At 47.1% G+C, this 288,358-nt stretch overlaps 1 protein-coding gene across 2 annotated transcripts; it reads left to right on the top strand.

The window, feature by feature from the left end:
- Nucleotides 1–68,821: 68,821 nt before the first annotated feature.
- Nucleotides 68,822–250,082, top strand: MINAR1 (membrane integral NOTCH2 associated receptor 1). Of its 2 annotated transcripts, none has more exons than XM_063925466.1 (4): nt 68,822–69,800; nt 222,086–224,242; nt 241,461–241,715; nt 247,533–250,082. In XM_063925466.1, the coding sequence occupies exons 2-4, from the start codon at nt 222,107–222,109 to the stop codon at nt 247,728–247,730; spliced, it is 2,589 nt and encodes an 862-aa protein (XP_063781536.1). In that variant the 5' UTR covers nt 68,822–69,800; nt 222,086–222,106; the 3' UTR covers nt 247,731–250,082. The 2 variants fall into 2 exon arrangements, with proteins under 2 accessions (XP_063781536.1, XP_063781537.1); XM_063925467.1 differs by having other exon boundaries at nt 247,404–247,620.
- The last annotated feature ends 38,276 nt before the right edge of the window (nt 250,083–288,358 follow it).

Here is a 288,358-nt window from a genome sequence, read left to right as displayed (position 1 = left end):
ATAAAATGTGTAAGTGATACTTTGGCAGAGTGGAGGCACTTGGAAGCAGTGCAGGAGAGCTGGGAAACATTAAAAAGTGCAATATTAAAGGCAACAGACCTTTGTAGCAAAAGTGTTAGGAAAAACACAAGGAAAAAGAAGCCAGTGTGGTTTGCGAAAGAAGTAGCAAGTATTGTGAAAGCAAAAAAAGATGGCTTTTAGGAAATATAAGCAGACACAAAATAATGAAGACAAAGAGTTATATCTTGTTAGACAGAAGGAGACGGTAATCAGATGTGCAAAGGCACAAGCTGAGGAGAAAATTGCCCAGTCAGTCGGTAAAGGAGGCAAAACTTTTTTTTAGGTATATAAGCAAAAGTAGAAAAATAAAAGGCGGAATAATAAAACTAAAGACAGAAACTGGGAATTTAGTTGAGGGAGGCAATGTAATAGCAGATCATCTTAATAATTTATGTTTGCTCAGTATTCATTACTGAAAGAAAGGGGAAGGGGCCACAGTTAAGTTGCAAGGATATTCAGGAAAATGAAACAAGTACATTTACAGAGGAGAAGGTCCTAACAGAACTCTCAAAGCTGACAGTGGACAAATCTATGGGGCCAGATGGGATACATCCAAGGATACTAAAAGAGCTTAAAGAGGTGCTGGTAGCACCATTAACATAATTATTCAACCAGTCATAAGCTACAGGAGTAATTCCAGAGGACAGGAAAACAGCAAACGTAGTCCCACTGCACAAAAGTGAAAGCAAGGAAGAGGCAAACAACTACAGACCAGTGAGTCTTACATCAGTAGTAGGGAAATTGATGGAAACACTCTTAAAAGAAAGAGTTGTAGATTATCTCAAATCAAGCAATTTACAGAATACTAAATAGCATGGATTCACTGGGGGAGATCATGTCAAACAAACCGTATTGACTTTTTTGAGTGTGCGACCAGTGCCAGATTAAGGTCCACAAGGGCCTGAAGCTGAAATTGTTGAAGGGCCTATTGTGTGCCACCACAGGGGCTTGACCAGTGCTGTGGTGGTGTGACTAATGATGTGATGGTGTGTCCTGTGCTGTGGGGTGGCATCCAGGGGTGTAAAGTCATTCCAGTGGCAAGTTAAAATTTGGAGCTCAGGTGGTTCTCTATGTCCGTATGTGCCTACAGTATGCATATATGTGCTCCTCTGTCTTTATGTGCCTATGTCTGTATGTGCTCCTCTATGTCCATATGTGCCCTGCTATGTCTGTATGTGCATATGTCATTGGCATTTCTATAATGAGTGCAGTGTGTGCGGTGCACATGGGCCCCTGAGTCCAGGGGGGCCCACACCGCACACACTGCACCCATTTCTCCTATACTTACCTTTTCGGAGTCCATCGCTGACCGTGTGAGGGCTCGCTCCTCTCCCGTAGCCGTCGCACCGCTGCTAGCGCACTGACCACTAGAGACTCTGGCACAGTGCCGTATACAGCGCATGCGCAGGACTCTGAAAAAATGGCGCAGCGGCCATTTTTCAGAGTCCTGCGCATGCGCTGTAGACTCTGGCACTGTGCCAGAGTCTACAGCACTCAGAGCGCTAGCAGCAGCGCAACGGCTACAGGAGAGGAGGTAGCCCACACACGGGTCCCCTCCTCTCTAGAGAAGCCCCATGGCCTATGTCCATATGTGCCCTGCTATGTCTGTATGTGCTCCTCTATGGGTTGGGTACAGGATCCCGACAGCTGGATGCTGGTGGTCAGAATACTGACACTTTTGGTAAGTAAAGTAACCCTGCCCCTTACCCTCTCCCTAATCCTCCCCTCATGCAACCTAACCCTAACCTTCCCCATCAACAGCCTAATTCTAACCTCCATTCCCGGAGCCTAACACTAACCTTCACCCTAGTGCCTAACCCTAACCTTCACTGGCATACTTATATTAAAGAAGAGAGAGAGAAGGGGGGAGACACAGAGACAGAAACAAGCGCGAGACACAGAGAGGGAGAGAGGGATAGAGAAAGAGGAAGGGAGGGAGAGACAGAAAGAGAAGGGCGGACACAGAGAGAGAGAAGGGGTGAGTGGGACTGAGAGAAGGGGAAGAGAATAGGAAAAGAGAATGAGAGAAAGAGACACAGATGGAGAGAAGTGGGGGAGACAGAGAGAGAATGAGGAGACAGTGAGAAAGACAAAGAGAGAGAGAGAGAGAGAGAGAGAGAATGAAGAGACACACAGAGAGAGAACGTCGGGAGACACACAGAGAGAGAACGTCGGGAGACACACAGAGAGAGAGAATGGTGGGAGACAGAGAGAGAGCGGTGGGAGACACCGAGAGAGAGAGAAAGGCGAGAGACACGGATGGAGAGAGAGAGAGAATGGCGGGAGGCACAGAGAGAGAGATAATGGTGGGAGACACAAAGAGAGAGAACGGCGGGAGACACAGAGAGAGAGAACGGGGGAGACACAGAGAGAGAGAACGGGGAGACACAGAGAGAGAGAACAGCGGAGACAGAGAGAGAGAACTGGGGTGAGAGGGAAAGAATGGAGGTGAGAGGGAGAGATAGAGAGAACTGGGGTGAGAGGGAGAGAGAGAACAGGGGTGAGAGGGAGAGAACAGGAGTGAGAGGGAGAGAGAAGGGAAGACAGCAAGAGAGAGAGAAGGGGAAGATAAAGAGAGAGAGAGAGAGAGAGAGGGGGTGAAAGGTGAGTGGAAGAGAGAGAGGAGAGAAAGGAGGGGAGGGAGAGACAGAGAAAGAGAAGGGGAGAAAGAGAGAGAGGAGGGAGAGAGAAGAGGGAGATATGGAAATACAGAGAAGGGGATGAGTCAGAGAGAGAGAGAGAGAGAGAGATAGAGAAGAGGGAGAGAGGGAGATGGGAGAGACAAGGGAGAAGAGAGAGAGCAGGGGAGAGGTGAGAGAGGCAGAAGAGAGAGAGGAGAGAGAAAGGGAATAAGAAAGGGGGAGTCAATGAGACACAGAAAGACAAAAGGGAGAGATAGAAAGAAGGCTGGGGGACACAGAGACGGTGCGAGAGAGAAGGGGGGAGATAGAGAAAGGGGAAGCAGAGAGAAAGAGAAGGGTGGAGGACACAGAGAGAGAGAGAAGGGGAGACAGAGAGAGAGAGAAAAGGGTGGAAGACACAGAAAGAGTGAGAAGGGGAAGAGAGTGAGAGAAGGGTGGGAGACAGAGAGAGCGAGAAGGGGGAGACACAGAGAGTGAGATGTGGGGAAACACAGAGAGGGAGAGAGAGAGAAGGGTGGAGGACACAAACAGAGAGAGAAGGGGGAGACAGAGGAAAGGGTGGAAGACAGAGAGAGTGAGAAGGGGAAGTGAGAGAAAGAATGGTGGGAGACAGAGCGAGAAGGGGGAGACACAGAGACAGTGAGGAAACACAGAGAGCGCGAGAGAGAAGGGGGAGACACAGAGGGGTCAATTCAATTCTGTGCGGATTAAATAGCGCTGGGAATTAGCTCCCGGGGCTATACAGTTCAGCGCAATGTCACGAGGCCGGTTCTCACTGACTAAACATGGTGTTTTGTCGCAAGATCTGGCATTCTCAGACATAAGTGCCTGGGCGATACTGTTTCCACCACGCTAAGGTCAGAAATCAGCATTGCGCGAGGATTGTTGTTTTGATTCCTATTCGCATCCCCGTCGGCTGTCACTGCGTGCTGCATTGAATAGCTCCAGAAGCTAATTCCCGACGCTATTCAATCTGCGCCAAATTGAATTGACCTCAGGGGGGGGGGGGGCAGAGAGGGTGGAGACAGAGAGAGAGATGGGGCAAGTCAGAAAGAGAGATAGCGAAGGGGGCAGAGAGAGAGATAGAAGGGGGGAGACAGAGAGAGAGAGAGGAGAGAGAGACAGAGAGGTGGGGGGCACAGAGCGAAGTGGGGAGACAGAGAAAGAGAAGGGGTAGAGAGAGAGAAGAGAGAGACACAGTGAGGTGGGGGGGCACAGAGCGAAGTGGGGAGACAGAGAAAGAGAAGGGGTAGATAGAGAAGGGGTAGACAGAGATTGAGGTGGAGGGGGGGGCACAGAGAGAGAGAAGAGGGGAGACAGAGAAAGGGTTGAGACAGCCATCCCCTAAATCTTCCCCCTCCTCCTCCTGCCCACCTACAGGTAGCATTGTGTAACCCCTCTCCCCATCAGGACAGGCGGCATTTTGTACCTTTTGCGGCATTTTGTACCTCTTACAGCAGTTGGTCCCCGCCAATATCGCTGGTAGCAGCGGCTCCTCATCTTTAGCTTCGGCAGCAGCGGGTCCCGTCTGTAGCTCAAGTAGCAGCGGTTCCCGTCTCTAGTGTAGATCCGGCAGCAGCGGGTCCCCGTATTTAGCTGCTGCGATAGCAGCGGGGCCCCATTATTTGGATCTCGCTCCTGTGAACCGGGCAACAGCAGCGTCCCGAGGGGAGGCGGCCGGTGAGAGGAAAGGGAGTAAATGTAAGTGGAGGGGAGGGACTGGACCGCCTCGACCAGCGGCCAGGGCCAGCCACTGGATCCGCACATACCACTGCGCTGCACTAGTGGGGTGTATGTGGGCACTGGGTGGGTTGAACGTGTGAGGGAGGGAGTGGGCTCTCTGTCTTCAGGCAGCCATTGATGGTGACAAGAAAATATATATTTTTTATGGTCACCAAAGTCTACTAGCACAGTCTGGGCCTATTTTCATGGGGGGCCTCGAGCTGCAGCTCCACCCGCCCCATTGTTAATCCGGCCCTGTGTGTGACTAAAGTGAAGGATAAAGGTGGAGCCGTGGATATAGCTTATCTAGACTTTAGTAAGTCTTTTGACACTGTTCCACATCACAGACTGCTAAATAAACTCAAAAGCTTGGGATTGGATACTAAGATTGTTGGATGGATAAGATCTTGGTTGCAGGATAGAAAACAGAGAGTTGTAGTAAATGGAGTGCATTCACAGGAGGGAAATGTTACCACTGGAGTACCCCAGGGTTCTGCACTTGGACCAGTGCTTTTTAATATCTTTATTGGTGACATTGCAAATGGCATTAAAGGGGAAGTATGCCTTTTTGCAGATGACACAAAGGTACGCAACAGGGTAGACACACCAGGAGGGGTAAAACAAATGATTGAGGATCTAGGTAGACTAGAGGAGTGGTCAAGAGTGTGGCAAGTACAGTTTAATGCCAAAAAATGCAAAATCATGCACTTGGGTCTCAAAAATCCAAATAGTAAATATAGTATTGATGGCACTATACTGGAAACTACTGAGGAGGAAATAGGATTTTGGTATTTACCGGTAAATCCTTTTCTCCTAGTCCGTAGAGGATGCTGGGGACTCCAAAAGGACCATGGGGTATAGACGGGATCCGCAGGAGCTTGGGCACACTTAACAGACTTAATCTGGGTGTGAACTGGCTCCTCCCTCTATGACCCTCCTCCAGACCTCAGTTATAGGAACTGTGCCCAGGAGAGACGGACATTTTGAGGAAAAGATTTTTGTTTAAACTAAGGGCTACAAACATACCAGCCCACACCACAAACATACCGTAAAACCGGAGTAACTTTAAACCAGATAACAGTATGAATTAACACCAGCAACAAGCTGAAACAAGAAATACACAACCCGTGTATAAATTAATTTAACCAGCAAGAAAACACTGCAAGTAATAGTCCGCACTGGGACGGGCGCCCAGCATCCTCTATGGACTAGGAGAAAAGGATTTACTGGTAAGTACCAAAATCCTATTTTCTCTTACGTCCTAGAGGATGCTGGGGACTCCAAAAGGACCATGGGGATTATACCAAAGCTCCAGAACGGGCGGGAGAGTGCGGATGACTCTGCAGCACCGACTGAGCAAACGCAAGGTCCTCATCGGCCAGGGTATCAAACTTATAGAACTTAGCAAAAGTGTTTGAACCCGACCAAGTAGCTGCTCGGCAAAGCTGTAACGCCGAGACGCCTCGGGCAGCCGCCCAAGATGAGCCCACTTTCCTGGTAGAATGGGCTTTTACTAACTTCGGCACCGGTAGTTCGGCCGAAGAATGAGCCTGCTGAATCGTACTACAAATCCAGCGTGCAATAGACTGTTTTGAAGCAGGATGACCAATTTTGTTGGAAGCATACAAGACAAACAGCGCCTCAGTTTTCCTAGCAACAGCTGTCCTAGTGACGTAGATCTTCAACGCTCTTACAACATCCAGAGATTTTGGAATCGCCACAGCTTCCGTAGCCACCGGGACCACAATAGGTTGGTTAATGTGAAATGAAGAAACCACCTTCGGCAGAAATTGTTGACGAGTCCTCAATTCCGCCCTATCCGAATGAAAAATCAAGTACGGGCTCTTATGAGATAAGGCCGCCAACTCTGACACCCGCCTGGCAGACGCCAGTGCCAATAGCATAACTACCTTCCAAGTGAGAAATTTCAACTCAACCTTATGCAAAGGTTCAAACCAGGAAGACATGAGAAACCGTAAGACTACATCAAGGTCCCATGGAGCTGCAGGAGGCACAAACGGAGGGTTCATATGCATTACTCCTTTCACAAAAGTCTGAACCTCTGGGAGGACAGCTAACTCTTTTTGAAAGAAAATAGACAAAGCCGAAATCTGCACTTTGATGGAACCCAATTTCAGGCCTGCATCTACTCCCGCCTGTAAAAAGTGGAGAAAGCGACCCAAGTGAAAATCTTCCACAGGAGCCATTTTAGACTCACACCAGGAAACATACTTTCTCCAAATACGGTGATAATGCTTCGCCGTAACCTCCTTCCTAGCCTTAATGAGAGTTGGAATAACCTCCCTGTCACAACTGAGGGCCTGAGCTGACGGGAGGCAGCCTCAGTTGTAGGGGCTGAGATGTACCGGAACCTGGGAGGTTGTATCAGACCCCTGGACATGTAAGTAACATGAAGAAGAACCGCCCGAAGGCGTGACCACGACAACTTGAATAAAAGTCAATGATGTTTATTTATGACAGAACTCCATGCATCACAGTAGCAGTAAAAGAAACATAAAATCAGCAGAGAAATAATACAGTTCCTGGGTACTACAGGGTGGCAGGGACCACAGAGCTCTGGTAGTATGAGACAGTTCTTATTATCTGCGAGTTGGAAAGTCCTTACCAGGCCTGACTGTAGCAATGAAGAAAGCCCAGGATCGTACCAGCTGGTGTTCCAGGGAAAGCTGGACTGCTGTAAATAAAATAGCTGCTGTGGGTTCTGGTTGGAACCAGACAGATGTTGGCACGGAGTGGATACTGGCTGGAACCAGTTAAATAATAAATGAAGCTTGAGAGCGATGCAATATGAATGAAATGTAGAGTTTGAGAGCGGAGAAATAATACCACCGGTGGAGAGTGGTAAACTGTAGAAAGGACACCGGCCCTTTAAGAGAAGCTGTACTCTGCTGGAAGCTGGGCTGGAAGCAGGTAATGTTGTAGCTGGAAACAGATGAATCCACAATGGATCGGAGAGTCAGGCTACACCGCAGGTGGAATGCTGGTGCGGGTCTCTATGGTGGAAGTCTTGAGACAGGAGCTGGAACCTGGAAGACAATCACAGGAGAGAGACAAACAGGAACTGGGTTTGACAACCAAAGCACTGACGCCTTCCTTGCTCAGGCACAGTGTATTTATACCTGCAGCAAGGAAGGGATTGGCTAGGCAATTATGCATATTATCAATACTGAGAACAGATTGGTGGAAATGATCAGCTGACAGAATCCAAGATGGCTGCGCCCATGCAGACACTTGGAGGGAAGTTTGGTTTGTAATCCATGTGGTAATGAAAACAGTAATGGCGGCGCCGGCCACCGGAGACAGGAGGCGCCAAGCTGACAGGTGCACATCCAACCACGCGGACACAGCGGAGGCCGCGGCTGACGTAATCGCCACTCAGACACTCTGCATGCAGAAGCTCAGGGACGGCGGCGGAGGCCGCGGGAGACGCCATGCCAGGTGTAATATGGCGTTTACTGTGACAGCGTCTCAGAGTGACAGGAGAGGATACAGGAATGTAAACATCAGGATAACAGATGGGATCCGGTCCTGGAGCGCTGAGCCAGCCTTAGGAGGCATCTGATGGGTAAGAAATGGCGTCCAGATACCCGGATCGTGACAGCACCCCCCCCCCCTTTAGGAGTGGCCCCAGGACACTTCTTTGGCTTTTGAGGAAACTTGGAATGGAATCTCCGGACCAAGGCAGGAGCATGGACATCAGAAGCATTGGTCCATGAACGTTCCTCAGGGCCATAACCCTTCCAGTCAATAAGATATTGTAGTTGACCGTAACGGTGACGTGAGTCCAGGATCTTGGCTACTTCATACTCAACGCCTCGTTGAGTTTGGACTTTCGGAGTTGGAGGAAGTGAGGAATGAAACCGATTCAAGATCAGCGGTTTCAACAGGGAAACATGGAATGTCCTGGGTATTTTTAAGAAGGGAGGCAACTGAAGTCTGTAAGCAACAGGATTGATGACTTGTTCAATCTTGAAAGGACCGATATAGCGAGGTGCAAACTTCATACTGGGAACTCTTAACCTCAAATTCTTCGTGGATAACCATACCCGATCACCCACCTTGAGAGCAGGAACTGCTCGACGCTTCTTATCCGCAAACTTCTTGTACCTGAACGATGCCTTGAGTAGAGCTGATCGTACGCTCTTCCAGATATTGGCAAACTGATGCAAGGTGATATCCACTGCGGGAACAGAAGTTGCTGGAAGCGGTTGGAACTCAGGGACTTTAGGGTGGAATCCAAAGTTAGTGAAGAATGGTGTTGAAGCAGATGAAGAATGATACTGGTTGTTATGACAGAACTCGGCCCAGGGAAGTAATTGAACCCAGTCATCTTGAGAGGAGGACACATAGATGCGGAGGAAGGCCTCCAAGTCCTGATTCACCCTCTCGGTTTGACCATTGGTCTGAGGACGGTAAGCCGTAGAAAACTTTAGCTTGACTTGGAGGACTAGACATAAACTTCGCCAGAATTTGGCTGTGAATTGAACTCCTCGATCTGAGATAATTTCTTCAGGAAGACCGTGGAGTCGGAAGATCTCTTGTATGAATACTTGAGCCAACTTGGAAGCTGACGGAAGACCGGTGAGAGGAATGAAGTGTGCCATCTTGGTGAACCGGTCAACTACCACCCAGATGGTATTGAACTTGTTGCACATGGGTAAATCTGTAATAAAATCCATCGACAAATGGGTCCAAGGTCGACGGGGAACAGATAGTGGAACCAGTTGCCCCGCAGGCGACTGGCGGGATACCTTATGTTGAGAACACTTTGGGCAAGATGCAATAAACTCCAAGACGTCCTTTTTCAGAGTTGGCCACCAATAGGACCTAGAGATAAACTCCAGGGTTTTTTGGATACCTGTATGTCCGGCAAAACGGGAAGCATGGGCCCAATGCATGAGCTTCTTCCTTAGCATCGGTTTCACAAAACTTTTCCCTGATGGGGGCGTAGAGTCCATCCCTACCGTGGAGAATGCCAACGGATTTATAATAGGATGCTTGTCTGAAGACTCTGACTCATTTTCTTGCTCCCATGAGCGGGAAAGGGCATCGGCCTTGCGATTCTGAGAGCCCGGACAGAACTGGAGTTTAAAGTCGAACCTGGAAAAGAAAAGTGCCCATCTGGCCTGACGAGGGTTGAGACATTGTGCGCCTTTCAGATATAAAAGGTTCTTGTGGTCTGTAAGTATGGTGATTGAATGAGAAGCTCCCTCCAACAGATACCTCCACTCTTCTAGAGCGAGCTTGATGGCTAGCAACTCCTGGTCGCCAATGGCATAGTTGCGCTCAGCTGGGGAGAACTTCCGGGAGAAGAAACTGCAAGGGTGTAAATGGCCATCTTTAGCCCTCTGAGATAACACCGCTCCTACTCCAACGGAGGAGGCATCCACCTCTAAGATGAAAGGAGAGTCGATGTCAGGCTGTTTCAGAACAGGCGCAGAGATGAACCTTTGTTTTAAAAGATGAAATGCTTGCATGGCTTCTTCAGACCACTTGGACGGGTTAGCACCCTTCTTAGTGAAAGCAGTAATAGGCGCCACAATGGTGGAAAAGTCTCGTATAAACTTTCGGTAATAGTTGGCGAACCCCCAAGAACCTCTGGACCCCTTTGAGGGTTAAGGGTATCGGACAATTTTGGATTGCTTGTAGTTTCTCAGGATCCATCTCTAGTCCGGAACCGGACACAATGTACCCTAGAAACGGAATGGACTTGACTTCAAAGACGCATTTCTCTAATTTGCAATAGAGATGATTGACACGGAGACGGGACAGAACCTCTTTAACCCAAAAACGATGTTCCTCTAAATCGTTGGCAAAAATGAGGATATCGTCTAGATAGACCACGACATGACGGTATAGAATGTCTCTGAAGATCTCATTGACAAAATGCTGGAAGACAGCTGGAGCATTGCTCAATCCGAAGGGCATGACGAGGTACTCATAATGTCCGTCACGGGTGTTAAAGGCGGTCTTCCACTCGTCACCCTCACGGATCCGGATGAGATTGTATGCACCTCTCAAGTCCAGCTTTGTAAAGATGGTAGCTCCGCTAACTCTGTCAAAGAGCTCAGTAATCAGGGGTAAAGGATAACGGTTCTTGATGGTAATGTCGTTCAAACCTCTGTAGTCGATGCACGGCCGCAGACCACCATCTTTCTTTTTTACAAAAAAGAAGCCTGCGCCGGCTGGGGAAGAAGAAGGTCGAATGAACCCCTTTGCTAGGTTCTCTTTAATGTATTCCTCCATAGAATGCGTCTCAGGCAGAGACAACGGATAAGTTCGACCTCGAGGTGGAACCTTCCCTGGAACGAGATCAATCGGGCAGTCCCATTCTCTATGAGGAGGAAGGATATCAGCAGAAGCTTTACTGAACACATCCGTGAAATCTTGATATGGAGGAGGTGGAACATCAGACGACCTGGGGGAGGAAGAACAGACAGGCAATACTTTAAACAAACATGTCTCAGCACAGGAGGAACCCCATGCCAGGATTTGCGTAGTCGTCCAATCAATTGTAGGATTGTGAAGACGGAGCCATGGAAGGCCCAGGACCACAGGATGTGTGGCTCTTGGAATCACTAAAAAAGAAATAAGTTTGGAATGAAGAACTCCCACTCTCAGACGAACTGGTAGAGTCCTTAAAGAAATAACTGCATCAAAAATTTTGCTGCCATCCACGGCAGTTAAAGAAATGGACGAAGGAAGTCTCTCGGTGGGTAGGGACCACCGTTTAACATAGGCTTCGGTAATAAAGTTCCCAGCTGCTCCGGAATCAAGGAGGGCAATGACGTTCCGATAACGTTGAGCAACTTGAAGCGAGACTGGGAGATTACAATCTTGAGGAGATGGAGAGGAGATCATTACTCCTAGCCGGCCCTCTCCTTGGCGAGCTAGGATTTGGAGTTTCCCGGACGTTTGGGACAGGCATTAATGGTGTGAGACGGAGCTGCACAATAAAGACAGAGAGACTCGGAGAGACGTCTTCGGCGCTCAGCAGGAGTTAAACGGGAACGGCCAATTTGCATGGGCTCATCTTTAGTTGGTGACAGTTGGCGAGGAAGAGGAGCAGAAGATTTTGGAGCAGATGATCTTCCATGCTCAGTTGCTCTCTCTCTGAAACGTAAATCAACTTTCGTGCAGAGTGAGATTAGCTCATCTAACTTAGAGGGTAAGTCTCTGGTAGCTAACTCATCTTTAATACGCTCAGATAAGCCATGCCAGAATGCAGCATACAGGGCCTCGTCGTTCCATGCCAGTTCGGATGCCAGGATCTGGAACTGTATCAGATATTGTCCTACAGTACGTGACCTCTGGCGTAAACGGAGAATCTCGGATGAAGCTGAGGTTACCCGGCCTGGCTCGTCAAAGATGCGCCTGAATGTTGACACGAAGGCAGTGTAGGAAGATAGCAGGGTGTCGGACCTCTCCCATAACGGTGATGCCCAATCAAGGGCTGAGCCACTGAGAAGAGAAATAATGTAGGCAATTTTTGTACGGTCACTGGGAAAATTGCCAGGTTGTAGCTCAAACTGAATCTCACACTGGTTGAGAAATCCCCTGCAGAATCTTGTAGATCCGTCAAATTTTGCTGGCGTTGGAAGATGAAGACGTGGAGCAGAAATGGGTAAGGTGGGTGGGGTTATAGCTGGAGTCACTGTGGTTGACGCACCAGACGCGCCTGATCCACAGAGAGTTGTCTGAATCCCATCCAGCCGAGTAGAGAAATTCTGGAGACAGCGGATGATGTGGCCCTGTGCAGCCTCCTGATGTTCTAGTCGGGCTGCCAGTTCTTGCATCGGCCTGGCCGCTTGATCCTGGTCTCCGGCTGGATTCATTAGGTCAGTGCTTACTGTCACAACTGAGGGCCTGAGCTGACGGGAGGCAGCCTCAGTTGTAGGGGCTGAGATGTACCGGAACCTGGGAGGTTGTATCAGACCCCTGGACATGTAAGTAACATGAAGAAGAACCGCCCGAAGGCGTGACCACGACAACTTGAATAAAAGTCAATGATGTTTATTTATGACAGAACTCCATGCATCACAGTAGCAGTAAAAGAAACATAAAATCAGCAGAGAAATAATACAGTTCCTGGGTACTACAGGGTGGCAGGGACCACAGAGCTCTGGTAGTATGAGACAGTTCTTATTATCTGCGAGTTGGAAAGTCCTTACCAGGCCTGACTGTAGCAATGAAGAAAGCCCAGGATTGTACCAGCTGGTGTTCCAGGGAAAGCTGGACTGCTGTAAATAAAATAGCTGCTGTGGGTTCTGGTTGGAACCAGACAGATGTTGGCACGGAGTGGATACTGGCTGGAACCAGTTAAATAATAAATGAAGCTTGAGAGCGATGCAATATGAATGAAATGTAGAGTTTGAGAGCGGAGAAATAATAATACCGGTGGAGAGTGGTAAACTGTAGAAAGGACACCGGCCCTTTAAGAGAAGCTGTACTCTGCTGGAAGCTGGGCTGGAAGCAGGTAATGTTGTAGCTGGAAACAGATGAATCCACAATGGATCGGAGAGTCAGGCTACACCGCAGGTGGAATGCTGGTGCGGGTCTCTATGGTGGAAGTCTTGAGACAGGAGCTGGAACCTGGAAGACAATCACAGGAGAGAGACAAACAGGAACTGGGTTTGACAACCAAAGCACTGACGCCTTCCTTGCTCAGGCACAGTGTATTTATACCTGCAGCAAGGAAGGGATTGGCTAGGCAATTATGCAGATTATCAATACTGAGAACAGATTGGTGGAAATGATCAGCTGACAGAATCCAAGATGGCTGCGCCCATGCAGACACTTGGAGGGAAGTTTGGTTTGTAATCCATGTGGTAATGAAAACAGTAATGGCGGCGCCGGCCACCGGAGACAGGAGGCGCCAAGCTGACAGGTGCACATCCAACCACGCGGACACAGCGGAGGCCGCGGCTGACGTAATCGCCACTCAGACACTCTGCATGCAGAAGCTCAGGGACGGCGGCGGAGGCCGCGGGAGACGCCATGCCAGGTGTAATATGGCGTTTACTGTGACAGCGTCTCAGAGTGACAGGAGAGGATACAGGAATGTAAACATCAGGATAACAGATGGGATCTGGTCCTGGAGCGCTGAGCCAGCCTTAGGAGGCATCTGATGGGTAAGAAATGGCGTCCAGATACCCGGATCGTGACACTCCCTGGGAATACCCTTACGAGCTAAGATCTGGCGCTCAACCTCCATGCCGTCAAACGCAGCCGCGGTAAGTCTGGAAACACGCATGGACCCTGCAACAACAAGTCCTCTCTTAGAGGAAGCGGCCAAGGATCTTCCACCCGTAATTCCTGAAGATCCGGGTACCAGGCCCTTCTTGGCCAATCTGGAACGACGAGAATCGCCTGAACCTTTGCTCGTCGAATGATCCCCAGTACCTTTGGAATGAGAGGAAGTGGAGGGAACACATACACCGACTGGAAAACCCATGGAGACACCAGGGCGTCCACTGCACTGGCTTGGGGGTCCCTTGACCTGGAACAATACCTCGGGAGCTTCTTGTTGAGATGAGACTCCATCATGTCGATCAACGGAATTCCCCAACGTTTTATCACCTCTGCAAATACCTCTTGGTGAAGAGCCCACTCTCCCGGATGGAGATCGTGTCTGCTGAGGAAATCTGCTTCCCAGTTGTCCACTCCCGGTAGGAAGACTGCACGTGTTGTTCCGCCCAGCGAAGGATTCTTGTGGCCTCCGCCATTGCCGCTCTGCTCCTTGTTCCGCCTTGACGGTTTGTATGCGCCACCGCTGTGATGTTGTCTGACTGTACCAGGACAGGTCGACCCTGAAGAAGGCTTCTTGATTGCAGCAGGCCGTTGTAAATGGCTCTTAACTCGAGAACATTTACGTGGAGACAGGCTACCTGGAGCGACCATTTCCCCTGGAAGTTTCTTCCTTGGGTGACTGCGCCCCAGCCCCGGAGACTAGCATCTGTTGTTAGAAGCACCCAATCCTGGATACCGAACCGGCGTCCCCCTAGGAGGTGATGATCTTGTAGCCACCACAGGAGAGAAATTCTGGCTCTGGGAGATAGACTTATCTTCCGGTGCATGTGCAGGTGAGACCCGGACCATTTGCTCAGCAAGTCCCACTGAAACACCCGGGCATGAAACCTGCCAAATAGAATGGCTTCGTACGCCGCAACCATCTTCCCCAGAACCCGAGTACAGTGATGGATTGACACACTCGTCGGCCTCAGAAGTTCCCTGACCATCGCCTGCAGTTCCAGAGCCTTTTCTTCTGGAAGAAATACTTTCTGTAAATCCGTGTCCAGAATCATGCCCAGAAAAGGCAGCCGAGTGGTCGGAATCAACTGAGATTTTGGCAAATTGAGTACCCAACCGTGCTGTCGTAGAACCGACAGTGACAAATCTACACTTCTCAGCAACCGTTCCTTGGACCTCGCCTTTATCAGAGATCATCCAAGTACGGGATAATTGTAACCCCTTGTTTGCGAAGGAGAACCATCATTTCCGCCATGACTTTGGTGAAAATCCTCGGAGCCGTGGAGAGCCCAAACGGCAACGTCTGAAATTGGTAATGAGAATCCTGTATCGCAAACCTGAGGAAGGCCTGATGCGAAGGATATATTGGGACATGTAAGTAGGCATCCTTTATGTCGACTGACGCCATAAAATCCCCCCCCTTTCCAGGCTGGCAATTACCGCTCGAAGGGATTCCATCTTGAACTTGAAAACTTTCAAGTATGGATTGAGGGATTTTAGATTCAGAATTGGTCTGACCGAACCGTCCGGCTTCGGCACAACAAAGAGGCTCGAGTAGAACCCCTCCCCCCGCTGGGACGAGGGAACGGGAACAATGACCCTCTGTAGACACAATTTTTGAATCGCTGCCAGCACCACCTCCCTGTCCGGAAGAGCTACTGGTAATGCCGAAATGAAGAACCGGTGAGGGGGTATCTCCTGAAACTCCAGTTTGTATCCCTGAGACACAACCTCTAGGACCCAAGGATCCAGGTCTGATTGAATCCAGACCTCACTGAATATTTGTAGACGGCCCCCCACCGGTCTGGACCCCCCCAGGGAAGCCCCAGCGTCATGCGGTGGACTTGGTAGCAGCAGGGGAGGACTTTTGGTCCTGGGCGCCTGAGCCTGCAGGAGGTTTCCTTCCCCTTCCTCTACCTTTTGAAGCGAGGAAGGACGAACCTTTTCCACGCCTGTATTTATTGTGATGAAAGGACTGCATTTACTGATGTGGTGCCTTTTTATGTTGTGTGGGAACATAAGGAAGAAAAGAGGACTTACCCGCAGTCGCGGTCGAGACCAGGTCAGCCAAGCCGTCCCCAAACAAGACAGTACCTTTGAAGGGTAACGCTTCCATAGCCCTCTTGGAGTCGGCATCAGCGTTCCATTGATGGATCCACAACGCCCTTCTGGCTGATATCGACATGGCATTGGTTCTTGAACCCAAGAGACAGACGTCCCTCGCCGCATCCTTCAGGTAATCTGCAGCGTCCTTGATATAACCGAGAGTCAAAAGGACATTATCTTTATCAAGGGTATCCATATCATTAGCTAAATTCTCAGCCCATTTAGCAATAGCACTACTCACCCATACCAACGCCACAGCAGGTCTGAGCAATGCACCCGAATTAGCGAAAATGGACTTCAAAGACGTCTCCAGCTTGCGATCCGCCGGATACTTGAGAGCTGCCGTGTCAGGGGACGGAAGTGCCACTTTCTTAGACAAACGAGATAGAGCTTTGTCAACATTTGGAGACGCCTCCCATTTTTCCCTGTCATCAGAGGGGAAAGGATACGCCATGTAAATTCTCTTGGGAATCTGCCACCTCTTATCCGGTGACTCCCAAGCCTTTTCACAAAGAGTATTCATTTCATGAGAGGGGGGAAACTTCACCTCAGGTTTTTTTCCCTTGAACAAGCAAATCCTTGTTTCCTGTACCGCAGGTTCATCAGAAATGTGTAAAACATCTTTTATAGCCACAATCATGTACTGAATACTCTTAACTAACCGTGGATGTAAAGCAGCCTCAGTGAAATCGACCTCGGAATCAGAATCCGTGTCGGTATCAGTATCTACCACCTGAGTAAATGGCCGCTTTTGTGACCCGGATGGGGTCTGAACCTGAGACAAAGCCTCTTCCATGGACTTTTTCCACACCTGCGTCTGTGACTCAGACTTATCTAACCTCTTTGATAAAGAAGCAACATTCGAATTTATAGTATTGAGCAATGCGAGTAAATCAGGTGTCGGCTGCGTCGACAGTCCTAAATCTAGCCCCGCATCCGCTCCCCCAATAACCTCCTCTGGTGAATAACATTCAGCCTCAGACATGCCGACATGTAGTACCGACACACAACAACACACAGAACGTCCCAGCTAGGTGACAGGCCCACAATGAAGCCCAGATAGAGGACACAGAGGGAGTATGCCAGCTCACAACCCAGCGCCCATATATCCCAAGAAAAGATATATGTACCCAGCGCTGCTTTGTAATGATAATAAGCACCCCCTTCTGAATATCTCCCCGTTACTTGTCTGAGGAATGTGGAGGTCCCGGCAGCGTCTCCCTTCAGCCACGTGTTGAAGGAGAAGATGGCGCCTGTGAGCCGCGGGACGAAGCTCCGCCCCCTTCCTGGCGCGCTTCGGCCCGCCAAATTTAAAAATGAAAAATGCCGGCGGGGGTTTCTGGAAACGGTGCCGAGGCACCGAAAAGCTCTCTGCCAGTCGCAAAACTCCAGTAACATGCTGCCCAGGGCGCCCCCCCCAGCGCCCTGCACCCAGTAAATACCGTTGGTGATGTGTGTGGGAGCATGGAGCACAGCGTTACCGCTGTGCTGTACCTTCCGCCAGGGGCGTCAGAACGTTTTTAGGTTGGGGGGGGCAAGATATAATCTCAGTTTGGCGCCCCTAGCTTCCCAGAACAGTGTGACAGTGGGTGACATGAAAGGCATATGTGTCGGTGCGTCATTATGATTATTAGCATTACCAGCAACATGGTAAACATGGGATCTGGTTTGGATCCCGGCATTTGAAATACCTACGTCGGAATCCCGACACTGCTCGGAATGCTGGCGTAGGCATCCCGAATAGGATCACTATCCCGACGCCGGATCCTAGATGTCTGTGTGATATGCAACCGGAGAAGTAAGCCGTGGAGGGTTGAAGTGGGTGGGTGGGTGGGGGGGGGGGGAGTTAGGTTTAGGCTGCGGGAAGTGGGTGTTAGGGTTAGGCTGCGGGGAGGGGGGGAGGTTAGGTTTAGGCCGTGGGAAGGGGGGGATTGGGGTTATGCACCCCCGGGGAGGGTTAGTCTGCGGGGTGGGGAGGGTTAGGCTCTGAGGGGGAGGGTTAGGGTTAGGCTGCGGGGAGGGAAGTTTAGGCACTAAGGGGGGAGGGTTAGGCACTAAAGAGGGGCGGGGGGTTAGGGTTCGACTGTGGTGAGGGAGGGTTAGGCTGCGGGGATTGGAGGGTTAAGGTGAGGCTGCAGGTAGGGAGGGTTAGGGGGGTAGAGGGGGAGGGTTAGGACACATAACTCCCAGGTGTCGGATTCTGTGCATGGGGATGCAGTGTTAGGTGTTCTGACAGTGTGCAGGCAGTTGAATAATATATACTGTACCCTGGCTGGTCTCTGCGTCAGCTTGACAGTTCAGCCCCACATACAGTACACAAGTTAATATCTCATAGTGCTTGGTAAGCACTGGCTGCTTTCTGGTATATTGCCAAACTTGCAAAAGCGGGTACCTTGCAGTGGGTGTCCTCTCCTCAATTTTCTGCACTGGGGAAGTCATGAGATCAGATGTCACAGTCAGACCTCAGCCAGAAGCAGCAGTGTGTCAGCGCCAGCGGAGGAGGTCAGAGGAGAGAGGAGGGGATGGAGGGAAACAGAAGCCTCCGGACCGCCTCCTTCCTCTTTGTCATGTCCTGCAGCCGGCTGCGTACTTGGAGTACTATAATGACTGAGTCAGTTTGACTCATTATTAGTACTGTTCATACTACTGCTGTGGGCCCCTTTGTTGCTTTGGGCCCCGGTGCAGTAGTTCCGTCGCTGCGCGGCAGGTATCCAACCGCAGCGCTCCCAGTGCCGGCGTGAGCAGGGGCAGAGGCGCTGGTATACAGGAGCACCATCAGCGGGAGGCAGATGCCAGGCAGAGAGAGAGGAGGGGCAGATGTTGGGCAGAGAGAGGGGGGACAGATGCTGCGGAGAGGGGGGCAGATGATGGGCAGGGAGGGGGGGGGGGCAGATGCTGTGGAGAGGACAGATGATGGGCAGAGAGAGGGGGGAACAGATGCTGGGCAGAGAGAGGGGGGACAGATGCTGCGGAGAGGGGGGCAGATGATGGGCAGAAAGAGGGGGAGCAGATGCTGGGCAGAGAGAAGGGTGGACAAATTCTGCGGAGAGGGGGACAGATTCTGGGCAGAGAGAGGGGGGGACAGATGCTGCGGAGACGAGGACAGATGATGGGCAGAGAGAGGGGGGACAAATGCTGCGGAGAGGGTGGCAGATGCTGGGCAGAGAGAGGGGGGACAGATGCTGTGGAGAGGGGGGGGGGCAGATGATGGGCAGAAAGAGGGGAGCAGATGCTGGGCAGAGAGAAGGAGGGACAAATGTTGCGGAGAGGGGGAGCAGATGCTGGGCAGAGAGAAGGGGGGACAAATGCTGCGGAGAGGGGGACAGATGATGGACAGAGAGGGGGGGGACAGATGCTGCGGAGAGGAGGATAGGTGATGGGCAGAAAGAGGGGTGGACAGATGCTGCGGAGAGGGGGGCAGATGATGGGCAGAGAGAGCGGAGGCAGATGCTGGTCAGAGGGAAGGGGGACAGATGCTGCGGAGAGGGGGGCAGATGTGCAGAAAGAGGGGAGCAGATACTGGGCAGAGAGAGTGGGGACAGATGCTGCGGAGAGGGGGGCAGATGCTGGGCAGAGAGAGGGGGACAGATGCTGCGGAGAGGGGGGCAGATGCTGGGCAGAGAGAGGGGGACAGATGCTGCGGAGAGGGGGCAGATGATGGGCAGAAAGAGGGGGAGCAGATGCTGGGCAGAGAGAGTGGGGACAGATGCTGCGGAGAGGGGGGCAGATGCTGGGCAGAGAGAGGGGGACAGATGCTGCGGAGAGGGGGCAGATGATGGGCAGAAAGAGGGGGAGCAGATGCTGGGCAGAGAGAGGGGGACAGATGCTGCGGAGAGGGGGGCAGATGATGGGCAGAAAGAGGGGGTGTGGATGCTGGGCAGAGAGAGGGGGGACAGATGCTGCGGAGAGGGGGGGGGGCAGATGATGGGCAGAAAGAGGGGGAGCAGATGCTGGGCAGAGAGAAGGGGGTGACAAATGCTGCAGAGAGGGGGACAGATGATGGGCAGAGAGGGGGGGAGACAGATGCAGCGGAGAGGGGGGCAGATGATGGGCAGAGAGAGGGGGGACAGATGCTGCGGAGAGGGGGGGCAGATGATGGGCAGAAAGAGGGGGAGCAGATGCTGGGCAGAGAGAAGGGGGGACAAATGCTGCGGAGAGGGGGACAGATGATGGACAGAGAGGGGGGGGGGGACAGATGCTACGGAGAGGAGGATAGATGATGGGCAGAGAAGGGGGGACAGATGCTGTGGAGAGGGGGAGCAGATGCTGGGCAGAGAGAGGGGGGACAGATGCTGCGAAGAGGGGGGCAGATGCTGGGCAGAGAGAGGGGGGACAGATGCTGTGGAGAGGGGGGCAGATGCTGGGCATAGAGAGGGGGGACAGATGCTGTGGAGAGGGGGCAGATGCTGGGCAGAGAGAGGGGGGACAGATGCTGCGGAGAGGGGGGCAGATGATGGGCAGAAAGAGGGGGAGCAGATGCTGCGCAGAGAGAAGGGGGGACAAATGCTGCGGAGAGGGGGACAGATGATGGGCAGAGAGAGGGGGGACAGATGCTGTGGAGAGGGGGGGCAGATGATGGGCAGAAAGAGGGGGAGCAGAAGCTGCGCAGAGAGAAGGGGGGACAAATGCTGTGGAGAGGGGGACAGATGATGGGCAGAGAGGGTGGGAGACAGATGCAGCGGAGAGGGGGGCAGATGATGGGCAGAGAGAGGGGGGACAGATGCTGTGAAGAGGGGGGGGCAGATGATGGGCAGAAAGAGGGGGAGCAGATGCTGGGCAGAGAGAAGGGGGGACAAATGCTGCGGAGAGGGGGACAGATGATGGACAGAGAGGGGGGGGGGGACAGATGCTACGGAGAGGAGGATAGATGATGGGCAGAAAGAGGGGTGGACAGATGCTGCGTAGAGGGGGGCAGATGATGGGCAGAGAGAGCGGAGGCAGATGCTGGTCAGAGGGAGGGGGGACAGATGCTGCGGAGAGGGGGGCAGATGATGGGCAGAAAGAGGGGGAGCAGATGCTGGGCAGAGAAGGGGGGACAGATGCTGTGGAGAGGGGGAGCAGATGCTGGGCAGAGAGGGGGGACAGATGCTGTGGAGAGGGGGCAGATGCTGGGCAGAAAGAGGGGGGACAGATGCTGCGGAGAGGGGGGCAGATGATGGGCAGAAAGAGGGGGAGCAGAAGCTGCGCAGAGAGAAGGGGGGACAAATGCTGTGGAGAGGGGGACAGATGATGGGCAGAGAGAGGGTGGGACAGATAATGCGGAGTGGGGGGCAGATGATGGGCAGAGAGAGTGGGGACAGATGCTGCGGAGAGGGGGGCAGATGATTGGCAGAGAGAGGGGGAACAGATGCTGCGGAGAGGGGGGCAGATGATGGGCAGAGAGAGGGGGGACAGATGCTGCGGAGAGGGGGGCAGAAAGAGGGGGAGCAGATGCTGAGCAGAGAGAAGGGGGGACAGATGCTGTGGAGAGGACAGATGATGGGCAGAGAGAGGGGGGACAGATGCTGCGGAGAGGGGGGCAGATGCTGGGCAGAGAGAGGGGAGGCAGATGCTGCGGAGAGGGGGGCAGATGCTGGGCAGAAAGAGGGGGAGTAGATGCTGGGCAGAGAGAAGGGGGGACAGATGCTGCAGAGAGGGGGGCAGATGATGGTCAGAAAGGGGGGGAGTAGATGCTGGGCAGAGAGAAGGGGGGACAGATGCTGCAGAGAGGGGGGCAGAGAGAGGGGGGGACAGATGCTGCGGAGAGGGGTGGCAGATGCTGGGCAGAGACAGGAGGGGAGGCAGATGCTTGACAGAGAGAAAAACATGTAGCAGTCAGAGAGAGAGAGAGACAGCAGCTGCATAGAGAGGGTGGCAGAGACAGGCAGGAGCTATGGAGACAGAGGAGTCAGGTTGAATACATTACTCACATTTAGACAAGGGCCATGCTGTGTGACATCCTCCGTGTTTCAGGGGTCAGAGGAGCATGTGACAGCTCCTCCAATCAGGGGCTCTTCTAATCAGCATGTGCCGAGCTCCTCCAATCACTGCTCGGCACATATTCTTCTGACCTTATTGTTGAGGGAGGGGAGGAGACGAGGCACTGCAGTGAGTTGCAAGGACTTCCCCTGCTGCTGCTCTCAGTGAGTACAAGCTAACCCCTCCTCCCATCCCTGTGCTGCCAGCCAGCGCTGCTGCCTGTCATGCAGTGTGACAGGCACAGCGGCAATCGGCAGCTGCAGAGTAGCAAAGCAGGGAGAGCGCCTCCCTGCTTTGCAGAGACGCCTCTCTCATGTTTGGGGGGAGCGAGCTGCCCCCTTGCCCCCCCTATTCCGACGCCCCTGCCTTCCGCTACTGAAGTCTTCTGCTGTCCTGAAGTCTTCTGATCTTCTCATGCTCACCCGACTTCTTTCTTCTGGCTTCTGTGAGGGGGCTCCGGGAACAAGCAGCTAGGCGCACCAAGTGATCGAACCCTCTGGAGCTAATGGTGTCCAGTAGCCGAGAAGCAGAGCCCTTAACTAAGAAGAAGTAGGTCTGCGCCTCTCCCCTCACTCCCACGCTGCAGGGAGCCTGTAGCCAGCAGGTCTCCCTGAAAATAAAAAACCTAACATAAAGTCTTTTCTAGAGAAACTCAGGAGAGCTCCCCTAGTGTGCATCCAGTCACTCCTGGGCACAAAGTCTAACTGAGGTCTGGAGGAGGGGCATAGAGGGAGGAGCCAGTTCACACCCAGATTAAGTCTTTTAAGTGTGCCCAAGCTCCTGCGGATCCCGTCTATACCCCATGGTCCTTTTGGAGTCCCCAGCATCCTCTAGGACGTAAGAGAAAAGGGATCTAGGAGTCACTATTTCAGGTGACTTAAAGGCAGGTAAGCAACGTAACAAAGCAATGAGGAAAGCTTGTCAGATGCTTCGCTGCATTGGGAGAGAAACCAGAAGCAGAAAGAAAGAAGTAATAATGCCACTGTATAGGTCATTGGTACGGTCTCATCTAGAATACTGTGTTCAGTTCTGGAGGCCATATCTTCAAAAGGATATTAATACATTAGAGACTGTACAAAGAAAGGCAACTAAAATGGTGCATGGCCTACACCACAAAACATACCCAGAAAGACTGAAAAATCTCAATATGTATAGTTTGGAGCAGAGAAGGGAAAAGGGGAAATGATAGAAACTTTCAAATATATCAATGGTTTTAACAAAGTCCAGGGCCAGTATTTACTAAGAATCCGAGTTTGTCCGATTTGTGTTTTTTTTTGTAAGTCCCAATCCGGGAATTCACTAAGCACCAATCTCGGCAGTGTTTGGACTATTCGTAATGGTTTGAATGACAACGTTCACAAATACGAATGAATAGACCATCGGTCAAACGCGGCTGTTATTTAATAGAATACGGGCATTCACTATTCATTCGTATTTGGGTGTTAGTTTCTGAGTGCTCAAGTGCGGGTCTGCTTTTTTTCGATTCGTTAAAAAAAGCAGCAATAAAATAGACCTGCTTTTTCCAGTCGAGTTTGGATAACCATGCACGGATCAGTGAGATCTGTGCATGGTTATCTATAGGAAATAGAGATGAGCGCCTGAAATTTTTCGGGTTTTGTGTTTTGGTTTTGGGTTCGGTTCCGCGGCCGTGTTTTGGGTTCGACCGCGTTTTGGCAAAACCTCACCGAATTTTTTTTGTCGGATTCGGGTGTGTTTTGGATTCGGGTGTTTTTTTAAAAAAACACTAAAAAACAGCTTAAATCATAGAATTTGGGGGTCATTTTGATCCCATATTATTATTAACCTCAAAAACCATAATTTCCACTCATTTTCAGTCTATTCTGAATACCTCACACCTCACAATATTATTTTTAGTCCTAAAATTTGCACCAAGGTCGCTGGATGACTAAGCTAAGCGACACTAGTGGCCGACACAAACACCTGGCCCATCTAGGAGTGGCACTGCAGTGTCACGCAGGATGTCCCTTCCAAAAAACCCTCCCCAATCAGCACATGACGCAAAGAAAAAAAGAGGCGCAATGAGGTAGCTGACTGTGTGAGTAAGATAAGCGACCCTAGTGGCCGACACAAACACCGGGCCCATTTAGGAGTGGCACTGCAGTGTCACGCAGGATGTCCCTTCCAAAAAACCCTCCCCAATCAGCACATGACGCAAAGAAAAAAAGAGGCGCAATGAGGTAGCTGACTGTGTGAGTAAGATTAGCGACCCTAGTGGCCGACACAAACACCGGGCCCATTTAGGAGTGGCACTGCAGTGTCACGCAGGATGTCCCTTCCAAAAAACCCTCCCCAATCAGCACATGACGCAAAGAAAAAAAGAGGCGCAATGAGGTAGCTGACTGTGTGAGTAAGATTAGCGACCCTAGTGGCCGACACAAACACCGGGCCCATTTAGGAGTGGCACTGCAGTGTCACGCAGGATGTCCCTTCCAAAAAACCCTCCCCAATCAGCACATGACGCAAAGAAAAAAAGAGGCGCAATGAGGTAGCTGACTGTGTGAGTAAGATTAGCGACCCTAGTGGCCGACACAAACACCGGGCCCATTTAGGAGTGGCACTGCAGTGTCACGCAGGATGTCCCTTCCAAAAAACCCTCCCCAAACAGCACATGACGCAAAGAAAAATAAAAGAAAAAAGAGGTGCAAGATGGAATTGTCCTTGGGCCCTCCCACCCACCCTTATGTTGTATAAACAAAACAGGACATGCACACTTTAACCAACCCATCATTTCAGTGACAGGGTCTGCCACACGACTGTGACTGATATGACGGGTTGGTTTGGACCCCCCCCAAAAAAGAAGCAATTAATCTCTCCTTGCACAAACTGGCTCTACAGAGGCAAGATGTCCACCTCATCATCACCCTCCGATATATCACCGTGTACATCCCCCTCCTCACAGATTATCAATTCGTCCCCACTGGAATCCACCATCTCAGCTCCCTGTGTACTTTGTGGAGGCAATTGCTGCTGGTCAATGTCTCCGCGGAGGAATTGATTATAATTCATTTTAATGAACATCATCTTCTCCACATTTTCTGGATGTAACCTCGTACGCCGATTGCTGACAAGGTGAGCGGCGGCACTAAACACTCTTTCGGAGTACACACTTGTGGGAGGGCAACTTAGGTAGAATAAAGCCAGTTTGTGCAATGGCCTCCAAATTGCCTCTTTTTCCTGCCAGTATAAGTATGGACTGTGTGACGTGCCTACTTGGATGCGGTCACTCATATAATCCTCCACCATTCTTTCAATGGTGAGAGAATCATATGCAGTGACAGTAGACGACATGTCCGTAATCGTTGTCAGGTCCTTCAGTCCGGACCAGATGTCAGCATCAGCAGTCGCTCCAGACTGCCCTGCATCACCGCCAGCGGGTGGGCTCGGAATTCTGAGCCTTTTCCTCGCACCCCCAGTTGCGGGAGAATGTGAAGGAGGAGATGTTGACAGGTCGCGTTCCGCTTGACTTGACAATTTTCTCACCAGCAGGTCTTTCAACCCCAGCAGACTTGTGTCTGCCGGAAAGAGAGATCCAAGGTAGGCTTTAAATCTAGGATCGAGCACGGTGGCCAAAATGTAGTGCTCTGATTTCAACAGATTGACCACCCGTGAATCCTTGTTAAGCGAATTAAGGGCTCCATCCACAAGTCCCACATGCCTAGCGGAATCGCTCCGTGTTAGCTCCTCCTTCAATGTCTCCAGCTTCTTCTGCAAAAGCCTGATGAGGGGAATGACCTGACTCAGGCTGGCAGTGTCTGAACTGACTTCACGTGTGGCAAGTTCAAAGGGCATCAGAACCTTGCACAACGTTGAAATCATTCTCCACTGCGCTTGAGACAGGTGCATTCCACCTCCTATATCGTGCTCAATTGTATAGGCTTGAATGGCCTTTTGCTGCTCCTCCAACCTCTGAAGCATATAGAGGGTTGAATTCCACCTCGTTACCACTTCTTGCTTCAGATGATGGCAGGGCAGGTTCAGTAGTTTTTGGTGGTGCTCCAGTCTTCTGTACGTGGTGCCTGTACGCCGAAAGTGTCCCGCAATTTTTCTGGCCACCGACAGCATCTCTTGCACGCCCCTGTCGTTTTTTAAATAATTCTGCACCACCAAATTCAAGGTATGTGCAAAACATGGGACGTGCTGGAATTTGCCCATATTTAATGCACACACAATATTGCTGGCGTTGTCCGATGCCACAAATCCACAGGAGAGTCCAATTGGGGTAAGCCATTCCGCGATGATCTTCCTCAGTTGCCGTAAGAGGTTTTCAGCTGTGTGCGTATTCTGGAAACCGGTGATACAAAGCGTAGCCTGCCTAGGAAAGAGTTGGCGTTTGCGAGATGCTGCTACTGGTGCCGCCGCTGCTGTTCTTGCGGCGGGAGTCCATACATCTACCCAGTGGGCTGTCACAGTCATATAGTCCTGACCCTGCCCTGCTCCACTTGTCCACATGTCCGTGGTTAAGTGGACATTGGGTACAACTGCATTTTTTAGGACACTGGTGAGTCTTTTTCTGACGTCCGTGTACATTCTCGGTATCGCCTGCCTAGAGAAGTGGAACCTAGATGGTATTTGGTAACGGGGGCACACTGCCTCAATAAATTGTCTAGTTCCCTGTGAACTAACGGCGGATACCGGACGCACGTCTAACACCAACATAGTTGTCAAGGCCTCAGTTATCCGCTTTGCAGCAGGATGACTGCTGTGATATTTCATCTTCCTCGCAAAGGACTGTTGAACAGTCAATTGCTTACTGGAAGTAGTACAAGTGGGCTTACGACTTCCCCTCTGGGATGACCATCGACTCCCAGCAGCAACAACAGCAGCGCCAGCAGCAGTAGGCGTTACACGCAAGGATGCATCGGAGGAATCCCAGGCAGGAGAGGACTCGTCAGAATTGCCAGTGACATTGCCTGCAGGACTATTGGCATTCCTGGGGAAGGAGGAAATTGACACTGAGGGAGTTGGTGGGGTGGTTTGCGTGAGCTTGGTTACAAGAGGAAGGGATTTACTGGTCAGTGGACTGCTTCCGCTGTCACCCAAAGTTTTTGAACTTGTCACTGACTTATTATGAATGCGCTGCAGGTGACGTATAAGGGAGGATGTTCCGAGGTGGTTAACGTCCTTACCCCTACTTATTACAGCTTGACAAAGGGAACACACGGCTTGACACCTGTTGTCCGCATTTCTGTTGAAATAGTTCCACACCGAAGAGCTGATTTTTTTGGTATTTTCACCAGGCATGTCAACGGCCATATTCCTCCCACGGACAACAGGTGTCTCCCCGGGTGCCTGACTTAAACAAACCACCTCACCATCAGAATCCTCCTGGTCAATTTCCTCCCCAGCGCCAGCAACACCCATATCCTCCTCATCCTGGTGTACTTCAACACTGACATCTTCAATCTGACTATCAGGAACTGGACTGCGGGTGCTCCTTCCAGCACTTGCAGGGGGCGTGCAAATGGTGGAAGGCGCATGCTCTTCACGTCCAGTGTTGGGAAGGTCAGGCATCGCAACCGACACAATTGGACTCTCCTTGTGGATTTGGGATTTCGAAGAACGCACAGTTCTTTGCGGTGCTACTGCTTTTGCCAGCTTGAGTCTTTTCATTTTTCTAGCGAGAGGCTGAGTGCCTCCATCCTCATGTGAAGCTGAACCACTAGCCATGAACATAGGCCAGGGCCTCAGCCGTTCCTTGCCACTCCGTGTGGTAAATGGCATATTGGCAAGTTTACGCTTCTCCTCCGACAATTTTATTTTAGGTTTTGGAGTCCTTTTTTTACTGATATTTGGTGTTTTGGATTTGACATGCTCTGTACTATGACATTGGGCATCGGCCTTGGCAGACGACGTTGCTGGCATTTCATCGTCTCGGCCATGACTAGTGGCAGCAGCTTCAGCACGAGGTGGAAGTGGATCTTGATCTTTCCCTAATTTTGGAACCTCAACATTTTTGTTCTCCATATTTTAATAGGCACAACTAAAAGGCACCTCAGGTAAACAATGGAGATGGATGGATACTAGTATACAATTATGGACGGACTGCCGAGTGCCGACACAGAGGTAGCTACAGCCGTGAACTACCGTACTGTGTCTGCTGCTAATATAGACTGGTTGATAAAGAGATGTCGTAGTATGTATGTATGAAGAAGAAAGAAAAAAAAACCACGGTTAGGTGGTATACAATTATGGACGGACTGCCGAGTGCCGACACAGAGGTAGCTACAGCCGTGAACTACCGTACTGTGTCTGCTGCTAATATAGACTGGTTGATAAAGAGATGTCGTAGTATGTATGTATGAAGAAGAAAGAAAAAAAAAACACGGTTAGGTGGTATACAATTATGGACGGACTGCCGAGTGCCGACACAGAGGTAGCCACAGCCGTGAACTACCGTACTGTACTGTGTCTGCTGCTAATATAGACTGGTTGATAAAGAGATGTCGTAGTATGTATGTATGAAGAAGAAAGAAAAAAAAACCACGGGTAGGTGGTATACAATTATGGACGGACTGCCGAGTGCCGACACAGAGGTAGCCACAGCCGTGAACTACCGTACTGTACTGTGTCTGCTGCTAATATAGACTGGTTGATAAAGAGATGTAGTAGTATGTATGTATAAAGAAGAAAGAAAAAAAAAACCACGGGTAGGTGGTATACAATTATGGACGGACTGCCGAGTGCCGACACAGAGGTAGCCACAGCCGTGAACTACCGTACTGTACTGTGTCTGCTGCTAATATAGACTGGTTGATAAAGAGATGTCGTAGTATGTATGTATGAAGAAGAAAGAAAAAAAAACCACGGTTAGTTAGGTGGTATACAATTATGGACGGACTGCCGAGTGCCGACACAGAGGTAGCCACAGCCGTGAACTACCGTACTGTACTGTGTCTGCTGCTAATATAGACTGGTTGATAAAGAGATGTCGTAGTATGTATGTATAAAGAAGAAAGAAAAAAAAACCACGGTTAGGTGGTATACAATTATGGACGGACTGCCGAGTGCCGACACAGAGGTAGCCACAGCCGTGAACTACCGTACTGTACTGTGTCTGCTGCTAATATAGACTGGTTGATAAAGAGATGTAGTAGTATGTATGTATAAAGAAGAAAGAAAAAAAAAACCACGGGTAGGTGGTATACAATTATGGACGGACTGCCGAGTGCCGACACAGAGGTAGCCACAGCCGTGAACTACCGTACTGTACTGTGTCTGCTGCTAATATAGACTGGTTGATAAAGAGATGTCGTAGTATGTATGTATAAAGAAGAAAGAAAAAAAAACCACGGTTAGGTGGTATACAATTATGGACGGACTGCCGAGTGCCGACACAGAGGTAGCCACAGCCGTGAACTACCGTACTGTACTGTGTCTGCTGCTAATATAGACTGGTTGATAAAGAGATGTCGTAGTATGTATGTATAAAGAAGAAAGAAAAAAAAACCACGGTTAGGTGGTATACAATTATGGACGGACTGCCGAGTGCCGACACAGAGGTAGCCACAGCCGTGAACTACCGTACTGTACTGTGTCTGCTGCTAATATAGACTGGTTGATAAAGAGATGTAGTAGTATGTATGTATAAAGAAGAAAGAAAAAAAAACCACGGGTAGGTGGTATACAATTATGGATGGACTGCCGAGTGCCGACACAGAGGTAGCTACAGCCGTGAACTACCGTACTGTGTCTGCTGCGACTGGATGATAAATAATGATATAAAAAATATATATATATCACTACTGCAGCCGGACAGGTATATATATTATATAATGACGGACCTGCTGGACACTGTCTGTCAGCAGAATGAGTTTTTTATAGAATAAAAAAAAAAACACCACACAAGTGAAGTCACACGACGAGTGTTTAACTTTTTCAGGCAATCACAATATAGTATACTACTAACTATACTGGTGGTCAGTGTGGTCAGGTCACTGGTCAGTCACACTGGCAGTGGCACTCCTGCAGCAAAAGTGTGCACTGTTTAATTTTAATATAATATGTACTCCTGGCTCCTGCTATAACCTATAACTGGCACTGCAGTGCTCCCCAGTCTCCCCCACAATTATAAGCTGTGTGAGCTGAGCACAGTCAGATATATAATATATACATAGATGATGCAGCACACTGGGCTGAGCAGTGCACACAGATATGGTATGTGACTGTCTTGTACTCCTGGCTCCTGCTATAACCTATAACTGGCACTGCAGTGCTCCCCAGTCTCCCCCACAATTATAAGCTGTGTGAGCTGAGCACAGTCAGATATATAATATATACATAGATGATGCAGGCATGCAGCACACTGGGCTGAGCAGTGCACACAGATATGGTATGTGACTGAGTCACTGTGTGTACCGTTTTTTTCAGGCAGAGAACGGATATATTAAATAAAACAACTGCACTGCTGGTGGTCACTGTGGTCAGTCACTAAACTCTGCACTCTCTTCTACAGTATCAGCCTCAGGTCAATCTCTCTCTCTCTCTCCTAATCTAAATGGAGAGGACGCCAGCCACGTCCTCTCCCTATCAATCTCAATGCACGTGTGAAAATGGCGGCGACGCGCGGCTCCTTATATAGAATCCGAGTCTCGCGAGAATCCGACAGCGTCATGATGACGTTCGGGCGCGCTCGGGTTAACCGAGCAAGGCGGGAAGATCCGAGTCGCTCGGACCCGTGAAAAAAAACATGAAGTTCGTGCGGGTTCGGATTCAGAGAAACCGAACCCGCTCATCTCTAATAGGAAATGGTCTGTTTAGTGTAAAATCTGAAAAAAAAATTGCGTGGGGTCCCCCCTCCTAAGCATAACCAGCCTCGGGCTCTTTGAGCCGGTCCTGGTTGAAAAAATATGGGGGAAAAAATGACAGGGGTTCCCCCATATTTAATCAACCAGTACCGGGCTCTGCGCTTGGTCCTGGTTCCAAAAATACGGGGGACAAAAAGCGTAGGGTTCCACCGTATTTTTGAAACCAGCACCGGGCTCCACTAGCTGGGGAGATAATGCCACAGCCGGGGGACACTTTGATATCGGTCCCTGCGGCCGTGCCATTAAAACCCCAACTAGTCACCCCTGGCCGGGGTACCCTGGAGGAGTGGGGACCCCTTCAATCAAGGGGTCCCCCCCTCCAGCCACTTTGCGGTCAGCGGTGAGGTTACTTTCGGTCAACCGCTGACCGCAAAGTTCCCACCATTGACTACAAAGGAGCGCATAGGCGCTACATTGTATCTGTGCCGTGTGCTGCCTGACAGACACTACAGGAGCACACAGCCAATCAGGAGAGTGCCACGACGTGGCGCTCCCTGATTGGCTGAAGGGACCCTCTTTGCAGGAGTCAGGGGGGGTCCTGGCAGTCGGGGAAAGGGGTCCCATGGTTAAACATGGGGCCCCTTTCAGTGCGTGGTCGGGTTTCCGTTTTATTATTTTGCCAAGTACGTGGATTATACAAAGAACAGAAGGTACACTGGATTATGTGAGTATAATTTTTTTCACAGGTACCCCTAGGATTCTACATGGAGAAGAGGACCGAGCCTCGTGGGAACATAGGTAAGTATGTGTGTATGTTGGTGTGCATGTATGTAATAAAGTTGTACTGTCACGGTGTGTGTGTCCTGTTTTTATTGGGGTATTTTTTTAGTAGTAGTACTACAGGTACCAGCGGGCCCGGTTTTCCACCGCATGCTGGTACTTGTGGTTCTCCAAGTACCAGCTTGCGGGGGAGGCTTGCTGGGACTTGTAGTAATGCTACTAAAAACAATATTCACACTTTCTCACAAGGCTATCAGCCCCTCATTCGCCGCCCTTGGATGGGGAGGACAGCCTCGGCTTCACCCCTGGCCCTTGGATGGCTGGAGGGGGGGGACCCCTTGATTGAAGGGGTCCCCATTCCTCCAGGGTACCCCGGCCAGGGGTGACTAGTTGGGGTTTTAATGGCACGGCCGCAGGGACCGATATCAAAGTGTCCCCCGGCTGTGGCATTATCTCCCCAGCTAGTGGAGCCCGGTGCTGGTTACAAAAATACGGGGGACCCCTACGCTTTTTGTCCCCCGTATTTTTGGAACCAGGACCAGGCGCAGAGCCCGGTGCTGGTTGATTAAATATGGGGGAACCCCTATCATTTTTTCCCCCATATTTTTTCAACCAGGACTGGCTGAAAGAGCCCGAGGCTGGTTGTGCTTAGGAGGGGGGACCCCACGCAATTTTTTTCAGATTTTTTAAGACTTTAATCAACTTTTTAAGGTACACAATGAAGCCCTGCACGGATCTCACAGATCCGGGCGGGATTCCTTGTGTTTTTTCAGGCAGTGTTTTACTCATCACTCCCGTAAAACACTGCCTGATATTACGAATCACATCGACATCGGAAAAAACGATTGTGCAAAACTCGGCAGCTTAGTGAATGATCGGATCAGGATTTAAAAAGTTGCAGTAAAATGCACCCGATACCATTCGAGTTCAAACACCCTTCAAAACGGCCAAAACACGAATCTTTGTAAATATACCCCCAGGAGGGAAACATTCTTCAAATGAAGAGAAGCAATAAGACACAAGGACATGCGCTGAGACTGGAGGAAGGTAGATTCAAGGGAAATTTGAGGAAACATTACTTCACAGAAAGGGTAGTGGACAAATGGAATAGCCTCCCATCAGAGGTGGTAGAGGCTAAGACAGTAGAGCACTTTAAACATGCATGGGATAGACATAAGGATATCCTTACAAAGAAATAAGGATCAAATAAAGTTTGAGGTAAAAATATGGTAAAAAAGTGGCAGACTAGATGGACCAAGTGGTTCTTATCTGCCATCAAATTCTATGTTTCTATGTTTAACTCCTGCTGATTTCCTTCTTACAGTAGCTCAGGAGGATGCAGTTACATTGCCGGCAGTCGGGATCCCAGCGGTAAGGATACCGATGCCGGAATATCGACTGCTGACAATGCCGCCAGCCGGAATCCTTGCTCACAGGTGCTATTCTCACTCGTGGGTGTTGACGACACCCATAGAGTGGGAATAGAACCTGTGGCGAGCCACCGAGCCTGCAAGGGGCTTTCTAGTGCTCGCGCCGCTGCCGGGATGCCGTTGTCTGTATACTGACTGCCGGCATTCCAACCGTCGGTAATACATACTGATCCCAGCTCAGGAGCCAGCACCATCACTACATCCTCTGTATCCCTGCCTTCCAAATTAATCTCACCTCAACGCTACAGCAACCCTGATAATCTCATCCACATCTCTCACACAAACTCACACTCCTTATCATGTGCCCTATGAAATGCCAGATCTATTTGAAACAAACTGGTCACCACCCATGACCTTTTCATTTCCATCTCCCTGCATCTCCTAGCTATTACTGACAGCTGGATTACTCCTTCTGACACCACTTCTCCTACTGCTCTCTCTGCTGGGGCCCAACATTCTCAGACACACTTCCCGACCTGGGGATGTGTTGGGGTCCTTTTACCCCCTAGCTATTCCTACCAATTCATACTCCCAGAACCGTCCCTTACATTCTCTACATTTGAGGTCCATGCTATATTCCAACCTGCTCATCTTTGAGTAGCTGTCATTTACCATCCCTTCCTCACTTCTGACATTCTCTCCATTATTTTAGGCGATTTCAACATCCTAATCGATATCCCCACAAAATCCCCTGCCTCTAAACTCCTTAACCTCACATATTCACTTGGTCTCTCCCAGTGGACCTCCTTGCCCTTCCATGTTAATGGGAGCTCACTTGATCTGGTTTTCACTTACTTCTGTGATATTTCTGTTTTCTCCAACTCCCTATTTTCCCTCTTTGGCCACCACCTGCTCTCTTTTAACTTATCTCTCTCTCTCCCTCTCCATTTCTATCTCCGAAGGCTACTATCACTAAATGTAACATTGAGGCTATCAAAACCATATCCCTATTCTCCCTGTTTGACTCACTTCTCTCTCCTATTCTCTCTCTCTCATGCCCTGAACAAGCCACTTTCTTATACAATGCATCCCTTACTTCTGCCCTTGACTGTGTCACTCCACCGACCACTATTCACATTTGCAGATCAACAGCTCAATCCTGGCACACAATATGTACCAGATATCTGCAGAAATGCTCACGTACTGCTGAGCGACACTGGAGGAAATCACGCTCTAAGGCAGACTTCCTCTATTTCAAACTTATGCTCTGATCCTTCAGTGCTGCTCTTTCCCTCGCTGAACAGTCATACTTCAAGAACCTCATCTCCTCCCAGTCTTCCAACCCCCGGCGCCTCTTTGCCACTGTCAACTCCTTCCTCTTCCCACTTTCATCTCATCTCCCCTCCTCACTCTCTGCCCGTGACTTTGCCACTTACTTTGCATACAAAATTGACTCCATGTATCAGGACATCACATCAGAGCATCAGCAACCAGCCACATCATTTCCCATACCGCCCGTCCCCATCCCCCTTACCAACTCTTACATCTTTCTCCCATGTATCTGGTGAGTAAGTCATGGCCCTCATCCAATTCCCCCCATCAACCTCCCCACATGACTCTAACCCCTCCCACCTGCTCCACTACATCTCTCTTGCTGCCTATTCCCATCTCGCTCACCTCCTCAATCTCTCCCTCTCATCAGGCACTGTCCCCTCTGCCTTCAAGCATGCACTTGTCTCCCCTCTTCTTAAAAACCTACCCTTGATCCAAACACCCTCTCCAACTATGAACCCATCTCTCTCCTACCTTTTGCCTCTAAACTCCTTGAGCGTATTATCTACAATCACCTTACTGCCTTTCTTTCCTCCCACTCACTGCTTGACCCATTCCAGTCTGGCTTCCATCTTTCTCCAATCCACTGAAACTGCCCTCACGAAAGTCTGCAATGACCTTCTTTCTGCTAAATCCAAGGACCACTACTCTCTGCTTATTCTCCTTGACCTTTCTGCTGCTTTTGGCACTGTGGACCATCCTTCCTTCACTCCCTTGATCTGCATGATACTGCCCTCTCCTGGCTGTCATCCTAACTCTCTGGCCATTCCTTTCCTGTGTCCTCTCATGACTGCACCTCCCTCCAACTTCCACTAACAGCAAGTGTCCCCCTAGGTTCTGTTCTTCGTCCTCTCTTTTGCTGTGTCTATGGGGGTCATTCCGACCCGATTGCACGCTGCAGTTGTTCGTAGTGCAGCGATCGGATCGGAAATGCGCATGCAACTGCACAGCAGTGCGCCGGCGCATGCCAGATGGCTGAAGGCCGTCGTTACCTAGCGATCGCCTCTGCCTGATTGACAGGCAGAGGCAGTCGCTAGGCGGGAGGGGGCGGCACCAGCCAACGCAGGCGTGGCCGGACCGTGCGTGAAGTCACACGCAGCCGCTGCGACCCGGGGCAGCGGCAAGTAACTCCCAGCCAGCCGCAGGAGCTGCTCTGGCCGGGGGTTACTCTTCAAGTACAAAAGCATCGCCGCTTTGCGAAGCTTTTGTACTTGTGCGGGGGGGGGTCGGTCTGACATGCGGGGCGGACTAGCCCTGTGCTGGGCGTCCCCCCGCATGTCTGGGAAGATGATTGTAGCTGTGCTAAATTTAGCACAGCTACGATCAACTCGGAATGACCCTCTTTTGGTGAGATCACTAGCTCTTTTGATTTACAATATAATCTCTGCTGATGATACGCAAATCTACCTTTCCTCCCCTGACCTCTACCCAGCTCTCATCACTTGTGTCTACAACTGGCTCTCTGCTATCGCTTCTTAGATGTCCTAGCACTTTCTTAAACTTAACATGTCCAAGATTAAGCTGATCATCTTCCCATACTGCTGCACAAGCTCACCTCCTACAATTGCATTATCTATTGATTGCACTACTATCTCCTCTATCCCCCAAGTGCACCGTCTTGGAGTAATCCTTCACGGCCAGAAACACTCACCTTCGATTATCTGATTGGTCAGCCCTGATAGAAAATATCATCAAAAAGTTCCCGAAATTTGTACAGTATGTGTGCATTCTCCATAATCTACTCATAGTTCCCCTTCTTTTCTCGTCCTTATAGGAGGATATATGCAAATTCAATGTGGTGTGTCAGAAAATCGTAAAGAAAAAAAAAAGATAAAAGAAAATAAAGCTTAATGGTTAGTGCAGATATCGGGCCCACCCACTGCAGAAAAAATGGGCAGATTGTCAGTACAACAACAAAAATTCACATGGCATGAACCTAGCTTAAGAACAGAGAATGCTGTATCTGGTTGGAGGGTATGCATCTAACTTGATTATATTGTAAGATACTTCACAGACACCTTAAGACACAGTGGTATAATTAATGAATTCTAACAATAGTGAGTAAGCCAGATGTCCTCAAGGGAGAGCTCTTAGCGGAAGAGATGTACCTCGTGTAAGTAATCATGCCAATTCCATTAATAAAGACTGGTATGCATGTGAATAGGGGCAGGATGTATCACATAGTATATGTAATATATGATATTTCCTGTCCTAGAGCACTGGCAATGTAGACATTTTTAATTTTTTTTTTGCAGTCACCATCCTAGTTTTCTGTGTTGTTCATACAAATCACTGATGTACAGTAATAAGCACAAGTCACTGCCAAACATGCTGGAAAACAAATTGAACAATAGAGGGGCTTCTGGCTGCAGACATGTTTGCTTTGTAGAAACTGTGACTTGTTACAGTCTTTCCAGTATATTTCCCTATACAATAAGAGCAATAGCAGGTTAAAATGTATTTAGCTGGTCATCGGTGTGCTCACAGTCAATGGTAAAACTGGAAGTGACCATCGATGGTAGCAAACTATGTAATGGGGACCCATCAATGGTTTCACCCACAAATAGGCATCCCAGCTCTTTCACTGGCTGGCCTGTTGGCCAATAAGAACCTGGGTGCGAGGCTTTGCAGATACATCATGGGCTGAGCTATGATCTGTGTTCTGGCACCAACTAGGGTGGAAAGAAATAGAAATAAAAAAACATCAGGGGGCTCTGTGCCATTGAAGGTGGAAAACCACTGGTTCTCCGACATCAAAGGCAAAACTATCTATTGTTGGTATTTAACCATTGGTGGTCGATGGCTAGCCCTAGCTAGTCTTCCAGAACTTTACCTTCATCTTGAGCACCAACATGTTGACTTCTGAGGGCTTCAACTCATTATATGCTTCGCTAACAAATTTCAAACCTCTACTGAAAGCTTTTATCAGCATGAGCAGACCATCACATATAAGGGCATTAAGTTCCAAATGGAACCTGATAACAGCAAAAACCCATTTAAAATTTCCTCTCCAGTATTCTTGATCATTATCCATTTGTTATACAAGGTCATGGTCTATTGATGTTTGAACTGTGTTGATGTGTGAACTGTGTTACATACACCAGAGGTCTCATTCTCCTTTAAAAGTGTTCCAAAAGTCTTCCAATCATTAAATCCTGATGGTACAAGCAGGGCCGGCCCAAGTTAAAAAAATTTGGTAAGCGAATTTAGAATTTAGCGCCCCTTGATGGGATCAAATTTTAAAAGAGGTGTGGTCTCACAAGGATGGGGCGTGGCCACACAATAGTTTCCCCAGGGGTACCGGGAGATTGACGATGACAGGGAGAAAGTGCGTGACTGGGTGGCAGAGGTGATGGAGATAGTGGATGACTGAGGAGGCTGGGGTGACAGGGAGATAGTGGGTGACAGGGAAGGCTGGGGTGACAGGGAGCAGTGATCGTGCTGAGCCCCCCAAAAAAGTGGGTCCCAGGGACCCCTCACTTTTAAAAATTGGGGTCCTACCTGTCCTTTTCTGGGTCCCATCGGAATGAAGGTACTTATTAATGATTAAAATATAAAAATACAGACTTGATTTGGACAGTACAAAAGTGTTGCAAGGGGAGGAGGGTGGGTGACAATGCTGCTGGGCTGTGTTGCATGCAGGACACTCTGCCCCAGAGCTGTAACTAGACATTTTAGTTCCCTTTGGCAGAAAGTGAATAGGTGCTCCACTTCCTAGATAGTAAAGAACAGACAGTGCGCGCCGAAGGCGCGCCAAATTTTTTTTGGGCGTGGCTTTGTGGGGAAGGGGCGTGGCCACATAATAGTGCCAATTCACATTACACCACACAGTAGTGCCGCTTATACACCTTGCACCAAGTAGAACCTCATAAACACATTGTGCCAGATAGAGCACGTTATACACACTGCGCCAGATAGAGCACGTTATACACACTGCGCCAGATACAGCACGTTATACACAATGCGCCAGGTAGAGCACGTTATACACATTGCACCAGGTACAGCACGTTATACACAGTGCGCCAGGTAAAGCACGTTATACACAGTGCGGCAGGTAAAGCACGTTATACACAGTGCGCCAGATAGAGCACGTTATACACATTGCGCCAGGTAGAGCACGTTATACACATTGCGCCAGATAGAGCACGTTATACACAATGCGCCAGGTAGAGCACGTTATACACATTGCTCCAGGTAGAGCACGTTATACACAATGCGCCAGGTAGAGCACGTTATACACATTGCGCCAGGAAGAGCAGGTTATACACAATGCGCCAGGTAGAGCAGGTTATACACAATGCGCCAGGTAGAGCACGTTATACACAATGCGCCAGGTAGAGCACGTTATACACAATGCGCCAGGTAGAGCACGTTATACACAATGCGCCAGGTAGAGCACGTTATACACAATGTGCCAGGTAGACAACTTTATACACATTGCGCCAGGTAGAGCACGTTATACACACCTCAGCCCCTCAGTCGTCCACCGCAGACAGCGACGCTGGAACCCCCTACAGTAAGCCCATCCACCACCCCACACAGCCTGCTGAAGTGCGCGGACACACATGCCGCTGGGGTCACAGGGCAGATGCACTCACCGTTGCGCAGGTCTCTTGGTGCTTGCGGCGGCGCCCAGGGTCAGCATGCCGGTAGCCTTTTCATTATCCTCTGGTTCAAGCTGCAGGCAGCCCACCCAACGCCCATAGGAAGACAGCTCGGGAGGGAGGGGGCACAGCACTGCAGCAGCAGCTTCTCCTCAGGCTCAGGCAGGGGGGGGGGAGCCACTGACAGCGCGGGCGGGTGGGGGAGGAGAGCCACTGACAGCGCGGGCGGGTAGGGGAGGAGAGCCACTGACAGCGCGGGTGGGGGGGGAGCCACTGACAGGGCGGGCAGGGGATAGAGACACTGACAGCGCAGGCGGGAGGGCGGCCGAGAAAGCTACTGACAGCGCGGCCGGGCACCCAGGCAGGAGACAGCAGCTTCAGCAGAGTGCGGCGTGACGGCACGTGCGTGGTGCAGGCTGCCGGCGCCTTCCTCACTGTGGCGCCTTACTCGTACGCGTACTCCGCGTAACGGGCGGGCCGGCCCTGGGTACAAGGGCAAGGTATATGCTGCTGTAACATTTATAAAGTACACAAAATACAGGGCCTGATTCAGGGGTATGCGCAGAACCAATGTTTGCACTGTTGAGCAATTATTTGCTACTGTGCATGTATTAAAAGTCTAGGAAACCCTTACTGCACACGAGCAAGCTGTGCGATGGTGTACGCATGCATGTAGCCACAGTGGCCATATGTTAAGAACGCTACAAGGGAAAGTCTGCACCAGGCAGAGGCTGATCAAGAAGTTGATGTTGCGACCAATGGTGCATCGATGGTTGAGTAATCAGATCCTCCAGTGCACTTGAGCATTACTTACATATATAAAATGGGAATCTCAGGTTTTTTTAAGTCCGTCGCATGGAAGAATGCTTAGACGGTCATTTGGTACTTTTGGGATATTGGGCCTAATTCAAGGTTGGTTGCAAGACAACATTTTCCTCTAATGGGCAAAACCATGTGCACTGCAGGTTGGGCAGATATAACATGCGCAGAGAGAGTTAGATTTGGGTGGGGTGTGTTCAAATTGAACTCTAAATTGGAGTGTACAGGAAGGCTGCTGGCAATAGCCTCCCTGCTTCGTAGGACTTAGGGGGGGAGTAGGAACCAACTCTAGAAGGTAATGGTTCTCTATCTCCGCTGACAGGACACTGAGCTCCTGAGGGTGCTGATCGCAAGCCCACGAGGCGACCGCTCACTCCCGCAGCACGGCCGCCACTCCCTAACAGAGCCAGAAGAAAGAAGAGTGGTGAGTATGACGCCGGCAGCCCAGGAAGCGGGTCGCCAGCATGAATGGCGTCACAAGGGTCGAAGCGCAGCTCTGACAGGCTGTGCTCCGGAAGGCTCAGCGGACACACTGTGTAAGGCGCTGTGAGGGCCGTCCTGGGCCAGCGCACATACCCTACACTGGTCGACAAGGCTAACAGGGGCTAATCCCGCTGATAGCTGCAAGAATACCTCAGGCCAGTATAATCTCATAATTGTGGGAAGACGTGCCATTACAGGGGGCGGGACTTCTCCTCAGAGCAGATCCAGCACTCACCAGCGGCATTTTCTCCCTGCAGATCACACTGAAGAGACGCTGACAGGGAGTGCTGCCCTCCACATAACTCCAGCATACCTCTGCGGTACCAGGGTGTTATAGACAGGGGGGGGGGGGGGGAGTGGTTTTATAAATAAACTTTATCCAATTAAGGTCACTCAGTCAGCGCCGGACGTTTCTTATATTAACTGCCTATTGGGGCGCTGTGTGGCTGGCTCCTTATACTCTGTGACTCTCTGAAGGTACTCTGGGGGAAACTGTGTCTGACATTTCCGTGTGTGTGTGTGTGTGGCTGTATAGCTCACATTAACATGTCTAGGGACTCTGTATCTTGTGCTGTGTATCTTCTCCTGATGAGTTTATTCCATGTATTCAGGACTGCCGTGTACCTTCTCAGTCCAAACCCCCATGGGCGGATTCTATAAGGGGAATGATATCCCAGATTTCATCTAGGATATCACATAATAAGAATGTAATGCAGGTTTTACAACAATCTGTAGAGGTTTTGCAGTACTCAGCTCCCACTACCTCATCTAAGCCCCTGTTACATGCTCTTGCCCAGATAATGCAGGCTGACACAGACACCGACTCGGATACAGGGGACGGTGATGGGGATATGCAGGGGAGAGATGCATCCCTTGCTAAGGGGGTGCAACTCATGATTGAGACCATTAGGGACATTTTACACATTACTGAAAAAGTACCTGAGCAGGTAGAGGAGACTTACTTTACAGACAATAAGAAATCCTCCCTTACCTTCCCCGCTTGTAAGGAGTTAAACGCCTTGTTTGAAAAATCCTGGGAAAACCCAGAGAAAAAAATTACAGATCCCAAAAAGGGTTCTCATAGCTTTTCCCTTCCCTGAAGAGGACAGGAAAAAGTGGGAAACCCCGCCTACAGTAGACGCTTCTGTATCTAGGTTGTCTAAAAATGTGGTTTTACCTGTCCCTGCTTCGAAAGAGCCGCTGACCGTAAGATTGAGACTACGCCCAAAGCACTATACACAGCTACAGGCGTGGCTTTAAGGCCCATGATTGCTTGTGCATGGATTTCTAAAGCCATAGTAAAGTGGTCAGGCACATTACTAGAGGATTTAGATACTATGGATAGGAATGACATTGACTTGTTTTTACTTCACATACAGGATTCTGCAGGTTTCATGGTGGAGGCCATGAAGGACATTGGCCACCATAATGCAAGGGCTTCTTCCATGGCTGTCTCGGCACGCAGAGGACTCTGGTTGAGCCAATGGTCTGCGGATGCAGAATTCAAGAAGAGTGTGAAGATCCTACCCTTCATAGGTCAGGCTCTGTTTGGGGAAGCGTTGGACTCGTGGATCTCCACGGCAACTGCGGGTAAGTCAACTTTCCTTCCCTCAGCAGCGCCACCGGCTAGGAAATCTTATCCTACATCTACGATGCAGTCCTTTCAAGCCGCAAAAGTTAAAAAGTCCAAATCCCCCTCCACTTTCTTTAGAGGTGGTCAGGGGAAATATAGAAAACCTGCACCAACAGGTTCCCAGGAGCAGAAGCCAGGTTTTGCTTCCTCCAAATCTTCATCATGACGGTGGACCTCCATGCCTAGGGATCGGGCAGGTGGGAGCAAGACTAAGGGATTTCAGTCACATCTGGGCATCATCATGCCTAGACCCCTGGGTACAAGACATGGTTACCCAGGGGTACAGACTGGAGTTTCAAGAACTCCCACCTCACAGATTCTTCAAATCAAGCTTACAAGCTTCGCTGACAGAAAGTGCTATCCTACAGGAAGCCATTAGAAAATGTGTACATACAAATGTCATTGTTCCAGTTCCACCTCACCTAACAAACAAGGGTTATTACTCAAACCTGTTTGTGGTACCGAAGCCGGACGGTTTGGTAAGGTCGATATTAAACCTATAGTCATTGAACCCCTACTTGAGGGAATTCAAATTCAAGATGGAGTCTCTGAGAGCGGTGATCTCAGGTCTGGAGGAGGGGGGATTCCTGGAATCCCTGGATATCAAGGATGCGTACCTTCACATTCCGAACTGGCCGCCTCACCACGCTTATCTGAGATTTGCGCTGCTAGACTGTCATTATCAGTTCCAGGCGCTGCCATTTGGCCTCTCCACAGCACCGAGGGTGTTCACCATGGTCATGGCAGAGATGATGCTACTCCTCCGTAAGCAGGGAGTGAACATCATTCCATATCTGGATTATCTGTTGATAAAGGCATCTTCCAGGAAGCTGTTACAGAGCATTGCTCTCTCTCAACTCGACTACTCCAGGATCACGGGTGGATCCTGAACTTTCCAAAGTCACATTTGGAACCGACAAGGAGACTGTCCTTCCTGGGAATGCTCCTCGACACGGAAGTACAGAGGGTGTTTCTCCCGGTGGAGAAAGCGTTGGTGATCCAGTCAATGGTCCGGGATGTCCTGAAGCCTGCCCAGGTATCGGTTCATCAGTGCATTCGCCTTCTGGGGAAGATGGTTGCCTCCTATGAGGCTCTACAGTACGTAAGATTTCATGCACGATCCTTCCAACTGGATCTCCTGGACAAATGGTCGGGATCTCATCTTCACATGCACCAGCGGATACGCCTGTCGCCGAAAGACAGAATTTCACTCCTCTGGTGGCTGCAAACTTCTCACCTTCTCGAGGGCTGAAGGTTCGGGATTCAGAATTGGATCTATCTAACCACGGATGCACGTCTCAGTGGATGGGGAGCAGTCACCCAAGGGGAAAACTTCCGAGGAAAGTGGTCAAGTCTGGAATCCATCCTTCCGATAAACATTCTGGAACTAAGGGCCATGTACAACGGCCTTCTACAAGCGGCACGTCTTCTACAAGATCAGGCTATTCAGGTTCAGTCGGACAATGCAACGATGGTGTCCTACATAAACCGACCGGGCAGAACGAAGAGCAGAGCCGCAATGTCAGAGGTAACAAGAATCCTCCTCTGGGCAGAAAAGGACGCGGTGGCTCTGTCAGCGATCTTCATTCTGGGAGTGGACAACTGGGAAGCGGACTTCCTCAGCAGACACGATCTCCATCCAGGAGAATGGGGTCTCCACCCGGAGGTGCTCGAGGAGGTAACAAGTCATTGGGGTGTACCTCAAATAGACATGATGGCCTCCCGCCTCAACAAGAAGGTGCGGAGGTACTGTTCCAAAACTCATAAAAATAACAAGAGTTCAGGCGATCCTCATTGCTATGGACTGGCCAAGACGGGTACGCGGATCTTCTGGAATTACTGCTGGAGGATCCGAGGCCACTTCGCGAGGACCTTCTGCAACAGGGGCCGTTCGCTTATCAAGACTTACTGCGGCTATGTTTGACAGCATGGAGGTTGAACATCTGATTTTAACTTGGAAGGGCATTCCGGGAAAGGTCATTCCTACCCTGATACAGGCTAGGAAGGGAGTAACGTCTAAACATTACCATCGGATTTGGAAAAAGTATGTGTCTTGGTGTGAATCCAAGAAGTTTCCTACGGTGGAGTTTCAACTGGGAGGGTTTCTCCTCTTTCTGCAAGCAGGTATGGATGTGGGCCTACGCTTCGGCTCCATAAAAGTCCAGATTTCGGCCCTGTCCATTTTCTTCCAGAAACAATTGGCTGCTCTTCCTGAGGTTCAGACTTTCTTGAAAGGGTTTCTGCACATTCAACCACCTTTTGTGCCTCCTACGGCACCGTAGGATCTTAATGTGGTGCTGCAGTTCCTGCAATCGGATTGGTTTGAACCTCTACAGGAGGTTGAGGTCAAGTTTCTTACTTGGAAGGCTGTCACACTGTCGGCATTGGCATCTGCTAGGCGTGTGTCAGAATTGGGGGCATTGTCCTACAAGAGCCCCTACTTTTTTTCCATGAAGATAGGGCTGAGCTCAGAATGCGTCAGCAATTTCTTCCAAAGGTTGTGTCGGCTTTTCATATCAACCAACCTATTGTGGTGCCAGTGGCTACTGACTCCTCAATCACATCTAAGTCCTTGGATGTGGTGAGGGCTTTGAAGATTTATGTGAAGAAAACTTCTCGTCACAGGAAGTCGGACGCTCTGTTTGTCCTTTATGCTCCCAACAAGGTTGGGTGTCCTGCTTCTAATCAGACGATTTCACCACTATCTGTGTATTTCCTTCTCTCAAAGTATGTCTGTCTCCTTGGGCACAGTTTCTAGACTGAGTCTGGTAGGAGGGGCATAGAGGGAGGAGCCAGCCCACACTATTAAACTCTTAAAGTGCCCATGGCTCCCAAGGGACCCGTCTATACCCCATGGTACTAAATGAAACCCCAGCATCCTCTACTGACTACGAGAAAAGGATTTACCGGTAGGTAATTTAAATCCTATTTGCCCCACCTGCAGTGCACATGGTTTTGCCCATTAGAGGAAAATTTTATTTTGCAATCAACCTTGAATTAGGCCTTTTATCAGGAATTATGTTAATTATCCCATAATTCTACAACAGCGTTTTTGGGGAGGCAGTCAATTTAAGGGCTGTCGGAATCCCAACATCTGATGAAATACCGGTGGTCAGAATCCTGACTGCAGGCTGGAATCCCCACTTGGGTGGTGGTCCACACCACCACCCAAGGGGTAATATAACCATGTGGTGACCAAAGGTCATCACCGGGCCTAAAGCGTGGCGAGTAGTGCGAGTCTGCGAGGGGACACACTGTGTTTGCCACTGGTATCCCATCTGTCGGGATCCCGGCGTCGGTCTCCCGACCGCCAGGATCCTGACAGCCGGGATATCATACTGATCCCCGTTTTTGCACATATCGGGGGTTATTCAGCTTTGTTAGCAAGCAACTGGACAGAACCATGTTGCACTGCCGGTGGGGAAGATGTAAAATGTGCAGAGAGAGTTAGATTTGGCTGGGTTATACTGTTTCTGTGCAGAGTAAATACTGGCTGCTTAATTTTTACACTGCAATTTAGATTTCAGATTGAACACACCCCACCCAAATATAACTCTCTCTGCACATGTTGCATTTGCCCCACCTCCAGTGCAACAAAGTTTTGCCCAGTTGCTTGCTTTTTTGGTTTGCTAACAAACCTGAGTAAGACCCATTGTGCTTCCAGTATGGAAGCTGTCCCACCCGCAGGCCACAGTGTCCCGTGGTGGTAGTGATGGGGGGCAGTTGGGAGGCTCCTGTCACTCACTGCTCTGCAGCGGTGAATAGACGTTGTGCGCATGCGCACAGCATTTATTTACGGAGACAAGAGGGACTGGAGGCATGCCAGCAGCTAACAGAGCGCAGGCCATGCCCCATAGTGACGGAAAATGGGGGTGTGGCTCACGAGTGCAGCAGTACCGCAAAGCCATGCCCCCTTTTCCCGGGCAGGCACAGCTATGCCGCGATGGGGTCCCACTACCTTCCTCCAGAAAGTTGGGAAGTATGCATCTGCTAGTTTTGGAAGGAAAAAGAAAGACTTTGGAAATATGAAATATGTTAAAACTTAACGTTTATTAAAGTTAATCATAAGAAAAAGGATCAACATTAGTATAAAAACAAACACCTATACAGAGGTGTAGCTAGGCACCATGGTGCCCGGAGCAAGGGTATGTTTTGGTGCCCCCTCCCCTGTACTGATTTGGGGAGGGGGGCGCCAAACATGTGGTGGCATGTTACATTTGAAAATAACAAAATACTTTAAAAATTCTAAATTGGTGATAGGACCTTGTAGAGTTTAGGGCGAAAGTTCCCTTTGAGCACCCCCCTCCAAGTTTAAAACAGGGTTGGGGATTCATGGGGAAGGGATGTGACCACAGAATAGAACCAATTCACATTACACCGCACAGTAGTTTCCGTTATTCACTTTACACCATACAGTAGAGCCACTTATACATGTTACACCACAGAAGAACCGTTTATACACGTTATGCCACAGTAGAGCCCCTTATACACATTACGCCACACAGCAGAGCCGCTTATATACGTTACACCACAGTAGAGCCCCTTATACACGTTACGTCACACAGTAGAGCCGCTTATATATGTTACACCACAGTAGAGCCACTTATACATGTTACGCCACACAGTAAACATAGAAACATAGAATTTGACGGCAGATAAGAATAAGAACCACTTGGCCCATCTAGTCTGCCCCTTTTTTTTATCCTTTAGGTAATCTCAACCCTTTTTGAACCTTAATTCTTTGTAAGGATATTCATATGCCTATCCCAAGCATGTTTAAATTGCTCAACAGTCTTAGCATCTACCCCCTCTGATGGGAGGCTATTCCACTTATCTACTACCCTTTCTGTGAAGTAATTTTTCCTTCAATTTCCCCTGAACCTCCCTCCCTCCAGTTTCAGTGTATGTCCTCGAGTTCTAATACTTCTCTTCCTTTGAAGAATGTTTCCCTCCTGAACTTTGTTAAAACCTTTGGTATATTTGAAAGTTTCTATCATGTCTCCCCTTTCCCTTGTCTCCTCCATACTATACATGTTAAGATCTTTTAGCCTTTCCGGGTAAGTTTTGTGATGTAGGCTATGCACCATTTTAGTTGCCCTTCTTTGTACACTCTCTAATGTATTTATATCCTTCTGGAGATATCGTCTCCAGAACTGGACACAGTATTCCAGATGAGGCCGCACCAATGACCTATACAGTGGCATTATTACTTCTCTTTTCCTGCTACTGATTCCCCTCCCTATGCAACCAAGCATCTGACTTACCTTTCTCATTGCTTTGTTGAATTGCTTTCTTGCCTTTAAGTCACTTGAAATAGTGACTCCTAAATCCCTTTCCTCCTCAGTAGTTTTCATTATCAGGGCCGTAACTACGTGTGTGCCAAGTGGGCTTGGCACACAGCGCAGTTGCCCTGAGGGCGCACGGCCAGCGGCATGTAATGAGTCAAATTGACTCATTACATGCCGCCTCTAAGTCTCTGCGCCGTGCGCCGCGCTGTGAAGATAGAAGACATCAGCGTCGCCGCCGGGCAGCGGAGAAGGAGGAGGGAGGGGGAGCAGGGAGCCGCAGCAGCGCTATGTTATTGGTAGTAAGCGCCGCTGCAGCATCCCCCTCTCCTTCCGTATTGGCTGCTGGGCTGCCGCAATGTGTTAAAAGGGAGATTGGCTGCCGCAATGTGTAAAAAGGGTCTATCTGCCGCAATGTGTAAAAAGGGGGACTGGCTGCCGCAATGTGTAAAAAAGGTCTATCTGCCACAATGTGTAAAAAGGGGGCCTGGCTGCCGCAATGTGTAAGAAGGGGTCCTGGCTGCCGCAATGTGTAAAAAGGGGGACTGGCTGCCGCAATGTGTAAAAAGGGGGACTGGCTGCCGCAATGTGTAAAAAGGGGGACACTGTCTGCTGTAATGTATAAAAGGGGCTCTACCTGGTGTAGTGGCGCTACTGTGCAGCGTAATTTGAATAATGTAGACTACTGTGCACCGTAGTATGAATTGCTATTATTTTGTGGCCACGCCCCTTCCCCGTGAAGCCATGCCCCTATAAATTTTGCGCGCCTGCACACAGCGCTAAAATGCCTAGTTACGGCACTGTCCATTATAGTACCCTTGATACTATATTTAGTCTTTGGGTTTTTGAGACCCAAGTGCATGATTTTGCATTTTTTAGCATTAAACTGTAGAGCCACTTATACATGTTACACCACACTAGAGTCGTTTATAGACGTTACACCACAGAAGAGCCATTTATATATGTTATGTTGCAGCTTTTAATGCGGAGAGAGGCGCTGTAGCATCAATGTAGAAAGAGGTTCTGTAGCAGCCGGGTCAGAGAGGGGTGGTACAACAGTTGGGGCAGACAGAGGTCTGCAGCATCCGAAGCAGGAAGTGGTGCTGCAACAGCCAGGGCAGAGAGAGGCGCTACAGCCAGGGCAGAGAGAGGCGCTACAGCCAGGGCAGAGAGAGGTGTTGCAACAGCCAGGGCAGAAAGAGGTACTGCAGCAGTGAGGGCTGCAGGACAAAAGTAACCTGGCTGCACAGCTACAAGCAGACAATGAGACATATAAAGAGGGTGGGCACAGTGGCGGTTCTTGCCACGGGCAAGCAGGACTTTTGCCCGGGGCGCCGCCTTCCGGAGGGCGCTGGCGCCATCCGGAGGGCGCCGCACCGTGGCAAGATCCGCCACTGCTGCCCGCTGTGTCCCCCGTCCGCCTCCGCTGCCCGCTGCCGTCCCCGTCCTCGGCGCCTCCTGTGAAGGGAACTAGACGCTATGCGTCTAGTTTCCCTTCGTGGAGAGTAACTGCTGAGCGGTGCGCGATGACGTCATCGCGCACCGCACAGCAAAGGTCCTCTCCACGAAGGGAACTAGACGCATAGCGTCTAGTTTCTCTTCGTGGAGAGGACCTTTTGCTGTGCGGTGCGCGATGACGTCATCGCGCACCGCTCAGCATTCAAGCGGCGCTTTCAATGTACAGGGGGCGTGACTCACCACGCCCCCTGTATTAGGCCACGCCCCTTTCCTGCCCGGGGCGCTCTGCGCCCTTGAACCGGCCCTGGGTGGGCAGAGCTCCGGCATGTGCTGGGGGGTCAGTGTCTCCTGCTGTCACCACTGACCTGATCTGTTCACCACCTAGTCTCTGAGTCAGTGTGTGCCCCATCTGCGCCCTCTAACTTTTTTAGCACCCGGAGCTTGCGCTCCACTGGAGCCATCCTCACTACACCCCTACACCTATAGGATACTTATATTATGTAAATATTAGGGTTACAATGCCCTCTATTGACACTAATCATATTCCATAGTGGACAGTGTCAATTTGAGATTTACGCCTAAGGTGAGAAATATTTAAAAACACAGAGATATATATGATATCTAAGCGTATCAGGAGTACATTTACTACTGTAATAAAATTAAATGAGTATCGTGTAAACTCCGTGATAATTGCTCCCTTGGTGCTGTGGGTAATCAGCTGAGCAAAGTTTCATTTTTTGGTATTTGAATATGTGTCATTAGATTTCTATTCCTAACAAGAGGATGTAGATATAGAGGTAAAGCCAATGTTTAGAGGGTGTATTAACCCTAATATTTACATAATTAAAGTATCCTATATATGTTTGTTTTTACACTAAAGTCTATGTCGATCTTTTTTCTTATGATTAACTTTAATAAACGTTAAGTTTTAACATATTTCATATTTCCAAAGTGTGCCCCAACACAGTCTTTTTTTTTTTCCTTCCAAAACTACGACTTGTATTACTGATTCTGGGAGCACCACCAACATATACATATACACAATAGATACCATAGTAGGGATCATTTATTTGTTACATATTGTTGGTCTCTGCAAAGACATATGCAGAACCCTCCACAAACAGAAATCCAGTGCGGTGTCCAACCCCACTAAGCCCATAAGTATGCATGTGCACCAGCCCTATTCCTAGTGCAAGAGATCCGACTGAAGGCAGACAGAGCTCTACATTGTTTCCAACTCTGAACAACCTGCAGTTCTGCCTACACTCCCACAGCCCAGACGCCCAGATACAGTGAAGGAGATCCGTACGTCTATGCACGGCTAAGCTCCGATCAGTGGCGGAACTAGCGAGCGGTGGGCCCAGGTGCGACAAAATGCTTTGGACCCCCCCATCCCATCCAAGTCCAGCTTCTCACCCCTGGAGAGGATCTGGTGAGGAGGACCTGCTCAGGGCCAGAGAAATGGATACCTAGCAACAGTGCCGTCACTGTGTGCAAGAAACGGCATCAGAGCCCCCCCACCTCCATGTAAAACAAGGGCAGTGCGCGCCATAGGCGGGCAAAAAATATAGGGGCATGGCTTTGTGGGGAAGGGGTGTGGCCACAAAATAGTACCCTTTTTACACATTACGGCAGACAGCGTCCCCTTTTTACACATAATGGCAGACAGCGTCTCCTTTTTACACATTACGGGAGACAGCGTCCCATTTTTTACACATTACGGCAGACAGCATCCCCTTTTTACACAACGGCAGACAGCGTCCCCTTTTTACACATAACGGCAGACAGCGTCCCCCTTTTTACACAGTACGGCAGACAGCGCCCCCCTTTTTACACAGTACGGCAGACAGGGCCCCCCTTTTTACACATTACGGCAGACAGCGTCCCCTTTTTACATATTACGGCAGACAGCGTCCCCCTTTTAACACATAATGGCAGACAGCGACCCCATTTTTACACATAATGGCAGACAGTGACCCCCTTTTTACACATAATGGCAGACAGCGACCCCCTTTTTACACATAACGGCAGACAGCGTCCTCTTTTTACACAGTACGGCAGACAGCGTCCCCTTTTTACACAGTACGGCAGACAGCGCCCCCCTTTTTACACATAACGGCAGACAGCGTCCTCTTTTTACACAGTACGGCAGACAGCGTCCCCTTTTTACACAGTACGGCAGACAGCGCCCCCCTTTTTACACATAATGGCAGACAGCGTCTCCTTTTTACACATTACGGGAGACAGCGTCCCATTTTTTACACATTACGGCAGACAGCATCCCCTTTTTACACATAACGGCAGACAGCGTCCCCTTTTTACACATAACGGCAGACAGCGTCCCCCTTTTTACACAGTACGGCAGACAGCGCCCCCCTTTTTACACAGTACGGCAGACAGGGCCCCCCTTTTTACACATTACGGCAGACAGCGTCCCCTTTTTACATATTACGGCAGACAGCGTCCCCCTTTTTACACATAATGGCAGACAGCGACCCCATTTTTACACATAATGGCAGACAGTGACCCCCTTTTTACACATAATGGCAGACAGCGACCCCCTTTTTACACATAACGGCAGACAGCGTCCTCTTTTTACACAGTACGGCAGACAGCGTCCCCTTTTTACACAGTACGGCAGACAGCGCCCCCCTTTTTACACATTACGGCAGACAGCGCCCCCCTTTTTACACATTACGGCAGACAGCGTCCCCTTTTTACACATTATGGCAGACAGAATATAAAGGAAGAAAGAAAGAAAGAAAGAAAGAAAGAAAGAATGAATTATACTTACAGTCTCAGCTGGCTCAGGCTCCTCGTGCAGCTTCTGGCAGTTGATGATCCCGGGCAGGAGAGAAGGTGGAGGAGGGAGCAGCAGCAGCGCTGTGTTATTGGTGGAGGTGCTGCTGCTGTCCCTTTCCTTCCCCATTGGCTGTCCTCCGCCGCTGTGAATGCTGGGATGCGCTTCCCAGCATTCACAGCGGCGGAGGACAGCTTATGGGGAAGGAAAGGGACAGCATCAGCAGCAACGCCTCTACCAATTACAGTGCGCTGCTGCAGCTCCCTCCTCCTCCTCCCTCCTCCACCCCCGTAGCCGCTGCTCCTCTCCTGTCCTCGGCGGCGGCAGTGTGCTGCGGGCAGCGGTTGCCCGCAGCACACAGCGTCATGTAGTGAGTCAGTTTAACTCATTACATGCCGCGCTGCTTTGGGCCCCTAGACAGTGGCGGGCCCCAGTGCAACGCACTGGTTGCACTGGCGGTAGTTCCGCCACTGGCTTCAATGCATGCACAATTGCTACAAATTGCAGGATCAATCCACAGATGGACTTGTGTGCAACTCTGAAGCATGCTTACAGTGTATATGTATGCCATTACATATTGGGGGTAATTCAGAGTTACAGAGAACATACACTTCAATGTACATAAGATATTGGGCCTAATTCAGAGTTGGTTGCAGCAGCAAAATTGTTAGCAGTTGGGCAAAACCATGCGCACTGCAGGTGGGGCAGATATAACATGTTAAGAGAGAGTTAGATTTGGATGGGTTATTATGTTTCTGTGCAGGGTAAATACTGGCTGCTTTATTTTTGCACTGCAATTTAGATTTCAGTTTGAACACACCCCACCCAAATCTAACTCTCTCTGCACATGTTATATCTGCCCCTCCCCCTGCAGTGCACATGGTTTTGCCCAACTGCTAACAAAATTGCTGCTGCAACCAACTCTGAATTAGGCCCATTGGTGGTCATTCCGAGTTGTTCGCTCGTTGCCGATTTTCGATATGCTGCGATTTGTTGCTAAATGCGCATGCGCATGGTACGCAGAGCGCATGCGCTAAGTTATTTAACACAAAACTTAGTAGATTTGCTGGTGTTCGTGCAACGCTTTTCAGTCGCACTGCTGATCGGTGAATGATTGACAGGAAAGGGGCGTTTCTGGGTGGTAACTGAGCGTTTTCCGGGAGTGTGCTAAAAAACGCAGGCGTGTCAGGCAAAAACGCAGGAGTGTCTGGAGAAACGGGGGAGTGGCTGGCCGAATGCAGGGCGTGTTTGTGACGTCAAACCAGGAACTAAACGGACTGAGCTGATCGCAATCTAGGAGTAGGTCTGGAGCTACTCAGAAACTGCAAAGAATTATTTAGTAGCAGTTCTGCTAATCTTTCGTTCGCTATTCTGCTAAGCTAAGAGGGTGGCGGCCTAGCGTCTGCAATGCTGCTAAAAGCAGCTAGCGAGCGAACAACTCGGAATGACCGCCATTATCTTATGTACATTGAAGTGTATGTTCGGTGTCTGAAAATGTAGACTTGTATTTCCAATGTGTGTGTAGATACTGTATATGTATCTCCTGGTTTGCAGTGCGTTGGGCTGCTCTAAGGTATGGGAATGTGAGAGGAATAAAATAACCACTGGAAATTCTGTGGCTTTATCACCCCAAGGGCTCCCTGCTTTCCATGAGTTACTCTGGACACGTCATAGGGGTAAATTTACTAAGATTCGTAATTTCCGAAAAAAGGTCAAAGTTCAATCACGACTGACATCGACAGTGTAAAACTGCAACTTTTTGAATTGATTACGATGGATTTACTAAGCTGTCGTATTCGGGTTTTTCTTTTCTTCCGATGTCGATGTCATTCGTGGTTTTTTACCTATTTTTACGGCAGTGATTAGCAAAACACTGCCGACTTTTTTTACAATCAATCTCGGCCGGATCTGTGTGATCCGTGCTGGGGTTTTTTTTTTTTTTTAATTAAACACTGTAAAATAATTAAAAAAAATGCGTGGGGTCCCCCCTCCTAAGCATAACCAGCCTCGGGCTCTTTGAGCCGATCCTGGTTGCAAAAATATGGGGAAAAAAATGACAGGGGTTCCCCCATATTTAAGCAACCAGCATCGGGCTCTGCGCCTGGTCCTGGTCCCAAAAATACGGGGGACAAAAAGAGTAGGGGTCCCCCGTATTTTTAAAACCAGCACCGGGCTCCACTAGCTGGACAGATAATGCCACAGCCGGGGGTCACTTTTATATAGTGCCCTGCGGCCGTGGCATCAAAAATCCAACTAGTCACCCCTGGCCGGGGTACCCTGGGGGAGTGGGGACCCCTTCAATCAAGGGGTCCCCCCCCCCAGCCACCCAAGGGCCAGGGGTGAAGCCCGAGGCTGTCCCCCCCCCATCCAATGGGCTGCGGATGGGGAGGCTGATAGCCTTTGTTGTAAAAGAAAAGATATTGTTTTTAGTAGCAGTACTACAAGGCCCAGCAAGCCTCCCCCGCATGCTGGTACTTGGAGAACCACAAGTACCAGCATGCGACGGAAAAACGGGCCCGCTGGTACCTGTAGTACTACTACTAAAAAAATACCCAAAAAAAGACAAGACACACACACCGTGAAAGTATAATTTTATTACATACATACACACATACATACATACTTACCTTAAGTTCCCACGCAGGTCGGTCCTCTTCTCCAGTAGAATCCAAGGGGTACCTGTTGAAGAAATTATACTCACGAGATCCAGGGGTCCAGGCTCCTCGAGAAATCCAGGGGTAATCCACGTACTTGACAAAAAAAACAAAACGGTGTCCCGACCACGAACTGAAAGGGGACCCATGTTTGCACATGGGTCACCTTTCCACGAATGCCAGAAAGCCACTCTGACTTCTGTCTAAGTGGGTTTCTTCAGCCAATCAGGGAGTGCCACGTTGTAGCACTCTCCTGATCAGCTGTGTGGTCCTGTCCTCACTGACAGGCAGCACACGGCAGTGTTACAATGTAGCGCCTATGCGCTACATTGTAACCAATGATGGGAACTTTCTGCTCAGCGGTGACGTCACTTTAGGTCAACCGCAGGGCAGAAAGTTCCCATCATTGGTTACAATGTAGCGCATAGGCGCTACATTGTAACACTGCCGTGTGCTGCCTGTCAGTGAGGACAGGACCACACAGCTGATCAGGAGAGTGCTACAACGTGGCACTCCCTGATTGACTGAAGAAACCCACTTAGACAGAAGTCAGAGTGGCTTTCTGGCATTCGTGGAAAGGTGACCCATGTGCAAACATGGGTCCCCTTTCAGTTCGTGGTCGGGACACCGTTTTGTTTTTTTTGTCAAGTACGTGGATTACCCCTGGATTTCCCGAGGAGCCTGGACCCCTGGATCTCGTGAGTATAATTTCTTCAACAGGTACCCCTTGGATTCTACTGGAGAAGAGGACCGACCTGCGTGGGAACTTAAGGTAAGTATGTATGTATGTGTGTATGTATGTATGTAATAAAATTATACTTTCACGGTGTGTGTGTCTTGTCTTTTTTTGGGTATTTTTTTAGTAGTAGTACTACAGGTACCAGCGGGCCCGTTTTTCCGTCGCATGCTGGTACTTGTGGTTCTCCAAGTACCAGCATGCGGGGGAGGCTTGCTGGGCCTTGTAGTACTGCTACTAAAAACAATATCTTTTCTTTTACAACAAAGGCTATCAGCCTCCCCATCCGCAGCCCATTGGATGGGGGGGGACAGCCTCGGGCTTCACCCCTGGCCCTTGGGTGGCTGGGGGGGGGGACCCCTTGATTGAAGGGGTCCCCACTCCCCCAGGGTACCCCGGCCAGGGGTGACTAGTTGGATTTTTGATGCCACGGCCGCAGGGCACTATATAAAAGTGACCCCCGGCTGTGGCATTATCTGTCCAGCTAGTGGAGCCCGGTGCTGGTTTTAAAAATACGGGGGACCCCTACTCTTTTTGTCCCCCGTATTTTTGGGACCAGGACCAGGCGCAGAGCCCGATGCTGGTTGCTTAAATATGGGGGAACCCCTGACAATTTTTCCCCCATATTTCTGCAACCAGGATCGGCTCAAGGAGCCCGAGGCTGGTTATGCTTAGGAGGGGGGACCCCACGCAATTTTTTTTAATAAAATAACAACTTTCCCACCCCTTCCCACTGATATACATGCACGGATCTCATGGATCCGTGCATGCCTATCCAATCACGAATAAAAAAAGCAGGTCTGTTTTTTTTTAGCACTTTTTTACGAGTTGTAATTTTTCACAGGAGTGTTTGTTCTTTTTTTGCTTTGCACTTCTTAGTAAATGACCGAGATTCATACTTAAACAGCCGCGTTTTGACCGATGGTGTATTCATTCGTAATTTTTTACCTGAACTTGCAAAAAATTACGAATGCCCTCATCACTGCCGTGATTAGTGCTTAGTAAATTACCGAGATGACACTTTGATGAAAAAACGGCATCTCGGTCAAAATCGGGAGCTTAGTAAATATACCCCATAGAGAGGTTAATAGAAGCAGCTGTGGAGATACTCTAGGAATTTATTATTATAAGTTCCAAAGAAATAGACAGCAGGCTATAATGATAAATCACCTCTGTATTCCATAACCCGCTCCTCTTAACCTCTCTGGAGTGACTGCTGAATAATGTATATACACCAGTTAGCACATCAGCAGCGTGCCACAGCCCTCAAGGCAACTGCCCCTGACAATTTCTAACATATGACATGGTCTATCTGCACGTCAGGTGACCATCTCATTGTCTAAAAGCAGACTTTTTTATTATACATGGGTGGGTTTATTGTAAACGACAGAAGCCCTGGTGGCGTGTAAACCCTGAGGTTGTGGTGAATCATCGCCATTGTATATCTGGGTAATTGTGTGATATAGGTATAAAGTTAGTTGAGAGATTGCTGATGATTGACAGTTTGTAGGGGAACAATGTCTGATAAGGGGAGTCTGTTTAACATAGTTGCTTTACTCAGACCTACAGCCCATAACGCCTCCTTTTTAAGGTGTTTAACCACTTAATTGGCATGGTCAGAACACATGCGACTGTGCCGCCCCACTGTGTCCTCCAATTTTTGACAAGGAGATCCATTCTGCAGATTTGCATAATATAATATTTTAATATTTAAAAAAAAAAATACTTTTGAAACTTCATTACATTCAAAAAATGTTAAAAACGATTTTTGAACTGTATTCACACACAACACTGGCCGGCGGCTGCCCAGGACTGTTACAGCCAAGAAGTGCTTCTGCAGCGCTGCAGTCCTCCCTCCGTCCTCCCGCAGCCATTATTACACCCAGAGGGTGGAGACTGACTCAGCACAGCCTGAGCAGAAGCGTCCTGCCCTCTCCCCTTCCCATGCTGTCTGACTGCCTGCCAAAGCTGGCCCGCACCGTCAACCTGCCAAACTACAAGTCTCAGTGATGGTGTGCTGAGAGACGATACAGGGTAGGTTGATGGTGTGCTGAGAGACGACGCAGGAGGTAGGTGATGGTGTGCTGAGAGATGACGCAGGGGGTAGGTGAAGGTGTGCTGAGAGATGATGCAGGGGCTAGGTGATGGTGTGCTGAGAGATGACGCGGGGGTAGGTGATGGTGTGCTGAGAGACGACGTAGGGGGTAGGTGAAGGTGTGCTGAGAGACAACGCAGGGGGTAGGTGATGGTGTGCTGAGAGACGACGCAGGGGGTAGGTGATGGTGTGCTGAGAGATGACGCTGGGGGTAGCTGATGATGTGCTGAGAGACGATGCAGGGGGTATGTGATGGTGTGCTGAGAGATGGTGCAGGGGGTAGGTGATGGTGTGCTGAGAGACGACATGGGGTAGGTGATGGTGTGTTGAGAGATGACACAGGGGATATATGTGCTGAGAGACGATGCAGGGGGTAGGTGATGGTGTGTTGATAGACGACGCAGGGGGTAGGTGATGGTGTGCTGAGAGATGACATGGGGTAGGTGATAGTGTGCTGAGAGACGACACTGGGGATATATGTGCTGAGAGACGATGCAGGGGGTAGGTGATGGTGTGTTGATAGACGACGCAGGGGGTAGGTGATGGTGTGCTGAGAGATGACATGGGGTAGGTGATAGTATGCTGAGAGACGACACAGGGGATAGGTGTGCTGAGAGACATCATGGGGTAGGTGATGGTGTGCTGAGAGACGACGCAGGGGGTAGGTGATGGTGTGCTGAGAGATGACACAGGGGGTAGGTGAAGGTGTGCTGAGAGACGACGCAAGGGTAGGTGATGGTGTGCTGAGAGACAACACAGGGGGTAGGTGATGGTGTGCTGAGAGATGACACAGGGGGTAGGTGATGGTGTGCTAAGAGAGGACGCAGGTGGTAGGTGATGATGTGCTGAGAGATGATGCAGGGGGTAGGTGATGGTGTGCTGAGAGACGACGCAGGGGGTATGTGATGGTGTGCTGAGAGACAACGCAGGAGGTAGGTGATGGTGTGCTGAGAGATGACACAGGGGGTAGGTGATGGTGTGCTGAGAGACGACGCAGAGGGTAGGTGATGGTGTGCTGAGAGACGACGAAGGGGTAGGTGAAGGTGTGCTGAGAGACGATGCAGGGGGTAGGTGATGGTGTGCCGAGAAATGATGCAGGGGGTAGCTGATGATGTGCTGAGAGGCGATGCAGGGGGTATGGGATGGTGTGCTGAGAGATGATGCAGGGGGTAGGGGATGGTGTGCTGAGAGACGACATGGGGTAGGTGATGGTGTGCTGAGAGACGACACAGGGGATATATGTGCTAAGAGACGACGCAGGGGGTAGGTGATGGTGTGCTGAGAGACGACACAGGGGGTAGGTGAAGGTGTGCTGAGAGACGACGCAAGGGTAGGTGATGGTGTGCTGAGAGACAACACAGGGTGTAGGTGATGGTGTGCTGAGAGACGACACGGGGTAGGTGATGGTGTGCTGAGAGACGACGCAGGGGGTAGGTGATGGTGTGCTGAGAGACGACGCAGAGGGTAGGTGATGGTGTGCTGAGAGATGACGCAGGAGGTATGTGATGGTGTGCTGAGAGACAATGCAGCGGGAGTTGATGGTGTGCTGAGAGATGACACAGGGGGCAGGTGATGATGTGCTGAGAGACGACGCAGGGGATAGGTGATGGTGTGCTGAGAGACGACGCAGGAGGTATGTGATGGTGTGCTGGGAGATGACGCAGGGGGTAGGTGATGGTGTGCTGAGAGATGACGCAGGGGGTATGTGATGGTGTGCTGAGAGACCACAGGTGGTATGTGATGGTGTGCTGAGACGCAATGCAGGGGGTAGGTGATCGTGTGCTGAGACGCAATGCAGGGGTAGGTGATGATGTGACTGAGAGACAACACGAGGGGGAGATGGTGTGCTGAGAGACGGCACAGGGGGTAGGTGATGGTGTGCTGAGAGACGGCAGACAGGAAGGTGATGGTGTGCTGAGAGACGACAGACAGGAAGGTGATGGTGTACTGAGAGATGTTGCAGGGGGTAGGTGATGGTGTGCTGAGAGACGACGCAGGAGGTAGGTGATGGTGTGCTGAGAGACGACGCAGGGGGTAGGTGATGGTGTGCTGAGAGACGACGTAGGGGGTAGGTGATGGTGTGCTGAGAGATGACACAGGGGGTATGTGATTGTGTACTGAGAGGCAATGCAGGAGGTAGGTGATGGTGTGCTGAGACGCAATGCAGGGGGTATGTGATGATGTGACTGAGAGACAACACGAGGGGGAGATGATGGTGTGGATGAGAGACGCAGGGGGCAGGATGTGAGTCTGGTGGAACGAACCGCTGTTGTATGATGATGACCTTGTTAATTTTCCTACACAAACAGGCATCTTCTGGACGATGTAATCTACTACATGAATAGTGAATACCGACTGAAGACGTCGGGGTAAATTTACTAAGGTGGGAGTTTTTTAGAACTGGTGATTTGCTCATTGCTCAAAGCAACCAATCAGATTCTACTTAACATTTTTCTACTAGGTCTAAAAAACTCCCACCTTAGTAAATTTGCCCTGCCGTCTGCCTTAGAGGATACAGTTCTTCAGAGGTTCCACATTGTGATCAACCCTCATATAGGTAAGGTGCATTTAGAATTGAATAGAATGTTCCCAGTGTGATGGGAAACAGACGGCATGTCATGTTGACACACCCCATTTTCAGTGACCACGCCCCTTCTGGTATGTGGCCATGGCCATTTTTTCGCTGCGTGCGAAGGTGTACGCACATGATCAGCTTTGCAGGTCTATTTGGGAGTGGGGGCCCAACTGGGACCACCCATTATCAAATGTCTAGTTTTGCCTATGATTGGGGCAGATGTATTAACTTGGAGAAGGGATAAAGAAGTGATAAACCAGTGATAAGCGCAAGGTGATAACGCACCCGCCAATCATTACGGATTTGAAAAATCACAATTAGGAGCTGACTAGCTGTTGTGTTATCATCTTCCACTTATAACTGATTTACCCCTTCTCAAAGCTTAATACATATGCCCCTCTGGAATGGCAACTGCACTGCAAGTGAGCAGGGTGCATTAGAGCGCATGGTTATGACAGCTAGTAAAATGATTGGAGTGCGGTTGCCAACCATTCACAAGCTTTTACAGATCTAGGGTTCAAACGAGAACTAGGAATATTCTATTGGATCCAAGTCACCCCTTTTATGTGTATTTTGATAAACTCTTGTCTCAGAGGAGGTTCAGGGCACTGATGGTATACACGGGGAGTCTGCATAATAGTCTCCCGTCTGTGGTACGACTGTTGAATGGTGTAACTGTAATCTCTTAGTTGATGTTTTAAGGGTGATTAAAACATGCCACCTGCTAGCCTAGAACCGCCACTGATTTTGACCTTACCGCTAACCCACCCCTCCCGCAGCTTAACCCTAAATTTACCTTCCCGCAGGCTAACCCTAATAGGCCCTTCCTGCAGCCTAACCTCCACCCCCCCGCAGCTTAACCCAGACCCCCTTACGGGCCTAACCCTCCCCCTATTGCCTAACCCTAAACCCAAGGCCTGTATTTATCTTCAGGATCTACTGGGATTCAGACCGTCGGGATTCCCCTATTGGTATTCTGTCAGAATCTCCTGACCGCATCCCTCCAAAATAACACTATCACTTTTCTGCCACAGAGTTTCCCAATGGAGAGAATCTGGTGCTGTTAAGGGCCCCATACACTACAACGATATGTCTGAGGCTGAAGTCGGAGGCGATTTCCCTTGAAATCTGGGAGCTTCCCGGGAGTGGTTCCATACGATTTGGTACATTTAGCATGCGATATATCGTATGCGATCCCAGCCATGCCTGCGGAAACCGACATATCATGAGTGCAGCACTAACGATCTAGGGGAGCCGACCCGACCCTCATGGGAACGCGCATCGGATCGGAAACACATCCAAAATGCCCGATTTCACCCGATATATTGGTCCGAATGCCCGAAATTGGATGAAATCGGGCATTATCGTTCTAGTGTATGGGGACCTTTAGAGTTGAAACTAGAAACTCTGGGCTGCAGTACTGTAGTCTCTACACAGTGGGCCAGATGTACTAAGCCTTGAAAAGTGATAAATTACACAGTGATAAAGTACCAACCAACCAAACAGCTCCTGTCATTTTTCAACCCCAGCCTGTAACATGGCAGGTAGGAGCTGATTGGCTGGTACTTTCACTATCACTGTGAAATGTATAACTTTTCAAGGCTTAGTTCACGTCCCGCAGTGAGATGGGCACCTTTAGCTCAGATAACTAAAGGTGCCCATACACTAGACGATATTATGAGCGATTTGGCCATTTCCGATGGATCGGAACTACAAATCGTTCATAATAGTGCAGATCGTTCAGTGTCTGTAAACGATAACGGTCACAATGCGCGGTCCCGCTGGTCGTTGGTCGGAGCTTCTGATCTTCCCTGCTGCAGGGAAGATCTGAAGCTATCTTCAATGACAGCATGCTTCTGGATGTACCCACTCCCAGATCTTAAGATATATCTTATGTGTATTGTACTGTATCGTTTACCCAGGACTTACGGGGAGCCAGGGGAGTTCAAGCAAAATTGTTAACGAGAATGCATCATTTACAGGTCGTCTAGTGTGTGGGCACCTTAACACTGCACAAGTTTCCCTTCATCTGTGTAGATCTGCATCAGGGTATGGCCTAATGAGCTACTGCTAGGAGTAAGTTACCAGCTTCTGAGGCTGAATTCAAACCTATATAGTAAGCAGCTTTCTGAGGACCACACATTGCCAGTATATTAGATTCTGTGACCCAGCTTCTCTGAACCTCTGCTCCTGACTCAATTGGATTATTGCCTGTGTTTTGACATTTGGGTTTTAGCAGGGGTTAAAGTGAGCCGGAACGGAGCGGAACTGCGTCAGTTCCACTTGGAGATGGAACGCAGTTCTGCCTCCTCCGGCTCACCTAACCCGATGTGTGGCCGGCGCCGCAGGGAGATGCCGGGCGCCCGCTGAGATTGTGTTACCAACGGGCGCCCGGCTCTCTCTCCACAGCGGAAGCCGGAAGCAGGAGCTCAGTACTGAGCTCCGGCTTCCGGCGCTGTCACTGTGCGCTATGGGTGAGACGTCTCTCCCATAGTGCCGAGGAGCGGATGCCCAGAGGACTGCACGGGAGTGGGGCTCGGTGAGTATTGTGATTTTTTTTTTCCTTTGTGTAGCGACGCATCTACTGGGGGGCATTACTACTTGGGGGCAAACTACTGGGGGCATTACTACTGAGGGGCATCTACTGGGGGCAAACTACTGGGGGGCAGTACTACTGAGGGGCATCTACTTGGGGCAAACTACTGGGGGGCATTACTACTGAGGGGCATCTACTGGGGGCATTACTACGGGGGCATCTACTGGGGGACATTACTACTGGGGCATCTACTGGGAAAAACATACTGGGGGGCATCTACTGGAAGCAAACTACTGGAGGGCATTATTACTTGGGGCTAACTACTGGGGGCAAACTACAAGGGGGCAAACTACTGGGGGCAAGCTACAAAGGGGCAAACTACAAGGGGGCAAGCTACTGGGGCAAACTACAAGGGGGCAAGCTACTGGGGCAAACTATAAGGGGCAAGCTACTGGGGCAAACTACAAGGGTGTTAACTACTGTGGGCAAACTACAGGAGGGCATTACTACTGGGAGCATAACTACAGGGGCATTACTACTGGGGGCTTAACTACAGGGGCATTACTACTTGGGGAATTACTATTGGGGGGCTAAACTACTGGGGGCATAACTACAGGGGCTAAACTACTGGGGGCATTACTACTTGGGGGCATTACTACTGGGGGCTAAAATACAAGGGGGCATAACTACAGGGGCTAAACTACTGGCGGCATAACTACAGGGGCTAAACTACAAGGGGGCAAACTACAGGGGGGCATTACTACTGGGGGCATTACTACTGGTGGCTAAACTACTAGGGGCAAACTACTGGGGCTAAACTACTGGGGGTATTACCACTGGGAGGCTAAATTAAAGGGGGGCGGGTAAACTACTGGGGTCATAACTGCAGGGGCATTACCACTGGGGGCATAACTACTGGGGCTAAATGACTGGGGGCATTACTACAGCAACATTACTACTGGGAGCAATACTACACAGGGGCATTACCATTAAGGGCATTACTACTGGAGGCACTACTAATGAGGGCATTGTAAAGGGGGCACTTCATGAGCGGTATCACTCCTGCGGACATAAGGGGCACTACTATTGCGGGCATTGCATAAGGGGCACCACTACTATGGGCTCTATATAAGGGGTACTACCACAGTGGGCACTACCAGTACAGTGTACACTGCATAAGGAGCACTACTACTGTGGGCATTGTATAAGGGGCGCTACTGTTGTGGGCATTATGTGTATTATGGGGTGCTACTACTGTGGGCATTATTACTATTGTGTGACCACGCCCATTTTTTTGCGGCGCGCGCCTACGGCACACGCAATACCTTTATTGCATGTGCGCCGTGGGGAGGGGGGGTGACCACTTTAAGCACTGGGTTTTAGAATTTGTGGGGCTCTTAACTGGGCAATAAAAATGGGTTCACTGCTCTTCTGTACCAACAGTGCATCTCTGTGTAAACAACGCAGATCAGCAGAAAACAACCACCTGCAGTATGGCAGTCTCCATCATCAAAATACTTTAGCACAAAGTGATTGCTGAAAACCCTTTTATGTAAAGTACATTTAGATTTTAGGATAGATTATGACATCAATGCTATATCATTGTGCTAATTATCCTGATTAGACTATAATTATAACAGCCCTCCAAGTGGTAAACAGTTGGAATAATCAGTTCTGAAGAGGAAAAGCCATCTCCTAATGATAAAAATGACAGGCTTACAGTCATAAGGGTGGATCATGAGTGTCTATGAAAAAGCAAGAAGAACATCTTTCCCTAATAATGTGGAATCCATCAGGTATTACTGAGAGTCACTCACACAAAATACACAACAATGTAGTGAGGTGTAAGGAGGGTGAGAGAATAAAATGTATTAGGGGTCCATAGGTCTGTTCATGGAATTGACTCACTATCCATTCAAAAGACTCTTGGGACCACACACTGTCATCTGTACAAGGGCATTTCCCATGAAATTTTTTTTTTTCCAAGTACGTTGGGCTGGGGGTGGGGTGACCATGAGAGTCAGTAGGTTGCTATTTAACCCACCTATAATAGGGACCACTTTGGTCTCAACCATGCAACATAACCTATCACTGCCAAGGCCCCAAGAGAGTCTTGTATGCTTCATACATCCCCCATCCTTCTTGGCACAGCTATATGTAGTGTAATATGCACGTCTTGGCGTAATGGCCCTCATTCCGAGATGATCGTAGCTGTGCTAAATTTAGCCCAGCTATGATCATTCACACTGACATGCGGGGGGGACGCCCAGCACAATGCTAGTCCGTCCCGCATGTCAGTGCCGGCCCCCTACGCAGAAGTGCAAAGGCATCGCACAGCGGTGATGCCTTTGCACTTCAAGAGTAGCTCCCGACCAGCGCAGGTTTAGCATGCTGGCCGGGATCTACTCGTCGCTCCGCAGCGGCTGCGTATGACGTCACGCAGCCGATGCGGGCCGCTCCCCGCACATTCTGGCCACGCCTGCATTGGCCGGACCGCGCCCACGAAATGGCGGGCAAACGCCGCTCCCCCACCCCCTCCCGCCAAGCGACCGCCTCTGCCTGTCAATCAGGCAGAGGCGATTGCAGCCCTGCTACGGCCTTCGGCCGCCTGGCATGCGCCGGCGCCGCACAGTGGGTACCCGTTCGGTCAGCTGCGATAAAAAGCAGCGAGCGAACGGGTCAGAATGACCCTCAATATACGGTGCATCCGGAAAGTATTCACAGTGCTTCACTTTTTCCACATTTTGTTATGTTACAGCCTGATTCCAAAAGGGAATAAATTCATTTTTCCCTTAAAATTCTACACACAATACCCCATAATGACAACAAAAAAGGTTTTTAGTGATTTTTGCTCAATACTTTGTTGATGCACCGCTGGTAGCTATTACAGCCTCAAGTCTTTTTAAATATGATGCCACAAGCTTAGCACACCTATCTTTGGCCAGTTTTGCCCTTTCCTCTTTGCAGCACCTCTCAAGCTCCATCAGGTTGGATGGGAAGTGTCGGTGCACAGCCATTTTCAAATTGCTCCAAAGATGTTCAATCGGATTCAAGTCTGGGCTCTGGCTGGGCCACTCAAGGACATTCACAGAGTTGTCCTGAAGCCACTCATTTGCTATCTTGGCTGTGTGCTTAGGGTCGTTGTTCTGCTGAAAGATGAACCGTCGCTCCAGTCTGAGGTCAAGAGCGCTGTGGAGTAGGTTTTCATCCATAATGTCTCTGTACATTGCTGAATTCATCTTTCCTTCTATCCTGACTAGTCTCCCAGTTCCTGCAGCTGAAAAACATCCCCTCAGCATGATGCTGCCACCACTATGCTTCACTGTAGGGATGGTATTGGCCTGCTGATGAGCAGTGACCGGTTTCTTCCAAACATGATGCCTGGCATTCACGCGAAAGAGCTCAATCTTTGTCTCATCTGGCCTAATTCTGAGTTGATCGCAGCAGCAAGTTTGTTAGCAATTGGGCAAAACCATGTGCACTGCAGGGGGGGCAGATATAACATTTGCAGAGATAGTTAGATTTGGGTGGGTTATTTTGTTTCTGTGCAGGGTAAATACTGTCTGCTTTATTTTTACACTGCAATTTAAACTTCAGTTTGAACACACCCCACCCAAATCTAACTCTCTCTGCACATGTTATATCTGCCCTTCCTGCAGTGCGGGCAGGGTGGAGATAGACACTGGAAAAACAGCTGCGGGGTGGAGGGGGTGTGGCTTAAGTAGTGATTTCGTCATTTAGCCACGCCACCTACACACGGACCCGCAAATCGTGGGAATTTCCATGTTTTGGGGATATGGGGTGGGGGCAGGGCCTAGTGATGCGGTAGTCTGGTCCCGCCCCCGATGTGTCAGGCTGCATCTCCTCTCCAGGCTCCTCCCAGAGGAGCCAAAAAAAGTAGGTAACTATGACTTACACTAACAGCACTTTGCCTCCTTTTCAGTTCTTCTCTCTGGGAGAAGACTGAAAAGGAGATGCAGCCTGCCAGTTTGGGGGGCGGGGCCGGGTGCCAGCATAATTAGACCCCGCCCCTTTAACGGTAAAATGCTTCTATTCGTGGCTCTGGGTAGAGGGGACGGGGCTAAAATATAACAATTTTGCGTCATTTAGCCCCCTCCTCCACACAGAGCCACAAATCCCTGTATTATCCCCACATCCTACCCGCTTGATTAGGAAGCGGACGGGATGTGTGAAATCTGACTACTCATCCGAGGGGGAGGGGGGACTACTCGAAAAATCCTGAGCCTTCCACAGCTTCCAGAAGAGTAGGCAAGTATGATGCAGCGTTACAAAATGAATACCTGTAAGTGCTGTTTTCTTGTTTGCTCATTTCATTATGTAATGTGTAATAGGCGCTGCGGATCCCTTGTGGTGCCATATAAATATAGGATAATAATATTATGGCAGGGTCTTGGTAAGTAGATTCCTTCCTTTTAAGGATGTCCTAACCTCAACACTTACAGAAATTAACACAATTTGGGGCCTAATTCAGACCTGATCGCAGCAGCAAATTTGTTAGCTAATGGGCAAATCTGTGTTCACTGCAGGTGGGGCAGATATAACATGTGCAGAGAGAGAGAGTTAGATTTGGGTGGTTTATTTTGTTTCTGTGCAGGGTAAATACTGGCTGCTTTATTTTTACACTGCAGTTTAGATTTCAGTTTGAACACACCGCACCCAAATCTAAAGATGTGTACACATGGGCCCTCATTCCGAGTTGTTCGCTCGTTATTTTCCTTCGCATCGGTGCGATTTTCCACTAACTGCGCATGCGCAATGTTCGCACTGCGGCTGCGCCAAGTAAATTTGCTAAGAAGTTTGGTATGTTACTCACGGCATTACAAGGTTTTTTCTTCGTTCTGCTGATCGTAGTGTGATTGACAGGAAGTGGGTGTTTCTGGGCGGAAACTGGCCGTTTTATGGGAGTGTGTGAAAAAACGCTGCCGTTTCTGGGAAAAACGCGGGAGTGGCTGGAGAAACGGGGGAGTGTCTGGGCGAACGCTGGGTGTGTTTGTGACGTCAAACCAGGAACGATAAGCACTGAACTGATCGCACTGGAAGAGTAAGTCTCGAGCTACTCAGAAACTGCAAAGAAAAATCTTTTCGCAATATTGCGAATACTTCGTTCGCAATTCTGCTAAGCTAAGATTCACTCCCAGAGGGCGGCGGCTTAGCGTGTGCACTGCTGCAAAAAGCGGCTAGCGAGCGAACAACTCAGAATGAGGGCCTTGGTGAGATCCTTGCTATGCCCGATTTTGACTATGCGATTTCCCTTGAACTCCGCCAGAGCCCAGATAGCACAGATAGGACAGATTTTGACTATCTGTGCTTGAGATTTTGTCTATGTACGATTTTGACTAAGTGCCAATTTTGACTATACTTTGTACTAGACAGTACACTACATAGTCAACATTGACTTGCCTGCACAGTCTATCTAGCCTTACGATACCGACCCCGTGGGAGTACGCATCGGGATCGAATCGGTATTGCAAGCTGCCAAACACCTTGAGAGCACTAACTTTCCTTAAGATTTTGACTATATAGTCAAAATCTTACAGATTTATCAAACGGTGTGTACACACCTTAACTCTCTCTGCACATGTTATATCTGCCCCCTCCCCCTTCCCCCCCCCCCCCCCCCCCCTGCAGTGCACATGGTTTTGCCCAGTAGCTAACAAATTTGCTGTTGCGATCAGATCTGAATTAGGCCCTTGGGGGTACATTTAGCATTTACTAAGCAGTGATAAGAGCGGAGAAGTGAGCCAGTGGAGAAGTTGCCCATGGCAACCAATCAGCCCTGAAGTAACAGCTATAATTTGCATACTATAAAATGATACAGAGCTGCTGATTGGTTGATGGGGAAATTTCTCCACTGGCTCACTTCTCCATTCTTATCACTGCTTAGTAAATGTACCCCTGATCTTCTTGTATCCAGTGGCTGCTGATCACTGGGTAAGGCAGCCAGCATATTACATACAATATTGCATGTATGTTTATATGTGCTGACTGGCTCCCCCTGCAATGTGTGGTTGGCGCTGCAGCCCAGGGGCAACAGCCACAACTAATTGTATACATTTACACAGTGTAGTGATCAAATGTCCTTGCTACTGATACCACATGACCTGCATTCATTGGTGCAGACATCACCATTTAATGACTGTATAGTAATTTGTACATTCCACTTTAGAAGTGTCTTCTGATAGACTTAAATAAATCTGATAGGCCACTTAAGAGCATGGGAACTGCTCCAATAGCCAGGAATCAATTACAGCAGACTGCATAATGCCAAAATACTATCTGTCTGTGAGTCACATATAAACTGCTTTTCACTAAACGGTTTTATCTATATTTGTCAGTCATAATCAGGCAGTATTCAACTGATGAGAGCATAATGCGCTAGCAAGGGAAAAATAAAACAGTCATACACAAACCACATTTTAAGGATTCTTGAGTTCTAGTGAAGTTCAAGGTTTGGCAGTTTTAATTAAGCTTAAAGAACACAGCTGCAAAATTAGTTTTATAGCTGTGGAACAGTATTCCAATAATTGATTCCTATAATTTGATCATGTTGAAAAAATAATCAATAGGGGATTCATGTCTACTCTCCCTTTTTTCCTACATCCAAACAATCATCAGGGGGTAGGTACGTCTCTCTCTCTCTCTACAGACCTGACCAGCAAGCCAAGTACCCTAGCCAGGAAACTCCTAATTAATGCTAATCAAATCCTGTGCTTCACTGCAATGAGGGACCCACAGAGAGAACTATGCACATAGGAGAACCTACTTCCCTTTCATCACGGATACAGAATGTGGGCTTGTCCTTTCCTCCTTCTCATTATACACCCTTCATTTCATCTCCCACTGCAGAGTGCTGCCATAGATGAGACCCTGTGTGCTCCTGTCAGATGTATTGCACAGGTACATGGTATCTACAATCTATCTCAAGAGCCATTATAGTCCCAGTTTTCATCTTCCTTTCAGTGAAATAATGAAAAAAAAAGGGACCACAACAAAGCCCTTCATTCACATTCTTGGGATATTATATAGGTGTCCCTTGAAATTCATTCTGGGATTAATAAAAAAAAAAAAGAGGAGGGATATGAAATTGTGGGAGGTGGAAGGTTAGTAAGAGAAGCCAGGGAAGATAAAGGAAGAGCAACAAATCAGGCTGCAGGATAGAGAGACACTCTAATGTAAAAATGGGATTGTAAAAAGGGGGGATGGTGTGACAGAAATGCCTTGCAGCCGGGTGCTGCTGGGTGCTTGGGAGAATGAGCAACCAGGACTTCTGCGGCGGTGAATGGTCTGGGGTCTGCAAGGCTCAGCTTTGTGTCTACTGGACACCCTTCATTCTTGCAGCTGAGGATGTGAGGAAAAGACCCTGCTACCAGGACGGAGGCTGTCTGTGCATGAAACAAGGAGCGCACAGAGGAACATAGACATGACAGCAGCTAGCCACACATACTACCAGACACAACACTGTTTCACTAGGAAACAAGATATCTGCCAATAAAACAGACAATATTACGCATAGACACAGTTATAAAGCAATGTGTGCTTCTCGGAGGGCAGCTGGTGATTCTGCGTGATATGATCATTTCATTACACATGCACTGTATCTGCTGAAAACACACATCCTGCACACTGCAAGCGTCTCATGACACCTATGTCGGTAACGTGCACTGTGATTTTATATAAACATAAGGTAATAAAGGCAGACAACATCACATAGTCAATTGCAAAAAGCCGACGGACTGTTACTGTCACTGACATACACAGAAACCACTGTTTACTTACAGCACCCCATACACATCTCTCTGCAGGAAAGATCACATTAACGCACACGTTGCAAATATGACACAGCCAAACTCAGCAGAGTTCTAATAACACACCAGTGAGCTGTACATTACCAATACTGTGCACGACAGGTGCAACATATACACCATGAGTGATAGATAGATATTTGCACTACAGTACTGCACACTATACCTATCTGATTGTACACAGCACCACTATAAAACATACATTTAGTATCACCTGTCAACAAGGAGAAACAAACCCCGAATATAACAACAACCTGCTAGTTCTTGCAGTCTGCAGCCAGCACTGAGATACAGGTAAGTAGTCGGAGAAGGCCTGGGGGGTAGGGGGGTGCTGAAAAACCCTGGAGGGGTTGAACAAAGCTCAAGGGATCAGCACGGGAAAAACACTTGAGGGCTTGCTCATTAAGAGTTATTTTCAGTTTAGATCATTGCAACCTTTAAACTAGACTTAATGGTACTGATAGAACACATGGTGCATGTATGTGCACATACAGTAGCATTGTGATATGTATTTATCATTACTCTGTAGGTTGGTACGATGCTATGGCACATGTTCCAGAAATACAATAATACATTGTTGTATATATAGATGATTGATGACAGTATATATCTCCATATTATATAATGTGCTTAAGGTTTCTGTATATTTGGACACAGGTTATGGTTACAATCCTAAATCACTAGCTCATTTATATCAGCAATAGTTCAACTTGGATAATGCAAAGATGCTTTAGTTTAGAGGTGGACTTTCTAGTTGTTTTATCTGTTACATTGTCAAGATGGCAAGGGGCTAATTTTAAACACGTCTCGTCAGAAGTAATTAATATGGTGTCTCAGATTAGCCACAGCATTACACTAATTGTTGTGGAGCAATTAAGTCTGATGAGAAATATTTTGGTATCAGCCAAGAGACTGGTTAATGTTGATCTGTGTTTTTATTTGATTTGTTACATTTTTAAAAAAATCATTTTTAGAGTTTTCTGTATACTGTTTTACAGCTGTGTGCTCTTATGACTTGTTATTGCATCTTATGATTTGTTTTTAACCTGTATTTATTTTAAGCATATATAACTTTACCAGATGACTAGGACATTGTGACATTATTGCTGTGTATATTTGTTCTTTAAGTTGAGCAGTTATATTACTATACATCTCCCTGCCCGGTGAGTACATGGTGTTTGTATTGTATCTTGGTTCTGGGTAGGCCTGTAAGCCTGGCATTAACCTATACTCTACACACAAAGAGCTCGGCAAACATGAAAAAACAGTGGGGAGTTGCAGTATAAAGGGCCCCATACACTACAACGATATGTCTGAGGCTGAAGTCAGAGGCGATTTCCCTTGAACTTTCCCGGGAGCTTCCCGGGAGTGGTACCATACGATTCCATACGATTTGGTACATTTTGCATGCGATATATCGTATACAATCCCAGCCGTGCCTGCAGAAACTGACATGCAGCACTAACGATCTAGGGAAGACGATCCGACCCCCAAGGAACGCGCATCGGATCGGAAACACATCCAAAATGCCCGATTTTACCCGATATATCGGCTAGAATGTCCGAAATTGGATAAAATCGTTCTAGTGTATGGGGATTGGGGAATTGTATAATTAAAAAGTATGCTATGATTAAAATAAAGGTGATGAATCTGGCATCTACCTTAGATCAGACCAATCATGGCTGTTCTGAGTGAGGAAATAATTTGCGTCACACTGCGTCTACTGGATGCCAGTTTTTGACAGGTAAAAGAAGTGTAGATGGATACTTACACAGAGACAATTGATTTCTGTGGAAAGACACTGGTGTAGTGCACACAACCAACTCATAACACCAATGATGTAACAGGAGCAGGTAAAAACATGACATCTATCCATGTTTCAGCGACGGCTTTGGTAAGGTGGGTATGTGCATCAGTATCAATCCATAGAAATCAATGATCTCTATGAAATTGCTTTTCTTCCGTTTACCCAGACAAAAAATGTAATGAAGGAGAATTGGATTAAAAGATGCCCTTGCACCTAGCGCAGGCCTGGCCAACCTGTGGCTCTCCAGCTGTAGTGATACAACAAGTTCAGCATACCCTCCCATTGATCAGCTAGTAAAGCATGCTGGGACTTGTAGTTTCACAAAAGCTGGATATCCACAGGTTGCCCCAGGCCTGGCTTAGCGCCTTATATTGTCTCCACACTACATGATACTACAAGATATCCTTGTATGGCTTTCCAGCACTGGATGTATTTCTATATTCAGACCTGGCTGAAACCAGTAAATATATACTGTATTAATGAATGTGATATACTCAGTACATTCATCAGTTTATGGGTTAATATAGAAATGCTGACCTTTCAAAGTAAAGGGCCCCGTACACTATTGCGACATGTCCGACCATCATGTCGCAGGCGATCACCCCGGCAGCTTCCCGGGCGGCAGGATCGCCCAAGATACATCGTATGCTGTCTTTTCGCAAACGATGTATCTTGGGCGATCCCAGCCATTCCTGCGGGGTTGGGCATGATCGCTAGTGCAGAACGGTCAATCTGGAGGATCCGATCCGATGCTCACAGGAACGCGCATCGGATCGGAAACACCTCCAAAATGCCCGATTTCATCCGATATATCGGGCCGAATGCCCGAAATCGGATGAAATTGGGCATTATCGTTCTAGTGTATGGGGCCCTTTAGTCTGTGGTACTCCCATCTACAGTACAGGAAGTTTATCTCTTGATTACTCTTTGGAGTGGTGGAGGTGGATGCTAACCAGAGCGGCTTACTGCTTTTACTGGTAGGCTGAAGGCCTCTGTGCTGCTTTTTCTGCACTTACATGACAGTGATCCTTTACTATGTTATATAAACAAAACTATATATGTGTACTATGTCTTGCACTTCTTTTGCAATATTCTGGATGGGACCATTATTCAACCGAGTACCATGCATACATACTATAATGATTCAGGGCCTAATTCAGACCTGATCGCAGCAGCAAATTTGTTAGCAAATGGGCAAAACCATGTGCACTGCAGGGGGGAAAAGATATAACGTGCAGAAAGAGTTAGATTTGGGTGGTTTATATTGTGTCTGTGCAGAGTAAATACTGACTGCTTTATTTTTACACTGTAATTTAGATTTCAGTTTGAACACACCCCACCCAAATCTAACTCTCTCTGCACATGTTAGATCTGCCTCCCCTGCAGTGCACATGGGCCCTCATTCCGAGTTGTTCGCTCGGTATTTTTCATCGCATCGCAATGAAAATCCGCTTAGTACGCATGCGCAATGTTCGCACTGCGACTGCGCCAAGTAACTTTGCTATGTAGAAAGTAATTTTACTCACGGCTTTTTCATCGCTCCGGCGAACGTAATGTGATTGACAGGAAATGGGTGTTACTGGGCGGAAACACGGCGTTTCAGGGGCGTGTGGCTGAAAACGCTACCGTTTCCGGAAAAAACGCAGGAGTGGCCGGAGAAACGGTGGGAGTGCCTGGGCGAACGCTGGGTGTGTTTGTGACGTCAACCAGGAACGACAAGCACTGAACTGATCGCACAGGCAGAGTAAGTCTGAAGCTACTCTGAAACTGCTAAGTAGTTAGTAATCGCAATATTGCGAATACATCGGTCGCAATTTTAAGAAGCTAAGATTCACTCCCAGTAGGCGGCGGCTTAGCGTGTGTAACTCTGCTAAATTCGCCTTGCGACCGATCAACTCGGAATGAGGGCCATGGTTTTGCCCATTTGCTAACAAATTTGCTGCTGCGATCAGGTCTGACGGCGCCAGTGCCCCTGTCAGAAATGTTAGGGACCACTACAACCTGAGTAGCAGGACCTTTTCCTGCTCCTTCCTTCAATCAGGTGACTACAATACGGGTCACTTTTTGATTCCCTCCATATACAGGGGGACAAGGGGGGAGCACAGATTACTCAGGTCTCTGTAGCAGTACAGAGGAGGCATAGCCAAGCCATCATGTCTCTATATGAACGCACCATAATAATGCATACAATGTGGGAAAGCAGCAGTGCCCCGTCAGTAGTCATGCCTCCTCAGCACCCATGCCCCTTGTTTTGTTCATACGTTTGTAAATCCAGTCATCAGGACACAGAGACATGTGAGTTCACTGCTGTGCTGCTTTATTCCCTCCAACTCCAGGCACACTGCACACTGGACCACCCACTTCCCAGCATCCCCCTGGTCCCAGGGACCATCACTGAAGATACAGGCTTACACAGATTAGTAAGGGAGTGTGTACAAATATTAAGCATTCTAATACACTAACATCACATCCTCTTTTCTTTAAAGATAAGCCCTGTACGCTTCAATGCAACAATTAACAACGTCATATTAAGAACATCATCTAATACGTTTCAATGAGTCTCTCAGGTCTGCGTATTTCCCTTTTGGGTCTTTCATACACAGTCTGTGTTTCATCGACCATGTTGGACCTTTCTAGAATCGTGGTTTGTTCACCATTATCAGGATCATCATACATGTCAGATGAAGGGTATTCTTCAGTCATGTTGTCTTCATTATGATTAGGTTGAGATCTTAAATCCACCCGATTTCTTCTTACTTCTGTTCCATGCTCTGTACGTATAGTGTAAGATCTTGGTGCTGCTTGTGATTGCACAATACCTTTCTGCACCCAAATACCTTTCTCGTGATCTCTGAGACGGACTTGGTCACCCGATTTTAGATCAGATAAGCTTTTTGCTCGCCTATCATGGAACAGTTTCTGTTTCGCCTGTTGACATTCCTTACTCAGTCTGACCATCGCTGAGTTATGTGTATTAAGCAGTTCATCATGTATCAGGAGATTTGCTCTAATCCTCCTTCCCATCAGCATTTGTGCAGGAGAAAGTCCATTCTGTAAAGGTGTACTGCGGTAGATTAAAAGACTTTTGTAGAAATCTTCTTTACCTTCTTGAGCTTTTTTCATGAGACTCTTTACAGTTTTTACTGAACTTTCCACCAACCCATTTGAGCGTGGATAGTGGGGACTTGACGTAGTATGGACAAATTCCCACTCATCAGCAAATTGTCTAAATTCAGCACTGGAAAACTGACGACCATTGTCAGTGAACACTTCCATAGGAACACCATGCCTTGCAAAGATTGACTTCATGCAATTGATTGCGGCTTTACTAGTAGTTGTATGTAGTGTCTTCACCTCAGGGTAGTTAGAGTAATAATCAGTCACGACAATGTACGTTTTCCCATTACAATCAAACAAATCTGCGCCAACTTTCTGGTATGGTCTCTCTGGCACTGCGTGAGGACTCAGTGGCTCGACTTGTTGTTTCAGTCTGTACGTAAGACATAATTCACATGTAGCTGTAGTCTGTGCTATGTCTTGGTTCATTCTTGGCCAATACATAACTTCACGCGCTCTCCGCTTACATTTTTCTTCTCCTAAGTGGCCTTCATGTATCTTGCACAGCATAGTTTTTCTTAGTCATGCACAGGGGCGTCAGAATAGGGGGGGCAAGGGGGCAGCTCGCTCCCCCCAAAACTTGAGAGAGGCGCCATCCACCCGGACGCCTGTGCAGCCGCTAGTTCAGCGCTGCCCGTGCTGCTGTATTAGCAGCACTGTGTCCGGCAGCGCTGCTAATACAGCAGCACGTTACCCAGCAGCAGAGCTGGTGCTAGCCACTCAGCGTGGCCCGCGATGCAGGGAGGCGCCTGCCTGGAAAGCCGCTCTCCCCGTTCCGCTGCTTGCTGCGCCTGTCACACTACTGACAGGATGTGGCAAGCTACAGCAGTGGAGGAGGGAGCACTTCACCGCGATCCCCCGGCTGGGTCTCCCCTCGCAGACAGCGCTGTACAGCTGAGTGGGACTGAAGTCAAAGCAATAGAGAAAGGGGTTTACAGGAAGCACAGGGTCTACAGGGGCCCCTGATGTTCTCGGCTGCAGACATGCATCTGGGTAAGAAGGAGCAGGTCGGAGCTGGGATTATTAATGCCAGCGGCCCCCCTCTCCAGCACTATATCGTTATATGCAGACTGTAGTTAACGGCATGGGGGTTGTATGCCCCCCTCACTCTGGAGTAGCAGCCTCGCAGGGGAATGTTTAGATCTCCTGACAAGCTCAACTTCCTCTACTCACTCATCTGCATGTAGCCCCGCCCCCAGGTCTCCTGCTGCTCCTCCGTTCTCCTCCTCCCCCCGCATCCCCTGGCTGGACTGGATAGAGGCTTTCACAAGATTCCCAGGTGTGATTCTTTCCCCTATGTCCACATGTCTACCTCTTTCCCCTATGTACCTCTTTCCCTATATCTCCATCTGTGCCTCTTTCCCCTATATCCCCATCTGTGCCTCTTTCCTCTATGTCCCCATGTGTGCCTCTTTCCCCTATATCCACATGTCTGCCTCTTCCCCTTATGTCCCCATCTGTGCCTCTTTCCCGTGTCCCCATGTGCGCCTCTTTCCCCTGTGTCCCCAAGTGCGCCGCTTTCCCCACCCCTCCAACTGTGCCTTTACCCCTCCCCTTTCTATGCCTCAGTCCTCTTTCCCATTAGTGCCTCTGCTCACTTTCCTATATACTGTACAGTCTGTATATCTATGGCATGTTCTCCATCCATGCCTCTGTCCCCTCTGTCTGTGTCTGATACTCCCCCCTTTTCCCCCCTCTTTACCTCTGCTCCCTATGCCATCTGTACCTCTGTCCTTTTCTCCATGTAATGTGTATAATGGGCTATATCCGACGTAATATGTATAATGGGCTCTACCAGGCGTAATGTGTACAAGCGGCTCTACCAGGCATAATAGGGGTAATTCCGACCCGATCGCTCGCTGCAGTTTGTCGCAGCGCAGCGATCGGGTCAGAACTGCGCATGCACCGGTGCCGCAGTACGCCGGCGCATGGCAGCTTTCGTTACCTAGCGATCGCCTCTGAGACAGAGGCGGTCGCTAGGCGGGAGGGGGCTGAACGGCGGCGTTAAGCCGCCATTTAGGGGGAGTGGTCCGGCCAATGCAGGTGTGGCCGGACCATTGGGGGGGCGGGCCGCGGCGACCGCTGCAGCCAACGGGAGCGATGAGCAACTCCCGGCTAGCCGCAGGAGCTGTGCTGGCCGGGAGTTACTCCTCAAATACAAAGGCATCGCCTCTGTGCGATGCTTTTGTATTTGTGCGGGGGTGGGGGGGGGGGGCGGCACTGACATGCGGGGCAGACTAGCCCTGTGCTGGGCATCCCCCCCACATGTCTGAGTTAGCAATCATAGCTGTGCTAAACTTAGCACAGCTACGATCAACTCGGAATGACCCCCAATGTGTACAAGCGGCTCTACCAGGCGTAATATGTAAACGCTGCTCTACCAGGCGTAATGTGTAAACGCTGCTCTACCAGGCGTAATGTGTAAACACTGCTCTACCAGGCGTAATGTGTAAACGCTGCTCTACCAGGCGTAATGTGTGTAATGGGATCTACTAGGCGTAATGTGTACAAGGGGCTATATCCGGCATAATATGTATAATGGGCTCTACCTGGCATAATGTGTATAGGAGCTCTACCAGGCGTAATGTGTATAGGGGCTCTAGCAGGCGTAATGTGTACAAGCGGCTCTACCGGGTGTAATGTGTACAAGCGGCTCTACCAGGCGTAATGTGTGTATTGGGCTCTACCTGGCATAATGTGTGTAATGGGCTCTACCTAGCATAATGTGTATAAGGGGATCTACCAGGTATAATTTGTGCAAGCAGCCATTCCCAGCTGCTTCATAGAGACCTGTCCAAGGTGGCCAGGAGGTAGGGGCGCCAAACTGAGATTTTATTCTGGCCCCCCCAACCAAAAAACGTTCTGACGCCCCTGGTCGTGCAGGTATGACAAACCTATTGCCTTTGTAAATAATACCATCGACAACTGTAAGGTCACTGTGGTACATCCAATAATCATGGATAGACAGCGGGCATGTTTTTCTGCTGGCCAACCTTTCAGAATGATATCTTTCAACACTGTCATTGTGTCATCTGTCTCAGTTTCTTTCCTAATCTGTTCTTGTCTTGCAAGAGACACTGGTAGAGAAGCTACGATCAAATTAACATAGGCTTCTATCTCTTCATCCATCAGACTTTTGGAACCTTCACTTTTGTCCACAGCACAAGAAAGTGTATCAGCAATGTACATGTATTTGCCGGGACAGTACAACAAGTGTACATCATATTTCTGTAGTCTGATAAGCATTCGTTGAATTCTCATGGGACAGTCATGTAATGATTTAGTCATGATAGCTATCAATGGCTTGTGGTCAGTTTCCACTGTAAATGTTTGACCATACACAAACTGATGAAATCTCTCACATGCATATGTGATCGCTAAAAGTTCTTTTTCTATCTGAGCATACCTTGTTTCAGCACTTGTCAGTGCTCTTGATGCATAGATTACTGGTTGCCATGTATCCTCATATTCTTGTAACAGCACTGAGCCTAGGCCAAATTGTGAAGCATCTGCTGAAATTCTTATTCTTTTCGCAGGATCAAAGAATTTTAGCACTGGTTGCTCTGTAATGATCTGTTTCAAGTTTTGCCAACTTTCTTCTTGTTCATGTGACCACATCCACTCGTTATCTTTGTCCAACAACCATCTAAGAGAGGCTGTTCATTCAGAGAGTTGAGAAATAAACTTTGCTAAGTAAGTAATCATTCCTAGGAATCTTCTGACGTCGTCTTTGTGGCTAGGACGTTCCATGTTCACTATGGCTGATATTTTCCTTGGGTCTGGTTTTACACCTTGATCCGAGACCACGTCGCCCATAAAGGTAAGTGTATTCACGCCAAATTCACATTTGTCCTTGTTTAGCTTTAGATTCACTTTCTTGACAAGTTCCATTACTTGTCTCAATCTAGAATCATGTTCTTCCTTTGTAGATCCCCAGACAATAATGTCATCCATCATTGTTTCAACACCTGGAATATGTTCAAAAATCATGTGTATCTTTTTGTGATATACTTCTGGAGCAGACAATATTCCATATGGTAGTCGAAGAAATCTGTATCGACCTTCTGGTGTATTAAATGTACAAAGCTTTGAGCTGGCCTCATCTAGCTTCATTTGCCAGAATCCTGAAGATGCGTCCAATTTACTGAACCATTTTGCTCCCGCAAATTGCGACATGATTTCATATCTGGTTGGTAGTTTGAAATGTTCTCGTTTAATAGCTTTGTTTAAATCTCTGGGGTCTAGACATATTCAGAGTTGTCCATTTTTCTTTTCAACAATTACTAAGGAGTTTACCCATTCAGTAGGCTCATCAACTTTCTGTATCACACCCAAGGCTTCCATGCGATTTAACTCTTGTTTCAGTTTTTCTCTCAGCGCAAACGTCACTTTTCTACATGGGTGTATCACTGAAGAAACTTACGTGTCTATATTTATTTTATGCTCTCCAGGCAAACAACCTAGACCTTCAAACAAGTCTCTGTATTCTGTAAACATCGATTTGCAGTCATCTTCTACTTGTGATGTCACCATAAAAACTTTCTTTAGCAAGCTTAGTTTCTCACAGGAACTTAATCCTAGAATCGGTTGCACATTTTTATCCACAATCAGTAGAGATGTTTTAAACTGTTGTCCCTTATATTTCAGTGTCACTAAGCATGTACCTTTCACAGGAATTTCCTCTCCAGTGTACCCTCTAACTTTCACTTTGGCTGGGTGAATTTTAGGTTTTACTCTAAAAGTCTTATAGTCTTGAAATTATATTAAATTCACCTGCGCACCAGTATCAAGCTTAAAGGGAATGACAATCTCGTTCACAGTTAAAGGGACAATCCATTCTTTCTTATCTGCACTGCAAAGTTCAATGCAATCCACAAAGAATTCATCTGTTTGTTTAACAGAATGCACTTTGGTTGTTTTACTTTTAATTTTACAGCATTTGGCAAAGTGATTAAGTCTACCACATTTCATGCAGGTTTTACCATAAGCAGGGCACATTTTAGGATTGTGAGCATTTCCACATCTACTACACATTTCCTTATTAGACAGTGGCTTAGACTGCTTCATTCTTGAGAATGGAGGTTTGCATGGCTCTGTTTTCTGCACTACATGCACATCAGCTTCCTTGTGTAACGGCTTGAAATCTAGTTATTTCTGCAGATCTACACATAGTCACTGCCTTGTCTAGTGTTAGGTCTTGCTCTCTCAGCAATCTCTCTCTGAGTCCATTATCAGGTATTCCACAGACAATACGATCTCTAATCAGTGAATCCTTTAAATCACCAAACTCACAGGTTTTACTGAGTGATTGCAGCTCTGTAACGTACTGATCAAATCCATCTACAGACTTCTGATCACATGTGAAAAACTTATATCTTTCATATGTCACATTTTTCCTTGGCACAAAGTAATCTTCAAACTTTTGCATTATAGAAGATAGCACCATATTCTGCCCCTCATCAAACTGAAAACTATTATAAATTTCTAGCACATCCTCTCCTATCACATGGAGGAAAATGGATGCCTTCGTTTTGTCAGCCTCTGAATCAGCTCCACATGCAGTAAGATATATATTAAACCTTTGCTTAAATCTTTTCCAGTTTTCAGACAAGTTACCAGACATCAGCATGCCGGTTGGAGGAGCTAGTTTATCCATGGTTACTCACTGTTTGAAGAAAGGAGCACACGGCAGGTTTTGCAGACACAGAGTATCCCAGCCACAGACTTCTGCAAGATTCTTTCACACTCTGAGAGCACTAGCAGTCCAAGTTAAACTTCTTCTGATACCATGTTTGTTCATACGTTTGTAAATCCAGTCATCAGGACACAGAGATATGTGAGTTCACTGCTGTGCTGCTTTATTCCCTCCAACTCCAGGCACACTGCACACTGGACCACCCACTTCCCAGCATCCCCCTGGTCCCAGGGACCATCACTGAAGATACAGACTTACATACAGGCTTACACAGATTAGTAAGGGAGTGTGTGCAAATATTAAGCATTCTAATACACTAACATCACACCCCTCCAAAGCCTCAGTGGCCCTGTCTATACAACACAGACGCAATTTTGAATATTATACTGCTAAATGGTAATATACAAATCCCAGTCCATCATGTTAGACCTTTTACAATGCAGAGCCCAATGCTAGTATATAAACTATACACATCAACTGTGATGGCTACTATATAAAAATATCTTCAATTTGGTTTTTAAGTATGACCTAAACCTAAAATATGGTGCTAGTGTATAGAGGCAGCCTCCACTCTGGTAACTACTAAGAGAACCGTTGGCTAGTGTGTAAAGCATAGTTCTCATTTGATGGTTTCTTATTAGAGTAAGTTTAAATTATAATGACTGGTAAATAAAGCTAATTTAAAATGGTGACTAGTGGAAAATTCTGTACCCGCCTGCACGCTGAAGTAGTAAGCCCTTAGGGGAATATTGCGCAGGAGCTTAGAAGACAGGATGATGATGTCGGACACCCAGGAATGGTGCAACTGAAAGAAAGATGGGTACTAAGCTCTACACCTAAGTTTATAGTGTTGTGTGTGTATATGGGTACCTGTGACCTGATCTGTGTGTCATAATATAACACTATAACTGGGAATGTACCCCCCTTGATGGTACTATAGGCCTAATTCAGAGTTGATCGCAGCAGCAAATTTGTTAGCAGTTGGACAAAACCATGTGCACTGCAGGAGGGGGGGGGGGCAGATATAACGTGCAAAGAGAGTTAGATTTGGGTGGGGTGTGTTCAAACTGAAGTCTGAATTGCAGTGTAAAAATAAAGCAGCCAGTATTTACCCTGCACAGAAACAATATAACCCACCCAAATCTAACTCTCTCTGCACATGTTATATCTGCCCCCCTCTGCAGTGCACATGGTTTGGCCCAATAGCTAACAAATTTGCTGCTGCGATCAACTCTGAATTACCCCCTATGTGTTTCTCCAAAATAGCGCGCACTCAGCGACGGACTGGGGTTCAAAATCAGCCCGGGCATTTGAGAGCGTGCGCAGCCTTCCCGTCTCTCTGAGGGACCAGTTCGGCCCACCTGCCCATCGGCCCTTCTGGCATGTGCCAGAAGTGCCCGGTGGCCAGCCCGGCCCTGCGTGCACTGATATGTGAGTGGGCCTTCATAGGATAGGGCTGTGTGTTGCTGGAAAGCTGAGGGGGGGGGGGGGGGTGTTTATTGATGTTTTTAAGACACAAGGCTCGAGGTATGGAGAACAGTATCCAAACTCAACAAAAAGTAGGTGAATGGGGGCATCAGGAGGTTGGAAAGGGAATGGTTAATGTTTTATTCTTACTCTTCATAGTCTATATTTGAAGAATATGAAAAACGTGAAAAATACAAATGATTATGAAAGTCTAACTGCAAATCCCAAGGTTGCCAGTGGTCTTTCCTCATCATTTTTATTTTTTACTTTGCAACATTGATTGTTGAACTTTGTATTTGGACTTTGATTCTGGGACATAATTCTTATATATACAATCAAAATTTAGGGGGACATTTACTAAGCAGTAATAAGAGCAGAGAAGTGAGCCAGTGGAGAAATTGCCCCATCAACCAATCAGCTGCTCTGTATAATTTTATAGTATGCAAATTATAAATGTTACTTCAGTGCTGATTGGTTGCCATGGGCAACTTCTTCACTGCCTCACTTCTCCACTCTTATCACTTCTTAGTAAATGTCACCCTAAGACAAAGCATTACCCATTCCCAACCCCCCCCATACACCCCATTCGCCTACTTTTTGCTGTGCTACCCTCCACACCTTGAGCCTTGTGTTTTAAACACATCAGTGGACATCCCACCAATTTTCCGTCAACACAGTCACATTATCCGTGGGCCCACTCTCATATCAGTGCATGCTATCTTGTCCTGAGACAGTAACATCAAGGTGAGTACATTTCCATTTATTGCATTCTCACAGATTCTTATTTACACACACAACACTATAACCGCAGGTGCAGAACCTTTTCAACTGTAAAATGGAAATTAGCCTATAAAACAGGCATATAATCCAGGCATGTGAAGCTGGAGACAATTTTGGGAGGAGTTGGGGTCGTTAGAAATGTACAGATGTGTCCTCGCCCTTGTACACCTAGCCTTAGTAGTCTATGCGGCACGAGGCGCCTGGCGCAAGTTGAACTTTATTTTTATATTTGCGATTTAAGGGCCTTATTCAAAACCATGTACACTGTAGGTGCGGCAGATGTAAAATGTGCAGAGAGTTAGATTTGGGTGGGGCGTGTTCAAACTGAAATCTAACCTGCCATTATTTACCCTGCTCAGAAACAATATAACCCACCCAAATCTAAATATCTCTGCACATGTTACATCTGCCCCAACATGGTTTTGCCCGTTAGTGTGCTTTTTTGGTTTGCGAACAAACCTGAATGACCCCCAGCGTAACACCATTCAGTCTCTACCAGAGATGCCAGACTGTGACTTTCGCCGCACAGGAATTCATTTTAAATATGTACAGTCGCAAATGAAGCACAACAGTACTCTGTTAAAAAAAAAATCTGCAGCATCGTAGCACTTCATATACAGATTCAGACTCAGTGGCACACAGATACACATGTGTGCAATATCCAATTAATCAGTGCAGTTTCGTCAAGTGGTTTTGTCACACTGTATTGCGACTAAGAAACACATTCGAGCGAAAAAGTCTAGAAAAAGACGCTCAGCGCAGGACGAGTTGCATGGAACCAGGGGGGTAATTCAGAGTTGATCGCAGCAGCAAATTTGTTAGCATCTTGGGCAGAACCATGGGGGGTAATTCCAAGTTGATCGCAGCAGGATTTTTGTTAGCAATTGGGCAAAACCATGTGCACTGCAGGGGAGGCAGATATAACATGTGCAGAGAGAGTTAGATTTGGGTGGGGTGTGTTCAATCTGCAATCTAATTTGCAGTGTAAAAATAAAGCAGCCAGTATTTACCCTGCACAGAAACAAAATAACCCACCCAAATCTAACTCTCTCTACACATGTTATATCTGCCTCCCCTGCAGTTTACATGGTTTTGCCCAATTGCTATCAAAAATCCTGCTGCGATCAACTTGGAATTACCCCCCATGTGCACTTCAGGTGGGGCAGATATAACATGTGCAGAGAGAGTTAGATTTGGGTGGGTTATTTTGTTTCTGTGCAGGGTAAATACTCTCTGCTTTATTTTTACACTGCAATTTAGATTTCAGTTTGAACACACCCCACCCAAATCCAACTCTCTCTGCACATGTTATATCTGCCCACCTGCAGTGCACATCGGGGATCATTCCAAGTTGATCGCTCGCTAGCTAGTTTTAGCAGCCGTGCAAACGCTATGCTGCCTCCCACTGGGGAGTGTATTTTAGCTTAGCAGAAGTGCGAACGCATGTGCAGCCGAGATCTGCAAAAACAGTTTGTGCAGTTTCTGAGTAGCTCTGAACCTACTCAGTGCTTGCAATCACTTAAGCCTATTCGTGTCCGGATTTTACGTCATACACCCGCCCAGACACGCCTGCGTTTTTGCAAACACTCCCTGAAAACGGTCAGTTGACACCCAGAAACGCCCCCTTCCTGTCAATCTTCTTGCGGCCTTCAGTGCGACTGAAAACTTCGCTAGAACCTGTGCTAAACAACAAATGCCTTTGTACCTGTACGTTGCGCGTGTACATTGCGGAGCATACGCATGCACAGAAATGCCGATTTTTAGCCTGATCGCTGCGCTGCAAACAACGGCAGCTAGCGATCAACTCTGAATGACCCCCATGGTTTTGCCCAACTGCTAACAAATTTGCAGCTGGGATCAACTCTGAATTAGGCCCTAGGTGTGCTGAGAAAGGGTTATTTGGGTGATTGCAGCAATAGTCTGTGAGGAGACATCTGTATACAGTAGGGCAATCATCCAACATGGTAGCTAATAAAAAAAAACTACTTTGGTACTGTAAATATTACACAACAATTGTATCTAGCTGACACTATACAGAGGACCTCCAGTCTTTGGTTAATAGTGTACAGTAGACGTCTGATCTTGTTCAGCCAGGTGTCACATTCAGTATATGCCCCATTTACATATCTCCAGTGTCTGCTGGGATCACAAAGTGGTGACTGGTAATTCTCTTTAAATGGCAATTACAAGGTGAGGGATAGGAATGCGTCCCACCAGAGCCGCTCTTAGGGTGAAGTTCATTTGGAAGCAGATTAATTCTAAGACATTTACAGAAACAAAACATGTGTTTCCCTAGATAGGAAACTCGCTCATTTTCATGCAAATCCTTTTAAATGTTTATGGCTGAGTATTGCTGATTCCTCTAATTTAGCTTGGCTCATTCTTGCGATACATTGTTACTGCAAGATTACACTGCAATGCCAAACTGATGATGTTGGAGCTCTTCCAGAAACTTATGCTATGGAATTTTACAATGCAGAGATTTTAAATAAGTTGATTTAAATAAAAACAAAATACTAATCCCAATGGTGACACTGGTTGAGGATTTATACAGTCTAAAGTCACACGGTGATGATATAGGTATTCCAGATGGTATCCGTTCAGATGGTTGACAGTGTTAAGGTCAACGCTCATTAGGTCGACCACTATTGGTCGACATGGACAAATGGTTGACACATGAAAAGGACGACATGGCTTTTGAAAAAAAAATGTCAAAGATTTTTTACTTTTTCATACTTTACCATCCACGTGGACTACGATTGGGAATAATAACCTGTGCCAAGAGCAGCAGAGTGAGACACCTTGCCCGCAGTGCAAGCCATGCAAGGGGACGCGGTACACTAATTGGGGTTCCTGGTCATGTTACGGGCAAAATGACACCAAAAACAGTTCAAATATCCATGTCGACCTTTTCATGTGTTGACAATTTGCCCACGTCGACCATGTCAATGTCGACCAATAGTGGTCGACCTAATGACTGTCGACCTTAACATTGTCGACCATTCATACCGGAACCATTCCAGATGGTTTCATTATCAGCAATAATAAAGTCTATGGATAGAAAGATTACTAGTTTTCACTGAGAGGTTCAAACATTAATTACAAATGTCATAGACACCAGTCAAAACAAACAAACAAACAAACAATTAAATGGTGAATTTCACCCTAACATTAATTTAACGAAGTTATTCTGCCAAACTAATAATTGTCCCGCCCAGAAATAGTTACCACATGTCCAAAATGGTTACTACTTTTGTTTTTTTAATACTAAGGGTGGGATGTATCGCAACCAAAACTTACTGCATAGTTACTTGCCTACTCTCCCAGGTGGTAATTTCGGCATTATGTGGTGGGTCCACGATGATGTGATATTCATGCCACGGCCCCATGTGGTCTCCGCACTATGCCCCCCCCCCCCCCCAGTGCCATTCCCCCTACTTTGCCGACCTGGCGGTCTCTTCCCGGAGGGGGCAGCCAGAATCTCGGAATGTATGCTTACCGCATGCATAGTGCTGTAAATAATGGTGGCATGCATGTAGATTTTTTTATTAAACCCACAAAGAACAGATCTTCCAATAAGAGCTCTATTTTGCGATGTAAGGACTTCGGGTTCAAGACCTGGGAATCCTAATGTGCAGGCGCAGCTGCTGGCCAGCGCATGCGCGAGCCGCAGGGGACACTGGGAGGGATCCTGCTGGAAAGCAGTTCATAAGCTTCTGTTAGGAAGGCAGAGGCATATTAAGAGAAGAGGGGGAAGGGGGGGCAGGTGCAGTCTCCATTCCGGCCCCTCCTATCTAGTCGGAATTGCAGTAGACTCTGAGCACCTGGGTCACTATTAGACCCCAACCCTGTGCCAGTGTCTAGTGCGCACGCACAAGTCTCTGGAGAAATAGCATGGACGCCATTTTCCCGGTGATCTGTGCAGCGCTGCTGCTGCCGACGTGGGACTCCTGAGAGGTAAGTATTCAAGAAATGGGTGCAGAGTGTGTGGTGTGGGCCGCCCATGTACCCAGGGTCCTGTGTGCACCACATACCTTGCACCCATCATAGATACACCACTGCATCTATAGATGGCATTGCCTATCGGCTACAAGCTCTGGATAGTTTTGCTTTCCAGAGCTTTGTACATAGGGGAAATGCGGGCAAACCTTGTTCTCAGCCTTTTGACCGCATTTTCCTGTTAATACATTCCACCTTTAGCCATGAAGTGACTCTAGCACTACAGACCTTTCTATTTTAATGTTCTAAATTTCAGAGAAAATGACTGGATCATAGTCGGTGGTGTAATGACCACCACTGCGGGGCAGTGGTTCTGATATGAGGCCTGTAGGTGGAGGGAGGCTGAGATTGTCTTTGCAGATCCCCTCTTTCTTCCTCAGAGTAGCACAGCAGAGGCATCTTCTAAGCATGCGCTGGCCACAGTTTGTTCAGAAAGGCAGAGAGCTTGAGCATGAGCCAGCAATGCAAGCTACCTCAGCTATTGCTACCGTGCCCCACTAATGTATTGCTCTGCTACGGCCCCACTAATGTATTGCTCTGCTACGGCCCCACTAATGTATTGCTCTGCTACGGCCCCACTAATGTATTGCTCTGCTCCGGATTCTAGTATTATATGCTATGAAATATAGCACATCACAATAAGCCATCAAATTGTTTTCCAGTCACGTGTCATACCGACAGCTGATCGGTGTGCATTTTCTGTGGCATAACTAACCTATCACCTTTCAGCCTTTATGTAAACACCCCAGTGTGTCTTATCTAATTCATTGAGATGCACAGTGACTCCAGTACAGCACAGAGCAAGCTCCAATCACTGGTATAGTTGGTGACTCCCTGAAAAGGCCAGGGTCCCAGGTCCTATAAATTGTGTCACTGTTGCCCATCAAAGCTGCACAATCCATCAATTTTCATCTATTGAATTCAACCTATCCATCAACCAAATATTTTTTTCTTTGTTCTTTATCTGTAATAATGCTTACTATAGATCTTTCAGTCTCTCTGTTACTGGAAAATAATCAATGAGTGGAAACAAAAAGTTCTCATGGGGGAAATGTAATAGGGTGTGAGAATCAGAAAGTGAGAGATTTTGTGAGAGTTCTCCTGTTGTTGTTGTTGTTTTTTTTTTTTAAAGTGTCAATCATTTATATGGCAATACCAGGTTGATTTTGCCATGTAAATGATTGCCACTGTAAAAAAAACAGAACTCTCAAAAAGTCTCTCACTTTCTGATTCTCACACCCTATTACACTCCCCCCATAACTGTGAGGTCCCAACTGAAGAAAATTCTAATGCTGGGAATGTGTCTCTGATCTAAAAAGAATATGTCCATTATTGTGCCATGAGTGAGAGGACGTGTCCGTGTTGTGTCCGTCCAGGGGTGGTTTGTTGTCCATCCAGGGGTGCTGCAGTGTGTCTATCAAGGGACTGGGGCTGCTTTGTCCTCCAGAGGTGCTCTGTCCATACTGTGTCCATCCAGGGGTGCTGTGTTGTTCACCCAGGGGTACTGCAGTGTGTCTATCAAGGGGGTGGGGCTGCTTTTTACTCCAGACCGCAGTGTATCATACACGTAATGTGACACTGTAGGTGGTTCATCCCCAGGCGTGCTTTGTTGTACATAAAGGGGTGCTGTGTCAGACAAGGGACTGCTGTCTGTGTTCCTCCAGGGGTGCTCTGTCAATCTAGGGGCGCTACCTCAAAAGAAATAAAAGCATCTAATATAACTGAAAAAAAATATATATTTTTTTAACTTTTTTTTTTGTGTGTGCAATACCCTAGTGTACTATACTATTATTTTTCTGTGACACTGCTGGCTCAGGCCACAGTGTATCATACACATATTATGACACAGTAGGTGGTCCTTCCTCAGGCATGCTTTGTTGTACATAAAGGGGTCTGTGTCCAACATGAGGGGAATATGTGTATACTACTACTATCTAACACTGAGGATGTTGATGACCAAAAAAGCCACCTCTTGGGTGTAGAATTTTAGTAGAGGTAGGGACATTAGCCATCTAGGCACCTCCTCCATGTTACGTTATTTGCAGTGAGTTCATGAAATTTATTTTACAAGATTAGAATGTAATTAACATGTAATTAACACACCCTCATCATCAACCTCCTCATTAGTGATCAGAAGTAGTCCTTTCCAAAAAAAAAATTGTGGGGGCCCAAACAAAGCAAGCACTTCAGCCACAAAAGTGTCAGTCAGTCAGTCACTGAAGTGCTTGGTTTGCAAAACCGTGCATGTCCTTTTTAATATCTAACATAAGGATGGGATGGAGGGCCCAAGATCAAATCCATCTTTCACCACCTTTCTACCACTGCTGTGTGGCAATGTTTCATAGATGTGCTGTAAACTCCCATGTGTTTGTGCTACTGTCGCTTAGTAACCAGCCAGCTCGCTGCAGCCTTTGGCCTAAAATGTATGAAAACAATGGGGTATATTTACTAAAATTCGTATTTCTGCCAATTTCAGTCGAGATCAGTCTTGGCTGACATTGGCAGTGTGAGTTTGCAACTTTTTGAGAAAAAACACGGTAATTTTTGCCATATTTTTTCAGTTCAAATTCACTGATGTCAGTGTAATTCATATTGCTGGCAGTGTTTTATGGGAGAGAATAGTAAAACACTGCCTGTTTTAACACAATGAAGCCCGGCCTTGTCAGTGAGATCCGTGCAGGGCTTCATTGTGTACGTATAGAAATAGCTAAAAGTTTAAAAAAAAAAATTGTATGGGGTCCCCCCTCCTAAGCATAACCAGCCCTGGGCTCTTTGAGCTGCTCCTGGTTGTTAAAATACCGGGGAAAAATTGGGGAGGGGTCCCCGATATTTATACAACCAGCAACGGACTCTTGGGACAGTCCTGGTTCCAAAAATATAGGGGACAAAAGACGTAGATGTATTTTTTAAACCAGCATCGGGCTCCACTAGCCAGGGAGATAATGCGACAGCCGGGGGACACATTTATGTAGGTCCCTGCGGCTGTGGCATTACCCTCCCAACTAGTCACCCCTGGCCGGGGTTCCCTGGGGGAGTGGGGACCCCTTAAATCAAGGGATTCCCTCCTCCAGGCACCCAAGGGCCAGGGGTGAAGCTCAAGGCTGCCCCCCCCCCCCCCATCCCTGGGCCGTGGATGGAGGGCTGATAGCCTTTAAACTGTAAAAAAAAGAATATTGTCTTTTTGCTGTGGAACTACAAGTCCCAGCAAGCCTCCCCAGCTCGCTGGCACTTGGAGAACCACAAGTACCAGCATGCGTGGAATTAACGAGCCTGTTGGTATTTGTAGTTCCACAACAAAAGAAATACCCAAAATAAATACACAAGTGGTGACTAATTGGGGGTTAATGCCAATATAAAAGTGTCCCCCGGCTGTGGCATTATCTCCCTGGCTAGTGGAGCCCGGTGCTGGTTTAAAAAATACGGGGGACCCCTACATCTTTTTTCTCCTGTGTTTTTTGAACCAGGATTGGTCCAAGAGCCCGGTGCTAGTTGTATAAATACTGGGGAACCCTACTATATTCTTTCTAGAGATGAGCGCCTGAAATTTTTCGGGTTTTGTGTTTTGGTTTTGGGTTCGGTTCCGCGGCCGTGTTTTGGGTTCGACCGCGTTTTGGCAAAACCTCACCGAATTTTTTTTGTCGGATTCGGGTGTGTTTTGGATTCGGGTGTTTTTTAAAAAAACCACTAAAAAACAGCTTAAATCATAGAATTTGGGGGTCATTTTGATCCCATATTATTATTAACCTCAAAAACCATAATTTCCACTCATTTTCAGTCTATTCTGAATACCTCACACCTCACAATATTATTTTTAGTCCTAAAATTTGCACCAAGGTCGCTGGATGACTAAGCTAAGCGACACTAGTGGCCGACACAAACACCTGGCCCATCTAGGAGTGGCACTGCAGTGTCACGCAGGATGTCCCTTCCAAAAAACCCTCCCCAATCAGCACATGACGCAAAGAAAAAAAGAGGCGCAATGAGGTAGCTGACTGTGTGAGTAAGATAAGCGACCCTAGTGGCCGACACAAACACCGGGCCCATTTAGGAGTGGCACTGCAGTGTCACGCAGGATGTCCCTTCCAAAAAACCCTCCCCAATCAGCACATGACGCAAAGAAAAAAAGAGGCGCAATGAGGTAGCTGACTGTGTGAGTAAGATTAGCGACCCTAGTGGCCGACACAAACACCGGGCTCATTTAGGAGTGGCACTGCAGTGTCACGCAGGATGTCCCTTCCAAAAAACCCTCCCCAATCAGCACATGACGCAAAGAAAAAAAGAGGCGCAATGAGGTAGCTGACTGTGTGAGTAAGATTAGCGACCCTAGTGGCCGACACAAACACCGGGCCCATTTAGGAGTGGCACTGCAGTGTCACGCAGGATGTCCCTTCCAAAAAACCCTCCCCAATCAGCACATGACGCAAAGAAAAAAAGAGGCGCAATGAGGTAGCTGACTTTGTGAGTAAGATTAGCGACCCTAGTGGCCGACACAAACACCGGGCCCATTTAGGAGTGGCACTGCAGTGTCACGCAGGATGTCCCTTCCAAAAAACCCTCCTTTAAACAGCACATGACGCAAAGAAAAATAAAAGAAAAAAGAGGTGCAAGATGGAATTGTCCTTGGGCCCTCCCACCCACCCTTATGTTGTATAAACAAAACAGGACATGCACACTTTAACCAACCCATCATTTCAGTGACAGGTTCTGCCACACGACTGTGACTGATATGACGGGTTGGTTTGGACCCCCCCCAAAAAAGAAGCAATTAATCTCTCCTTGCACAAACTGGCTCTACAGAGGCAAGATGTCCACCTCATCATCACCCTCCGATATATCACCGTGTACATCCCCCTCCTCACAGATTATCAATTCGTCCCCACTGGAATCCACCATCTCAGCTCCCTGTGTACTTTGTGGAGGCAATTGCTGCTGGTCAATGTCTCCGCGGAGGAATTGATTATAATTCATTTTAATGAACATCATCTTCTCCACATTTTCTGGATGTAACCTCGTACGCCGATTGCTGACAAGGTGAGCGGCGGCACTAAACACTCTTTCGGAGTACACACTTGTGGGAGGGCAACTTAGGTAGAATAAAGCCAGTTTGTGCAATGGCCTCCAAATTGCCTCTTTTTCCTGCCAGTATAAGTATGGACTGTGTGACGTGCCTACTTGGATGCGGTCACTCATATAATCCTCCACCATTCTTTCAATGGTGAGAGAATCATATGCAGTGACAGTAGACGACATGTCCGTAATCGTTGTCAGGTCCTTCAGTCCGGACCAGATGTCAGCATCAGCAGTCGCTCCAGACTGCCCTGCATCACCGCCAGCGGGTGGGCTCGGAATTCTGAGCCTTTTCCTCGCACCCCCAGTTGCGGGAGAATGTGAAGGAGGAGATGTTGACAGGTCGCGTTCCGCTTGACTTGACAATTTTCTCACCAGCAGGTCTTTCAACCCCAGCAGACTTGTGTCTGCCGGAAAGAGAGATCCAAGGTAGGCTTTAAATCTAGGATCGAGCACGGTGGCCAAAATGTAGTGCTCTGATTTCAACAGATTGACCACCCGTGAATCCTTGTTAAGCGAATTAAGGGCTCCATCCACAAGTCCCACATGCCTAGCGGAATCGCTCCGTGTTAGCTCCTCCTTCAATGTCTCCAGCTTCTTCTGCAAAAGCCTGATGAGGGGAATGACCTGACTCAGGCTGGCAGTGTCTGAACTGACTTCACGTGTGGCAAGTTCAAAGGGCATCAGAACCTTGCACAACGTTGAAATCATTCTCCACTGCGCTTGAGACAGGTGCATTCCACCTCCTATATCGTGCTCAATTGTATAGGCTTGAATGGCCTTTTGCTGCTCCTCCAACCTCTGAAGCATATAGAGGGTTGAATTCCACCTCGTTACCACTTCTTGCTTCAGATGATGGCAGGGCAGGTTCAGTAGTTTTTGGTGGTGCTCCAGTCTTCTGTACGTGGTGCCTGTACGCCGAAAGTGTCCCGCAATTTTTCTGGCCACCGACAGCATCTCTTGCACGCCCCTGTCGTTTTTTAAATAATTCTGCACCACCAAATTCAAGGTATGTGCAAAACATGGGACGTGCTGGAATTTGCCCATATTTAATGCACACACAATATTGCTGGCGTTGTCCGATGCCACAAATCCACAGGAGAGTCCAATTGGGGTAAGCCATTCCGCGATGATCTTCCTCAGTTGCCGTAAGAGGTTTTCAGCTGTGTGCATATTCTGGAAACCGGTGATACAAAGCGTAGCCTGCCTAGGAAAGAGTTGGCGTTTGCGAGATGCTGCTACTGGTGCCGCCGCTGCTGTTCTTGCGGCGGGAGTCCATACATCTACCCAGTGGGCTGTCACAGTCATATAGTCCTGACCCTGCCCTGCTCCACTTGTCCACATGTCCGTGGTTAAGTGGACATTGGGTACAACTGCATTTTTTAGGACACTGGTGAGTCTTTTTCTGACGTCCGTGTACATTCTCGGTATCGCCTGCCTAGAGAAGTGGAACCTAGATGGTATTTGGTAACGGGGGCACACTGCCTCAATAAATTGTCTAGTTCCCTGTGAACTAACGGCGGATACCGGACGCACGTCTAACACCAACATAGTTGTCAAGGCCTCAGTTATCCGCTTTGCAGCAGGATGACTGCTGTGATATTTCATCTTCCTCGCAAAGGACTGTTGAACAGTCAATTGCTTACTGGAAGTAGTACAAGTGGGCTTACGACTTCCCCTCTGGGATGACCATCGACTCCCAGCAGCAACAACAGCAGCGCCAGCAGCAGTAGGCGTTACACGCAAGGATGCATCGGAGGAATCCCAGGCAGGAGAGGAATCGTCAGAATTGCCAGTGACATGGCCTGCAGGACTATTGGCATTCCTGGGGAAGGAGGAAATTGACACTGAGGGAGTTGGTGGGGTGGTTTGCGTGAGCTTGGTTACAAGAGGAAGGGATTTACTGGTCAGTGGACTGCTTCCGCTGTCACCCAAAGTTTTTGAACTTGTCACTGTCTTATTATGAATGCGCTGCAGGTGACGTATAAGGGAGGATGTTCCGAGGTGGTTAACGTCCTTACCCCTACTTATTACAGCTTGACAAAGGGAACACACGGCTTGACACCTGTTGTCCGCATTTCTGTTGAAATACCTCCACACCGAAGAGCTGATTTTTTTGGTATTTTCACCTGGCATGTCAACGGCCATATTCCTCCCACCGACAACAGGTGTCTCCCCGGGTGCCTGACTTAAACAAACCACCTCACCATCAGAATCCTCCTGGTCAATTTCCTCCCCAGCGCCAGCAACACCCATATCCTCCTCATCCTGGTGTACTTCAACACTGACATCTTCAATCTGACTATCAGGAACTGGACTGCGGGTGCTCCTTCCAGCACTTGCAGGGGGCGTGCAAATGGTGGAAGGCGCATGCTCTTCACGTCCAGTGTTGGGAAGGTCAGGCATCGCAACCGACACAATTGGACTCTCCTTGTGGATTTGGGATTTCGAAGAATGCACAGTTCTTTGCTGTGCTTTTGCCAGCTTGAGTCTTTTCATTTTTCTAGCGAGAGGCTGGGTGCTTCCATCCTCATGTGAAGCTGAACCACTAGCCATGAACATAGGCCAGGGCCTCAGCCGTTCCTTGCCACTCCGTGTGGTAAATGGCATATTGGCAAGTTTACGCTTCTCCTCCGACAATTTTATGTTAGGTTTTGGAGTCCTTTTTTTACTGATATTTGGTGTTTTGGATTTGACATGCTCTGTACTATGACATTGGGCATCGGCCTTGGCAGACGACGTTGCTGGCATTTCATCGTCTGGCCATGACTAGTGGCAGCAGCTTCAGCACGAGGTGGAAGTGGATCTTGATCTTTCCCTAATTTTGGAACCTCAACATTTTTGTTCTCCATATTTTAATAGGCACAACTAAAAGGCACCTCAGGTAAACAATGGAGATGGATGGATACTAGTATACAATTATGGACGGACTGCCGAGTGCCGACACAGAGGTAGCCACAGCCGTGAACTACCGTACTGTACTGTGTCTGCTGCTAATATAGACTGGTTGATAAAGAGATGTCGTAGTATGTATGTATGAAGAAGAAAGAAAAAAAAACCACGGTTAGGTGGTATACAATTATGGACGGACTGCCGAGTGCCGACACAGAGGTAGCCACAGCCGTGAACTACCGTACTGTACTGTGTCTGCTGCTAATATAGACTGGTTGATAAAGAGATGTCGTAGTATGTATGTATGAAGAAGAAAGAAAAAAAAACCACGGGTAGGTGGTATACAATTATGGACGGACTGCCGAGTGCTGACACAGAGGTAGCCACAGCCGTGAACTACCGTACTGTACTGTGTCTGCTGCTAATATAGACTGGTTGATAAAGAGATGTCGTAGTATGTATGTATAAAGAAGAAAGAAAAAAAAACCACGGTTAGGTGGTATACAATTATGGACGGACTGCCGAGTGCCGACACAGAGGTAGCCACAGCCGTGAACTACCGTACTGTACTGTGTCTGCTGCTAATATAGACTGGTTGATAAAGAGATGTAGTAGTATGTATGTATAAAGAAGAAAGAAAAAAAAACCACGGGTAGGTGGTATACAATTATGGATATACTGCCGAGTGCCGACACAGAGGTAGCTACAGCCGTGAACTACCGTACTGTGTCTGCTGCGACTGGATGATAAATAATGATATAAAAAATATATATATATCACTACTGCAGCCGGACAGGTATATATATTATATAATGACGGACCTGCTGGACACTGTCTGTCAGCAGAATGAGTTTTTTATAGAATAAAAAAAAACACACCACACAAGTGAAGTCACACGACGAGTGTTTAACTTTTTCAGGCAATCACAATATAGTATACTACTAACTATACTGGTGGTCAGTGTGGTCAGGTCACTGGTCAGTCACACTGGCAGTGGCACTCCTGCAGCAAAAATGTGCACTGTTTAATTTTAATATAATATGTACTCCTGGCTCCTGCTATAACCTATAACTGGCACTGCAGTGCTCCCCAGTCTCCCCCACAATTATAAGCTGTGTGAGCTGAGCACAGTCAGATATATAATATATACATAGATGATGCAGCACACTGGGCTGAGCAGTGCACACAGATATGGTATGTGACTGTCTTGTACTCCTGGCTCCTGCTATAACCTATAACTGGCACTGCAGTGCTCCCCAGTCTCCCCCACAATTATAAGCTGTGTGAGCTGAGCACAGTCAGATATATAATATATACATAGATGATGCAGGCATGCAGCACACTGGGCTGAGCAGTGCACACAGATATGGTATGTGACTGAGTCACTGGCCCTCATTCCGAGTTGATCGGTCGCAAGGCGAATTTAGCAGAGTTACACACGCTAAGCCGCCGCCTACTGGGAGTGAATCTTAGCTTCTTAAAATTGCGACCGATGTATTCGCAATATTGCGATTACTAACTACTTAGCAGTTTCAGAGTAGCTCCTGACTTACTCTGCCTGTGCGATCAGTTCAGTGCTTGTCGTTCCTGGTTGACGTCACAAACACACCCAGCGTTCGCCCAGGCACTCCCACCGTTTCCCCGGCCACTCCTGCGTTTTTCCCGGAAACGGTAGCGTTTTCAGCCACACGCCCCTGAAACGCCGTGTTTCCGCCCAGTAACACCCATTTCCTGTCAATCACATTACGATCGCCGGAGCGAAGAAAAAGCCGTGAGTAAAATTACTTTCTTCATAGTAAAGTTACTTGGCGCAGTCGCAGTGCGAACATTGCGCATGCGTACTAAGCGGATTTTCACTGCGATGCGATGAAAAATACCGAGCGAACAACTCGGAATGAGGGCCACTGTGTGTACCGTTTTTTTCAGGCAGAGAACGGATATATTAAATAAAACAACTGCACTGCTGGTGGTCACTGTGGTCAGTCACTAAACTCTGCACTCTCTTCTACAGTATCAGCCTCAGGTCAATCTCTCTCTCTCTCTCCTAATCTAAATGGAGAGGACGCCAGCCACGTCCTCTCCCTATCAATCTCAATGCACGTGTGAAAATGGCGGCGACGCGCGGCTCCTTATATAGAATCCGAGTCTCGCGAGAATCCGACAGCGTCATGATGACGTTCGGGCGCGCTCGGGTTAACCGAGCAAGGCGGGAAGATACGAGTCGCTCGGACCCGTGAAAAAAAACATGAAGTTCGTGCGGGTTCGGATTCAGAGAAACCGAACCCGCTCATCTCTAATTCTTTCCCAGTATTTTAAGAACCAGGACTGGCTATGCTTAGGAGGGGAAACCCCACACAATTTTTATTTTTATTTTTAACTCTTTCGCATACATTTGAATAGAGAAGCATGCACAGATCTCACTGATCCGTGCATGGCTATCAAAACACGCCTACAAAAAGCAGGTCTATTTGAAAGCTCCATTTCTGTACGAATTCCATGCTTTCCCGGCAGCATTTGGCTAATGTCGGCAGTGATTGAGACTACAAATTCTTAGTAAATTCCCGTGTTGTGTCAAATAACAGCCGCATTTGACCGATTGTCTATTGATTCGTATTTGTGTGGTCGGCAGTGTTTCTCAACATGAATAGCCCCAACACTGCCGAGATTTGAGTTTAGTAAATTGCTGAGAAAACAAACTTGAATGGAATCGTGACCTTAGTAAATTTCCACCAATATTGTGAGTTGTGAGGTGGTGAAAATTGACTGGAAATGAGTGGAAATTAATGTTATTACGGTTAATAATACTCTAGGAACAAAAATAGGCCAGAATTCTGTGATTTTCGCTGTTTTTATTATAAAAAAAAAAAAACCTGATCCAAAACCAAAACTATAACCCACAAGGTTGGTTATTGTGAAACCGAATACAGATTAAAAATACATAGAAGATGCGGATCCAAAACCCAGAAACCAAATCCCTAAACAGAGCACAAGACTTTCGGTTGCAGTGACAAAACAAATTGATGCCGTAGTTAAGATAAGGAGAAGTATTATTAGTCTTTGGGTCTTGATTGGGAAGCCTAATGATGATGGAAATGCATGTTGCTAATAGTATGCACATCTTATTACTTCTCACATCTAAAAAGGGATGTTAGGAGATCACAGGCAGAGTAACATGCATCCGGGCAAAGCAATAACGTAATGAAAAACACCTAACTGTTTAGTAAAGGGCCAACATTCCTACTGTGTACAATGGGGGTCATTCTGAGTTGATCGCTCGCTGCAGTTTTTCGCAGCATAGCGATCAGGCTAAAAACCGTCAGTTCTGCGCATGCATATGGGCCGCAGGGCGCACGCGCTAAGTAATTTCACACAAAACAAAGCAATTTTACACAGGGGCGAGCGACGCTTTTCAGTTGCTCTGCTGATCGGTGAGTGATTGACAGGAAGTGGGTGTTTCTGGGTGGTAACTGAGCGTTTTCCGGGAGTGTGCTAAAAAACGCAGGCGTGTCAGGCTAAAATGCAGGAGTGGCTGGAGAAATGGGGGAGTGGCTGGCCGAACGCAGGGCGTGTTTGTGACGTCAAAGTAGGAACTAAACGGACTGAGGTGATCGCAATCTAGGAGTAGGTCTGGAGCTACTCAGAAACTGCAGGAAAATATTTTCGAGCAGTTCTGCTAATCTTTTGTTCGCTATTCTGCTAAGCTAAGATACACTCCCAGAGGGCGGCGGCCTAGCGTTTGCACTGCTGCTAAAAGTAGCTAGCGAGCGATCAACTCGGAATGAGGGCCAATGTTTCAGGAGTTTCTGAAAAAGTATCTTGTGGCCACAGTGGCGACGAGAGGGGGGGTGCAGGTACTGTTTACCGAGGCCCGGGCTTGTTGGAGGGATCCGGTGGGGGACCAAAGTCAGTTGCTGAAGGGGACAAATGCCCCCCCCCCCCCCCCCCCCTTTGCAGCACACAGCGTTGTGGGCCCAGGTCAGTTGCAGAGCAGCGTTACCGAGGGGACAAATGTCTACCTTTGCAGTGTGCACGGTCCCCCTTACCAGTGTGCATAGTATTTTTGGTTTATTTTTAAGGGGGTGTGGCCATGCTTCCCAAATTTGGCCACGCCCCCAGCACACGTGCCAATCCTGGCTCTCAACGGCCTTGTATACCATTCAATGTTTTTCTATCCATCTGTAAATAATGGTTAAGATAAAATACTTTAAACTAAAGAAAGTCAACCTCATTGAACGCTGGTGCATTAAAGAGTATTTCCATCAAACATTGGCCAACTGTCATCACAGGTCAGAAAAACAGCAAGAATCTTGTACAAAAACACAAGGCAATTAAATGAATGCAATGAAGATTGTCATGTTCAATCATAGTTGCCACACAGAACAGCAACATCACTACATACACACATGCAGCATAAGGTTAATTGCTTGCTGTTCCATCTTGCATGTTTTATTAAAATCTGATTATGTAGCAATCCTTGGATCCTTCACTGGATAGAAATCCTTTCAAGGGCAATGTGCAGTAAGAATTTTAAACAGCCAATTTAGATTGCAATTTACAAGTGTGGTGCTCAACTCTCGTCATCACAGGACTAAACGCGTAGGGAAATCCCTGTAGACTTGTGTTGAACTTTATTATACACAAATATATCAATATCAAAACTGCATTATTAATACGAGGGGTGTGCAGTAAATTTCTGGATGTGCAGTGCATAGGTAGAGTAGACACAGTCGGCACAGAACTGTATATACTGTAAGCAGCACTGCACCCTGAATTAGTCAGCATATTCACTTCCTTCACAAACTCGTTATGGAGCTCAACAGAGACCACCGGAGAGCCATGATCTTCTGCAACTACAGGAGTGGCCTGCGAGAGAGTCGTGACCGCAAGCTGCTTTTGGGGAGGAAGCACCCTTCCGAACCACTATGTTTAAGTGGTTTGCAGAATTTTGGCACAGGAGTTGGTCCCTGGAAGATAAGGAAGCTTGCGGCCGACCTGTGTCCTCCATCACCGAGGACAAAGTTGTTGTGCAGGCCAAAGCTGACCTGTTGGCCCAGTTAGAGAGATAGGCATCTCATTGGGATCCATCTGCTTGATACTCCATGAAAAGCTTGGTCTGAGCAAGTTAACTCAAGAGCAGAAGGAGGCTCGGGTGACGTGGTGCTGCAACATGCTGGCCAGGTTTGATGGCAGTCATTCAAACTCTGTCTGGGAAATCATCAGTGGCAATGAATCCTGGATCTACAGTTTCGACCCCGAGGCCAAACAAGTTGGCTCAGTGGACCCCAGTTGGAGGTGCACTGCCACAGAAGTTCTGACATGAGCGCAGCGTAGCCAAGCAGATGGTGGCTGTTTTTGTGGCCAATACTGGTCATGTAGCTATTGTACCACTTGTGCAGCAGTGCACCATCGCTTGGGACTGGTACGCTAACCAATGCCTTCTGAAGTGCTGGAAGCCATTTCCAGGTGCCGTCCAAGAACTTGCGCTCATGGTGCCCTTCTCCATCACGACAATGCATCTGCCCACAATTACAGGAAGTGGTGGATTTTCTGGCCCATGAACACATCTAGGAGCTGGTCATCCGCCGTACTCCCGCTGCGAGTTCTCTGTATTCCCTCAAATCAAGCGCAAGATGCATGGTGAGTGGCCAGAAGCTGCAGTGGAGACCTTCATCCAGCATGTAGAAGACATACCTGCTTCGGGCTGATCCAGCTGCTTAACCAAATGGTTTGAGTGCATGCAACTTTGCATAGACTCCTCTGGCGAATACTAATAAAAAAATGTAATGTTCACTTTGCAAATATAATGGCCCTCATTCCGAGTTGATCGGTCGCAAGGCGAATTTAGCAGAGTTACACACGCTAAGCCTACGCCTACTGGGAGTGTATCTTAGCTTCTTAAAATTGCGACCGATGTATTCGCAATATTGCGATTACAAACTACTTTGCAGTTTCTGAGTAACTTCAACCTTACTCTGCCTGTGCGATCAGTTCAGTGCTTGTCGTTCCTGGTTTGACGTCACAAACACACCCAGCGTTCGCTCAGACACTCCCCCGTTTCTCCAGCCACTCCTGCGTTTTTTCCGGAAACGGTAGCGTTTTCATCCACACGCCCATAAAACGCCGTGTTTCCGCCCAGTAACACCCATTTCCTGTCAATCACATTACGATCGCCGGAGCGATGAAAAAGCCGTGAGTAAAAATACTCTCTTCATTGTTAAATTACTTGGCGCAGTCGCAGTGCGAATATTGCGCATGCGTACTAAGCGGATTTTCATTGCGATGCGATGAAAAATACCGACCGATCAACTCGGAATGAGGGTCAATACTTTTTGTGCATCAGAAAACTTATTGCACTTCCCCCTATAAGGCAGATTAACGGCTCTAGCACTGAACTTGGCGCAAACCTTTGCAACATGAAGGTGATCCTGGAGTGGAGTATAACTCTCATTCTCCCATCATAAGGCTTTAAATGTTGCCACCTCTGTCAAGGCACATTCCCTCCCAGCAGGCATTCTTCTCAGTACATCTTATCTAAAAAAAAAAAAAAAAAAAAGATTAAAGAATATATTACTGAAGACTTAAAGAAAATGGCTTTATATACCACAAAGGTCTATGACAGCAGGTTTGGCATAGACTTACAGTACCTTTATAATTTATATCTATATATTCTCTCAATGTTTGTCCTCCAGACATTTGTATTGTGCACTGAAAAGCCACAGTGGTAGGGGCCAGTGCCGTTTTTAGGGCCGGGCCAGCCATGTAATCACATGGCCATTTTGTGCAGTATTCTATGCAGTCTGGCCAGCCGCATGCAGGGGCTAATTTAGACCTGATCGCTGCTGTGCGTTTTCGCATAGCGGCGATCAGGTCTGAACTGCGCATGCGCCGCAGTGCATGATCGGCATCTCAGCCCAGTGATCGCCTCTGCCTGATTGACAGGAAGAGCGTTCGCTGGGCGGGAGGGGGCGGGCTGGCAGCATTCGTCCGACGTTTTGGGGGTGTGGTCCGGGCAACGCAGGTGTGCCCGGGCCATGCGGGGGGCGGGCCGCGGTGGCTGCGTGACATCATACGCAGCCGCTGCGACCCGGATCGCGGCGAAAAGTCACCTACCAGCGCAGCAATGCTGTGCTGGTAGGGACTTACTCGCCGGGAGCGGTAGCATCGCCACCGTGTGATGCTATTGCACCCGTGTGGCGGGGGGAGGGCCAGACATGCGGGGCGGACTAGCCCTATGCTGGGCGTACCCCCCACATGTCAGGGTGGCTGATCGTAGCCATGCAAAATTTAACATGGCTATGATCAGGTCTGAATTAGGCCCACAATACTATAAAAAAAAGTCCCTCCCAAAATGGCCGCCACCTGAGAGGACAGTTTTGATGGGTACTAGAGGAGGCAGTGGCCATTTTGGGAGGGACATTTAGATGGAGTCCGATGGAAGTTGGCAGGCAATGGCACAGCGGTGCTGGGAATGTGGTGACGGTGCTGGCAGCAGTGGCAGAGGAGGGATCAGACTAGCAGCAGCAGATTGAAACAACCCCTGACATTGAGCAGGACCAATTTTAAGAGGCATTGTGATTATTACTAAGTAAGGCATGGTGCAAGGGGCATTACCATGTGGGGTATAACAAGAGGAATTACTGTGTGGGGCATACTTTGGTGCAAGGGGCATTAAAGTGTGGGGCATAACAAGGGGCATTATTGTGTGGGGCATAGTTTGATGCAAGGGCATTCTTGTGTCGGGCATAATTTGGTGCTAGGGGCATTACTGTGTGGGGCATAATAAGATACATGGGGCATTACTGTGTGGGGCTTAATATGGTGCAAGGGGCATTACAGTGTGGGGCATAATATTGTGTACATGTAATGTGGATTGTACAATCGCTGAAATAAAAATTTCCCAATGCAACATAATTGGATGTGTCCTCATACATCTAACCTCAATATGCTATGTGGCGTGACATGTCTGGTGAGAGTGAGCTGCCTGGTCCCGTAAGACTCAGCTTGTGCCGAACGCCTTTTTGCACTGAATCATTTTATATGTGATACTTGTATATCTGTGTCTGTCTAAGTATGTACCTGACGCACAATGGAACTTGGCATGAAAAAAAAAGCTGCGTCCGCTGCATTGTATAATTTCATATACAGATTCAGACTCAAATTAATCAGTGCAGGTCTTCCAATACTCAAGTCTTACTATCAGGCGGCACAACTCAATCACATTATCTCCTGACTCTCTTATCTGGCTAGATTTGAAGAATGCTATGCTTCAAACTGGGAGGGTTGATAGAATTCTCTGGTTACCTAAATCGCTCAGAAAAGCCACGGTCTATTCCATCACTTTGGTTCGGTTGTCTCTATTTGGGACAGACTACTTGTGAGCATGGCCTTAGCTCCTCACCCATCCCCCATGTCTCGTATATTGGGGGTCATTCCGAGTTGATCGTAGCTGTGCTAAATTTAGCATAGCTACGATAGCTACAGTCAGGCACTCAGACATGCGGGGGGACGCCCAGCACAGGGCTAGTCCGCCCTGCATGTCAGTGTCGGCCTTCCCCCGCAGAAATACAAAAGCATCGCACAGAGGAGTTACTCCTGGTCAGCACAGCTCCTGCGGCTGGCCGGGAGAACCTCTTCACTGCCCCGGGTCGCAGCAGCTGCATGTGACGTCACGCAGCTGCTGCGGCCAGGCCCCCCCAACGGTCCACCCACGCCTGCGTTGACCAGACCACGCCGCCGTCCATCCCCCTCCCGCCCAGCGACCGCCTCTGCCTCAGAGGCGATAGCTAGGCAACGACGGCTGGCATGCCGTCGTTGAGCTGCTATAAACTGCAGAGAGCAATCGGGTTGGAATGACCACCATAGACTCATTCATTGTTTCCTCTGGGTAACAAAAACATTATAGGCTCCTTCTGACAGGGATTCCAGATTGATAGATTTCGACATGTACACGGGAAATTCTCACCGTCCTCATCTGTAGACCTTCAAACTCTGTTCCCTCTTATCACTGTCTGTATTACCAAATAGTCAGCTTTGTTCACTCGCAATCTCTCTACTGTACACCTCAGCCACTAACCTCATTTGCATACCTCTGTGTCTATTCTATAAGACGTTAAGATAATATATCAGTTTTATATCATTTCATTCAAGTGTCACCTTTCCCTGATCATGAAGCCCATGAACTGAACTGGGTTTTGGACATTTCAACCTCCACTGATGACTAGGGAAGGACTAGGGAAGGCATGACTAGGGATATACATTTGCCAAGGCCTTTATCAGCGTGGCTATAAGGTTTTACCTGATGGTACTTTGGGGGTCATTCCGACCCGTTCGCATGCTGCTGTTTATTGCAGCCGTGCGAACGGGTCCGAACTGTGCAGGCGCGATGGCGGCAGTGCGCTGTGCCGTCGCCGGGCAGCGACAAGAACAATGAAGAAAGCGGCCGCAGTGGCGACCACAAGAAGATTGACAGCAGGGAGGCGGATCTGGGTGGCAACTGACCGTTTTCTGGGAGTGGTGAGTAAAACGCAGACATGTCCAGGGGTTTGCAGGGCGGGTGTCTGACGTAAAATCCGGGACCTGACACGCTGAAGTGATCGCACCAGGAAAGTAAGTCCAGACCTACTCCTATCCTGCACAAAACTTTTTGGCATAGCACGGCTGCACAAGCGATCGCAGCCTTGCTATGCCAAAATCCACTCCCCCATAGGCGGCGTCTACCTGATCGCATAGGCAGAAAAAAGTTGCTGCGTGCGATCAGGTCAGAATGAGGGCCATAGTACCTTCTAAGTTGCACAAGATGTTCCCCGCAACTTCAAATTCCTGCTGTAGACAATGTGGGGAAGACGGTACGTTCCTTCACACTTGGTGGTCTTGTCCCATTATTATTTTGTACTGGAATCAAATTTGGAATTTGATTTCACAGTTAACAGGTTTATCGGTACCCTATGAAACTACTCGTATCCCGATGATAGATCCACAATGTCTAGGTAGACAGTCAATAGATTGACACCATATGGTCGACATGCATTATGTCGACAGGTACAAAATGACAGATGGAAGGTGTCACAACTGAGGGCCTGAGCTGACGGGAGGCAGCCTCAGTTGTAGGGGCTGAGATGTACCGAAACCTGGGAGGTTGTATCAGACCCCTGGACATGTAAGTAACATGAATAATAACTGCCCGAAGGCGTGACCACGACAACTTGGATAAAAGTCAATGATGTTTATTATGACAACTCCGCAACACAGCAGCAGTAAAAGAAAACGTAAAAGTCAGCAAATAATAAATACAGTTCCTGGGTACTACAGGATGGCAGGAGCCACAGGGCACTGGTAGTGTGAGATAGTTCTTATGATCTTCTAGATGGAAAGTCCTTACCAGGCCCGACTGTAGCAATGGAGATAACCCAGGATTGTGCCAGCTGATGTTCCAGGAAAAGCTGGGTTGCTGAAGGTAAAACAGCTGCTGTGGATACTGGCTGGAACCAGACTGTTGTTAGCACGGAGTGGATACTGGCTGGAACCAGTTAAATAATAGATGAACTTGGGAGCGATGAAATATGAACTGAAATGTAGAACTTGAGAGCGGAGAAATAATAATACCGGTGGAGAGTGGTAAAGTGTAGAAAGGACACCGGCCCTTTAAGGGAAGCTGTACTCTGCTGGAAGCTGAGCTGGAAGCAGGTAATGCTGTAGCTGGAAACAGATGAATCCTCAATGGATTGGAGAGTCAGGCTACACCGCAGGTGGAATGCTGGTGCGGGTCTCTATGGTGGAAGTCTTGAGACAGGAGCTGGAACCTGGAAGACAATCACAGGAGAGAGACAAACAGGAACTAGGTTTGACAACCAAAGCACTGACGCCTTCCTTGCTCAGGCACAGTGTATTTATACCTGCAGCAAGGAAGGGATTGGCTAGGCAATTATGCAGATTAATAATACTGACAACAGATTGGAGGAAATGATCAGCTGACAGAATCCAAGATGGCTGCGCCCATGCAGACACTTGGAGGGAAGTTTGGTTTGTAATCCATGTGGTAATGAAAACAGTAATGGCGGCGCCGGCCACTGGAGACAGGAGACGCCAGGCTGACAAGTGCACATCCAACCACGCGGACACAGCGGAGGCCGCGGCTGACGTAATCGCCACTCTGACACTCTGCATGCAGAAGCTCAGGGACGGCGGCGGAAGCCGCGGGAGACGCCATGCCAGATGTAATAAGGCGTTACTGTGACAGCGTCTCAGAGAGACAGGAGAGGATGCAGGAATGTGAACATTAGGATAACAGATGGGATCCGGTCCTGGAGCGCTGAGCCAGCCTTAGGAGGCATCAGATGGGTAAGAAATGGCGTCCAGATACCCGGATCGTGACAGCACCCCCCCCTTTAGGAGTGGCCCCAGGACACTTCTTTGGCTTTTGAGGAAACTTGGAATGGAATCTCCGGACCAAGGCAGGAGCATGGACATCAGAAGCATTGGTCCATGAACGTTCCTCAGGGCCGTAACCCTTCCAGTCAATAAGATACTGTAGTTGACCGTAACGGTGACGTGAGTCCAGGATCTTGGCCACTTCATACTCAACGCCTCGTTGAGTTTGGACTTTCGGAGTTGGAGGAAGTGAGGAATGAAACCGATTCAAGATCAGCGGTTTCAACAGGGAAACATGGAATGTCCTGGGTATTTTTAAGAAGGGAGGCAACTGGAGTCTGTAAGCAACAGGATTGATGACTTGTTCAATCTTGAAAGGACCGATATAGCGAGGTGCAAACTTCATACTGGGAACTCTTAACCTCAAATTCTTCGTGGATAACCATACCCGATCACCCACCTTGAGAGCAGGAACTGCTCGACGCTTCTTATCCGCAAACTTCTTGTACCTGAACGATGCCTTGAGCAGAGCTGATCGTACGCTCTTCCAGATATTGGCAAACTGATGCAAGGTGATATCCACTGCGGGAACAGAAGTTGCTGGAAGCGGTTGGAACTCAGGGACTTTAGGGTGGAATCCAAAGTTGGTGAAGAATGGTGTTGAAGAAGATGAAGAATGATACTGGTTGTTATGACAGAACTCGGCCCAGGGAAGTAATTGAACCCAGTCATCTTGAGAGGAGGACACATAGATGCGGAGGAAGGCCTCCAAGTCCTGATTCACCCTCTCGGTTTGACCATTGGTCTGAGGATGGTAAGCCGTGGAAAACTTTAGCTTGACTTGGAGGACTTGACATAAACTTCGCCAGAATTTGGCTGTGAATTGAACTCCTCGATCTGAGATAATTTCTTCAGGAAAACCGTGGAGTCGGAAGATCTCTTGTATGAATACTTGAGCCAACTTGGAAGCTGACGGAAGACCGGTGAGAGGAATGAAGTGTGCCATCTTGGTGAACCGGTCAACTACCACCCAGATGGTATTGAACTTGTTGCACATGGGTAAGTCTGTAATGAAATCCATCGACAAGTGGGTCCATGGTCGACGGGGAACGGATAGTGGAACCAGTTGCCCCGCAGGCGACTGGCGGGATACTTTATGTTGGGCACACTTTGGGCAAGATGCAATAAACCCCAAGACGTCTTTTTTCAGAGTTGGCCACCAATAGGACCTAGAGATAAACTCCAGGGTTTTTTGGATACCTGTATGTCCGGCAAAACGGGAAGCATGGGCCCAATGCATGAGCTTCTTCCTTAGCATCGGCTTCACAAAACTTTTCCCTGATGGGGGCGTAGAGTCCATCCCTACCGTGGAGAATGCCAACGGATTTATAATAGGATGCTTGTCTGAAGACTCTGACTCATTTTCTTGCTCCCATGAGCGGGAAAGGGCATCGGCCTTGCGATTCTGAGAGCCCGGACAGAACTGGAGTTTAAAGTCGAACCTGGAAAAGAAAAGTGCCCATCTGGCCTGACGAGGGTTGAGACATTGTGCGCCCTTCAGGTATAAAAGGTTCTTGTGGTCTGTAAGTATGGTGATTAAATGAGAAGCTCCCTCCAACAGATACCTCCACTCTTCTAGAGCGAGCTTGATGGCTAGCAACTCCTGGTCGCCAATGGCATAGTTGCGCTCAGCTGGGGAGAACTTCCGGGAGAAGAAACTGCAAGGATGTAAATGGCCATCTTTAGCCCTCTGAGATAACACCGCTCCTACTCCAACGGAGGAGGCATCCACCTCTAGGATGAAAGGAGAGTCGATGTCAGGCTGTTTCAGGACAGGCGCAGAGATGAACCTCTGTTTTAAAAGATGAAAAGCTTGCATGGCTTCTTCAGACCACTTGGACGGGTTAGCACCCTTATTGGTGAAAGCAGTAATAGGCGCCACAATGGTGGAAAAGTCTCGTATAAACTTTCGGTAATAATTGGCGAACCCTAAGAACCTCTGGACCCCTTTGAGGGTTAAGGGTACCGGCCAATTCTGAATTGCTTGTAGTTTCTCAGGATCCATCTCTAGTCCGGAACCGGACACAATGTACCCTAGAAACGGAATGGACTTGACTTCAAAGACGCATTTTTCTAATTTGCAATAGAGATGATTGACACGGAGACGGGACAGAACCTCTTTAACCCAAAAACGATGTTCCTCTAAATCGTTGGCAAAAATGAGGATATCGTCTAGATAGACCACGACATGACGGTATAGAATGTCTCTGAAGATCTCATTGACAAAATGCTGGAAGACAGCTGGAGCATTGCTCAATCTGAAGGGCATGACGAGGTACTCATAATGTCCGTCACGGGTGTTAAAGGCGGTCTTCCACTCGTCACCCTCACGGATCCGGATGAGATTGTATGCACCTCGCAAGTCCAGCTTTGTAAAGATGGTAGCTCCGCTAACTCTGTCAAAGAGCTCAGTAATCAGAGGTAAAGGATAACGGTTCTTGATGGTAATGTCGTTCAAACCTCTGTAGTCGATGCACGGCCGCAGACCACCATCTTTCTTTTTTACAAAAAAGAAGCCTGCGCCGGCTGGGGAAGAAGAAGGTCGAATGAACCCCTTTGCTAGGCTCTCTTTAATGTATTCCTCCATAGAATGCGTCTCAGGCAGAGACAACGGATAAGTTCGGCCTCGAGGTGGAACCTTCCCTGGAACGAGATCAATCGGGCAGTCCCATTCTCTATGAGGAGGAAGGATATCAGCAGAAGCTTTACTGAACACATCCGTGAAATCTTGATATGGAGGAGGTGGAACATCAGACGACCTGGGGGAGGAAGAACAGACAGGCAATACTTTAAACAAACATGTCTCTGCACAGGAGGAACCCCATGCCAGGATTTGCGTAGTCGTCCAATCAATTGTAGGATTGTGAAGACGGAGCCATGGAAGGCCCAGGACCACAGGATGTGTGGCTCTTGGAATCACTAAAAGTGAAATAAGTTCGGAATGAAGAACTCCCACTCTCAGACGAACTGGTAGAGTCCTTAGAGCAATAACAGTATCAAAAATTTTACTGCCATCCACGGCAGTTAAGGAAAAGGAGGAAGGAAGTCTCTCGGTGGGTAGGGACCACCGTTTAACATAGGCTTCAGTAATAAAGTTCCCAGCTGCTCCGGAATCAAGGAGGGCAATGACGTTCCGATAACGTTGAGCAACTTGAAGCGAGACTGGGAGATTACAATCATGAGGAGATGGAGAGGAGATCATTACTCCTAGCCGGCCCTCTCCTGGGCGAGCTAGGGTTTGGAGTTTTCCCGGACGTTCGGGACAGGCATTGATGGTGTGAGACGGAGCTGCACAGTAAAGACAAAGAGACTCAGAGAGGCGTCTTCGGCGCTCAGCAGGAGTTAAACGGGAACGGCCAATTTGCATGGGCTCATCTTTAGATGGTGACAGTTGACGAGGAGGAGGAGCAGAAGATTTTGGAGCAGATGATCTTCCACGCTCAGTTGCTCTCTCTCTGAAACGTAAATCAACTTTCGTGCAGAGTGAGATTAGCTCATCTAACTTAGAAGGTAAGTCTCTGGTAGCTAACTCATCTTTAATAAGCTCAGATAAGCCATGCCAGAATGCAGCATACAGGGCCTCGTCGTTCCATGCCAGTTCGGATGCCAGGATCTGGAACTGTATCAGATATTGTCCTACAGTACGTGACCCCTGGCGTAAACGGAGAATCTCGGATGAAGCTGAGGTTACCCGGCCTGGCTCGTCGAAGATGCGCCTGAATGTTGACACGAATGCAGTGTAAGAAGATAGCAGGGTGTCGGACCTCTCCCATAACGGTGATGCCCAGTCAAGGGCGGAGCCACTGAGAAGAGAGATAATGTAGGCAATTTTTGTACGGTCACTGGGAAAATTGCCAGGTTGTAGCTCAAACTGAATCTCACACTGGTTGAGAAATCCTCTGCAGAATCTTGGAGATCCGTCAAATTTTGCTGGCGTTGGAAGATGAAGACGTGGAGCAGAAATGGGTAAGGTGGGTGGGGTTATAACTGGAGTCACTGTGGTTGACGCACCAGATGCGCCTGATCCACGGAGAGTTGTCTGAATCCCATCCAGCCGAGTAGAGAGATCCTGGAGACAGCGGATGATGTGGCCCTGTGCAGCCTCCTGATGTTCTAGTCGGGCTGCCAGTTCTTGCATCGGCCTGGCCGCTTGATCCTGGTCTCCGGCTGGATTCATTAGGTCAGTGCTTACTGTCACAACTGAGGGCCTGAGCTGACGGGAGGCAGCCTCAGTTGTAGGGGCTGAGATGTACCGAAACCTGGGAGGTTGTATCAGACCCCTGGACATGTAAGTAACATGAATAATAACTGCCCGAAGGCGTGACCACGACAACTTGGATAAAAGTCAATGATGTTTATTATGACAACTCCGCAACACAGCAGCAGTAAAAGAAAACGTAAAAGTCAGCAAATAATAAATACAGTTCCTGGGTACTACAGGATGGCAGGAGCCACAGGGCACTGGTAGTGTGAGATAGTTCTTATGATCTTCTAGATGGAAAGTCCTTACCAGGCCCGACTGTAGCAATGGAGATAACCCAGGATTGTGCCAGCTGATGTTCCAGGAAAAGCTGGGTTGCTGAAGGTAAAACAGCTGCTGTGGATACTGGCTGGAACCAGACTGTTGTTAGCACGGAGTGGATACTGGCTGGAACCAGTTAAATAATAGATGAACTTGGGAGCGATGAAATATGAACTGAAATGTAGAACTTGAGAGCGGAGAAATAATAATACCGGTGGAGAGTGGTAAAGTGTAGAAAGGACACCGGCCCTTTAAGGGAAGCTGTACTCTGCTGGAAGCTGAGCTGGAAGCAGGTAATGCTGTAGCTGGAAACAGATGAATCCTCAATGGATTGGAGAGTCAGGCTACACCGCAGGTGGAATGCTGGTGCGGGTCTCTATGGTGGAAGTCTTGAGACAGGAGCTGGAACCTGGAAGACAATCACAGGAGAGAGACAAACAGGAACTAGGTTTGACAACCAAAGCACTGACGCCTTCCTTGCTCAGGCACAGTGTATTTATACCTGCAGCAAGGAAGGGATTGGCTAGGCAATTATGCAGATTAATAATACTGACAACAGATTGGAGGAAATGATCAGCTGACAGAATCCAAGATGGCTGCGCCCATGCAGACACTTGGAGGGAAGTTTGGTTTGTAATCCATGTGGTAATGAAAACAGTAATGGCGGCGCCGGCCACTGGAGACAGGAGACGCCAGGCTGACAAGTGCACATCCAACCACGCGGACACAGCGGAGGCCGCGGCTGACGTAATCGCCACTCTGACACTCTGCATGCAGAAGCTCAGGGACGGCGGCGGAAGCCGCGGGAGACGCCATGCCAGATGTAATAAGGCGTTACTGTGACAGCGTCTCAGAGAGACAGGAGAGGATGCAGGAATGTGAACATTAGGATAACAGATGGGATCCGGTCCTGGAGCGCTGAGCCAGCCTTAGGAGGCATCTGATGGGTAAGAAATGGCGTCCAGATACCCGGATCGTGACAGAAGGATGACTGTGCTGTTTAAGGTTGACATGTTCAAAAGGTCGATATAACAATAGTTCACACATGTTTTTTTTTTTCATGTTTTCCCAACATTTGCTTTATTTACTATCCATGTGGACATCTGTGAATAATAACCTGGGTTGAGCGAAGTGAGCCACCTTGTATGGTGAGCGAAGCGAGCCCGTGAGGGTACAAGTTTGTACTTATGGTGGTCAAACACGGTTGAGTCAAATTATTATGACCACCTCCTACATTTGACGTTGGCAGCGTATAGCCCATGAAGTACATCACATGTTGTGTGCTGGCTTGGTGGGAATATAAGGCGTGCAATAGGCCGTCTGCACATATATGGGGCAATTTATCAGAGTTGCAAAAAGTGATGATTATTGGCTTTCGGGCCAAGAGTGGCGGTATTTCTGATATAGCGCAGTATGTGAACTGTTTACGTGCTGCTGTGGTGAAGGTGTATCGTGACTGGACAAATGGCACCATTGCGAATAACCGATGTGGAAACTGCGGAGCACCACGCATCACTGATGTGAGAGGTGAACGTTGGCTACGAAGCTGCTTGAGGGCTGACCAACACGCTATAGTGGAGCAGCTCACTGTCAAAATGTTCCTGTGCCAACCTACCAGCACCTTATTGAGTCACTCCCAGTCCATCTAGCTGCTGTCTGTGCTGCACACGGTGGTTACTCTGGCTATTAGCTGGTGGTCATAAAAATGTGGCTCAACCGTTTATAACATGAAATATACAACATTTGGCCTAAATAAACAAAAAACTTGTGTTGACCATTGTCATATCAACCTTTTTACCCTGTCAACCTGAACCAGTGTCGACATTTTATCTGTGGGACTTTTGTACCTGTTGACATATTGGGGGGAATTCAAATGTTTGAAAAGTCGGTTGGGTGTCTGTTTTTTCCTGTCTATTAGATAGGAAAAAACAGACACCCAACCGACTTTTCAAACAATTGAATCTCCCCCATTGACTGTCACCTAGACATTGTAGATCTTATTATACCACACCCTGGCCACCTTCCACAAGGTGTGCTCACCGTGGTATCACTCTCAATCTTCCCTCATCCCTGGTTCCTTTTCCTCTTTCTTTATATTTTCTTAATATTATTATTTTATTTTGCTTCTTGTCACTTATTAATATTGTGTCTTATACCCTAACGTGTATTTTTTATTGTTTATACCGAATGTCGGGTCGGTCTTGAGCTGGCCACATGAGGTTTAGTAATTTTCTACTGTTTAATTTTGTTGTATTGTATTGCATTTACTCTTTGTATTGTACTTTTGTTTCTGTACAATTAAAAAAGCAAATAAACTTTTGTCTTCAAATTAATCAGTGCAGTGTCCAGAAGCAGCCCGTCACATCCGCATCTCATATGCAAACGCAGGGTGGGGGGAGGGGATTCCGGTTGCCTGGAAACCCCCCTCCTCTTGGCAAGTGGCTCAAATTAGGACAATAGCAATGGTATATAATATGATTACTAGAGCTGCTGCCACATCATGCAGTGTAAGGGACAGAGCAAAGCTGTTGCACATGCCCAGTCTGTGCGTGTGGTTCTTAGTCCTCACTCAGTGCAATGGACCAGAGAGTTACTACCAGGAAGAAGAGACAGGAGCCTAACCCTGAGGTGGGAGAATGTGTGCTTAGAAAGTGCAGTACTGGTTCTATTATATTTGTGTATTGATTACAGTATGTTTAACCTTTTCCTGACCACTTATTTATATTATTTAAATATGTTTGATACAGCCAATACTATAGGCAATCTATAGTGTTAAATATTAATACGGTATTCCATGTTCCGCAGAGTGGGAGATTGTGGATTGCATTTGGAAACCCCCCTCTAGAAATCCTGCGTTTGCCACTGGCATCTTGCCGCATTGCGACTAAGATGCATTTTTTATGACAGAAAAGACACTTGAGACCTGGCGTGCCGAGAAGGGCTGTTTGGCGCGGCTGCAGCAATAGTATATGAAGACACATCTGCATGGGGCTGACTCAAGAGTTGAACATAAGTCAGACATTGTTGCCGCATTGCATGCATGGAATTAAATGCAGAGATTTACCTATATGCAGCGATATACATACTCCTGTGGCCGGAGCACTCCCATTCATTATTATTGCCTGAGCCCAGTAGCACCAGTCTTATCCTTGGTGCAAATGATCCGCCTTAAAAGTGGCGTAATTCCACATATGCACAACTCCGCAAAACCTGCAAGTTCCTTCAATGCGCCATCCCTGAATTTAGACTATGTGTGGGTGTCCTGTAACCACCCAATCACACCCCTGAGACTGAGTCTGCATCACCCATAATTCCATGTTTAACTCTAGAGTGTGTGCAGTGCAAAAATAAACTCAAGATACATCCACAAAACCAACTTGCATTCAGCGCTGCCTCAGCCTATAGCCCCAGATATCACTACATTTTATTTAGGGTTTTTTATTAGTTAAAACTAGAACCATAACATTCTCATAGAGGTCACCTCTCATTGCAGGTGTTACTGTTACCAATACCTTTTTTACTGCATAACTTGGCAAGACCTCTTAGTCTTAACGTATCCTTGTGTGGAGAAACGCAATGATGTGTGATAAACCGTTACATGTGAAGACAAGAGTGGGAGTGATGTTTAATAGGCATGCATTGCCAATATGACGCTTACTTTATATTCCACCTTTCCTCTTTTTTCTCACCTTTTCCTACACGCTCAGCCTGCATTCTATTGGAATAATTCCCAACTTGCACAAGGAAGGGATTGATATCCTCGGTCTCTGCAGGGTACCAACGAGGGCACCACTAAACTTGTGGGTCTCCAGCTGGTGCCAGGAAGATGATGTAATGGCTATAGCGGCGGGCTTCCTCTAGAGCTATAACTGGAGAACGGCCAATGCTTTCCCGGCTCTACACCTCTTATTTTAAGCTGTTACTTTTTAAGACTTTCATTTATCAGTGTGTGAATAAAAAAATATATCTATGTGCAGACGCATTTTGATGTTACAAGAATAGCACATGTGATTCAATGAGCAGTTAATTGAAAACATCCTTCCACACAAAACCTTATCACCTTTTTCTGCATGTGTTACCAAGAAGCATCAGTGTAAAGACACCCCATATGGATGTTTCACCTCGAAGCTTTTCTGTTTATAATACTGCACAGACACAATCTTGTCCTGATGAGCCAAGTAAAAGAAGATGATAGAATGCCCAAGTCACCTACAGTACCTAGGAAGAACAATTAGACCATTAAAAACGAGTATAGCCGAGCATATTAGGAACATAAGAAAAGGTTTAGAGACACATAGAGGGTCATTCCGAGTTGATCGCTAGCTGCATTTGTTCGTAGCGCAGAGATCAGGCTAAACAACGACAGTTCTTCACATGCGTATGCGGTGCAATGCGCACGCGCGACGTACGGGCACAACAAATGATGTAGTTTTGCACAGGGTCTAGCGATGCATTTCAGTCGCACTGGTTGCCGCAGAGTGATTGACATGAAGTGGGCGTTTCTGGGTGGCAACTGACCATTTTAAGGGAGTGTTTGGGAATACGCAGGCGTGCCAGAAAAAACGCAGGCGTGGCTGGGCGGGTGTGTGATGTCAAATCCGGAACTGAATAGGCTGAAGTGATCGCAAGCGCTGAGTAGGTTTTGAGCTACTCTGAAACTACACAAAATTTTTTTGCATGCGCTCTGCGATACATTCGTTCGCACTTCTGCTAAGCTAAAATACACTCTCAGTGGGCGGCGGCATAGTGTTTGCACGGCTGCTAAAATCTGCTAGCGAGCGATCAACTCGGAATGAGGGCCATAGTCTCAACCAGCAAGTACCAGTGGGGATTAAATATTTAGGAATCAAACAGGTTCGACAGAATTGGAGGGGAGGAGACTTCTTGAAAAAAATAAACAAAGAACTAAAATGGATGTTCACATTGAAAACCCTCAAACCATTCTGTTTAAATCTAGATAATGAAATAAGAGCATTAATAACAGGCAAATAAGACTTAGAACAACCACCAATATGGAGTCATTATTATAACTCTAAACAACAACTGACCAAGTTACTCCTTTTCTGAACTTAGGGGGTAATTCCGAGTTGATCGCAGCAGGAATTTTGTTAGCAGTTGGGCAAAGCCATGGGGGTCATTCCGAGTTGTTCGCTCGTTATTTTTTTCTCGCAACGGAGCGATTAGTCGCTAATGCGCATGCGCAATGTCCGCACTGCGACTGCGGCAAGTAAATTTGCTATGCAGTTTGGATTTTTACTCACGGCATTACGAGGTTTTTTCTTCGTTCTGGTGATCGGAGTGTGATTGACAGGAAGTGGGTGTTTCTGGGCGGAAACAGGCCGTTTTATGGGAGTGTGTGAAAAAACGCTACCGTTTCTGGGAAAAACGCGGGAGTGGCTGGAGAAACGGAGGAGTGTCTGGGCGAACGCTGGGTGTGTTTGTGACGTCAAACCAGGAACGACAAGCACTGAACTGATCGCAGTTGCCGAGTCAGTCTGGAGCTACTCAGAAACTGCTAAGAAGTGTCTATTCGCAATTCTGCTAATCTTTCGTTCGCAATTTTGATATGCTAAGATTCACTCCCAGTAGGCGGCGGCTTAGCCTGTGCAAAGCTGCTAAAAGCAGCTTGCGAGCGAAAAACTCGGAATGACCCCCCATGTGCACTGCAGGAAGGGCAGAGATAACATGTGCAGAGAGAGTTAGATTTGGGTGGTGTGTGTTCAATCTGCAATCTAAATTGCAGTGTAAAAATAAAGCAGTCAGTATTTACCCTGCACAGAAACAAAATAACCCACCCAAATCTAACTCTTTCTGCACATGTTATATCTGCCTCCCCTGCAGTGCACATGGTTTTGCCCAACTGCTAACAAAGTTCCTGCTGCGATCAACTCAGAATTACCCCCTTAGTGTCATATATAACAATACACAGGTTAATCACATGAAACATTATTGTTTTTTGTATACTAGTTTATTATATTCAATTTAGTGTCCCTTTATAATCATCTATTATGGAATTTCTCAGATGACAACACCCAGATAAAGAGCAGTTATTGTTAAACATATTCTATCACTATGTTGTCATTTTTGTCATATGCTGTTTGACCCTTTCCCTCTTCTGTTCCCTGTTTCTCGTTTACATGCATATTAGATAGAGCCTATCACACAGAATGGGCTTAAATAGCCCATTTCAAAGATGGCCGCACCTACTCCCTGACGAAGGCCCAGACGGGCGGATACGCGTAAGAGCATCACTCAGCGTTACTTAACCATCATCCCCTTTTTTCATGCATGAACTCAAATCAACCCACAGAGCTCTACTGATATTGATATCTAACCAATCTCTAACTATAGAGGGAAGGATTATTAAACAGACGGAGTGCCCCGGTCACGTCACCGGTAAAGCCGGAACCAGGAAGTGAAGGAGAACAGCGAAAGAGAGCAACAGCCGCTGTACGTGAGGCGAAGACGGGCAGAGGCGGACGCTGGGACACGGACCAGGAGGACTCTGTAAGAGGGGGGAGGACGCCACGGTCAGTCCTATACAGGTCTAAAAGCGGCACCCTTTTCCACCACTCGAAGACTGTGACCACCTCCTGAGTGGTTCTTGCGGCCACGATGCGCTTGTAGCACAGCGTCATCGCGGTCACTGCCGGATCACCGGTGAGGAAGGCGAGACCAGAGTCCGTACACTTGAACCCCGCATCCGATCCCCCTGCCTTAAAGACAGGGATACCCCGTTACTAAATATAAAGACTTTTAACACCTAAGCTGTGGAATCACCACCAAAACTACATATGGAAATTCCCCAAGAGCTCTGACGAAATTAACATTATCATTATTTATCCACTCATTATACAGGTGAGACGTCACCATTGAGCGGATATTCACCGACGAATATATTGTTATTTCTGGACAACTTTAGTGACTCTTATTCATAGTCAATAACCTACTACCCTATCCCCATTTACCCTCCTCTTGTATGTGTTTTTTCTCTGGATTAATGTGTAACAGAGATATAATACAATTATAGTTCTTTTTTGTATTTACCTTATTATTATTATTTTGACCAAGTAAAGAAATTTTATTCACGTAATCAACTTTGTAAATCATTACTATAAGGCGCAATTACTAATCCAACCTGTACTATACAGTATATTTGTGAAGCTCAACAGAGTAGCTTCACCCGTAATTTGCTGCCGATCCCCAATAACTGTGTAAGTGAGCGCAAGGTATATCAAATATCATACACCAATATAAGTGAAAGAAGATGATTTGGGATGAAAGGCACCTTATGGAGACTATCATGTGTTTTATTCCAGTATAAACCTTGTGACAGGCTCTGGGCCGCAGGGCCGTAACTAGGTGTGTGCCGATGGTGCCTTGCCCACAGCGCACATGCACTGCAGGCGCACCATCAGCAGCACACCAACCCCCCCCCCCCCCCCCCGTATGGCCGTCTAGTCCTGTGAGTCTGTACTGAAAGCCCCGCTGCCTATCTCCCACTGCCGTCTCTGCAAGGGACGGGGAGCGGTGCCGTAGCACACACCACCCCGTCCCGTTATTCCTTCACTGAAACCCGCGCCACCTTTGAGAGCGGCGCGCTACCGCAGGCGGCAGCTCCTGGACATGACGCCATGGATGGCGGATCGCCCCCCCCCCCCCCCCCCCCTCTGGTGATACTGACTCTAAAACAGGGGCAGAACTGCAGGAGAGCGAGACAACGGAATAGGGCACTGGTTGCTGAGTGACACATGACCTCGCCGGGAGGAAGTCGGCTTGAGGACAGAAAGATGCAGTGGCGGCCAGGGTGAGGAGAGGGAGCGGCGCTATCTTGAGGGCAGCCCGCGGTGGTACATGTGTGGGTGCTTGCTGTGGAGTCAGATGGAGGGTGTCATGAGATGCTGTTTGTAGTGAAGGAAATCTCAGCGCTGACACCTAAATCTGATGAGGCGCCGGGATCCTTAGGAGGTGGACTGAGCCAGTGATCCTTCCCAGTGGGTGATGCCCAGCAACATGAAGAAGCCAGATCAAAGGCAGTCAGCGGCGAAGGGAGCCCACCACCTGCTGTGCCTGAACTAGACTACAGAGCTGGATTTGAGGACTGCAAACAGGTTTTGCCAATTCTCACATATACAGTCTTGGTCCTCATAATAATATATAGAGCCATAAAACTAACCCTAACCCCCTCCCCCCCCCCCCTGCAGCCAAACCCTACCCCTTGTGTCTTACCCTAAACCTTCCAGTCACGCAGCCTAACCCTCCCCCTAGTGCCTAACCCTAACCCTCACATCCTGCATACTAACACTAGTATCTGACACTAACCCTCCTATCCTGCAGCCTAACACTAAACCCTCTCCTCCCGCAGCCTAAACCCCCCAGTGCCTTACCCTAACCCAGTGATTTTCAACCTTTTTTCACTCGCGGCACACCGAACAATATTTTAAAATTGCCACGGCACACCATCAGTTCCCCACAGAAAAAAAAAACACACACATTGGCCCTCACAGTAAAAAAACATCCACATGTACATTGGCCTACACAGAAAAATCAATCACATTTCTCCCCACATAAATCCTATTGCTCCCCGCATGAATTATTCACATTGTTCCCCCAATAAATCCTAATTCTCCCCACATAAATTCTCTTGAAATCCTATTGTTCCCCACTGGAGAAATAAAATAACAATCATAATCAGCTGTTCTCCTTCCTGTCCCTCAGTGGTGGGGGTTGTTCATAGTGTAGTTCTGCGAATAATGAGCAACGGGCGGTCGGGCAGGTGTGGATGTGGGTGGGCAAGGAAAGCTGTGTATGCAGGTGGGAACTGGAAGATCTGTACGCAGGCAGGTGGGCTGGCTGGGTGGTGAGACACGGCGGCCGTGACCTATGATATCACATTGTTTTCAAGGCATACGTCACGGTCGGAGCACGACTGATCCTCTAAGAGCCTGGGCCAACAGTTCACTCTGAAGGTACAGGAAGCTGCTCTGACTCCACGGCACACCTTGCAACTGGTTGCGGCACACTAGTGTGCCACGGCACACTGGTTGAAAAAGCCTGCCCTAACACCTCACTCGCAGCCTTACCTTAACCACATCCCTGCAGCCTTTCCCTAACACCTCCCCCGAAGCATTACCCTAACCCCATCCCCCGCAGCCTTACCGTAACCCCATCCCCTGCAGCCATGCTGGCAAATGCAGCATGGACCCCACTGAACCCCACCTGCCATCGCTCGTTGCTGGCAGCACCGGCAACTGTGTATGCACACACACTCTTCCTGCCATAATATATAAAAAGGGCAACTCTGCCTGCCTAATGTGTAAAAAAGGGGGACTCTGCCTGCCTAATGTGTAAAAAAGGGGGACTCTGCCTGCCTAATGTGTAAAAAAAAAAAGGGGGACTCTGTTGCTGTAATGTGTAAAAAGGGGACTCTGCTGCCGTAATGTGTAAAAGGGGGACTCTATCTGCCCAATGTGTGATGTGTGAAAGGGGACTCTACCTGCTATACTGAGTAAAAGGGAGACTCTGCCTGCTGTAATGTGTGAAAGGGGACTCTACCTGCCGTACTGTGTAAAAAGGGGGACTCTGCCTGCCATACTGTGTAAAAGGGAGCTCTATGGCCACGCCCCTTCCCATGAAGCCATGCCTCTATTTTTAATAGATTGGCCCTGTTTTGTATATGGGGGGGGGGGGGGGGGGGGGGGGGGCACCACTGCTGTTTCTTGCACACAGCGCTAAAATGTCTAGTTACGGCACTGCTGGGACGCACAACAAGATCACAATGCAAAGCAAGCGCTACACACACTTTGGTTTAATTGATGATCCCAAACATGCAATTGAAGGATTTTATAGAATCTACTTAATTGTTTGGTTTTTAAACACATACAGATGGGTCCATGTTTATCTTGGCCTTTAATAGGATTAATTGAGCCAGGTCAATCAGACTTAATCCCCTGCTGTAATGACTTAATCCCCTGATGTATTATTCTCTTTATTGTATTGCAGCTGAGAACAATAGATGAAGGGTTTATGTTAATAAACCATGGTGTGCCTACGCGCAGCAGATAAATGTGGACCCATCTGTATAACTATAAGTTTTGAGCTCTGTGACAGTACAACGTTCAGCGCATCCCGGCTGTCAGGATTCTGGCAGTCATGTAACTGACACCAGAATCACAAAACCATTCAGGACACTGGCGCTGGATCATTGACAGCCGAAATCTCGAAGGTGAGTATTGGGGTTGGGGTTAGGGCCTGGGAGGGGGGGTGTAGGGTTAGAAACTGGGGGCGGGATAGCCCTACCCGCCCCCCCTACCAAGGGTTTTACCATAGCCAACACCCCTGGGGGGAAAGCCCTAGCCGCCACCCCCAAAGAGTTAGGTAAGGGGACAGGGAAGGGGAGGGGTTTTTTTTTATAAAGATACTTACCGACTTTGATGTTAAAATCATAAGTGTTGGGATGCTGCGGTCAGTCATGTGACCGCTGGCATTCCTACAACCGGGATAGTGTATGTATTCCGTTCAACCAATTTGGCAAAAAGCTACCACAGCGACTAGATGGGTTATAATAAGCATGTTTGGGTTGGTAGCCTTGGGCGTGTGTTCATATAGAACCCAATGAGACCTCTCCACTTTATCAATATTATTTAATACTTAGGTCCAGTTTGCATATGGGTGCATAACAGTGGCGTAAGTTCACCCCAGTCGCCCGGAGGCATGATAAAATGTTGGTGCCCCCCTTTCCCCCCCCCCCACACACATATATGCCATATGTAGATATCTGGTACTCAGGGTGAACAGTAGCAGCGTACTTGGATGCCTTTCACAATAGTAATATAGACATACACACACACACATCTTTCACTTACACACACACACATGCCTTTTTCACTTAAAACACACACATCTTTCACTTACACATGCCTTTTTCACTTAAAACACACACACACTTCTTTCACAAACATGCCGTTTACACTAACTCACACGCCTCTTTCACTTGTACACACACTTCTTTTACTTACATACACACACATGCCTTTTTCAGTTACACACACACATGCCTTTTTTACTTACACGTGCCTTTTTCACTTACACGTGCCTTTTTCACTTACACACACACACACACACACACACACACCTTTTTCACTTACACACACCTTTTTCACTTACACACACATGCCTGTCTCACACACGCACACACCTTTTTCACTTACACACACGCCGCTTTCACTTACACACACATGCCTTTTTCACTTACACACAATTACACACACAGACACACACACATGTCACTTTCACTTACACACACAATTACACACACATGCCACTTTCACTTACACACACACACACACACACACACACACACACACACATGCCACTTTCACTTACACACAATTACACATACGTCACTTTCACTTACACACAAACACACGTGCCACTTTCACTTACACAATTATACACACGTCACTTTCACTTACACATGCACAATTACACACGCACATGCCTCTTTCACTTACACACACACAATTACACACACACATGCCACTTTCACACACACACACATACACACACATGCCTATTACATTTATGCACACAAAAACACAACACTTTCACTTACACACGCACAATTACACACACACACACGTTACTTTCACACACACACACACACACACACACACACACACACACACACACACACACACAAACACACACACACACACACACGCCTCTTTTACTTAAACACACAACTTCCCTTGAAAAAACACAGACATACACACCTCACTTAAAACCATTCACACACATAAACACAGTGCTGCCAACATTTATTAAAAATACCCCCGGTAATCACCCCCCCTCCCCACACACACAGACATGCACCACACACACACAATGCAGCAGCTGGCGGCAGGTGGTGCCAATGCCTACCTGTTGCTATCACCAGGACAGAGAAAGACAGAGCTTCAGACGGCCCAGCTCTATTGGAAGTCCCTGTGAGCAGCTGTGTGCTGGAGCTCCCCCTAGCTGCAGCCAGCTGGTCTCTCTGCATACGAGGAGGCAGCTGCTGCTGCCGTGTCATGACACTGACACGCTCCTCCGTCCGGTCAGATGCGAGGATGGATTGTCGGGCAGTGGGAGGCAATGGAGAAGTGCCCCCTGCAGGTCAGGAGCCCGGCAGCAGCCGACTCCATTGCCTCCCACAGTTCCGCCTCTGGTGCATAATGTGATGTACACATGTGTCTGCACTCGGGAAGGAGCCCCATAAATGCCTGTTTACTCCTGTCACATGCAGTTTTATACACTTGCAGTACAGAAAGTGCATTTTTTCACTTTCTTAATATCTTTGGAAGATAAGGTGATAAAATGGGATTTCTCACTAATAAATGTCATGCTAATGATATAAAGATGCATTCAAAGTAGAGATGTGCGGCGGGCACTTTTCGGGTTTTGTGTTTTGGTTCTAATTCCCCGCTCATGTTTTGGTTTTGGATTGGTTTTGCCAAAACCACCCTTTCGTGTTTTGGTTTTGGATCTCGATGATTTTTGAAAAAAACATAAAAATGGCTAAAATCACAGAATTTGGGGGTAATTTTGGTTCTACGGTATTATTAACCTCAATAACATTAATTTCCAGTCATTTCCAGTCTATTCTGAACACCTCACACAATATTGTTTTTAGGCCAAAAGGTTGCACCGAGGTGGCTGTATGACTAAGCTAAGCGACACAAGTGTGCAGCACAAACACCTGGCCCATCTAGGAGTGGCACTGCATTGTCAGACAGGAGGGCAGATATAAAAAAAAGGCCCCAAACAGCACATCATGCAAAGATGTAAAAGAGGTGCAATGAGGTAGCTGTATGACTAAGCTAAGCAACACAAACAATTGGCCCATCTAGGAGTGGCACTGCAGTGTCAGACAGGATGGCACTTTAAAAAAAAAAATAGTACCCAAACAGTACATCATGCCAAGAAGTAAAAGAGGGCAATGAGGTAGCTGTATGACTAAGCTAAGCGACACAAGTGTGCGGCACAAACAACTGGCCCATCTAGGGTTGGCACTGCAGTCCCACTACACTATTGGCGGATACCGGACGCACGTCTAACACCAGCATAGTTGTTATGGCTTCAGTAATCCGCTTTGCAACAGGGATATATATAAATATATATATATATATATATATACGGCAGTATCAGTAGAATTATACATATACTGCAGTACCACTGGACATATACAGCAGCACAGGGACACCACCACTGGACTGATGCAGGATAACACAGCACCACTGCAATGGACATATACGGCAGGATCACTGGACTTATACGGCAGGATCACTGTAATTATACGACAGGATCACTGGAATTATACGGCAGCATCACTGGATTTATACGGAAGTACCGCTGGACATATGCAGCAGTATCAATGGACATATACGGCAGTATCACTGGACATATACGGCGGTACCACTGGACATATACAGCAGCACAGGGACACCACCACTGGACTGATGCAGGATAACACAGCACCACTGCAATGGACTGGACTTATACAGGACACCACCACTGTGATTGGACTGATGCAGCACAACAAACCACCACTGGACTGATGCAGCACAAGACCTCACCACTAGACTGGACTTATACAGCAGCACTGGACATATGGCAGCAGAGGACACCACCACTGTGACTGGACAGATGCAGCACAAGACACGGACACTGAGGACATGGAGGATGGAGACACGTCCTCTCTCTACACTCTCCAATGCCGGAGTGAAAATGGCCGTGACGCGTGGCTCCTTATATGGAATCCAAACCCCGCGAGAATCCGACACCGGGATGATGATGTTTTGCCTCATTCTGGTTTCCGAGTCAGGCGGGAAAACCCGAGCATGAAGTTTGGGGGGGAAGGGGGGGGGGGGGGGGGGTTTGGTTCTCTGAGAACCGAACCCACTCATCTCTAATTCAAAGCAACTAAATCGACCGCAGTCATGCAAATTCTTCTAATATTCATAACTTTTCTGCAGCCTTGAGGTTAAAAAGCAACAGTAAAACGTTTCATCTTGTCTGAGGTAGGAAGGTTCAACTGGTTCTGCAAACGTTTCAGCTTGAAAAAAGGAGAAAAAACGGACAGCGCTGAGTTCCAGGAAATATATAAGACGATGAGAGCCAACAATTCAAAAATAATACAAATTTAATAATGTGAATCAAGTAAAAAACGGAATATAAAATATATATAATTTTAATAAAAGCTGCATATACACCTAAAGAGAAAAAAATTTTGATTATAAATCACCTCTAAATATTCCGTGTCTGGACATAAAATGAGCATAAGTTCATATTAATCAAGAATGAAGAGAATGTCCATAATTGATAAACACCGGTGAATGCTGTGCGCTTAGCCGGCTATGGGAAATGTGCAGGCAGTCCCGAAATGTAGCTGACTGAGTATGAACACAAGACAGCTGGCAGTTAGGCGGGGGACTGTGATCCCGGAATGTGATTAGTTACAAACCACCTGGTTCAAGGTGACTGTTTTACCTCTCCTGTGGGCTGGCGATGGGCCGAGCGTCCTCGGCCTGATGTCCTGCAGTGCCCACTTGCGCTATGCAGCGTGAGGAGGTTCAGATGATATCCCGGGTATATAGAATATGCCAGTGTTGTGTTGTAAAGCCGCGGTCGGCGGTAGTTGAAAGATTACGATGCACTCGTACCGGAGCAGAACAAATGATGTAACGATGATGACACTGAGGTAGAGGTGAGCTGGAGGCGGAGTCCTAACGCGTTTCGTCACGCTCCACGTGACTTTGTCAAAGGTATACTCCTGCCGATGACTGGCCGATATTTAAGGCCAGTTCAGAGATTCTAACAGCTAGCTTCAGGTCGCTGAATCACACTGAACTGCTCCTTCTTATAGTCCCAGAATAGCCTCAGGCTGTAGGGGTGTGTATGAAACACACCCCTACAGCCTGAGGCTATTCTGGGACTATAAGAAGGAGCAGTTCAGTGTGATTCAGCGACCTGAAGCTAGCTGTTAGAATCTCTGAACTGGCCTTAAATATCGGCCAGTCATCGGCAGGAGTATACCTTTGACAAAGTCACGTGGAGCGTGACGAAACGCGTTAGGACTCCGCCTCCAGCTCACCTCTACCTCAGTGTCATCATCGTTACATCATTTGTTCTGCTCCGGTACGAGTGCATCGTAATCTTTCAACTACCGCCGACCGCGGCTTTACAACACAACACTGGCATATTCTATATACCCGGGATATCATCTGAACCTCCTCACGCTGCATAGCGCAAGTGGGCACTGCAGGACATCAGGCCGAGGACGCTCGGCCCGTCGCCAGCCCACAGGAGAGGTAAAACAGTCACCTTGAACCAGGTGGTTTGTAACTAATCACATTCCGGGATCACAGTCCCCCGCCTAACTGCCAGCTGTCTTGTGTTCATACTCAGTCAGCTACATTTCGGGACTGCCTGCACATTTCCCATAGCCGGCTAAGCGCACAGCATTCACCGGTGTTTATCAATTATGGACATTCTCTTCATTCTTGATTAATATGAACTTATGCTCATTTTATGTCCAGACACGGAATATTTAGAGGTGATTTATAATCAAAATTTTTTTCTCTTTAGGTGTATATGCAGCTTTTATTAAAATTATATATATTTTATATTCCGTTTTTTACTTGATTCACAATATTAAATTTGTATTATTTTTGAATTGTTGGCTCTCATCGTCTTATATATTTCCTGGAACTCAGCGCTGTCCGTTTTTTCTCCTTTTTTCATTCTAATTCATCACTACCACACATAGTGTTTACGGATGCGCAGTCTTCCAGGACAATTTTATATTGACATTATTTGTGAATATACATAAACAAAAATTGTGGGGCGCTATTTAACAGTGAGTTCTTGCTTTTTACCTTTGTTAAAGTTTCAGCTTGTCTGTGGTAGGAAGGTTCAACTGGTTCTGCAAACGTTTCAGCTTGTCTGTGGTAGGAAGGTTCAACTGGTTCTGCAAATGTTGCAACATTGTTGCAACAAAGAATAAAGTATTTTCAAATTCACAAGATGGGTTTGACAGATCAGGAACGAACTGGGGCTGCGAAGCAGCTCTGGCGGGTTGGGTACAGGATTCCGGTGGTCAAAATACCGACGCCGGGATCCTGACCAGCAGAATGCTGGCAGGGGGACGAGCGCAATGAAGCCCCTTGCAGGCTTGCTGCACTTGCCTCACTGCGATCGCCACAGGTTCTATACCCACTCCATGGGTGTCGTGGACACCCAGGAATGGGAATAGCTGTGGTGGCGCTGTCGGCATTGTGGCGGTCGGGATCCCGGCATCAGTATTCTGACCACCGGGATTCCAACCGCCGGGATCCTGACTACATCCCACTCTAGCACGTCCTTGTGCAGCATTTGTGCTCCCATGACAATTGGGGTGCAGCCATGGCTGAGGAGGTCATTCCACAAGTCAGGAGGGCCTGGCCTCATGTCATGCCCCAATCTATCTTTATGCTGGCTACTGGTGGAGGGGGTGGGTGCAGGGTTGTCTTTTTTTATGGGCTCAATGGGCACTTGCCCAAGGGCCCCAGGAGTATAAGGGCCCTAGGTTGATAGCTGAGGGTCCCCTCTTTCCAGGGGTACCGGATTTTTGAAAATCTTCACTGGAGAACCGGAGATATCGGACTCTAAAGCAGTTTTCCCCATCCAAGCCTGTTAATTGCTCTTCCCAGCCAGATATCTCAGGTTCTGTCTGACTGAGTTTTTCTGAGGGTATACTCCAAAAGCTGGGACTCTCCCCTTTCACTGGACATTGGCAGCTTGTCTCTGCTATGCCCAGAACCAGAGATATCAGCTTTACAGCAGCTGGTCCCTTCTCCAGCTCCACACGCCTGGTATGCAGGTTTATATTTTCATCGGATTCTCTGGCTCCTGAACTCTGATCCCCAAGTTCCCAGTACGTCCTGAAAGATGGGACTCTCCATTTTTCTCTGACGTCCTAGTGGATGCTGGGAACTCCGTAAGGACCATGGGGAATAGCGGCTCCGCAGGAGACTGGGCACAAAAGTAAAGCTTTAGGACTACCTGGTGTGCACTGGCTCCTCCCCCTATGACCCTCCTCCAAGCCTCAGTTAGATTTTTGTGCCCGGCCGAGAAGGGTGCATTCTAGGAGGCTCTCCTGAGTTTCTTAGTAAAAGTTTAGTTTTAGGTTTTTTATTTTCAGTGAGACCTGCTGGCAACAGGCTCACTGCATCGAGGGACTAAGGGGAGAAGAAGCGAACCTGCCTGCTTGCAGCCAGCTTGGGCTTCTTGGCTACTGGACACCATTAGCTCCAGAGGGACCGAACACAGGCCCAGCCTCGGAGTCCGGTCCCAGAGCCGCGCCGCCGGCCCCCTTACAGAGCCAGAAGAAAGAAGAGGTCCGGAAAATCGGCGGCAGAAGACATCAGTCTTCACCAAGGTAGCGCACAGCACTGCAGCTGTGCGCCATTGCTCCTCAGGCACACTTCACACTCCGGTCACTGAGGGTGCAGGGCGCTGGGGGGGGGGGGCGCCCTGAGCAGCAATAGAAACACCTTGGCTGGCGAAAATACATCACATATAACCCCCAGGGCTATATGGATGTATTTTAACCCCTGCCAGAATACAGCAAAAAGCGGGAGAAAAGTCAGCCGAGAAGGGGGCGGAGCCTATCTCCTCAGCACACGGGCGCCATTTTCCCTCACAGCTTCGCTGGAAGGACGTCTCCCTGACTCTCCCCTGCAGTCCTGCACTACAGAAAAGGGTAAAACAAGAGAGGGGGGCACTAATTAGGCGCAGTATAAATAAAACAGCAGCTATAAGGGGAAAAACACTTCTATAAGGTTATCCCTGTATATATATAGCGCTCTGGTGTGTGCTGGCATACTCTCCCTCTGTCTCCCCAAAGGGCGAGTGGGGTCCTGTCCTCTATCAGAGCATTCCCTGTGTGTGTGTTGTGTGTCGGTACGATTGTGTCGACATGTATGAGGAGGAAAATGGTGTGGAGGCGGAGCAATTGCCTGTAATGGAGATGTCACCCCCTAGGGAATCGACACCTGAGTGGCTGAGCTTATGGAAGGAATTACGTGACAGTGTCAGCTCTTTACAAAAGACGGTTGATGACATGAGACAGCCGGCTACTCAGCTTGTGCCTGTCTAGGCGTCTCAAAAGCCATCAGGGGCTCTAAAACGCCCGTTACCTCAGATGGCAGATACAGACGCCGACACGGATACTGACTCCAGTGTCGACGATGAAGAGACGAATGTGACTTCCAGTAGGGCCACACGTTACATGATTGATGCTATGAAAAATGTTTTACATATTTCTGATAATACAAGTACCACTAAAAAGGGTATTATGTTTGGTGAGAAAAAACTGCCTGTAGTTTTTCCTGCATCTGAGGAATTAAATGAAGTGTGTGATGAAGCGTGGGTTTCCCCCGATAAAAAACTGATAATTCCTAAAAGGTTATTAGCATCATACCCCTTCCCGCCAGAGGATAGGGCACGTTGGGAAACACCCCCTAAGGTGGATAAAGCGCTCACACGTTTGTCAAAACAGATGGCACTACCGTCTCCTGATAGGGCCGCTCTTAAGGAACCTGCTGACAGAAAGCAGGAGAATATCCTAAAATGTATATACACTCACACGGGTGTTATACTGCGACCAGCAATCGCCTCAGCCTGGATGTGCAGTGCTGGGGTGGCTTGGTCGGATTCCCTGACTGACAATATTGATACCCTAGATAGGGACAGTATATTACTGACTATAGAGCATTTAAAAGATGCATTTCTATATATGCGTGATGCACAGAGGGATATTTGCCGACTGGCATCAAGAGTAAGTGCGCTGTCCATTTCTGCCAGAAGAGGGTTATGGACGAGGCAGTGGTCAGGTGATGCTGATTCCAAAAGGCATATGGAAGTATTGCCTTACAAAGGGGAGGCGTTATTTGGGGTAGGTCTATCAGACCTGGTGGCCACGGCAACTGCTGGGAAATCCACATTTTTACCCCAGGTAGCCTCTCAACATAAGGGACAGGGGTATTATTCCACGCTGTTTGTGGTACCGAAGCCGGACGGCTCGGTGAGACCTATTTTAAATCTGAAATCCTTGAATACATACACAGGTTCAAATTCAAGATGGAGTCACTCAGAGCGGTGATTGCGAACTTGGAAGAAGGGGATTATATGGTGTTTTTGGACATCAAGGAGGCTTACCTCCATGTCCCAATTTACCCTTCTCACCAAGGATACCTCAGGTTTGTGGTACAGAACTGTCACTATCAGTTTCAGACGCTGCCGTTTGGTTTGTCCACGGCACCCCGGGTCTTTACCAAGGTAATGGCCGAAATGATGATACTCCTTCGAAGGAAGGGAGTTTTAGTTATCCCGTGCTTGGACGATCTCCTGATAAGGGCAAGATCCAGGGAACAATTGGTAGTCGGGGTAGCACTATCTCAAGTAGTGTTGCGGCAGCACGGTTGGATTCTCAATATTCCAAAATCGCAGCTGATCCCGACGACACGTCTTCTATTCCTAGGAATGATCCTGGACACAGTCCAGAAAAAGGTGTTTCTCCCGGAGGAGAAAGCCAGGGAGTTATCCGAACTAGTCAGAAACCTCCTAAAACCAGGCCAAGTGTCAGTGCATCAATGCACAAGGGTCCTGGGAAAAATGGTGGCTTCCTACGAAGCAATCCCTTTCGGCAGATTCCACGCAAGAACTTTCCAGTGGGACCTGCTGGACAAATGGTCCGGATCGCATCTTCAGATGCATCAGCGGATAACCCTGTCACCAAAGACAAGGGTGTCTCTCCTGTGGTGGTTGCAGAGTGCTCATCTTCTAGAGGGCCGCAGATTCGGCATTCAGGACTGGGTCCTGGTGACCACGGATGCCAGCCTGCGAGGCTGGGGAGCAGTCACACAGGGAAGAAATTTCCAGGGCTTGTGGTCAAGCCTGGAGACATCACTTCACATAAATATCCTGGAGCTGAGGGCCATTTACAATGCCCTAAGCCAAGCAAGACCTCTGCTTCAAGGTCAGCCGGTGCTGATCCAGTCGGACAACATCACGGCAGTCGCCCACGTGAACAGACAGGGCGGCACAAGAAGCAGGAGGGCAATGGCAGAAGCTGCAAGGATTCTTCGCTGGGCGGAAAATCATGTGATAGCACTGTCAGCAGTGTTCATTCCGGGAGTGGACAACTGGGAAGCAGACTTCCTCAGCAGGCACGACCTCCACCCGGGAGAGTGGGGACTTCACCCAGAAGTCTTCCACATGATTGTAAACCGTTGGAAATAACCAAAGGTGGACATGATGGCGTCCCGCCTCAACAAAAAATTGGACAGGTATTGCGCCAGGTCAAGGGACCCTCAGGCAATAGCTGTGGACGCTCTGGTAACACCATGGGTGTACCAGTCAGTGTATGTGTTTCCCTCCTCTGCCTCTCATACCCGAGGTACTGAGAATTATAAGACGGAGAGGAGTAAGAACTATACTCGTGGCTCCGGATTGGCCAAGAAGGACTTGGTACCCGGAACTTCAAGAGATGCTCACAGAGGACCCGTGGCCTCTACCTCTAAGAAGGGACCTGCTCCAGCAAGGTCCCTGTCTGTTCCAAGACTTACCGCGGCTGCGTTTGACGGCATGGCGGTTGAACGCCGGATCCTGAAGGAAAAAGGCATTCCGGAAGAAGTCATTCCTACCCTGATCAAAGCCAGGAAGGATGTGACCGCAAAGCATTATCACCGCATTTGGCGGAAATATGTTGCGTGGTGCGAGGCCAGGAAGGCCCCAACGGAGGAATTTCAACTGGGTCGATTCCTGCATTTCCTGCAAACAGGAGTGTCTATGGGCCTAAAAATTAGGATCCATTAAGGTTCAGATTTCGGCCCTGTCGATTTTCTTCCAGAAAGAACTGGCTTCAGTTCCTGAAGTTCAGACGTTGTCAAGGGGGTGCTGCATATACAGCCTCCTTTTGTGCCTCCAGTGGCACCTTGGGATCTCAATGTAGTTTTGGGGTTCCTAAAATCACATTGGTTTGAACCGCTTAAATCTGTGGATTTGAAATATCTCACATGGAAAGTGGTCATGCTGTTGGCCCTGGCTTCGGCCAGGCGCGTGTCAGAATTGGCGGCTTTATCTTATAAAAGCCCTTACCTGATTTTTCATACGGACAGGGCAGAATTGAGGACTCGTCCACAATTTCTCCCTAAGGTGGTTTCAGCGTTTCACCTGAACCAGCCTATTGTGGTACCTGCGGCTACTAGGGACTTGGAGGACTCCAAGTTGCTGGACGTTGTCAGGGCCCTGAAAATATATGTTTCCAGGATGGCTGGAGTCAGAAAATCTTACTCCCTGTTTATCCTGTATGCACCCAACAAGCTGGGTGCTCCTGCTTCTAAGCAGACTATTGCTCGTTGGATTTGTAGTACAATTCAGCTTGCACATTCTGTGGCAGGCCTGCCACAGCCAAAATCTGTAAAAGCCCATTCCACAAGGAAGGTGGGCTCATCTTGGGCGGCTGCCCGAGGGGTCTCGGCTTTACAACTTTGCCGAGCAGCTACTTGGTCAGGGGCAAACACGTTTGCTAAATTCTACAAATTTGATACCCTGGCTGAGGAGGACCTGGAGTTCTCTCATTCGGTGCTGCAGAGTCATCCGCACTCTCCCGCCCGTTTGGGAGCTTTGGTATAATCCCCATGGTCCTTACGGAGTTCCCAGCATCCACTAGGACGTCAGAGAAAATAAGAATTTACTTACCGATAATTCTATTTCTCGTAGTCCGTAGTGGATGCTGGGCGCCCATCCCAAGTGCGGATTGTCTGCAATACTTGTACATAGTTATTGTTAACTAAATCGGGTTATTGTTGTTGTGAGCCATCTTTCCAGAGGATCCTCTGTTATCATACTGTTAACTGGGTTCAGATCACAGGTTGTACGGTGTGATTGGTGTGGCTGGTATGAGTCTTACCCGGGATTCAAAATCCTTCCTTATTGTGTACGCTCGTCCGGGCACAGTATCCTAACTGAGGCTTGGAGGAGGGTCATAGGGGGAGGAGCCAGTGCACACCAGGTAGTCCTAAAGCTTTACTTTTGTGCCCAGTCTCCTGCGGAGCCGCTATTCCCCATGGTCCTTACGGAGTTCCCAGCATCCACTACGGACTACGAGAAATAGAATTATCGGTAAGTAAATTCTTATTTTTTTTTTTAAATCCCATTCAAAGCTAAGAAATCGATTTCCAGTAACTTGAGATATCTGCAGTCAAGCAAGCTGCCCTTCCACCGGAAAATGATGAATATTAAGCCCACTCCACTAACCACCCCTCCCATGTGTATTAAACACCCCCTAACACCCTGGAAGTCATGTGCCAGGAACCCTTCATTTAGCCCAATGCCCCCTTCTATAGTTTAGTGTTCTGCCTCCTGCCCCATATGTGCAGTAAAGGAGTAATTAGCAGAAATTACTGTTCCGGGTCCTACATGCTGAGCGGAAGATAGAACACCCCCTACCGCCCACGGGACATCCAAGCTGCTGCTGATAGCACAACCCACCCCTACCTCTGGAGGACGGGTAGGGGCCCCAGTGCATTGTTGTGCCCAGGGCCTACACTGCTGTTAAGATGGCCCTGGGTGGATGGTCCAACAGCGAGCCGGAAAGCTGCACTGATCGCCCAGCCCTGTGTGACCGTACCGAGCCAACAGGCCATCTGTCCTTCTGGCATTTACCAGACATGCAAGTCCAGCCCTAGACAGAACTTTAATCTATATTGGGTCTGCCGTAATATATACGGATATTAGAGAATAAGGTGTTCCATGACCTTATAAACATACAAGTTGTGCAGGCCTCACAGATGCTTTCATTTAGATTTGGGGCCCATGAGACAGCGGTTCTGGTATGAATGGTCGACAGTCATTAGGTCGACCACTATTGGTCGACATTGGCATGGTCGACATGGACAAATGGTCGACACATGGAAATTGTCGACACATGAAAGGTCGCCGCATGAAAAGGTTGAAATTAGTTTTTTTTCCGGTTTTTTTTGTGTCTTTTCAGCGTAAAGTGACGGGTAACCCCAATTAGTGCACCGCATCCCCTTGCATGGCTCACTTTGCTCGCCATGCTTCGGGCAAGGTGCCTCGCTCCGCTACCGCTGCATTCGGCACAGATTACCGTTCCCAATCGTAGTCCACGTGGATCGTAAAGTATGGAAAAGTTCCCCAAAAGATTTTTTTTTATTTTAAAAACTCATGTCGACCTTTTCATGTGTTGACCATTTTCATGTGTCGACCATGTGTCCATGTCGACCATGTCAATGTCGACCAATAGTGGTCGACCTAATGACTGTCGACCATAACATGGTCGACCATCCAAACGGATACCGAGACAGCATCTGTAATCCTTATATTTCACAGTCTACAGTACTTGGCGCATGTGCCAGTGAGAGAGAGGGATGCCTGCACGCATACTGCACAAAAGCTCCCTTTTCTCTTAAACTGAACCTGCTCAAGACTTTCCCGCTGATTTCTGTTGGAGAATCACAGTTTTAAGGTACTCTGTCATGATCGTGACAGCATTTCTCTAATGCCAGGTAGAAAGGAAGGTATTTCTGTTAATTATAACTTTGTATAGCAGAGCAGTGGTGAACAGGTGCAACAGACTCCGGTGGCAAAAGCGTGTCACCCATTTCATCACTATTCTGCAGTTAAAGGTTCACAGCAGGGGGATAAGGGGCAAATCCAATATGGTGCAAACTGGGTCCCGTGAGCTACTCTCACTGCAAACTTGCACTGCGAATTACATTTGCAATCCAATTCCAAACTACAGTACCATTGATTTTCTTGAGGAAATCTGCATTTTTTTCTGAGCGTACCCACCAAAGCAGGTGAAAATGGTAGGGAGCAGGTGAAAAGGTAGGGAATATCTTTATTTTAAGGTAAAACTGTTAAGACATACTGCAGAACTTCTAGTACAACCCTCCTAATGAATATTGAAGCACTTGAAGGGGTTAAGTAGCATAATTTGGCCAATAAATACATTAAATTTCAGATACATTTCTCTAAGAAGCTGAATAATGGGGTAAATGATGTGGGACAGGTACAGTTTAAGACTGGAGCATGAAGGTCCCACTGGGGGAATACAGTGCAAGGGGCCAATGCTTAAACTGTGTGGCCAGTTACCACAGGGTGAGACAAGCCCATACAGAGGCGTGGGTAGCCATTACTGACCTTCTAATAGAGTATATAATGTGAGCAGTGGCGTAAGTTCGTCACAGTCACCCGGAGGCAAGATAAATATTGGTGCCCCCCCTATTTCCTATATTAAGATAAATATATGTATGTATGTGTGCGTGTGTGTGTATATATATATATATATATATATATATATATATATACATATACATGTGCGTGTGTGTGTGGAACCCATGACCTGTTACACTAATAGCAGACACTTTACTGATGGAGTTATTTGCTCCTGTAGAGGAAGCATGAGAATGCTAACTATATGAAGTTACGTGTAATTGGCAGAGAAGTATCTTCATATAGGCCCTCATTCCGAGTTGTTCGCTCGCAAGCTGCTTTTAGCAGCATTGCACACGCTAAGCCGCCGCCTACTGGGAGTGAATCTTAGCTTAGCAAAATTGCGAACGAAAGATTCTCAAAATTGCGAATAGAAATTTCTAAGCAGTTTCTGAGTTGCTCGAGACTTACTCTGCCACTGCGATCAGTTCAGTCAGTTTCGTTCCTGGTTTGACGTCACAAACACACCCAGCGTTCGCCCAGACACTCCCCCGTTTCTCCAGCCACTCCCGCGTTTTTCCCAGAAACGGCAGCGTTTTTTCACACACTCCCATAAAACGGCCTGTTTCCGCCCAGAAACACCCACTTCCTGTCAATCACACAACGATCACCAGAACGAAGAAAAAAACCTCGTAATGCCGTGAGTAAAATACCAAACTTCTTAGCAAATTTACTTGGCGCAGTCGCAGTGCGAACATTGCGCATGAGCAAATAGCGGAAAATCGCTGCAATGCAAAGAAAATTACTGAACGAACAACTCGGAATGAGGGCCATAGTTAGAATTCTCATATTTCCTATACAGGAGCAAACAGCTTCATCAGTAAGGCATCTGCTTCCAGTGTAATAGGTTGTGGTTTCTAATCCTGGGTGTGACACTTGTAAAATGTGTATATTCAGTATAATAAAGTGGGTGTGATTTGTAAGGTGCAGGGACCAGTGAGGAAGTCGGCCACTGAAAAGACAGCGGCAGCTATCAATTAACTTAATTCAATGGTGTCACAGAATGGGAGGAGAGGTGCCCCCCTTCAGAGCAGGAGCCCGGCGGCAGATGACTCCGTTGCCTCCCAGAGTTCTGCCTCTGAATGTGAGTACACTGACTGTAACCTGACATTAGAGGAAGTAGTGGGGCCCTCAGGCAGTGGAATTCCCCTGTACCCCTGTGGTCCAGTCCGACCCTGGACACAGTGGACAGGTACCTAGAGGTGTATTGATGAGAGAGAGGTTTTTGAACTTGCAGATAGGTAAAAGTGTTTATTCCAACGTTTTACAAAACACTGTAGTATTACTATATAGACATTTTTCTGTACCCCAAAATGCTGGGAAGACTACAATTTCCTAAAAAAAAGTGTGCTTGCTATCATTTTTCAACCATTAATAACAAGTGCAAAGATCATCCATTTGACACCTTTTTATAACCTCCGGTGGTTTCCTTCTAGCCTTCTATATGGTTCTGCTAGTTCATTTGTCACTTTTTGAGGTCCCGGATGATTTCCCCACTTTTTCATGCACATCTCCCAGGTAGCATGTAGAAAAGCTATGCAACCTCACCACAACTACAGCAAACTGGCATTTCTAATTGGATCTCACATTTTTCGGGTGTGCTGTGAGTTTCATGAAACAAACTTGCTTTTGCAAACTTGCTCCCAATTTAAGTGACCCCTGGGCAAGGGGATTGTGGCCACACCCCTCCATAACCAGGACATGACGTTTCATGATGTAACCACGATCTCTGTCCCCACCAATTGAGCTATAATTATAGGATCTGCAAATACAAAAATATTTTCCAGAATTACGCGAGGGTAATTCAGCAAATGAAGACTGGCTGTAAAAAAAGAAGAAAACAAATGTTAAATGTTCTTTTTAAACACAGAGTACCTTTTGTACCGTATATTTCTCCATCACCTCAGTTTAAGCATTTATCATACATGATTTATTTATCAATCTTGAGAATTCCAATAAACCATACCTCCCAACTGTCCCGATTTTCGCGGGACAGTCCCGATTCTTTGGGTCTGTCCCACTGTCCCTCCCGCGAGCCACAGTGTACCGCGGTGAGGGGTGTGTGGGGCAGTTGGGAGGCTCCTGCACTCGCTACTTTGCTCAGTTCAGAGCAACGGTGAATAGACACTGTGCGCATGTGCACAACGTCTGTTCCTGGGAGGTAGAGGGATTGGGGGCATGTCAGCAGCTCACAGAGCGCTGGCCATGCCCCTACTGTGACTAAAATGGGAGGCGAATAATGAAGCCACACCCTCTTTCTCACAGGTCACTCCCCCTATTTGGAGCCTCACAGAATGTCCCTCTTTTCCTCCAGTGAATGTTGGGAGGTATGAATAAACTATGAGACATGGCAGTTAGGAAGCGGATTGGCTGGTTGTTTATCAATCTTTATCTGTCTCTACTTTACCTCTTGTTAAAGTTTAATTAATTTGGGCCTTTTTGTCATAGGGTTCATTTTAATAACATACAACATCACCAAAACCAGCCATAACTGCACGCAGAGCCAGCCCTAGGCATAGGCAAACTAGGCAAATGCCTAGGGCATTTGGTATGCCTAGGGGCACCAGCAGTTTCTGCTGATTAAAATGATATGCAGCATGCCTATATTCTGTGTGTGACTGCGACTGTATCTGCATACGAAATCATACATTACAGTGTATTCCTGGAAATCACTGTAACGTATCATTTCGTATGCAGATACAGCCACAGTCACACACAGAATATAGGCATGCCGCATATTATTTTAATCAGCAGAAGCTGCTTGTGTATCCTAGCCACATAATAATGCAAATAGGATGCATTTTCATTAAAAAACCGTGCCTGACGTTAGCAGAGCTGCCAGCTGACTCACACCAGGCATCTCCTGCTGCATGATGTAATGAGGTAAGATGTATGAGGACACATCTGTATCCAAGCAGAGGCAGAGGTCACAGTGTTAGCGGCCATGTGAGTGCTGTGTGCGGGTGGGTTGGTTATGCAGTAGTGTTCAGCATATGTGTAAGGGGTATTATGTGTGTCATGTGTATAAATGCATAAAAAAGGTTGGCATATGTATAAGAGACATTATGTGTGTCATGTGTGTAAGGGCATTAATAAAGGTTGGCATATGTAAGGTGCATTATGTTTATAAGGAAATTAATAATGTGTGTCATGTATAAGGGGCATTACTGTGTGGCATTATGTTTATAAGGTGCTCTACTGTGTGGCATAACGTATAGAAAGGGCACTACTGTGTGGTCTAATGTGAATAAAGAGCAATACGATGTGGTGTAATGTGAATAAGGGGCAATGTAGTGTGATGTAATGTGAATAAGGGGCACTACTGTGAGGAGTAACATATATAAGGTAAAGTTGTACTACTGTGTGATGTAACGTGAATAAGGGACACTATCGCATGATATAATGTGAATAACGTTGCACTACTGTGTGGCGTAATTTGAATTGGGGGTACTATTGTGTGGCAATGCCCCTTCCCAGCAATAACACATCCCTTTTTGGGCTGTGTGCCGAATGTGCGAACTGTTCCTATTTAAAATATAGGGGGTAGGAACACCAAAATGAGGACTGCTATGGGTGAGGGGTGATGGTGCTGGGAAAGGGGCGCAGGGTCAGAGGTGGAAATCTTGCCTAGGGCATCATATTGGTTAAGGCCGGCTCTGACTGCACGCCACTCACAGAGTACTTGAAAAACAGGTTAGAGAGATCGTCTGGCCATAAATTAGGGAGGGTGAATGACCTCCGCTGCGGGGAATACGAAACGGTCTTTACTTTCTGGATTATCCTCATATTTATAGCAGTAAACCAGAAAAGTTCAATCACAATAATCTGCAAATCATCATTTTTAATTAGGGGATATTAAGTTTTAAGAGTTGTAATATTTACTTCGCTGGCAGAGCTAAAACACAGGCGGGATCTATTCTGAGCGGCGCTCTGTGAGGACTGGAACAGTATCTCAGCCACAGACATCTTTTCTTTCAGTCTGAGATTATTTGATCATATTTTCCCCTTTATAAGCATAACTATTAATTACATTGCAAATGGTAGTTCTCACTTGCTATTAATAGTCAAATTAATCTTCCACAATATCCAATCTTGTGAAGTTGTTATGTTTTTGTGGTTGAAGCGGAGAGCCATTAAACTGCATTTAAAATGAGAGTTGCAAGAGGGAGATTATTGATGCTTTTAACAGGGAATGGTTCTGGGAGTACAGATGGCAGAAGAACGTGATCACTATTCTAGTCTTTAAAGCTATTTTGACATAAATACATTTAGTTTAAAATATGTAAGGGCATACATGAAACGTGTAATGAAACAGCACTTACTGCAGATATTTGCTGCTCAATGGGAGAACTGATGGCCTGATTCAGGGTTGTACGCAAACCTAATTTTTCCGGAATGAAGCGATTATTGACTGACAGCTCATGCCTCTGAGTCACACTGCGCATGTGGTGGGATTGTCTTGTGACGGCGGTCAGAGAGAGAATTATTTGTTGTCATTCATGGACTGTTTGTTGTGGTAATGGGCAGCTAAAACGCAGGTGCGTTTATAATTTTTGGGACGTTTCTCAGTCTGCGTCTGCGGTCCCATATGCAGTAGAAAGGGTTCCGGTGTCTTACTTCCTATGGCCTTGCTAGGGGTACTCCGATAATCGAATGATTTGCAATGGATGTTGCGTCTTTGTATGCAGACGCTGAGATTTCGAGGCTGACGGTAGGAGTATCAACACTCTTCCAGGTGGCAGCCAGGGGTTAAAGTGATCTGGAAACGAGGCGAAACTGTGTTCCGGCACTTCAAATTGGAGCTCCCGCCCACCTTAACTAATAAGTTTAAACACAATCACAGTCCGCTGTTAAATAACTAAAGGAGGACTTAAAAGCTCTTTCTGAGGCTCAGGGGCTGTCAGGCTGAGGCAGCATGCTTCAAATGCCGGGCTAAGGGCTGCCGGAAAGATTCCGACAATAGCAGGCGAGACTGGCTGCAAGTTTTGGGCTTCCCTATGCGTTGCCCACTGGCGTCGTGGCTAATGTGGTGGTGGGTGGGCAGCGCTATAGAAGGAATGATTGATAGCCTGCCCCACCTCCTCAGGACCTGCTGCCGGCGGCGTGAAAATGGCATCATCGCGCATCTGTAGCAACAGCAGGGAGCAGAGGAGCCAGCCTGACTGTGATTACCCAGCCATGCGGACGCTGAGTGAAAGGACGGACGGAGGGAGGGAGACTCAATGACACTGCTGCTGCCCCTTCACATGTAAGGAAAAAAAAATTAGATTTTACTCACCGGTAAATCTATTTCTCGTAGTCCGTAGTGGATGCTGGGGACTCCGTAAGGACCATGGGGAATAGACTGCTCCGCAGGAGACTGGGCACATCTAAAGAAAGCTTTAGGACTATCTGGTGTGCACTGGCTCCTCCCCCTATGACCCTCCTCCAAGCCTCAGTTAGGACACTGTGCCCAGAAGAGCTGACACAATAAGGAAGGATTTTGAATCCCGGGTAAGACTCATACCAGCCACACCAATCACACCATATAACTCGTGATAGGAACCCCGGTTAACAGTATGATAACAATGGAACCTCTGAATAGATGGTTCGCAATAACAACCCGATTTGTGTAACAATAACTATTTACAAGTATTGCAGACAATCCGCACTTGGGATGGGCGCCCAGCATCCACTACGGACTACGAGAAATAGATTTACCGGTGAGTAAAATCTTATTTTCTCTGACGTCCTAGTGGATGCTGGGGACTCCGTAAGGACCATGGGGATTATACCAAAGCTCCCAAACGGGCGGGAGAGTGCGGATGACTCTGCAGCACCGAATGAGAGAACTCCAGGTTCTCCTCAGCCAGGGTATCAAATTTATAAAATTTTGCAAACGTGTTTGCCCCTGACCAAGTAGCAGCTCGGCCAAGTTGTAAAGCCGAGACCCCTCGGGCAGCCGCCCAAGATGAGCCCACCTTCCTTGTGGAATGGGCTTTTAGATTTTTAGGCTGCGGTAGTCCCACCGCAGAATGCGCAAGCTGAATAGTGCTACAAATCCAGCGCGCTGTAGTCTGCTTAGAAGCAGGAGCACCCAGCTTGTTGGGTGCATCTAGGATAAACAGCGAGTCAGTTTTCCTGACTCCAGCCGTCCTGGAAATATAATTTTTCAGGGCCCTGACTACGTCCAGTAACTTGGAATCCTCCAGGTCCCTAGTAGCCGCAGGCACCACAATAGGTTGGTACAAGTGAAAACCTGATACCACCTTCGGGAGAAAGTGAGGACGAGTCCTCAACTCTGCCCTATCCATATGGAAAATCAGGTAAGGGCTTTTTTATGACAAAGCCGGCAATTCTGACACATGCCTGGCCGAAGCCAGAGCCAACACATGACCACTTTTCATGTGAGATATTTCAAATCCACGGTTTTAAGTGGCTCAAACCAATGTGATTCCAGGAACTCCAAAACCACATTGAGATCCCAAGGTGCCACTGGGGCACAAAGAAGGGGCTGAATATGCAGCACTCCCTTACAACGTCTGAACTTCAGGCGGACATCCTTCCTGGCTTTGATCAGGATAAGAATGACTACCTCCGGAATGCCTTTTTCACTCAGGATCCGGTGTTCAACCGCCATGCCGTCAACGCAGCCGCGGTAAGTCTTTGAACAGACAGGGCCCCTGCTGCAGCAGATCCTGTCTGAGTGGCAGAGGCCATGGGTCCTCTGAGATCATCTCTTGAAGTTCCGGGTACCAAGCCCTTCTTGGCCAATCCGAAACAATGAGTATAGTTCTTACTCCTCTTTTTCTTATTATCCTCAGTACCTTGGGTATGAGAGGGAGAGGAGGGAACACATAAACCGACTGGTACACCCGCGGTGTCACTAGAGCGTCCACAGCGATCGCCTGAGGTTCCCTTGACCTGGCGCAATATATTTTTTATTGAGGCGGGACGCCATCATGTCCACCTGTGGTCTTTCCCAACGGTTTACTAGCATTTGGAAGACTTCTGGATGAAGTCCCTATTCTCCCGGGTGGAGTCTGCTGCGGAAGTCTGCTTCCCAGTTGTCCACTCCCGGAATGAACACTGCTGCCAGTGCTACCACATGATTTTCCGCCCAATGGGGAATCCTTGTGGCTTCTGCCATTGCCCTCCTGCTTCTTGTGCCGCCCTGCCTGTTTACATGGGCGAGCGCCGTGATGTTGTCTGATTGGAACAGTACGGCTGGTGAAGCAGGGGCCTTGTTTTGCTTAGGGCCTTGTAAATGGCTCTTATCTCCAGAAAATTTATGTTAAGTGAAAACTCCTGTTTGGACCATAGTCCTTGGAATTTTATTCCCTGTGTGACTGCACCCTAGCCCCGAAGGCTGGCATCCGTGGTCACCAGGACCCAGTCCTGTATTCCGAATCTGCGGCCCTCTAGTAGATGAGCCCTCTGCAGCCACCACCGCAGCGACACCCTGGTTCTTGCCGACCGGGTTATCCGCTGCTGTATCTGGAGATGGGACCCGGACCATTTGTCCAACAGGTCCCACTGGAAAATCCTTGCGTGGAACTTTCCGAATGGAATTGCTTCGTACGAAGCTACCATTTTTTCCCAGGACTCGTGTGCATTGATGTACCGACACCTGTCCCGGTCTTAGGAGGTTTCTGACTAAAGATGACAACTCCTCGGCTTTTTCCATTGGAAGAAACACTTTTTTCTGGTCTGTTTCCAGAATCATTCCCAGGAACAGAAGACGTGTCGTCGGGACCAGCTGTGACTTTGGAATTGAGAATCCAGTCCTGCTGTTGCAGCACTTCCCGAGAAAGTGCTACCCCCTTACCAACTGTTCCTTGGACCTCGCCTTTATCAGGAGATCGTCCAAGTACGGGATAATTAAAACTCCCTTCTTGCGAAGGAGTATCATCATTTCGGTCATTACCCTGGTAAAGACCCTCGGTGCCGTGGATAATCCAAACGGCAGCGTCTGGAACTGATAGTGAAAGTCCTGTACCACAACCTTGAGGTACTCCTGGTGAGGAGGGTAAATGGGGACATGCAGGTAAGTATCCTTGATGTCCAGAGAGACCCTGTAATCCCCCTCGTCCAGGTTCGCAATAATCGCCCTGAGCGATTCCATCTTGCACTTGAATCTTTTGTTATATGTGTTCAAGGATTTTAAATTTAAGATGGGTCTCACCGAACCGTCCGGTTTCGGTACCACAAACATTGTGGAAAAGTAACCCTTTTCCTGTTGAAGGAGGGGTACCTTGATAATCACTTGCTGTAAATACAGTTTTTTTGGATAGCCACCAACACTGTCTCCCTGGCAGAGGGAGTTGCCGGTAAGGCAGATTTTAGGAAACGGCGGGGGGGGGGGGGAGACGTCTCGAATTCCAGCCTGTACCTCTGAGATACTGTTTGAAGAACCCAGGGATCCACCTGTGAGAGAGCCCACTGTGCGCTGAAATTTCTGAGACGGGCCCCCACCGTACCCGGGTCCGCCTGAGCAGCCCCAGCGTCATGCTGTGGACTTACCGGACGCAGGGGAGGACTTCTGCTCCCGGGAACTAGCTGTGTGCTGCAGCTTTTTCCCTCTACCTTTTCCTCTTGGCAGAAAAGATGAGCCTCTAGCTCTCTACTTTTCTGGGGCCGAAGGGACTGTACCTGATAATACAGTGCTTACTTTTGCTGTGGGGTAGCTTGTGGCAAAAGTTTTGATTTCCCAGCCGTAGCTGTGGAAACGAGGTCTGAAAGACCATCCCCAAACCGTTCCACCCCCTTCTAGGGCAAACTTCCATGTGCCGTTTTGAATCGGCATCGCCCGACCATTGCCGAGTCCATAACCCCCGTCTGGCGGCAATGGTTTTACATAGCGCTTATTAGTGATGCCAGTCGGCAAATATCCCTCTGTGCATCACGCATGTATAAGACAGCGTCTTTTATATGCTCTATTTTCAGCAAAATAGTGTCCCTATCTATAGTATAAATATTATCCGACAGGGAACCTGACCATGCAGCTGCCGCACTGCACATCCATGCCGAGGCAATAGCAGGTCTCAATATAATGCCCGTGTGTGTGTATATAGCTTTAAGGGTAGTTTTCTGCTTTCTATCAGCAGGTCCTTCAGGGCGGCCGTATCCGTGATGGTAGTGCCACCTTTTTTAATAAGCGTGTAACCGCTTTATCTACCCTAGGGGTTATTTCTCAACGTGACCTATCCTCTGGCGGAAAAGGGTACGCTGCTTTAGAAATTATCAATTTCTTATCGGGGGAAGTCCACGCTTCCTCACACACCTCATATCAATTCCTCAGATGCAGGAAAACTACTGGTAGTTTTCTGTCACCAACATAATACTCTTTTTTGTGGTATCTGGGGTATTATCAGAAATGTGTAATACATTTTTCATTGCCTCAATCATGTAACGGGTGGCCCTATTGGAAGGTACACTAGTCTCATCGTCGTCGACACTGGAGTCGGTATCCGTGTCAACATCTGTGTCTGCCATCTGAGGTAGCGGGCGTTTTAGAGCCCCTGATGACATGTGAGATGCTTGGACAGGCACAAGCTGAGCAGCCGGCTGTCCTATGTCGTCAAACCTTTTATGTAAGGAGTTGACTCACGTAATTCCTTCCATAAGTCCATCCACACCGGTGTCGACCCCGCAGGGGGTGACATCCCATTCACAGGCATTTGCTCCGCCTCCACATCATTATCCTCATCATACATGTCGACACAGCAGTACCGACACACAGCACACACACAGGGAATGCTCTGACAGAGGACAGGACCCCACAAAGCCCTTTGGGGAGACAGAGGGAGAGTATGCCAGCACACACCAGAGCGCTATATATCACAGGGATATCACCTATAGAGAGTGTTTTCCCTTATAGCTGCATAATATATATATATACTGCGCCTAATTTGTGCCCCCCCTCTCTTTTTAACCCTTTTCTGTAGTGCAGGACTGCAGGGGAGAGCCAGCGAGCGATCCCTCCAGCAGAGCTGTGAAGGAAATGGCGCCAGTGTGCTGAGGGAGATGGCTCTGCCCCTTTTTCGGCGGGCTTTCTCCCGCTATTGTAAAAGTTCTGGCAGGGGTTAATAAACACCTATATAGCCCCTGGGGCTATATATGGTGTCAGTTCGCCAGCCAAGGTGTTAATATTGCTGCTCAGGGCGCCCCCCCCCCAGCGCCCTGCACCCATCAGTGACCGCAGTGTGTGGTGTGCATGAGGAGCAGTGGCGCACAGCTGCAGTGCTGTGCGCTACCTTGGAGAAGACAGAAGTCTTCAGCCGCCGATTTTCCGGACCACCTTCTTGCTCTGTAAGGGGGACGGCGGCGCGGCTCCGGGAACGGACGACGAGGTCGGGTCCTGTTTTCGATCCCTCTGGAGCTAATGGTGTCCAGTAGCCTAAGAAGCCCAAGCTACCACCACTTAGGTAGGTTCGCTTCTTCTCCCCTTAGTCCCTTGGTGCAGTGAGCCTGTTGCCAGCAGGTCTCACTGAAAATAAAAAACCTAACATATACTTTCTTCCTAGGAGCTCAGGAGAGCTCCTAGTGTGCATCCAGCTCAGCCGGGCACAGAAATCTAACTGAGGCTTGGAGGAGGGTCATAGGGGGAGGAGCCAGTGCACACCAGATAGTCCTAAAGCTTTCTTTAGATGTGCCCAGTCTCCTGCGGAGCCGTCTATTCCCCATGGTCCTTACGGAGTCCCCAGCATCCACTAGGACGTCAGAGAAACAAGCATTGCAATTGCGTAATATATTTATTGTAAGATAAGTGATGCTGCCACATTGCCCTCTTCCAAGTTCCACCCAATATTGTTCTCTTTGGCCAGCTCAGCAGACACATTTAATGGCAGAGAGATGCTCACAGTCAGAGGCGTCACCGGGTGTGGTGACACCCGGTGCGCGCTTGTGGCAAAAGGGGGCGTGGTCTCACATGATCGTGACTCCAAGGCGGGTTTGCCGCAAAAGGGACGTGCCCGGCCGTACATAAAGAGGGCGTGGCCTCGCTGGATCGTCACTCTGGGGGCGTGCCCAGCATCTCTGGAGAAGCCGGGCTGTACTGGGCTGCCTCCGGAGACTGCCTTCCAGTGCTGTTGGCTCCTCTTCTATGACAGGAGGCAGGTGCTGTAGCAGACTTTCACACTGCAGCACCTGGCTCCTGTCACTGTGGAGTTGCCGACATTTTGGTGTCACGTCTTCCAGGCGTCACACCCGGGTGCGAGCCACCCCCCCCCCCCCCCCGCGTGATGCCACTGCTCACAGTGTAAGATGATCACACAGATCACCCCCCTAATATAGCTCTCCTCCTTACACAGACCCCCCAATACACTCAGCTGCCCTCTTCTCACACACATCCCCACCTCCTCACACAGATTCTCACACACGCAGCCAGTGTCGGACTGGGGTATGAAGGGCCCACTGGGGGAATGCCGTGATAGGGGCCCATATTTAGGGGTGTGGCCAGCCTCCACAGAGGCTTGAAATGCACAATAGTCTTGTGCAGTGTAATGCAACATATCTACCATGTATAATACAAGTGAACAGTCTGGAACCTGATCCCTAGAGGAAGGAGTGGGCCCTCAGACAGTGGGGCCACCGGTGGTTTCCCCTGTACCTCTGTGGGCCAGTCCGACTCTGCACGCAGCACACACAGACACAGCTCTCCCTGAACAGTTCTCTTCCCCCACCGGACAGTTACATGGGGCCCCCTGTAGGCAGGCTATCCGGACTCAGTGGCGGCACTGCCACTGGAGCAATGAAGGAGGGGCCCCCTCAGGCTGGGAGCCTGACGGCAACTGACTCCATTGACTCCGATACTTCCGTCATTGACTGGATACCAACCCCTTGAAAGTACTGGGGAAAAGATAGAGGTGTGTCATCTGTCAAGTGGGAGGGGCTAGGGGTATGGTATCTACCATGTGGGAGTGGCTATGGGGGGGGGGGTGAGTTCCATCACCTCTCTAGAACCACTTTAAGCACTGTTGGCAGCATTTGCATATTATTGCACATTAGCTATGGACAAATTTTCAGCTGTGAATTAATTAGCGTATATCTCTGAGTCAGGCCTTGAATCCCAATAAAGAAATGTTAAGCTATTAAACATTTGTAAGATAGTTTTATTTTTACTAGTATAATTACATGACCTTTCTTGACATATGTAATATCAATAATTCAGTTTAGATTTTTTTATTTTACTTCAAAGGAAACACAATTCAGCTTTAAAGAACCTAAAAAAGTGCCTGCTGTGTTCATGGCCTCTAGATGTGTAATTGGTTATCATTACTGGATAATAAATAATGCAGCTGTTGACATCGTAAATGCCATCACCTGCTCGCTACCCTATATATATTGTATCATTACAAAGTGGCAGGTTTAACATCCAAAATTTAAAGTAGCATAACAGTCCAGTAAGTACTTAGCCAGTTGCGCTTTAAATTTTGAGATCAAACCCTTTGATACGATGGGTACAGGAGGTCAACAGTATTAGTATCATCAATCCCTTTGTTGACCTCAGAAAGCTGGCACCGGGATCCCGACACAGCTGAAATGCTACGTATTTGACCTGTGTGTGTTTTTTTTTTTAAATAACTTTAAACATGCTGGTAATTGTATAACACCCTGCACATATGAAATGCTGTATGTAGCATTTCAGCCATGTTGGCTTCCGAGTGCGACATAAGAGGTCAGCATAGTGACTGGTAACATTGTCACTGTGAACATTCTGACTGCATACTCTTCCACACTACTTTGAAAATGAGGTCATATAGGAAGAGCAAAGCAGCAGCTCCATACAAATATGCAGCTTTGGACTCGCCATAAACTGCAGTATGTTCTAGTGCACCTATTTCTGCTGAGGTGAATAGCTTTCCATAGCAGGGTATCCACATTTGGAAGAGTTGGTTCAAGTTAAGGCATTCCTAGCAGGGGCGTCACTGGGGTCAGTGACAAATGGTGCGATGGAAAGCCCCGGCCCAAAAAAGGCATGGTCTAGTGCAGGGCTGGCCAAACCGGTCCTCGAGATCTACCAACAGTTCATGTTTTCCAGGCCTCCTGGAGATCTGTAGAATTGTCAGTTAGGAATGAATGCAGCGCATCTTAATTAGTAATGGCTACACCTGTGCACCAGCTAGGTGGTCTGGAAAATGTTAACTGTTGGTAGATCTCGAGGACTGGTTTGGCCAGCCCTGGTCTAGTGGGAAGGAAGAAGACACACTTCTGCAGTTCTCCAGAGTACTATTGTCAGTTACAAACAAACCACTTTACAGAGTACTGCAAGAGTGCCACAGCATGGAATAATGATTTTAGGGAAAAGCAGACTTGCCCTATGGGGTGCGTGAAAAGAAGACGCAGTGATTTCTATTTTCAGTCCACTAATTGAATAGCAAAACCGTGTACCTGTGGGGCTTTTTGAATTTCCCGACATCAACTGAATTCTTACCTTAGAGTGGCAACTTTGCAAGCCCTATGGTCCCAGTATATTGGAAAGGTTTCTTAAGATGCCTGCACATAACAGCAAACTAAAAAAAAAAAAAAAAAAAAAAGAAGAAATAAAAAATACCACAGACAAATTTCAATTAAAGTTTAATTGAATATCAGTTACCTGAATTCCCATATACTGAGGTCATGGGTTTTGATTCCCACCATGGCCCTGTGTGGAGTTTGTATATTCTCCCCGTACTTGTGTGGGTTTCCTACAGTTTCCTCCCACAATCCAAAAATATACTGGTAGGTTAACTGGCTTTAAACAATATGAACCCTAGCGTGAATGTGTGTGTGTGTACGTGTGTTAGGGAACATTGTTAGCTCCACTGGGCAGAGACTGATGTGAATGGCTAAATATACTCTGTAAAGCGCTGCTGAATATGTGTGTGCTATATAAATAACTGGTAATAAATAATAAATTAAGACTCAAGGTGGTAGATTTACTAAAGCTTCTAAAAAGGAAAAGTGGTGATGTTGCTCATAGCAACCAATCAGATTGTAGCTATCATTTTCTAGTTTGCAATCGAGAAATGTTGTCTAGAATCTAATTGGTTGATATGGGTAACATGACCACGTTTGAATTTTTTAAGTTTTAGCAAATCTGCCCCAAGGGCCCAAATGTAATTGCCACGGAACTAACGATGCTTGTACACGGGGTGTCTTCCGATGTGCGGGAAGGAAGTCTAGGTGGGTGTAGGAACTGAGGCGGTCTGATATAGGACTTCCTCATACAGGATTAGAGAAGTTGTAGGAGAGTATATCCGAATCTGGGGAACTAGTAGTGTTCATGGCCGTAGGCAAGAGGACTGTGAGTATCTCGAACTGGACCGGTTGCTAGTTCCTCCTGAACCAGACTGATTCCCGGATATACACTGAATTGGACTGGCTACTGGTTAACTTTGGACCGGGATGGTTACCAGATACTGCGAACCGGGCTTGGTACCAGTTGACACTGAACCGGGCTGGTTACCGGGTACTTCGGAACCGTACTGGGTACCAGTTGACACTGGGCCGGGCTGGTTACTGGATACTTTGGAACCGGGTTTGGGGACTGGTTTTCACGGAACCGGACTGGTTACTAGTTAACTCTGGACCGGGCTGGTTACATTTACCGGATACTTTGGAACCTGGCTGGGTAACGGTTGTCACTGGGCCCGGTTGGTTACCGGTTGACTTTGGACAGGGCTGGTTACTGTATACTACGGAACGGGGCTGAATACCGGTTATCACTGGACCGGGCTGGTTACCGGTTAACTCTGAACTGGGCTGGTTACCGGATACATCGGTACAGGGCTGGGTACCGGTTGTCACTGGACCGGGCTGGTTACCGGTTAACTCTGGACTGGGCTGGTTACCGGATACTTCGGAACCGGGCTAGGTACTGGTTGCCGCTGGACCGGGCTGTTTACCGGTTAACTCTGGACCACAGCAAGGATACTGAGGATGCAAGCTGGAACCTGGGACGCAGCTTGAGAGCGACGTTGTGCAGGTGCCAAAGCTTTTAAACCTCCCGCTTTGCCTCCATTGGCTGAGCAGGTCAGTTGCTCTGGAATTGCATTGGATTGGCCTATTCTGTCAGCTGATGCATAGGGAAGATGACGGCGCCCATACCCGAAACCCACAGCATCCCGCACCACGCGGGTGTCAGACAGCAGCAGACCGCTGCACGAAGAAGACCACGGATGCCCCCGCCTGAGCCCGGACCAGAAGACCTGGCGGAGCGGTAAATGCGGCTGCCGCCGCGCGGTGTTTCTGACAGTAATAGCCTGTGAGTTGCAGGCACTGGTGCGATTACCTGGTTGGTTGGTTTTGCCTTTGAAATTATTAACGATTTGAGTCTAGTGGTTATATTGGGTTAAATCGCTATAATCACGCAGGTGCCTGCAACGCACAGGCTAATACATTTGGAACTATGGGCTCGATTCCGACCTGATCGCTGTTGTGCATTTTCACAGGACAGCCGATTATCGATTGACTGTGCATGCATATGGATCATAATGAGGCCAAACTGCGAAAGAATCCAGCGTCTTTTTTGATTGCTAGGCGTACACAAGTTAACAGGAAGTCTGCTTTTGGGGGTGGTAACTGGCCGTTTTCTGGGAGTGTCAGGAAAAACGCAGGCGTTCCCAAGCGTTTTCAGGGCGGGTGTGTGACGTCAGCTCTGGCCCCGAACAGCCTGTTTATATCGCACTGTAGGAGTAGGTCCTGGGCTACGCACAGACTGGAAAAATCATTCGATGGTGAGTGAGTTGCGAACGGATTTGCAGCTGACCGGCGTACGCAAAGCTTTTAGCACGGAGTACACAGACTTGCACTGGGCGAGCATTCTGTCTGGGCGGCGACTATGTGATCGCAAACCTCTGCAAATTGGAATGGGAGCGATCAGGTCTGAATCGGGCCCTACGTACTGTAGATATTTGGTAGCAAAACTAGTTAACATGGTTTCAACAACTGGAATTTTAAATTAAAGATTCGACAAGTCAATTGTCCTTGTCTACAGAGTCAAAACTAATTTATTTTTAATACATTTAATGAGAAACCTAAGGCCATTTAGGCTACTACATGCATGGTGAACATTGTATTCCTGTTTGGTATCATTTGATACGTACAACACATAAAAAATGTAAATGTAATGTACTGCAGATATAGCCGCTATTAAGCATGAATATGGCTTAAGGATTTCCTACATTTAATTATTCCGGAGATGATGGAACACTGAAGTTTTTCTGAATAGCAATACACCTTCCTGACAGTGAGTACTGTGCAGGCCAACTTATGGGCCCTACACACTGGCAGATAAAACAGAACGATATAAACGTTCTCGTTCATAAATGAACGAGAACTCGTTCATATCATTCTGTGTGTAGGCACCAACGATTAACGATGCGCAGCCCCGCGCTCGTTAATCGTTGGTGCCCCGTCGCTTATACATGCAGGCCAATATGGACGAGATTGTCCATATTAGCATGCAGTGCTATGGAGCCGGGTGACGGGGGGAGTGAAGAAACTTCACTCCCCCCGTCACCTCCCTCCCGCAGCCGGGTCGCCTGTTGGCCGTATCCGCCAGCTCGGCGGTGGATCGGTATGTGTGTAGGGCCCATTAGTGTCGCTCTTCTGAAAGATAAAGTCCTTACTGCAGTCAGTATCCCCGGTACTTTCTGCAAGGTCAGGAAATGTAAGGCTGAGCATTTGTTCAGAAAGACAAATTGCTTGATGGAACTGACGGCAAATGATTTGCTTGTATGACTTCTCACATAGTATAGCGAGTAGTTAATTTACAGTAGATCTTTGCCTTTAGCAAAGTCATTATAATTGTGTATGTTTTATTAATGCCTTTGAGATTGACAGTGTTTAAGATTGCAGCATCTGGGGGCATATAAATAATAGCATGGTTTGATCGAAGTTGGCCTTGGGAGCGTGTCTAGCTAGGAACAGAAGTATGCTTAAGTAGCAATATAAGATCTTATTTTGTAGGATGGGATTATTTGAATGAGCTGGCAGGATCCCATAAGGGCCAGCTCTTGATAGTGTGGAGACCAGTACAAGAATTTCCTTACAACCCCCCCCCCCCCCCCCCACCTCCTCACTGCCCCCAAAGCCTCATACATGCTAGTGGGGGAAGGGGGTTAACCAGGCCACAAAACTATAGGGATGGAATGTATCAGTCGTGAAGTGGACTTTTGAACTTGTTTCATGCACTGATTCATGTTTTCTAGTTGTCTTTGTATTGTGGAGCAGATGCATGGAGGTTGCCATGTCAGATCTTGTCAGCTAACCGCATCCTTTCCAGTCAGAGTGCTCCTTGTCTCAGCTGACTCTGGCAGCCAATCTATGACCTGCAACTCCTATGTAAACCTTTACTGTTCATTAACTCTCTGCCAAAGCAATAAGCCACATTGCTGAAATCCTGGCTCCTATTTAGCAATAAGTTTGCAATTCCTAGTGATATCTACAGTGACTCCAGATTGCTGGGTTTCCTTTTTGCAAGCCTCATCTCTGTTACAGCTTTACAAACCACATATTTGTTTCTGTGTTTTACAGTGCATCTAGTCAGCTAAGCCTCAGTATTCCAAGCTACTGTTATTACCTGTTACCTTTGTCTCACAAGCCTGTATTGCTTCCAGCTGCAATTCACTAATTACAAATCTCTGAAGTGTTTTCATGTAACAGCTCTGCTGGATTCAGCATCTAAAAATCTACAGCCTTGTTTATCAGCCTGCATCTTAGTTTTGCTGTGACTCTCTCCTGATTGTGGGGGTAATTCTGAGTTGATCGCAGCAGGAAATTTTTTAGCAGTTGGGCAAAACCATGTGCACTGCAGGTGTGGCAGATATAACATTTGCAGAGAGAGAGTTAGATTTGGGTGGGTTATTTTATTTCTGTGCAGGGTAAATACTGGCTGCTTTATTTTTACACTGCAAATTAGATTGCAGATTGAACACACCACAACCAAATCTAAAGGGCCCTACTCACTGGCCGACCCGCTGCCGAGCTGCCCGACGGCGGATACGGCCGACAAGCGACCCGGCGGCGGGGGGGCAGTGACGGGGGGAGTGAAGTTTCTTCACTCCCCCCGTCACCCGGCTGCATTGAAGTGCAGGCAAATATGGACGAGATCGTCCATATTGGCCTGCATGCACAGCCGACGGGAGACCAGCGATGAACGAGCGCGGGGCCGCGCATCGTTCATCGCAGGAGTCTCCACACTGATAGATATGAACGAGTTCTCGTTCATTTATGAACGAGATCGTTCATATCTTTCAAAAAAATCGGCCAGTGTGTAGGGCCCTTAACTCTCTCTGCACATGTTATATCTGCCTCCCCTGCAGTACACATGGTTTTGCCCAATTGCTAACAGAATTCCTGCTGCGATCAACTTGGAATTACCCCCTGTGTTTCCACCTGAGTGCTTCACCTAGTTTACTCCAGAGTATCCTCTTACTGATTTCAAGCATTGCAGAGCTCAGCCCTTATTGGCGAATAACCAGCTACATTCTACTTTTGGGAAAGTGCACCCTTCACTTCTAGCAAATCTTATAAATCTCAGGGTGTAGTTAACGTCTCATCTTCTGGCAAGCAAGCTATTCACCTGCTTCATGTGCAAGTTCCAGTCTTCTACTGAATGCTCATTTTAAAGGACATTATAATTTCAGTCCTGTGCTGCTAGCACATAGTTTCCCTGATTTCTTTAGCATTTTTGTTGCAGCAAGTATATATATATATATATATATATATATATATATATATATATATAAAATATATATACATATACAGATATGTAGCCCTCCTCATCTATCCCTTTAATAGGATTAATTGAGCCAGGGCAGTCCGTCTTAATCCCCTGCTGTAATGACTTAATCTCCTGCTGTATTATTCTCTCTGTATTGTATTGCAGCTGAGAACAATAGATGAGAGGCTTATGCCAATAAGCCTTGGTGAACCTAGGCGCAGCAGAGAAGCCTAGATGAGCGAGGCTCCATCTGTGTGTATATATATATATATATATATATATATATACTGTATGTGTATTTGTGTGTGCATTTCTTCAGCTTCCTGACACAGTGCAAGCACCTGAAACACAGGCTTAGTCTTCAAGTGTCCTGAGGCTGCTACATTTCTATTGCAAGCCCAGCTTTAATCTGCTCTGCAGCACTACTGAACCCAGCATTATCCAGTTTACCAGAACCACAAGTGTCAGCCCGGTGTCCAGTAACAGAAACACTGGTCCCAGCCTTGCATCCAGTACTATCAGTACCAGCCCAGTGTCCAGTCACAGAACTACTGGTCCCAGCCCAGCCTCCAGAAACACCAGTACCAGCCCGATGTAGAGTCACAGAGCGCTGGTCCCAGCCCAGCATCCAGAACCACTTCTACCAGTCTGGTGTCCAGTCACAGAACAACTGGTCTCCGCCTAGTCTCCAGAACCATCAGTACCAGCCTGGTGTAGAGTTACAGAACCGCTGGTCCCAGACCAGCATCCAGAAATACAAGTACCAACCCGGTGTCCAGCTCTTGTCCATTGGTCCTAGCCCAGTATCCAGTTCCACTTGCTTCGGCCTGGTTTCCGGCCCTTGTCCACTGGTTCTGGTCGAGTATCCAGTTTCACCAGTTCCAGACCAGTGTCCAGCTATCGTCTACTGGTTCCAAGCCAGAGTCCTGTTTAACCAGGTGTATGTGTGTGTGCGTGTGTATATAGATATGTATATATATTTATATAAATAAAATATTTATTTGTAACACAATTATGTTAAAAGTTTGTTGCAGACAGAGAAATAAACACACCTGTAGATACTGTAAAAACAGTGTCTGGTATCATGCTGGCCTGTTAATGAAATACCCTCATCCAAACATCTATCAATTCCCCTATCCTTGAAAAATTATAAATTGTACCATCACCTCTAGCACCTACTGTATGTTATATAGTTCATAATATATAGCAATAGTGTGAATGTGCTGGAGGCATCCAGTTCGGGATGTAGTTATGTGACAATACCGACGCCTTCATCCCGACGCCTCAAAATCCCGGCAGTTGGCATGCCGACTAACAGGTACTATTCCCACTCGTGGGTGTCCATGACACCCATGGAGTGGGAATAGAACCTGTGGCAAGCACAGCAAGCCCGCAAGGGGCTTACTTGCGCTTGTGTCCCCCCCCCCCCCCTCCCCCCCCAGCCATTCTAAACCCCTGGGATCCCGGCGTCGTTATGGTGACCGGCGGGATCCGAAACGCCGGTCACCCATACCCAACCCTCCAGCTTAAGTAGTACCCTCATGCATTGGCCAAGGGAAGTATATACATCACCCTCATCACAGCACTGGAATCCAGCACCTTGTCATTAGCAGAATGTGATATATGACAAGGCCCATAAACCTGTGAGTACTGTAACTACTGCAAGTGACTGGTATTTCAGCTGTATTGGAATCTACAAACTCAATGCTTGGAACGTTTCAGCTGACATTACAAGCTCTGTTTCCTAACAGGTATCTGCAGCACTTGTGATTATAGCCTCGGAGAGTTGTAATCCTGACAGGTGACGTGACACTGGGCCTGCTCTCTGCAGCCAGCCACATAAATCATTCTGGATTATGACTGTCTGATGGAATGAAGTGTTACACTGTCTGATGGAGTGAAGTCTCTTGTCAAGACTTTGGTCTGGAAACCTTCAACTGGCAAATGTATTATATATACTATATATGGAAGCAAATATGACTGTTATTGTAATGCAATTACTGTGATAACATGGAAAACTGTATCATCCGGCAAATCACAACTTCTGTTTTTGCAGAATATGTTCCTTATTTGTTTGTTACCCTTCCTAAAAAATCTAAGAACATTACCCTTGCCAGAGTATGATCTATCTAATCTATCTATCTATCTATCTATCTATCTATCTATCTATCTATCTATCTATCTATCTATCTATCGTCATTAAGTCAACAATAATAATGTCAACATTCGTTATGGGAACATGTAATGCGGACAGTTATTATGTCGACTTTCTTAGGATGTCGACATGTAATATGCCAACTTTGACAGAATGTTGACATTAGGGTTAGGTTATGGGTGACAGGGTTAGGCTTGGCACAAGGCACAAGGGGTAGTTATTTAGATTAGGGATAGGACAGGTATACTTACTGGAACACTGGCGCATCAGATGACTCCACCAAAACTAATGGTCACATGACCGCCGAGACCCAAAGCAGCCACATGAGACACCGCTGCTGCCTGGAGTAGGTAAGTGACAGCTGCGCCTCCAGTGATGATATGTCAACATTCTATTATGTCAACATTACATCAGTGTTTACATGAAGAATATCGACATAGTCAATGTCAACATAGAGTAATGTCAACATACAGTATCGTACCTAACCCTATCTGTCTATCTAGAATGTAACCACTGGGAATCAAATGTGGAAATACTGTATATCAATCTAAATGCAGGATTTCGCTCACCCTACATGACTGCTTCTATTCAGGCTGAAGGTAAATACACCACTTTAAGTCCCAAAACGACACATTCTGGCCCTCTAACATAAGGGAGGGTAAAACATCAAAGTATTCAGAGGGTGGATGCGGTTAATTTACCGGCAGCCGGGATCTCAGCTATCGGAATCCCGACACCAGTCACATACCTCCCAACTTTTCATAGCGATTCGGGACTCGGTGAAGTGGCGCCCGCCCGAATAGGGGGCATGACCTCAGTAAAAGGGTGTGGCTTTGCAGCAATGCCACGACCGCCTGCCACGCCTCCCGTTTTCATCATAGTGGGGGCATGGCCAGCGCTCTGTGAGCTGCTGGCATGTCCCCAGTCCCTCTGTCTCCAGTGAATAGACACCGCTGCTCTGCTAAGCAGGGCAACGAGTGCAGAAACCTCCCAACTGCCCCCCTCTCCCCACCACGGGACACTGCTGCCCACGGGTGGGACAGTCCCAAAAAAAACGTCCCACGAAAATCAGGACAGTTGGGAGGTATGCAGTCACAATGCCGGCATTGAAATTCCTAAATGGTCAAGAGACCGACGTCGGAACTCCAACTGTTAGCTGCTACCCAGGGAGGTTAGGGTTAGGGTGCGGAGGGGGAAAGGTTAGGGTCAAGCTGCAGGGAGGGGGGTTAGGGTTAGACACCCACGGTGAGGGTTAGGCTTTGGGGGAGGGAGGGTTACGTTTAGGCTGCGGGGAGGGGTGTTTAGGTTTAGGCATAACCGCTGGGATGTTAGGGTTAGGCACTATGGGAAGGGAGGGGGGGCGGTTAGGGTGAGGCTGCGGCAAGGGAGGTTTAAGGTTGGGGGTAGGGTACAGTGGAGAACAGCCTCAACTCACCCCTGTCGGTATTTCAACCTTCGGGATCCCGGCGTCGGACTGCCAGGATCCAAAGGGCATATCATACTAGTTCCAGTAAGGGGAGTGATAACTCCTCCAGACAAGGAGCTGGATAAGTGAGGGGACATTCCTGTCACTCACTAAGGGCGTCATTCCGACCTGATCGCACGCTGCAGTTGTTCGCAGCGCAGCGATCAGATCGGAACTGCGCACGTGCCGGTGCAGCAGTGCGCCGGTGCATGTCAGGCGGCCGTCGTTACCTAGCGATCACCTCTGCCTGATTGACAGGCAGAGGCGTTCGCTGGGCGGGAGGGGGCGGCATGGCGGCGTTTAGATGCCGTTTATCAGGGCGCAGTACGGCCAACGCAGGCGAGGCCAGACCGTGCGGGGGGGGGGCGGGCCGCAGCCACTGCGTGATGTCACACGCAGCCGCTGCGACCCGGGGCAGTGACGAGCAAATCCCGGCCAGCCGAAGGAGCTGCGCTGGCTGGGACTGACATGTGGGGCGGACTAGCCCTGTGCTGGGTGTCCCCTCGCATGTCTGGGATGTTGCAGTTGTTCGCAGCGCAGCGATCAGGTCGGAACTGCGCATGTGCCGGTGCCGCAGTGCGCTGGTGCATGCCAGACGGCCGTCGTTACCTAGAGATCATCTCTGCCTGATTGACAGGCAGAGGCGTTCACTGGGCGGGAGGGGGCGGCGTGGCGGCGTTTAGACGCCGTTTTCAGGGCGCAGTACGGCCAACGCAGGCGTAGCCGGACAGTGCGGGGGGCGGGCCGCAGCCACTGCGTGATGTCACACGCAGCCGCTGCGACCCGGGGCAGTGACGAGCAACTCCCAGCCAGCCGGCCGAAGGAGCTGCGCTGGCTGGGACTGACATGTGGGGCGGACTAGCCCTGTGCTGGGCGTCCCCTCGCATGTCTGGGAAGATGACTGATTGTAGCTGTGCTAAATTTAGTACAGCTGCGATCAACTCAGAATGACCCCCTACGCTATATCGAGGCCATAATAGTGTTGTAACCAAAATTTAAAAAAAAGTTTTGTTCAACTCTTGTTCGAACTTTTGTGATGAAAGCATCGCCTTACTCAGCCCAGGCAGCTGCAGAACGTTAGAGATAGCCTATTCTGCCCTGCGATGGGCGGCCCCCAGTATGCGATCCAAAGGATAGCAAATTCTATTTGTTAGTCTTACTGAATTAGGCCCACAATCCTTTCAGATACGACAGTTATAAGATGTGTTTGCCGGGATGCAGTCATTTTACCTACAATCAAAATCCTGATGGTCATAATACCGACAACCATTGACGACAGTCAAAATCCCGACATGATCAAAATCCCGACATTTAAAATACAGACAAGGTCAACATATTGACATTTAAAATGTTGACAAGTCAAAAAGTCGACATGAGTTTTTCGTGATTTTTTCATTAAAACCAACTTGTTCATACTTTACCATCCCAGTGGTCCTGGACGGGGAATATAATAGTGTGCCAAGCACAATGAGGCACCGTGACCGAAGCGTGGCGAGCGCAGCAGCCATGCGTGGGGATGCGATACACTTATACGGTGTCCATGTTGACCTATGTCGACATACACACCAAAAAATGTTTTAAAATCCTTTTTTCAATTTCTGACCTGTCAACATTTGAAGTGTCGGGATTTTGACCATGTTGGGATTTTGACCGTCAGTAAATTGTCCTCCTGAGTCCTGTCCCAGTGTGTAAGTAGCACAGAGACTGCTGCTATTCTTGCATGTGACAAGATAAATTGTTGCATTGCTTTCCTGCCTTTAAGTCATTTGAAATAGTGACTCCTAAATCCCTTTCCTCCTCAGTAGTTTCCATTATAGTACCCTTGATACTATATTTAGCCTTTGGGTTTTTGAGACCCAAGTGCATGATTTTGCATTTTTTAGCATTAAACTGTAGTTGCCATGTTCTTGACCATTTTTCAAGCCTAGCTAGGTCATCAATCATTTGTTTTACCCCTCCTGGTGTGTCTACCCTGTTGCATATCTTTGTATCATCTGCAAAAAGGCATACTTTCCCTTCAATACCATTTGCAATGTCACCAACAAAGATATTAAAGAGAACTGGTCCGAGTACAGATCCCCGGGGTACTCCACTGGTAACATTTCCCTCCATAGATTGCACTCCATTCACTACTACTGTCTGTTTCCTATCCTGCAACCAGGTTCTTATCCATGTAACTATTTTATAATCTACCCCCACACTTTCAAGTTTATTTAGCAGTCTGCGATGTGGGACAGTGTCAAATACCTTACTAAAGTCTAGATATGCTACACCTACAGCTCCCCCTTGATCTATTATTTTCATCACAGAGTCAAAAAAGTCAATAAGATTTGTTTGGCATGATCTCCCACCAGTAAATCCATGCTGTTTTGGATCCTGTAAGTTGTTTGATTTAAGATATTCCACTACTCTTTCTTTTAGTAGTTTTTCCATTACTTTCCCTACTACTGATGTAAGGCTTACTGGTCTGTAGTTACTTGCTTCTTCCTTGCTTCCACTTTTGTACAATGGAACTACATTTGCTCTTTTCCAGTCCTCTGGAATGGCACCTGTATTTAGTGACTGGTTAAATAATTCTGTTAATGGTGCCACCAGCACATCTTTTAGCTCTTTTAGTATCCTTGGGTGTATCCCATCTGGCCCCATTGATTTATCCACTTTTAGTTTTGAAAGTTCAGTTAGGACCTTCTCCTCTGTAAATGTACTTTCATCTACCTTATTTTTATGAATGTCCTTGCAACATAACTGGGGCCCTTCCCTTCTCCTTCTGTAGTAAATACTGAGCAAAAATAATTATTTAGGTGATCTGCTATTGCCTTGTCTCCCTCCACCAAATTCTCACTCTCTGTCCAGTGATTCTGCTGTATAAATCCAGTCCAGTGATACTGCCGTATATGTCCAGTGGTACTGCCGAATATGTCAAGTGGTACTGCCGTATAAATCCAGTCCAGTGATACTGCCATATAATTCCAGTAATATTGCTGTATATGACCAGTGGTACTGCCAAATAATTCCAGTGATACTGCCGTATATGTCCAGTGGTACTGGCGTATAAATCCAGTCCAGTGATACTGCCGTATAAGTCCAGTGATACTGACGTATATGTCTAGTGGTACTGCAGTATATGTCCAGTGGTACTGCCGTATAAATCCAGTCCAGTGATACTGCTGTATATGTCCAGTGGTACTGCCGTACAAATCCAGTGGTACTGCCATATAAATCCAGTCCAGTGGTACTGCCGTATAAATCCAGTCCAGTGGTGCTGCCATATAAGTTCAGTGGTGCTGCCCTGTGCTGCATATTGTTTACTCCAAATAAAGGGGTTATTAATATTTAATCCAAATAATTTTTACAGGGTTTGCCCTGTGTGGTGTAGAGGTACGCTCTCCTTTGCTGCTTTTTGTTATATAACTCCAGAAAAATAATGGAGAACAAAAATTTGGAGGATAAAATAGGGAAAGATCCAGAACCACTTCATCCTGCCGCTGCCGCTGCTGTTGTTGTTGCTGCTGGGAGTCTATCGTCATCCCAAAGGGGAAGTCGGAAGACCACTTGTACTATTTTAACTAAGCAAATGACTGTCCAACAGTCCTTTGCAAGGAAGATGAAATATGACAGCAGTCATCCTGTTACAAAGCGGATAAATGAGGCCTTGACAGCTATGTTGGTGTTAGACGTGCATCCGGTATCCGCCATTAGTGCAGTGGGACTGCAGTGCCAACCCTAGACGGGCCAGGTGTTTGTGCCACACACTTGTGTTGCTTAGCTTAGTCATACAGCTACCTCTTTGCATGATGTGCTGTTTGGGGCCTATTTTTTTTTAAAGTGCCATCCTGTCTGCCACTGCAGTGCCACTTCTAGATAGACCAGGTGTTTGTGCCGCACACTTGTGTTGCTTAGTTTAGTCATACAGCTACCTCATTGCACCTCTTTTACTTCTTTGCATAATGTGCTGTTTGGGGCCTAGTTTTTTTTAAGTGCCATCCTGTCTGCCACTGCAGTGCCACTCCTAGATGGGCCAGGTGTTTCTGCCGCACACTTGTGTCGCTAAGCTTAGTCATACAGCCACCTCAGTGCAACCTTTTGGCCTAAAAACAATATTGTGAGATGTTCAGAATAGACTGGAAATGAGTGGAAATGAATGTTATTGAGGTTAATAATACCGCAGGACCAAAATTACCCCCAAATTCTGTGATTTTAGCTGTTTTTATGTTTTTTTTGTTTTTTTTTATTATCCAGATCCAAAACCAAAACACGAAAACGAGTTTTATGGTAAGAACTTACCTTTGTTAAAACTCTTTCTGCAAGGTACACTGGGCTCCACAAGGAACAGACATAGGGGTGTAGAGTAGGATCTTGATCCAATGCACCAACAGGCTCAAAGCTTTGACTGTTCCCAGAATGCACAGCGCCACCTTCTCTATAACCCCGCCTCCCTACAAAGGAGCTCAGTTTTTAGTTAACCAGCCCAATGCAGTAGCAGGAAAAGAGATGACAACGGTTAGTAGCCACATAAACCACACTCTCACGACAGGAGAAGTGTCAGTGGCTAATGCCATAGCAACCCAAAGAAGCTAAGTGCATCAGGGTGGGCGCCTTGTGGAGCCCAGTGTACCTCGCAGAAAGAGTTTTAACAAAGGTAAGTTCTTACCATAAAACTCGTTTTCTGCTGCGGGGTACACTGGGCTCCACAAGGAATAGACATAGGGGATGTCCTAAAGCAGTTCCTTATGGGAGGGGACGCACTGTAGCGGGCACAAGAACCCGGCGTCCTAAGGAAGCATCCTGGGAAGCGGCAGTATCGAAGGCATAGAACCTTATAAACGTGTTCACAGAGGACCACGTAGCCGCCTTGCACAATTGTTCAAGGGTCGCACCACGGCGGGCCGCCCAAGAAGGTCCAACAGACCGAGTAGAATGGGCCGTAATGTGAGCAGGAGCTGACAGACCAGCCCTCACATAAGCATGTGCAATCACCATTCTAATACATCTGGCCAAAGTTTGCTTGTGAGCAGGCCAGCCCCGTTTGTGAAATCCAAACAGCACAAAGAGAGAATCAGATTTCCTAATAGAAGCAGTTCTCTTCACATGGATACGGAGAGCCCGTACCACATCCAAAGACCGCTCTTTGGGAGACAGATCAGGAGAAACAAGTGCCGGAACCACAATCTCCTGGTTAAGGTGGAACGAAGAAACCACCTTAGGTAAATATCCGGGACGAGTCCTAAGAACCGCCCGGTCACGGTGAAATATCAGATATGGGGAACTACAGGACAAGGCACCCAAATCCGACACTCTTCTAGCTGAAGCAATAGCCAGCAGAAACACCAACTTAAGGGAAAGCCACTTAAGGTCAGCTGAACCAAGAGATTCAAACTGAGACTTTTGTAACGCCTCCAAAACCACCGACAAGTCCAAAGGAGCCACAGGCGGGACATAGGGAGGCTGGATACGCAACACGCCCTGAGTAAAGGTATGCACATCAGGTAAGGTCGCAATTTTTCTCTGAAACCACACCGACAAGGCAGATATTTGAACCTTGAGGGAGGCCAGACGCAGGCCTAAGTCCAGGCCCTGCTGAAGAAAAGCCAACAACTTGGCTATACTAAACTTGGAAGCGTCATAATCGTTAGATGCACACCAAAGTAAGAATGCCAGACCCTAAAGTAAATCCGAGCCGAAGCTGGTTTCCGGGCCCGCAACATAGTTTAAATGACCGCCTCAGAAAACCCTTTAGCCCTTAAGACGGAAGCTTCAAGAGCCACGCCGTCAAAGACAGCTGGGCTAGGTCCTGGTAGACACAAGGGCCCTGAACGAGGAGGTCTGGGCATTGTGGAAGTAGAATTGGACGCTCTGACGATAGGCCTTGCAGGTCGACACCGGAGGGAACACGTACGGCAGCCGAAACTTCCACGGTACCGCCAGCGCATCCACGAATGCTGCTTGAGGATCCCTTGTCCTTGCTCCGAAGACCGGAACCTTGTGATTGTGTCGAGACACCATCAGATCCACGTCTGGAAGGCCCCACTTTTCCACTAGGAGTTGAAACACTTCTGGATGGAGGCCCCACTCGCCGGCATGTACGTCCTGACGACTGAGAAAGTCCGCTTCCCAATTCAGGACTCCCGGAATGAATATTGCCGATGTGGCCGGTAGATGGCGTTCTGCCCAATGTAGAATCCGTGAGACTTCCTTCATTGCCAAACGGCTTCGAGTGCCTCCTTGATGATTTATGTAAGCCACTGTGGTGGCGTTGTCCAACTGCACTTGAACAGGACGGTTCTGAATTAAATGCTGGGCTAGGTTCAATGCATTGAAGACCGCCCGCAATTCCAGAATGTTGATTGAGTGGAGGGACTCCTCCTTGGTCCACCAACCCTGAAGGGAGTGTTGCTCCAGCACCGCGCGCCAACCTCTAAGACTGGCATCTGTCGTCAACAGGACCCAGTCGGATATCCAGAAGGGACGGCCCCTGCACAATTGTTGGTCCCGGAGCCACCAGAGCAGTGACAGACGGACCTCCGGAGTCAATGAGATCATTTGAGACCTGATCCGGTGAGGCAGGCCGTCCCACTTGGCTAGAATCAGCCTCTGGGGGGGACGAGAATGAAGTTGAGCATACTCCACCATGTCGAATGCTGATACCATGAGGCCCAGCACCTGCATCGCCGAATGTATCGACACTTGCGGATGAGAAAGGAAGCAACTAATCCTGTCCTGAAGCTAGAGGACTTTCTCCTGACACAAGAACAACCTCTGGTTGTGAGTGTCCAATAGCGCTCCCAGATGCACCATGCTCTGAGCAGGGATCAGGGAGGATTTCTTCCAGTTGATGAGCCACCCGTGGGCTTGTAGAAACCGGACCGTCATATCTAGATGACGCAGGAGAAGTTCTGGGGAATTTGCCAGGATTAACAAGTCGTCCAGATATGGCAATATCCTGACCCCTTGACGGCGGAGTACCACCTTCATCACCGCCATAACTTTTGTGAAGACTCGCGGAGCCGTTGTTAAACCAAAAGGTAACGCCCGAAACTGGTAATGGAGGTTGCCAATAGCAAACCTCAGGTATTGCTGATGTGACGCTGCTATAGGAATATGCAGGTAAGCATCCTGTATGTCCAGGGAGACCATGTAGTCCCCAGGTTCCAAGGCCAGAACTATAGAGCGAAGGGTATCCATACGGAACTTGGAAACCTTCACAAACCAGTTCAATGCCTTGAGGTTGAGAATGGGCAGGGAGGACCCATTCGGTTTCGGGACTAGAAACAACGGAGAATAGTACCCCCGGACCCCCTGCGCAAGAGGCACCTGTACTACGACTCCTCTATCCAGGAGGGTCTGTACCACCGATTGCAGAGTGTTTGCCTTTGTCTGGTCCAACGGGACGTCTGTCTGGCAAAATCGATGAGGGGGTCGGTTTTTGAAGGCTATGGCGTAACCTCGAGTGACGACTTCCCGTACCCAGGCATCTGAAGTGGTCTGCAACCATTCCTGGGCATGCCCTAGAAGCCGGCCCCCCACCCTGGGATCCCCCAGGGGGAGGCCCGCCCCGTCATGCGGCAGGCTTATCGGCCTTGGAAGCTGGCTGACGGGCCGCCCAGGCTCTTTTTGGCTTTGGAAGTGCGTGCCTGCTTGTTGTACGCCTGACCTTTTGCTTTACCTGAAGGATGAAAGGGGCGAAAGGAAGTAACTTTAGCCTTGGACACAGAAGGAGCGGTACTTGGCAGACAGGCAGTTTTGGCAGTAGCCAAGTCAGCCACTATCTTATTTAAGTCCTCCCCAAACAGAATATCTCCCTTGAAAGGGAGTACCTCCAAGGTTTTTTTAGAGTCCAGATCCACAGACCAGGATCTCAGCCACAATATCCGGCGAGCCAGGACTGACGTAGTAGAGGCCTTGGCTGCTAGGATACCGGCATCAGAAGCCGCCTCTTTAATATAGCGAGAAGCTGTGACAATATATGATAAGCATTGTCTAGCATGGTCAGAAGAGATTTCAGCTTCTAACTCCAAGGCCCATGCTTCAATAGCCTCAGCAGCCCATGTTGCTGCAATAGTGGGCTTTTGTGCAGCACCCGTGAGGGTGTAAATCGCTTTAAGACAACCCTCCACACGTTTATCCGTAGGCTCTTTTAGAGACGTGACGGTAGTGACAGGTAGAGCTGAGGAAACCACCATCCTAGCCACATGTGAGTCTACTGGAGGAGGCGTTTCCCAATTCTTAGACAGCTCTGGCGTGAGGGGATAGCGAGCCAGCATCTTCTTTTGAGGCACAAACTTCGTACCCGGGTTTGCCCAGGGTTCCTGACGTATAACCACTAGGTGATCAGAGTGAGTGTTTTACCACCTTCTGACGCTTGAACCTATCTGGTTTCTGAGGAGGGACGGGTGGCTCGGGATCATCTGTAATCTGTAGAATTAACTTAATAGCCTCCAAAAGATCAGGAACATCCACATGTGAACTACCCTCCCCATCAGCAGTATCTGAGTCAGAACCTGTGGAGTCAGTGTAAGTGCCGTCTTCATCAGACGAGGTGTCAGTGACAGCAGTGGATTGTGAGGAGACAATCGCTCGCTTAGAGGACCACTTGGGCTTAGGCGAGCGATGGTCAGACTTTTTAGTAGTCAGGGACTGGTTCAGCTTCTTCAATTGAGCAGATAAATCGTCCGCCCACGGCGGGTTAGCTGCAGGGACCACATACGGTTGTACTGGCATCGGAGGTCCTATAGGGGGTGTTAGTTTATTAACTAGGATATGTAGAAGCGTGGAAAAAGCGGCCCACAGTAGTGATAGCGCCGGCCCTGTGTGCAGAGAGAGTAAGATTTGGGTGTGGTGTGTTCAATCTGCAATCTAAATTGCAGTGTAAAAATAAAGCAGCGAGTATTTACCCTGCACAGAAACAAAATAACCCACCCAAATCTAACTCTCTCTGCACATGTTATATCTGCCCCTCCTGCAGTGCACATGGTTTTGCCCAACTGCTAACAAAGTTCCTGCTGCGATCAACTCAGAATTACCCTCATTGTTTGTAGTGTGTACACACGATCCGATATGATATCTTAAACAATATCATACGATATTGTATCATATGGGATCACATAATGTGTACATAGCATTAATCAGTTCAATATTTCAATATCTAAATCAAATCACCCTTTGCACAGTTTTTGAAGGAACTCGGCAGGAAAGTTGTTCCATCTAGGAGAACTAACCACAGATGTGGATATAGGCTTCCTCAGATCCTTCTGTCTCTTCATGTAAACCCAGGCAGACTTGATGATGTTGAGATCAGTGCAGGTACTTATCCATCATGAAATGCCATCAGGGAGGCATCTGATTGGCTTGAAACAATTATTCTGCAGCAGGACAGCGACCCCAACCAAACAGTCAGTGTCATTAAGAATAACTTCAGCGTAAAGAAGAACAAAGAGTCCTGAAAGTGATGATATGGACCCCACAGAGCACTGGTATCAACATCATTGAGTCTGCCTGTGATTACATGAAGATAGAGAAGGATTTGAGCAAGCCTATGGCCCTCATTCTGAGTTGATCGCAAGCTGCCGTTGTTCGCTGCTTAGCGATCAGTTAAAAAAACGGCAAAACTGTGCATAAGTATGCACCGCAATGCGCACGCGCGACGTACGGGTACAAACAGCATTGTGGTTTTGCACAGGTTCTAGCGACGCTTTCAGTCGCACAGCCGATCGCAAGGAGATAGGCAGAAAGTGGGAGTTTCTGGGTGTCAACTGACCGTTTTCTGGGAGTGTTTGGAAAAACACAGGCGTGCCCGGGCGTTTGCTGGACGTGTATCTGACGTCATTACCATGTCATTCGTCGCAGCAATCATCGCACAGGGTAAGTAACTACAGGGCTGGTCTTGTTCTGCACAAAATGTGTTTGCAGCCGCGCCGCTGCACAGGCGTTCGCACTCCTGCAAAGTGAAAATACACTCCCCGGTGGGTGGCGACTATGCGTTTGCACGGCTGCTAAAAGTAGCTAGCGAGCGATCAACTCGGAATGAGGGCCAATATCCACAGACCTGTGATTAATTCTCCAAGATGTTTGGAACCTCCCTGCCGAGTTCCTTCAAAAACTCTGTGCAAGTGTAACTGAAAGAATTAATGCTGTTTTGAAGGCAAATGGTGATTTAATTTGATTTAGATATTGAAATATTGTGTGCAGGGGAGGGGGGGTGGTATATTAATGTGTGCAGGGGAGGGGGGGTGGTATATTAATGTGTGCAGGGGAGGGGGGGGGTATATTAGTGTGTGCAGGGGAGGGGGGGTGGTATATTAGTGTGTGCAGGGGAGGGGGGGTGGTATATTAGTGTGTGCAGGGGAGGGGGGGTTGTATATTAATGTGTGCAGGGGAGGGGGGGTGGTATATTAATGTGTGCAGGGGAGGGGGGGTGGTATATTAGTGTGTGCAGGGGAGGGGGGGTGGTATATTGTGTGCAGGGGGGGTTGTATATTAGTGTGTGCAGGGGAGGGGGGGTGGTATATTAATGTGTGCAGGGGAGGGGGGTATATTAGTGTGTGCAGGGGAGGGGGGTGGTATATTAGTGTGTGCAGAGGAGGGGGGTGGTATATTAGTGTGTGCAGAGGAGGGGGGGTGGTATATTAATGTGTGCAGGGGGGGTTGTATATTAGTGTGTGCAGGGGAGGGGGGGTGGTATATTAGTGTGTGCAGAGGAGGGGGGGTGGTATATTAATGTGTGCAGGGGGGGTATATTAGTGTGTGCTGGGGAGAGGGGAGAGGGGGTGGTATATTAATGTGTGCTGGGGAGGGGGGGTGGTATATTAGTGTGTGCTGGGGAGGGGGGGGTGGTATATTAGTGTGTGCAGGGGAGGGGGGGTGGTATATTAATGTGTGCAGGGGGGTTGTATATTAGTATGTGCAGGGGAGGGGGGTGGTATATTAATGTGTGCAGGGGAGGGGGGTGGTATATTAATGTGTGCAGGGGAGGGGTGGGGTATATTAGTGTGTGCAGGGGGGTATATTAGTGTGTGCAGGGGAGGGGTGGTGGTATATTTGTGTGTGCAGCGGAGGGGGGTATATTAATGCGTGCAGGGGAGGGGGGTGGTAGTATATTAATGTATGCAGGGGAGGGGGGGATGGTATATTAGTGTGTGCAGCGTAGGGGGGTATATTAATGTGTGCAGGGGAGGGGGGGTGGTATATTAGTGTGTTCGGGGGGTATATTAGTGTGTGCAGGGGAGGGGGGGTATATTAGTGTGTGCAGGGGAGGGGGGTATATTAAGGTGTGCTGGGGAGGGGGTGGTGGTATATTAGTGTGTGCAGGGGAGGGGGGGTATATTAATGTGTGCAGGGGAGGGGGTGGTGGTATATTAGTGTGTGCAGGGGGGTATATTAATGTGTGCAGGGGAGGGGGGGTGGTATATTAGTGTGTGCAGGGGGGTATATTAATGTGTGCAGGGGAGGGGGGGTGGTATATTAATGTGTGCAGGGGAGGGGGGGACGGTATATTAAAAATGTGTATGGGGGAGTGGCATATTAATGTGTTTTTGTTTTTTAATTAATGCAGTTTCCCACTGCCTATCACCCACTGCCTCTCTCCGCCCGTCACCTCTCTCCTGACACCCTCTCCCTATCACTCACTGACTCTTATACCGCTTTTAGACCAACAGCGCGGGTCGCAGCCGGGAGCCTGACACGGGTGCTACCCGGCTGCGCCCTGCGTCAGCTCCCTTTCCCACTGCACTCACCAACCCGGCATATTGCCAGTGATGCAGCGGGGGTGGCACTTGGAGATCACATGATCTCCAAGCGCCGCCCGCACATTCACTGTACACTGCACAGTTTGCCGAGTTGAACACGTGTTCAACCCTGCAAACCACCCGAGTTGGAATACCGGGTCACTCGACCCGGATTATTCCAACTCGAACCTTTTACACCAGCCAGCAACACGGGTTATGCACCTTCATGTGCAATAACCCATGTTATATGCTGGTGGTGTAAAAGGGGTATTACCCTCACCCCTCTTCTGTTACGCTCTTCCTGTTGGCAACTGATTCTCACCATTTCCCCATCACCTCTCTCGCTTGTTACCCAGTGACTCTCACCCTCTCAATGTCACCGTCTGCTTGTCACCTTCCTCCACTCACTGGTCACTGCCTCTACCTAGCTTCACTCTCTGCCATTCTCCCACTGCCTCTCCCTGCCGTTACCCTTTCCCCGTCCGCTCTCTCTCCTGTCACCTACTGACTTTCCTGTCACCCACCGTCTCTAAGACTCACCCGATCACCCTCTCTCTCTTTTCATATTTCTGTGGGGTCTATTCATGAAGCAGTGAAAAGTGTGGAGAAGTAAGTCAGTGAAGAAGTTGCTCATGGCAACCAATCAGCTTATATAATTTTATAGAATACACTTTATAAATGTTACCTCAACACTGATTGGTTGCCAAGGCAACTTCTCCACTGTTTACACTGCATCATGAATAGACCCCTATGAAACATAGTAAAGAGACATGTCAAGCAGACATACAGCTGTGTCCCTCCCCAGCTTAAAGGCTAATTGTGGCAAATGCAACTTGTTTTCTGCAATAAGCGTGCCTGCGGGTGTGCATGAATGCGCTATCATTAGGATCGCATGGTGTGTACACTCCTGCGAATGGGACGCAGCTTGCCGTGGCTAGTCATCAGCGCAATGTGGCTGCTTGCTGGTAGGATGAGAGTGGCCACATCTGTATTTGTAGGAGGGCGCAAAATGTATAGTTTGCAGGAGGGCACTGATCACCCTAGCACCGGCCCTGCCTGCAACCCCCGCATGATGCCCGTGCCCTGCAAATTGTGGACTCGGGCATGATGCCCGCATGCCTTTTCCCTCACAATTGTGGACTCTGTAATGATGCCCGCACACCGACTACTATATACATGATGTATATTAAATCTATATCCCACGGAAACCCTTCCACACAAATCCTGCGTTTGCCCCTGGATGCCCACACAACCCATCCCCCCATGAATTGCGGACACTCGGGGATGATGCCCACACCCCTCCACGAATTGCAGGCTCAGGCATGATGCCTGCATCCCCCCATGATTGTGGAGACGGGCATGATACCCGCACAACATACACACACCCCCTGCACGAACTGCGGACTCGGGCATGATGCCTGCACCCCCCCCCACAATTGCGGACCCGGGCGTGATTCTCCCCCCCCCCCCCCTGCGAATTGCGTTCTCGGGCATGATGTTCGATCGCCTCTAATCCTCCGCCCCCTGATTGCAGTCTCCAGCTTGTTGCCCGCAACACCCTCACGATTGCAGAGTCGGGGGCATGTAGCACACACCACCAAATCCGCCCCCCACACCCCGGCGTGACTGCAGATTCTGGGATGTCTCAGTCTCCCCCCTCCCCTGGATGGCAGACTCAGGTACCCCTCCCTCACGATTGCAGACTCCCACATGTTGCCCGCAAACACCCCCCCTCCCCAGAACAAATAGGCTGAGCGCTCGGTGAATGGTGGTGTAAACGATTGTCAGCAGCAGCTGGAAAAGGGAAAAGCCAATCCCTAGGAAATACAATATGAACAACAAAAACCAGGTTGCGCTTGACAATCAAAAAAATATGAAAATTTATTGTAATAAAAGTATTTACAACAATTCTCCCGGGAGTATAATAAAAACAATTCAATATGACATAATAATCTGCTCAAATAGAATACCCCTGAGCTTTGGTAATTAATTAATTAGAAGGTGCTTTCTATGCAAAGAATGCCTAATGCTGTTTGATGCGGACTACCAATGATTAGAAAAGAATTGGTAACATTAATGGTGAACTAAAAAGTAAACTGCAGGTCTGTATACAGAAAAATAAAACTCACTTAATCCGTGGAAACAAAGTCCCAAAAACAAGGTCTTACATCTATAGCAGCACATGACAGTTTCAGTGATCTTTAAATGATGTGGAATCTTGAATAAATAAATAAACAAACAGTGTCCGAGTGATATAGAATGAAACTATGCAAATACACAATTACCCACTGTGATGATGACAGCAGAGAGAGCCCGGAGTGATGTCGTCTCGGTCAGCCGCTATGCCCCTGCATGGGGACGGGAGAGCAGGGTCCGCACTGAGCCGCCGGGCCAAGATGGAATGCAGCCCTACACGCTGGCGGCTGATGTTGGTAATTCCCGGACGGCTAGGCTGTTATCTGTGCGGCCCGATGTCAGCGGGCTCTCACCAATAGCGGCACGACGGGACTCCCACGGGCAGCTCAGAAGGAGCCTCTCTGTTGTTCACCTGTGCGAAGGTGAGATGATGATGGAGTCACAGGGTGTCTGCAGTGTTTGTAAACTGCAATCGAACACACTGGTAGTGATGGTATAGTAACTGAATTATCACACAGAGCTCCAGGAGGGCTTTGCTGAGAAGCACAGGTGCCGTGATGAGATTACTCCAATAGCCGGTGTCTGGCTGTGAGCTGAATGATGAGCAGCCGCCGTGGCCGTGCTTGTGCTGCAGCTGATCCTTAGTGATAGAATAGTCTCAGGGGTATACAGGAATGAGGGAGAATGACCTGTATCCTTAACGCGTTTCAACACCAGCAGGGCGTCTTTTTCCAAAAGGCAGGTATAACAGCAAATAGAAGTATGAGATACTTATACCTGATGTGCAGGCATACTTGCCTACCTGGCCCTCTCCATGAGGGAGAAATGCTCTGTTTCTGGACTTCCCTGGTAATGTATGATTGCCATCACCTGTAGTGAGCTAGTTAATGGATAAGAAAGGTGTTTCACCACAGGTGATGGCAATCATACATTACCAGGAAAGTCCAGGAACAGAGCATTTTCTCCCTCATGGAGAGGGTCAGGTAGGAAAGTATGTGTGCAGGTGATGCTAATTATAGATAATTGAGTCCGAACCATTGCTATAGTTCAAAGCATTCAGTCTGGATAATTGCATACTACATTTAAAAAGGGAACTTTTTCTTACATATCAAATATATAAATAAAACCTTCTACAAACCATATATATGCATGCACAGACCAAAACCATGTGTATATATATATATATATAAATACATATACACATGTGTGCATATTTCTTAAAACAATACCAAATTTTCTACATTTAGTATTAATATTATAACTACTTTCTCCCCTTTATATCTCAGAATAATCCTATAACAATATCCAAACAGATGAATATAAATATAAATATAAAAAACATGAGACTGGGAATATGAGGTTTCAAACTGACCACTAGATATGGTCACTAAGTCTATCTTCATAAAGAAATGCTTACTTGGGGATGTACTAAACTGTTAACCACTTCAGATCTACTATTATATTCCCTAAATGCTATTGAAAAATATATAAAATATATAAAGGAAATACTAAAATGCTGTCCCTACAACAGAAAAAGAAGGGAGGACATATAAATACAAATAGGGAAACACCAAAACTGGAACCACCCTCCAAGGAGGTTAGCGATTATACTAACAATGACGATGGCAATGTCACAACTGAGGGTTTTGGCTGACGGGAGGCAGCCTCAGTTGTAGGGGCTGAGATGTAACGGAACCTGGGAGGTTGTATCAGACCCCTAGACATGTAAGTAACATGTAGAATAACTGCCCGAAGGCGTGACCACGACAACCAGGATAAAAGTCAATGATGTTTATTATGACAAACTCCGTAACACAGCAGCAGTAAAAGGAAACATAAAAGTCAACAGAGGATAAATACAATTCCTGGGTACTACAGGGTGGCAAGGGCCACAGGCACTGGTAGTGTGAGACAGTTCTTATAATCTTCTAGTTGGAAAGTCCTTACCAGGCCTGACTGTAGCAATGGAGAGAACCCAGGATCGTACCAGCTGATGTTCCAGGAAAGGCTGGGCTGCTGAAGGTAAAACGGCTGCTGTGGATACTGGCTGGAACCAGACTGTTGTTGGTACGGAGTGGATACTGGCTGGAACCAGTTAAATAATAAACGAACTTGAGAGCGATGAAATAATAATAAAGTTTGGAGTTTGAGAGCGGTGAAATAATAATACCGGTGGAGAGTGGTAAACTGCAGAAAAGGACTCCGGCCCTTTAAGAGAAGCTATACACTGCTGGAAGCTGGGCTGGAAGCAGGTGATTGTTTGAGAGCGGTGAAATAATAATACCGGTGGAGAGTGGTAAACTGCAGAAAGGACACCGGCCCTTTAAGAGAAGCTGTACACTGCTGGAAGCTGGGCTGGAAGCAGGTGATTGTTTGAGAGCGGTGAAATAATAATGAAGTTTGGAGTTTGAGAGCGGTGAAATAATAATACCGGTGGAGAGTGGTAAACTGCAGAAAGGACACCGGCCCTTTAAGAGAAGCTGTACACTGCTGGAAGCTGGGCTGGAAGCAGGTGATTGTTGTAGCTGGAAACAGGTGAGTCCAGAATGGATCGGAGAGTCAGGCTACACCGCAGATGGAATGCTGGTGCGGGTCTCTATAGCAGAAGTCTGGAGACAGGAGCTGGAACCTGGAAGACAACCACAGGAGAGAGACAAACTGGAACTAGGTTAGACAACCAAAGCACTGACGCCTTCCTTGCTCAGGCACAGCATACTTATACCTGCAGCAAGGAAGGGGTTGGCTAGGCAATTATGCAAATCAACAATACAGACAGCAGATTGGTGGAAATAATCAGATGACAAAATCCAAGATGGCTGCGCCCATGCAGACACTTGGAGGGAAGTTTGGTTTGTAATCCATGTGAGAATTGGAACAGTAATGGCGACGCCGGCCACAGGAGACAGGAGACGCCAGACTGACAAGCGCACATTTAACCACGCGGGCACAGCGGAGGCCGCGGCTGATGAAATCACCACTCTGACATTCTGCATGTGGAAACTCAGGAACAGCGGGATCCGGTCCTGAAACGCTGAGCCAGCCTTAGGAGGCATCTGAAGGGTAAGTAATGGTGTCCAGATACCAGGATCGTGACAGCACCCCCCCCTTTAGGAGTGGCCCCAGGACACTTCTTAGGCTTTAAAGGAAACTTTGCGTGGAAATTTCGGACCAAGGCAGGAGCATGGACGTCTGAGGCATTGGTCCAAGAGCGTTCTTCAGGACCATAGCCCTTCCAGTCAATGAGGTATTGTAACTGACCGTAACGGAAACGTGAGTCCAAAATCTTGGCCACCTCGTACTCGACTCCCCGTTGAGTCTGAACTTTGGGAGCTGGAGGAAGTGCGGAATGAAACCGATTCAGGATCAGCGGTTTCAACAAAGAAACATGAAATGTCCTGGGTATTTTCAAGAAGGATGGTAACTGTAACCTGTAGGCAACAGGATTGATGACTTGTTCAATCTTGAAGGGTCCGATGTAGCGAGGTGCAAATTTCATGCTGGGAACTCTCAACCTCAAATTCTTCGTGGACAGCCACACACGATCACCCACCTTGAGAGCAGGAACCGCTCTACGCTTCCTATCGGCAAACTTCTTATACCTGAATGAGGCTTTAAGCAGGGCTGCGCGGACGTTCCTCCAGTTATTTGAAAACTGACGCAAGGTGACATCCACTGCTGGAACAGAAGTTGCGGGAAGCGGTTGGAATTCTGGGACTTTAGGGTGGAATCCATAATTAATGAAGAATGGTGTAGAAGAAGATGAGGAATGGTATTGATTGTTGTGGCTGAACTCGGCCCAAGGAAGGAGTTGAACCCAGTCATCTTGAGAGGAAGACACATATATACGGAGGAAGGCCTCCAAGTCCTGATTCACCCTCTCGGTTTGACCATTGGTCTGAGGATGGTAAGCCGTGGAAAACTTTAACTTGACTTGGAGGGCTTGACACAAACTTCGCCAAAATTTGGCTACAAATTGTACTCCACGATCCGAGATGATCTCTTCAGGAAGACCGTGAAGTCGGAAGATCTCTTGTATAAACACTTGAGCCAACTTGGAAGCTGACGGAAGACTGGTGAGAGGGATGAAATGTGCCATCTTGGTGAACCGGTCAACTACCACCCAGATGGTATTAAACTTGTTGCAGATAGGTAGATCGGAAACAAAGTCCATCGACAAATGGGTCCAAGGTCGACGGGGAACAGATAATGGAACCAGTTGCCCCGCAGGCGACTGGCGGGAGACTTTGTGTTGGGCACACTTTGGGCAGGAGGCAATAAATTCCATAACGTCCTTCTTCAGAGTTGGCCACCAGTAGGACCTAGAAATAAATTCAAGGGTTTTCTGAATGCCTGTATGTCCAGCAAAACGGGAAGCATGGGCCCAATGCATGAGCTTCTTCCTTAGAACTGGCTTAACAAAACTTTTCCCTGGTGGAGGCGTAGAGTCCATCCCTACCGTGGAGAATGCCAACGGATTAATAATAGGATGCTTGTCTGCAGACTCGGACTCATTTTCTTGCTCCCATGAGCGGGAAAGGGCATCGGCCTTACGATTCTGAGAACCCGGACAGAACTGGAGTTTAAAGTCAAACCTAGAGAAGAAAAGTGCCCATCTGGCCTGACGAGGATTCAGACATTGTGCGCCTTTGAGATATAAAAGATTTTTGTGGTCGGTAAGTATGGTGATTGAGTGGGAAGCTCCCTCCAACAGGTATCTCCACTCCTCCAGAGCGAGCTTGATGGCTAGCAACTCCTGATCGCCAATGGCATAGTTGCGCTCAGCTGGAGAGAACTTCCGGGAGAAGAAACTGCAAGGATGTAGATGTCCATCTTTGGCCCTCTGGGATAACACTGCTCCTACTCCAACGGAGGAGGCATCTACCTCTAAGATAAAAGGAGAGTCGGTGTCGGGCTGTTTCAGAACTGGTGCAGAGATGAACCGTTGCTTCAGAAGGTGAAAGGCCTGTGTAGCTTCCTCGGACCACTTGCACGGATTAGCACCTTTCTTGGTTAATGCAGTGATAGGCGCCACGATGGTGGAAAAGTCTCGTATAAATTTTCTATAATAATTGGCGAACCCTAAAAACCTCTGGACCCCTTTGAGGCTTAAGGGTATAGGCCAATTCTGGATTGCTTGGAGTTTCTCAGGATCCATCTCTAGTCCGGAACCGGACACAATGTAACCTAGAAACGGAATGGTTTTAACTTCAAACACACACTTCTCCAATTTACAATAGAGGTGATTGACACGGAGACGGGAAAGAACCTCTTTTACCCAGAAACGATGATCTTCGAGATTATTAGCAAAGATGAGGATGTCGTCTAGATAAACCACGACATGGCGGTACAAGATGTCCCTGAAAATCTCATTCACGAAGTGCTGGAAGACTGCTGGAGCGTTGCTCAATCCGAAGGGCATGACGAGGTACTCATAATGTCCGTCACGGGTGTTAAAGGCGGTCTTCCACTCGTCACCCTCACGGATTCGGATGAGATTGTAGGCACCCCTCAAGTCCAGCTTTGTGAAAATAGTTGCACCACTAACTCTATCAAAGAGCTCGGTAATCAGGGGTAAAGGGTATCGGTTCTTGACGGTAATGTCGTTCAGACCTCTGTAGTCGATGCACGGATGCAGACCACCGTCTTTCTTCTTAACGAAGAAGAAGCCTGCGCCGGCTGGAGAAGAAGATGGTCGGATGAAACCCTTCGCCAGGTTCTCTTTGATGTACTCTTCCATGGAGTGTGTCTCAGGCAGAGACAACGGATAAGTTCGGCCTCGCGGTGGAACCTTCCCTGGAATGAGGTCGATTGGGCAGTCCCAATCTCTATGAGGAGGAAGGATATCAGCAGAGGCTTTACTGAACACGTCCGTGAAGTCTTGATATGGAGGAGGCGGAACATCAGATGACCTGGGGAAGGAAGAACAAACAGGAAGAACTTTGGCTAAACAAGTCTCAGCACAGGAGGGACCCCATGCCAGTATTTGCGTAGTCGTCCAGTCAATTGATGGGTTGTGGAGACGGAGCCATGGAAGGCCTAAAACCACTGGATGTGTGGCTCTTGGAATCACTAAAAAAGAAATATACTCAGAATGAAGAACTCCCACTCTCAGACGAACTGGAAGAGTCCTTAAGGAAATGACTGCGTCAAAAATCTTGCTGCCATCCACGGCAGTCAAAGAGATGGACGAGGACAGTCTCTCGGTGGGTAGGGACCACCGTTTAACATAAGCTTCGGTTATGAAATTCCCAGCTGCTCCGGAATCAAGGAGGGCAATGACGTTCCTGTAACGTTGAGCAATTTGGAGCGACACTGGGAGGTTACAGTCATGAGGAGATGGAGAGGAGATCATTACTCCTAGCCGGCCCTCTCCTTGGCGAGCTAGGATCTGGAGTTTCCCGGACGTTTGGGACAGGCATTGATAGTGTGCGACGGAGCTGCACAGTAGAGACAGAGAGACTCAGAGAGACGTCTTCGGCGCTCAGCGGGAGATAGACGGGAACGACTAATTTGCATAGGCTCATCCTTGGATGGAGATGGTTGACGAGGAGGAGGAGCAGAAGATTTAGGAGTAGATGATCTTCCTCGCTCGGTTGCTCTCTCTCTGAAACGTAGATCAACCTTCGTGCAAAGAGAAATTAGCTCATCCAACTTAGAGGGCAAGTCTCTGGTAGCTAACTCATCCTTGATGCGTTCTGATAAGCCATGCCAGAATGCAGCATACAGGGCCTCGTCGTTCCATGCCAGTTCGAATGCCAGGATTTTAAACTGTATAAGATACTGTCCCACAGTACGTGTTCCCTGGCGTAAACGGAGAATCTCAGATGAAGCAGATGTTATCCGGCCTGGCTCGTCGAAGATGCGCCTGAATGTAGCTACAAAGTCAGTATAGGAGGATAGCAGGGGATCAGACTTCTCCCATAAAGGTGATGCCCAGTCAAGGGCTGAGCCACTGAGAAGGGAGATGATATAGGCAATTTTGGTACGGTCACTGAAGAAATTGCCAGGTAGAAGCTCAAAGTGGATTTCACATTGATTGAGAAATCCCCTGCAGAACCTTGGAGATCCATCAAATTTTGCTGGCGTTGGAAGATGAAGATGTGGACTGGAAATGGGTAAGGTGGGTGGGGTTACAGCTGGTGTTACTGTAGTGGACGCACCGGACGTGCCAGGTCCACGGAGGGTCGTTTGAATCCCATCCAGCCGTGTAGAGAGATCCTGGAGACAGCGGATGATGTGGCCCTGTGCAGCCTCCTGATGTTCAAGTCGGGCTGCCAGTTCTTGCATCGGCCTGGCCGCTTGATCCTGGTCTCCGGCTGGATTCATTAGGTCAGTGCTTACTGTCACAACTGAGGGTTTTGGCTGACGGGAGGCAGCCTCAGTTGTAGGGGCTGAGATGTAACGGAACCTGGGAGGTTGTATCAGACCCCTAGACATGTAAGTAACATGTAGAATAACTGCCCGAAGGCGTGACCACGACAACCAGGATAAAAGTCAATGATGTTTATTATGACAAACTCCGTAACACAGCAGCAGTAAAAGGAAACATAAAAGTCAACAGAGGATAAATACAATTCCTGGGTACTACAGGGTGGCAAGGGCCACAGGCACTGGTAGTGTGAGACAGTTCTTATAATCTTCTAGTTGGAAAGTCCTTACCAGGCCTGACTGTAGCAATGGAGAGAACCCAGGATCGTACCAGCTGATGTTCCAGGAAAGGCTGGGCTGCTGAAGGTAAAACGGCTGCTGTGGATACTGGCTGGAACCAGACTGTTGTTGGTACGGAGTGGATACTGGCTGGAACCAGTTAAATAATAAACGAACTTGAGAGCGATGAAATAATAATGAAGTTTGGAGTTTGAGAGCGGTGAAATAATAATACCGGTGGAGAGTGGTAAACTGCAGAAAAGGACTCCGGCCCTTTAAGAGAAGTTATACACTGCTGGAAGCTGGGCTGGAAGCAGGTGATTGTTTGAGAGCGGTGAAATAATAATACCGGTGGAGAGTGGTAAACTGCAGAAAGGACACCGGCCCTTTAAGAGAAGCTGTACACTGCTGGAAGCTGGGCTGGAAGCAGGTGATTGTTTGAGAGCGGTGAAATAATAATGAAGTTTGGAGTTTGAGAGCGGTGAAATAATAATACCGGTGGAGAGTGGTAAACTGCAGAAAGGACACCGGCCCTTTAAGAGAAGCTGTACACTGCTGGAAGCTGGGCTGGAAGCAGGTGATTGTTGTAGCTGGAAACAGGTGAGTCCAGAATGGATCGGAGAGTCAGGCTACACCGCAGATGGAATGCTGGTGCGGGTCTCTATAGCAGAAGTCTGGAGACAGGAGCTGGAACCTGGAAGACAACCACAGGAGAGAGACAAACTGGAACTAGGTTAGACAACCAAAGCACTGACGCCTTCCTTGCTCAGGCACAGCATACTTATACCTGCAGCAAGGAAGGGGTTGGCTAGGCAATTATGCAAATCAACAATACAGACAGCAGATTGGTGGAAATAATCAGATGACAAAATCCAAGATGGCTGCGCCCATGCAGACACTTGGAGGGAAGTTTGGTTTGTAATCCATGTGAGAATTGGAACAGTAATGGCGACGCCGGCCACAGGAGACAGGAGACGCCAGACTGACAAGCGCACATTTAACCACGCGGGCACAGCGGAGGCCGCGGCTGATGAAATCACCACTCTGACATTCTGCATGTGGAAACTCAGGAACAGCGGGATCCGGTCCTGGAACGCTGAGCCAGCCTTAGGAGGCATCTGAAGGGTAAGTAATGGCGTCCAGATACCAGGATCGTGACAGGCAACAAGCGATACTGGCACATATAGCAACAAACCACTAAGGGTAAAAACAGCTCTGGGTGCATTTGCATGAAGCATCCCCTTTGCTGAATTTGATCCTTGCGGTCCCTGATCTTAAATGAACTCCAAATCTATCGTTTCATTAAGACCCTGAGGATTGAGTGTCTGTAATTTAAGAATCCAAGCCGCCTCTTGTCTACACAAGACTCTATAGCGGTCACCGCCCCTGCTGGTGACTGGGACATGTTCCAGTCCAACCAGCTGGAGCCCCGCTGGATCCCCCCCATGTGAATCTAAAAAGTGCCGTGAAACACTGTGATTGGTACATTTATTAGGAATATTCCTTCTGTGTTCCATAAATCTAATTTTGAGGGGTCGTATTGTCCTACCTACATAGTACAGTTTGCACGGACATACCAGTAAATAAATCACATATTGTGTGCTGCAGTTAATGAATGACTCAATAGAATATATTTTCCCAGATGAAGTTGCACATACATTTTTGGTTTTATTCATGACAAATGCTAGTGATGAGCGGATTCGGTTTTACTCGGTTTTACTCTGTTCTCAAAACCGAATCTTATTGGCTCACTGATGTCACGTGTTTTGGATAGCCAATAAGATTCGGTTTTGAGAACCGAGTAAAACCGAGTAAAACCGAATCCGCTCATCAGTGCACCTAGCATGGTTGCACCTGAAGAACCCCAAAACTTCAGGTCCAATCAATGTCCTTTGTGTATATTTAGAGACCCGTTTCTTGGAACTCCCTCCAAAAAAACTAAGGGCCAAATATTTTTCAAATTCTTTGCCTTTTTAAAAACTATCGAAGGGGTTTCAGCAAGATGTTCCTTAAGAATTGGGTCAGTAAATAATAATCTATAATTTGTCTTAATGATAGTTCTAATTTTATTTGCAGCTATATTAAACTTGGATTTAAATACTAGACCATAATCTGTGTTTTTAGAATTATCGTGATCCTTCAGATCTTCCTTGGTATTTAGTTTCTTTCTACCACTATTATGACTATAACTGACATTTTTGATTGAATTACTCTGTGTGATTTGTGGGTTCTCCAAGATATCATAACCATAAGCATGGCTCTGTACCTCTGACTCTGTAGGAGGTATGTTCTTTTCAGGGAAGAGGGTATCTATTCTATCTAATTTGGAAGCATAATCCAAAGCTGCATCAAGTACTGTTTGTGGATATTCACAATTTTTGAAAATTTCTACTAAGTCTGTTATCTGTTCTTGATACTTAATGTCAGATGTGCAATTTCTTCTAATTCTGTGTACTTGGCTCTTAGGAACATTCCTGAGCCAACTCTTATTATGATTACTGGAATAAGGTATATAATTGCATACATCTACTGTTTTCTTAAATGGGGACACTGTGACAGTTTCCTCTACCACCTCCACCGTAACATCCAAAAAATTAATTTGTGAAGGATGGTGAGTGCAAGTGAAGGTCAAACCATAAGTGTTATTATAAAGATAACTAACAAACTCAGTGACAGATACCCCCCCACCCCCCTCCCCACACTATTGTAGAATCAGGCATGTTGCTCACAACCCTCCCTTCTATTGCAGACTCTGTGATGATTCCTTTTCCTTCCCTCACGATTGCAAACTCCCGCTTGTTGCCCGCAACCCCCCCCCCCTCCCAACATACTGCAATTGTAGAATTGGGCATGTTGCCTGCAAAACACAAATCCCCCCCCCCTTCCTATTGCAGACTCCGTTATGTTCCTCCCCCCCCCCCCACGCGATTGCAAATTCCCGCCTGTTGCCTGCAGCCCCCACCCAAGCGATTGCAGAATCGGGCATAGTGTCCGCACCTCGCCCATTCGCAGACTCTGGCATGTTGTCCGCATCCTCTCCCCCCCCACACACACACACACCTTGCGATTTCATTCTCAGGCGTGTTTTTGACTACCACCCCTTCAGCGATTGCAGACTTCCGCATGTTGCCCGCTAGCCCCCACCCCCACAATTGCAGACTCCTGCATGTACGGCATCCACCACGTACCACTATGTAAGCATGCAGAGGGGGGGGGGGGGAGCAGGCTAAAGTTTTGCCTAGGGTGTCAAGAAACCTTGCACCGGCCCTGTCTGCACATTTTATATCTGCCTCCCCTGCAGAGCACATGGTTTTGCCCAACTGCTAACAAAGTTCCTGCTGCGATCAGGGCCGGCGCTTCCATTAGGCAGCTTTAGGCAGCTGCCTATGGGCGCCGGTACCTGAAGGGCGGCCCACTTAGGTTGCCTGGGGGAAAGATGAAGCAAACAATTGGCAGGCACCCAGTGATGGCAGTAACTGATCTCTGGGATCGGTTCATCCTTTCGCATGCTGCAGTCTGTGTGCCCGCCCATCCCTTTTCTAATTTGCCAGAGGGGACATCAGCGTGCATAGGTCAGGTGGTCCCCCCATGTGCTTCATACACCGTGACCTGATGCCGCCCCCCTTCTCCAGTACCCGGTGCTCCTTCGCTCCTGTTCTGAGGGCAGACTGGACAGCCACTTCCGCCGGGACCCCCCTGCATGATGACAGCACTGATGGATCCTGGGCAGCAAGGGCACCAACTGGAGGACATATGGTGAGTGTGACTATGGCAGCGCTGGGGACACCGGGCGTTTCTTCCCCTGCAGCTGGAGCCTGGTCTGGTGACGGCACTGCTGAGGCTCTGTAGTGCCGGCCTGCTGTGTATGTGTGCAAGGGCGGATTGTAGGACAGACGGGCGGTCATCCAGGGGCCCCCAGAACGCGACAAATATTGCTCGGCCGGCGGGACCATTCTACCTGGCCGGCTCCTGGCAGCAGGGTAATGCAGTGCCGCGATTCGTGGGTGGAAAGGGGGCAGGGCCTAATGCTGTGAAGTGCCCGCCCCCATCACAGACCTGTGCTGAAGCCTAGCAAGGCTGGGACAGGTAGTATGTCTCTCCCCATCCCTCCCTATCTCTCCCTCGCTCTCTCTATCTCTCCCCCTCTTCTTCTCTCTCTCTCCCCCTCTCTCACTAGCTCTCTTTCCCTCTCTCTCCCCTCTCCATCTCTTCTTTCTCTCTCCCTCTCTCTATCTCTCCCCCCCTCCCTCTCTCTCTCTCTCCCTCTCTCTCTCTCCCCTTTCTCTCTCTCCTTCCCTCTCTCTCTCCATCTCTTTCTCCTCCCTCTCTCTCCCCCTCTCTATCCATCTCTCTCCCTCTCTATCTCTCCCCTTTCTATATCTCTCTCCCCCTCTCCATCTCTCTCGCCCTCTCTCTCTCTCTCTCTCTCTCTCTCTCCATCTCTCCCCTCCCCATCTCTCTCTCTACTCTCTCCCTCTCTCTCCCACCCCTCTCTTTCTCTCCCTGATGCTCTCTCTCTCCCACTCACTACCCCTCCCTCTCTCTGTCTCTCCTCTCTCTTTCACTCTTGCTCCCTTCAATCTGTCCCTCTCTATCCGCCTCTTTTTCTCCCCAACACTCTCTCCCTCTATTTTGCTCCCCCCTCTGCCTCTCTCCCTCCCTGACACCCTCACTCTCTCCCACTTGTTCCCCCTCCCTCTCTGTCTCTCCACCCTCTCTATCCCTCTCTTTGTCTTTCCCTCTTTCTCTCGCTGACACGCTCTCTCTCTCCTTGACACCCTCTGTCTCTCTAGTTCGCTCCCTCTCACTGGCTCTCACCTCTCTCTCTCTCTCCCTGACACCCTTGGTCTCTCTCCCACTCGCTTTCCCTCTCTCCCTGACACCGTCTCTCTCCCTCCTTTCTGCCCCCTCACTCTCTCTCCCCTCTCATTCCTCTTTCTTTCTCCATCACTCTCTCCCCTTTCTTTCCTTCTCTCTCTCTCTCCGTAACACCCTCTGTCTCTGTCGCTCTGCTCTCTTTCTCTCATTCCCTCTCTTTCCTTGACACCCTCTTTCTCTGGACAGTAAAAAGAAAGAAAGAAACTCTCTTGTTGGGGCAGTCTTGTCTATGAAAAAATGGAATTACTTAAAACTTAACTTTATTACCTCTGAGAGAAATTTCACATGAGGCATAACTCTAGAAAGAGATTTCTAGGGTTGGCGAAAATATCAGGAATAATGTTAAGAAATTTGAGTTCAATGATTCAGTTCAAAACAGGGCACTGCAACAGGGTACGCTGCTGACTCGACCGCTCTCCACAGCCGCCAACTCTTTCGTCCTTCTATCTGGTCACAGCAGCGGCAGGACGCGCTCACCGCTGTCCACTGTGACTATACATCACATATAGCAGGCAGCAGCGGCTCTACACAACCTCACCGTAACTTTATTCTACCCCTCTCCAGCTCTATTCCTCTCCTCTGCCCACACCTCATCTCTCTACCTCTCCTCTCCAGAGTGCTGTCATTGGATCACGTGTCAGCAGTGTCCCTGCGCTGAATTTAATTAATTAATTGAATTCAACAGTGACAATCTGTCTCCTTTTTTCCAATAGCAGACATTCTATATACCCCCCATCTCCTCTCTAGAGTGCCGGCACTGCGGACATGGTCACTCTGTCATCACTGCGACCCTTTGCTAATGACAGAGCAGCAGCTGCCCCACAGAGATCATACATCGTGAGACCTTCTTTTCTATCACCCCTGAGTGTGCCCAGTATATGGTCTTTAAGTGGACATGGACAAGGCTGACATGGAAAAAGGTCAACATGAGTTTTTCAAAAAATGTTTTAATTTTTTTAACTTTTTCATACTTTACGATCTACGTGGACTACAATTCGGAACGGTAACCTGTGCTGAGCACAGTGGTAGCAGAGCGAGGCATTTTGCCCGAAGCATGGCGAGCGAAGCGAGACATACAAGGGGACACAGTGCACGAATTGGGGTTCCCGGTCACTTTACGAAGAAAACAACCCAAAAAAACATAAAAAACCCATGTCAACCTTTTTCCATGCCGACCTTGTTCATGTCGACCAATAGTGGTCAACCTAGGGACTGTTGTCCTAGTTACTGTCGACTCTATGATCCACACCCAGTGTACCCATGCATGGTTTTATTGTGGTAGATACATCATTGAATCTAAACTAATCAGTAATATTCTCACTGCTAGCTAACTTGTACATTGTACTCATCTATGCGGCAGACTTATACATTGTACCCATCTATGCGGCAGACTTATACATTGTACCCATCTATGCGGCAGAACTTATACATTGTACCCATCTATGCGGCAGAACTTATACATTGTACCCATCTATGCGGCAGACTTATACATTGTACCCATCTATGCGGCAGACTTATACATTGTACCCATCTATGCGGCAGACTTATACATTGTACCCATCTATGCGGCAGAACTTATACATTGTACCCATCTATGCGGCAGACTTATTTTGAACTGCACTTTAATGATTCTGATTTGTTTCTTTCATTACCCCCATCCCTAAACAGAAGTTTTGTATCACATTAAGTTTTATATTGACACATTGTTAGCCAGTTCAGCAACACACTATTGTATGTTACCATACAGAGGGAATCTGTTAACCATTAATGACAGGTTATTGAAATGGACTGCATATGCCACCAAGGCCGCCATCAGGGGGGTGCTGGGGGCACAGCTGTCCCGGGCCCAGCCTCTCTGACAGAGAGGGGAGGGCCCGGGATGCTCATGCAGCCACCTGCCAGCCCGCCGCCGTTCCGCGGTCGTCCCCGCTGTTCTGCCGCTGTCCCCGCTGTTCTGCCGCTGTCCTCCGACCTTCCAGCAGCTCTGTATTGAAAACTTCCCTCCCAAAATGGCCGCCGCCACAGAGGAGACAGTTATTCAAGATACTAGAGTAGCCCTCTAGTATCTTGAATAACTGTCTCCTCTGAGGCGGCGGCCATTTTAGGAGGGACGTTTTCAATACATAGCTGCTGGAGGGTCGGAGGAGAGCAGCAAAACAGCGGAGATGGAGGCGGGCAGGCAGCAGCAGCATCCCGGGCCCTCCCCACAGCGGCACATGTATGTATGTATGACTATGCATGCAAGTTTATGTATATAATACAAACACACACATACACACACACACACATGTTAACTGGTGCAATTCTAAAGCTGACTCCTCCACAGGGGGGGGCTGCCTATTTTGTCAGTCCCGGGCCCCGCAATTTCTGATGGCAGCCCTGTATGCCACTCATGTATTTTGTGACTGCGTGTGTTACTAATTTATTGTGTGTGTGTGTGGAAATTGCTTTGACCTAATATAGGTGGTCATTCCGAGTTGATCGCTAGCTGCAGTTGTTCGCTGCGTAGCGATCAGTGAAAAAAAGGCTAATCTGCGCATGCATATGCACCGCAATGCGCACGTGCGACGTACGGGTACAAAGAGCATTGTGGTTTTGCACAGGTTCTAGCGAAGCTTTCAGTCACACAACCGATCGCAAGGAAGAGGGCGTTTCTGGGTGTCATCTGACCGTTTTCTGGGAGTGTTTGGAAAAACGCAGGCGTGGCCGGGCGTTTGCTGGGCGTGTATCTGACGTCAATACCGTGTCACTTGTCGCAGCAATCATCGCACAGGATAAGTAACTACAGGGCTGGTCTTGTTTTGCACAAAATGTGTTTGCAGCCGCTCTGCTGCACAGGCATTCGCACTCCTGCAAAGCGAAAATACACTGCCCCGTTGGCGGTGACTATGTGTTTGCATGGCTGCTAAAAACTGCTAGCGAACGATCAACTCGGAATGACCCCCCATAGTGTCAGTCTGACCTATAATTGATGAAACTCCTTATATCGAAGCATCCTGCTTTTTATTATCTATATTTCAGGTTCCGGACAATTTTATAACAGTATCAGACTGTCAATATATTTGTATAGGACTGCCTTTATGTTTTGAATTGAGTAATTGAACTCAAATTTCTTAATATTATTCCTGATATTTTCGCAAACCATAGAAATTTTTTCTAGTGCTATGCCCCATGTGAAATTTTTCTCACAGGCTATTGTATATCTATTCTAATTATAACTAATAAAAGTTAAATTTTAACTAATTCAATTTTTTCATAGACTATAGTGCCCCAACAAGAGAGTTTATTTCTCTCTTTTTTCTGTCAATACTATATTTACTCTCTGGGCACACCTCCACCTGCTATATTAAATATACGCTAGTTATTTTATGTCATTTTAATGTGGACTGTTCTATGACCCCTCTCTAACTACTTTGACTTAAATTGCTGTGCTCATTGACTGTTTCCCAAAACCTCCCCTCTCCTTGGTTGACAACCCTTCTCTCTCGCTGACCGCCCGTTTTCCCTGACACCCTCTCTCTCTCTTCATCGCTTTCTCGCTCCCCTCTCGCTCTCCCTCCCTGACACCCTTTTTCACTATGTCACTCCTCTCTATCTCCCTGATACAGTCTCTGGCTCATTCTCCCCTCTCTCTCCCTTGACTCCCCCACCCACCTCTTTATCTCTCTCTCTCACTATCTCTCCTGCTCCCCCTGCTGCTTTACCTTATATCCACCCCTCACACACTATGATTCACAACTCACCCCTCTCCCCTTTCCTGGGTGGAAAGAGGTAATTGGGAGGGGGGGTGGGGGTGGGCAGTATGCAGAAGTTTTGCCTAGGGTGTTGAGAAACCTTGCACCGGCCCTGGCTGCGATCAACTCAGAATTACCCCCAATGTCGAGAAACAAAGTCATCACTGGAGTACAAAACCACACAATATCACCTCTTCAAGACTACATGCAGTCTAACTTACGACGTCGCATGCGACCCGCGGGAGCGTGCATCGTACATCGGATCATGCATACACATTATGCAATATCATTTAGGACTGAACAATATCGTCATATTGTTACATAGTGTGTACGACGCATTACATTTATCTTCTGTTCATTCACTTTGCATTTTGTTAATTGATAAAAATAAACTACTAATACTTCTATTTTTGAAAGCATACTTTATTTGCAGCCTTTTTTTATGACCTGCTTAAAACTTTTGCACAGTACTTTTGATATTTTAATTTATTGGTATTTTTCATTATATCTTACACAATTTTTATTATTCTCAATATCTTGTCCTGACTGTTAAAAGTTTCATTGAACTGAGAAAGGATTGTTTTGCGGAGACAATCTCTCTTCACCAGTACCACATTACTAAGAATCGATCCAATTTGTATTTAACTTAGTGATAAAGTGCTTGATATGTTAATATTTGCCTTATTAAGGGGCCAATTCAGTAAAAATTGTAAAAATTACAAATTTGCAAAAATTGCGACCATTCGCAAAATTGGGAAAGCACGCCCAAACGGAAAAACTGCAACACTAATTTAACGTTACAAAAACAAGGTGGGCTTGTGAAATGTGCAAATATTGCAAAGACCTAAAAAAATACGCATTATTTGCGTATAAATGTACAATTTTATGCATTTTTTGTGTACATGTTTCTGATGTTGCAATTTTTGCAAACAACTGTGTTTTAGCCTCAAATATTGCACTATCTACTTTCCTGGGCAAAAAAAATAAAAAATGTAACCAAATGTATGTGGGTATGTTTTGTTAACAAAAAAACGTGTTGGTTGCTTAAAAAGCATTAAAAAACTGTTAGGAAGCTAAAAGATATTAAGCAGAACCTACAAAACAAAATGCTTGGAAATGTTAATTAACGTTTGCTTTTAACAAATAGGGGGTCATTCGAGTTGATCACTAGCTGCCGTTGTTCACAACGCAGCGATCAGGCTAAAAATTGGCACTTCTGTGCATGCGTATGCACCGCAATGTGCAGGCGCATCGTACGGGTACAATGAGCATCGTAGGTTTGCACAGAGTGTAACGAACATTCCAGTCTCACGGCCAAACGCAGGAAGATTGACATGAAGTGGGTGTTTCTGGGTGTCAACTGACCGTTTTCAGGGAGTGCTTAGAAAAACGCTGGCGTGTCTGGGCGGGTGTGTGATGTCAAAAGCCGTCCCTCCGTCGTTAGAATCAACGCACACGAAGAGTAACTACAGGGCTGGTCTTGTTGTGCACAAAACGATTTTGCAGGCGCTCTGCTGCACAAGTGTTCGCACTTCTGCAAAGCAAAAATACACTCCCCGGTGGGCGACGACCCCCATAGTGTGGTTGTCAAACCTTGATTGTTAGTAAGTGTAAAAACAATTAGGTTACTAACCTATATTTTATAAAGAAACATGTGTTACAGAGTTTAAAGCTCCCTTACATGTTTAGAAGTTTCAATACAGCTGAATGAAGTGTGTTGTGGTGTGAGATGTGAGCTTCTTCAGCTGGGGGTAATGAAGCAATGATTGCAGTATACATCGAACAGTCTACAACTGAGGTCAGCTTGTGCAGATTTTAAGGTAGACCTGTAGTCACTCAGAAACTGCACAACACAAATGTGCGATTAGTTGTAAAAATTGCGTATGCACCGCCTACCGAACATCAGCATACGCCCCACAACACGCCCCTGCTCGTAGTTTTTGCGAGTCCAGCCTTTTAGTGCGCCCCCTACAGCCTACTTTTTGTAGTGCATACGCAGTTTTTGCTTCGTCTCAGAAGTTGTATTTTTTTTCTCAGCTTTTGTGGTATATAGTGCAGATTTAGCGATTTTCCGCATTTTCTGCGATTTTTGCTGCTTTGCATTCCTTGCTGAATTATGCCCTAAGTACTGAGAGTGAGTACTGAGAGCTTCTCAGTGACCACCATGCAAATTACTCTAACGTTTGCAGTATATGTATCATGAAAATAAATAAATTTCAGTTTCTTTAAGGTGTTGTTAATGCAAATCAATGTTAGTCATTTTTGTTCTGCGTTTGTAATGTATAAGAAAACTTGGGGACCAACCATGCTAATGGTAGTTCTTCATAAACTGAAGGACGATAAATCTGTAGTTACTCTAATTAACACTTTCCACAATCATTGTGCAGGGTGACTTTGCTGTCCAACAGCCTAGTTTATATTATGGTCTTTAAAGTTCTCTCCAAGTGGTCTAATTGCCCTAGATGTTCAGAAGGCATTTCACCAAGTTTGGATCTGACTCTCAGGATGTTATCAGTAAAGTTGTTTGGGACATTTCTATTAAACTGTAAGCATGCATTTTGTGATGCTCACAGGACTTTGCTATCAAGAACAGATCTGATAGAGATGTCCCTTGTCCCCTTTAAAATTACATTTTACTAGTTAACCCCCACACATGAATCTTAGGCATCGCTGTGGTATCCTCCTGCGCAGAATAAGGTCACATTAGAAATGTTCATTAACTATTAGCAGCTTCCAGGATAGAGCCCTGTTGTGTCTAGAAATCAGTGATAATTAACCATTTAACTTTGACGCCAAGTACTAACGACATTTCATTTACAAGAAGCACATAAAGCTATAAGGCAAAATGGCTATGTCCAGACTTGGACTGGCCCACAAGGGTACAGGGGAAACCACCGGTGGGCCCACTGCCTAGGGGCCCACCTTCTGCTCTAAGGATCAGGTTCCAGACTGTGCACTTGAATTATACATTATACATATGTGACTTTATACTGGACTATGGTGTATTTTCTACAGTGCATTGCTGTTATTAATCTTTTGTTAATCTGGTACATTATCATGCATGCAGCATCTGAATTTACTGTATATATTTATGAAGGGGCCCAGACATTGCGCTCTCTATTGGTTAGTAAAACCAATGAGGTGGCAGGCCACACCCCCTCTGCATACTGGCCACACCCCTAACATGGGCCCCTACCACTGCATTTCCCCGGTGGGCCCTACATGCCCCAGTCCGACACTGGCTATGTCCGTGGGGTGTTCAAATTGTAGCTTCATCAAATGAAAAGAGCTGGACATTGGGGGTAATTCTGAGTTGATCGCAGCAGGAACTTTGTTAGCAGTTGGGCAAAAGCATGTGCACGGCAGGGGAGGCAGATATAACATGTGCAGAGAGAGTTAGATTTGGGTGGGTTACTTATTTTGTTTCTGTGCAGGGTAAATACTGACTGCTTTATTGTTACACTGCAATTTAGATTGCAGATTGAACACACTGCACCCAAATCTAAATCTCTCTGCACATGTTAAATCTGTCCCCCCAGCAGTGCACATGGTTTTGCCCAACTGCTAACAAAATTCCTGCTGCGATCAACTCAGAATTACCCCCAATGCTTGCTGAATGCGGATTAGGGGGGTAATTCAGAGTTGATCGCAGCAGCAAATTTGTTAGCAGTTGGGCAAAACCATGGGGGTCATTCCGACCCGACGCGGTGCACTAATTGGGGTTCCCAGTCACTTTACGCAAAAAACGACACCAAAAAAAGTTTAAAAAGTCATGTCGACCTTTTCATATGTCGACCTTTCATGTGTCGACCATTTTCATGTGTCGACCATGTGTCCATGTCGACCATGTCAATGTCGACCAATAGTGGTCGACCTAATGACTGTCGACCATAACATGGTCGACCATTCATTCCGGGACCCATTCCGACCCGATCGCATGCTGCGCTTCTTCGCAGCCGTGCGATCAGGTCGGAACTGCGCATGCGCGGCAGGCCGCATTGCGTAGGTGCGTCGTTGCCCGGCGATGGCCGTCGCCAGGCAGCGAGCGAAGAAAGCGGTCACAGCGGTGACCGCAAGAAGATTGACAGGATGAAGGCGTAACCGGGCGGCAACTCACCGTTTTCGGGGAGTAGTGAGTCCAACGCAGGCGTGTCCAGGCGTTTGGAGGGCTGATGTCTGACGTCAATTCCAGGACCTGCAATGCTGGATCGATCGCACAGGGTAAGTAACTCGGTTCCGGTATGAATGGTCGACCATGTTATGGTCGACAGTCATTAGGTCGACCACTATTGGTCGACATTGACATGGTCGACATGGACACATGGTCGACACATGAAAATGGTCGACACATGAAAGGTCGACATATGAAAAGGTCGACATTACTTTTTTAACTTTTTTTGGTGTCGTTTTTTGCGTAAAGTGACTGGGAACCCCAATTAGTGCACCGCGTCCCCTCGCATGGTGCCTTCGCTCCGCTACCGCTTCGCTCGGCACACTTTACCGTTCCAATCGTAGTCCATGTGGATCGTAAAGTATGGGAAAGTTCCCCAAAAGAAAAAAAAGTTAAAAAACGTATGTCGATCTTTTCATGTGTCGACCATTTTCATGTGTCGACCATGTGTCCATGTCGACCATGTCAATGTCGACCAATAGTGGTCGACCTAATGACTGTCGACCATAACATGGTCGACCATGTGAACGGATACCAAGTAACTCATACCCTGTTCTTCTTTTATAGGAAACTTTTTTTGCCTAGCAGGGCTGCACAAGCATTCGCAGCCCTGCTATGAAGAAATACACTCCCCAATAGGCGGCGTCTAGTTGATCGCACGGGCAGCAAAAAGTTGCTACGTGCGGGTGGGGCAGATATAACATGTGCAGAGAGAGTTAGATTTGGGTGGGTTATTTTGTTTCTGTGCAGGGTAAATACTGGCTGCTTTATTTATACACTGCAATTTAGATTTCAGTTTGAACACACCCCACCCAAATCTAACTCTCTCTGCACATGTTATATCTGCCCCCCCTGCAGTGCACATGGGGGGGGTCATTCTGACCTGATCGTACGCTGCCGTTTTTCGCAGCACAGCGATCAGGTCACTACTGCGCATGTGTATGCACCGCAATGCGCAGGCGTGTCATACGGGTACAAAGCGGATTGGTGCTGGGTGATGGATTTAATGAAGAATCCATTCACACAGACGATTGCAAGGAGATTGACAGGAAGAAGGCGTTTATGGGTGTAAACTGACCGTTTTCTGGGAGTGGTTGGAAAAACACAGGTGTGTCCAAGCGTTTGCAGGGCGGGTGTCTAATGTCAATTCTGGGACTGGACAGGCTGAAGTGATCGCAGTGGCTGAGTAAGTTCAGACCTACTCAGAACCTGCACAAATTGTATTTATACTGCTCGGCTGCACAGGCGTTCGCACACTTACACAGCTAAAATACACTCCCCTGGGCAGTGACTATGCATTCGCACGGCTGTTAAAAACAGCTAGCGAGCGATCAACTCGGAATGACCCCGATGGTTTTGCCCAACTGCTAACAAATTTTCTGCTGCGATCAACTCTGAATTAGGCCCTAGATGCCTGGTATTTTGCAGGATGATATATTAAAATGTTCCATCTACAGTATGGGACATCCTAGCCGTTTTCTCCCAGTGAAAGGGCTTGATAGTTACATAACTTCAGTAGTGGCCAGGGCCGTAGAGAGCCATGCTGGGCCCTGGTAAAGGGGCGTGGCTTACACAAGGGACGTGGCAACACCCGTAACTACTAAATTATTAATACAATAATATAATTGTGAGTCCGCGTGCTCCAACGGGGATGTACAATTTTAATCAAGGGGGGGGGGGGGGGGGAAGGGTCAGTGGCGCGGGGGAGGGCATCCACCTCCATCCCTCCGCTTTGGCCAGCATGTTCTTCCCAGTGATATTTGGGAAGATGACACTGGCCACTAGAGAGCAAAGACCCCGACACAGTGCCTTTACTTTCTATGTGCGACGCCATCTTCCTGAAGATATCACTTAGAAGATGGCGCGGGTAATAGTGCAGGTATACTTGGGGGGTATCAGGGGCCCAGCCAGCAGCCTGGGCCAGAGTAATTTATATCCGCCCCCCCCTCGGCGCAACTGGTAGTGGCATAAACTGCATCTTTTTTACATTGGGTCCCTTTTAGCACCTTCCACTTTATTTTGCAGAGCACATTTACTTCCAGTGTAAGTAAAAGAATGAAACGAGAAGTGACTCCTGTAATAGAGATGCCTAATGACCACTGCTCTTAAGTTGAGAAATAAATTGAGCAATATATTAGAAGACAAATCTAAAAGAGTGATCCTACAATCTAAGCAGGCAGTTCTGTGAAGTGAGGTCTTTACACCTTATACCATACACATTTCCATCTGGTCCTCTAGTTCTACAAAGGAGGCTCACAGCAATTTCACAGAACAGTCCCAAAAGCACAAGAATTAGGGGTCCACCTAAACGTGTGAGGTGGATCACCAAGTGTTGGAAACCAAGTCCCCTCTGCCTTCATGCTTTTGGTAACAGATATTGCTCTGAAAACACAGGCAAATATTATTATCATCCAGCAATTACACAGCTCAGTATTGTCAATGGGGGATATGTACTAAGCCTTGGAGAGTGATAAAGTGGAGAAGGACAAAGTACCAGCCAATCAGCTCCTAACTGCCATGTTATAGTCTGTGTTTGAAAAATGACAGGAGCTGATTGGTGAGTTTATCTCTTTCCACTTTATCGCTCTACAAGAAAATTGAGGGACATCATTGCAGAATGGCTTACCCCATTTAGACTCTCCTGGGGATTGGTGGTATCGGACAACGCCACCAATATTGTGCGTGCATTACATCTGGGCAAATTCCAGCACGTCCCATGTTTTGCACATACAATTAATTTGGTGGTGCAGAATTTTTTTTTAAATGACAGGGGCGTGCAGGAAATGCTGTCGGTGGCCAAAAAAATTGCGGCCAACTTTCGGCATTCAGCAACCGCGTGCTGAAGACTGGAGCACCATCAAATACTCCTGAACCTGCCCTGCCATCACCTGAAGCAAGAGGTGGTAACGAGGTGGAATTCAACACTCTATATACTTCAGAGGATGGAGGAGCTGCAAAAGGCCATTCAAGCCTATACATCCACCTACGATATAGGTAAAGGAGGGGGAATACACCTGACTCAAGCGCAGTGGAGAATGATTTCCGTCTTGTGCAAGATTCTTCAACCCTTCGAACTTGCCACATGTGAAGTCAGTTCAGACACTGCCAGCTTAAGTCAGGTCATTCCCCTCATCAGGCTTTTGCAGAAGCAGCTGGAGAAATTGAAGGAGGAGCTAAGACGGAGCGATTCCGCAAAGTATGTGGGCCTTGTGGATGGAGCCCTTCATTCGCTTTGCCAGGATTCAAGGGTGGTCAATCTGTTGAAATCAGAGCACTACATTTTGGCCACCGTGCTCGATCCTAGGTTTAAAGCCTACGTTATATCTCTTTCTGGCAGAGGTGTGTCTGCAGAGAAAATTGCTGGTGAGAAAATTGTCAACTCAAGCGGAACATGACCTGTCAACAGCTCCTCCTTCATTTTCTCCCACAACTGGGGCTGCGAGGAAAATTATAAGATTTCCTAGCCCACCCGCTGGCGGTGATGCAGGGCAGTCATGAGCGAGTGCTGACATCTGGTCCGGACTGAAGGACCTGCCAACGATTACTGACATGTCTACTGTCACTGCATATGATTCTGTCATCATTGAAAGAATGGTGGATGATTATATGAGTGACAGCATCCAAGTAGGTATGTCAGACAGTCCGTACGTACGTATACTGGCAGGAAAAAGAGGCAATTTGGATGCCCTTGCACAAACTGGCTTTATTTTACCTAAATTGCCACCCCTCTAGTGTGTACTCCGAAAGAGTGTTTAGTGCAGTCGGTAACCTTGTCAGCGATCGGCATAGGAGGTTACTTCCACAAAATGTGGAGAAGATGATGTTCATCAAAATTAATTATAAATTCCTCTGGGAAGACCTTGACCAGCAATTGCCTCCAGAAAGTACACAGGGACCTGTGATGGTGGATTCCAGTGGGGACGAATTAATACTCTGTGAGGAGGATGTACACAGTGAAAGGGGTGAGGAATCGGAGGATGAGGTGGACATCTTGCCTCTGTAGAGCCAGTTTGTGCAAGGAGAGATTGATTGCTTCTTTTTTGGTGGGGGCCCAAACAAACCAGTCATTTCAGCCACAGTCGTGTGGCAGACCCTGTTGCTGAAATGATTGGTTTGTTAAAGTGTGCATGTCCTGTTTATACAACATAAGGGTGGGTGGGAGGGCCCAAGGACAATTCCATCTTGCACCTCTTTTTCTTCTTTACATCATGTGCTGTTTGGGGCCTAGTTTTTTAAAGTGCCATCCTGTCTGCCACTGCAGTACCACTCCTAGATGGGCCAGGTATTTGTGCCGCACACTTGTGTCGCTTCGCTTAGTCATACAGCCATCTCGGTGCAACCTTTTGGCCTAAAAATAATATTGTGAGGTGTTCAGAATAGACTGGAAATTAGTGGAAATGAATGCTATTGAGGTTAATAATACAATAGGACCAAAATTACCCCCAAATTCTGTGATTTTAGCTGTTTTTATGTTCCTTTCAAAAATCATCCAGGTCCAAAACCAAAACACAAAAGGGTGGTTTTGGCAAAACCAATCCAAAACCAAAACACGAGCGGGGAATGAGAACCAAAACACGAAATGTGCCTGCCGCACATCTCTAGGTTTCAGGTCTGTGTGATTGTGTTGTCCTAAGTACAACTACTGTGATATAGACTGTATCACCATTTGCAGAAGTACTTCACGCTGTTTTGTTGAAAAATGATCAGCTGTCTGAACTTTTGGTAATGCACCCAATTAAAGAACCAGAGAATTATGACATTGTCAGTAATCTGGTCATTAGCATTAAGATCATTCAGCTTAGTAGAAATTTGCCAGGACTATGTTAACATTCCTGAGTAATATGGTATTAGGGATTAATCGTTCTTGATCACTAATTAACCCACACATGCAGTGATAAATGTGTTTTTCACTTCTTTCGAGATTGGTTTGGATTAAAAATTGCTGTATGCATCCAGCATTATACACAATATCATAGAAACACAACAGGTGTCCTAAAACACATTAGCCACCAAATAGAATTTTATTTTTATTTAATGCATTTCATCACATTAGCTTTCCTCCTCCTTGTGCTAGGGGGTGGGCCAATTATTAACAGTGTTATTGACAGTTTCTTATATTGCACAGGAAATTCCATTGCGATTTACAATTGGAAACAACAGTGATAAAACAAAACTGGGTAATACCAGCCAGTCCTAGGGGTACTGTACGAAGGCCCTGTTCGCAGGCTTACAATCTATAGGGCCAATGGGGCATGGGCCCAGGTGATGGCTGTGTGTGTTTGCCTAGTGGGGGCACCAAGTTGGGAGGAGGTGGCGTGACAGGAAGTTGTTAATTCGGATCTCTCTCCGCTGCCAATTGTGGACATTATTATTTTTACTACTACCAGTTATTTATATAGCACACACACAAGCTGTGTAACACCCCTTTTACACCAAAATCCCGGGTCTGACCCAGGATTTGGAACACGGTTCCAAGCCGGGTCAGACCCGGGACTCCCCCCATTTCACTGCAGTGCCGATCCGGGATATTCCCGGATCGGCACCGTTTACACTGCTACCGGGTGCAGTGTCTTGTGGGCCGGCGCTTAAAGATGATGTCATCTCCAAGCGCCAGCCCACACTGCAGATCGAGACTCCGGAGCGTCTCGTCGGGGGCAAGCACAGCAATCTGGAAGCTGCTGTGCTGCCCCCAGCCTCCAGCGCTTCCAGGCACCAGACATGGTGCCGCTGTCTGCATAGACAGCGTGCGCCGTGACCCCCAGCCTCCCGCCCGCCCGCCGGACACTGCAGTACGGGAGGTTTGCCATACTGTAAATGGGTGCCGGGTCGGCCGACCCGGCTTACCCATTTACACTGCCTCCTTCCTGGGTCTTACCCGTGTCCAACCCTGCGTATGTGCCGGGTTGGATTCCCGGAAAAGTGGACCAGGGGTGACCCTTTTACACCACCTGCAGTCCCGGGATTTTGCGCGCTCCCGTGCAAAATCCCGGGATATTTCAGGTGGTGTAAAAGGGGTATGAGAGTGAGGACCCATGAGCAGGCTCAGTGCTGGCCCTCTCCTCTCTGGCACCGCAGTAGACTTTGGCTTTATGTCAGTCTAGTGCAATGTGCAGGTCTCCAGGAATGGGTATGGGTCATTAGACAGACAACACTTAAGACGACAGTCATTAGGTCGACCACTATTGGTCGGCATGCATTAGGTCGACATGGAAAAAGGTCGACATTAGTTTTTTTACTTTCTTTGGTGTCGTATTCTTCGTAAAGTGACGGGAAACCCAAATTAGTGCACCGTGTCCCCTTGCAGAAGGTGCCTCACTCCGCTACTGCTGCGCTCGGCACAGGTTACTATTCCCAATCGTAGTCCACCTGGATTGTACAATATGAAAAAGTAAAAAAAAAATGAAGAAAAAAAAAATTTGTGAAACACTCATGTCGACATAGCGCATGTCGACCTAGTGACCATGTTGACCAATAGTGGTTGACCTAATGACTGTCGACCTAAGTGTTGTCGACTTAATGACCGTAGCCCCCAGGAACATGGAGATAAGATACATTTCTACTGCTCATGTACATATCTCTGGGAAAATGGCAGCTGCACTGTTTTCCCAGTGATTTCTGTCTGCAGCGCTAGTAGACACAGGACTCTGGAGTGGTACGTATAATTATATGGGTGCAGGGTACATCCATTATAAATTTGCGCACACATATTCCACAGCCCTTTACAGAGAATATTTGGCCATTCACATCAGTCCCTGCCCCTCACAAAAGTCACAGCTTCTGGTGCCAATTTTCTTGTACAATATGCCCCAGCTCTGAGTTATAAAGTAGTGAATGAACAATTATAACTAGACCATACATGCCAACTTTCGCTCTGGAGAAGCCCGCAAGGGAGATGCTGACAGCTTTGGGTGGGAGGGGGGGTTGAAGCTGGTTCTCAACGTCATTAGGCCCCACCCATGTTGCTGCAACATTCTGCTATTCACAGGGTAGGGGAAAATAAACTCTGCAATTTGAGAGGTGGGGGTAAAATGATGCGATTCAGATCATTTAGCCCTGCCCCCTTCGTATTGACCAAGGTACCCAGTATTATCTCCCCATCCTGCCGACTTCATTAGGAAGTAAACGGGAAGCGGGAAATCTGCCACAAGTTCCTGGAGACCAGGGAGGTATGAACTAGAATGCAAGACAGATATACAAAGGTAAAGCGGTTATTCTCTTCAAGCCAGTAATCTAGTTGAAAAGATTAAATAAGTAAATTTGAGAAGTGTGAAAGCAATGGGAGATCATATTATGTGGATGTGCAAGATTGGTAATTTAGCCAAATAATACGATAATTAATTTAAGAAGATTTATTTAATAAAACAGTGCAAATATAAAACAGGCTCTTTAACCAATAGCAACCAGATACTGTCATTATTTTTTACTATGATCCTGACAAGGGTCACATCACACTAAAGGGGAATTCAATTGCCCGTGAAATCCCATTTTAGTGATAAAAATGGTCTTTTAATGCGACTCATGAATAGCCGCTATTAAATTGTCCACAAAAAATTACCGGTGATAATTCTCCATAGATTTGACACAAAATTCTTTCTCCGGCAGGATCCACAGGTTATCCACAGGATAACATTGGGATATGATAAAGCGACAGCAGATTTGCACCAATCGGTCAAAGCTTTTCGGCCTCCCAACATGCAAAGGGCCCATCCATATATCCCCGCCTCCTGGCTCAGGCAAATCAGTTTTTTTGTTTGGTGCGGCAGGAGCAAGACCATGGTCAGAAGGCTGCTGGTTTTTAGCAGCCCTAAGCTTTCTTATTTTATTTTTATAGTCTTACTATTTTTTCTTGAGTGATCTTTCTACAAAGCGTCTTATACGTACCTTAGAAAGAGTCGCTCCAACAACTCTCCGCTGGCTCGCGACAACGCTTACCCACGAGTACAGTGCTGTTTCGGCGGGCGTCTGTGTCGGATATACTAGCAGGTCCACCAGACATTACCGGGCTGTGGAGAAGGTAAGGCATCGGTTTTGTTTAGAAGGGGAATACGGACACAGCTGCACTGTTTTGGGAGGAGACTACCAAACAGTTGCTGATACGGCTGCCACCTAGGGTGCATCAGCGCTAGGCCTTAGGGATCAGAGGCTCCAGGAATAGTATGAGGCTGTGATCCCTAGGGTTGATGTCAGCAGTGGGGAGTCAGACGCTCTCCTGGTCGCCTCTCCCCCCGGTTCATGACCAGTTTCCTCTGAGTCTCCCTCCATGAACTGTTTCCCGCTTACGTCTAAGACACTGTACACGAAGGGGACCCAGTTGCAGCATAGGCGGCTGTGTGACTGGTGCGTCTGTGTTCACAGAGTGTCTGTGTCCACTATAGGTTCATGGAGCGGCAGTGTACACTAGTAGCGTCTGGATCCATTCAGCGTTCGCAAATGTATTGATCGGTCCTGGAAGCGAGGTGAGTCTTCCTGTATCCCACTCTACTGAGTACGGGTAATACAGCACTAAGTCTCTACCTTTTTGAGTACGAATAGTTAGATAAGTGCCTATTGCATATGAGTCTGTATTGTCACAACTGAGGGCCTGAGCTGACGGGAGGCAGCCTCAGTTGTAGGGGCTGAGATGTACCGGAACCTGGGAGGTTGTATCAGACCCCTGGACATGTAAGTAACATGAATAATAACTGCCCGAAGGCGTGACCACGACAACTTGGATAAAAGTCAATGATGTTTATTATGACAACTCCGCAACACAGCAGCAGTAAAAGAAAACGTAAAAGTCAGCAAAGAATAAATACAGTTCCTGGGTACTACAGGATGGCAGGAGCCACAGGGCACTGGTAGTGTGAGATAGTTCTTATAATCTTCTAGATGGAAAGTCCTTACCAGGCCCGACTGTAGCAATGGAGATAACCCAGGATTGTGCCAGCTGGTGTTCCAGGAAAAGCTGGGTTGCTGAAGATAAAACGGCTGCTGTGGATACTGGCTGGAACCAGACTGTTGTTAGCACGGAGTGGATACTGGCTGGAACCAGTTAAATAATAAATGAACTTGGGAGCGATGAAATATGAACTGAAATGTAGAACTTGAGAGCGGAGAAATAATAATACCGGTGGAGAGTGGTAAAGTGTAGAAAGGACACCGGCCCTTTAAGAGAAGCTGTACTCTGCTGGAAGCTGAGCTGGAAGCAGGTAATGTTGTAGCTGGAAACAGATGAATCCACAATGGATTGGAGAGTCAGGCTACACCGCAGGTGGAATGCTGGTGCGGGTCTCTATGGTGGAAGTCTTGAGACAGGAGCTGGAACCTGGAAGACAATCACAGGAGAGAGACAAACAGGAACTAGGTTTGACAACCAAAGCACTGACGCCTTCCTTGCTCAGGCACAGTGTATTTATACCTGCAGCAAGGAAGGGATTGGCTAGGCAATTATGCAGATTATCAATACTGAGAACAGATTGGTGGAAATGATCAGCTGACAGAATCCAAGATGGCTGCGCCCATGCAGACACTTGGAGGGAAGTTTGGTTTGTAATCCATGTGGTAATAAAAACAGTAATGGCGGCGCCGGCCACCGGAGACAGGAGGCGCCAGGCTGACAGATGCACATCCAACCACGCGGACACAGCGGAGGCCGCGGCTGACGTAATCGCCACTCAGACACTCTGCATGCAGAAGTTCAGGGACGGCGGCGGAGGCCGCGGGAGACGCCATGCCAGGTGTAATATGGCGTTTACTGTGACAGCGTCCCAGAGTGACAGGAGAGGATACAGGAATGTACACATCAGGATAACAGATGGGATCCGGTCCTGGAGCGCTGAGCCAGCCTTAGGAGGCATCTGATGGGTAAGAAATGGCGTCCAGATACCCGGATCGTGACATGTATACTATTACTGTTGTTTCTTTCGCTATGCGTCTGAATATGGTAGATCTGTTTAAACATGATTCAGTAATGTTTTCCTACATACTTGAAATGTAGTTGTAGTTGATGATGTGCTCATATTGCTTATTATACTAATGTATAACGTGACTGACTGCTAGTGTGATTGCTGACTTTACTATATATTCTGTCAGATTTTTTCTATTACAATCCTCAATACTGGTGCATGGGAAGGGTCAGATTGTATGTCACTTTAAAAAGCTTAAAGTGATTACAGTCACAAATTGTGTAGTACACTGTGGAAGTGTTGATTATTTATCATGTCTAAGAGCAGCAAAGGTGAGGAAGATACACTCACAGTAACACCAACACTCATATCATGTTTGTCTTGCAAAGCTGTGTTAACCTCTCAGAATCTGGTTCAGGATGGTTTGTGTGCAAATTGTTTCAGCTTTCACCAGGGGCTCTTGAAAAATACAAGGCAGATTCAGGTGCAGGTTGATCCACCTTGGGCTATGTTTGCACAGACATTATCCAGTATAGCTGAACGGATAATTACTCCAACTCCTGTACCAGGGATAGGTTACACGATTAACCCTTACATGCAGCTTCCCACCTGCGGTTTATCACTTCCAGCAGCAGCCTCTCAAAAGAAACAGGCTGATAATCCAGTGGTAAGTAAATCTTCATCCTCAGAAGCTACACATGTTTCAGATGAGGATTCATTGGAGAATAAAAGCTCAATAAATTCTACTTCGGCATATGAAGAGGAGGAGGAAGGTCTCAGCTAAGTGGATATAGCTGAGTTAATTAAAAGTAATGAAAGCCATTTTATCCTTAGAGGATTCAGCAGAGCCTGTGTTAAAAACCAAGGCACCTGTGTTTAAATGTCCCAAAACAGTTAAGACTGAGTTTCCAGGGTCATATCAGCTAACGGAAATCATGGAAGAGGCTTGAACTACGCCCAATAAGAAGTTTAGAATTCCTAAGAAATGGTATTCCAATTATCCTCTTCCAGCTGGGGAATTTTTAAAAAAGGGAGGTGGCTCCTAAAGTAGATACGCATGTGATTCGATTAGTGCAAAAATCTACATTACCTTTGCCTTCAACATCATTAAATGATGTCACGGATAGGAGAGTGGATGTTTTTTTTAAAAACATTTTTCCCTGTCTGGGGCAGTCATTAGGCCAGCCATGGCTTCAGCTTGGGTGGCAAAGGCTGTGGCTACCTGGGTTGATGCATTGGAGTCTTTTTTTTTTCCAAAACAATTTTTTTTATTTCAGTTGAAGCATAATAAAGAGAATCTCACATTAAAGTACATCAAAGTATACAATCATTTGAGGGCATAGTAGAAATGTCCGTTCATCAAACAATGGAGATAAGGCAACAGTGTGAATCAATATAGGAATCAGTATATATATATATATATATATATATATATATATATATAGCATAGTCACAGAAAAGATTCCCTCAGGTAATGAAAATAGATTGTTTGAGCCCGGATCCATGCCCACACCAACACCCGCATCCACTCCCTCTCAGCGTAAAGCAGTATGACCCCCCCAAATGGGTTTGGTGAAACAAAAACTAATCAGTACCAAATGAAATTGGGGGGTCCTGTCCATGAACTCTAGTTTTGTACCATAAAGTGTTGTGAAAACATCTCCACACCCGTTCCTTTAATGGGCGAGATAGAGTTTCTATGTAACTTTCCCATGTCTCAAAAAATTTCATAGTAAACCGTTCCTTTTGTAAAGAGGCTTCCAGCCACTCCATTCTGAAAATATGAAAAATCTTCCCTGAGAAAAGGGATATTGGCGGGGCCGAGGGCTGTAACCACATCTGTAAGATACATTTTTTAGCTGCTGCGGAAATTATCATTAACAATTTTTTAACACCTTGTGCCATCCTAAGACCCTCCGGTAGTATACCAAATATTGCCCACTCAGGGGTAAGCGGTAAATAGTTAACTAAGTGTTGGGTAGTGTATCTCCATATCTGGACCCAGAATCTCCGGATTATGGGGCATCCCCACAGGCAGTGAAACAGCTCAGCCCGTTTTGTACCACATCTAGGGCATGAAGAGTCTTCTAACAATCCCATTAGGTGTCTACGGTGTGGCGACAGGTACGTTCTATGCCAGACATTCAAGAAGAGTTCGACATAGGACGCAACAGGTATTAATTTAATGGATAGCTCAAAGGTCCTCAACAGTTTTGTCATAGTAAAAGACGGGAAATAGTCCCTCCACTGTGCCAGTCCCGTCGTCATGTCATCGTATTGTAGAGGCGTGTGCAAGAATGAATAATGAATAGAGATTGCCCTGGAAGAGGGGTTCCCATCTAATAATAGTTTATCAAATGGGTTGTCATAGTCCTGCGGGGATAGCAGCCTAGAAGTAACAGCCACATAATGTTGAGCTTGTAAGTACGCTAAGGGAAACCTATTCAATATCGGAAAGAGTGTCGCTGCCTGTGCAAACATAAGCGGTTTTCACAACTCGCTATGTGTAATTTGACGTATGGACGTAATACCGTGCTTTTCCCAGAAAGTGAAAGGATGGCCTGCGTTTCCGTCCTGGAAACCGGGGTTGCGGACTAGGGGAAAGAAAAGGGACACATGTGGGTTTAAGGAGCATTTGCGCCGTAAGGAGTGCCAAACTCTCCGAGTGGACATTAGCAGTGGGTTCGCGCAAACCGGAGTGGGTATCTCTCCTTCATGCAAATGCAGAAAATAAATAATACTACCACCATTTAAGAAGGCAGTCTCCAGGGCCGTATTGGAGTACAGATTTCCACCATGTAGTCAATCTCTCAAGTAACGTAAGTGGGAGGCATAACTATATTCCAATACATTGGGGAGATTTACACCTCCATTGTGTCTACGCTGCTGCAGTTTCACCAAACTAATACGTGCTCGTTTACCGTTCCAAATGAAAGTGCGCATTATTTTATTAATTTCTGTCGTAGTACTCCTAGACAGTAAAATAGGAAGGGATTGTAGTGGGTATAAAAGTCTAGGGAATAAAATCATTTTTACCAAGTTCACTCTGCCCAGATACGAAATTTTAAGATGTTTCCAACGTTCTGTATCCTCCCTCATACTGCGCATAATTTGTTTCAGATTAAGACTGTACAAGTTGTTCAATTTTTTTGGGATCTGTACCCCTAGATAAGTAATTGCTTTGGTTGCCCAACTAATTGGGGTCTCCCGGAACCAAGCCGGGCGCGCATAACCCGGCTTTAAATACAGGGCCGTGGACTTTTCAAAGTTGGCTTCGAACCCCGACACCAGCCCAAATTCTCTGATACGTTCCATCAGCGGTCCCAGGGCCCTCCTTGGTTCTGACTAAAATAAAAGGACGTCGTCTGCAAATGCCGATATCTTTACCTCTGCCACGCCAATGCTGATGCACCTGAATTGGGATGAACTCTGGAGGACCCGCAACATGGGATCCAACGCTAAGTTGAAAAGCAAAGGCGAAAGTGGGCAACCCTGTCTTGTCCCTCTGGTGAACTCAATGTTGTCCCCCTTAGTCCCATTAATTAATAATGAAGTGTACGGTCGGGTATAGAAATTTTTTATTAAGGATTGAAATGTCCGTCCAAAGCCCCTTCTTTCTAATATGTCGTAGACATAGGGCCAAGAGACCATATCAAATGCTTTAGTCGCATCTAGGTTCAGAAGCATATTCGGAGTGTCAGTCTGGAGGCTCGCCGCCACCACCGCAGCTATGGCAGTGCGAATCCCCTTCACCGAATGTCTGCCCTTGGTGAAACCCAGTTGATGGTCCGTGAGTATAGACGCTAAAAAGGATTGGAGTCTGTCCGCCATTATCTTAGCCAAAATTTTGAAATCAACGTTCAAAAGTGTGATGGGTCGGTAAGAGGATGGTAGGGAATGATCTTTATTGGGTTTCGGTATAAGGGTTGTAAAAGCCTGGTTGAAAGTGGGGTATAAAGGAGACTCTAATTGAATATGTCGGTATAAGGCATGTAATACCGGGACTGCATCGTGATGCAAGAGTTTATAATATTCAATAGAATAGCCATCTGGTCCTGGTGCCTTGTTTAAGTGCATAGAGGAGATGGCTTTAGCAATCTCCTCCTCTGTGATCGCCCTCTCTAAATCTTCCCGCTGTAGGGGTGTTATACAAGGGAGATTTGCCTCGTCTAGCAGTTTGGCCGACAAAGCCGGATCATGTGAGGTCGGTTTGTAAAGCTGACGAAAATAGTCCTGGAACGTCCGCACAACGTCCGCATTTTGAGTCTGTAAGACATCAGTGCGATTGTCACGTATCATAGAAATGTGGCCACGTCGCTTAAAGCTTTTGGTCATGTTTGCTAGTAAGGTCCCAGTTTTGTTTCCCCAGCGAAAATATTTTTGTGTAGTGTAGTCAAGTTTCTGCTGAGCTTGTGCTACTAAAAAACTATCATACAGGCGATGAGAGTCAATATAGGCGTTGTGAGTGAGGGAGTTAGGATTTGCGATATACTCTGCTAAGTGTAACTGCATCGTGTGTAACAGGTCATCATGCTGCGCCTTATTTACCCGATTTCTGTTCGCTACATATGACATAATGTGCCCCCGCATCACCGCTTTGGACGTTTCCCAAAACAAGACAGGGTTGTCCCAGTGTTCCAGATTATCATCCGAAAACTCCGCCCATTTCAACTTGAGAAACCGTTTGAACTGTTCCGAGTGATAAAGGTATGAGGGGAATCGCCAGAAGAAAGGGCGTGAGCCCATGGAGCGAGTGCTAAGCGTAACTGACACCGGTGCGTGGTCAGAAACAGCAATGTCTCCCACCCGGGATCCGTAGTGTGCGAGAGCAGTATATAATCTATGCGGGAGAAGGACCCATGGACCGCCGAGTGAAACGAGTAAGACCTGTCAGTGGGATTAAACAACCTCCATTGATCAACTAAGGAGTGATCCGCTAGTAATCGAGAAATCTGACCCCACTAGGGAGCCATTCGGTTAATTGGAGTCGGGCTTTTATCAACCGAAGGGTCCGAGATTGTATTGAAATCACCGCCTATAATAAGTTCGTGATTGCTTCTACTATGAAGAAGTTGCGAAATACGTTGGTAAAAAGCCGGTTGTTCAGTACTGGGAGCATACAGATTGAGCAGAGTGAACTTAGCGTCATATATTTGAACGTTCATGAGGATATAACGGCCCTCCGGGTCTAGGTCCATGTGCAAGATAGTGTAGGGAAGGCGTCGGGCAAAAACTAGCGCCAATCCGCGTGATTTGGTGCGGTATGGCGCAGAGATACAGTCACCCACCCACCCATCACGTAGTGTGGAATCTTCCCCCCTCTTGCAATGCGTCTCCTGAATATAGACAATATCAGGCTTGAGTTTTTTAAGGGCGGAGGTCACTTTTTTGCATTTTATTGGGGTGTTAAGACCCCCCACATTCCATGAGGTGACCGTGATGGAACAGGGCAGTTGTTGGAGAGAGCCACGTGGCCCAGGACCATAAGTCGTCATCCTATACCAGTCAGTGGATGCGTACAAACGTGGGTATATCTAACAAGCGCTGGGTCATCCCTGTCCCAGCAAGCAGGGTGAACCCCAAGGGTGCATAGTAGGCATGGATCCAGGCCCAATACATAAAGTAAGACCGCATACAATGGGTATAACCAAGAAGTAGTCAGCTTCAACAGAAAATTTTCACAATTTTTCCCTTCCAAACAAACAAGGCGCCAGTCCCTGAAGTTCATTTCAGGAGGTAGCAAGCATAAACATAAGCATAACCAAACATAAAAAATAAACATCATAACAGTTGTTAAAATAACATACAAATGATATAACCAAGTGTATTAATTAACACAAATACAGGAGAGCGTACCATCTCAGTTTCCAAAAAAGCCAGAAAGGTTCATTAATGTGACCGGGTAGGGGAGTCCCCAGACTGACGAGTCGGCTGTAAGTGAGCCCGGGCCTCAGTCGGATTATCAAAAATAAACGTTTGCCCATTTTCTGTGATTTTTAATTTAGCCGGGTACAACAATGCAAAGCGCTTGTTATGATCAACCAAGAATTTACAGAGCGGGGAGAACTCTTTACGTTTCTGGGCCACCGCGACGGAGAAGTCCTGGAAAATGAGAATACGGCGATCCTCAATAACCAAGTCACGGTTCCGTTTAAAAGCAGCCAAGATCTTCTCCTTGTCGCGGTAGTCCAAGAACTTAGCAATCACTGGGCGGGGTCTCCTATCAGGACCCTCACTAATAACCTATGAGCTCGCTCAATACGTGGAACGTCCATGTCGCTATGGAGGTTGAGCGCCTCGACCAGTTGTATACTTATAAAATCTATCAGGGCCAACCCCCTAACCTGATCAGGGATACCTACAAAGCGAAGATTATTTCGCCTGTGACGATTTTCTAAGTCGTCTACTTTGTCGACAAGCGCTTGATAGGAGGCCATAGTGGATGCGTTGGACGACTGTTTGGCATGTAGGTCGTCTTCAACGTCACTAACCCGTTGTTCCAGTGTACCCAGCCTATTAGAATGATCAGACAATGAAGTCAAGGCTGAATCTAGAGATGTTTGTAATTTGTCTAACCGTTTGTCAATATTGGGCATGAGCTGGTCAAATTTAACCTCAAATTTGGGGAGGAAACTCTGAAGTTTTTCATCTATCATAGGCATGAGCAATTCAAATTTCTCCTCAATTTTTCGGCATCAATACATCGAGTAACGCCGATGCCACGTCTGGAGACGGTGTAGGAGGTCTCTCCCTCTCCCCAGTGGAATGTACGGGGGAGGAACCACCTTGTGGTGAAGGTGGGGAGGGGCCAGGCTTCGCTGGTGTTTTTTGGGGTTAACCATAGTACGAGTGGTTCTGGGCGGGAGTGAGGACAGTGACTTGTTAAGAAACTTGTCCATACACCAGGCCAGAAGGTAAATAATCCAAGCGTCAGAGTATCAAGGGGTAAGGTAGTTCCAGCCCGGGAGTGATATAACAAGTAGATAAGAGGTCGCTCTCCAAGGAGTCTACAAATTTACATCCTAGAGGTCAAACAGTAAATACTAGAATGAGAATTACCCGAGGCATAATGCCACAGAATGCGTACAAGGACAATGGTATAATAATTTGAGTAATAACTGAAATCCAAATCTTGAGACCCAAAAAGCAGTTGCAATTAGGTCATACACCCCTAATTCCAGAACCCCACACAATTAAGAGTAAAATAAATAGGTGAGTCAAAGTAAGATAAGGCTGCAGTATAACAATAAGAAAAATTATACTATCCAACCACAAGGTGGCACTGTTGCTGTATATAGTAAAATTTCTGGACTCCTGAATAAGAAGAGAGAGGAACTGGTAGTTGAAAAGTAATAATGGTTATGACAGAATTCAGAGTATGCGAGTAAAGGAAGTCCAGTAGAAAACCAGGGTAAATAAACACAAAAAGTCACCGCAATAAAGGCAAGTGACCTCTTCGCCTTGGGGAAGTGCCGGGGGAGTTGGATAAATAAGCAAGGTCCGGTTAAAGTCAGTTTACACTTTTCTCAACGGCAGCCACCTAGCAGTCCCCTGCAATCGCAAGAACAACTGCTCAGGGAGAGGTCTTGCAGCTAGATGTAGAACCGCAATCTCACCCGTCCAGGTAGTAATTGTAGGTGAGAGCACAAAAATTCCCCAGTGCCAGGAAAGTATGGGTGTAGGTATGAGCAGGGGAAGAGTGAAAATCAAAGCAGAGGGGAAGATGGAGTGGGCTAGGAAGGATGGTGCTGGGGAGTTGGAAAACACAATAGGGGGGAACGGAACAAAGATGAAGGGGGAGAAGAGACCAGGGTCTGTTAGTAAAGGAGAAAGAAAGGAAGTGGGGTAGACACACAATATTAGCACCTGGGGGAGAAGGAGCACGCCATCCAGTGTAGGCAAGCAGGATCCCCGTCAGTGTCGCCAATGAGGCCGTAGAAGCCACAGGTTGGAGATGGTTCCAGGGACCTCGCACGGTCAGTCTAATGTGCAATCCCGGCAGGGGCAAGCTCACCGCGGTAGAAGGAGCGCGGCTAGCGGCTGTGCAGCAGCAGGACCCCAGACTGCACCAGAATGGATCCGGACACCAGCGTAGAGGCTCCCTTCCCCTCACGGGTCATCCGCGTCGAGTCTCCCGTCTCACAAGTGCCGAGAGATGCAGGATCCAGGCACGTCACTGAGAGCGGCAGCAGTGCCCCGCTGCCGCCTGTAGACAGTTGCGGGAACGGGATCAGTGAGCGGCGGTCAGCCGGACGCCGTGGATAGCGCGCTCCCAGTCCCAGCAGGGGTCACAGGCAAGAGCGGATGTGCGCCCGCGTCTCCACGCTTCCCGCTCCGATGAGGGTTCCCCACGGCAGCACAGAGACCAGGTCCGGTACGGAGTCAGGGGTCGGGTGCCGGTATATTAGTAGTGGGAGCAGGATCAGTGAGCGGCAGTCAGCCGGACGTCATGGATAGCGCGCTCCCAGTCCCAGCAGGGGTCACAGGCAAGAGCGGATGTGTGCCCGCGTCTCCACGCGTCCCACTCCGATGAGGGTTCCCCGCGGCAGCACAGAGACCAGGTCCGGTACGGAGTCAGGTGCCGGTATATTAGTAGCGGCGGGCCGCGGTTAGTGTCCACAGGTTACAGCGGGAGTTACAGGTGGAGGCCAGTTCGCGCCATCAGCACGCTGGGGGTCATGCCGGCCATCAGATCCGATGGCTTGACTCCGGGGTAATATACAGGTCTCCCGCACAATATTGGCATCAGGGAAAGCTCAGCTGCCAGATGGTACAAGTTTCCCTTCAGTGGGTCCCGCAAAAGGGAAGGATTGTGAGGGATTCATCATGGAGCTTGGAGGAGCCACATTAAAAAGCGGCCATGCTAGCTGGCCCCGCCCCCGGAAGTCCATTGGAGTCTTTTTGATAAAGAATTGACAGATATTTTGGAGTCAGAAGCAGACTCCAGGAAGGTAAAGGTAAAGTTTCCTTCCACATACAATTTCAAACCTAAAGTTACGGCTTTTCGGCCCTTTTGGTCTCAAGGAAAAGCTAAAGGAAAAAAGTGATGGCAGGCAGTCCCAATACAACAAGTCTGGTAAGACTAAAAAGCATTGGGCTACCAGAGGACCGGTTGGTAAAACAGATAATATGTCCTCAGCCTGATGGTGTGGGCCTCCACCTGGGGGATTCCAGGGCCAGAGTGGGGGGCCAACTTCTTCAGTTTGCACAGATCTGCCAGCAGTCTACAACAGATGCCTGGGTGCAGGAAGCGGTATCTCTAGGTTATGATTTTGCCTTCAAGAAGCACCCTCCTCGAAGATTTTTTTTGTATCAGCCCATATCGGGGTAGAGACGAAGGCTAGGGCTTTGCAAGAGGCAGTTCAGAAATTGCTTCAGTCAGGAGTAGTCATTCCAGTTCCTCATGCACAACGAGGACAGAGTTTTCACTCCAACCTGTTTCTAGTTCAGAAACCAAATGGTAATTTCGGCCCATTCTCAATCTCAAAGTGCAGAACAAGTACATTTGAGTACCTCAGATTCATATGGAGATTTTACGTTCCATCATTGGCCATGGAGCCAGGGGATTATATGGTATCCCTGGATATACAGGATGCTTACCTACATGATCTTATAGCACTGTCCCATCAGTGTTATCTTAGGTTCGCTATCCTCCAGCAGCATTTCCAGTTCCAGGCCCTACCTTTTGGGTTAGCCACAGCCCCCAGAGTATTTACCAAGATTATAGTAGTAATGGCAGCTTATCTCCGCCAGCAGGGAATAAGAATTTTTCCATACCTCGACGATCTTTTAATCATGGCACAGTCGCAGGAATTGCTCATATGTTATCTGCAACAGACAATAACATGTCCGCAAAGGCACTGGTGGCTCATAAATTGGGCAAAATCATCTCTGGTTCTGTCACAGCGGATGACTCACTTGGGGACTGTACTGGATTCAAGTCTTCAGAGAGTAATTTTACCTCTGAACAAGATATCCAAGGTTCAGTTAAGGATTCAGGACTTGCTACACAGTCAAAAGGTATCCATTCACGCAGAAATGTGTGTGATGGGATTGATGGTGTCAACATTCGACATGGTGGAGTATGCACAGCATAGGCCTCTGCAGCATCTGATTCTTGCCAAATGGAATGGGTTGCATCAGACGATAACAACGCAGACTATGATTCTTACGATAGAAGTAAGAAGGTCATTAGCCTGGTGACATCCCATCTGGACACAGGGAGACCCTTCTGGATATCAGATTGGGAAATTCTGATGACAGATGCCAGTCTCCAGGGCTGGGGAGCAGTGTCAGGAAGGTTGTGTTTCCAGGGAAAATGGACCAAGGAAGAAGACTGCCTGCCAATAAATATATTGGAACCTCGGGCCATATACATGGCACTGATTCAAGCAAAGGACATTCTTCTGTGAATACCAGTTCAGATCCACTCGGACAATGCGACAGCAGTAGCGTACCTCAACCATCAGGGAGGAACTCACAGCCAAAAAGCGATGAAGGAGGTAAGTCACATACTAAAGTGGGCAGAACTTCATCATCCAGCCTTGTCCGCACTATTCATTCCGGGAGTCCTAAACTGGGAAGTGGATTTTCTCAGTTGACACACCATTCAGGCAAGCGAATGGGCTCTACACCCGGTGGTCTCCCAGACTCTAGTAGACAAGTGAGGGTTGCCAGAGACAGATCTCATAGTGTCTCGTCAGAACAACAAAGTTCTTGCATACGGGTCAAGAACAAAGGATCCCAGAGCGATCTTTGTGGATGGCCTGTCGGTGAGATGGGACTTTCATCTGGCAAGGTGGCTTCGGATGACAATTTCAGAAGCATATTCTCAAGATGATCTTTCTGTTCTGGCTAATGTCTCTGCTCACTCGACTCGTAAGGTAGGTCCATCATTGGCAGCACAACGTGGTGCTTCAGCAGAACAGATATGTAAGGCAGCTACATGGTCTTCCATTAACACATTCTCTAGACATTATGCCATGGATACCTTTGCCTCTCATGACGCTTAATTCGGGCAAAGGATTCTCCTGTCCAATCAGGAGCATCCCCACCACTAAATTGCTTTTGGGAAATCCCAATGTTATCCTGAGGATAACCTGTGGACCCTGCCAGAGAAATATACATTATGGTAAGAACTTACCGTTGATAACGGTATTTCTCCTAAGTCCACAGGTTCCAGAGGGATCCCACCCTGATGCACCTGATTTGAGGATCCTTTTACTCACTAACCTCTTCCTTCTTGTACGGAAGGGTGTGTATGTGTGTTCTTCTCGCCTGTTTCGGGCTATCTATGATGCTTGAGCTTTGGGAATACAACTGATTTGCCTGAGCCAGGAGCCGGGGATATATGGACGGCCCCGATGCATGCTGGGAGGCCGAAAAGCTTTGACCGATTGGTGCAAATCTGCTGTCACTTCATCATATCCCAATGTTATCCTGTGGACTTAGGAAAAATACCGTTATCAATGGTAAGTTCTTACCATAATGTATATTTTCACCAACTCCTGAGCAGGTGAAAAATTGTAGAAAATACCTATTTTAAAGTAAAAAAATTTGGGATTTGGTTCAGAACCCTTGGGACACCCCCTAACGACTAATTAGGCACTTAGAAGGTTTTCATTATTCTAAATTGGCCAATAACTACATGTTATTTTTGGGGTGAAAAATGCTAAATTATGGAAAATGGAGTACAAAGTGTGGGACAGGTATATTGGGGTGCTTTATGATTGGTACAAGTGCTTTTAGGCTTGCAGGTGGAAGATTTTTTTTTAAAGTGGCTTAAAATGACCCAAATAAATACACATACCCATTTTTATGTACCCCAATCTAAGTAGAGAATTTATTTTGCACAAAAGCACTTACTGTCTATCATTATTTCACTCTTTTTTTATTTTAGAAAAATGCATATAACATCCATGTGACACAATCTAAGTACTCCAGATACTTTTATTCTGACCACTAATACACTTCTATACAGTTATCCTATTTTATTTTGGCTTTTTTCTGGGCTATAGTCAGATTTCCCCATATTCACCTACACTTTTCACTGGTTTTGCTGGCAAAAATTATAATGTGAATCCTGTTTACGCACAGTTGCAATTGCTTTGGTCAAAACAGGTAAGCAGAAACTGGCGAAAAGTCACATTTTTGCGTGATATGCGTAAAAAAATGTACTTGCGGTAAATTACTGCATTTTTGCAGAAAATGGAATTCCCTTCACATGTTCTTTTGTACCCTGTTAATAATTACAAATGGATGTAAAAATGGTTCTGATAATAAACAAAAATGTATTTATAATAAAATAGAAAGGCATATGGCAAGATCTATATAAATCATGAATTCTAAAACTTTTTTTTTTTACATACTAGTTCCAGAAGTTTTTTTTTTTTTTTAATTCTCTCTTTCTCTGTTGAAGTTAATTAAGTTTCCAATTTAGTAGCTTTGATTACATTTAACACCTCTTTCCAGCTGGAGCGATAACAAGAGATATAAATAGTAGACAGTAGAATCACACTTATAATTTATACATAAGGCGCGTACACACGGAGAGATCCGTGCTTAAAATCTAAGCAATCTGACTAGATTGCTTAGAGATTAAGGACGTATCTCTCCGTGTGTATGCCTAACAGCGATAGCAGGCGCAATCTAGCAGGTCCCTCATTTCACCCACTGGGGGGAAATGTGCGCCCCCCCCCCCCACGCCCCTCCTCGCTCAGCACACATCTCTCCCCATGTGTACTGCCCTTAATAATACTTGAGACATGTTAAAGTAATAAAAAACTTTATTCAAATAAATATTACACAATATTAAAAAACATTACACTGCAGGAAGAACACATCTCTGCCAGGTGTTACGAATCAGACTATTTTATTTCTTATTTGTCCATTCTGCTTTTTGCTATAGCTACAGAACTGGAGATATGTGATAGCTGTTTGTGGGGGAAGTGACTTTAGTGCTCAACAGTTTTCATGTTCTGCAGAACACTCCTAAAGATAGGCTAAAAGCTACTCACAGCAATTTCTAGAGGGATACAGAAGTCAATTGCTGGTATACAATTTCTTCTTAACTACTGTGTATCTGGACTGATGTACGCCGTCTCCACATCCTTTTAGAATTCAATGTGTTCTAACAAAATGTACTGATAGAACAAGTGGTCTATGACCGTTCTAGGAAAGGGCATTTTCTATCCAATTCAGCTCACTATTTATTATTATTATCTTTTATTTGTTACTCGCTACAAGATACACACAGCACTACACAAGAGGTAACAAAAAGTAAGTGCTGGAAATGCTCTTAGACAACTTTATATATACTGTATGTCTATATATATATATATATATATATATATACATATAGGGGCAAAAAAGTATTTGGACAGCCACCGATTGTGCAAGTTGACCCACTTGAAAAGATGAGAGGTGTGTAATTTCCATCATAGGTACACTTCAACTGTGAGAGACAGAATCTGAATAAGAAAAAACTAGGATATCACATTGTATGATTTTTAAACAATTTATTTGTATATTCTTGCGGAAAATAAATATTTGGACACAAAAAGTTTAAGGGTGTGTACACGTGGTGAGATCCTTGCTATGCCCGATTTTTACTTGCGATTTCCCTTGAACTCCCTGGAGCCCAGATAGCACAGATTTTGACTAACTTTTCTTGAGATATGGACTATGTGTGCTTACGATTTTGGCTTATGTGAGATTTTGGCTTATGTGAGATGTCATTGACATGTGAGATGAACTAGAGTAGATAGTACACCGATCTAGCAAGGATTGACTTGCCTGCACAGTCTATCTTTTCTTGCAATGCCGACCTGGCGGGACCGCGCATCGGGATCGAATCAGGATCGCAAGGTGACTTTCACCGTGCGATCTGCACTAACTTTTCTTGCGATTTTGACTATATAGTCAAAATCAAAAGAAAATATCTCACCGTGTGTACACACCCTAACTCAATACTTTGTAATATAACCTCGGTTGGCAATTACAGAGGTCAAATGTTTCCTGTAGTTCTTGACCAGGTTTGCACACACTGTAGCACAAGGGCGTCTTAAGAGAGGAGGGGGCCCGTGTGCACACTCCGGGTGGGCCCCCTCCTCTCCACAGCGCCGTAGGCTCCGGCAATATGCCGGAGTCTACTTCGCATGCGCAGGTCTCCCGAAACATGGCGCCCGCCATGTCTTGGAGACAAAAATTGAACTGCGCATGCGTGGCGGCCATTTTTGATCTGTTCTTTGGCCGCGACGGCTGCCACTGCAGCACCCGGCGGTGGACTTTAGACAGGTGAGTATGAAATATGGGTGCAATATGTGCGGTGTGGGACCCCCTGGAGCCAGAGGCCCGTGTGCACCGCACACATTGCACCCATGATAGAAACGCCAGTGCTGTAGCAGGTATTTTGGCCCACTCTTCCATGCAGATCTTCTCTAGATCTGTCATGTTTTGGGGTTAAAGGATGCAAGATATAGTAAACCTACTAAATCAGGCGCTAGCACAATGTATACTTTAAGTTTTCTAAAATGCACCTCTTAGAATATTTAGTTAAAAACAGCAGCTCCTATATGGCAACTGGATGCCTTACACAGAGAAATACCCAACTAAGTTTCCAAGGAAACATTAAGAAGCGCTAATAATATATGTATACAAGGTATGTTTTAATATTGCTTAGAACCATAAAACAAAGTATCAAAATTCAACCAAATAAATAAATGATAACAAGATTGTATAATAACAACAATAACAATGTATAATCAATATAACTTGCTTATTATTTGTGTGCAATACTGCAGTCCATTATTAAAGAAGACGTGCTGGGATTATCCGCTGATTAATATAGCTCAAGTGCACTGAAGAAACTTCCCCTGGTTTAGGGGGAATTGAAAAATGCTTAGTTCAAGCCCCTGAATTACGGGGCACTGATCTCCCAATACTGGAGGTCTCCGCTGATTCCCGTCAATAGCGTATTGCAGCTTCTACTGTATGCGGTTGGAAGGCTCTTATCTCGATGTATCCGGAAGAGAAGCCGCAAATTCCCATAGGCAAGTCTGCAGACAGGGCTTTTCAAGCACAGCGGTGGGCACTTTTGATGTGATGTCCAGCCGGGGAGGATTAATTGAGCAAATGCAGGGTTGAGAGTGGTAAGTAGAGGTCTCCTTTCAGGGGCTAGCAGTTGCCACGGTCCTCAACGCGTTTCTCTGCCCAACGTTATCGGCAGTTTCATCAGGAGGTATAGATACCAGACAGACAGGTAGAGAAGTATTTAAATCAGTTCCAGCCAATCAGCTCTAGGGTGTTATTAAACACAATACCAATAAACAAGAATTAGCGCTTGGAAACTGGATAAGAATAAACTAACAATTTAATCAGGATTAAAAATTCATGTATACTGTTGCAACAGATATTTGAAACAATAATAAGTGCAATTAAAATTTAGGGCATAGTATAGCACTGCATGAAGTTTAAAAAGTCCCATATACTTAATATGGATTCAATACTGTTGGCCGGTACTCAAAAGAACCAATTCTTCCCCAAAATAGGTGCCACAGTCCAGGAACAATTGTAAGCGAATTATATTATTACCAACTGCAGTTAGAGTCGACCTGATTAGCTTGGTTCAAGATGCCACTTGGTCCAATTGATCGCTCAGGTCCCAAATTTTTGCAGATGTTCAAATCGCTGATGGCAGAGTTCCTATATCCGACTTCTAGGCGTTTGTAGGGGTATAAAGAATGAGAGTCCAGCCAATCCACCGACGCGTTTCGCTGTTTAGCACAGCTTTCTCAAGGTGAAATATGGGAGCAATATGTGCGGTGTGGGACCCCCTGGAGCCAGAGGCCCATGTGCACCGCACACATTGCACCCATGATAGAAACGCCAGTGCTGTAGCAGGTATTTTGGCCCACTCTTCCATGCAGATCTTCTCTAGATCTGTCATGTTTTGGGGCTGTCGCCGGAAAACACGGACTTTCAACTTCCTCCACAGATTTTCTATTGTGTTGAGATCTGGAGACTGGCTAGGCCACTCCAGGACCTTGAAATGCTTCTTACGGAGCCACTCCTTAGTTGCCAGGGCAGTGTGTTTGGGGTCATTGTCATGCTGGAAGACCCAGCCACGTTCCATCTTCAATGCTCTTACTGAGGGAAGGAGGTTTTTGCCCAAAATCTCACGATACATGGCCCCATCCATCCTCTCCTTAATACGGATGAGTCGTCCTGTCCCCTTTGCAGAAAAGCAGCCCCAAAGCATGATGTTTCCATCCCCATGCTTCACAGTGGGTATGGTGTTCTTGAGATGCTATTCATCATTCTTCTCCCTCCAAACATGGCAAGTGGAGTTTATACCAAAAAGTTCGATTTTGCTCTCATCTGACCACATTACATTCTCCCAATCCTCCTCTGGATCATCCAGATGGTCACTGGCAAACTTTAGACGGGCCTGGACATGTACTGGCTTAAGCAGGGGGACCTTTTGGGCGCTGCAGGATTTCAATCCATGACGACGTAGTGTGTTACTAATGGTAACCTTTGTGACTGTTGTCTAAGCTCTCTTGAGGTCATTGACCAGGTCCCCCCGTGTAGTTCTGGGCTGATTCCTCACCGTTCTCAAGATCATTGATACCCCACGAGGTGAGATCTTGCATGAAGCCCCAGGTCGAGGGAGACTGTCAGTGGTCTTGTATTTCTTCCATTTTTTATTAACTGCGCCAACAGTTGATCTCTTCTCACCAAGCCTATTGTCGAGTAGCTCATCCCAGCCTTGTGCAGCTATACAATTTTGTCCCTGGTGTCCTTAGACAGCTCTCTGGTCTTGGCCATGGTGGAGAGGTAGCAGTCTGACTGTTTGAGGGTGTGGACATGTATCTTTTATACAGATAACCAGTTCAAACAGGTGTCATTAATACAGGTAACGAGTGGAGGATAGAAGAGCTTCTTAAAGAAGAAGTAACAGGTCTGTGAGAGCCAGAAATCTTGCTGCTTGGTAGGTGTCCAAATATTTATTTTCCACAAAAATATACAAGTAAATTGTTTAAAAATCATACAATGTGATTTCCTGTGGAGGTTTTTTTAGATTCTGTCTCTCACAGTTAAAGTGTACCTATGATGGAAATTACAGACCTCTCTCATCTTTTTAAGTGGGTAAACTTGCACAATCGGTGGCTGTCTAAATACTTTTTTTGCCCCACTGTGTGTGTGTGTGTGTGTGTGTGTGTGTGTGTGTGTGTGTGTATGTATGTATGTATATATATATATATATATATAAAAAAAATACCAGTCACATGCAGTAATTACAGTACTCACAGGTTTATGGGCCTTGTTGTATATCACATTTTTCTAATGGCAAGGTACTGGATTCCAGTGCTGTGATAAAGGTGATGTATATACTTCCCTTGGCCAGTGCATGAAGGTACTACCAGGGGCATAGCCAGTACTTTGTGGGCCCCATAGCAACAGTTTGAAGGGGCCCCCAACCCAGTGCTTCTAGAGAGACACTTCTTGGCAGCAGTTGTTAATTTTATGCCCTATAATAGTGCCCTAGTTTATTTTCTGAACCACAGTAGAGCCTTATTTAATGTTCTGCCCCATAGTAGTGCCCTAGTTTATTTTATGAATCGCTGTAGTGCGTTAGTTCACTATGTCTATATATATCAGGAGCGGTTCTAGGCACGAACATGCAGGGCGGGCACCCGGGCCGCTGTGGCCACAGTCACCCCGCAGGCGCCCGCTGCCTACCCGCAACCCGCCACTGTCATAACAGACCTCTAGTGTCTGTGTGGCGCTACTATGGGAGAGACGTCATGACGTCTCTCCCATAGAGAAGAGTGGCGCAGCAGCGGTCGGGAATCAGGAGCGGGACTGGTAAGTATTGTGGGGTTTTTTCTTTGTGTGTTTGTAAGCGGCGCTACTGGGGGCACAGCTACAGGGGGCAAATCTACCGGGGGCACAGCTACTTGGGGCAAATCTACTAGGGACACAACTACATGGGGCACAACTGTGGCCACGCCCCTTCCCTATGAAGCCATACCCCTATTTTTGGGTGCACCCCTGTTTTACCTGAGGGGGGGGGAGTGCGCCAAAGGAAACTTTCGCCCTGGGCACCACAAGGTCTAGAACCGGCCCTCATACAGTATATATACGGGCACTCTCCCTCCTTCAGTGTATAGCCACGGTGCACATTGCAGACCGTTCATCCATTCAAGCATATGTATGGCACTCAGCTGATTTTTCTATAAGAATTCATCAAACCACGGCTGTAATTAGCCGTGGTTTGGTGAATTCTTATAGAAAACTCAGCTGAGTGCCATACATATGCTTGAATATAAATATATATATATATATATATATATATATATATATATAGAGAGAGAGAAAGAAAGACCTAGAGGTCAATTTCCTGATCTCTTTAGAATCCAATGCTCTGATGTACTCAACCGGGTATTTCTCCTTGTTAGTTTAAAACCCTACGCGTTTCGTCCTAGAATATGAAGCACCTTCACTAGCCCAATTAGATTTATGATATTCCCAAATTTGTAGTGATTTTTTTTATAGTGGGAATAAACGTAGTTCCTTTCTAGAGACACTGATCAAACACTTCTCAAGGGATCAGGAGGCACAAAAAGCTCAATGATCCTATCACCTCAGTGTCTGCACTGATCCTTTGAGAAGTGTTTGATCAGTGGGGGTAATTCCAAGTTGATCGCAGCAGGATTTTTGTTAGCAGTTGGGCAAAACCATGTGCACTGCAGGGGAGGCAGATTTAACATGTGCAGAGAGAGTTAGATTTGGGTGGGGTGTGTTCAATCTGCAATCTAATTTGCAGTGTAAAAATAAAGCAGCCAGTATTTACCCTGCACAGAAACAAAATAACCCACCCAAATCTAACTCTTTCTGCACATGTTATATCTGCCTTCCCTGCAGTGCACATGGTTTTGCCCAACTGCTAACAAAAATCCTGCTGCGATCAACTTCGAATTACCCCAAGTGTCTCTAGAAAGGAACTACGTTTATTCCCACTATAAAAAAAAATCACTACAAATTTGGGAATATCATAAATCTAATTGGGCTAGTGAAGATTCATATTCTACACCAGTGAAGGTGTTACATCTATTGCACCACTACTGGCAACATTATTCCTTGCCTTTTTGAAAATTCGGTTAGCAGGTGGTAATTACCATTATCCACCGTAATATATATATTTAGATTTATCTATACCCCCTGAGGAAGTCTGAAAGGACGAAACGCGTATGGTTTTAAACTAACAAGGATAAATACCTGGTTGAGTACATCAGAGCATTGGATTCTAAAGATATCAGGAAATTGATTCCGGATTGGAATTCCCAATCGAGTCCAATAGAAATACGGAAAAGAACTGAACTCACCAAACTATATGGACTTGTTTTATGGACAATTGGCTGTGATATTTTAGCGCCCCCTGGGTCATTCTTTTTCTACATTGTTTTCGTTCCCGCTAACAGGGGTTCTACTGTGAGGTGCTGCTCTTGTGAAGCGCGTGGGAAGGGTAAAATCTTTTTTGTATTATATATATATATATATATATATATATACACACACACACACACACACACACACACACACACAAAGTTGCTCAGCCTAAAGCCAAAAGACACATATTTCTTCCTGTTTCCATTGACCTTAATGTTGGGCAGGAAAGGCATGATGAGATTATCTGCAGGTAAAAGCTATATGTTTAGCAAACTAAACCTGCAATAAAATTATTTGAGGAGTTTAATCAAATGCCGCAAATTACTGCACTAATATTTCAGCTATATTACTGCTACTTGTAAGACAGCTGTAATATTTGTATAAGTTTGTAGTCAACATTATTAAAAAAAATTTTTAGTTTTTTTCTATGACTAGTCAACAAGCTTTGCAGAGGAGACGGTCCATGCCTTGGCATTTATACCTCTTCCACTAAAGTCCTGGGTCTGACCCAGGATTTGGTTCCAAACCAGGTCAGACCCAAGACAACACCTTTCACACTGCGGCGCCAGCTCGTATTATTCCTGGGTTGGCGCAATTGGCACTGCGCACGTGTGCTGCACTGGTGCTTGGAGCTGACATCTCCTTGCGCTGGGAAAGCGTCTCAGCCCTTGCTGTGAATGAATACCGGGTCAGACTACCCAGGTTACCCGTTTCCCTGCTAGGTACCCAGGAAGGATTCCCAGGTGACTGGACCCAGGTGGAGCCATTTCCACTGACAAAAATCTTTGGTTGCTGTACATTCATGTGCAATAACCTGGGATTTTCAAGTCAATGAAAAAGGGGTATAAAGTGACAGCCATACTCCTGGTTTCTCAGACTCCTAATCCTTCATCCTACTAGATGGTCAAGAAAACAAGAAACTATGACTACCTCAGTAATGATTTTCTGTAGATCAGTGGTTTACAACTCCAGCCTTCAAATACCACCATCTGGACAGGTTTTGTGGATTTCTTTAATCATGCACAGTTGATTTAATTTATTTTGATGGGTCAGTAATTAACCAACCTGCTTCCATAGACAAAAAAACTGAAAACATGACTAAATGGTAAAAATCTAATTGTCAATTAAAAAATGTTGTTAGAATGTCTTTACTGTTGTCTGTAAATATTCACCTCTGATGTTAATGATTGTGTGGCAGAGGATATTTAAGGGCATCATCACTGAGAAGTATAGAGTGACATAAGGTCTGAGGGACAAGTACATGGCACCTTGCTTTTTGCTGTTATTTCAAGTCTCAGAAATTTCCAAGTAAATGTTCACAAATGTGTCGCCTGTCTTTTCTCAGCTCAGGAAATCAGTCACCTGCAAACAATACACTAACATTTGCACAATTGTATATGTTAAGTTATAGATAAGACAACTTTTCAGCAAAATCTTATAGGGATGCTTTTTTTTTATTATTATGTATAGCCAAACATACAATTTCCAGAATACTGAATTCTTTAAATTCTGATGAAAAATAGTAATATAATGTTATCTATTTTACCCTGTGCAGGAGTTTGGACATTTTATCATCATGAGTGAAGCTCAGGACTCTTCCTTTCTTCTTGTGAAGATCCTGGAAGATTTAGACTCAAAACAAAATTCTGTTTCTTACCAAGACCTCTGTAAATCTCTATGTTCTCGATATGATCTACCTGAACTAGCAAAATTGCGTAGTCTCCTATATTACACAGCCTGCCAAGACCCAAGCTTTCCAGCCAGCCTCTTCCGAGACAAGATGAGGAACGCTGCTGAGAACCAACAGTCCAAAAAAATAATAGCTGCTGCCGATATAGTCACTATATTTAACCTGATACAGATGAATGATGGAGCTGCAAAAGAAAAACTTCCCCTTCAGCAACAGTCTCAGCAGAAAGAAGGCCTGGAGTCAGATACTGAAGTCTACAGCAGCACAGACATAACCCCTCATAAGGATGCACAGAAGAGGGAAACCAACCGGAGCTATTCTATCACAAGGTCCTCCAGCTGCCACAAGGATGAATGTGAAGGGCGTCACACGTATCTCCCAGAACCAAATTTCCTCCTGGGAGTTAAGCAGGATGGTAATGACCGAGCAGGTTCCCTGGACAGACTGCAAGCTTTGGACTCCTATCCTATGGTCACACCACAATCCTGTGAAATGCAAAGCACCTATTTCCCTAGTCAGCCATTATCAGAGACAGAATCACTGCCACCTACACCCAGCGAAGAACCTTTTAGACTTTCTGCTTCTACTGGGCAGAGAGGGAATGTTTTTAAGGATGATTTTCACAACTTGGTTAGAATGTCTCCCAATGTCATAACAAAAAAGAACGAGGGGAAGATAAGCCCCAAGACGGTTTTCTTCAATCACAGTTTTGAGATGCCTTACAGCTCTCACTATCTAAATACAGCTTACTCATCTTCTGAGGACTTCCGAAGGGCAAAGCATGAAAGCTTAGATGATCTCCAGGCTTCCACGTACTTTGGTCCAACCACTGGGTCTATACTGCAGGACCAAAAAAGGTTTCCAAACAAGCCAAAACATCTTATAGGAAAGCCAGTGAAAAGCTGGAGCCTAAACACTGAAGAGGTGCCAGATTTTGAACGCTCATTTTTTAACAGAAAGGAAGATACTCTGTGCTACCCCAGCACTGGTTTGGTGCAGACCGCAAACTTTGTCTCAGTACCAGAGCGACATCATTCTTATTTACCTGATCTAGCACTAAAAACGAATGGAAAGAAATTTTGTGAGCCTCAAGATGTGGAAAAACAAGAGGCCCTGAGGAGATTTAGGGACAAGAGCACAAAACCACCTTCCTGTCAGTTCAGCACAGAGAAGACAGAAAGTGTTGGCACCCAGACAGAACAAACTGATGCAAAAAAGGGAAAGGAATCAAATATATCCTCCAACTGTGGCCGTTTCATAGAAGGTAGGCCTCGTAACCAGTCTGAAGCGGACTCTGAAATCATTAGTGATGACATAAGTGACATATTCAGATTCTTAGATGACATGAGCCTTTGTGGATCATCTGGCATTCCTCAGTCTTCCTGTTACAACAGCAGTGGTTCCTTATCTCATATTCCACGTGCAGACAATGAAAGTTCTCCAGAACATGTAGCAAACAGATCAAACAAACCAACCAAGGGCCCACGGGCTGAGACTATGGAGGAAGAAGAATTAAAAAGTAGTGTGCGAAAACTAGTCAGAAGAATCGGGGAGATCGAAAAGAAACTAGAGTCCCTCTCCGGAGTGCGTGATGAGGTATCTCAGGTGTTAGCCAAGCTGAATAAATTGGATGAGAGGATACAGCCCCCAGAGAAAGGGAAGTTGGAGATTGAAGCTCAGTCTCACAGTGATGCCAATTCCAGCACAAGAGCATCACCCAGCTCATTCCAAGATAAAAATTCATCACACAATGGGAGCAGTGACAAAAAGTCAGATTGCTGTTGTTCTGATGCCAACAACGCCACCGCAGAAAGTCTGCGAGTCAAAGCCATGAAAAAAAATCTCTTCTCACAAAGGTCTGTCCGCTCGCTAACAGAAGACATTACTACAAATGAGTCTAAGCCTGGAAACTCCCAGCATGAATGTCGACCTTGGGGATTTCCCAAACAGTCTAGCATATCTGAAGAAGAAAAGAAAGACAAAGAAGGTTTGAATCGAGATTGGCATCGTAAATCCAAAGAGGTAAAAAATAAAATAAAAAAAAATTCCAATAGAACAAAAATCACAACATTAAAAAGCACATTTTGAAAGCACACTGGGGGAAATTTACTAAACAGTGGCATCCGATTTACTGAATATCTTCTCACTGTGATATTTCCTTAAAAACACCCAAGTGCCAAAGTAAAGTGTTCTTTTATTGCTGCCTCCAGCAGTTTTCAAATAGTGTTCTCTTTGAAAAAGGTAACTTTGTTTATCGAAACCACTCAGGAAGAGATGAGAGTAATGCCAAATGGACCCCCCAGACTGACAGGGAACAGAACCCGAGTCTGTGCAAGGACCTTTGGACTCTGAGGGGGGAATCCAATTATTGGTGGAGTTTGCTACATAGGGAATAACTGGGTTTCATGGCCAGAGCTATTCAATAAAACTGCCTTTTCCCTGCATGGAATCTATAGGTCTCCCTATGCTTTAAACCCCAGAGGGTGCTTTTTATCGTAGCCTTTGCCGTGCAGCTCTTGAAGCTGCGAGTAAAAGTCCACCTCTGTGGCTTAATGCACAGGGTAATCCCCTCTTACTGAATCGCCTTTAGCCCCGCAATTTTATTAGATTATCCTCTGAATGGGGGACTTTAGATGTGATGGTTTCTCTGTTTATCTGGTAGGGACCCTAGAAAGGTCAAAATAAACAAGTTGTTACAGTTTTAATTATTTGTAAGGGTAATCATTAAATGTAACATTTTAAGTACTGAAGGTACATCACTATTTGGAGTTTTTATTCTTTTTTTATGGTATCTACATGGAGTCAAATTACCATCAGAAGGATAATTGAAATGGAGAAGTTTAAATGTTCTTAGAAATGCCTTCTAATTACATGGAGCTAGCAAGAGCAACTGAGCACACTAATTGAATACTGGTGGAAGCAGCATTTAAATAACACTTATATTGGACACTGTGGTGTTTTTATTCAATATTACAGTATTTTTGTGGAAGAGAGGAATAATCCAAAATTCTCGGGCGCTTGGATATGGGGTGCTCTGTCAAGCAGCAACCATGAAAAACGGGAAGTCACTCCCACAAGAGATATACAAAAGAAGCAATTTAGGCTGCGCTAGATTGTTTATCTGAAATAACAATAATATCTGATAATTCAATATTTAATTAAAAAGGAGTATATTTAATATAGGAATATAAACCATCAATGGTAGTTCCAAATAATAACATTTAAAAAGTACACATAATAAAATCAATAAAACCAGGGTTACCCATAGGCTAGGAGTTTGGATGGTATTGAATTAGGAAAGTCCGTTCCAAATTTGTTCCCCTGATAGTTAATATGTCCAGCAACTACAGATTTTAGGAGGTGTATATATCCAAATTTATGGCTTTTACCGCTAGAGGATGTGTTGCTCCAAGATGGTAAGTGATGAGCTCCTCATGCAGTGCGGTAGACAAAGTTCGACAGTTCAGCCAAATAGCAGACACCTTCCAGTATGGATCTTTGTGCTGGAATGTGGTAGGGGATGGTCCGGACGTATCAAGCAAAGTTCCTGGCGTGGGTCCCTGTAGCCTGACGCGTTTCGCTGCACTAGGATGGCAGCTTTTTCAAAGGTGTTCATAGATAAGACATGTGGGGTTTATATACCCATTTCAATATGGTGGCTAATTAGCACCTGGAACTATTATGGCAACATTTATCAGATAATAGACAAATAATAAAACACATTTATAAGGAAGACAGACCTACTTCTCTCATAGTGGGAAAACACAGGTTAGGTTGTAGTTTTTATCACATTTTATAAGATTTGAAAATGACATCTGTTTATAATCACTGAAGGAGACCAGGAAGTAATCTCTGTACTTATTTGTCTATTATCTGATAAATGTTGCCATAATAGTTCCAGGTGCTAATTAGCCACCATATTGAAATGGGTATATAAACCCCACATGTCTTATCTATGAACACCTTTGAAAAAGCTGCCATCCTAGTGCAGCGAAACGCGTCAGGCTACAGGGACCCACGCCAGGAACTTTGCTTGATACGTCCGGACCATCCCCTACCACATTCCAGCACAAAGATCCATACTGGAAGGTGTCTGCTATTTGGCTGAACTGTCGAACTTTGTCTACCGCACTGCATGAGGAGCTCATCACTTACCATCTTGGAGCAACACATCCTCTAGCGGTAAAAGCCATAAATTTGGATATATACACCTCCTAAAATCTGTAGTTGCTGGACATATTAACTATCAGGGGAACAAATTTGGAACGGACTTTCCTAATTCAATACCATCCAAACTCCTGGCCTATGGGTAACCCTGGTTTTATTGATTCTATTATGTGTACTTTTTAAATGTTATTATTTGGAACTACCATTGATGGTTTATATTCCTATATTAAATATACTCCTTTTTAATTAAATATTGAATTATCAGATATTATTGTTATTTCAGATAAACAATCTAGCGCAGCCTAAATTGCTTCTTTTGTATTACAGTATTTTTGTCTGTTTTTTGGTTTTCAAGATTATGGATCAAGAAACAATATAGTGAGATTGGGCAGCGCAGCACTAAAAAATGCAATTAGTACTATATTTTTATTTATTTTGGGAATAAATGCAATTTCATTGTCTCCGGATCTGTTGAGGACCAGGGACATAAGTTCATACCAGGGCCAGCAACCTCCACTGACACTGTCCCCCAATGCGACAAAAAACTTTGTCCCCAAATGGAAACAAAAACACACTGTTCCCAATGAAGAAAAAAAAGCACATTGGGGTAAATTTACTAAGATGGGAGTTCTATTTAAGATGGGAAGTTGCCCATAGCAACCAATCAGATTACAGGTATTATCTTCTAGAAGGGTCCAGATAAATGAGAAGTAGAATCTGATTGGTTGCTATGGGCAACATCCCATCTTAAATAGATCTCCCATCTTAGTAAATTTACCCCATTGTTCTCCAATGGAAAAAAAAACACATTGTACCTAACATTTCAAAAAATAAAACACACACACACACAAAAAAAACAAACCACATTGTCCCCCAATGGAAAAACACACACACACACACACACACACACACACACACACACACACACACACACACACACACACACGGTCAAAAAATACTTACCTCACATCAGTTCACCGAAGAGGAGAGAGGAGCTCTCTGTCCCTTGATTCACACAGTCAGTCGCATGAGGCATCTGCAGTGAAGCAGTGCCTGCAGCATCAGAGTTTTGAGCGGGTAGGACATCAGGCGATGGCGTGGCCTATGATGTCACGCAGTCGCGGCTCGGGCTGCAATACATCTGTTAATGAAGAGAACTGGTGGTGCAGCTGGCATTGCAGTTGCTGCCAGCACTTTCAGTCTTGTAGGATAGCGGCTACTAGTGCCCACCGCAATGTCCTTCCATTCGGCCCTGCTCTACAGTATCCTCCTGTCATCTGGCACCCAGAGGCAAATCCAGGAGTTTCTCCACTGCTGAAGGCAATACCACATAAAGGAGATGTACTAAGCAGTGAAAAGAGTGGATAAGTGAGCCAGTGGAGAAGTTGCTCATGGCAACCAATCAGCATTAAAGTAACATTTATAATTTGCATACTAGAAAAATGTTACAGAGCAGCTGACACTGAGAAGGTATTATGAGGAGGGTGCAGGCAGGGAGACTGAGGGAATTACGAGGAGTGTGCGGGTAGGGACACTGAGAGGGAATTACGGGGAGGGTGCGGGCAGGGTTACTCAGATGGAATTACAGGAGTGTATGGGCAGGGTCACTGAGGGAGCAGTTACAGGGATGGTGCGTGCAGGGACACTGAGGGGGAATTACGGTTAGGGTGCGGGTAGGGACACTGAGAGGGAATTACAGGGAGGGTGCGGGCAGGGTTACTCAGATGGAATTACAGGAGTGTATGGGCAGGGTCACTGAGGGGGCAGTTACAGGGATGGTGCGGGCAGGGACACTGAGGGGGAATTGCAAGGAGGGTGCGGGTAGGAGCCGCGCATTGTTCATCGCTGGAGCCTCCACACTCAAAGATATGAACGGTATCTCATTCATTAATGAACAAGATCGTTCATATCTTTGACTTTTATCGCCCAGTGTGTAGGGCCTATAACTCTCTCTGCAAATGTTATATCTGCCACACCTGCAGTGCACATGGGTGGTCATTCCGAGTTGATCGCTCGCTGCTAATATTAGCAGAATTGCTAATAGGCTAAAATCCGGCAGTTCTGCGCATGGGCCTCAGGGCGCACGCGCTAAGCAAATTTACACAAAACTATGCTATTTTACTCACAGACGAACAAAGCTTTTCAATCGCTCTGCTGATTGATAGGAAGTGGGTGTTTCTGTGCGGAAACTGGATGTTTTCAGGGAGTGTGCTAAAAAACGCAGGCGTGCCAGGTAAAAACGCAGGAGTGGCTGGAGAAACGGAGGAGTGGCTGGTCGGACGCTGGGCGTGTTTGTGACATCAAACCAGGAACTAAACGGACTGAGGTGATCGCAATCTAGGAGTAGGTCTGGAGCTACTCAGAAACTGCAAGGAAATTGCTTTCGTTAGCAATTCTGCTAATAATAGCAGAATTGCTAATCTTTCGTTAGCAATTCTGCTAAGCTAAGATACACTCCCAGAGGGCGGCAGCTTTGTGTTTGCATTTCTGCTAAAAGTAGCTAGCGAGCGAACAACTCGGAATGAGGGCCATGGTTTTGTCCAACTGCTAACAAATTTGCTGCTGCAATCAACTCTGCATTACCCCTCATACGCTTGTCTAGGAGGATGGGCCTAAAAGAATTTTGCAGTAATAGCAGAGTTTAACATACGCTTGTTCATAGAGCGAATATTGCAATTCTATCACTACTTCTGCTTCACGCATACAGGCAATGCTAATATGTACGTATTTCAGTCGCATCTCCATGGGGTGTGGATCATCAAATCAACAGTATCTAGGTCGACAATGTTTTGGTCGACCACTATAGGTCGACAGGGAAGGAAGGTCGACAGGGTTTCTAGGTCGACATGTGCTAGGTCGACAGGTCAAAAGGTCTACATCAGTTTAAAAATAATAATCTTTTTTTGAACTTTTTCATACTTAACAATCCACGTGGACTATGATTGGAACGGTAATCTGTGCCGAGCAAAGCGGTAGCGGAGCAAGGCACTTTGCCCGAAGCATGGCGAGCGAAGACGGTGCACTAATTGGGGTTCCCGGTCAATCTACGACGAAAACGACACAAAACCCCCCAACAACCTCATGTCGACCTTTTGACCAGTCGACCTAGCACATGTCGACCTAGAAACCCTGTCGACCTTCCAGCCCTGTCGACCTAGTGACTGTCGACCTACAGTGGTCGACCTAAACATTGTCGACCTAGATACTGTCGATTTGATGATCCACACCCCATGAAGATGCGACTGAAATACGTACATATTAGCATTGCCTGTATGCGTGAAGCAGAAGTAGTGATAGAATTGCAATATTCGTTCTATGAACAAGCGTATGTTAAACTCTGCTATTACTGCTAAATTCTTTTAGGCCCATCCTCCTAGACAAGCGTATGAGGGGTAATTCAGAGTTGATTGCAGCAGCAAATTTGTTAGCAGTTGGGCAAAACCATGGCCCTCATTCAGAGTTGATCGCTCGCTAGCTGCATTTAGCAGCAGTGCACACGCTAGGCCGCCGCCCTCTGGGAGTGTATCTTAGCTTAGCAGAAGTGCGTACGAAAGGTTAGCAGTTCTGCTATTAAAAAATGTCATGCAGTTTCAGAGTGGCTCAAGACTTACTCCTAGCTTGCGATGACTGCAGTTTGTTTAGTTCCTGGTTTGACGTCACAAACACGCCCTGCGTTCGGCCAGCCACTCCCCCGTTTCTCCAGCCACTCCTGCGTTTTTACCTGGCACGCCTGCGTTTTTTAGCACACTCCCTGAAAACGCTGAGTTGCCGCCCAGAAACACCCACTTCCTGTCAATCACACAACGAACACTCGAGCTAGTGTAAAACTAGAGTTTTGTGTGAAAGTACTTAGCGCATGCGCGCTGCGTACCATGCGCATAAATGCCGTTTTTTTCACCTGATCGCTGCGCTGCGAAAAACTGCAGCGAGCGATTAACTCGGAATGAGGGCCCATGTGCACTGCAGGTGTGGCAGATATAACATTTGCAGAGAGTGTTATAGGCCCTACACACTGGGCGATAAAAGTCAAAGATATGAACAATCTTGTTCATTAATGAATGAGATACCGTTCATATCTTTGAGTGTGGAGGCTCCAGCTATGAACGATGCGCGGCCCCATGCTCGTTCATCGCTGGTGCCCCGTCGGCTGTGCATGCAGGCCAATATGGACGATCTCGTCCATATTTGCCTGCACGTCTATGGAGCCGTGTGACAGGGGGAGTGAAGGAACTTCACTCCCTCCATCACTGCCCCCCCGCCGCAGGGTCGCCCGTCGGCCGTATCCGCCGTCGGGCAGCTCGGCGGCGGATCGTTAAATGTGTACGGCTCTTTAGATTTGGGTGGGTTATTTTGTTTTTGTGCAGGGTAAATACTGGCTGCTTTATTTTTACACTGCAACACCCCACGCAAATCTAACTCTCTCTGCACATGTTACATCTGCCCCTCCTGCAGTGCACATAGGTGGTCATTCAGAGTTGTTCGCTCGTTGCCGATTTTCGCTATGCTGCGATTTGTTGCTAAATGCGCATGGTACGCAGAGTGCATGCGCTAAGTTATTTTACACAAAACTTAGTAGATTTGCTGGTGTTCGTGCGGCGCTTTTCAGTCGCACTGCTGATCGGAGAATGATTGACAGGAAAGGGGTGTTTCTGGGTGGTAACTGAGCGTTTTCCGGGAGTGTGCTAAAAAACGCAGGCATGTCAGGGAAAAACGCGGAAGTGTCTGGAGAAACGGGGGAGTGGCTGGCTGAACGCAGGGTGTGTTTGTGACGTCAAACCAGGAACTAAACGGACCAAGCTCATCGCAATCTAGAAGTAGGTCCGGAGCTACTCAGAAACTGAAAGAAAATATTTAGTAGCAGTTCTGCTAATCTTTCGTTCGCTATTCTGCTGAGCTAAGATACACTCCCATAGGACGGTGGCCTAGCGTTTGCAATTGCAAACGCTAACAACCCCAAAACACAAACTCTAAATTGTAAGCAGGGGAGGATTGGGAATTCAAAGAAACATTGGAAAGTTATGTGAAAGTGGTCATGTGGTAGGTGCAGCCAAATCATCAGTGGACATAGGGGCTAATTCAGACCTGATCGATGCTGTGCGTGTTCGCACAGCAGCGATCAGGCCTGAACTGCGCATGTGCCGGCACCGCAGTGCTCCGGCGCATGGCAGACAGCTGTCTTAGCCCTGGGATCGCCTCTGCCTGATTGACAGGCAGAGGCGGTCGCTGGGAAGGAGGGGGCGGGACGGTGGCGCGGTTCGGGCAACGCAGGCGTGCCTGGACTGTTGGAGGTATGGGCCGCGGCGGCTGCGTGATGTCACACGCACCCGCTGTGACTTGGGCTGCGATGAGTAGCTCCCTGCCAGTGCGCAGAAGCTGCGCTGGCTGGGAGCTACTCTTCCAGTACAAAAGCATCGCCGCTGTGTGATGCTTTTGTACTTGTGCAGGATGGGGAAGGGAGGGGGGAACTGACATGCGGGGAGGACTATCCCTGTGCTGGCCGTCTCCCCGCTTGTCAGGGAAGCCGATCAATTTAGCATATCTACGATCAGGTCTGAATCACCCCCATAGTTAAAGCAACAGTGTGGGGGCTATGTAGTATGTGGGAGTAGCCCATTCTCTAAAAAATTCCCTTTTCTCTTACGTCCTAGAGGATGCTGGGACTCCGTAAGGACCATGGGGTATAGACGGGCTCCGCAGGAGATAGGGCACCTAAAAAGAACTTTGACTATGGGTGTGCACTGGCTCCTCCCTCTATGCCCCTCCTCCAGACCTCAGTTAGATTCTGTGCCCAGAGGAGAAAGGGTACAATGCAGAGAGCTCTCCAGAGTTTTCTGTTTTGAAGAATTTGTTAGGTTTTTTATTTTCAGGGAGTCCTGTTGGCAACAGGCTCCCTGCATCGTGGGACTGAAGAGAGAGAAGCAGAGCTGTCTTGTCAAATTGGGCACTGTTTCTAAGGCTACTGGACACCATTAGCTCCAGAGGGAGTCGGAACACAGGTCTTACCTGGGGTTCGTCCCGGAGCCGCGCCGCCATCCTCCTCACAGATGCCGAAGATATAAGCCAGGTGAGTATGAGAAGGCAAAGAAGACATCAGGCGGCAGAAGACATCAGATCTTCATGAGGTAAGCGCGCAGCGGTATGCTGCGCGCCATTGCTCCCAGTACACACACACAAGCAGGCACTGAAGGGTGCAGGGCGCAGGGGGGGGGGGGGCGCCCTGGGCAGCAAGTTTCTTCATTTTTTGGCAATATAAAGCAGGATTAGGCTGTGGGACAGTAAATCCTAAAATCCCCCGACATTTTTTATATAGAATTACTGGGACCGAAGCCCGCCGTCGGGTGGGCGGGGCTTGATCCTCAGCACTAACCAGCGCCATTTTCTCCACAGAAACTGCATGAGGATACGCTGGCTCCCTGATCTCTCCCCTGCTGAACTTCACAGGCTGGAAAAAAGAGGAGGGGGGCACCTTGGCGACGCAGTGAGTGGGAATTAAGGTTATATATATAAAAAGCGCTATCTGGTCATATATATTCCAGTGTTTTTAAGCGCTGGGTGTGTGCTGGCATACTCTCTCTCTGTCTCTCCTAAGGGCCTGGTTGGGGTTTTGTCCCCTTATAGGTTAATCCCTGTGTGTGTGGGGTGTCGGTACGTGTGTGTCGACATGTCTGAGGCGGAAGGCTTCTCCAAGGAGGAGGTGGAGCAAATGAGTGGTGTGTCCCCGTCGGTTGTGCCGACTCAGGATTGGATGGACATGTGGCATATGTTGAATGCAAGTGTGGCATCTTTACATAAAAGGCTTGATAAGGCTGAATTAGGGGGGACATCAGGGGGTCAATCCTCGGATTGGACCGACTCACAGGGCCCGTCAGGGTCTCAAAAGCGTCCCTTAACACAAGACACTACTACCAACACGGATTCTGATTCCAGTGTCGACTATGACGAAGTAAAATTGCACCCTAGGGTGACTAAAACCATTCAGTGTATGATTGTGGCAATAAGGGATGTGTTGCATATTGAGGATGAACCCTCGGTCCCCGACACAAGGGTACACATGTTTAAGGGAAAGAAACAGATTATTAATTTTCCCACATCTCATGAATTAAATGATTTCTTTGGAAAAGCTTGGGAGACTCCGGAAAAGAGACCGCAGATCCCCAAAAGAATTTATATGGCATACCCCTTCCCTAAACAGGACAGGGAGATTTGGGAATCACCCCCCACTGTGGACAAGGCCCTGACGCGCTTGTCCAAGAAAGTGGCGCTACCGTCTCCTGACACAGCGGCCCTTAAGGACCCTGCAGATCGCAGGCAAGAAACTACCTTAAAGTGTATTTATTCTCATACGGGTGCTGTGCTAAGACCGACAATTGCGTCGGCATGGGTGTGTAGCGCAATTGCAGCTTGGACAGATGAGCTGACAGATCACTTTGATAATATGGATAAGGATACTATATTCTTAACTCTAGCCCATATAAAAGATGCAGTCTTATTTATGAGGGATACTCAAAGGGACATTGGATTGCTAGCTTCTAGGGCCAATGCCATGTCTATCTCGGCGAGAAGATCCTTATAGACTCGCCAATGGACGGGTGATGCGGATTCCAAAAAACATATGGAAGTACTACCCTATAAGGGAGATGTATTGTTTGGGGATGGCAAGTGTAAAAGCTGCTACTACTACTACTACAAGTGTTTCACGTTTTAACGGATCCAGATATGGACTTCTAAAAATCTGCCTTGGAAAACCTGCCTTGGAACTTTCTCTGTGGGACATTGATTTTACAGCACCGATTGGAGAGACCCAGTTTCTACACAAATGGCACAGCTTGCTTGCTGTTAATTTTCAAGCCTCTGGAAGTCTCCGTCGTCACGGGTAACACCAGCTGTATTCATTTCCTCTCCCCAGGTAACTTTGCTCATTGTTACAGTCCGGGATCCTCTGTGGACACTTACTAGCAGCCATTCTTAATTGATTCATAGCTCAATTTATGCCCTAAATTTTATGTGTATATGTGAAGTTTTATTCATGGTTTTAGTACATGATGTTTAGTTAATAAACCAAATTGTGATTTTACATTCATCCATAGTTATTCAATTATTTATTATTGGAGAAACACCTAGAGCCAGCTCCATTGCTTTTCTTTGTTAAAAATTTCTTTGGGACTGACAATCCCTTGCTGGCAGCTGTGACAGCGCGTCTGGAGCTGCTTTCTTTCATTGTTTGGGGATGGGCTGACGGATCTGGTTTCCACAGCTAAAGCAGGTAAATCAAATTTTTTACCATATATTCCCCAACAGCAAAAGAAAGTACCACCCTATCAGATGCAGTCCTTTTGGTCGCACAAGTCCAGAAGAGGTCGGGGATCCTCTTTCCTTGCCAGAGGTAAGGGCAGAGGCAAAAGAGCACCTGCTTCGGCAGGTGCCCAGGAACAGAAGTCCTTCCCGGCTGCGCCAAAACCCACAGCATGACGCTGGGGCTCCCCTGAGGGAGTCCGCACCGGTGGGGGCACGTCTTCGACTTTTCAGTCAGGCCTGGGTCAGATCAGACCTGAATCCCTGGGTGTTGGAATTAGTTTCCCAGGGTTACAAACTCTGGAATTCGAGGAGGTGCCCCCGCGCCGATTTTTCAAATCGGCCCTACCAGCTTCCACATCGGAAAGGGATGTAGTGTTAGCTGCAATTCAAACGCTGTGTATACAGCAAGTGATCATCAAGGTTCCCTTGCACCAGCAGGGAAGAGGTTACTACTTAACCCTATTTGTGGTCCCGAAACCGGACGGTTCGGTCAGACCTATTTTGAATCTGAAATCCCTAAACCTGTACATAAAAAGATTCAAATTCAAAATGGAATCACTCAGAGCGATAATAGCCAACATGGAGGAGGGGGAGTTTATGGTGTCTCTGGACATAAAGGATGCGTACCTTCTTGTCCCCATATATGCCCCCCATCAGGAATACCTGAGATTCGCTGTACAGGATTGTCATTACCAATTTCAGACGTTGCCGTTTGGACTTTCCACGGCCCTGAGGATTTTCACCAAGATAAAGGCGGAAATGATGGTGGTCCTGCGCAAGCATGGAGTCACAATTATCCCATACTTGGACGATCTCCTGATAAAAGCGAGATCAAGAGAGAAATTGCTGAGCAGTGTGGCGCTCTCTCTGAGAGTGCTCCAGCAACACGGTTGGATTCTAAATCTACCGAAGTCACAGTTGATTCCGACAACTCGACTACCATTCCTAGGTATCATACTGGATACGGGATCAAATGAAGGTCTTCCTCCCAATAGAGAAAGCCCAGGACATCCAGAACATGGTCAGAGACCTGCTAAAACCGAAAAGGGTGTCAGTTCACCAATGCACTCGAGTTCTGGGAAAAATGGTGGCGGCCTACGTGGCCATTCCCTTCGGAAGGTTCCATGCAAGGACTTTTCAATGGGACCTTCTGGACAAGTGGTCCTGGTCCCATCTGCACTTACATCGGAAAATAACTCTGTCCCCAGGAGCCAGAGTGTCTCTCCTGTGGTGGTTGCAAAGTGCTCACCTGCTGGAGGGTCGCAGGTTCGGAATTCAGGATTGGATCCTGGTTACCACGGACGCGAGCCTCCGAGGATAGGGAGCGGTCACACAAGGAAAAAATTTTCAGGGACTTTGGTCAGACCAGGAGTCCTGTCTACACATCAATGTGTTGGAACTCAGGGCCATTTACAACGGCCTTCGACAAGCGGAGAGTCTTCTTCGAAACCTACCGGTTCTGATTCAATCAGACAATGTCACAGCAGTGGCTCATGTGAACCGCCAAGGCGGGACTAGAAGCAGAGTCGCGACGGCGGAAGCCACCAGGATTCTTCGCTGGCCGGAAAATCATGTAAGCGCTCTGTCGGCTGTCTTCATTCCGGGAGTGGACAACTGGGAAGCAGACTTCCTCAGCAGACACTATCTCCATCCAGGAGAGTGGGGACTTCATTAAGAAGTCTTTGCAGACATAACACGTCTTTGGGGAACTCCTCAAATAGACATGATGGCGTCATGCCTCAACAAAAAACTTCAGAGGTATTGTGCCAGGTCTCGGGACCCTCAGGCAGTGGCTGTAGACGCTCTAATAACACCGTGGGTGTTCAAATCGGTCTACGTGTTTCCTCCTCTTCCTCTCATCACAAAAGTGTTGAGGATCATAAGGCAAAGAAGAGTACAGACGATACTCGTTGTCCCAGACTGGCCTCGAAGGGCCTGGTACTCAGATCTACAAGAGATGCTCACAGGAGATCCCTGGCCTCTTCCTCTGAGGGAAGACCTGTTGCAACAGAGGTCCTGTGTATTTCAAGACTTACCGCGGTTACGTTTGACGGCATGGCGGTTGAACGCCGAATCCTAGCGAAAAAGGGGATTCCGGAAGAGGTCATCCCTACTTTAATAAAGGCTAGGAAGGAGGTGACGGTTAAGCCTTATCACCGTATCTGGCGAAAGTATGTGTCTTGGTGTGAAACCAAGAATGCACCTACGGAAGATTTTCATCGGGGTCGTTTTCTCCACTTCCTACAGACAGGAGTGGATATGGGCCTGAAATTAGGCTCTGTTAAGGTACAGATTTCGGCCCTCTCGATTTTCTTTCAGAAGGAGTTGGCTTCTCTTCCAGAAGTCCAGACGTTTGTAAAGGGAGTGCTGCACATCCAGTCTCCTTTTGTGCCTCCAGTGGCACCGTGGGACCTCAACGTGGTGTTGCAGTTCCTAAAATCACACTGGTTTGAACCGCTTAACAAGGTTGAGTTGAAATTTCTTACTTGGAAGGTGGTCATGTTGTTGGCCTTGGCATCAGCAAGGCGAGTGTCAGAATTGGCGGCTTTGTCACACAAAAGCCCCTACTTGATTTTTCATGTGGATCGAGCTGAATTGAGGACACGTCCGCAATTTTTGCCTAAGGTGGTTTCTTCATTCCATGTGAATCAACCTATTGTGGTGCCTGTGGCTACAAGTGACCTGGAGTATTCAAGATCCCTGGACGTAGTCAGGGCCTTAAAGATTTATGTAGCCAGGACGGCTAGAATTAGGAAAACAGAGGCTCTGTTTGTCCTGTATGCTGCCAATAAGATTGGCGCGCCTGCTTCGAAGCAGACTATTGCTCGCTGGATCTGTAATACGATTCAGCAGGCTCATTCTACGGCTGGATTGCCGGTACCAAATTCGGTTAAGGCCCATTCCACTAGGAAGGTGGGCTCTTCTTGGGCGGCTGCCCGAGGCGTCTCGGCATTACAACTTTGCCGAGCGGCGACTTGGTCGGGGTCAAACACTTTTGCTAAATTCTACAAGTTTGATACCCTGGCTGATGAGGACCTAGAGTTTGCTCAGTCGGTGCTGCAGAGACGCACTCTCCCGCCCGATTGGATGCTTTGGTATAAACCCCATGGTACTTACGGAGTCCCCAGCATCCTCTAGGACGTAAGAGAAAATAAGATTTTAAACCTACCGGTAAATCTATTTCTCCTAGTCCGTAGAGGATGCTGGGCGCCTGTCCCAGTGTGGAAACTCTGCAAGACTTGTATATAGTTGTTGCTTAAATAAGGGTTATGTTACAGTTGACATCGGTCTTGGACCATTGCTGTTATTGTTCATACGGTTAACTGGTTTTGTATGATCCAGGTTACGTGGTATGCTTGGTGTGGGCTGGGTTGAATCTTGCCCTTGGATTTCTAAATCCTGCCTTGTAGTGTCCATCTCCTCTGGGCACAGTTCTCTAACTGAGGTCTGGAGGAGGGGCATAGAGGGAGGAGCCAGTGCACACCCATAGTCAAAGTTCTTTTTAGGTGCCCTATCTCCTGCGGAGCCCGTCTATACCCCATGGTCCTTACGGAGTCCCCAGCATCCTCTACGGACTAGGAGAAATAGATTTACCGGTAGGTTTAAAATCTTATTTTAAACACATTGGCAACACATATGCAAACAGACCAGTTTCTCTGAATGGCAGTACATTGTTAGCATTGCCATTACATAAAAATAGCCCCTACATATACATTACAGCAATTAACAATAGTACTGCAACCAGCACTACACCCACATAACGGCAATCAGCAGTACTTCCCATGCTCAACATTTCAGCAATCGGTTATACAGTTCCCACATTCTAACTACATTACAGCAGTACTCCTCCTCAGCTCATCCACATTACAGCAGTACTCCTCCTCAGCTCATCCACATTACAGCAGTACTTCTCCTCAGCATCATCCACATTACAGCAGTACTCCTCCTCAGCTTATCCACATTACAGCAGTACTTCTCCTCAGCTCACCCACATTACAGCAGTACTCCTCCTCAGCTCATCCACATTACAGCAGTACTCCTCCTCAGCTCACCCACATTACAGCAGTACTTCTCCTCAGCATCATCATCCACATTACAGCAGTACTCCTCCTCAGCTTATCCACACTACAGCAGTACTTCTCCTCAGCTCACCCACATTACAGCAGTACTCCTCCTCAGCTCATCCACATTACAGCAGTACTCCTCCTCAGCTCATCCACATTACAGCAGTACTCCTCCTCAGCTCATCCACATTACAGCAGTACTCCTCCTCAGCTCACCCACATTACAGCAGTACTTCTCCTCAGCATCATCCACATTACAGCAGTACTCCTCCTCAGCTCATCCACATTACAGCAGTACTCCTCCTCAGCTCATCCACATTACAGCAGTACTTCTCCTCAGCATCATCATCCACATTACAGCAGTACTCCTCCTCAGCTCATCCACATTACAGCAGTACTCCTCCTCAGCTCATCCACATTACAGCAGTACTCCTCCTCAGCATCATCCACATTACAGCAGTACTCCTCCTCAGCTCATCCACATTACAGCAGTACTCCTCCTCAGCTCATCCACATTACAGCAGTACTCCTCCTCAGTATCATCCACATTACAGCAGTACTTCTCCTCAGCTCACCCACATTACAGCAGTACTCCTCCTCAGCATCATCCACATTACAGCAGTACTCCTCCTCAGCTCATCTACATTACAGCAGTACTCCTCCTCAGCTCATCCACATTACAGCAGTACTCCTCCTCAGCTCATCCACATTACAGCAGTACTCCTCCTCAGCATCATCCACATTACAGCAGTACTCCTCCTCAGCTCATCCACATTACAGCAGTACTCCTCCTCAGCTCATCCACATTACAGCAGTACTCCTCAGTATCATCCACATTACAGCAGTACTTCTCCTCAGCTCACCCACATTACAGCAGTACTCCTCCTCAGCATCATCCACATTACAGCAGTACTCCTCCTCAGCTCATCTACATTAGAGCAGTACTCCTCCTCAGCATCATCCACATTACAGCAGTACTCCTCCTCAGCTCATCCACATTACAGCAGTACTCCTCAGCATCATCCACATTACAGCAGTACTTCTCAGCATCATCCACATCACAGCAGTACTCCTCCTCAGCTCATCTACATTACAGCAGTACTCCTCCTCAGCTCATCCACATTACAGCAGTATTCCTCAGCATCATCCACATTACAGCAGTACTCCTCCTCAGCTCATCCACATTACAGCAGTACTCCTCCTCAGCTCATCCACATTACAGCAGTACTCCTCCTCAGCTCATCCACATTACAGCAGTACTCCTCCTCAGTATCATCCACATTACAGCAGTACTTCTCCTCAGCTCACCCACATTACAGCAGTACTCCTCCTCAGCATCATCCACATTACAGCAGTACTCCTCCTCAGCTCATCTACATTACAGCAGTACTCCTCCTCAGCTCATCCACATTACAGCAGTACTCCTCCTCAGCTCATCCACATTACAGCAGTACTCCTCCTCAGCATCATCCACATTACAGCAGTACTCCTCCTCAGCTCATCCACATTACAGCAGTACTCCTCCTCTGCTCATCCACATTACAGCAGTACTCCTCAGTATCATCCACATTACAGCAGTACTTCTCCTCAGCTCACCCACATTACAGCAGTACTCCTCCTCAGCATCATCCACATTACAGCAGTACTCCTCCTCAGCTCATCTACATTAGAGCAGTACTCCTACTCAGCTCATCCACATTACAGCAGTACTCGTCCTCAGCTCATCCACATTACAGCAGTACTCCTCCTCAGCATCATCCACATTACAGCAGTACTCCTCCTCAGCTCATCCACATTACAGCAGTACTCCTCAGCATCATCCACATTACAGCAGTACTTCTCAGCATCATCCACATCACAGCAGTACTCCTCCTCAGCTCATCTACATTACAGCAGTACTCCTCCTCAGCTCATCCACATTACAGCAGTATTCCTCAGCATCATCCACATTACAGCAGTACTCCTCCTCAGCTCATCCACATTACAGCAGTACTCCTCCTCAGCTCATCCACATTACAGCAGTACTCCTCCTCAGCTCATCCACAATTACAGAGTTACAGTATCCCCAGTACAGTGCTAACATGAGAATACAACACCAATGCCACCGCTCCCTGGCATCAATACCACTACACAACAGGAATACTACCCCTCTCTGACACCAGTATCGCCATACAACGGCTATACCACCACAGTATAATATAAAGTAGTATGCACATGTATTAAGCCTGGAGAAGTAATAAAGCAGTGATGAGTGAGGGGTGATAATGGACCAAACAATCGGCTCCTAACTGTCATTCTTCAAACCCATACCAGGTTGGCTGGTGCCTAGGGCCAGGACAGGGGAGAAATGGTTTAGCAGAGGATTGGGACATCACTTGTGGCAAGTCCCTGTGGGGGGACCATTCATCAGGACACAGCCACTAATAGGCCACGTCAGGCCCTGATCAGTGTCAGGTCACTTATTTACAGAGAAGATCACATGGTAAAAATAGCTGTTGTTTTTTTAAATACTTAAGCAACCACATAAGTGGCTGACCCATTGGGAAAATTTCCGGTGACACTAATGGCCAATCCACCCCTAATGGTAAGTTCACTTGTATAAAAACTTTAAAGTATAAAATAGCTAGGTGTGATCAAATGTTTGCCAGGTGTAGACCATTAATGAGCATAACACAAGAGATAATATATCTTTGTTTTGTTATCCTGCTACCCAGGTGGATCGCCAGCATGAAATACCTCATTTGCACAGGATGCCAAAACCAGCCAGGGATTCCTATATGGTGGAGCAAGTGTTTAGTCCTCACCCTTACCCAGCATCCCTCAAGTCGCACATGAAAAGCAACCCCATTTACACAGACATGCGCCTGACCGAAATGTCAGAGCTGAAACGAACCCAACCATCATGGACCATTGAAGAGTACACACACAACTCAGGAGAGAAAGGGAGACTTACAGCACTGGATCTCCAGGTAAGTAGCAATGAAAACATATATATTTTATAATGTGGCCACAGTTTTCTTATATACTAATGATCCTTTTACAGCAAATTGTTGTTTCACTACTACTTTTATGAGTTGGCAAAAGTTATCTGAGGAAATACTCTTTACATTCAATTTACATGTCTCCTTTTAGTGCTTAAGATGAGGTCATATCTGTATTAAGGTCATACTTGCCGACATTGCTGCCCCCTCCTCCGGGAGAGGGCAGCCTGGTCGGCAAGCAGACGGCGTGTTTGGTCAGAAGGGGCGTGTCTGGTGGGCATGGCGGCACAAATACATAATTGTGGATCCGCCCCCCACTATACAGTGTCGGGGAAACACGCACTGGATAGCGGGGGCCAAACTACGATGGTGCGATTCAGCACAAATCGCGTCATCGGGTCCCCCTCGGACCGCCCACTGGTGCTCCATTGTGGGGCGGCCAAAGGGGGGAGCGGGGGCTTGGCGGAAGATGCAGGAGACTTTCCCACATCTCCGGGAAGGGGGGGGGGGGTAGCGCCACCCAATTTTCAGGAGACTCCAGGCCATTCCGGGGGGGTTGGCAAGTATGATAATTTAAGGTTCACACTTGACCCACACCATTTGATGCCTTTAAAACTGGCATTGCCAAGCCCCTTATTTTTCTCTCCTACTTCTCTTGTTCATACACTATAATGCACACATTCTGCATAACCTCATTATTTCTCTGTAACTCTGTAACCAGCATAAATAATTCCCCTAAACTGATCTGTAACAGCACTGGCATTCATTTAAAGAGCAAAGAGTACATTACCTCCATTGGAAATGGAAAAGCAGCTTTGGACCTGTGCCTCGACTGGCACAAATAAAGATTATCATTGCCCTCTCTCCCGGAATGCCCTGCAGATTCCCAGATTTCAAAGAGATCTTTTCTGAAAACCTGGGAGAGTAGAACCCCCCCCACACACACACACCCTTTATTCCACCAACTTCCCCTTTGAAGTGGACAGTCCAGGGGCTTCATGATGTGAATAACCTGGTTATTCACTTCCTTAAGCTCATGGTGCATGATACTTTTATTTGTGAAGTTGCAAGGCAGGAGTAGTGCTTAATGATGTGAATTATGTCACAATTTAGGGATTGATTTACCAAGTAGCAGCTTGCAAAAGCTTCCCCTTCCTGGTATATTTCAGCCAAAAATGTAAAAGGGAAATATTTTTAATAGCAAAACACATTGTTTGGGAATGTATTTGAAGAAATATGAAGATTAGGTTTCTCCTTCAATACCACCAGGCAGAGGCGGATTAAGACTTCGGAGGGCCCGGGGTACTTAAGACAGGGGGGCCCTCTCAGGTCTAAAATTAAAACCATAAAAAAAATAATAATAATACATGCATATATATGACCCGTCCCAGAGCCTTAACTCAAATTTAATTCTTAACAGCAAAGAAAAAATTCAATGCAGCCTGTCTTACTTGTCTTGCTGCTGATAAAGACAGGCTGCGAGAGACACAGTACAGGAGCAGAGGGAGAGATCCTCTGCTCTCCTCGGAGCACATCTACCCTGCTCCACGAGTCCACAGGCTGCTCCGTTTCCACTTCAGCCTGCGCTCCAGCCAGTAAAGGAGACGCAGGCTGCAGCTGTACAGCCCATTGGTTAGCCGAGCCGTCACCTAGCAACCCAGCAAAGGCCTGCGGCGCCGGCGGCAGTGACGGCAATCAGTGCCTGCAGGGAAACACATAGCTGCGGATCGGATCTATAACAGAGATCCGATCTGTGGCTGGTGGCAGGGGGGCCCTCTCAGACTGAGGGGCCCAGGGGTACTTACCCCCGGAGTCCCCCCCTTAATCCGGCTCTGCCACCAGGTACCTTGATTTGGAGTCTAGTGGTCTAGCTTCTCTTCTTAGCCAATCACACAGTGCAAATACATCAATAGTAAAGCTGGTTACAGACCTATACAATTGTCAGCCCGTTCACCCAATATCAGGTGAAAGGGTCGACCATTGTATAGGTGTGTATGCAATACCACTAACAGATAAGAGTCTTACAACACGCTGTGGTCGGGATCATACACACTGAGCTATTTCTAGCAAAGTGTGCATGGGGCTCACAGGGGGACAAGCTGGGTACACACAATTCCGCTGATTGGGTAAAAGTGATCACAAATGGAAGTGAACTGTGCCACCCACTGATAATGTCATAGGCACACTTCACAGACATCTTCTGTTCAAATAGAGCTTTGCTATTTCAGTAGTTGTGTGAGTGGATAATAAGAGCAGTTCTCTGACGCACTCGACTATGGACACCAAATTAAAGTAATAGATCTTCAGAGAGGAGAGGGCTGTGACCCAAAAGAAAATGAGAAACTTGAAAAATGGGTAGAAGCAGCTACCAATAATCAGTCAGTGACACAATAAGTCCAAGGAGAGTATGCATAAAGATGTGGGTGCTTTTGTGACTACCTTTGAGTGGGTGGCCACTACCAAGAATTGGTCCATGTCCCCACCGCTAATGGTGAGAACCCAGTAGGCATTTGCATATCTTTCTGCTGAATCTGCTATTAGTGACCACCTTGATCCAGAGACATATAGTCAGTGATTTTGAAAGGAATGTTGGGATCCTGCTGTCAGGCACAAAAATTACTAGACCATGTTGTCAAGTGGCTCTGCGCGACACTCTATACATCTAATCAAACAGTGGAAGACAGGGTGTTAGAAAACTTTACATGCCTTCTCTCTCAATGCTTGTCACACTGGGTCCACATCCATAGGACTGAAGAAATTATTATAGTGTAAAATGCCTTGGCAACAGATTTATAAACTGGGTTACCGTAATCCCTGGCGTCAGATCAATCCCAAAGTCTTCAAATCAATCCCAAACAGTTATATCTGGTCCTTCATCCCTATGAGCAACTAACTTGGATGGGCATATCCTAGTTACTTCTCGGTCTGCTGCAAAATAGGCTTCTCATCATCCAAGGGCTGGTGCAGCTGGAAGTAGTTATGCTGTTTCCCAGTGGCCAACATGAACCTACCAGTAGTCTACACCGAGCTGCTAAAATTAAGTTGTGTCTCTTGTGGAGATCAAAAACTTATAAATGCCACCTGTCCACAGATAGATTGTTCTTTTCCTGAGGTGGTTACCAGCATGTTTGTGCAACCTTGCTGGTGAAACATATACTAGATCAAATTGAACATAAAGTATTCAAGGTTATAGTGGACTTACCCTAGTCTTCCAAGACTTCTTCTGCTAGAGAGTTATGGTTAATGGATATATTCATGAGGACTTTAGGGCTAGCCCTACTGCCTTAGCTTCCTTATCTGCTATGGTAAAGTCAGTTGGGGTTTGTACATATTTACTAGCACCTGTGTTGTTAGGTCAAGATTGGCCAGGCATTCTTGCTTTGCATAGAAGTTAAAACAATGGTGCTTCATGGTTAAACTGAGGCCCTTGCCGAGACATTTCCATATTTTCCTAATTTGTTCTTTAACTAGGTAAAAATCCTAAAATCTTAAAAGAGGTAAATGGTTTAGTGCTACAGTTGTAGAAAGACTATTTGAAATGACAATACCTAAATACTTGATATGGGAGGGATGCCAGGCAAATGGCAGTCTCCACTGAGGCGGTAACATTTAATGCAGTGGATTTCGTATAATTGATTTTAAAATTAGACAACTGGCCAAATCGGGCAATTTCCTGCATGAGGTTGGGCAGATATACCACCGAGTTGGTAATTATCGCCAACAAATCATAAAATGAAGACTATCTAGTTCAGGAACAGTAAACCATATAACATGAATCAATCTCTCCAGTTCCTGAAATATATTACCAGGCAGTGTGAGAAGGACAGGTAATAGAGGGCGGAGAAATTGTAGTTACAGACGCAAATCCATAACAGAAATGTGTTTTAGTGTCATGTGTAGATTTGACTCAACATGGTTCAGTGTACTGGTACTCCTTACTCCTTCCAATTTGAATTCCACTCAAACATTAAGCAATTGTTGCAGAAAAAATAACCACCTAAGATGTTTTACAATGTGAAATGATTAGAGGTTCCATAATTAAAAGCAAAGTATAGCTAAATTTATCAAAAGGGGTATCAGGCATAGAGACCCCATGCTGTTTAACATCATTCCCATCAAACATAATAAATACAGGGGTTATAAAGCTACACAATAGAAATTTGCCCAACACTTAGGTAAACTTTAGCATTCACAGCAAATCTGAAGAGAAAATAAAATGTTAAGACGCTACGGGGTATATTTGCTAAAGTGTGGGTTTTTAGAAATGGAGATATTACCCATAGCAACCAATCAATAGTGGGTTTTTAGAAGTGGAGATGTTGCCTCTAACAACCAATCAGATTCTAGCTATTATCTTCTCCGGACTCAAGTTCAAGTCCAAACTGCAACCTTTCTCTGTCATGTACACTTATGCACAAATATTAATTTGCCAATATTGGCCCTCATTCCGAGTTGATTGCTCGCTAGCTGGTTTTAGCAGCATTGCACATGCTAGGCCGCCGCCCTCTGGGAGTGTATATTAGCTTAGCAGAATTGCGAATGAAAGATTAAATATTTCCCTGCAGTTTCTGAGTAGCTCCAGACCTACTCCTAGATTGCAATCACCTCAGTCCGTTTAGTTCCTGGTTTGACGTCACAAACACGCCCTCCGTTCGGCCAGCCACTCACCCGTTTCTCCAGCCACTCCTGCGTTTTAGCCTGACACGCCTGCGTTTTTTAGCACACTCCCGGAAAACGCTCAGTTTCCGCCCAGAAACACCCACTTCCTGTCAATCACTCACCGATCAGCAGAGCGACTGAAAAGCGTCGCTCGGATCTGTGTAAAATTGCATAGTTTTGTGTGACAATACTTAGCGCATGCGCCCTGCGGCCCATACGCATGCGCAGAATCGCCCAATTTTAGCTTGATCGCTATTCTGCTAAAAACGGCAGCGAGCGAACAACTCGGAATGACCACCATAGTAAGAGAGTCTGCGTTCCATTAATCCTTGCAGCTGGTATGAGATTGATTAACTGGAATGCTGAGAATTTAGTAATTTATGGATATTTTTTTCCTGGAATTTGGACCACCGCACCTATAGTATACAAAATTACATTTACCAATTACCCCAATCTTCCTTCACCCTGGTATATCCATTTTGATCCAGTTCTGTTTAGTGGTGGTTATCTTACAGTGACTATTGGACTGGGCACTTTTTGCGAATTGTGTTTGCGTGACCGGCGGTCACCATACCAACGCTGGTATGGTGGATCCCGGCTTTCAGATGCCCGGTGGGGATGGGGGGGGGGGGGGGGTCGGGTCAGCGAAACGAAGCTCCTTGCGGGCTCTGTGGCGTGTTGTGCTCGCCACAGGTTCTATTCCTACTCTGTGAGTCGTGAAGTGGGAATAGTATGCCGTCTGTCGGGATTGTTGGGGGGGTGGATCCTGACATCAGTATTGTGACAGTCAGTCTCCTGACCGCCGGTCACATAACTACATCCCCTTATTGATCATATCTGTATACATCCGGAGTAGAAATAATCAGCAAATTTATATTCATAACTATCTGCATAATGGCTTCCCAGAAACACAAATCACATACTTGAAGTAAGAAAGCCATGCAGACACATTTAAGATACATGTTACGGTCAGGATGCAATGTTTTAAAGGAAGTGATTTTGTGTATCTATTTGCAGAGAGGTAGGGCAGCATCCATCTGGAAAGGTAGAGTTCAGAAGTATACAAAGACTTTGGAGCTATCCAACAAGTGACTAAACTTCCTGCTAATCTCATATTGCTGTGGTCTACTGTACCTCTCCTTACAGACGCAGGAGTCCCTGAATCCAAATAATCTGGAGTTTTGGATGGAAGATATCTACACTCCGGGTTATGACTCTTTGCTGAAAAGAAAGGAAGCAGAGTTCCGCCGAGCCAAAGTTTGCAAAATGGCAGCTCTTATCACCGCAGCTGCCTGCACGGTAATCCTGGTGATTGTGGTCCCTATCTGCACCATGAAATCCTAATCTCCAAAAATGGACAAAGACTCAGCATGCACTCACCATGCAATCTGTTCATAATCACTAGGCATGGATAAAGAGAGCTACAATAACCATAGGTACACACACATTTCCTTACAACATGAAGAGAGGGAGTTTATAAAGTTTTCTGTGAACCCAGATAAAAGGAGTTTGAATTATAGTGTGGCATATAAACCTTGCTGTGCATGTAAATGGATTATAGAGACTACAAATCCTCCTACACAAGAGATTCCCTTGGACAGTCATCACACACTAAAGCATTCACAGAGGAGATACATAAAGTTGATACATATGCACAGTCCCTTGAAGATTATGACTTCTGCATTTATTTGTGTAAGGGAAAAAGGAACAGGGCAATTAGACGACACAACGTGAACAGCCAAAGAGATGATGCAGCATCTTTTGAACAGCAATACAAAATCATTTCATCTTTCGTGCCTTTCTTCAAAACATTGACAGCAATTATTTATTTTAGCATTACATGTATTTAATGTTTATTAGTATATTATGGTCTTTTAAAAGCACTTGTTTAGAACAATGACAAACAGCCTACGACACCCTCGCTAAAATCTCTAATTAGCTTTCTAAACAAAATTTTATATGGAGTTCTAGACCAGTGTCAAAGGCTGGCCATGTCTGGTTTGCAGGAAACAATAGTTTTATGATGACAGTGAAAGAATGTGTTTCAAATCATAATGTATAGCATTTAGTTTGCAACAATGAGTGGGGTACAGCCTGTCTCCCTTTCATTTCAACTTTAATGAAAATCTCAAGACTATTTTCAAGTCATTAGCTGGTTCTTAAGGTCTGGTTTATGGGCCCGATTCAGACCTGATCGCTATTGTGCGAATTCGCACAGCGGACGATTATTGAATGACTGTGCATGTGTATGCACCGCAATGTGTAGGCGTGCGGCCAAACAGCGTCAGGATGGTGCGAAAAATTTGATCGCTAGGCGTTTGCAAGGTGTTTGACAAGAAGCGGATATTTGGGGGTGGTAACTGACCGTTTTCTGGGAGTGTCAGGGAGTGTCAGGTTTACCAAGCGTTTTTTAAGGGAGGGTGTGTGACGTCAGTTCCAGCCTCGATTCAGCCTGTTTGTATAACACTGTAGGCAGAGGCGTCACCTGGTGTGGTGACACCCAGAGCGCACCCTGCATTATCACCCCCCCACCCCTCCCGCGGGAGCTGCTGGCGTCCGAAAGGGGGCATGGCCTAATCAAAAGGGGCGTGGTCTCTCTGGTCTTTTTTTCCTTCGCTCCGGGGGCATGTCCAGCTTCCCCGAAGATGCTGGCTGCCCCCGGAGACTGCTCAGCGTGCAGTGCCGGCTCTTATCTGTGACAGGAGCCGAGTGCTGCAGGGATTTATCTCACTGCAGCACTCGGCTCCTGTCACTCCAGAAGAGCTGGCACTTTGGTGTCACTCCTTTCGAGGGGGAGACCCCGGTGCGGGCCGCACCCGCCTTCTGACGCCACTGACTTTAGGAGTAAGTCCTGGACTACGCACAGACTGGAAAAATCATTAGATGGTGAGTGAGTTGCAAATGGATTTGCAGCTGTCCGCTTTTTGGTGGAATTTTTGCATGGCGTACACATGCATTCGCACACTTGTATGGGGCAGGTTTTCACTCTCCCTGGGCAGCAACTATCTGATCGCAGACCTCTGCAAATTTGCAGCACAGCGATCAGGTCTGAATTAGGCCCTATATTTAAAGCAATTCCGTAAGAAACAGATTGGTTGTAGATTTGCGTAAGTGCTCTAAGCGTAAGATTTCTGCAGGTGACCCAACTCATAGCAAAAACAGACACAGTCTCATATATTAAAAGGGCAAGCTATTTTCTTAATATTGATTATCTTAAAAATCTGCACATACTAATGTCACAAATATTTACTGAGAAAAGACGTTACAGTTTTCATAAATTGTATGTGTATATAGATATATAGATATATATCTCTATAAATACACACTGAATGTGTAAGGATATGCATTGTACTCAATAAAACTATAAGCATGAATTCTATATGATATAAATAAATAAATATATAGATATTAAGAGTCCATATGATGTCCTCTGAACTAGGTGTTATTGATGGTAGGCTAGGTTTGGACTAAGATCTCCTAATGGCTTTTGGCACTCTAAGATGGCTGACAGGGACAATTCCCGGTAATTTGCAAAGAGTGGAAGAAAAACAAGCATTATTTGTTACTATCAACATATCTAATGAGGACTGTTTATGCTAATCTTTATAAAGATTAACTTGTGTAATATCGCTGGACAAGATGAATGTATAGTATAGGAAAAGATCATATTATTTAAATAAATATATTTGAAATGGACTTTGCATTTGTATTTTTTTGTTTGACCAACTGTACGGACACGTCCAGCATGGCCTGTGCATACATGTGGAAGTGATCAAGGGTTAATCAAAATGAAACCACCTGGTCTGTCTAAAAATGATTATTCTCACCCAATTTGCTATTAACTGCAGTTATGTCACCACAAACATTTGGGGCCGGATGTAATGACCCCAAAAACAATGCCTTGTAAGTGATTGCCCCTTTAAAAAAAAGTCCCAGATCGTCCTGTATCCCGCATGGCCGCCGAACTCCGGCGTCATTACAGATGGCAATTGATTCTAAAGTTAATCCTATGAGGAAGTCTAATGATGCTCCCTGACCCAGGGCTGTAACTAGGGAGGCGGCAATGTTTCTCTGGCCCAGGGCACCAAAATTACTAGTTACGGCTCTGCCCTGACTTATCACAATATATCTATCTATCTATCTATCTATCTATCTATCTATCTATCTATCTATCTATCTATCTATCTATCTATCAGAAAACACAATTCCTGAGTGCGCTGTATTGATTGTATAGATTTGACGGAAGTCCTTCCCAATGGGTATATCTTATACTGTGCAGGATTTTCTGGGTTCCTAAAATGGATAACCCCTCACCAGAAAGTCACCCAAACAAATGGCCCAAGGCCAATTAGAATAAAATATTTAATAACAAAATATTCATAAAAAAATCATTTACATGAGATCTTTCAAAAATGTTATACATAGACAATTTCTTAATAATTCCATCAGTGAAAAGAGTGTCCGGTAAGTGATGTAGATATGTATACTCCCTCACCTTCAAAAAGGTGTGAGTTCAACAAAGGGTTTGTCAGCCATTGGTCAGGGATCCGGTCTGTGGAAACACTCCCTTTGTTGAACTTACACCTTTTTGAAGGTGAAGGAGTATACATATCTACATCACTTACCGGACACTCTTTTCACTGATGGAATTATTAAGAAATTGTCTATGTATAACATTTTTGAAAGATCTTATGTGAATGATTTTTTATGAATATTTTGTTATTAAATATTTTATTCTAATTGGCCTTGGGCCATTTGTTTGGGTGACTTTCTGGTGAGGGGTTATCCATTTTAGGAACCCAGAAAATCCTGCACAGTATAGGATATACCCATTGGGAAGGACTTCCGTCAAATCTATACAATCAATACAGCGCACTCAGGAATTGTGTTTTCTGGTCTATGTTAATCTGAGATTTGGCAACGGTGATCTCACCTGTAGTGCTGCTTTTCTTTTGAGCGCAAGATAAAGATATTTGTGTTGTGTATATATATATATATATATATATATATATATAAACTTAATCAGCTATTATGAATCCAAGAGTTATTATCTGTCGTAAATGTAGCATTATAACAACCAATTTGTTTTTTAAAGGAACAAAGACAAAACTTTATTAATTGGAGTTTAATATGACCAAAAAAAGTCACAATGTTTATGGTATAAAAAATAAAATGACATACAGAAACACAAAATTGCAAAAGTTTCTTAAAATAAACAGGAAAAAAAACAGAAATAGAAAGTTAACATACTTAACACATGACTACTGCCTGTAAACCGCTCTTAAGTAGCAGATGGACTACCAAAAACTGATGATTTCACAAATCATTACCTTTAAACATTGTCAACCCTTCCCCCCAAAAAAAAATAATTAAAAAAATAACACCCTGTCATTGTGAGATCACTATCAACTTTTGTCAGTATGTTGTTTTGTTTTTTTTACACATTTTTATGGTCTTTTGTTCAAATCACTTCTAGTCATGAATCCTATAAACTACATTTTTCTCTTTAAGAACACAAAAGAGATTTAATAATACCATTAAACAGAATATGAATTTACACATAGATACATCTAAAATTTAAATATACTATCTGGAGTCAGTGAAAGGATATTTTATCTTTCTATTTTCAATTTAGCAAAGATACCTATTGTAGACGTATTTGATGTAGCTAGTTCCATTGATTACAAATATATGCAGAGATCTTCACAAATATGGATTATGAAAATATTGTTTTGGTGTACAGTACTTTTCCTACAGAGAAGATAATGAGCTGAACCACATTATCTGGGCTGATCATAAACCATAGATAACATGCAGGCAAGCTATCATTCCCTGTGGCTCTGGAAAGATGTTTTTTTTACCCTCTTAAAAAAAGGCCAAATATTCCTTTGGAACGTCTCACCTTTCCATCTTTACTTTGAAACTTCTTATTGGAGATTACAGCGGTCAGCAGCATCCAGCGAGCAGACACATGGAGCTCTGAGCATGATACAGTGCAGGTTCCATATATACTGGAATATTATATATATAGCAGGCAACTGACAACTAACAGCATTCTTTTGGACACATTTTATGGGTGATTCTCCCAGGTAAGCACTAGCGACCATAACTGTAAGTATCATCGCTTTAAATTAACCTTCTTTTATACACTGTCGCTGCATGGGTTACATATACACTAAAGGAAGTTGGACTACCACTGCTAATTTGTGGCCTCCTATTACAGAACCTGATTTTGTCTTATTTTCTTTACAAGGAACTTCCATATCGATGTTTATATGATTTGCTGGAAACCCTACCTTCCTTATGTAGATGGTTTATGCTGGCTATGTTACCTACAGTTGTGTGCACTCTCACCGTTGCTGTAATTGCGGCATACAGGCATGAAAAGAGCGTGCGTTGTCATGGTAAGGTGCAAGAGGATCCATGGCATGCAATACATAGCTTCACCACTGGATGGCGATTGCTTTACTAATGAAAACTACAGTGCTGAATACAATAGCAGTGGATGGATATGGCACTACAGAATACAATAGCAAGTCCTGACAGGCGGGCCAATTACAGACAGTACGATACAGTGTAAAAAGTATTTTTAATACAGTAGTACTGCACAGCGGGCTAGGAAAGTCTTAGCACGATAAAACCTCAATTTATTAAACTACGAGTCTGCTATTTTATAGCAACTTGTGCCGTGCACATTGTTCTGTAAGCATCTAGCTGCAATTTTGCCAGTAATGCGGGGAACTCACACAGTGGTGACATTCCTTATCAATGAACTATGGAGTTGGTGGGGTTGAGGGGCGCTCTATGACAAGTCTTTGCAAAGAACAAGGTCTGTTTAGATTAAACCCTGGCTGTGCGACTTTTAGAGCAGTTGAACAGCAATATCTTTGTCTAAATGCAAACACAAAGTCCCACACAAAGCAACTGACACTGGAAAGTACTGTAAATGCAGGGTTGGGAAACCACAACAAAACATTCACTACAATCAGTAGTGCGACTGAAAACATCAAGCTGTGGTCGGCCACATGCATATAAGATGCGACTAGATACTCACGCTGTATAATGTATGTACGCTGGACGAGCAAGGACATATCTATACTTTATTAGCTCCCTATATAGTGTTTGATATTTTAAATTATTGTATATATTTTTTATAATGTTATGTGTCTTAATTGACCTCATTTCTGCCATCTCTTATTAAAACACTAATTATATTTTATATAGCTCAGTTCTTACCTTTTTTTTTTATTGTACTGAATATGGGTGAGTTTCCACATATTTACCATTAAGATGCTGCTGCTTTAATTACCAATTTTGTGTATTCTATATTAATAATTATACACTGCTCAAAAAAATAAAGGGAACACTTAAACAACACAATGTAACTCCAAGTCAATCACACTTCTGTGAAATCAAACTGTCCACTTAGGAAGCAACACTGATTGACAAGCAATTTCACATGCTGTTGTGCAAATGGAATAGACAACAGGTGGAAATTATAGGCAATTAGCAAGACACCCCCAATAAAGAAGTTGTTCTGCAGGTGGTGACCACGGACCACTTCTCAGCTCCTATGCTTTCTGGCTGATGTTTTGGTCACTTTTGAAAGCTGGCGGTGCTTTCGCTCTAGTGGTAGCATGAGACGGAGTCGACAACCCACACAAGTGGCTCAGGTAGTGCAGCTCATCCAGGATGGCACATCAATGCGAGCTGTGGCAAGAAGGTTTGCTGTGTCTGTCAGCGTAATGTCCAGAGCATGGAGGCGCTACCAGGAGACAGGCCAGTACATCAGGAGACGTGGAGGAGGACGTAGGAGGGCAACAACCCAGCAGCAGGACCGCTACCTCCGCCTTTGTGCAAGGAGGAACAGGAGGAGCACTGCCAGAGCCCTGCAAAATGACCTCCAGCAAGCCACAAATGTGCATGTGTCTACTCAAACGATCAGAAACAGACTCCATGAGAGTGGTATGAGGGCCCGACGTCCACAAGTGGGGGTTGTGCTTACAGCCCAACACCGTGCAGGACGTTTGGCATTTGCCAGAGAAGACCAAGATTGGCAAATTCGCCACTGGCGCCCTGTGCTCTTCACAGATGAAAGCAGGTTCTCACTGAGCACATATGACAGACGTGACAGAGTCTGGAGACGCCAAGGAGAACGTTCTGCTGCCTGCAACATCCTCCAGCATGACCGGTTTGGCAGTGGGTCAGTAATGGTGTGGGGTGGCATTTCTTTGGGGGGCCGCATAGACCTCCATGTGCTCGCCAGTGGTAGCCTGACTGCCATTAGGTACCGAGATGAGATCCTCAGACCCCTTGTGAGACCATATGCTGGTGCGGTTGGCCCTGGGTTCCTCCTAATGCAAGACAATGCCAGACCTCATGTGGCTGGAGTGTGTCAGCAGTTCCTGCAAGACGAAGGCATTGATGCTATGGACTGGCCCGCCCGTTCCCCAAACCTGAATCCAATTGAACACATCTGGGACATCATGTCTCGCTCCATCCACCAACGCCACGTTACACCACACACTGTCCAGGAGTTGGTGGATGCTTTAGTCCAGGTCTGGGAGGAGATCCCTCAGGATACCATCCGCCACCTCATCAGGAGCACACCCAGGCGTTGTAGGGAGGTCATACAGGCACGTGGAGGCCACACACACTACTGAGCCTTATTTTGACTTGTTTTAAGGACATTACATCAAAGTTGGATCAGCCTGTAGTGTGTTTTTCCACTTTAATTTTGAGTGTGACTCCATATCCAGACCTCCATGGGTTAATAAATTTGATTTCCATTGATAATTTTTGTGTGATTTTGTTGTCAGCACATTCAACTATGTAAAGAACAAAGTATTTAATAAGAATATTTAATTCATTCAGATCTGGAATGTGCTATTTTAGTGTTCCCTTCATTTTTTTCAGCAGTCTTTATATATTTACAATTACGGTATTTTTTGCATATTAGCGCCCAAAGCTTATTCTGTTTTTTTAGGATTTTTTTTATGAACCTAGAAACATATTTAGTTGCTGGGCTTTGGCAGGAATTTGCCTACAGAGAAGTGTGTATAAAAATTTACTGAGCAACCAATAACGTGAAGATGGCATGAACCAAATGGCTCTGGGGAATCTATTACTCTAAAATTGTGGCCTGATATTAATGAGGTCATCGTGCACATTTAGGTGATTGAACCAATTGCAGTTGTTGTACGTACACCTCACACCTAACTTGTATATGTGTGCCGGGAAAGAAGAGGACCGGGAATGTGGGTGGGGGTAAGTATAATGGGTTGGGAGGGGGCAGGGATGGGAGGAGGAGGGTGGCCTAGTAGGTGAAGCAGCTGAGGTGACTCGGCAAGTGCAGCGTTATATGGGGGGAGGGATAATGGGCAGCCAAAATCAGTTTGTAAACCACTAAATATCACAGCAAGCTTTCAAGGCCTCTTTAAGTAATTTTCCTGAAAAGTACCTGTACCTTTAAACCATACTTGCCTACCCTCCCGGAATGGCCGGGAGGCTCCCGAAAATCGGGTGACCTTCCCGGCCCCCCGGAAAGGTGGGCAAGCCTCCCACTTTCCCCCTCGGCCGCCCGCAGCAGAGAACAAGTGGGCGGCCCGAGGGGGTCCGAAGACGCGATTCGCGCTGAATTGCGTCATCGTAGCTCCGCCCCCTGCTATGCAGCACCTCGTTTCTCGGCACAGCGGGGGGTGGAGTCACGATGACGCGACCCTGATGCAACGCTCCTGGACCGACCATCCTGCTGCCGGCCACGCCTCCAAACCGCCCATCCTGCTGCCGGCCACGCCCCCATGCACCTACAACGCTGCCTCCTCCCGGAGGAGGAGGCAGCAAAGTAGGTAAGTATGCTTTAAACTGCTTACATTTATAGTTACAAAAGTGGTTCACTCTTACATGGCATATAATTTAAAGGAAAACTTCACCCAAGAGAACATATTCGTCTTGGGTGGAGTTGACTAACTTAATGAATAAAATTAAACCTTACTTACCTTTAATTTTGTATCCGCCTTGTTCCAGCCAGGCTGAGCGGAAAGAAGGGATCGCATTGTGACACATTGGTTGCGCTGGTGAACAGATGAAGAAAGGTTAAGAAAAAAAAAAAGAAAATAACCCTAAAACTTAAATTTTAAAGACAGAGCATGTTTATGTATATGGAAATGAGGTGATGCTGTGGTTATTAGTGCTCACATTTTACTGGCCCTAAGTATTAACTTTGAAAAAGCTTATTAATAGGATTTATTTCATGCATGTACCAAATACAGAATGGAGAGAAAATGCATATCCAGGAGCTGTTTACAGCAAATCACAAGGGGATCAAAAATTAGACATTTTCAAACATTAACAAAACTTCAGTGAAAAACATAAACAGAAATGTCCCAGATGCATAAATCATTGCTGCACAGAGAAAGGAAACAGGACAGCTCTCCCGCATGTAACTCATGATTATGCTATACCTCTGTTTTCCTATTACTACCCTTACTAGTGAAACCTCATCATCTTTCATCCAACTAGCAAATATTATTTATCTACTTATTAACAGGTAATTATACAGAGCAAGCATATTCTGGTGCGCTTTACAATTGGGAACAGACCGTAATAAAGCAAGACTGGGTAATATCGGACAGATATAGAGACAGGAAGGCCCTGCTCGCAAGCTTACACTCTATGGGGGGATAGGCAATAATATACAAGGATAAGTGCTGCCTATTACATAATGGTCCACCAGACTACAAAGGTTCTTTGTGGGTGTATGATATGGTCACACAGCGAGGGGTTAGCAAGGGGTCAGGAGGATGTGAAAGTGAAGAAAAAAAATACGTAATGTTATGTGGGGATGCGGTTATGTGACCACCAATTGGGAGACCGCTGGACACTATACAGACGCCAGGATCCTAAACGGTGAACAACCCGACGGTCGGCATGCAGACCAACAGGAGGGACTATTCCCACTTGTGGGTGTCCTCGACACCCATAGACTGGGAACAGAACCTGTGTCGAGCGCAGCAAGCCACCGAGCCCACAAGGGGATTTGCTGCGCTCACCCCCCCCCCTCCCGCTGGCCATCTAAAAGCCGGGATCTTGCCGTCGGTATGGTGACCGGCGGTCTCCCAACCGCCAGTCACACGAACCCAGCCCATTATGTGTACTGTATAGAGGTAATGTAATTGGGTAGATAGCTAATGAAAGTTATGTGAGCGGTTCCACTAGGAGCCATGGGCACTTTAAGAATTTGATAGTGTGGGCTGACTCCTCCCTCTATGCCCCTCCTATCAGACTCAGTCTAGGAAACTGTGCCCGAGGAGACAGACATACTTTGAGAGAAGGATAGATAAGGATAGAGGTGAGATTCCGAACCAGCACACACAACAAGAGGAAAGCCAAGCTAACCAAACTTGAAACAGGAACAGCAACGACTGAACCAACATTACTTAACCAAGTAACAGTACAGGACTACGAGAAAAGGATTTACCGGTAGGTAATTAAAATCCTACTTTCTCTTACTTCCTAGAGGATACTGGGGTCCATTTAGTACCATTGGGATGTACCATAGCTCCAAACAAACAAGGTGGGAGAGTGCTGAGGTTTCTGCAGAACTGATTGGCCTCTGAGGACCTTCAGTTTGATCAAAGTATCGAACTTGTAGTACTTAGCAAACGTGTTTGAACCTGACCAAGTAGCTGCTCGGCAGAGCTGTAAAGCGGATACAGCCCGGGCAGCCTCCCAGGAAGAACCCACCAACCTAGTAGAGTGGGCCTGTACAGATTTTGGACATGGCCAACTTGCAGAGGAATAAGCATGCTGGATAGTAAGTCTGATCCAGCGTGCAATCGTCTACTTTAAAGCAGGACACCCAATCTTATTGGGATCATAAAGAACGAACAGCGAGTCCGTCTTTCTGTGATGAGCTGTTATTTTTATATACACCTTCAAAGCCCTCACAACAGCCAAAGACTTTGAAGTAGCAGAGGTGTCGGTGACAACCGGGACCACAATAGATTGGTTGATGTGAAATGCGGACACCACTTTAGGTAGAAATTGCTGACGAGTTCTGAGTTCAGCACTGTCCTCATGGAAAATTAAATAGGGACTTTTGTCAGACAAAGCCCCCAGCTGCGACACACATCTTGCTGAAGCCAAGACCAACAGTGTAACGGTCTTCCGCGTATGATATTTTACGTCCACCTCCTGTAACGGTTCAAACCAGTCCGACTGGAGGAACTGCAGCACCACATTGAGATGCCAAGGTGTCGTGGGAGGCACAAAGGGAGGTTGGATGTGCGGAACACCTTTCAAGAACGTCTGGACCTCAGGGAGAGAAGCCAATTGTTTCTGAAAGAAAATAGGCAAGGCCAAAATCTGGACTTTTATGGAGCCCAGACGCAGGCCCACATCCATGCCTGCCTGCAGAAAAAGTAGGAAACATCCCAGATGAAATTCCACCACAAATAATTTTGTTCTCACATCAAGAGACTTATTTCTTCCAAATACGATGGTAATGCTTAGACGTTACCCCCTTTCTGGCTTGGACCATAGTCGGGATAACCTTGTTAGGGATCTCTCTCCTTGCTAGAATCAGCCATTCAACTTCCATGCCGTCAAACGTAGCCGCGGTAAGTCCTGATAGACGAATGGGCCCGGTTGCAGAATATCCTCGCTAAGAGGTAGAGGCCACGGATATTTGAGGAGCATCTCCAGAAGGTCCGCGTACCAGTCCCTTCTTGGCCAGTCCGGAGCAATGAGTATTGCTTGAATCTTTTCCCTTTTAATTTGTTTTAGAATTCTTGGAATCGGAGGAAACACATACACCATCTGATAGACCCTTGGAGTCGCCAGGGCGTCTATCGTCACCACCTGTGGGTCTCTCGACCTGGAACAATAACACCTGAGCTTCTTGTTGAGACAAGAGGCCATCATGTCAATCTGTGGATATCCCGATTGACTTGTCAAGCACCTGAACACTTCCGGGTGAAGGCCCCACTCCCCTGGGTGCAAATTATGTTTGCTGAGGAAGTCTGCTTCCCAGTTGTCTACTCCCGGAATGAAGACCACTGACAATGCCACAGCGTTTCTTTCTGCCCAGAGGAGAATTCTTGACACCTCTGACATTGCTGCTCTGCTTTTCGTTCCGCCCATTCAGTTTATATAAGTTACTGCCGTCCCATTGTCCGACTGGACCTGAATTGCCCGATCTTGAAGAAAATGTGAGGCCTGCAGAAGGGCATTGTATATGGCACTGAGTTCCAGAATGTTGATTGGAAGGATGACTTCCAGACTTGACTATCTCCCTGAAACTGCACCCCCTGAGTGACTGCTCTCCAACATCTGAGGTGTTATGAGCCACGACAGTGGCTCATTCCTGTTTTGCAGTTTGGTTATGTATTTTATGTTATACTTCTGTTTCTGTTCCCCTTGGGTTTCATGGGGTGTCCGGAGTCTACCCTTAAGGAGGAGGTACTTTTATGAACCACAAGCAGTGGTTCATTCCTGTTTGCATTCTGTTTATTTATTTCATGTATTATAGTTCTGTTTGCATGCCAGGATTTCCACTGTATTTGTTTAGAAGACTCTTTTTGGCCGCTGGTGGTGAGTCGGTGTAATTGCAGCCTGTTTCTATGTGTTAAGACTCACCTGTCTGATCGTTGATCATTATGTGGTGAGTCTCTGTACTGCAATCTGACTCTGTTCTATGTTACTCTCACCTGCAGCTATTTTGGTCATTACAGTGTGCCTGGCCTCCAGCCATCCTGCTTGGGGCGTGTTCCCTTATTACCTAGCTAGCTATGCAGTTCTGAGCTGGTGATAGACGTTCTGTTACGGAATTATGTTCACTCCCTGTTTGCAGAGATGATGTTTCTACTCTGCAAACAGGGAGTGAACATAATTCCGTAACTGGACGATCTCCTGATAAAAGCGCCGTCCAGGGAGAGATTGCTGGACAGCATTGCTCTCTCAACCAAACTCCTCCAGGATCACGAGTGGATTCTGAACCTTCCAAAAAGCTCACCTAGAGCCAACATGGAGGCCCCCATTCCTGGGAATGATACTGGACACGGAGTCACAAAAGGTGTTCCTTCCGTTGGAAAAGGCATTGGTGGTTCGGGATGTCCTGAAGTCAACCCGGGTTTCACACAAGACCCTTCCAGCTCGATCTGTTGGACAAATGGTCCGGATCGCATCTTCACATGCACCAGAGGATCTGTCTGTCGCCAAAGGCCAGGATCTCCCTTTTGTGGTGGCTACAGACTTCTCACCTCGTCGCAGGACGCAAGTTCAGAATGCAGAACTGGATTCTGTTAACCACAGACGCAAGCCTCATGTTACGTTCACTGTACTTGGTACTCCTGAAACTGGGCGGATGAGCCCCAAGTACAGGAACGTGATGCTGGAGTGGGAACTGAGTTCAGCAGCAACCCCTATGGAAACCCTGACTCCGTTGTCTCACTCACGTGGTCCGTCTACGCCTGCAAGACTATGTTTGCTTGGGCCCACGGCAGCCGCGTTTGAAGGGCGGATTAGGTCTGCCCAACTCCGATGCCCCCCGGTCTTAGTTTGAGAAGGCGTAAACTGAGACGTGGCGAGAACAAGGGGAACCTCTAACTAAATGGAAACACAGGAGGTAGGGGAAGGCTACTGAAAATTACCACAAAGGTATGTGCGGCGCGGCCGCCAAAACAGACCGTAACAAAGGCGACGCTGACCTGACGCCAAACACGACACCTGTCGTATCTCGTTGAGGACAGCGTAAAGTGGAAGCCTCCGCAGAAAAACACCAAGGCAAACACAAATAAAGAACATAAAACTTCAACCAAACAGTGCGGCAAAGCCGCTACTCACAACACCGGTAAAGGTGCACACTGAAGGAACAGGACCCCAAGGCTGAAGGTTCAGGATCACTGGACCAGAAGGCTGGAACAGATTCCCAGGACCAAGCTCCAGAAACCAGGACACAGGAACGGACTGGCTGCAATCCAGAATACTCCGGACACTGGATACAAACTCCACAGGAACATACAGGTATCCTAACAGAACGTCTATCACCAGCTTTTTGGAAGGTTCAGAATCCACTCGTGATCCTGGAGGAGTTTGGTTGAGAGAGCAATGCTGTCCAGCAATCTCTCCCTGGACGGCGCTTTTATCAGGAGATCGTCCAGTTACGGAATTATGTTCACTCCCTGTTTGCAGAGTAGAAACATCATCTCTGCCATCACCTTGGTGAACACCCTCGGTGCCATGGAGAGACCAAATGGCAGGGCCTGGAACTGGTAGTGACAGTCCTGCAGTGCAAACCGTAGATAAGCATGATGAGTCGGCCAGATCGGAATGTGAAGGTACGCACCCTTGATATCCAGAGACACTAGGAATTCCCCCTCCTCCAGACCTGAGATCACCGCTCTCAGAGACTCCATCTTGAATTTGAACATTCATAAGTACGGGTTCAAAGACTTGAGGTTCAGAATCGGTCTTACCGAACCGTCCGGCTTTGGTACGACGAACAAGTTGGAATAGTACCCCTTGTTTAGTAGATGAGGTGGAACTGGAACAATAACCTGAGTCTGTACCAGTTTTTGGATACTTGCCTCTTGTGAAACTGGCAAGCCTGATTTGAAGAATCTGTGAGGTGGGAGTTCTTGGAACTCCAGTCTGTAGCCCTGGGAAATAAGATCTATGACCCAGGGATCCTGGCATGAATTTGACCAGATCTGACTGAAGAATTGTAGTCAGGCTCCCACCTGACAGCCTTCCAGGCATTGCGGTCCACCGTCATGCTGAAGTCTCTGAGGAAGCAGAGCTTGAACTCTGTTCCTGAGCACCTGCACTTGCTGGTTTGTGTGGTTTACCTCTTGTGCTGCTGGAGGACATAGAAGCACCTCTGGAACTTGGCCATCCGAAAGGACTGTAACTTAGAAGCTGAATAAGTCTTCATTGGGGGGGCTGCGGAAGGAAGATACGTAGACTTACTCGCAGTAGCTGTGGAGATCCATTTGTCTAGTTCATCTCCAAACAAGGCCTCTCCTGTGAATGGTAGGCCTTCCACGCGTTTTCTGGTGTCCGCGTCAGTAGTCCACTGGCGTAGCCACAAGCCCCTGCATGCCGACACTGCCATAGCGGTGGTGCATGCGTTAAGTATGCCTATTTCCTTTATGGCTTCTACCAGAAACTTTGCAGAGTCCTGTATATGCTGCAGGAGTAAGACCACATCCCCCCTAGATAAGGAATCTAACCACTCAATTAGGTGACCTGGCCATTTCCCAATGGCTTTAGTGATCCACGCACATGCAATAGTGGGTCTTTGGGCCACCCCTGCAGCTGTGTACAATGATTTGAGTGTAGTCTCAATTTTTTTACAATCAGCCGTGCCTTTTAGGGAGGCTGCACCAGGAACAGGCAATACAATTTTCCGTGACAGCCTAGAGACTGATGCGTCCACTATCGGTGGATTTTCCCATTTTTTACTATCCTCCAGAGGAAAAAGAAAAGATGAGAGCAACCTTTTAGGGATCTGACATTTCTTATCAGGATTAACCCATGGTTCTTCAAACAGGGTATTCAATTCCTTTGACACAGGAAAAGTAACGGAGGACTTCTTCTTTACATTAAAATAAGATTCCTCACTCTCCTCTGACACCTTATCAGGAATATGCAGAACATCTCTGATAGCCTCTATTCCCTGTGACAGAGCCACATCCTCACCCTCCTCCAATTATGACCCATCAGCATCAGGGTCAGATTGCAGGATATCGGCCAGAGATCACTTTTACGGACAAATGGGAAGGGATTGAGACACTTTTTTGGGACTGAGTCTCTGTTCATAAACTCATCCACAGTTTGTTTTAAGTATTGCGTCTCTTTCTCATTGCGGGACAATTTTGTAGAAAGAGTGGAAATCATTCCTTTGTGAGAGTTAACCCACTCTGGTTCAGCCCCGCTAGCTCATGAACCCCGAGTACCCAGTAGTGAGGCCCTTTGTGAAAGGAACACTCCGCTGTACAAGAAACACTCTTTGCCTGACATAATGTAAATGTGACAGCACACACACACACACACACACACACACACACACACACACACACACACACACACACACACAGATAAGGTTAAGCACAATTAACCCACAAAGAGCCCTTCAGGGAGACACAGAGTTGTTTGGAGCCTTATCGCTAATGCCAAGCTTAGCCGGGTCGCAGACTAAGTACCCTGATAGGGGACTTAGTACACTAATAGTCGCTCCCCCCCTGCTATGACCCACTGGTACCGCTGAGGTAATCTGGAATCACACCGGAGGAGCTGCGCGTCCCTGTCCTGTCAGCATCTGTGTCCACTGCAGAGGGAAAATGGCGCTGGTGAGCTGCTGGATCCTCTCATAGTGAAGCCCCGCCCCTTCAATGGCGCGCGGTCTTCCTGCTTTTTTATACTGGTTGAGGAATCTGGTGCTTAAAATGGAGAGAAACCGTTTTAACGCTGCGTTGCCAGTCTGGGTACTGTGTACAGTGTACTGAGACGCAGTTGTGTACTGTGTCTGGAGACGCATTCCGCCCCGTTCAGAAGCCGTGCATCTCCGTACCCTTGTGCTGCCATAATGGCCGGCTCCCCGCTAACTGGGATGCTGGCTCAGTACTCACCACTCTTTATTCTTCTGGCTCTGTTAGGGGTGGCGGCGTGCTGCGGGAATGTACACTCGCCGTGGTGGGGCTTGCGAATAGTTCACTCAGGAGCTCAGTGTCCTGTCAGCAGGGAACGGGACCATTAACCCTTGAAGAGGTTGGGCCGTTCGCCCCCCGCCCCCAAGTCCCACGAAGCATGGTGCCACCAGCCCTGCCTGAAAACAACAAACATAGAAAATAAATGCAGAAAACTCTTCAGGAGCTTCCTTCATCGTGACCGGCTCCTCCGGGCACATTTTCTAAACCGAGTCTGGTAGGAAGGGCATAGAGGGAGGAGCCAGCCCACACTATAAAATTCTTAAAGTGTCCATGGCTCCTAGTGGACCCGTCTATACCCCATGGTACTAAATGGACCCCAGTATCTTCTAGGACGCAAGAAAAAAGTCCCTTAACTCTGAGTGGGAGCAAGTAATGTGTGTGGATGAGAGATGTAGATGTTATGCAGAGTGGAGAGGTCAGTTTGGGAGATAGTTTTAAATAAAAAGATTTATGTTGGTGTAGTTTGGTTAATAGCCTTTTGTGTAAGTAAAAATATTTTACATTGAATTCGGTAGAATATAGGTAACCAATGGAGAGACTGACAGAGTGGAGCAGCAGACGAACGTTTAGTGAGGAAGTTCAACCTCACGGCTGCATTCATAATGGATTTTAGTGGTGAGAGTCTGTTTTGGGGAAGACCAGTAACGAGGCAATTGCAACAATCAATGCGAGAGATAATAAGAGCATGGATTAGAGTTTTGGTAGTTCTTCTGTAAGATATGGTCGTATTCTTATGTTTTTTATATTCATGTAACATGGTTTGAAAACAAATGGAATGTAGGGAACAAAGTAGAGTTCAGAGTCAAGTATGACACCTGGGCAGCGAGCTTGTGGGGTAGGGATGTTTTTCGAGTTATCAACAGTGATGGAGATATCAGGTTGGTAAATACTATTGGGCAGTGGAAATAGTATTCATTCTGTTTTGGAAAGACTAAGGGGTATATTTACTAAAATTCGTATTTGTACCGATTTGGAGGGAGATCAAACACGAATGACATCGAATGTGTGAATTTGCAACTTTTTGAATTTATTACGCCTCATTTACTATGTTGTCGTGTTTTGATTATTTCCATTTTTCGATGTCGATGTCATTCGTGTTTTTCCAAGGTAGAATGCGGCCGATTTTGTGTTTTTGCGGCCGTGTTGTCTGTTTTTTTTTCCGAATGCGTCATTTTTCGGTTACGGCAGTGTTTTTCCGTTCCCGGCAGTGTTTTGTTTCTAAGTTTCGTTTTTGTCACTCGTCCGTGATTGGTTTGATTCGTGATGGAGGAGTGTCTGTGCTCATTACTATAAAACCGCCCGAACCTCGTGGGTTTAGCTAGTGGAGAGGTGAGAGGAAGTTGTGTTTGGTGTTGGAGAGTTGATAAAAGTTTTTGGCGGTTTTGAGGTGGTTCTTTGCGATTGGTGAGTGTTGTACTGTGTGTGTAAGTAGTCTTGTCATACTTGTTGTGTAGTTATTTAAAAGTCTGTATAGTTTTTTTGTCATTGTTTTTTTTTTTAAGGTCTATTGTCATTGTTTGTGAGTGAGTGAGTGTGTGTGTGTGTGTGTGTGTGTGTGTGTTTGGTGTGTGGTGAGAAGTGGTAGTGGAGGAGTGTGTTTAGTGGGTTTTTTTTATCAGTGTTATTTGTTGTTTGTCCGGAATATGTCCCAGTCAGAGGTGAGTGAGAGGGAGGAGGTGAGTGAGGTGGAGGAGGTGAGTGTGGTGGAGGAGGTGAGTGAGAGGGAGGAGGTGAGTGAGGAGGAGGGGGAGGTTGCTGCTGCGGCCTTGAGTGAGAGTGACAGTGATGGTGCTGTGGCTCCGCAGCCAAAGACTGGTCGCAATGTAAAGTTCAGCTATGCATAGAATATGGCATTGGTGCGGGAGCTGATGAGACATCATCGTCAGCTGTTTGGCCATGATGCTGCCAAGGTTTCTTCACGCAGGAAGAGTGTTCTGTGGGGGAAGGTAGTTGCGGCAGTTAATAGTGAGGGTGTGGTGAGGAGGACCGAGGACACGTGTCGTAAGCGATTCTACGACATCAAGCGGCGTGTCAAGGCTAAGATATCTAAGGAGGCTAAATCAGCCCGCCAAACAGGTAGTGGACACTCCTTCCGAGCGTCATATCGGGATTGGGAGGAGCCTGTGCGTTCCCTTATTCCGCCAGAAGTGGTTGGTGCGACTCATGTCCGGGATTCGGATCGCCCAAGGCAGGCTGGTGAGTTGTCTTTTTTTTGGGGTTTTATAATTGAAACATCTGTGCTTTGTCCTTAGTTGTCTGAAATGTCTTCTAGCTAATTGTGATTGTAAGTTGGTTAATTATTCTAATGTGTTGGTGATGTAGTTTTATTCAGAAATATTTATGTTTTTGTGCTTTGTATTGTCAAGTTAGCAGTTGACCTTGCCCTTTTTCTGTTTTTTTAAACAAAATAAAAAATTTTTGTGGGTGTCTTTAAATGAAGTGTGAGTCATGTGTTTTGCGGAATGTTTGTTAAAAATTTTTTTATGTAGTCATGGTTATTGTGTGTTGTTCTGGGTTGTCCTTTGTGTGGTTGATGTGATTTTTCATGCAGATTCTAATTTTATGCTTACATTTGTGTTCATATATTTGGGTGTAGTGTTTGGTTGTTAGCACCAAACAAATGTTAAATACAGAACAATATTCTGGTTGTGTTAAGCTACCACGGTTGGGTTTTTAGTAGTATAATATTGTGAATTCTGCACCTTTGGGTATGGATTGGTTGGTGTAATTGTTTCATAATTTAAGTATACACACCCAATGAAGTCAGGCAGAAAAGCATAAGCAAAGTTTTGTTTACTTCTCATAATGTTCCTCATATGTCTACATCACAATAAAGTTTTTGCATAAACATATAAACATAATATAATGTTCATAAGGACATTCTTCATATTTCTACAGTACGAAAGAGACGCAGCACAGCCAGGCCACAACCCACACTGCCAAGAGATGCAGATGCTGGCGATGCAGGTAAGAATTTAGTGTATACACATATTCTGAAAACACATAGAAATTCAGAATTATAATGTTTATATTATCACATAGGTCCTTCTTCATCGAACACCCCTCCACTTAGACGACCATCACAGGGCTCGGATAGTCTCCATAAGATGGGTACCAAGAGACACCGTCTTGAGGTGGAATCTCCACCCGCATCCTCACCACCACAACGGCGCATCTCTACTGCGTCGGCCCAGCCACCACAAGCCATTTTGGCCAGTCCACAAAGCGAGGAACCACAATCCCCTCAGCTGTCTGGTGAGTAAACATAACAATTAATTTTATATTCTTTAAAAAACAGTGTTTGTGCACACCCCAAAAAAATGTGTTTAAAAAAACACTCATCCTTGTATTAATCCCCAACAGCAAACACATGGGGGTAACGTTAGTAAGATTTTTTTTTTTTTTTAGATGTGATGTTGGCCATAGCAACCAATCTTTGTTTTTGTTTTTTTGCTTGAAACAGCTACATAAATGTTAAGTCGAATCCGATTGTTTGGCATGGCCAACATCACCAGTTCTAAACATCGCCCACCTTAATACATTTTCAACCATATTTTGAAATACATTTATTTGCACTATATTTAATCAAGTTTTGGCCACACCACTGACTGCCTTGAACAATGTATGTGTGTATTGCTCAACACATTTAATGTATTGTGTGTATTTTACAAAAGTAAGCTTCATACACAATATGTAAATATTGTAATTTTTATTTGTTAGAGTTCTTCATGTTAGCACATTAATTATGGCTCAGAGTCCAACAATTCCCTGAAACATTTTTGAACTGAGTAGGGAACGTAAGAAGCCACATATTTCTAAAAAAAAGGTGACCTAAATTTTTTAAGTTTAGCCCACAATCTATTTATCATTTACAACATGAATATTAAGAACAATGTATGTGTGTATTGCTCAATGTATTGTGTGTATTTTACAAAAGTAAGCTTCATACACAATATGTAAATATTGTAATTTTTATTTGTTAGAGTTCTTCATGTTAGCACATTAATTATGGCTCAGAGTCCAACAATTCCCTGAAACATTTTTGAACTGAGTAGGGAACGTAAGAAGCCACATATTTCTAAAAAAAAGGTGACCTAAATTTTTTAAGTTTAGCCCACAATCTATTTATCATTTACACAGGGCCGTCTTTTTGTATGGGCTCAATGGGCACTTGCCCAAGGGCCCCAGCTGATAGCTGAGGGTCCCCTCTTTCCAGGGGTACCAGATTTTTGAAAATCGGACTTGGGGAACCGGAGATATCCTACTTCAAAGTAGTGGTCCCAATCCAAGCCTGTTAATTGCTCTTCCCAGCCAGATATCTCGGGTTCTGTTTAATTTATAGTTTTTCTGAGGGTATATACCAAAAGCTGGTATTCTCCCCTTTTGGTAAACACTGGCAGCTTGTCTCTACTATGCCCAGAAATAGAGATATCAGCCTTCCAGCAGCTGGTCCCTGCTCCAGCTCCACACGCCTGGTATGCATTTTTTAATTTTCTTTAATGGATTGCTCTGGCTCCTGAACTCTGATACCCAAGTCCCAATTATCTCCTAACAGGAGGGACTCTCTAGTGTTTTATCCCATTCAAAGCTAAGAAATCTATTTCCAGGAACTGGAGATATCTGCAGTCAAGTAAGCTGCCCTCCCACCAGAAAATGATGAATATTAAGTCCACTCCACTATCCACCCCTCTCCTGCGTATTATACACCCCCTACCACCCTGGAAGTCATGTACCAGGGCCCCTTCATTCAGCCCAATGCCCCTTCTACAATTTAGTGTTCTCCCTTTCGCCCCATCTCCCACCATCTGTGCAGTAAAGTAGTAATTAGCAGAAATTACTGCTCCAGGTCCTACATGCTGAGCTGAAGATAGAACACCCCTACTGCCCACAGGAAATCAAAGCTGCCGCTGATAGCACCTCCCATCACTGGAGGATGGGTAAGAGCCCCAGTGCATTGTTGTGCCCAGGGGCCCACACTGCTGTTAAGATGGCCCTGCATTTACAACATGAATATTAAGAAGTAATGCATGTTGATGTAAAGCTCAAACCAAACCGAAGCAAAATATTAACTAAATAGTGGCTGTCTTCAACCCCATACAGAACCACCCATCATGCCCGAGGATACCCAGCAGGAAACTGACTTGCAGGAATCGTACACACTACACCTGCAAGCGATTGATCCAAACCAGCCAACCACGCCGCAGGACATAACCCAACCACCCCAAACATCCCACAGCCCCCAATTGAGCCCAACACCACCCCAGCCACAAATGGGCCCAGAGTTTTGGTCCAGTTGGGCCACACAACTGGCACAACACTATGCCTGTCTGAACACCCACAGCCAATACCTTGCCAGTCTGCCCCATCATCTGCCTAGACTCAGTCGGAACTCAGGCAGACTGATTGTTCAAGTTGGCAGAGTAGCAAATTCTATGGAGCAGATGAGGGCAGACAACAGCCAAATGCACGCAAATTTACAAAGAATAATGGATGACCAACAGCGGCATCAACAAGCCCTCATACAAATTATACAACATAACCAAGTAATAAACGAAAGCCTCTCCCGAATCATTGCCAACAACACTGCCGCAACTACACAACTCACAGCAAGCCTCAACAACCTGAGCCAAAGCATAAATGTGTTGGCATCCCACCAACTAAGCTCAAGCTCAGGAACAACCACACCTAGCTAGACCCCAGTTACCTCCGCAGTTAGACGATCCAGCAGAACCAGGACCAATGAACCATCCCAATCCACTGCACCCAGCAAACAAAAAACAAAGAAATGATCAAGGCTGCAGCAACAACTACAGTATGTTCTTAGAAAATTACTAATTATCTAATTGATTCACTCAAAATGCCTGAGTTTAAGGTAATAAATTAATCATACGCAATATGTGTAATGTTTCATTTGTTAATGACTGACAGTGTAAGTTTCACATTTTATTGCCTAACTGTAAACAACATGAGAAATAAACAATAACGCATCACAAACAGAATTCAGACCTATCAAACATTTTAGAATTGGTGTTAGCCAAGGTTAATTATGAATAAATAAGACTTACCGGTAAAATAACGCAGAATCACTTCTTGCCTTACCTGCCTCCCTACATCTGTACTCACACTGTCGCCAGATGTTTCTAACTCACCTACTTGCTGACTGTTTTCTTCATCACCAACATGTGGCAGATGTTGGCGCAAACACACGTTATGAAGAAAACAGCAGCAGAACACAATCCTAGTCACCTTTGAGGGACTATACAACAAAAGCCCTGCAGACTTATCCAGACACCGAAACCTAGATTTCAGCACCCCAAAACATCTTTCTATCACATTCCGCGTGGACTTATGTGCATTATTATAATTGTGTTCAGCAGGAGAATCAGGTTGGGACAATGGAGTAAGGAGCCAAGAGTAGCAGCCATAACCACCATCACCTGAAAGACAGATATAGGCAACATTAGGACATGTGGTTTACGGAAATAAAAAAAAATAAGATTTTACTTACCGGTAAATCTATTTCTCGTAGTCCGTAGTTGATGCTGGGGACTCCGTAAGGAGACAGGGCACTTTAAGAAAGAATTTGGATACTGGTGTGCTCTGGCTCCTCCCTCTATGTCCCTCCTCCAGACCTCAGTTAGAGAAACTGTGCTCGGAAGAGCTGACAGTACAAGGAAAGGATTTTGGAATCCAGGGCAAGACTCATACCAGTCACACCAATCACACCGTATAACTTGTGAGAAACTTACCCAGTTAACAGTTTGAACAACCACGGAGCATCAGATCAACCCTGATGCAACCATAACATAACCCTTATTTAAGCAATAACTATATACAAGTATTGCAGAAGAAGTCCGCACTTGGGACGGGCGCCCAGCATCCACTACGGACTACGAGAAATAGATTTACCGGTAAGTAAAATCTTATTTTCTCTAACGTCCTAGTGGATGCTGGGGACTCCGTAAGGACCATGGGGATTATACCAAAGCTCCCAAACGGGCGGGAGAGTGCGGATGACTCTGCAGCACCGAATGAGCAAACACAAGGTCCTCCTCAGCCAGGGTATCAAACTTGTAAAACTATGCAAAAGTGTTCGAACCTGACCAAGTAGCTGCTCGGCAAAGCTGTAATGCCGAGACCCCTCGGGCAGCCGCCCAAGAAGAGCCCACCTTCCTTGTGGAGTGGGCTTTTACTGATTTTGGTGGCGGCAATCCAGCCGCAGAATGAGCCTGCTGAATCGTGTTACAGATCCAGCAAGCAATAGTTTGCTTTGAAGCAGAAGCACCTAGCTTGTTGGATGCATACAGGATAAACAGCGACTCAGTTTTCCTGACTCTAGCCGTTCTGGCTACATAAACCTTCAAAGCCCTGACCACATCTAGTAACTCGGAATCCTCCAAGTCACGAGTAGCCACAGGCACCACAATAGGTTGGTTCATATGAAAAGATGACACCACTTTTGGCAGAAATTGTAGACGGGTCCGCAATTCTGCCCTGTCCATATGGAAAATCAGATAGGGGCTTTTATGTGACAAAGCCGCTAATTCTGACACACGCCTAGCTGAAGCCAAGGCTAAAAGCATGACCACCTTCCACGTGAGAAATTTTAACTCCACGGTTTTAAGTGGCTCAAACCAGTGTGACTTCAGGAAACTCAACACCACGTTAAGATCCCAAGGTGCCACTGGAGGCACAAAAGGGGGCTGAATATGCAGCACTCCCTTTACAAACGTCTGAACTTCAGGTAGAGAAGCCAGTTCTTTTTGAAAGAAAATGGATAGGGCCGAAATCTGGACCTTAATGGAACCCAATTTTAGGCCCAAAGTCACTCCCGACTGTAGGAAGTGAAGGAAACGGCCCAGCTGGAATTCCTCCGTAGGGGCATTCCTGGCCTCACACCAAGCAACATATTTTCGCCATATACCGTGATAATGTTTAGCCGTCACGTCCTTCCTAGCCTTTATCAGCGTAGGAATAACCTCATCCGGAATGCCTTTTTCTGCTAGGATCCGGCGTTCAACCGCCATGCCGTCAAACGCAGCAGCGGTAAGTCTTGGAACAGACAGGGCCCCTGTTGCAACAAGTCCTGTCTTAGAGGCAGAGGCCATGGGTCCTCTGTGAGCATTTCTTGCAGATCTGGATACCAAGTCCTTCTTGGCCAATCCGGAACAATGAGTATTGTTCTCACTCCTCTTTTTCAAATGATTCTCAGCACCTTGGGTATGAGAGGAAGAGGAGGAAATACATAAACCGACTGGAACACCCACAGTGTCACTAGTGCGTCTACAGCTATCGCCTGAGGGTCTCTTGACCTGGCGCAATACCTCTGTAGCTTTTTGTTGAGGCGGGATGCCATCATGTCCACCTGTGGCAGTTCCCACCGACATGCAATCTGCGTGAAGACTTCTTGATGTAGTCCCCACTCTCCCGGGTGGAGGTCGTGCCTGCTGAGGAAGTCTGCTTCCCAGTTGTCTACTCCCGGAATGAACACTGCTGACAGTGCTCTTACGTGATTCTCCGCCCAGCGAAGAATTCTGGTGGCTTCCGCCATCGCCACCCTGCTCCTTGTGCCGCCTTGGCGGTTTACATGAGCCACTGCGGTAATGTTGTCTGACTGAATCAGCACCGATTGGTCGCGAAGCAGGGTCTCCGCTTGACGTAGGGTGTTGTATATGGCCCTTAGTTCCAGGATATTGATGTGAAGGCAAGTCTCCTGACTTGACCACAGACCTTGGAAATTTCTTCCCTGTGTGACTGCCCCCCACCCTCGGAGGCTTGCATCCGTGGTCACCAGGACCCAGTCCTGAATGCCGAATTTGTGGCCCTCGAGAAGGTGAGCACTCTGCAGCCACCACAGGAGACACACCCTGGCCCTGGGGGATAGGGTGATCTGCCGATGCATCTGTAGATGTGATCCGGACCACTTGTCCAACAGATCCCATTGAAAGGTCCTCGCATGGAACCTGCCGAAGGGAATGGCCTCGTATGATGCCACCATCTTTCCCAGGACTCGCGTGCAGTGATGCACCAACACCTGTTTTGGTTTTAATAGGTCTCTGACCAGTGTCATGAGCTCCTGAGCCTTCTCCATCGGGAGATAAACCCTCTTCTGGTTTGTGTCCAGAATCATGCCCAGGAAGGGCAGACGAGTCGTAGGAATCAACTGCGACTTTGGAATATTTAGAATCCAGCCGTGCTGTTGTAACACTTCCCGAGAGCGTGCTACGCTGATCAGCAACTGCTCTCTGGACCTCGCCTTTATGAGGAGATCGTCCAAGTATGGGATAATTGTGACCCCTTGCTTTCGCAGGAGCACCATCATTTCCGCCATTACCTTGGTAAATATTCTCGGTGCCGTGGAGAGACCAAACGGCAACGTCTGGAATTGGTAATGACAATCCTGTACCACAAATCTGAGGTACGCCTGATGAGGTGGATAAATGGGGACATGAAGGTATGCATCCTTTATGTCCAGAGACACCATAAAATTCCCCCCTTCCAGGCTTGCGATGACCGCTCTGAGCGATTCCATCTTGAACTTGAACCTTTTCAGGTATATGTTCAGGGATTTTAAATTCAATATGGGTCTGACCGAACCGTCCGGTTTCGGTACCACAAACATGGTCGAATAATAACCCTTTCCTTGTTGAAGGAGGGGAACCTTGACCACCACCTGCTGAAGATCCAATTTGTGAATTGCAGCTAACACTATTTCCCTCTCTAAGGGGGAAGCTGGCAGGGCCGATTTGAGGTATCGGTGAGGGGGCATCTCTTCGAATTCCAGCTTGTATCCCTGAGACACAATCTCTATTGCCCAGGGATCCACCTGGGAGTGAACCCACTTGTGGCTGAAATTTCGGAGACGCGCCCCCACCGGGCCTAGCTCCACCTGTGGATCCCCAGCGTCATGCGGTGGATTTAGTGGAAGCCGGGGAGGACTTCTGTTCCTGGGAACTAGCTGTGTTGTGCAGCTTCTTTCCTCTGCCCCTGCCTCTGGCAAGAAAGGACGCACCTCGGACTTTCTTGCCTTTTTGTGATCGAAAGGACTGCATTTGGCAATACGGTGCTTTCTTAGTTTGTGAGGGAACATATGGCAAAAAATTTGACTTTCCAGCAGTAGCTGTGGAGACCAGGTCCGAGAGACCCTCCCCAAACAACTCCTCACCCTTGTAAGGTAAAACCTCCATGTGCCTTTTTGAGTCGGCATCGCCTGTCCATTGCCGAGTCCACAGGACCCTTCTGGCAGAAATCGACATTGCATTTATTCTAGAGCCCAGAAGGCTAATGTCTCTTTGAGCATCTCTCATATATAGGACAGCGTCTTTTATATGCCCCAGGGTCATTAATATAGTATCCTTGTCCAAGGTATCAAGATCCTCAGATAAGGTATCCGTCCATGCTGCTACAGCACTACACACCCAGGCCGACGCCAATTGCCGGCCTTAGTAAGGTACCTGAATGTGTATAAATGGACTTCAGGGTACCCTCTTGCTTTCTATCCGCAGCATCTTTTAGGGTGGCCGTATCCTGTGACGGCAGGGCTACCCTCTTGGATAAGCGTGTTAGAGCTTTGTCCACCCTAGGGGAGGATTCCCAGCGTAACCTGTCCGTTGGCGGGAAAGGATACGCCATAAGCATCCGTTTGGAAATCTGCAGTTTTTTATCTGGAGATTCCCAAGCCTTTTCACATAACTCATTTAGCTCATGTGAAGGGGGAAAGGTCACCACCTGCCTTTTTTCCCCATACATATGAACCCTCTTGTCAGGGACTGGGGTTTCCTCTGTGATGTGCAACACATCCTTCATTGCTATAATCATAGAACGGATGGCTTTAGCCAATTTAGGCTGTAACTTTGCATCATCGCAATCGACACTGGAGTTAGAATCCGTGTCGATATCTGTGTCAACAATTTGGGATAGTGGGCGCTTCTGAGACCCTGACGGCCTCTGCGACATAGGATCAGGCATGGGCTGAGACCCCGACTGTCCTAAGGTTTCAGCTTTATCCAACCTTTTATGCAAGGAATTAACATTATCATTTAAAACCTTCCACATATCCATCCAATCAGGTGTCGGCGCCGTCGGCAGCGACCCCACATTCATTTGCTCCCGCTCTGCTTCTACATAGCCTTCCTCGTCAAACATGTCGACACAAGCGTACCGACACACCACACACACACAGGGGATGCTCTTTTTAAAGACAGTTCCCCCACAAGGCCTTTTGGAGAGACAGAGGAGGTCATTCCGAGTCGTTCGCTCGGAAAATTTCGTCGCATCGCAGCGTTTTTCCGCTTAGTGCGCATGCGCCAAGTAAATTTGCTATGAAGTTAGGATTTTTACTCACGGCTTTTTCTTCGCTCAGGCGATCGTAGTGTGATTGACAGGAAATGGGTGTTACTTGGCGGAAACAGGCCGTTTTATGGGCGTGTGGGAAAAAACGCTACCGTTTCCGGAAAAAATGCAGGAGTGGCCGGAGAAACGGAGGAGTGTCTGGGCGAACGCTGGGTGTGTTTGTGACGTCAAACCAGGAACGACAAGCACTGAACTGATCGCAGATGCCGAGTAAGTCTGAAGCTACTCAGAAACTGCTACGAGGTGTGTAATCGCAATATTGCGAATACGTCATTCGCAATTTTAAGGTGCTAAGATTCACTCCCAGTAGGCGGCGGCTTAGCGTGAGCAACTCTGCTAAAATCGCCTTGCGAGCGAACAACTCGGAATGACCTCCAGAGAGAGAGTATGCCAGCACACACCCCAGCGCTATATGTCCCAGGAATCACACAGTAACTTAGTGTTAACCCAGTAGCTGCTGTATAATATGTTTTTGCGCCTAATATATGTGCCCCCCCTCTCTTTTTACCCTCTTCTACCATGAATCTGCAGGGGAGAGCCTGGGGAGCTTCCTCTCAGCGGAGCTGTGGAGAGAAAATGGCGCTGGTGAGTGCTGAGGAAGAAGCCCCGCCCCCTCAGCGGCGGGCTTCTGTCCCGCGTTTCTGTACAAAATTATGGTGGGGGCTCATGCATATATACAGTGCCCAACTGTATATATGCCCAACTTTTACCAAGAGGTTCTAATTGCTGCCCAGGGCGCCCACCCCCCCTGCGCCCTGCACCCTACAGTGACCGCAGTATGTGGGTGTAGTGTGGGAGCAATGGCGCACAGCTGCAGTGCTGTGCGCTACCTCAGTTTGAAGACTGGAGTCTTCTGCCGCCGATTTTGAAGTCTTCTTGCTTCTTTCACCAGGCTTCTGTCTTCCGGTTCTGCGAGGGAGACGGCGGCGCGGCTCCGGGATCGGACGACAAAGGGTGAGATCCTGTGTACGATCCTTCTGGAGCTAATGGTGTCCAGTAGCCTAAGAAGCAGGACCTATCTTCAGTGAGTAGGGCTGCTTCTCTCCCCCCAGTCCCACGCTGCAGAGAGTCTGTTGCCAGCAGATCTCTCTGAAAATAAAAAAACCTAACAAAATACTTTCTTATAGCAAGCTCAGGAGAGCTCACTAAACAGCACCCAGCTCGTCCGGGCACAGATTCAAACTGAGGTCTGGAGGAGGGTCATCGAGGGAGGAGCCAGAGCACACCAGTATCTAAATTCTTTCTTAAAGTGCCCTGTCTCCTGCGGAGCCCGTCTATTCCCCATGGTCCTTACGGAGTCCCCAGCATCCACTAGGACGTTAGAGAAAAAACATAATGACGAGGTTGAAGTTACCACACATACACACAACAAACTTGGAACATACCCAGCAGCCAGCCATCAGGCATTTGTCCAGCATCAAACTTATCAAAGAGGGATGACTGACTGAGGATGAAGGAGTCATGGCAGCCGCCAGGGTAACCCGCAACAACACTCATAATTTTTAGATTTGCATCACAAACCACCTGGACATTAGTGGATTGTCCCAGATATCTAATATATTGCCTACCCCTAGGTGGTCTCAGCTCAACGTGTGCGCAATCTATGGCACCCAGCACATTGGGCATGCCAGCAAGCTCATAGAAAGCTACCCTGACTGCATGCCACTGCGACTCCTGGGTAGGGAAGCAGATAATGGCATCTATGTGGGGGATCCAAGGCATCCAAAACCTGAGTGGACATTACAAAATATAAGGTGAGTGTCATGACCTGTAATAAATACTATACTGTGTTATATTACATAACAGAAGCACCACTTAGACATAGACGTGTATGTATGTTTTAACTCACCTGATTTAAATATTTTGAAAAGGTGGGCTGGGAGATACCAATTACATCGCCAGTTACAGTCTGGAAGCTACCAGTAGCCATAAAGTGCAACACAGCCAGGAGTTTGTGCAGGCCTGAGACAGAGCGAGAGCGTGCTGTCTCAGGGTCTAGGTCCAGTTTGACAAGGTCATACAGACGGAAAATGTTGTTTCTATTTAGCCGGAACATCTGTATAACCTGGTCATCGGCCAATGCGTTCAAGTTTAAACGCCCCCTAAAAAAACGAGGCCTGCGCAGCCTCCGCGGCACCTGTACAACCTGCTGACCATGTTCAGTTTCCTGGCCCTGGTTTATTGTAGCCTCATGGAGCAGTCTCGGGTATCCCCCAGCAAACAAGAAATCAGTACTACACACGGCAGCAGCCATTTCAGAGTGAGAGATTAGAAAAATGTGCTTGGGTCCCTGTTAAAGGTCAAAAAATTCAGGTGTGATTAATGTAGAATTGTAAACAAGCTTCTCAAAAGCAGGTCTATATTTTTACTGCATTTTTTTACGAATTGCTTTTTTTCACGGCCGCAAATGCATTTTCATGGTAAAGATTTCAAATACGAATGCACAGTAAATGACCGAGTTCTATACCTAAACAGCCGCGTTTGACCGATGGTGTATTCATTCGTATTTTTAAAACACAGCCGTAAAAAAAATACGAATGCCCTCATCACTGCCGAGATTTGAGTTTAGTAAATTCCCGAGATGACACTTTGAACAAAAAACACCAAATCGGTCAAAATCGGGAACTTAGTAAATATACCCCTAAGTTTGAGCTGGTGAAATGACATCCAAGATGAAACAGCAGAAAGACATTCAGTAATACTATGCTAGTTACATAGGGGTCTGTGTACTGAGGGGGTTATTTAGAGTTTTTAGCAAACCAAAAAAGTTAGCGAAAACGCACAGCAGCGATCAGATCTTAATGACCCCCTATGTCTTCTCATGTGTGATTGTGCTTCTCTTTCCCCCCATGTACATCTATGTCATCTCGTGTGATTGTGCTTCTCTTCCCCCCCCCATATACATCTATGTCTTCTCATGTGTGATTGTGCTTCTCTTTCCCCCCCCATGTACATCTATGTCTTCTCATGTGTGATTGTGCTTCTCTTTCCCCCATGTACATCTATGTCTTCTCATGTGTGATTGTGCTTCTCTTTCCCCCCATGTACATCTATGTCTTCTCATGTGTGATTGTGCTTCTCTTCCCCCCCCCATGTACATCTATGTCTTCTCATGTGTGATTGTGCTTCTCTTTCCCCCCCATGTACATCTGTGTCTTCTCATGTGTGATTGTGCTTCTCTTTCCCCCATGTACATCTATGTCTTCTCATGTGTGATTGTGCTTCTCTTTCCCCCCATGTACATCTATGTCTTCTCATGTGTGATTGTGCTTCTCTTCCCCCCCATGTACATCTATGTCTTCTCATGTGCGATTGTGCTTCTCTTTCCCCCCCATGTACATCTGTGTCTTCTCATGTGTGATTGTGCTTCTCTTTCCCCCATGTGCATCTATGTCTTCTCATGTGTGATTGTGCTTCTCTTTACCCCATGTACATCTATGTCTTCTCATGTGTGATTGTGCTTCTCTTTCCCCCATGTACATCTGTCTTCTCCTGTGTGATTGTGCTTCTCTTCCCCCCCATGTACATCTATGTCTTCTCATGTGTGATTGTGCTTTTCTTACCCCCATGTACATCTATGTCTTCTCATGTGTGATTGTGCTTCTCTTTCCCCCCCCATGTACATCTGTCTTCTCATGTGTGATTGTGCTTCTCTTTCCCCCCATGTGCATCTATGTCTTCTCATGTGTGATTGTGCTTCTCTTTACCCCATGTACATCTATGTCTTCTCATGTGTGATTGTGCTTCTCTTTCCCCCATGTACATCTATGTCTTCTCATGTGTGATTGTGCTTCTCTTTCCCCCCCATGTACATCTATGTCTTCTCATGTGTGATTGTGCTTCTCTTTCCCCCCCATGTACATCTGTGTCTTCTCATGTGTGATTGTGCTTCTCTTTCCCCCATGTGCATCTATGTCTTCTCATGTGTGATTGTGCTTCTCTTTACCCCATGTACATCTATGTCTTCTCATGTGTGATTGTGCTTCTCATTCCCCCATGTACATCTGTCTTCTCCTGTGTGATTGTGCTTCTCTTTCCCCCATGTACATCTGTCTTCTCCTGTGTGATTGTGCTTCTCTTCCCCCCATGTACATCTATGTCTTCTCATGTGTGATTGTGCTTCTCTTACCCCCATGTACATCTATGTCTTCCCCCCATGTGCATCTATGTCTTCTCATGTGTGATTGTGCTTCTCTTTACCCCATGTACATCTATGTCTTCTCATGTGTGATTGTGCTTCTCTTTACCCCATGTACATCTATGTCTTCTCCTGTGTGATTGTGCTTCTCTTACCCCCCCATGTACATCTGTGTCTTCTCATGTGTGATTGTGCTTCTCTTACCCCCCCATGTACATCTGTGTCTTCTCCTGTGTGTTTGTGCTTCTCCCCCCCCCCCCCCCCCCCATGTACATCTATGTCTTCTCCTGTGTGATTGTGCTTCTCTTTCCCCCCATGTACATCTGTGTCTTCTCTTGTGTTTGCGCTTCTCTTTTTCCCTCTTTGGGGCTGAGTTGGGAGAAAAGCAAAAAAGAGCAAGCAACTTTGCACCTTGGACAGTCTAATGTCCTTCAGTCAGTTAATTTTATACCACATTACAATAAGCAGGTCGAGGGGGTTACTAGAAATACTGTAAGCTTCAAGGCAAAAGTTTGTAAGGGCCCCTATATACCACCCAAAGGTGAAAAATTTATATAACACAGGTCTCTTTGACAGGGAAGGTGGGCCCCTCTCAGCTATGTGCCCCATAGTAGCGGCACTCTCTGCATCTATGGTAGGTGCGCCCTTGTCTCCACCTTCTTTTTTCACTTTTACCGATTAAATTATTCCTCCACTTCTGCTGAAGTACTGCCAGCTGCTGATGAGAAGAGTTGTGGAAGAACCAGAGAATGGAAGGTTAGTGCAATTTTCTGATTTTATTGATTCTTTCCCAATAAGGTTGATGACAACCCTTACTGCAGAATGATCGCCTGCTTTTGTCAACAAAGGTATCCTGCAGTTGTCACATGTACCACTCCCTGGGCCTCTGTGGAAATAGGGAGGTAAACTAGGCATTCCACTCTCTCCTCTTTGAACCTTCAGAACCATACTACCAGAAACTTTCCATCCATCTCTTCATTTCACCTTTCTATAGGTGATAATTTACATCCTTCAGGTCCAGTCTTAGTTTATTGAAAAAGTTGCTTCTTGGGTCCCATATCTCCTGACATACGCACTCTATATCCACAAATGACAACTTTTTTTTTTAAATTCAATGTTTTTATTTTTTTTCCCAGACAGACAAACCATAACATTCAATAACAACGTATGCACTATGTGTACACAAAAAGAATCAACGAATGATGTATGCATCAATAGACATACGTAAATAAAGTTGCAAACAGCTACAAGTTATACACAACGAGTGGCGTGATTTCTTTTCATTTGTTCATACAATAGTGTTACATTAAGTGACCAGATATCAATGCGAGGCAGAAACACAAGTACACTGGTAGAGAGGAGACGATAACCACCTATCCCATATCTTGTAAAATTTATCCGGGGCTTTCCTATAAATATAAACAAACTTTTCGGGCCTGTAGTCGCCATCCATGAGCGTGCTATCAATACTTTGGCCAAAGCGCATAAATTAAGAATATATCTTCTAGAATGTGCATCCAATATCTCCTCATCTATGACCCCAAGGATACACACAAGGGGGGTAACCACGTCAAAGGGGATTCCCGTAGAGGCTATTATACGTATCTCCGCCTGCCAGGCGGCCTGTACCACCGGACAAGCCCACAATAGATGCCAGAAGGTACCATCCGGAGAGGCACACTTCTGGCACCTAGAGTCACTCCGTCCCCCTATACTGGCAAGACGGATGGGAGTGATGTAGACTAGGTGAAATATAAACAAATGTATCTGTTGAAAACGAGCCGAGGTGGTAATGGTACGTGAGGTCCCCAAGGTCTCCTCCCATATATCTAGGGAAACCGGTCCCAAATCAACTTCCCATTTAGATTTAAGGTGTGAGAGACTGCCAGAATGATGGGCACCGAGCAGAGCGGAGTAGAGAGCAGAAACAGTCCCGGAGCCTAGAGTATCAGCCAGGAGCAGGTGAACCGGTGACTTCCGAAGGAGAGGTGGAGCAGCACTAAACTGAGACGCGCATGCGTGGCGAAGCTGAATATATTCATAATAGGACATGGGTATATTAAACTCAATCTGCAGTTGTCCAAAAGATATAAATGTGCCCGAGGAGTACAAATGATTGAGGGAACAAACACCCCAGCGTCCCCACACCGATCCCATTTGTAGGGAAGTGAAATGAGTAAGAGCACGAGTGTACATCAATGGGGTGTCAGGATCCCATCCCTCCCCCCTCAACATAGAATGTACCTGCCTCCATACCATGATCGCTTGTTTAACCAACGGCATCTTAAGGAGTGCAACATTATCACGAAGTAGGAGCTGCAGAGGTGACAGATTGATTTTAGATGCTAGTAATACAGTAGAGATTAATAAATTCCCAGACGAGTCGGAGACCCAAGGAATTAGATGGAATAACTGAGCCGCTAAGTAATACAGTCTTATTTTAGGAAGGGCCAGACCACCCGAGTCCCGAGGTCTAGTTAGAGTATCTAATTTAATCCGAGCTCTACGGTTGGACCAAACCAGTGATGACAAGAGATCATCTATGATACCAAATAATTTCTGGGGGAGATAAACAGGGAAATGTTGGAGGAAATACAGCATTTTAGGTAATACAACCATTTTAATGAGGTTTATCCTACCTGTAACAGTAAGTGGCAGTTTACTCCACACCCTAACACGAGATCGTAGATAGTCCAATTGTGGACGTATATTCAGATCAATAAATTGCGAGGACCGGTTGGTAATCCATACACCCAGGTATTTAAAAGAGTCCACCCAGCGAAGCGGTAGGTCCCCGGAGGGGCAAACAGGACAGGGGCCTCTAAGCGGAAGGACACAGGATTTGTCCCAGTTAATGGACAAACCAGAGAATCCCCCAAAAGTGTCAATTACTTCCAAGATATGAGGCATAGTGGTAAAGTAATCAGATACAAACAACAGAATATCATCTGCATAAAGAGCAATTTTGTCTGTCCTGCCACCCAACCGGAATCCCGCCACCCGCGAGGAGGATCTAACAATACCGGCCAAAGGCTCTATGGCCAAAGCAAATAGGATCGGGGACAATGGACATCCCTGTCTCGTCCCTCTCTGTAGAGAGAAAGTCGAGGATATGTGGCCGTTAACAGAAACCCTAGCCTTGGGAGCAGAATAAAGCAGCTGGGCCCACTTTTTAAAATTAGGTCCAATACCAAATCGGTCCAATGTCCCCCACAAGAAGCCCCACTCCACTGAATCAAAAGCCTTAGCAGCATCCAAGGAAACTATAACTGAGGAGCGGGAACCCTGGTGAGGGGCCTGGAGGTGTGTATAGAGTCTACGTAGATTAGGTAAAGTGGACCGGCCCGGCATGAACCCTGATTGGTCCTCATGAATCAATTGTAGAATCACAGCGCTGAGCCTTGTCGCCAGTATTTTAGCTAAAATCTTAACGTCAGTTGTTAATAAGGAAATTGGGCGATAAGATTCGACTCGTGTTGGGTCCTTATCCGGCTTAAGGAGAACTATAATTAGGGCCTCTGCCATAGAGTCAGGCAACCTACCCTACACAAATAAATTATTATATATATCAAGGAGTTTAGGGCCATAAAAAGGTAAGTGCTTTTTATAAAGTTCCAGGGGCATCCCATCGAGACCTGGGGTTTTCCCTCCAGGAAAAGAATTAACGGTGGATTCCACCTCAGTCAGCGTTAAGGGGGAGTCCAAAAATGTTATAGCGTCCTGGGACAGCGTGGGTAATGGAATATCAGCTAAATACATCTCTATTTCCGTCACAGTGTAAGCCTAGAACTATACAGCCGTCTATAGTAATCTACAAAGTTCCCCACAATATCGGGAGTATTAAAATGAGTCACATTATCACTAGTACAAATTGCAGGCACCGTATTAGATGCCCTGTCCGCACCCGCCAATGTTGCCATAAAGCTACCAGGCCTGTCACCCGTTGCATAGTACGTGTGTTGAGCATAAAGTAGACGGTACTTAGCCTTATCAGCCAAGCAATCACGCAATTCAGCCTGTGCAAGCAACCACCTCTCCCTCGTAGTATCAAGACCATCGGCGATATTCTGAAGCTCCAGCCTCCTACATCCTGCCTCAAGGTCACGCTCACCCTGGGCATAACCAGATTTCAAAACAGCCACTGTTTTGATCAGGGTGCCACAGACATATGTCGTAAAGGCATCCCATAAAACTGTGTCAGATACAGAACTTTGATTTTCCAGCAAAAAGGCCTCCCACATCTCCACCAACTCCGCACTGGTGCCCATCTGAGTCAGCCAAAAGGAATTAAACCTCCAAAACCGTGCCCCCCTGACGTCTCCCATGTCCAAACAGAGAATTACCGGGGAATGATCGGAGATGCCCCTTGTAGCATACTGAACATTAACCAACCTTGGCAGCAAGCCTTTAGAGGTGAGGGCCAAATCTATCCTGAAGAAGGATAAGTAGGTAGGAGAAAAGCATGAATACTGTCGTATGCCAGGATGGCGGACCCTCCACGCATCGACCAAACCCAGACTGTCTACCAGCAGCGCAAAATCCCTCCTGCGCACCACAGGAGCATCAGGGGACAGTCTAGTTCTATCTAAAGCATGGTCGATGACGTTATTAAAGTCACCAAGACAAACTATAGCAACATTCGGATATAGCGTAATAAACTCGGCTGCCTTTTTAAGAACCTCCGGGGAGTAAGGGGGCGGTATATAAACAGCCAGGATAAGCAAAGACATAGAATAAACTTGACATTTTAGAAAAACATATCTGCCCCACTGGTCGAATTGGACCTGATCAAGGACAAACGGGACCGACCTTCGAACTAGAATTGACACACCCCGCGAATGCGACGTATGGGTGGAGTGGTATGCCCAGCCCACCCATGGTTTCTTAAGAGCCAGGACTTTTGCCCCCACCAGATGGGTCTCCATGAGGCAAATAATATCCGCACCATATTGTTTAAAGTGACGAAGCACTAGTGAACGTTTGACTTTGTCGTTCAGCCCCCGGACATTCCAGGATAGAAGTTTAAGTTGATTAGAGACCATAAGTCAAGACAAAACAAACTATATGATAGGTCCCGCGTATCCCCTACAGGCCACCAACACCAGCACTAGATAACATCGAAAAAAAAATCGAAGAACCCACAGCGTTTGCAACACAGACAAGAAAAGAAAAAAAGAAAACAAATGACAAAATACAATCCCTCCCGTCCTGCCCCCCCTCCATGTATACCCACCCGAAATGAGGCATACCTTATCCCAATAAACTGTTCCCCTTAACAAAGAAAAAGCAAACTATACCAACATAAAAGGGCAATGAATGAAATGACCCAGAGACAAAGGCGTAGGTCCCCACCCTCACAAGAAAAGTGTGGAGACACCACCCCGTGCCCTAAATATAAACATCAGTGAAGTAAAAAGATAAACATTAGCAGAGGCAACGTAGCATTATCCGGGTAACATACTGCAACATGGATATCAGCAAAAAACACTAGCATATACATAAGGATATATCAGACATTAAGGATCAGCAGCAAGCGCCCGCCTGGCCGGGGCCCAGCGATCCAGCCACAGGGCAGTGTTCCGAGGTGTAGCAAAGAATTTTGTTTCTCCGTCTGCCACCACCCTTAGCCTAGAAGGAAAAAGCATTGCATACTGTAGATTACGTTTCCTTAGGCGTCTTTTAATCGGAACAAATTGTGCACGGTCCTTTTGCACCTCCAGCGCAAAGTCAGGAAACACAGAAATTTTGGAGGCGTTCCACAACAGGGGACCCTTAGTGCGCACCAGAGATAAAACAGCGTCCCGATCTCGGTAGAGGAGAAATTTCGCTATGAGTGTGCGCGGTGGCGCACCCGACGGCAGCGGCCTGAAAGGGATTCTGTGAGCCCGTTCAACTGTGAAGAAAGGCGCAAAGGAGTCAGCCCCCAAATAATTTTTTTACCAAGATTCAACAAACTGCTCCGGGTTAGTGCCCTCCTCTTTCTCCGGAAGCCCCACAAAGCGGACATTACTCCTCCTCAGTCTGCCTTCCATATCTAGCATCTTGCCTTTTATACCGGACAGCTGACCATTAATGGCAGTAACACGGGAGCTAAGCGGTGAGATCTTATCCTCCAGCATAGAGGTTCGGGTCTCGACTTCCCCGACCCGTTCTCTAACCTTCTGGATATCGTGATGGATTATGGTCAGGTCAGCCTGTACCTGGCCTATCTTGTCAGAGAGACGGGATTCGCTAGCCGCCAGGGCTTCAAACACTTTTTGCAGCACATCATCAGAAGCGTCACCAGAGGAGGAGGATTGACTGGGGGACACCGGTGGAGGGGTATCCCCACCCCCATCCGGCATCGCCGCATGCCTTCCAGGGGTATGCGAGTATTGTGCAAGCCGGGCTGCAGCAGATTTATGGTGATTCCTCACCATTTTTAGATATATTAGAGTAAATCAGGATCGGCAGCTCAAAGACAAAGCAACAGCACAGAAATTGTAGAGCCCAGAATGATATTAATGTGTGCACACACTTGAAGCAGGGGGATACAATCACAGCACCACATAAAACTATATAGCAGTCTAGAGCAGTCCCAAGAGAGTATACAGCAGGGACCAAGAGGGAATGAGCACGACCCCTATTTTATGCAGGTCTCCCAGGCAGCCCCAGGCTTTGTTGCACACAGGCAGCACAGGGGAGGAGAGGGGGGTCGCGGGAATCACAGCTCACAGCAGCGCTGGGTTAATGTAAGAGAGTGGTGTGCAGGCTCCGGAAGGCTAATACAGCAGTCCCCCGTGAGAGCGGGTCCCACGTGGCGCACACTGTGAGGGAGCGCTGGAGAGCTGGGACCGGAAGTCACGGCGCCATCTTGGGAGGCCAGGGGAGAGGAGATGCGGCGCCCAGATCCTCGGCCGTCAGCACCCGTCCGGCGGCCCGCTAAAGCTCCACGGCGACTCGGCTCCTTCACCCACCAGATGAGGTAGATTGGGCTCGGGGGGACCCCACAGGATGGAATATTCGGATAGATGAGAGCGATCACGCCGAGCTGCTACTCCATGTCCCGCTAGGCCACGCCCCCCCACAATTCACAACTTTAAGACCTCTACTGTGTCCGAACTTCTCAATTTGGCCTCCTCTCTTGGTCTTTCCTAGTGAAACACAATTTCCAACCATTGTGATCACTAGAACTTATCTTCCTCAGCTTTATATATAACTTCTCTAACTATACCCTCCTAATCTCTGTTCCTAATATCTTCAGGCTCACTTTACCTTCGGTGCCCTCCACTGTGCCAAACCACCATGCAACATAATTACATAGCCTTCAAACCTACACTTTTCAATGTCATTAGAACTATTACATACAGTATGTCTTTTCTTTCCTTATCTGACTACCTCTATATACAATAGCATGCTCAACTCAGTCCTAAACACTGCAGCTCCAGACACCATATGCTGCCTTAGGATCTCTAAACCTCTACTACAGTATGGCACAATAAACTAAGCTGCTATGTGCAAAATTGCTCTTGCAGTGCGGAATGTCACTCATGGAAAACTTGTCCCAAGGCCAAAACCAATCAGTATACATTTATACATTCCTCCTAAAATGCCAGCACTTTCTCTTGCCAAACAAATCTACTTAACGTCTCCTGTAGCTACCACAGCTGATATTGGGGGTCATTCCGAGTTAATCGCTAGCTGCATTTGTTCGCTGTGCAGCGATGATGCAAAAAAAGACTTCTGCGCATGCGACGCAATGCACACGCGCGACGTACTATTACAACAAACTATGTAGTTTCACACAAGGTCTAGCGATGCTTTTCAGTCGCACTGACTGCCGCAGAGTGGCGTTTCTGGGTGTCAACTGACCGTTTTCAGGCAGTGTTCGGAAAAACGCAGGCGTGGCTGGGTGAAAGCAGGGCGTGTTTGTGACATCAAAACAGGAACTGAACAGTCTGAAGTGATCACAAGTGCTGAGTAGGTTTTGAGCTAATCTGAAACTGCACAAAAAAAACTTTGTAGTCGCTTTGCGATCCTTTCGTTCGCACTTCTGCTTAGCTAAAATACACTACCAGTGGGAGGCGGCATAGCGTTTGCACGGCTGCTTAAAACTGCTAGCGAGCGAACAACTCGGAATGACCACCATTAAGCGACACGCATTGCACCTCCCCATTTCTTCACATCTGATGACTTTGGCATCTATTTAAAAAACAAGGTATCTTTCTTTATGGTAAATACTTCATAAACCGCCTACTTCTTCCTGCATTCATATGCCGACCTTAAAATTAAATTATTATTCATTTCTGACTAAGGACAATATTTAAATTTTTTTGAAAAAAGGCTCATACTACATAATACATTGTTAATAAATCCTTAAAGTTTTATTTTCGGATCATGATGGGATCACATGCTATAACAGCTTTCATTTTTGAGTGATTCATGAAAATTGTATTTAAAAATCAATAAATAATATATTTTCCAGTTCACTACATTAGTGTATAAACGTAAGTGGAAAGATACTCCATGTGGAAAGATAAAGTATCCGGACTCCAGGTCGACAACAAAAAGGTCGACGCCAATTGGTTGACACACCTTAGGTCGACATGGACAAAAGGTCGACATGAGTTTTTCACAATTGTTTTCTTTTTTGGAACCTTTTCATACTTAACGATCCACGTGGACTACGATTGGAACGGTAATCTGTGCCGAGCGAACCGGAGCGAAGGCACCATGCCCGAAGCATGGCGAGCAAAGCGAGCCATGCGAGGGGTCGCGGTGCACTAATTGGG

Source organism: Pseudophryne corroboree, chromosome 6 (genome assembly GCF_028390025.1).
Source record: "Pseudophryne corroboree isolate aPseCor3 chromosome 6, aPseCor3.hap2, whole genome shotgun sequence".
NCBI lineage: Eukaryota > Metazoa > Chordata > Amphibia > Anura > Myobatrachidae > Pseudophryne > Pseudophryne corroboree.
Note: the sequence above shows the minus strand (reverse complement) of the source record. Positions and strands in the feature narration are given on the sequence as shown.

Bases quoted from the DNA above. Each gene is read 5' to 3' on its own strand.
- MINAR1 (XM_063925466.1), top strand. From the start codon at position 222,107: ATGAGTGAAGCTCAGGACTCTTCCTTTCTTCTTGTGAAGATCCTGGAA. The intron at 224,243-241,460 runs GTAAAAAATAAA...CCTGCTACCCAG, and splicing joins GGCATCGTAAATCCAAAGAG to GTGGATCGCCAGCATGAAAT. The intron at 241,716-247,532 runs GTAAGTAGCAAT...CTCTCCTTACAG, and splicing joins TTACAGCACTGGATCTCCAG to ACGCAGGAGTCCCTGAATCC.